The sequence below is a fragment of the Cavia porcellus genome, unplaced genomic scaffold (assembly GCF_034190915.1).
Source record: "Cavia porcellus strain 051 isolate PalLab524CR breed Dunkin Hartley unplaced genomic scaffold, mCavPor4.1 scaffold_7, whole genome shotgun sequence".
Lineage (NCBI taxonomy): Eukaryota > Metazoa > Chordata > Mammalia > Rodentia > Caviidae > Cavia > Cavia porcellus.
In genome coordinates this window covers 57,464,442-57,752,799 of record NW_026947490.1, presented here as the reverse complement: position 1 = coordinate 57,752,799, position 288,358 = coordinate 57,464,442, and the positions used below count along the sequence as shown (strand labels likewise).

General features: G+C 37.4%; 2 protein-coding genes and 1 long non-coding RNA gene across 4 annotated transcripts; all 3 read left to right on the top strand.

Moving 5' to 3' along the window:
- Positions 1 to 54,067: 54,067 nt before the first annotated feature.
- Positions 54,068 to 75,016, top strand: Gorab (golgin, RAB6 interacting). The gene is made up of 5 exons (XM_003468690.5): positions 54,068 to 54,210; positions 60,793 to 61,153; positions 63,496 to 63,597; positions 65,205 to 65,345; positions 73,049 to 75,016. Exons 1-5 carry the CDS (start codon positions 54,075 to 54,077, stop codon positions 73,488 to 73,490), a joined length of 1,182 nt encoding a protein of 393 aa, XP_003468738.3. The 5' UTR covers positions 54,068 to 54,074; the 3' UTR covers positions 73,491 to 75,016.
- Positions 75,017 to 140,941: 65,925 nt separating this feature from the next.
- LOC111756426 (uncharacterized) lies at positions 140,942 to 170,976 on the top strand. The gene is made up of 2 exons (XR_002790906.2): positions 140,942 to 141,276; positions 170,627 to 170,976. It is a non-coding gene; the product is annotated as an uncharacterized LOC111756426 (long non-coding RNA).
- A 5,929-nt stretch (positions 170,977 to 176,905) lies between these two features.
- Positions 176,906 to 247,342, top strand: Prrx1 (paired related homeobox 1). Of its 2 annotated transcripts, XM_063253657.1 has the most exons (5): positions 176,906 to 178,224; positions 230,097 to 230,272; positions 235,676 to 235,857; positions 239,582 to 239,650; positions 244,075 to 247,342. In XM_063253657.1, the coding sequence occupies exons 1-4, from the start codon at positions 177,984 to 177,986 to the stop codon at positions 239,631 to 239,633; spliced, it is 651 nt and encodes a 216-aa protein (XP_063109727.1). In that variant the 5' UTR covers positions 176,906 to 177,983; the 3' UTR covers positions 239,634 to 239,650; positions 244,075 to 247,342. The 2 variants fall into 2 exon arrangements, with proteins under 2 accessions (XP_063109727.1, XP_003468666.1); XM_003468618.5 differs by lacking the exon at positions 239,582 to 239,650 and having other exon boundaries at positions 176,917 to 178,224.
- Positions 247,343 to 288,358: the final 41,016 nt, after the last annotated feature.

The following is a 288,358-nucleotide window of genomic DNA, read 5'->3' as shown; positions in this document are numbered from 1 at the left end:
TTTGCCCTACACACACAGTGGCCATAACTATTCCACTGTGATTTTGCCAAAAGAGAAGGATGTATTGCACAGATGACAGTAAAATGGGTCCAGGTGCTTTAAGTTCAAATCTGCCTTCCTCATCAGCTGGTAGTAAAAAAAAGTTTATAGGAAAGAGAGGGAAAGATACTAGCTAGTTAGATAGCATGCTTCTTCACATGCCCCCCCCATGATGACATTTATGTTTTGTGTAGGAGACTTTGAGCTTTTGACATGATTGACCAGATATCATGGCTTCCTCTGCTCCTATGCTTTCTTGAAAAGCCAGTTACATACCATAAAAATCATTAGTGAAATACCTGCAGTTTAAAAAAGATTGGAGATTCTGGGAAGATGGCAGAACAATAAACAGCAAAGTAAAAAGCTTCTCTGAGAGAAACAGCCCAGATGCTGGAATATAGCATTCTGGAGAAGACAAGAAGGAAAGAAATAGATCCCCTTGACTCAGCAAGAAACTGAAGTGGAAAAAAAGAAAGAAAGAAAGAAAAGAAAAGAAAAACTCAAATAGAAGGCAGTAGCCACATGCACTTTCACTGGAGCTGGTCCCACTGTGTGTGAAGAGCCACTGGAATCTGGAGATGCATAGTCATAGTGAAGTTGGGGGTTGGCAAGCCCTAGAGTCTTGGTGGGAAGACACAGTGCAGAGGGGAGCAGCGGACCAGAGAACTTCACCAGCTTGTGGTGCATGAGGGGAACTCAGTTCTCCTGTGGGAGTGGGCAATTGGCTGGGTGCCATTTTGGAGTTGGGCAGGAGAAGCCCAGAACCAGAACTGCAGCTGGCTTCAGCCACTCCTAGCATAGAGCAGATTGGTGAAAATGATTGGACTGAGTCCTGCCTCTGTGTGTGGTCCAACAGCCAAGGCTTCCCTAAAGCTGTCCCCAACCAACCCCACCCACATGGTACACACTAATGTGGTGAAGACTCTCAGTAGTTAACCAACTCAGAAAGGAGGGTCCAGTCTTCCCTTCCACTGCTTGTACTCCCATAGTCATTAGAAGATTGGGAAAAGCAGCAATCCCTAGCAAGCACATTTCAGAGTAATTACAATCAATACAGGAAGCTCCAGGGACCCCAGTACCCACTTGTCTGGAAGAAACCAGGAATATGACAAGAGGAGGAAACAAAAGGCAGTCTCTGGGCTCCAACCCAAGCAGTACTGGCCCAGGAGAGGTAAAGCAGAAGAGATCAGGAGTTGCACACCTGTAGTTTCTAAAGCAGCAGCATCTGACATAAAAAAAACAACTTAGTGAAACTATAAAAGAACTTCAAACAGAAATATTAATATAAGTAAAGGAAGATATAAGAAACATAATAAAAGAAATGCTAAGCACCTCTCAAGAAGACACAGATGGAAGAATAGAGGCACATAGAAAAAAGAAGGAAACCTTTGATGAGGAATATTTAAAAAATTAGAATACATGAAACAGATTCAAAGAAATTACCAGGAAATTAAAAACTCCATTAAAATCTGGCAAAACTGCTTGAAAGAAACTAAAGATAGACTAGCAAATCTTGAATACAGGTTTGCAACATGTGATCATGAAAGCAAAGATCTTTTAAAAATAACAAGGAACCACAAATTAACAATACAAAGGCTAGAAGATGACAACAGATTCTATGACTTAAGAATAAAAAATGTGAGTGAAGAAGCAGGGGTAGACACAAGTGAAATACAAAAGCTACTTACAGAAATAATTAAAGAAAACTTCCTAAGCATAGGAAAAGGACATGATATTCAGATAAGTGAGGCACACAGAACTCCAGCCAGCTATAACCAAAAGAGATCTATACCCAGACATATAATAATCAAGATCCCAGAAATTCAACACAGGAACAGAATATTAAAAGCTGTCAGAGAAAAGAAACAGATCACCTATAAAGGAAAACCCATCAGAATAACAACAGACTTCTTGACACTAATCATCAAATCAAGAAGAGCTTGGAGTGAAGTATTCCAAGTCCTGAAAGAAGATAACCTCCAACCCAGGTTGATGTACCCTGAAAAACTATCTCTCAAAATTAATGAAGAAACAAGGTGCTTTCATGACAAAGAGTAACTGGGGGAGTTTGTGATCACCAAACCAATCCTACAAAAATACTGATGGACATTCTAGAGAGAGAGAAAAGAGACAAGGAACAGTGGCAGTGGGGACTCACTGAATGGGGAAGAAGGACAGTGGAATGAAGGGGAAAAATAGACAAATGATGGCAGAAAAATAGCACTGCAGAGATGAGGCAGAGAAGGTTGGCCATAATTGCTAACATGGATAGCCTCGATACACTGATAAAAAGAAACATAGGCAGAGTGTATCAGGAGATAGGGTCCATCAAAATGCTCTATATAAGAAATACAATTAACCTGAAAGAAGTTTTATGGACTGAAAGCCAAAAGATGAGAAAATAATGCTCTATGTGACAGGGAACCAGAAAAAAGTGGGGGTAGCTCACCTATCAGCTGCAGATTGGTTGGGAAAACACAACACTTTTATGCAATGGAGAACTACTCAGTTATAAAGAAGGAAAATCTTGAGACTCTTATAGTTAAATGGATAGAACTTGAGATCATGCTCAGTGGTAAAAAGGTTCAGAGTCACTTAGATAAATAGCACGTTGCCTTCCTAATCTAAAAACTAAAGGAGCTAGTGGGATACAAAATGTACAGTGCACCCTGTGAAAGTGAAAGGGGAGGAACTGTCTAAAAAGGGAAGGCAGTGACCATTGTTCATCTTGTATCATGATTTGAAACCCATATTGTTTTCATTGCTCTGTTTAGTTTGGCTATATTCTGTTCCAGTCTGTCTACTTATACTAGATTTGATGGCATGGACCGCTATTCCAAAGATAGCAGGATATACTATGGTAACCATTTTTGATTTTCTATTAACTTAATTTGAAGCTCTGTATTGTTTTCACTGTCTGGTTTTGACTGATTTTATTTCAATCTGCTTTGTTTGATCACTGTCTTGTTTTGAACTGATTTTATTTAAATCTGTTTTGTTTGATAGTATCAAGTCTGAGGGTATAGACAACTACTTTGAAGACAGTAAGATTCACTATGATACCCATTGTGATTTGACTATTATCTTCTTTTGAAGTCCTGTAATATTTCCAATGTTTTGTTTTTATTGATTTTTGTTGTGTACTGTTATGTTCAATTTTATTATGCCTGATGATATGGGCAATTCTATTGAACATAAGAGACATTATGGTAACCATTGCTGATCACCTTGCATTTTGGTTTTAAATTACCTACTATGTCCATATTTTTGTTTTGACTGATACCATTTTGTTTTCTATCATTTTTCCTTTCAAAATAAATTAAAAATTAAAATAAAATTTTATGAGAAATATATGTCTGGTTGGATTGATTACATGCCTGTAATCTTATCACCTTAGGAGGCTCAGGCAGGAAAAATCTCAAGTTTGAACCATGCCTGGGTAACTTAGTGACACTCTGCCTCAAAATAAAAAATAAGTGCTGGAGGTAAAGCTCAGTGTGAAACACCTGACTTCAATCCCCACTGATCTCACCATTAAGCTGTATCCTTAACAAATGGAAATAATTAGGCCCTGACAATATGAGGGAAAAATAACTCATCTTCTATTGCAACATTGTTTAGCTCCAATATGAAACAGGAAATGGTGAGAGATTGGTACAAAATGGCAGTCTAAATTACAATGCTATTCTTCAGTTAGCTCCATTCTGCAAAAGGTTAGGCGAGTTCTCTGAAATTTCTTATGTTCAAGATTTTTTGGCTTTTTATCTGAAATTATCTATCTGCAAAGAACTAAGAGATAACAGTACTTAAAGAAGACCCTAAAGAGGAGACTGATATCATTGATAATCCCATCCCAGATGACCCACACCTGTCTGTTAGGGGGACATGGGTCCCTCAACCCGTTTAATGAAAGAAACTTCACTTGGAGGTCTCCACAACCTCCTTCTTAAATCCTTAGGCCTGTAAATCAATCCACCTTCTCCAAATGACTCAGAAACTCCATCTGCAGCCACCTCCCCCCTCCTTCTAGAGAACCAGCATTCTCCAGCCCCATTCTCAGGCTCTTCAAACAGCTTTTGGCTTCATGGGACATACTCAAAGTGGAGTTTCTTTTTCAATTTTGCTTCACCTGCCTGTAAGACAGGGCTCACTAGAACACTACTTGAATCCAAGTTATTTTTTTCAGTGGTGGATCTCTCACAAGGCAATGAATTTGTGTGTCAGTTTTTACAATATCCCAATAGGTTTGCAGATGGGTTTTAAGCTTTGATCCTTGCTTTTGACTTCTTATAATGAGATATTCAACTTGTCTTGACCACTTGCTGCATCACAAATGAAAAGCAAAGGATCCTAGAATAGGCTAGAAGATATGCAGATGAACACTGTGCTGCAGAGAAGAAAGCATGGTGAGATGTTAAGTGCTATGCTGCAGAAAGAGAAGGGAATCAACCTCGAGAGGTTACTGTCCCTCTGACAGAACAAAACTGGGACTATGAAGCAGGGCAGAGATAAAAGACATGACCTAAAGTAATGAGTGCTCTTACCATGGGAATAAAAAATGCATTAAGAAAACTGTTAATTAGGAAGAGGTGACAGGAGTTACACAGAGCAAAGAGAAAAATTCAGCTCTCTCATAGCTGATTAGCAGAAACTGTCTCTAAATATACAAACTTAGATCCATCTTCCAAGGGGATACAAGCACTAATGGGACACCATTTCATTAATAAATCAGTCCCCAGATACCTACCACACACACACACACACACACACACACACACACACACAAAACTAATAGGCTTCCAAATCCCTATGACCCAGTTTCTGGGAACAGCTTTTTGTGTGTTCAACAATTGGGATCTAGAGGAAGAAGAAATAGAGAAAAACTGAAAAATAACTAGACCAAAATTATGGCAGTCAATCAGTAATGTTTTAAGCATACTCAAGTCATTCAAGAGAAAACCCAGGGCTAATCAAGGAGAGAAATTCTGATAAATGCAAGGAAAATGGACAGTGGGTACACAAATGAACTAGGTCATTGCCTGGACTCATGGCACTGGAAGATTGATTGTTACCACTCCAGGAGAGGGCTAAGCCATTCAAAACACTCTAGCAGAGAGGACTGAATGGGCCTGGGAAAAACTACAATGCCTCTGTCCATGGCCCCAGATGTCATGGATAAGCAAATTCAACTTCTTATAGCTACAGAAGTGGCTTACTCTGGAAAATCCGCCTCTAAATCTATAACCATAGTTGAGTTCAAAATGACCCATAATTAGAGCTTCCTTATTCCCACTTTTTTTTCATTTTATGGAAAAAAGATAAAATGAAATTTTATAACAAGATGATAGGAGACTATCAATAGTTAATATGGTACATATTATTGTCTTTAAAGTAGTTAGAGTACAAGATATGGGCATAAAAATTTCTCAAATCAATATTAGCATAAATCTTCCTTTTTTATGACACTAGTAGTAAAACTAACTTACAATTTTTCCTTTTTTTCCTTTCCTTTCTTCCCTCTTTCCTTTATCCTAGTTTTTTCCTTTTTAAAAATTTCTTACAGTTTCTATTGTACAATTTGGAACTTACTTACTCTTTCAGTGTCTCATACCAGGGAGACAATCTAATGTTTACACACTTGAGTCCAGTTGATTTCACTAATGAGTATGGTCTCAAGTTGCACCCATTTACCTACAAAATTCTCAACTTTAGACTTCTTTGTGGCTGAGTAGCACTTCATTGTAGAAAAAGACAATATATTTTTATCCATTCCTCAGTTGGTGGGTATTTGCATTGTTTCCAAGATTTAGCTATCATAAATTGTGCTGCTATAAACATGGGCACACATATATTGCTAAAGTGTGATGTTTTTAATTCTTCTGAGATACCCAGAAGGGGAATAACTAGAACAAATGGGACTTCTTATCCTAGCTTTTTGAGGACCCTCCAGACTGATTTCCACAGTGGCTGTACCAGTCTGCACCTCTACCAGAAGTGGAGAAGGGTTTCTTTTTCCCCCACAAAACCTCCAGCTTTTGTTATTAGTTTATTTCTAGTAACTAGACATTCTTTCAGGGATAATATGCAATCTCAGTGTTGCTTTAATTTACATCTCTCAAATAACCAATGATGTTGAATTATTTTTTCATGTATTTATATGCTGCTTGTATTTATTCATCTAAAAAGTGTGTATTCATTCATCTCAGATACCCAGTTTTGGACTGAGTCTTTAAATTTGGAGAATCTGATATTTTTCAGTTCTTTGTATGTTCTAGATAAAGGCCTTTTATCTGAGGGACTGTTGGCCAAACTCCCACACACACAAGTTGTCTACAAGTTGTAGGTTGTCTTTTCATTGTGTTGGTGATTTCTTTTGATATGCAAAGGCTTTTTAATAAGAAGAGATTCCAGTTGTTGGTTCCTTGAAGTATTTCTCATGCCATTTGGGTTTTGTTCATGAACTTTCTGACTACACCTATGTTTCTTATATTTCTATCTACTTTTTCTTCCAGTAGATTTAGTGTTTCTGTTTTAATATTTAGATCTTTGATTCGTTGTGACTTTAGTTTACTGCATGGTAATACATCTGAGTCTAGTTTTAGCTTTCAGCATTCCGAGAACCAATTTTTCTGAAACCATTTATTAAAGAGGCTATCTTTCTGCCACTGAACATGTTTGACTACTTGGTCAAAGATAAGGAGGCTGAATGTGTTTGGAGTTGTGTATACATCTTTTAATCTGTTCTACTGATCCTCAGGGTTTTTTTTCATTTTTTGCCGGGGTGGGGGGGGTCTTTTTCTTTCTTTTTTTTTTTTTTTTTTTTTTCTTTCTTGGCAGTAACGTTGATTTTGTCATAGTAGTTTTGTAGTATAATTTCAAATCAGGGATTATAATGCCTCCTGCCTTGCCTTTGTTGCCTAGAATTGCTTTTGCTGTTCCACATCTCATCTGGTTCCAAATAAATTTAAAGATCAAGTGTGCAATCATGAGTTTTTAATGGTCTCCCAGTTTTTACTACCTTGCTAAGAAGATATTTACCAATGATATTGGGAATATCTTTCCCTATCTGGCAGAGGCTTAAAGAATAAAGTGCCATTTCCATTTTGCATGGAGACCTCAGTCCTCTGGAAAAGTTAAAAAAAAGTCAACCACAGCTTAAAACAAATGATTACAAAACTTTGCAAAGAGATTTTTTGAGTATTAGCTCTATTGCAAATAGCCCTCAAAAGTATTCAAAATACCTTCAAAGCAGGGCTAACAATGAGCCCATTTGAAATGCTATATGGGAGATATTTTCTATACTGTATTTTGATATGACAGTGGATCCAGAGGCCATAAGACTTTCATATGGAAACAAAATCCTGTTAGCTCCTGGCCTGGAGACAACACCTAGTATCTGCCCTGGAGAGCTAGTGTTTATTAAAGCTTGGAAAGAAGGGAATTTTGCAGACTAATTGTTGTAGTCAGGGGTTGTACACAGAGAACAATTCAGGTCAGGACATGGAGTTTATATTTTTTATAATGGTCACCGAAAGTTAACACAGGAGAATGCAGGAAATCTATCTGCAACACCAAAGACATAGATTATTTAGTCAAGAATCTAAACCCCACAGCAATGTCCCACATGAGTCCAGGTAAAAACCCAGAGCTCAGGACAACACCTCCATGAGTCCAACTGGAAGTCCAGAGCCCACAAGAAGGACTCACGCCAATCTCTTTTACGGATCCCTGCCGGGAAGACCCAAGGGTCAGCAGTGGAAGCCAGAAAGTCTATGCCAGCAGGATGAAGGAGCTGTGCTAGTGGGATGAGTGTTCTACACTGGAGCCGAGAAGTCACACTCACAACAAAGAGCGGGGCTGACCTGAAAGGCACCACAGCTGTCCTCAGCGACACGGAGGCCCCGAGCTCCTACGACGACAAGCACAGTCGGGTACACGTGCCAGGAAGCAGCGTGACAAGTTCATCCTGGAGACCAGGCAGCACATGTCTTCCCCTCTGGAGCCAGGAAGCAATGCTCGATGTGAAGACCAAAGCTTCTCCAGGAGAACCAACAGCTCAGACAGCAACTCGTAGGAGAACCCACAATGCCTCCTTAATGCCTCAATCCCTCTCTCCACCTCTCTTCTTTTCCACCCATTTATCCTGGCAACCCTCCTCAGGTGGAGCATCTTCTCTCAATGCATGCTGATGTAATCCAGCTGGCGTTAAGTTGACCACCAGTTCTCAAACCATAACACCAATTAAAACCAGATAGAGAGCTCACTCTTCCTGTGAGTCAGCAGAAGCCATGATAGGCCTAGGAAGAGCAACAAGAAGCCAATTCGCCCTTCCTGTGAACCAGCACAGGCTGGGAGACAAGACCCACTCTCATAAGCACAGCTGATTCAAAGAACAAGCTCAATTTAGAGCAACTTAGATACCAAGATTACTTAATGCTTGTATCATTCGATTGACTTTGCAGGGCTAAGACCAGTAGTCTGAGCATCTGTTAAGAGGATAATAATATACAATTTAGCAAATATGTTGGGTTTCCTTCTGCCTTGTCTTCAAAATCCAACATTGTTTTCACTGTTTTGTTTTGCTCAGTTTTATTGTTTTATTTCATTCACTGTTCTGTTTTCAATGGTTTTATTTTGTTTGATTTTATTATGTCTGGTGTATGGATAGTTATTTTGAAGCAAACATGAGACATTATAGTAGCCATTGTTGATTTCCTATTATCTTGCTTTGAAGCTCTGTATCACTTTCATGGTTCTGCTCTGACTAGCTTTACTCCATTGTGTTTGGTTTGGTTTCATTCTCTTTAAAAAAAAAGGGGGGGGGATTCTTTGCAGTTATCCTTGCCACCCCACTGCAGTAAAGATGGCAGGGATAGATAGCTGGATTCACCTCTATAGAATAAAGCCAGTCCCATCTAAACTGTACGAGGAAGAAGGCCACCCAAAAGAAAACAAAAAGCTACTCTTGTGAACCTCTGGAAGATCAGAAGTGCCTCTTCATGAAGCAAGGCTTCAGAACTGCTCAGGTTTTGGATAAGTAGATTCACTAATGACCCCAGATCTACCACAAGAACCTGAAAATAACTTCCCCAGGATCCAAAATCCAGTAACAGTTTAAAAAAAAAAAAGTAGCTGCTGGAAAAGCTCAGGGATGGCAGTTATGCTGGCAAATATTGGTGATCAAGCTGACTGGATTAAGAGACCCCCAGACGCTGTTTGTGGCAACACAGGCAAGACAGCAGTCAGCTTGAGCTACGTAGGGAGACACTCTGACCATTGTTTCACTTTTGGCAAACTATTTCACCTCAAAATTTCCATTTCCATGCTTATCAAATATGGATAATAAGAGAAACTGCCTCCTCCAGTTGTTATGAGAATTAAATCAGATAACATATTTAAAGCAGTAAAAATAGTATCTGAAACAAAGTAGTATTTACTAGTTGTCATGGTTTATGTTTGTGTCCCCCAGGCCGAGTTTGCATTGTTCATTTGTGATGGTTCATTGTATAGTGCATGGATTGATGGTGTCAGTGCTCCACCCATATAAGGGTGGAGCCAGGATGTGATATAATGGCAGGAAGAAGGTGTGTCTTTTCTCTTTGCTGGTTCGAGTTTGCTGCTGGCGGCTGCCATGAACTGCAGCCCAGCCATGCCTGCCTGTCTTGGAGTCAACTGAGTGTGGACTGAAACCTCCAAAAACTGTAAGAAATAAACCTTTCCTTTCCCAACTTTGGGCTTCAGGTATTTTGTCTGAGCGACGAGCATAAAGTAACTAAGATAATAGTGTTGACAATTTTTTCTTTTGCTGGAGTATATTTTGGTAGTTCTTTCAATATAGACTTTTAGATTGCTTTAAAATTCTTACCATTATAAATAATACTAAAACTTTTTCATAAGTATATGCATTTAAGTACACATTCAACACATTGTGCCTTCATAAAGTAAATTTCTAAAAGTAAAAATTCAAGGACATAAGCTATAAACATTTGTTATTTTGGTGGTGTAAGATAGGAAATATGATTTTCTTTCTAATTTTCATAGTTTTTGTTGTAATGGTCTCATGTAACAAAAGACAGATTAGCCAGGCATGGTGGTACATGCCTGTATTCCCAATACTTGGGAGGCTGAGGCAGGAGGATTGCTGAGAGTTGAGGCCAGCTTGGACTACAAAATGAGTTCAAGACCAACCTGCACTACATAGTGAGAACCTGTCTGAAAAAGGACAACAACAAAAAAGACAGATTAACAAGAAAAAATATTCATTTATTAACATGGATACATGGCATACATCACAAAATAAGTGCACACATTGTATGATAATACATTTTGAGAACCACATAGTTAGAAAGTTTCATCATTGTGTAAGCAACATAGTGTGTATTTATATAAACTTAGATGGTATAAATGAATCACTCAGTCCCGATGAAATAGACAGACGCTGGAGGCATGAGAGGTATGGGGCTGCTGCTGGTATAACATGGCACACTGTTTTCCAGCAAACTTTTTAAATAAATAGGAATATATTCTAAAATAATGATTAGTTACAGTATAGTATAGTATTGGTAAATGGCAGTAAACTATCACAATATCACTAATTATATACTGTATAACATTGCTTGTCACTAATAATTACCAACACACCATGCTATTAAACTTTATTATACTTGTCAATCTGGTTAAAAAAAATAAAGAAGGGGCGATAATAGCTTATAATACTACATGTGTAAATATATATTTGTATTGTCTATCAAATCACAAATGTAGATATAAAAAACTAAAAAACAATCAAGAAAGCCCATGTGTCTTATTGGATACCATTACATGGGAAAAAATCTTATTATGGACATATCAAAAGGAAAAGAGAAACCAAAGAGAACCAAAAAACTATTTAATGAAATAATGCTGAAAATGTCACAGTTCTCAAAAGAGATATGAATCTCCAGACCCAGGAAGGTCAAAGGACAATCACAAAAGTTCCTATCAATGCATATTTTATCAAACTGTCAAAAGCCAAAGACATCATACTAAAAAGAGAAAACAGGCAAGAAATAAATAGGGGAGTATCCATCAGACTAACAGCAGATTTTTCAGCAGAAGTCTTACAAATGAAAAGACAGAAATTTCATTCAAAGTCCTGAAGGAAGCCAAAACAAACAAAAATACAAGCAAAAAAACAAAAACAAAAACCTGTCAATGAAGAATAGTACATCCAATCAAGATATTCTTTAGAAGGGAAAGAGAGCCTCCCACACAAGCAAGAACTTGGGGAATTCATTAACATTAAACTGACCTTGCGTGAAATGTTTAAGGGAATCTTACAATGGGAAATGAAAAGACAATAGATACTATCATAAAAATACACAAAAAATAAAACTCATGAAAGAACAGACACAAGTGAAAAAAATATAAAACATTACAGAACACCAAATTACAGAGATAAATATATAAAGCAGAAAAAGGAAAATACTTTAAACAATCAGAAAATAATAAAGTCGAAAGAGTAAGTTTTACCTACTAATAGTAACCCTTGAGCAGATTAACTTCCCTAGTGGAAAGATATAAATTGACTGAATGAACATAAATAGAAGATCCAATTATGTTACCTGCAAGAAACTCACTACACTAGCAAAGACACATGAAGAAACAATGCAAAGTCAACTGAAGGAGGAAAAAAGTTACTGTCACACTAATGAAAAGTAAAAGCAAGCATGAATAGTTATACTTGCATAAGATAAAACACCTAAAGTTACTATTTGTAACAAAGAAACAAAAGAAGTCACTATTCAAACAAGAAAATAGCAGTTGTAAATATAGGGAGTCCACCAAAAGTGTATATGAACAGGAAAAGAAAAACTTGTATAAATATTTAATACTAAATTTATTGATCGGGCTGTTAAGTGAGTATGATACTGAAATGAGTATCAGTCACACATTTATTGTTTCTCTGGTGTGAGAAACTGAACATGTAAATAACTGAAATGTATAATAGATATTGAGAAATGGGAAGAAAATGTTCAAATGGGAAGGGAACAATGGCAGGGGGGAGAGGAAAAGGAAGTAAGGAGCAAGAGAAAAAGAGAATAGAAGGAAAAAGGTAAAAAAAAAAACAGGAGGGAAAAAAGGAAAGAGAATGGGAGAAAACAAAGATATATCATGTACAGGTTGATATACCCTATGATGAATTATCATTATGACTAAACCCTCCAAGAAAATTTAAAAAGAGAAGAAATTCTAGTGGATTTTTGTTAAATCTACATTTGTTTTATTGGTATTAGAAATACAGTTATATTATGCACATAACATTACAAATTCATATCACATTGAATCATCAAATCTAAAACTGAACATTATTCTGATTTTTAGATTATCTTATCCAATTTTATTTGCATGTATTATTTTTCTATTTGGAGATGTTGCGGATTTTTAAAGAATTTGTTGATATAATTTACATGATTTTAAAATTGATTATGGAAATGCTTAGTGGTATATGATCATTCCTAGATGTCAATAATGTCTTAGTTTTATAGTAATATGGGAGGGGCATTCTCTTAAAGAGAGAGGAGCTTTTTTTTTGATTGGGGATCAAACTACAACCTCAAGCTTGCCAAGCAGGCGCTTATGCTGCTGAGCTCAATCTCTGGCCAGGAAGAGGAATTTTCAGGATGCTTAGGATTTACTGTAGAACTCACTACATTCATCAGTTAAGCTCTATCTGTATGAACATTGTTTTAAAAAATGAACAGAACATGTAAATCATTAGAAATTGAGCAGTGGAGTCCTACACTAAACTAGACTAAACTAGAATGGTGAGCAAACAAGTGTACTAGAAAAATGGACAATTCATGTTTGATTTTTTTCTATAAATACTGTCATTTAAAATGAATTTTTACATCTTTCTTTTATCATGACAAAATTATTTTATTTCTTTAAATCCATGGTCAAATGAAGTAGTCTTGATTATGATAAGCTATAATGTTGGAAATCAGGTGTCACATTTTATTTTGTGAGTGTATTATTTCAGAGGCTGTGACCCTGATTGTCATAGGTCTTTTACCAGAAAATGTTTGTTTTTTCAAGTGCAAAGATTTGATGGAATCAGAATATAATTTCTTCATATGATGAATATCTGCGAAGGGCATGCTTAGCAAAAGAGACTTTTCTGAGATCATTAACTGTGGTATGTCCCCTTGGTGAGAAAGAACTACCTAGCCCACTTGTAAAGCTATGTGTTTCTCCGTGGATGATTGGCCTTGTAGGGCACAAACTAAGCAGGGAAGGCCCACCCTGTAAGTGTTTGACAACAAAAAATAAGCTTGTACTCTAGATGGAATAAAAAGTAAAAAAGAAAAAGGTAAATAAATTTATTGAGACATTGAGAGTTTATACAAGTTACATTTAGCCGTTATTATTACAAGAGATGCTCAAAGTGGGGCAATTAGCTTTCATATATTTATTACTACAGTGAAGATGAGCTTGGGTAATCTTGGTGACTGAGATTGCTGCACATGTATTTTCAATATTTTTTCTAAGGGCCAGCAGTGTCATGGGTTTTCTGCTATACATGACATCATCTATGGTCTCTCATACAAAGGTACCATCTTCTGTTAAAACGTTATACTATTTTTCTTTTCCTGAAATGTGTATACACATTTTTGTTGGCTTGGTACATGTACTACACACTGAAATATTCAAATTATATATACATAGCTCTAAAGGGAGAAAATGTCACCAATTCAGTAATATTTCCAGATTTCAGTACCACACTATCAATAACACATAAATTACCCAAATAGAAAATCAACAAAGGAAATCAGAGTTAATCTACACTATAGGCCAAATGGGCTTTACAGATATCTATAGAATATTCTATCCAACAACTGAAGAGCACATATTCTTCTCACTAGCTTATGGAACATTCAGTAGTATAGGTCATATGTTAGGTCAACAGTTTCATAAATAGGGGGACTACAAGCTCTTCCTCTAAGATCTGGGACAAGACGAAGATGAAGTCTATTTTCACCAATGTTACTTAGCATACTATTGGAAGTCTGAACCACAGAAATTAGGCAAGAGAAAGAAAAAGGATATCTAAATTTGAAACGAGAAGAGTAAATTATCCTTGTTTTCATATTACATGATTTTATATTTTAAAAACCCAAAGATTATTTCCAAAATCTGTTAAAATTAATATATTTAGTAAAGTCGAAAAATAGAAATCAAAATAAAAAGATAACACTTTATATCTCAAAAAACTCCCTAAAAACAAGAAAACAATCTTATTCACAACAGCTTCAAAAAATTCTAGAAATAATTTTAAACAAAGAATAAAAATATTTCTACAATTAAAATTATAGTTTTGTAGTGATTTACAACTTTTGAGTAGAACATTTCTAATTAAAAACAGTTTGTTCCAAGAAAAAATATTTTTAGAAGAATTAAAACTGTAATACACAGGAATAATGTTAGCAATTTTGTTTAAAACAGTAAGGCTTTGCGCCAAGAAGCAACCCCTCCCTGCAAACCAGCATCATGCATGGGTTGCTCTGGCTGGGGAGGTGGGGGGTGGGGTGGGGAGGTGGTGTGGTGGTGCAGCCAGACCTCAGCTTTTCCCAGTGAGTCAGCACCATTTGCAGACTGCAGGGGAAGAGAAACAGAATTCACCAAGAAGCAAGTCCTCCCTGTGAACCAGTGTTGCGCACAGAACACCGCCATTTGGGGAATAGCCAGACCCCAGCACCTTCCAGCAGACAGGCTGGGAAACAAGAAGAGTTAATACACCCCCAACCCCACCTTGTAAACAACCAGCTGATCCAGAGAAACCCATGCTGCAATGATAGCTATTCAGGTGAAATGCAATTTGATGCTTGTGGTGTCTGGTGTTTCACAGAACTTGCAGGTCTAGGGCCAGTGATCTGATCATCTAGTCAGAGGATCACAGTACACAGTGTAGCATTTATGCAGGAATCTCCTTCTGAAAATGGTAGCTATTATTAATTCCCTGTTGTCTTGTTTTGAAGTCCTGTATTATTTTCATTGGTTTGCTGGGTTAGGTTTTATTCTGTTTTGTTTTATTTGATTTTGTTATATTTGATGGTATGGGCAGCTATTTCAAAGATTGCAAGATATATTATGTTAACCATTTTGGATTCACTATTGTCTTGTTTTGAAGTCCTTTATTGCATTCATTGTTTTGTTCTTATTGGTTCTATTCTGTTGTTTTATTTTTACTGTCTGAAGGTATCTATAGCTGTTTTGAAGACAAGACAGCAATTGTTAATTCCTATTAACTTGCTTTGAAATCCTGTATCATTTTCATTGTTTTGTTGGTTTGGGTTTTATTCTGTTTTGTCTTGTTTTATTATATTAAGTTTGATGGCAGAAGCAGCTTTTTAAAAGATAGCAAGACATATTACGGTAGCCATTTTGAATTTACTATTATCTTGTTTTGAAGTCCTTTACTGTATTCATTGCTTTGTTTTTAGTGGTTCTATTTTATTGTTTTATTTGATTTTTACTACATCTGAAGGTGTCTGCAGCTATTTCAAATACAACAAGAGGCATTAAGGTAATCATTGTTGATTTCATATTATTTTGAAGTCATATTATTTTGAAGCTTATTTTGATTAGTTTTATTCTGTTTTATTTTGCTTGATTTTATTCTCTCTAAAATTAAAAAAATAAGGCTCAGGATATTAATCATTCTTAGTAAAAGTTACGGGAAACATTAAAAAGATATTTTAAAATATATTAGAAAAACTTTTTTATTCTCTATTCTTGTTAGGATTAAATATTCAGGAAAATTAAATCTTGAAAAGTTCATTATTTAAGATATGTTTTAAGTTTTGTTTTACAGTTCTGGCTACATAAACTACTATTGTATGCTTTTTCCTTTTTAAAAATGTAATTGTCCTAATTGTAGTAATAAAATATAGGCAGTCATGATTGTGTCAATATAAAAGTTACTAAATTGTTCTGTTAAATTTCTACCTAGTGTATTGTTTATAGTCATACAGTTGGTAAAATCATGTTCCTCTTGGTACATAAAGGATATTCTTACTTAAAAATGTATGTTTTTAGTAAAATAAATATTAATCATTGTATTAGGTACTCAGAAATATTTATAGGTTGGTATGTGTACCTAAGAAAAAATTTAAAAGTGTTGCTAAACTATAATTTTTGGTCATAGCATTAGTAAATTGTGTTATTTCACCAAAAAGATAATTCATATTTGTTTATACAAGAAAAGGGAACTTGTATTTGTTTGATATACTTTCTGGCAGAACTAAGCTTGCTTCTTAGAAATACTGGCTTTCTTTTAATTAAGTTGTTTATTACCTTTCTTAGTTCCAAGTCTACTACACAGATCAGATTTTCTGTGCTCTGATTGGCTTGTTTTATGTATGTTTGTAAGTTTTATAACTACTTCTTAAAGTTCTAATGATTTAAAGTGCTAATTTCAAAGTAGACAAAATTGGATTTGACAATGGACCCTAAATAAACTAGCCTGAGAACCACTATTTTGAAATCTCTGTTATTGTTCGTATCTAGCAAGAAGGGTTTTAATGACACTGACTTCAATCATCTGTTATTCCCCTCCAATGTGAGACATGTTCTGACTAATTGTCTTGGCAAGGGAAAGTTACCTGGGCACCAAGGAATGAAGCTGCAGACATCAATGTCTTCAGGACAGAATAAAATACAGAGAACAAAAGAGGAAGGTTTTGAGCATCAAAGAGCCACATGTGTATCAACCCTACCAAAATAAGCACAGCTGTAGTGGTTATAAAACAATGCACTTATACAAAAGCTCGTCTGGCAGATGTGATGTTTAGGCATCACTTGACTTTGGCTTTCTTTTGTATTTCATGATACAATTTTTAGTGCAATACTTTTTCAGGCTCAAGCATCCAGCTTCCCTTTGCTCAAACCTAAACTACCTTCGTTGGATTCTGTAAGCCAATCCAACATAAGATAGCCAGCCAGATGAAGGTTGAAATAAGCAAAGAAGGAATTATACCCAACACTGCAAAATACAATCTTATAAGTTAGATTTTTTCTTGTAAAGAGAATAATTTCTCCAAACTTACTCCTGCTGAGCATAGATGGCTAAAAATAATAAAGCAAACACGGAGATCTGCATTGTCTCTCTGTGCCCCTGTACCTTGTTTCTCACTATCAGAACCTTACTCAGCTCTAAAGGATAAAAGGGTGATTTAAGGTAAATGTGTGTCTTTATCTCCTTGGAGCTAGATTAAAATAAATCCTTTTTACCAAAATATATGGCCCCTTCATTTTGGTCAGCAGTAAGCAAATAAACCTAAGTATCCAGTAACAACAGTAGTAAGATATATATATCAACCAAGGTGTGTAGATAAATGAACCAAGAAATTTTGGCACATGTATATGATAGACTCTTATTTATCTATGAAAAAGAATGAAATCTTGTCATTTGTAGTAACATGAATGGATTAGAAGACATTACGCTAAGTGAAATAAGCTAGGAACTGAAAGATAAAAACCATGATTTCTCACTTATTTGTGGAAACGAAAAGTGTTAAAGTAAATGAAAGGAGAATGGTGATCATTAGAGGCTTGGAAGAGTGGGAGGGAGAGAACAGAGAAGAAAAATAATGGGTAACATCATACTGCCAGATAGGAGGAATTAGTTCTAGTGTTCTATAGCACAGCAGAGCAACAGTCCTACAGCATTATATATTGCAAAATAACAAGGAAACAGGAGGCAGACTGTTCTCAACTTATAGAAATTATAAATACATGAGGATGGAAATGCTAATTAACCATATTTGATCACTACACATTTTACATATATATCATATTGTCATACCATATAGTGATACTTCCTGGTCCTAGTCACAGTCCAGAAAGTTTATATTTGTAATCCAAGGGAAAATTTATTGGAACTCCAATAGGTTAATTTCAATCTACCACTTCCAGTGCAACCCACAGTGAGAACAGACACTAAGGCATATTCGTAGTTGTGGGGAGCCAAGGTGATCCTAAGTCCAGCTATGGCGATGGCTAACTGGAATAAAGACCTCAGCCCAGGTCCAAACCTAGGTTTTATTAATTCATGAATAAAGAGTGGCTCAAAAATGAGTGACTGTGAGGGTTCAGGAAGTACATGAGTGTTGTGAGCTGGGTTAGGTACAAGAACTAAAATCATTTCTGAAATATGCAGCGAGAAGGATATGCAGAAAGTCATCTGCATGACACAATTTGAGGTAGTAGCTAGTGCCTGGGGTCAGTGCTTCAGCTCTAATGTGCAGTCTTTTATGCCCTGAGAAATCACAGCCTCTTAAGGTTTGTTCCCAGTCAACAGCATGGAGATTGGTTCTCCTTCCAATCTAGCTCACACTTGCTTTTTGGGAGCTACAGGGCAGGGCAACACTGACCTGCTGCTATGCTTCAAAAACTACACTTAAGCACCCTGGCTAGACCAACTGACATTGCTTAAAGGCAATTGAAGGATTACATAAAAGTACTACCCAGCTCTAGACATACCAATTCATGGAAATAGGGCCAGGTTTAGCCAGAATGGAGACAATTGTTCTTCTTTCAGGGAGAGTTGTCCAGGAAGCCCTCTACAATACCATAGCCCATAAATATGTACAAATGTTATATCAGGGGGTGAGCAAAGATGGAGGATAGATAACAGCTAGCTACAGAGGCTCCCTGAGATAGACAACTTAGAATTCAACATAATACAGCATAGGGAGACACAAACAGAGGGACATGAATTATCTCATCCCAAGAAGAAACTAAGGTGAGAAGAATAAATCAAACATACAGTCCTGGTACTATTATTGGAACAGCTAAATAATCAGTGCTCCCACCACAGCAGGCGACTAGCCGAGCTGTCCGAGGTCCCACTGCTTCGGCTCACTGGAGGCCAGTCACACTGAGGTCTGGACTCAGCCAGCTGAATGGAGAGCTGAGCTGCCAGGGAGCCTGCATCAACCTGTAGTGAATGAGGGAGTGGAGCTATTCCACAGAAAGGGGGGCTCCCATGGACGACATTCTGGGACCAGGCAGGACCGGCAAGTATAAGGGGCAGCAGTGACTTCAGTCAGTTGTCCCCTTCCAGAACGGGATTGGTGGAGTGAGCTAGGCCTGGGTCATGTGACCTGGATGAGACCCAAAAAGTTACCTGAAATCAATTCCCTATGGCAGCGGCACACATTAACGCAGTGAAGGCCTCTAAAGTTTGACTGACCTGGAGGGGAGGCAGTGCACAGTAATAAGTGAAGCCCTCAGCAGCTTGACTGATCCACAGGAAGGGGCCAGCATATGCTGCCCCTGTTTGCCACTCACTAGCACACTGCAGTGGGAAGGGTCACCTAGCCAGCATGCTTCAGAATTGTCACCAACAAAGAAAGAAATTGGGGCCTCCTGGAAGATACAAAAAAGTTGGGAAGAGGAAGCAACAAGAAAAAGTCCCCAGGTCCCAAAGCTGAGAACATTGATCCAGTACAGGTAAATACAAACGAGAATGAGAACAGCAAATATGCAATATCAGACGTGGCACAGTGGACATAAAGAGATTTCTTCAGGATCTCAAAGAAGAGTTCAAAAGTGAAATATTTAGCCAAGTAAAGCAAGATATAAGAAGATTAATAAAAGACATGCTAAGTACCCTTCAAGGAGATGCAGATGGAAGACGGGAGGAACTCAAACAAAGGAGACAACGATTTGATCAAGAATATAAAGAAAATATAGAATACATGAAGCAGATTCAAAGAGATTACCAGGAAATTAAAAACTCTATGGAAAGATGGCAAATCTACTTAAAGAAACTAAGAATAGATTATCCAAACTGGAGGACAGTTTTGCAATGTGGGATTATGAAAGGAAAAACTTTTAAAAAATAACAAGGAAACAAGCAGTAACAATACAAAGGCTAGAAGGCGACAAGAGGATCTATAACTTGAGAATAAAGAATGTGAATGAAGAAGCAGGGGCACAAACAAAGGAACTACAAAGGCTATCCTCAGAAATAATTAAGGAAAACTTCCCAAACATAGGAAAAGGAAATGATATTCAGATATATGAAGCATACAGAACTCCAGCCCACCTAAAACGAAACAGAGCTATACCCAGGCATAATAATAAAGATCCCAGAAATTCAATATAAAAACAGAATACTAAAAACTGTTAGACACAAGAAACAGATAACCTATAAAGAAAGGCCCATCAGAATAATGGCAGACTTCTTGACACAAACCATCAAGTCAAGAAGAGCCTGGAGCAAAACATTCCAAGCCCTGAAAGAAAATAACCTCCATCCCAGGTTGATATAACCTGCTAAACTGCCTCTAAAAATTAATGGAGAAACAAGATGCTTCAAAGACAAAGAGGAACTTGGGAAATTTGCAACCACCAATCCAACACTACAGAGAATACTGCAGGGCACTCTAAAGAGAGAGAAAAGTACTAGGATTCCAGGAACAGTGTCACAGAGGCCTCAGTGAATGGAGCAGAAAACAGAATGAAGATAATCAGACAACTGGTGGCAAAAATAGAGCATAACAGAAATGAGGCAGAGAAGGTTGGTTATAATCTCTAATATACACTAAATTTAAAAAAATCACATGTGGAGTAGATCAGGAGGTAGGGTCCACTGAGATGCTATTTATAGAAAATATAATTATCATGAAAAAGAATATATGGACTGAAAATCAAATAGGAGAAAACAATGCTCTATGTGACAGAGAACCAGAGAGTAATAGGGGCAACCAGACCAGTATTTGTGGCTATGTTGGAAAGACAGGCTTTAATAGGTAAAGGAATACAATTAGAGATCAAGTCCAGGAGAGAGAAGGTTTGGAACCACTTAGGTAAATAGCAGGTTGCCCCCCCCCCAATTTAAAACCAAGGGTCTTGGTCAGACCCCAAAATGCACAGTGTACCCTGGGGGAGGGAGAGTCTTTAAAAAATAGCAGAAGATACTGTTAATAGTGTATCAGGATTTAAAACCCACATTACTTGCACCACTCTGCTTAGATAGATTTTATTCTGTCCCAGTTTGTCTACTTGCATTATAGTTGAGGGCATAGACAGCTATCCCAAAAACATCAGGATATAGCACAGTAATCATCTTTAATTTCCTATATCTTAATCTGGAACCCTGTATGACTTACACTGTTTTAACATGACTGATCTTAATTAAATCTGGTTTGTTTGATTGCTGTTTGGTATCAACAGATTTTATTCCAAACTGATATGATGGATAATATCAAGTCTGAGAGTTTAGGCAGCTACACTGAAGATGAAAAGACACTATGATACCCATTCTGGTTTGGTAACTATCTGTTTTTGAAGTTCTATACTATATACAAAGTTGTGTTTTATTAATACTGTTATGTACTGATATATTCAGTTATACTATGTCTGATGATATAGCCAATTCTATTGAAGATAACAAGAGACAACATAGGAACTATGGTAGAACTCTTTGTACAACGGTCTTATATGTCCTATATTTCATGTGTTTATAGGAATATGTTTTGTTTTGTCTTGCTTTGGGTTGTTTCTTCCTCTAATACAGAAAGAATAGAAATAAATGTTAAGACTCATGCATGTGTAGAATCTATAAACAGTTTATGAGAACTAATCTTATGACACATGATGAAATGAACAAATACTTTGAAGAAAAAGAGACACTAAAGCACCAAAGGCTGATCCTGGAGTGTCATAATGTGAAACCCAGCAATAGTATTATTCTTTGGTCAGAGTGATATTAGCCTGCTTGGGTTTGTCAATCTCAACATAATTGAAGATATGGGTAACTGCATGTATGTTTAAGTGTATAGGATTGATAACCATATTTCTAAGTTTTTGTTGGATAGTTGAATAGAACTGGTTGCAGTCTCACTGTTTGAATCTCCACTTTATATGCTCCACTTTAGTATCTTAAATAACTATTTGTAAGAAGACAATCTGTAATCATTAATTAGTGATTTCTTACTGTTTATTTTTTTCTTTAAAAGTATGTATTATTTCTGTTTTCTGTTTTGTTTAGTCTTTCTTCAAATTAAATTTTTTAAAAAAGACACTATAGTACCCAGTGCTGATCCTGGAGGGTCATGATGTGAAATCCAGCAATACTATTATTCTTTGTTCAGAATGATTTTAGCCTGCTTTAGTTTGTTTAATCACAACATAAATAAAGATATGGATAACTGCATGTATGTTTAAATGTATGGGATTGACAACCATATTATTAAGTTTTTGTTGGATAGTTGAACAGAACTGTTTGCAGTCTGGCTGTTTGAATTCCCATTTCATATGTTCCACTTTCATACCTTGAACAACTATTTGTAAGAGGACAGCATGTAAACATCAACTAGTGATTTCTTACTGTTTATTTTTTTCTTTGAACATATGTATTGTTTCTACCCATTTTCTGTTTTGTTTAGTCTTTCTTTAAATAAAATTTAAAAAAGAAACAAATATTGTCAGATTCCAAGTACCAAAAAGAAAAGGACTACAAAGATTATGTCAATAATTTTAAAACATTTAAATTGCAAATATACATACTATTGAAAAACTAATTCCATAATTAGGAATACACTATATAAATTTACTTATATGGGGTAAAATTTATATAAAAGATTATTTACTGCAAACTTGTTTATAAACCAAAATACAGTAGTCACCTAAATATGCACCAAAAGAGTACCTCTTATATAAATTACTATGTCTACACACACAAACACACACACACACACACACACACACACACACATTACAAATAGTAAATAAGGAATAAGAAATATTTTGTGTGTAAATATGAGATGATCTCCAAGACACATTTCTAAAAAAAAAAGAATGTTATGTGTTCAAAATGTACAAAACTTTGAATAAAACTTGATAAAATATACTTCTTAACTGGCCTGTACAGTCTGTGCTTCAATCTTAAAAGTCTTTCTCCTTAATTTTTGCTTGTCAAAATTCAACTCATCTTTAGATCCTCCTGGGAATTAATCTTTCTCCTCTGTTATTTATATATAACCATCTGAATCTGTGTTCTCTTCCTAACAAAAAGTACTAAATCTATTAAGTATACACAGCATTAGAGGAAAAGAAGGAAGAGAAAAGGAACCACTATAAATATGTCTGCCAGACCCAATAAATGCCCTATGTCATTTAATTCCATGATGACTCTATAATTTCAGCATATTCCAGTTGGAAATGTTGAAATCAGACTGAGAAGATTAGAGAACATTCCCAATGTCACACATCTGACAACTGGAGATGCCTAGATTTAAACTCAGATATCTCAGATTCCAAAGATGTTTTTTCTTACTATACAGCCTGGTACTTAATAGAATTTCTGTCACTTTTCTTTAGAACTCAAACCTTTGAGATGATCTAGTTTGACATTCTTGATTTACAAATGAGGAAAAGAAAGCATGAGAGGTTAAGAGCTTTGCAAACTAGTTTGTTAGTGTCATTCGAGTTGGAGAGAGGTCTATAAAAACACATGTATGTAATTAGGACTGGGGATGTAAGGTCAACCTGGTTCTTTACACTTTCATAATAGAGTTTAGAGTTAACAGGATAATTGATAGTCTTTAAATTAAAATGTTGGCACATACCACTGATGGGAGAGGTTCAGGAATAGAAAGCACAGACATCTGAGAATGAATGATCATCTATGAAAATTAATGACCATGCATGACATTTACTAGAATGTTTTAGTGTCATTAATTCTTTGCCAAGCATCTTTCTGTGCTTAAAGGCAAAATGAGTTTTTGACATTCTGGTACAAAGTCCATGTGCCCTACAATAAAATCCTGAGGTCTCCAGCATTTACTTGCCTCCTCCCTCCAATATCTGGCTTCCATCCCACAGTCTCTACCACACTGGCTCAGGAAGTAGGCAATTTCCTGCCCTGGCTAAGCCGGATATTAAGACTTCTTTGTTCTCTTATCTCTAAGAAATAACACCTCTCTGTAATACTCCAATGGCTGGCTGACTCATGCTCATGCCTAGCTAAATGACTCTCTGTTGTTCTTTAACGTTAACGGGGACACCCGAGAATGTGTGGGATTCACCCACATTCTAATTGTAAAGTATCATGGGGTAATAAGGAGCACTGTAGATTACTACAGTTTATAGACTAATGTTATAATAAAGGAGATTTTCCTAAAAGAACTAAAATGCTAAAGAAACTCTCTCTACCTCCCCACCAACTCACCCACAACACATATTTTATTCCCATTTTTGTTTATGGCAGCATGCTTTCCTATACATCTAAGACGATTCATTCATATTGGTACAGACTAAACTGAAATGTCTAGGCTATGTAACATGGGCAATTTGACTCTTTTCCTTGGAAGCAGTACGTACAGAGATAACAACTGCTGACAACATTTTGGTATATTTCATTAGAGACACATGACATATTGATCTGCACACACAGACTGTGTTCTCTAGTTGACTGATTGTTAGTAATACCATCTGCTAATCCGCAGCTTGTCCCATTCCCAGGTTTCTTCTTTTTGGTGGAATGTTCTTAATACAATATTCCTATTCAACACTTTAAAGGCTTTTCAAAACATTTCATATTTCATGTAATGCGTGCTCTACATTCAAGCATCTTTCTCTGTAGAGCTCTGATGCCAAGGGGAGCTAAAAACAGTACATCAAGATGACAATGCAGAGAAAGTAAAATTTAGGGAAAAAATACATAAAATGTGTAATCGGCCCTTTTTCTTCACTGGCGAGGTGAAAAGAACCAAAATATTCTAGAGCTAAAATATTGCTAGTTTCATCGGCCCATTTTCTAAATGTGGAAAGGAGACTCAGGATGATGAACAGCATTTTTAAGTGGGGTGGAAAAACGTTCCAAATAAAGGCACACAGACAAAGGGATACTGACTGTACCACCAGGAGAAGACTCTGGCTAGATGCACCCATCAGAAAGAAGCAGAACAAAAGACTGAATAAGTAGATTTAAACGAAAGATCTTTGAAATTTCTACTTGCAATTTGAAGATCATTTCTTTATTACTTTTCTGGGAATTTAGCTACTAAATCATATGGTTAGATTTGGAAAGGAACTTAAAATCTCAACTCTTCTTTCCTTCATAATAGTTTAGTTAATTGTGTGTACTTTAAAAAAATATTTGCCACGTGTTTGTTTGTCATCTTCACAGCATGTAGCCCAGTTAGAAGATATATAATAAGTATTCAAAAACTATCTATTGGTAGGTTCTTTTGCTCAGCACAAAGCCTGAATGACTGTATTTGTGGAGTAAACTATGCAACACCCACTTTTATTGCTCATCTATGATACTAAAGCTGAGTGTGGTTGTATCAGGGATTTTGACACAGCTCTTTCACCTGAATAATAATAATACTAGAGACATAATGGTGAGAACTGATATGAACAGTGTGTAAAAAGATATGAAAATTTGACTTATTTCTTGTGTTTCTAGTAACCACTAGACTTTAAGCAAGACAGAAAGAAATGAAATATCAGAAAGTCTTTTTGTATTTATCCAAAAAAGCCTATGGAATCAGGTCTCACAAACTCCATTTTACCTATAAGACAACTAAGATTTAAGCACTTTTGTTAAGGCAATACAGTACAAACTTTAATGGAATTTACTTGAAATAAAGTCTAGCTCAATGCACAGATTGGCTCTTAGTGTCTATATTGCTTTTGTTAAAAAATATCAAGCAAAATTACTACTGTCAAATAAGACTCTATCTAGTGGAAACATGATCATATAAACATAGACTAAAATATTTACACCAGCATGTTAACTGGACTATATAGCACAGAGATGGCAGCTATAAATTCTGCTAGGAGTTCAGAAATCAGGTAAGGTGTCATCAAAGAGGTGGCTTCTGAGCTGAGTTATGAAGTCGACTGTCAGGTGTGATCAACCAGAATCATCAGAAAGAATCTCTCAGGAGTGCAAAAATTCACCACAGTTAGACTTTTTTTTCCTCACTGGGCCATAATACAACCCAGCCAGGCTGAAGGCAAGCCCCAATCAGTGTATAATATTTTCAGTGGAATTTTTATAAGGTTTTGATATCCCTACCTCTATGAATGCAACCGCCAACAGCATTACATGTCTCACTACCATCTCCGGACAAATGGCTCCAGTACCTTTTCTACCACACTCACTGCCTCTGAGCGTTATTAAATAAAGCATTACATTTCTATAAATATAAGAACATAACTGAGGGAATTTTAAAGGTCAGACATGAATCATTTAACTTACCTGAATGATGCAAACATTTTAGCACCAAAATTTTAGGACATGGAGTGAATTACAGACTAGGCATCAGTGAAGACATTTCCTGGACTTCTAAATTCATCACAGAAATTGGTAAATGTCCTCTGAAATTTCCTTTGAATGCAGATGGAATTAGTCTCTCATGGAAACACATACCTTCCCATTATAATTATTACATGTGGAAAAAAAAAAGAGTGTCTGGCTTTGAGGCAGCCACAGACCACCTTGCTCTCTTGCTTAATGGAAACTCAACAGAGAATTTAAAATTAAAACTCAAACTCGCTCATCATAGGATGCCATCCAACACTAACACTAACAAAGTAACAACAAATTAAATTTACAGATTTTATGGTATTCAAACAGAACACTAGGATTTGAGATAGATACTCAGTAAATGATTGAGATTACTGCTCAGCTGTGAATAGGCATTGCAAAAGTGATGACTTTTCAAAGTATTGCTATTCCTGAATAGTGTTTCTGATCACTCAATAAACTGAATCTTGGGAAGAAAATACTAAATTTTTAAGTTTTTCACCCAATGCAAATCCAGAGTGACTACATTTCCATTTGCACAGAAGACTAATACAATATGCACTTTTATTTTTATCAGTGAAGGTGGTATGTGTCAGGAATTTTGGTACAATTCTTTCACCAGAATAAGAAAAAATACTAGGAAAATATTGAGAGAAGTGGTGGTAGGATGAAAGATAACAAGATCCTCTTTCAAAATTTAAAAGATTTTAAAATTGACTGAGGATGCAGTTCAGTGTGGAGACACAAGACTCAGTCTTCAGTGAGAGAGACAGAGGAAGGAGGAGGAGCAGGAAAAAGGAGGAGGAGGAAGAGAAAGAGGAGGAGGAGAAAGAGAAGAAGGAAAGGAAAGGAAAGGAAAGGAAAGGAAAGGAAAGGAAAGGAAAGGAAAGGAAAGGAAAGGAAAGGAAAAAAGAAAGAAAGAAAGAAAGAAAGAAAGAAAGAAAGAAAGAAAGAAAGAAAGAAGGAAGGAAGGAAGGAAGGAAGGAAGGAAGGAAAGAGGCAAAAAGCCCTAGACCTACAATGGAACGATTTAACAGATGAAGGTAAAAAGAAATACCCCTAAAAAATAAAAAACAAAAAACTCAGTTCTATTAGATTTCTTATTGAAAGTTGAGAAAACTATAGACAACAGTATGATCTTTCTTCTGGGCTATCACATTTCTTTCCTTAGAGGAAAGAACCTTGGGGCTTCAGAGCTGAAAGGAATATTAGAGACGATCTGTCCCAAAGCCACTATTTTACAGGTGAGAAAATGAGGGGCCAAAGACAGTGACCCAGGAAGCCTGCATAGCTAATAACTGGTAAACCAGGACTACAGAGCACCCTTTAGTTTCAAGATTAGAAGACAGGATCTAACCATGGTTCCTATATTAACTAGTTACTATATATTAAATAAGTTCTATAAACTCTTTATGTCATTTTTCTCATGTGCTCTGTTTCATAGTTATTACTAAAAACAAAGATGTGGCATGAATTTTCATTGTAAAAGGCAAATGGTATTACCCCAAAATAAAGTACTAACCAGATGTTATCTTTCTGCAGTTTGGAGATGGGTATGAACTATTTATTCTTCCCAGGATCTAGCAGACATGACGTAAATATCAATGAAATAAACTGACATATCTTCCACTTTTATAAACTCAACATAATCCAATTGTGAATAACAGGGAAACCATCCAGCAGAACTCCCTCCAAGAAAGCTATATTATGTTCTTGAAACAGCAAATGTGTTCTTTGGGGAAAAGCAATACTCGTCTGCAATACTGTCTTAGATATAATGACTTCCAGTAAGAATCGAATGATGTGGCACTTGTTGGAAAAAATTTTATTATATTTCCATACTTTGGAAACCAGCAAATAATTTCTAATTATTATGCAACTTACTTTTCTTATTTCTCTGTTTCGGTAGAGAACAATGTTTTCAAACTTTTCTGTATCAGCCAACTTAATAAATTAAATGTGAAAATATATAGGACCACTCAAAGAGTCTAGTTAATAATTCAATGAACTTGATGTCTACTTAAAAATACTCTTACTATTTGTGAACCGCTTCATTAACAATTATGCTGAAATTATAAATTAAGCTTAATTTGTGGATTTTCTAAAAATAGAATCTAACCCAGAGATACAACTCAAAATTATTTCATTTACTACCTAGTTTTAAATGGAAAAAGATGCCAAACATTTGAATCAAAAATATGTTGGTCTTTAAATGTATTGCTTAGTTTTTTCCCCTGTATCTTATCAATATATCTTTGTTGTTAACCAGTATTCAATGTATAATGCTAACATTTATGCTTTTACATTTTCTCAGAGAATATTTAACATTCAGTACATAAAAATGACATTCTCCCTCATTTCATAGAATTGCAATTGGAATATTTTGTGAAATTCAACTGTTTTGAAAAGAAATTGGTTCTAATTATAAAAGTACTATCAGGAAAAGGAATTGGTTCTAATTGCCAAACTTGATTTTACTTTTCAACTCTAGAGCATAGCAACATTAGTTGATTTGTAAGTTCCAAAACCAAATTTTACCAGGTAAAATGACACTAATACAAAGAAATGACATCTGAGAGAAAGGAAGTTGGTTGTCAAATTTGGTAATCACTACAGAAATTCCAGTCAGTGGATTTTAGTACACAGAGCCTTTATTGTCATCAAGACCTTCTTGGGTTCTTACATTCCTGACAATACTTTCACTTTGCAAAAAAGGTTCCCAGAGACATGGTCAACACACCAAAATCTTATGACAGCAATGTCTGAACTGTTTTCGCGCAAATATTTTGATGTGTCAAGTTGTGATCATGGGTGGACTTTGTTAACTCAGAACAGTGGAAATTCTTTACTGTCCATTAGCAGCTCCTCACATACTATTTAAATCTAGAGAAAACTTACTCCTATTTTACTCATATTTGAAGAGAAAAATTACCTCTATAAGATGAAAGAAAATAACCATATTCAATGGCCTCAACAAACTACTTGGAGACTTGCTTAGCAATAATCTCTACATCACAGTGGTAAGAGGAATCCAAAAAATGGGAGGAGCAAAATGGCACCAGCACATTGTTCCAGGTAGTATTTTTTAAGATCAAGAGTCCAGGCATGACAGATTGAGTGAATTGATTAGCTCCAGAAGTAACTGTTCAGTGAGGATCCACAGAATGTATCTGGAATTACACTGTAGATCATAGGCTTTAGAATCAGCCATATCTGGGTGAGAAATCTACCTCTATCACTCATTAGTTGAGTGACCATGGACAAGATCTCAATGTTTCTGAATGACAGTTTCTGCATCTGGAAAGTGTGGATAACATCGATTACCTTGGTAGCAACACCACTATGAAGATTAAGTGGCACATGAATAGGAATGCTTAAGCCAACACACAGCAAGAACTGACAAGATGGTGACCCAAGAGGTTCAAAAATGTGACTAAAAGGCTTTACAAAAGGTTACGTGGGCTAAACACAAATGAACGGCATACTATCATTACAAGGGAGAGGTCACAACAAGTCCAGAAACTTCACATACAGCATCTATTTTCTAAATTATTTGTAGCCATAATTCTGAAACTTTGATTTTTTAAAATGTAGATTTCAGCAATAATTGGAAGTCATTTTAATAACTGTGTAAAGGACATCAAGATGTTATCATCTATCAATAAAGAAGTTTATCAACTAAGAGACCAAAAAAATCATTGAAAGCTCAGTAGCATTCAGAGTAAGACTAGCTAGAGATTACTAGCAGCTTCAGAATACCTTCGCAGAATCTCTTCTTCTTGTACTTGAGTAAATAAATAGAGAGAGATACAAGAGCCTTTCCATTGTCCTCTGAATTTAGTGGTTGTGTATAATCCCTCCAGACCACTGGCTCAATAGTTAAGAACATATATAGCTGGGGATTTAGCTCAGTGGCATAAGAGTCTGTCTTGCAAGCGCACTGTCATGAGCTCAATCCCCAAGTTCAATCCCCAGTACCAAAAAAAAGTATAGTCTGAAGTATACATAAATGAATTTTATCTTTTTTATATCCCAAGGGTTTAAAAATACATTCTGTGCTCCAAAACTTTAGTTTATTTTGAACAGTTGAGAAACAATGTGATTTCTATTGTTTCACTGTCTAGGCTGCATACTTACAGGGGAAATCAGCACCTAAGAGTAGAATGTATTTAGCTTGAAGAAAATATGCTTCATATTATATTTTTATATTTAGAAAAATAAACAGTAAGAGATTTTCCAAAAGCAACAGAAAAAATTCTGATATAATCTTGTTAGTCGGTGGAGGAATTCAGAAAACAGAAAAAAATGGAACAATGTTTCTTCCTCTTCTCATCCATCACCTAGTCTTCCCTTTCTTCATGCAGGTCACAAAATGATTTCCAAAGAAATATGAGATTTTTCAGTACCAGGAAGAAGTTATAAAATGATCAAGAAACACCTATGGAAACCCACCAGCACTCTCCTCATGAGGCATGATCAGGAAGGAGATAAACTGATGCCTTTAATTTCTCCTTGGTAAACGGACATAAAACTCAGATTATAGACACCAGAGTACTAGCCTGAGTGGTTCTGCCAAGTTCTGCCAGGTTTCACTGTGGTAATTCTGCCAGGTATTTTTGTAATAATTTCTCTTAAGGGAAGAAACTTAAGTCTGATGGGCAAGATCCCTAAATAACTGTTAATGCCCCATGGGTTTCAAAAAAGGAAAATAGAAAAATAAATATTGTTCTTATAATTGTCAGTTTTATATAAGTTAAACGTGTTACTCTTTCTGTTTCACTTGACTCTTGTATTGATATGTCCTATTTTTCTATAAGAGCAAAGCATTTTTTGTTCACATTGAGTTTGGCTGGATTTTGCTGTAAGAGTCATATATATTCCATTATGCTCATACTTTTTTGCATTATTTGACTATCCACTTATTATTTTCAGAGGTTGGGGGACTGAACCCAAGGTTTCATGTCCACTAGGTAAGTGCTCTACCACTGAGCTGCATCCTTAGGCCATTTTCTTGTTCTCTTTATTTGAGATAGGATTTCACTAAGTTCCCCAGGGTGTTCTCAAACTTGTGATCTTCCTACCTCAGTCTTCTGAGTAGCTGAAATTATATACATTTTCTACTATATGTGGTTCAACTTCATGGGTTTTTTTTGTCTGTTTCTTGAAACAGGCTCTCACAATATGATTTAGGCCAGTCTTAAAGTCACTACATAGCCCGTGCTGGTCTTGAATTTGTAGTGATCCTTCTGCCTCAGCCTCTCAAGTGCTGATATCACAGGCTTGCAACACCAAGCCCAGCTGCCAACATCATTTTTGACAGTAGTCATTAATACTACCTTTTAACTAGAAGAGTATCTTACCAAAAAATCATCTTTTTTAAGGCAGTAACGCCCAATTCAAGATGATTTGCACCGCCCTGCAAAACCAAGTCTCAAGATCTCACCTGCAACCAAATTGCTGAGTGTTTTAGGAAACTTTCTTTTATGACAACTCCTGATTACAGGTGAAAAATAATATTTTCAAAATTATCAGGTGATATATCAATAGAAGACATGAAGACACTACAGACAACTTAATCCTACCAGTGTAAGGTTGAGGATGATTGTTGAGCGAGTTATGACAAAGATTTTGGGTTTTGCTAGTTTCAGGATCTGGTCTATGAAGCAGTTCAAATAAGCCTGGGTTCAAGACCAAGTGGGTAGCAAATAAACAGGTCAATATTTCAGATAACACTAGAGGCTTCAGAATTCATAAGAGATTATTATGCAACTATGTGAACTTGCTACATCTTCCTGCACAAAAGATACATAAAGACAGTGGTTACTGTGTTGCTAGAGTCTTATGTACAAAGCTGAGGCTGACATAAACAGCAGAGTGGTTTTTCAGATGGCATACTGGATGAGAGCTATCTGGGTTCTTCCAGAAATGTGCTGACAGGAGGTAATCAAGTCAGTCATGGAAAATAAAGAATTTTTAGATCATCCACAGCAGCTGGGGCAGTCTTCATGTCTAGCTGGTTAACTCCAATGTTTTATAGCAGGTATTTTACCCCAAGAACAGCAAAGAACTAAGCAATAATGCTTGAGATGCTTCTTTGGCATCCTTGATGTCCCCGACATCAAACTCAGAGGCTCTTGAAAAACCATGTATGTTACTTGAGTAAGCCATTGCATTTGTAAGACTAGGTGCTTCTGTCATTTTGGTTGCCTTGCAAGCCAAAACAGGTTGCTATGTTTTGATTTTTTAGGTAAAGAAAGGGAATAGATCCAGAAGGTACTTGTGGTGCTACAGATTAAGAAGGAATTATGAGTTGGAACCTTTACTAAAACTACTCTTGAATGGAGGGTTAATTTTAAAGGACTTATAATGAATTTGATGAAGAAAACATAGAAGTAGAATCCTCAAAAGCTTTACTCCACATTTAATTACTTTCTTCATAATAGTGATTTCAGAGAAGCACTCCTAGAGTTGATGACAACTTCTAAATTTTTTTTGAACATAATGAATCATTTCTGGCATTTTAGTATCCACATAATATGATAGGGACCCAAAAATTTTAGGATGAGAGAAATGAACATATACACATTGATTTGCTCTCAAAATAGGTTGGATAAGTTTGAGACATTGTCAGAATTTTGAGTCAATTGCTGTATCTAGTGACATGACTAGTACTAATATTCCATTTCCTCATTTCTTAAGATGTTTCATTTCAGGAATGTAAGTTCTATTTAAGTACGATGTTCAAAATATGTAGATACATAGGAATGATATTTGTCTATGGGACAATAAACTCATAAAATATGACATGACCTGAGAAAGTATCTTAGTGGTCAAGCATTTTCCCAGCATGTGTGAGGCTCAAGGTTCAACCACTAATACCAAAGAAAGTGATATATATATAATATATCAAAAGGAAATAGAGTTAGTCACCCATGGTACAGTTCCTTACTAACACACACAGTCATTCTAAAATGATAAAATTTAAAGTTAATGTATGCATTTCTTCCAAAAAGAAGTAGATCATAACTTATATCAACTAAATATTGATAAAGAAGAGGCCCTCAGTTTATTATAATTATATAGAGTGAATATCTAATAAGATCTGAGCTAACCTCCAATGGTTTTATTTCTAAACACTCTTGAAATAACTGACCGTAAACTTGAGATTCAGGGGCATCTGGCTTATTGCTTGGGGAAAGGAGAAGAAGAAAGTCTCAGAATAAATTAATAGTAAAGGAAGGTCTTAAAATATTAAATAGCAATTAAGAACATAAAAGCACTGTAATTTTTGGAGCCAAGATCTCACTATGCAGTTGTCTGACTTTGAACTCTCTATGTAGGCCAGGCTACACTCGAACTCTCAGCAATCCTCCCACCTCAGTCTCTAGAGTGCTAGAATTACAGGCATGTACTACCATGAAGAACTAGCAAAATGTAATTGTTAACACAGTTAAGGTATACTCAATTTTTAAACAAATGCAGAATAATATCTTAAAAATTGCTTTTTCCAAAACCAAACATGTAACATTAATTGTCTATTACAGAATACACACCCACCTATGTATATAATCATGAATACCAAAGCACTTAAAACTCGAAGCCTCAGAATAACCTTATAATTTTACATCAGTTTGATAGAGGATAGCGCAGCAGTCTCAAAAACATCAGTTTAAAACCAGTGTGAGGCTGGGGATTTAGCTCAGCGGCATAAGCGCCTGCCTTGCAAGCAGGCAGTTGTGAGTTCGATCCCTGGTACCGATAAAAAAAAGGGGGAAAAAAAAAAAAAAACAATGTGAACAATCTGATTAGCAAGAGTCAACTCAAAATAGAAGCAATCAGGAGAACCAAGACAATTGAATGAAGGTGTGTCTACTCATTCTCAGTCAAGCCAGAATGTAATATTTGACATAGTAAATATGTCATCTGGGTGTCCCAGTACTGGAAAGCAGGGACTATCTTTTTGAGTATGATATCCCTAGGGCCCATGGCACAGTAACTACTTGATAAATGTTTGTTGAATGAATGAGGTAGATCTCTAGCCCCAATCCCAGCACAATCCTATAGTAGTTTCAAGTGTGTTAATGTTTGGATCCTTAAACAAATTCTCAGAGTTCTCAACAATATGAAAATTGTGGGAAAAGTTTTCTTGGAATGATGTGAGAGGAGATGAGCTGTGAGGCAAAGAAAAGAGCAGAAATAGGACACTGTAAATGAAGCACATAGCATCACATTTATTGTCACACAGACCACCTGTGTAAAGGACATAGTAGTTTATTCAGTCTTGTGAACAAACCACTCTAAGACAGTGCTCCTATCCTATATCAATATTGCTATGATTTACTAAATACCAAAACATTCACACTGGGTAAACCGAGGCATGCATAGATCAGAATCCAATATGAAATTTTACAGAAAAATGGCAGATTTTTCAACAATCTGATCCTACCCTTCATTTAATAGAAGTACTTGTGTTTGAAATATACCTATTCTTGATATGTAACTTGTGTTATCTTGTATCTACATGCATGGACTGGTGATAAAGACCAGTGAAAACTCTGTCTCGACTGAGCAGAACCCTTCCTCCTTCGTAATGTATATCCACTTCTCATGCAACCAGACAAAGAAACACCCACAGAAGAGGCAGCATTAGGATGCCATCCATGGTGGTTGTTGTTGGCTGTGTCTTGGACCTTAAAACACTTGTCTAACAGTGGAAAAAAGGATCTCTTCAGCCCAATGGGCCAGTTCCATGCTGCTACTCAGTCTCCAGCATTTGTTACCAGAGCAACATGAGGGCAAAAAACTCCCCTTCCTATCCTTACTCCCCTCCCCCTGGCTTGGCATAAGATAGGCATTAAATAAGGCCCCTTTTACACAGAGCATTTCCCCCACTGCAGCATTCCCTCACAAGCCCCCTTTGTTCCTGCCCTCAGCCACATCTATATGCTGCTACAGCAGTCACCCAGATGTTCTCTATCAAGTCCTAAGCCATGCCAGCAAAGTTTGGCATGCATAAAAGTGCACTGAGTATTGGCCCTCCAGAAATACTCCCCCTTCCCCATCTTTGATTTCTGCAAATATTTTTAAATGTTAATGGGTTCCACTCACCCACAACCCAGGGGGACATTACAGAACAGGGCTCTGTGTGTCCAGCAAATTAGCAGCCTGAGGATACTGCTTGGCGCCTAGGTTCTGTCCCACCCTCGGGCGTTGGCTGGGCTTCTCTAACCTTGAACTATTGAGGCCAGTTTGCCAGCACATAGCTTTCTAGTGACAGAGGTTAGATGGTGGTTGGCAGGAAAGTTGTTTCAAGCCACAAAAAGGAAAAGGCCTTGTCTTACCCTGAAACTTCTGAGAACAAGAAATATCTTTAAGCATCATGGAAAAAGGCTTTGAAATATTTATTTTCTCCTCATATTCACCTATTTTCTCTTCCTCCTTTTTTTGTAACTTAAATTGTACATATATTTTTTTTTCATCTAGTAAATATGCACAGAATAATCTGACTTGTGCTCTGGTACTTTATCACATCTCTTTTGAAGCTTCAAAACAATAAAATGGCACACAAGCAGAAGCCTTGACATAAATTTTAATAAAAGGAAAATTTGGATCTTATTATATGGTGGTGGGAAACTGATATATATATTTTCCCAAGAGAGACCTATTCATCTTACATACATTGTGCTAGCTGTTTTAGGGCCTGGCTAGAGGCCAAATAAAAAATAATTTAAAGCCACCTGCTAAGGGCTAAATACTGTGTTCTCTAAAATTTATAAGTTGAAACCCTAATCACACATGTGATGGTGTTTGGGAAGTAATAGTTCATGAGGGTGGAGCTCAGGATGGGATTCCTGCCCTTGTAAGAAAACAGGAAAGCTCTCTTTCACTTCTCTCTTCCTTTTTCTTCCTTCCATATCCCAGCCCCAAGTAAGAATACGGGAAGACAGCTCTCCATAAGTTGGGTAGAGGGCCTGACCCAAAACCCAACCACGCTTGCACCCTAATAGTGAATTTCAAACCTATGAAGCTGTGGGAAATAATAGTTATTTAAGCCACCTAGTTAATAATATTTGGTTGCAGCAGCCAAACAGATTAAGAGGTTTCTCCTGGAGATTGTCTGTAATCCAGTGCTGATAGCCTCACAAATCACTCTAGAAATACATTGCTCTCAGTCCTGCTTTTGTTTCTGGGTAGCTAATGCTTCCATTATCACTTAGAAGTCATAATGCATAAAGTAAGTGGCCCACATTTGCTCCTGTCCATGCTGGGGAGTGAAGGCCTTGCTTTTAAGTCTTTGGTCTCCCAGGTGTTAACTTCAGATGGTCAGATCATGATCCCAGGACAGAATAAGCATTTACACCATCAGTAGTCCCACTTTAAGTGAAACTTTTTTTCTTAGAGTATTTCAGTGAGATTTAGTTGTGGTGCAAAGGCAAAGTCACACAATCTAGATAACTGTTGACAACCAAAACTATCTACCCACATAGTCTGGACACTGAGAAAGGAAATCACATCTTATTGTCCACCTTCATGTGATTTTATTGTTCTGTAATCCTCATTAGCATTTACTTTTTCTCTTTCGGGACTGGGCTGACAAACAAATGATTTGATTATTCATTTCAGGAATTTTCCCCAAAGACCCATCAACTCTTTAATGGAAAGTACCAAGACTTAAGGTTTGGATTCTTTCCCTACCATGTCTCAAAATCCTCCCTCTGCTCCTTCTACTGATCCTAAACTATTCTACTGTGACCCAGACACAGTCCTAATCAAGTTCCCGTCTTGAAAGAGCACGCTTAAACCAAACTTGCTATCTGCAATAAATTCTGCCCTTCCCTTCACACTTTTCTCCTCCTGGACATGGTCAACACTTTATGATGTAGTACTTATAATTTTACAATGCTAAACAACAAACTGGGTTCCATCTTGCCCACGGATCGTGCTGACAACATGTGGGGAGCCAGCTCTTGACAGTCTTATTTAAATATAATGAAAGTAGGATTTTTAGAGTTTTAATTTATGCTTAAGGTTGAGGGAATGAGATGGTTTCTTTTCAATTCTTTCTTTTTCTCAAATAAAATTATCATTTCTTGTTGTCTGAAAAGTTCTGATAGAATTATAAACTGAAGTCATGAATTTTCACCATAAATTAATTCTAAAATAAAATTTATGTGAGCCAAAACAAACCCCTTCTAACAAATTAAATATAAATAAATTTAAGAAGCAAAAATTTACTTAAACTAAAAATATGAATAAGAAAAATCTCTAAATTTAACAAATGACTAATTTGGTATAAATCAAAATACTGTAAGTATTCACGTCAATGTAAATCATTTGGATTTTTTGCTGTGGGAAAATTTAACACAAAAAAGTCTCTTGTTGGCAGGTTCTGCCAAGTGTGACTCTCCCTGGGTCTTTATTCATAAAACTATAGCAAAGAAATGCTCTGGATATTAAGAAAAACAGTCTTCTCAGGTAGATAAAAACATGCATATGACTTTACGTTTAACACAAATTATATTTGGTCTCACCACCTAAATTTCCATGATCTCCCAATAATGCCCCCCAGAATGCAATTATGAATCACTGATGGATTAATTCATTGATGAGGCTAAAGGCCTCATGATTCAGTCATCTTCCAAAAGCCCCAACTCTGAACAATACAGCATTGTAAACCAAGCATTTAACACATGAACCTTTGGGCACACTGCAAGTCCAAATTGTAACACTGCATATAACTTTACTAAATGCTTTCAAATTCAGCAAAAAAGTCTTAAATGAAGTCATTTAACTTAAAAGAAAAGTAAATGAACTCATTTTAACTCAAAATGCTAAAGGAAGACAGGAAATTATTCCAAAATGATCACATAACTAGAAGGAAAGCTTTCTAACTCAATAGAAGGGGATAAAGTCATGTTGGAGCAAAGATTAGGAGTTTTCAACTTCATTCAAAGAGCAGTGATCTATATTTTTTTGTTGAAGTGAAAAAAAATCTCAAAACTCAACGATATAAAAATGTACAATTTAATTTTTAAAATTGGCAAAGAAAATTGAATAGAATTTTATCAAAGAAATGAAAGATGATATAAGCACATGAAAACATAACATCACGTTTCAAGAGGAAAATGCAAATTAAACAATAAGCTACTAAATCACAGTCACTAAATGCTTACACTTTTAAAAATGATACCATCAAGTGTTGACAAAGATGTGGAGAAACTAGAATTCTTATACATTACTAGGAACATAAAACCATAGGAGCTCTCTTGGCTACTTTTCTCTCATTGCTGAGACAAAAATTAGGCTGATGCTCAAAATTAGGGAAGGAAAGATTTATTATCTTACAGGTTTTGGAGGTTTCAGTCTATATTCAGCTGGCTCGTAGGAAGGATGGCACGGCTGTGGGTTGAGATTCATGTCAGCTGCAAGCAACAGAGCAAACAGCAGAAAAAGGAAAAAGCACACTTCCTTCCCTCCTTTATACTGTATACCAGCTACCTTCCCCTAGTAGGGGCAGAACTCACACCGCCAATCCCAGTGCTAGACAATGAATCAATCACAAATGCTAGATTCAGCTGCCTCCATGGGTGCATGAGGTTTAGGGTTGACATTTGAACAAACCACAACAGGAACAGTAATCAAATTAGTGGTTTCCAGAGGCTGGGATTATTAATCTATGTGGTGGAATATATATATATATATATATATATATATATATATATATATATATTCTTTATTTCTTGCACTTTAAAAAATATTTTCTCAAAATGAAACCAATAAAGACATTTTATATTATACTAGCTATCACTTGCCTTCCCACATAAAGTGCTGCTCTGCTTCTCTCTATTCTATGCCTTGGGAAGTTGGCTTCTACAGACTACATAATCAGAATTTTTCTCCTTGATTTCCAGTGGGGTTAGTTTTGTGAAAGAACTCTATGGGAGAAAGAAGATAGGGTACTTATTTCCCCAGCTCCTGCCCTGTCGGGCTGCAGGATGGTTATGATTGACTTTCTCTGCACGTGTACTCCTCTCAGGGTACATTTTTCTACAAGTAAACCATTTCCAACAGGTACAAATCTTGTGGATTCTGGTACCACTTCTCTTGGTCCCTCTAGGCCTTGAGTGACATGGCTTAGCTTCTGCTATTACCCCTTGTTAATTTTCACTACTATAGGACATACCATTGTCAACATTTTCTTCAATAAATTCTGCTCAATTACCCAATGTGAGCATACTTTCTTTTTTACATGTTAATACCTTGCAACTGAAGGTGCTCCATAATTTTAATCAATGAAGTTCTTTCAGAATCTTTATTAAAACCTTTATTAAAACCTTAAAAGCTAGGTATGGAGGCACACCAATACAAAACAAAACAAAAACCTCCACCAAAAAAACCCCTATTAGATTGAAAAGTATGAATCATATCCCATACTAAAAATGTATGACATAAACTGTGACACAAAATTATCTCTATACCTACCTATCCATTTTAGCATAAAGTAAAAGCACATCAAGCTGCTACTACACACTTGACTTCATGATTTGGCCACTCTGGCCACTGAATTGTGTTAATCGGTTAGTGCTTTTCTTTTTTAAATGAAGGCTGAGGGGAAAGCTCAGTGGTAAAGTGCATGCCCAGAACTGAAAAAATCCTGGGTTCTATCTTGCCATTAAAACAGTGAAACATGCATTATATTTTTAATATGCTGAAGACATTTCTTACTGAATTTCCTAATTGAGTTTATTACCACATATATAAAACTTCTCTCATGTTTCTTTAAGAACTCTGGATTTTTTAAAAGAAATTATTTTAAAAATATGACACTGCAATCATTCCACCCTATTATGACTGAAGAAATTTAGAACAAAAACATTAAACTAGAGAATACAAAATTTCAAAACATGGGCTTTTGTGTTATATCTTCTCATAGTTCCATCTTAATTTTTATCCTATTATTTTATCTTGCTATATTTCCTTACTTCCATATCCATATATGTATCTATGTGATATGTCCATATAAATGTATGCACATATAACTTGTGAGTGCACAAGGTGTTATTAGGTAAATGACATAAAGAATGCGAACTTATAGTTTCTTTACATATGGTTTCTATTAATTAAAGGTAAGTGTGTAGCTTGACCACATCATTATTAAATCCTCATTTTATTAATGTAATCCAAAAATACCGAACATAGAGCTGTTCTAACTTTAAATACCTATCATTTGTAAATCACATACCCATCTGAAAACAACAGTTTCACTGTGTCTCCTGTGTGCACATACAGTTACCATAAGGAATTATAAAACATTCAATATTATTGGCTAAATGCACTAATAACTACGCTTTTTAGAAATACTTGACTCAAAACAACTTTCTGGGTCAGACTGCTAAGATTAATGCCAATTACTAGGTGTGGTGACTTGGACAAGTTATTTAAAACTGTTCCTCAGTTTATCTGCAAAAGGGAAGGAATAAGAATATTGTTTTGTTTATTCAATCAGACACAAGAAACTGCTAAAATAGAATAGAAGCTGCTAAAATAAATATTAGCTACAATTATCTCATCAAAATGTTTTCGTGGAAGATATCTTTCCCAGAAACATATTAACATACTAACTTACAAAGGACGATTATTTCGAAGCATGCAGCTGAAAGCTTGTTCTGAGTAGAATGTGCTGAAATCTTCATAAGTAACAAGTAATGTATGCCCGTGCCTTAATTTTCTTCTACTTCATTTTAACAAGCCTCTTATCCAAAAGCTACTTTTCTTTATGACTGACCATTTGTTCAAGCCTCTTATCTAAAAGCTACTTTTATGACTGAGCATTTGTTCAACATGCTCTGTCTGACGGGAGAACTAAATCTTGTCAAAACTTTCCTAGGCGCTTTAAGACCATAGTATTGGTACTACTCCACCCTACTTGGTTAACCAGTATTTTTCCTACTAAAGTTGGCCTTGGTAATGGATGGTTTTTGTATTACATGTTCAGCAAATACAAAAGAATTCTTCAGTATTCTGCTGGAGTAGGTTGGCACCAGCTGGTAGAGGGAAATTATATGCCTCTCTTCTTCACTCTGCATTTTATATTTACACTATGGAAATCATCAAACAGGATTTTTGTCTTTGTTCTAGGCACCTTTTGATAGACGTTATCAGTAAAGAATCTCCCTTTGTGGGGTTCCAGAAGTAGGGTGCCCACATAATCTTTAATTCTGTAGTTTACATCAAAAGCATGTATCAAGGTTACCTTAACTTGCATGTTACACAAATACAGGTTTTTATCTGCAATACTCATATTTATGAATCTAATTTTCTGTTCCATGTAGAATTCTGAGCACAAGCTTTCCACTGCAACAATAACTACTGTGGTAATGATATAGATTGATAATTCTACACAACAAATTAACTTAAAAATACTGATACATGATGCAAGCACTCTTAGAAATTCGATTTTTTATTCAAAAAAGCTTACATCCAGAATATTTTATTTTTTTATGTTCCATAATTTTTATAAAAGCATTCTGCCAAATGCATTAAATATTTGATTTTACTTAAGATTTGCAGGAACTGCTTTAAATTTATTATAAAAAAAAATAACAGCTACAGCAACACATTTTCCTCTTTCATTAAGGTAGTGAAAAAAGAATTTTAAGAGCTTTTCCATAAAAATGTTCTAAAATATTCCATTAAAATTAAAAGGCAACTGCCATTTCACACGTGGTCAAATTTAACTATTCAAAGTTATTTTAGGTATATTACACCCCAAAGACCAAACTACCTGAGAGTCCAGCTGTGTTCAAAGGAGATGCTGAGGTCCAGAATTCAACCACCACTGTAAGCAGGGTTCATACAAAGAGATGCTTGACAAGAGAAAAGAAGATAACTCTGGATTCAATAATAGTATTCTATTTTCCCAAAATACTCACTTATTAGAGATTTAGTTAGGAAGTAATCATTGTGGAATGGTAAAGGAAAAATACATGACATAGAAAAGAATTTGAAACAAAGGCCTAATACCAATATCAACAGCTTGTAATCCATGTCCAGGATGTTTGAGAATCTCAGTAGCAAGAAACATTCCAGGTTGTGAAAAATAATAGCATTTCAATCCTTAAACTCTCATGATCATAAAAAGCATCCTTTAAATGCCACAATAACATGAGTAGTAATTGCTACTATATTTTTTTCTGGTATAGTTCTTGCCTACTATTATTTTATAGTATTCCTCATATATTTATTTATTCATTTTCATTATTAGGGAATGAACCCAGAGCCTTTGGACTGAGCTATATCCCCAAACCATATTAATATTTTTTAAAAGAGGATCTCACGAAGTCACTAAATGCCTAGGCTGGGCTTGAACCTGCACTCTCCCAGCCTGACTCCTGGAGTGCTGGGATTACAAGTGAATACCACCATGCTTGACTTATTTGTAGATTTTAAACATAGGACAGATATTAATGGACATACGGATATATTGTGAATCCATGCATGACTAATTTACTCATGTATTTTTTCAAGTAGTTCATGATACTTAACTAGTGTTGGTATGAGATTTGTCACATATTTTATTTTGATGTCCCAAGTATCAAGAAATAAGAGTACAGCATTTCATATTTTCAGATATTTATTTGTGCTTAAATCTTAATGATTTTTCCTTCTGATCTTTATAGTCTCCTAGAGCCCAAACTGAGTAACTTATTTTTTCCTCAGTACTAGATGCTATTGTCTGAAAAAAATTTTTTATATAAAAAAATTACAAAAAAAAAAAAAAAGAAAATAGGCAAACTAATGACTACAAAAAAAATAACCATGAACAATTATCAAAAGACTTGTCAATCAGTGTTTGCATCAAATTTCCCCAGTCAGCATTGGAAAGTTGCCATGGGCAAGAATATTTTGTTTTGTTTGCTTGTTTGTTTAGGTAAGTGAAAAGTCCAGGTCTTGAAACTGTGCATTCTTAGAATATAATTTTGACTCTTTCGTTTACTCATTTTCTTGATCCTGAGAAAGTCATTCAATTTCAAGTGACTTCTATGTTTCATCAGATTTCCTTTCTGGCTTGTTAAAAATGGGAAATGAAACTAATGAACAACACTGTAATACTGCTATTTATACACATACAGCATAAAGAATGGAAGAATGGTAATCTTCAGATTAGATCATTGCATTTCCCTGAAATATCCCCGTTAAGACCTTGTCATCCTCCGTATTAGAATTATTTCTTAAAGTTAATCATAGTTGTAGCATTAAAGTGAAAGATCTCCTCAAATTCACATATATTCTCAGTACTTTTTTGCAAGCAGTGGCCACTGGCTTTTCTTTTCACGTAAAGAAAGGGGCACTTCCAGTCCTCTCACCTACTCATTTACTGTGAGCCAACTCTGCTGGTTGGAGGGCTGCCACCTGTTTACGAGAGCCTAAGGGATACTAGATGGTTGTCATCATTCTCATGCTCCCTCCTCCTGCACCAAATGCCCTGGCAAGGTTACTGCACCTGGATGCAGCGTTCCCTGCAGAGCACCTTGTTAACCAAAATTATGAAAAACTTGGACCAAGTTCAGAGAAGAACTACTTAAATGGTTAAGGGACTGAGGGGACCAATTTATGAGGAACTCAGAAATGTTTGGGTAAGTGGCAATTACTCTAAAAATGGTGGGGTAACTTTGGAATTAGGTTTAAGTTCCACACCACACTGAGGAAAAGGACTCCTTTCAGGCCTCTACGTTAAGAAATACTTTGAAGAAAGCATAGACTCTTTCTCTTGCTTGGGCCTGTAACCACTGCAATGGCTGCCTGGGTGGTATTTACTTTTGAGAGTAGTAAAGGCCTGGGTGGTATTTACTTTTGAGAGTAGTAAAGGCCTTCTACAAAAAGGCACAAAAGGCAACACCACCAAAGTGGAGAGCTCATTTGAGAAGGTGGAAGGGTGCATAAGGAAAGTCTTCTCAGGAGTCATGGAGAACAAATGTGAGAATAAAGAGCTGGTCCTTCCATCTCAGTTAAGCATTTGTTTATACTCACAGCCCATTTCAGCTCAATGGGTTGTGCCATCTAACAAAAATTGCCAGCTGAGTCCAAAGTGTGCTAGTCTATCTAAAAGATACTGCTGGGAATGTTGTTTTCATTAAATGTACCTATAAGAATGAAAGTTTCCATTCAGCCAAAGAGGAAAACCTAAGGATGGCTATAATAGGCAAGGAGGCTAAGTGAGATAATTCTTCAGAGGATCATTTCCCCCAAGTGTCTTTCAGGTGAAGTTGGTATGTGTACATGATGTATTTGTTTCTTACCAGTGAAATCTCTCAGTCATTAATATGCAGAAATCTACTGTATCCACTAAAAGGGGTAGAGTGTAAACTGCACCCCAAATTCAAGTTGGGCATCAATCCCATGTTTTCCTTAAGCATGAGGCCTTTATAGTGAGTGACACACTCATAATGCCTTTCAGAATATTGCAAGTAAGTGAAAAATGAAACAAACGAATCATCCTATGCTAGAACAGGTCTTAATTTCTAATTCATTTATCCAGTACACTGATATTTGAGTTGGTCTTTATTTATAATGAGTTTATAGTCAATATGAATGAAGTTAAACATGTTAACCAGAAGCAGAATGATCTGAAGTTTCACAAGGTCACTCCTGAGGTCTTCTCACTTGCTTGAGGGTTTGTGTAACTGCATGCATATTTACAGCATTGTATTCTTCTTTCTTAAGTGGGGGGGGGGCACAAAACTGTATTGGCAACATATCCTGTGACACCTGCTATGATATAAAATGAAATGAAGTTTTCACCAAACTTACAGATGGTAATCGATTTTTTTTTTTTTTTTTTTTTTTTTTTTTTTTTTTTTTTGGTACTGGGGATCAAACTCACAACTGCACGCTTGCAAGGCAGGCACTTATGCCACTGAGCTAAATCCCTGGTCCACAGATTGTAATTGAGACAGCTGAATTAAAATTACAGATGACACTAAACACTAAAATTCACTTCGATTACTCTGGCTATGTAGCCAAAATGATGTAGATTCAAATTAGACATAAGCATAGGTTCATTTTTCTATTAACACTGTATAACTATATTAGCGTCAACCATCTCATTTCTTAATGTCCCCCTTAAGACATTTATCATAGACAGGCTCAATAGCACATTCCTGTAATACCAGCACTTTGGGAGGTGAGGCAAAAAAACTGGAAGCTTATGCCCAGCCTGGGCAACATGGTGACTTCACAAGACCCTGCCTCAGAAAACAAAACAAACCAAAAAGAAAACAACAAACCAGGCATGTGTATCACACCTGAAATTCCAGCACTTGGGAGGCTGAGGCAAAACAATCACTACAAATTCAAGGCCAGCCTGGACTGCACAGCAAGATCCTGATTCTAATTAAATAAATAAATAACATTTTAAAAAATAAAATAGTAAATTTAAAAATAAAATAGTAAATAATTTAAAAATAAAATAAAATAGTAAACAAACAAACAGAGTTGGAGCACAAAGGCCCTGGGTTCAACTCCCAGTACCTACAAAAATAATAAATCAGATGCTTATCACTTCTATTATTCTTTTGGTTTTTAAAAAAATGAGTACTTTTCTAATCATATTTTCATTCTCCCCATCTCTGAATATTTTAAACTATGCACAAACACTCTGGATACATTCCATTGAATTACCACAGTTGGAATTTCTGGAAAAGACAAACAACTGAAGTTGGTGCATCAACTCCTATGCAGTAGAGACCGACATTTTAAACTTGAATCTACAGTACTACCCTAATTCTTGAATCTACCTCTATCCGTTAAAAACTTAATTTATATTGACACTATCTTGTGGAACTTCCTGTAGGCAGACATAAAATTAAACTCCAGCTTAATTTTCATTTTGTCTCCTTTCCATCTGAGATTATGCCTTCAAAATTAAATCTTATTTAATCCAAGACAAAAATACTTTATTACAGAATAATGAAATCAGTAACTAACAAGTAGCCCTTGATAATTCATTTTTATTATGATTGACAAACCAGTGTTTAAGCTTTAACTATAGTATCCAAAACTTTATAGATTTCTTCAAGACTATTCACAATTTGACAAGATATTCTAAAAACTACACACAGGTACATGCACACACCCATGATATCACTATTTCACCACTTTGTGTAGACCAATTCAGAGTTGTACTTTCTCATTTTTTACAGAAAAAATTACAAAACTATAAAGCAAGGCTGAGAACAATAGTCCAAAGTTTTACCCTGCTTTCTTTCCTCCCCCTCATCTTACTGATTTGGTGACTATGAAAATACACTGAGCCCAAAACAGCCGCTGTGCACTGCCAGGTCAGCTGCAGTCATTTCCAAGCCAAAGGGGAACTGTCAGATACACCCTTTGTAAGTCTAGTGTTTGTAAATATCCAAAGAAATGACTTCATTCAGTCAATTATTTCTGGAGAAAGCTGGAAGAATAATGGGGTAATTAAATGAAGACTGATGGAAACTGTTAAACAGGAGTTTTGCCCAGCAGTTCTAGTTAATGTTTTGTTTTTTTAAAAAATGCTAGAAATACTAGTACAATTAGAAGAAACTGCTTCTTCATTAGAAAACATATTTGAAATAGCCCATGAGAAAAAAGGAGAAAGCTTTTAGTCTTTTAGAATCAGCATGATTTAAGTATGTAGGATGAATTCTAAAGTCCAAACAATACAAACAACCCAAAGCAAAACACCATACTGACAAAATTCAGTTACCCAGGTGCCAGGTGCTTCTTACTGAATAAACTGCTGCATATTTTCCTTTGCCTCATCTCACTGGCCACCAGGAAGACTTTGATTCATCCATCCATCCATCCATCCATTCACCCTCTCGTCCACAGTAACCCACCATGTCAGGCATTTTTCTAGTACTTTGCAATACAGTGGTAAACAAAATTACTTTCCCACATACTGCTCAATGCTCCCGAATAGTAGTACACCCAGCGACAGACAAAGTTGTAATGCAAGAGATAATTTAGAATCTTAAAACTCATGGAAAGAGCTCTGAATGCTTCCCAAAGGAAAACAGGAAAATGCAAGATGTTAACTTTCTTGTAGCACTTCATTTTTAAAAGTTTTTTACTAGTATATGTTTGCAGTATATAATTACATTCAGGAGAAATTGGATATACATATATAACCTTAACAATTTGTAACACGTCATTTTTGTTTTTGTACCAGGGATTGAACTCACCTCACACTTGCTAGGCAGGTGCTTACACCGCTGAGCTAAATTCCAGGTCCCTTGTAACACATCATTTTAAAATAACTTTCACACTGCCATGCGAGGCATACATATTTTATTCTGACTCCCTTGACTGCTAGTATTAGTCAATCTTTATATATTTGTTCATTAATTTTACCCAGTAACAGTAGTAGCGCTGGACCCTGTTAAACAAAACATCAATCCATCTTCACACAACACCCACGTATGTTAAGAACTAAGCTAGACAGACAATGAAACCACCACGACCTAAAGGAAAAGCATCCTTAGGTTGGTATTTCCAGGCTCCTTCCTCATGTTTAAAGTCAAATATAAAAATCTCAGTCTTTCACCCTAACAGTACTGTCCTCTGGTATTTGCCTACTGTTCTCTTGTAATCTATCAATAACTTTTCTACATTTCTTGACTATTAGTAAATTCTTTTTTATCACCGGCAGCACTGGCCTTTCACATCACACTGTGCATGGCACACATAACCACCATCCTTCCCCGTATCTGATGCCATGGATACAATGGTTACAAAAAGGGAGACTGTTAGTCATTCTATAAATGTCTGAGCAACTGATAAAGTTAGCAAAAATAAAGAACAATTAGGGAGACCAAGTCAGAAAATTGTAAGGTAGAGTAAAATTGAAAGTAACTAAAAATAGTTTCTGCTAGACTTCAAAACTATTTTTCATTCCTCTATTAGAACATATATTATTTCCTTACTGAGGATTAATCTGGATTTTAAAAAAAGGTTACTCTGGATAAATAAGCATACTCTTGAAAATGCATACACCATGGGGCTGTGGAATTAAAGTCCATCATTCGCATGGAGGTCATATGAACCACATTAAGCATCTAATGAAATATTTACCACATTTCCTTGAAAACTGAGAATATTATAAATGGAGAAAGGCAAGGTACTTAAGACTATGATTTTGAAACTACAGTACTTGATTCTGAATGCAAGTTGTGAAAGTTGTGGCAACTAACAGTCTCTTCATGCCTCAGTTTACTCATACACAAAATATGTGCAAGAGTTGAAACTACTCCACAAGTGTCCTGAGAGGCTTCGTTAATAGATACAAAGCACTTAAAATCATGCTGATATTTGCACTTTCAAACAAAATGTTACAAGGACTAAATTTATGCTTCCCTGAGCAACTCGAAACAACAAAAAGGGTGTAGAATACAATGGTTTATAAGACACACCCTATCGGACAACAAAGGACAGGGATTTCCAAATAATGGGAGAAAAAGATGAGTCCTACGATTGCCCCAGCTTATGCCTTGATTTTCCTGGCCACCAAGTAAGGTAGAGGTAGGGGACAGAGGTGGGAGGGTAAAGGCTGGACAAAGTTCCTGAGGGCTCTTGGGTCAAAGACATGGATGGAGTTCAAAGTGCAAATATTCAGGACAGTGACTTGTGTGAGGAAAACACATGCGTTCAGGGGAAGAACATAGCACGCTGCTGGAACAGTGCCTGTTCCTGCCAGGCAACCTTGAAAACTTCACAGTTTACAATGAAGTCTTGTAAATTTTGTAAACTACTTGAAAATACCTTTGTTTTTGTTTTTAAGTCTTCCTTTTAGTATTTGTGGCATAACCAGTGAAATGATTAGTCAAGAACAGTTATTTTCAAACACAGAGGCAAGGATTTATATATTTTCCCACAAACTGTGATTAATTTACAAAGTTAACATCATAATAATGAATGATGTCACATTTTTCTTGTAAGATCAGAATAAACAAGGTCTTAATTTCTATTTAACATTTTACTGGTGTTCTAGCCAGTGTGATAAGGCAAGAAAGGAAATAAATGCATACAGGAAAGGAGTAAAAGTGTGTTTACTTGCAGACATAATTCTCTGTGTAGGTCATCCGGTGAAATCTACCCTCCAAAAATGCTGTTATTATCACTAACTGTGTTTCTCACGTTGAAGGAGACAAGATTAGCAAATACAATTTAATCCTTTGCATACTGTCTTGGTATATTAGGCTGTTATAACAAAGGATCTTAAAGTAGGTAATTTGCAAACAATGAAATTATCTCCTTCACAGCTCTGGAGGCTTGGAAACCCAAGACCAAGATGCCAGCGGATCTGCTCTCTGGTAAGGGTGTGCCTTCTTTCCTACATGGTGCTTTCTAGCTGCATCATCACAGAGCAGAAGGGACTAACAGACCCCCTTACACCTGTTTCATAAGGGCACTAAACTATTCACAAGGGGTCCTCACCCTTGACAGGTAATCACCCCTTAAAGACCTCACCTGTTAACATCATCACATGAGATTCAGTGTCAGCATATGAATTTTAAAAGGACACCAACAATCAGATAATAGCAGATGTAAAACAAAATAATATTCAAATTTTAAAAAAACACTGGTTGTAATAGTATTATCTACCTAGGGATAAGTCTGATAGAAGATGTACAAAACCTACACAGAGAAAACCATGAATAGTGTTGAAACAGTATCTTAAAGTCTTACAAAAAGAGAACAATAACAGTTTTGATTTAATTTTAGCTTCTATTTATTAACAAATGAGTTTATAGTTGCAAGTAGAATGAACAATAAATGTGATTAAAGTTATTCACTATCATAGTCATACTAGAAAGAAATCTCAAGAAATCTCAAATGCAAAAGGCCGAGCATGGTGGCCTGAACCTGTAATCCTAGCACGAGGAAAGCTGAGGCAGGAGGATTGTTGCAAGTTCAAGACCAGCTTGGGCTACAAAATGAGCCCAAGGCCAATCTGAACTTCAGAGTGAGACCCTATTTCACACACACACACACACACACACACACACAAATTTTTAAAAAATTAAATGTAGAAATGTGTCAATATTTAACTCAGAAAGATTTATTCTTTCAATATTTGATGCTTAGTAACTGTCAAATATTCTGTTTTACGGTGGAAGAATAAAACATGCAATCTGGATCTTATGGAACTATTTAATCTTACAGAGAAGTAAAAAAAATACAAAAACTTAGAAATTATAATTAGTGCTATAAATGAATACAGAAAATGGAAAGATACTATTTAGATAGGATGGTCATAAAAAGTCTCTGTGGACATTGAGGTTACAACCAGAAGCAACAAGAATCAACCAGCCAAAGATAGATCATAGTCTAAAGACCACCACATGGGATAGTCCTGCATGTAAACAGGGGTAGGGGAGGGAAATCTGGCAAGCTGGGGTTTAGGGATGGGTAAAGGGAAAAACTGCATAAACTAAGAGAGGCAGACAGAGATCAGATCTGGTAGAAACATGTTGGGACTGTGGTCTCACTCAGAAGTGTGATGGGGAGCCATTTTATACTTTTAACTAGGTTAACATGATTAGAGTTGTGTTGTTCATTTTGTTTTGTTTTGTAGTACTAGGGATTAAACTCAAGAATTTGCACTGAGCTACATTCCCTAGCCAATTTTAAAATTTTACTTTGTCTTAAAACAGAAGTTTGGCTAACATCCCCAGCTGGGCTCCAATTTGGGATCTTCCTGCTTCAGCCTCCCACAGAACGGAGATTACAGATGTGTGCCACCATCCCCAGCTGATTAGATTTTTATTAAAAGATTAGCTTCTCTGGAGGAGAGCAATATTATAGTTTGGAGGCAATATTATAGTTTAAGTTATCACAGATGTTCCCTTTCTATAAACTCATAAAAAGGCTGAATAATACATGTTTCTATTTAAGTGAGAAAATGTATCACGAACTTAAAAGCAAGCTAAAGATGTAGAAAAGGACACTCTGTAATATAGGGGTCATAAAGATTGAGATTCCTACAAGTATTTGAAAAAAAAAATCTCAAGCTCAAAAAACTCTGAAAAATAGACTATAGAAGGATTAGAAACACTCAGCCTACAGCTGGAGAAAAGCAAGGAAGTCTAGTACCTGTGATTTAAGCAAACCTGACACTTGAGGGTGTATTCAGTCATTACCATCAGGAGACCGACATACGGATAAGGAACAAATGCCTGGACCCTTAAACTGTTACTGAGCAAAAGCATTTGTGCTTTCTTCTGAGACAGGAATTTAAAAGTAGTTTTTGCTAAAACTGCTATTCTTTACTTGGGTTTACAAGTGTACAATAGGTAATTAAAAGTAGAGCAAAGCTTAACCTTCATTTTTGTATCCTTTATTACTTTTAAATTTTAGATATAGGTATCATTTATTTAAGAAAAGTTGACAGAACAAAGTTGATTACTTGCCTGTTTCATTCACCTTCAGAATACAAGAGCCAGATGATGGCACATGCCTATAATCAATTCCAGCATTTTGAGCTGAGGCAAGAATGACACAGATTAGAAGTTGCAAAATTGGCTGAGGAAGTGGGTGTGATCTGTAATTACAAGATACCAGAACACGTGGGCAGAATAGTTTTCAAAAGCCTTGCATGTGGACTTTTTTTAAGAGGACTCCAGGTGGTTGTCCATAGGATGGCCTGGGTCTGACATCAGCCTGTGATGTGGGGACACAGCACTGTCTCTCATGACCCCTATGTAAAATTCTCAAAAGTTTCCCCGAGATTTAGATGGCATAAAAGGACACAGAAGCCAGAAACTTGCTACTGTGGCTTTCCCCACAGTAACATGCCTTGTGTCCTCTGCTTTTTGCCACTTTTACTCTGCCCAAACTAGCTCTGCAATGCCAGTTTTTTTTTAATCCCCAGCCCCCCAACAATGCCAGTTTCTTCACTTTTACTCTTTCTGATAAACTGTCAACAATTTATTTGCTTGTTCCCTTCAGTAGTTTGTGGGAGATAAGAAAAACCTGGAATTCAATTTCAGGAGACATGAGCACCACAAAACCCATTAATATTTATTTGAGGGGGCATTTTAGAATGCAATTACCCAGTAACAGAAAGATGTCAAGTTCAAGTTCAGTCTGGACAACGTAGCAAGACCCTGTCTCAAAATTAAATATAAAAAAGGGTAGGATGTACCTCAGTAAGAAGGCCCTGCATTCAATCCCACTAACAACAAAACTATTAATTCTTGAAATTTATTGCAAGTAAACTAAAATAGTATGGATAAAATTCAGTATGGAACACACAAGTTACTCCAACATTATTAAATCAATTAGATGGCTGTTGCCTACAAAAGGGAAAGAGAATTAAATATTAGACTGTCACTGATTCCCACCTACCATGCAGCTATACAACAATCTTGACCTTAATGTATTTGATTTTCAAAAATTGGATGATGAACCAAGGATTTAGCATTTGCTCGAGCATTTGCTAGAGCTCGAGGTAGTGAGTTCCATCCCCGGTACCAAAAAGTTAAAAAATAAGTAATCACAATAAGTGGATGAAAGTATCCTAGTAAGTCACAACAGCCTTTCACTTTTAAAATGTATTGAAAAATGAGTTCACATTTAAAAGTGTGGATGGTGCTCTCAAATTCCAAAATTTTTAAATTTCCAAAGTCTGAAGAATAAGAGAAATTTCACTCTTTTACCTCTTTAATCACTTATTTAAACTTGAAGTACTCTGTTCAGCTCTTCAGTTCTTTTATCGGGTTGATGTACTGTTTTCCATCCTTCCCCTCTACTTGAATTTGTTCAAAAATATTAACACACTAGCATCCAAAGTCACTGAAGATTTTCAATTATAAGCCCACATAAGCTATTGCTGCTCTTAGGCAAAAGCGCGAAAACAGAAATCTGATTTATGAATCGAATCTAATAACGTTTGAATCTTTTAATCTCCGAAACGCTACTTGAAACTCAGAAGCCCAAGGTAAATGTTCAAGGCAGAACTAAAGACTTCAATAGGCTCCTAAAATCTGTCTCACCTCTCAGCGCATAAGTTTTACACTGTGTTCTGTGAACAAAAAAGACGGGAAATTTTTCAGGACAGACATTCATATGGCCCTTTAAAAAGACTACAATTAGCAACAATCACTAGTAAAAGGAAGCCAGTAACGGGGAAAAGAACTGTGGGAGAAACATGCCTGCAAGCTCCGGTTCTGTCACGTGTATGTGGTCATTAACTACACCCCAATACTCTCTGAATTCCTATTCAAACGCGATACTTTCTGGAGTCAATCTGTAGGACACTCCTACTACAGCTCGCTGCTTCAGTCCCACCTCAGGCTCTGACGCCGGACTCCTCCTCCCCGAGCCCGCTCCAGCTCGGCTGCACCGCGCGCCCCGCCCAATCCCGGGGACCCAAGGGCAGCCACGCCCTCCACTTTCCTTGGCAGACTCTGCCACTTCCTAACTGCCTGCTGATCACAACCTTTTCTTACAGGGTCTTTTCCCCCCTTTGAAGGGAAGAAACAACGAGAATAAAGACTAGGAGACAGAGCAGAGGCAAGTGATTGGAAATGAACATCTGCGTAATCAGGGTTTGCTCAGGAAGTTTTTTCAGCACTACGGCATTGCCTGAGGCAGCCTCTATGGGACCTGGGCGCCAGAGGGGTCCTAGGGAGGCAGAGAATGAAGCGCTGATTGGCTGCTTTGCCGGTTCCCCGGAAGAACCCGGATGTATCCGGACCGTGGAGTTGGCAGTCCGGGTTTAGAGCTTTGGGGACTGTTGGGGTACTGGCAACCTGGGCGAATGGCGCAGGGTTGGGCAGGCTTCTCTGAGGAGGAGCTGAGGAGGCTAAAGCAGAATAAAGGTAACAGACTGTGAGTGCGAAAACTTGATTGTCAGGTCGAAAGAGAAGGAGCAAGGTTGCAATTTGGAGAAGGGGGCGTGGAAAATGTGTTCTCTAGGGGGCTGGAGGTTAAGTAGGCTGCCAGGATTAATGGGCTGCAGAGGTGGATGGATTGAGCTCTTAAGGAAGGGCGGTCCCAGAGCAAGAGAATTGGGGAATCCTTTTCGGGGATTTGACTCTGACCTGTGAAAGGAGTGAGATTTGGGAGAGGAAATGAGTCTATTGCCTAATTGTCCATTATAGGGGTGGACTGAGTCAAAGAATAAAAAAGAAGGCACTGGCTGTTGAAGACTTTATAGAAAGATAGTTATTGGGCAGAAGGAGTCGCGAGACTGCATGAATGCCAAGAGCATTGGCTTTTTTGTTGGTTTGTTTAATGACACATCTGAAGTATTGCATTCTCTTCTTGTTGCCAGATGAATTTTTGCAGTTCTTTCCTGCTCTATACAGCCAGCAAAGCGAAAGTCTTTGAGAAATCAGATGTGTTTCTATAAAAAAAAAAAATGTACGTGGGTGCGTGTGGGTGGACAGCCCCAGTATTTGCAAAGACAGCTTAAATTTTGTGCTTTCCCCCCGGATTTATGGGGTAATCATTGAGTGAGCTTGTGGGTTTTTTAAATAATTCATTTTAATGAAGGAATTAAGTTTGATACTGGCGGAAAACATGATATGAACTATGCTTTGCTTATCATTGCAGATCATTAAGATCTATGCGCTGTGAACACCACTTGGCAGCTTACAGCCACTCTTGATTCTGTAATTTAAATACTACTTTATTTTGGGAGAAATCATAAATCCTATCATGCTCTTTATGTTTTTAGGGAATTGGATATAGTTTGGGTAGCCTGTGCATTTTTAGCATAATTTAGAGTAATCAAGGTCTGAGAATTGCAATTGCAAAAGGAAGTAAATTAATAACATAGGGTCAATGTAGATTATCTGGTTTGTAGAACTTTTGACAGAGCAGAGATATTTAAAATTATATCATAAAGATTATACATACTACTGTGTATGGTTTACTAGCTAACTTGTTGCAGTCAAGTTCTTTCTGTAGATGATTTTGACATCCATTCACATACTCACTTTTTATCCACTTCCCTGTTAAGGAACACCTTGGTTGTCTCTTTTTAATATTGTAAACAGCCTGTTACAAACACTCTTAATCATATTCCCCAATGTACATTCAAGTGTCTCTAGAGTATATTACCTTCATGTTTGCTTGTGCCCAACCACATCTTTCAATTTAATTTTACTTTTTTAAAGTTGGAGAACAGCTAGGATGAATCTAAAAGTTAGAGGTACAATTTTTAGATTTTTACAAATGTTAAAGAAAAGAGGAAAAGATTTAGAGGTGGCTCTGCCAGTTACTATGTTTGATGATGGATATATAATGATCTAAGATCCTTTCTCTGGGCTTAAGTAGTCATAAAGTAGTGATTTGGTGTTCATGCCCTATCATTTCACTGTCAAAACATGGGCTTAGTTTCATTGGCTGTTAGGCCAAATACCACTATGACCTAAAGCTTTGTTATATTCTTGATATCTAAAGTCTAGTTCCCTTGCTCTTCTTTAGATATCTCCTTATTCTTCAACATTTGTCTTATCATATAAAACTTTCAATAAGTTTATCAAATTTCATAGAAATCACAGTAGGGATTTTGACTAGAATTGCGTTGAATCACATGCCTGTAATCCCAGCACTTGAGAAGCTGAGACAGAACTGTCATGGGTTTGAATCAAGCCTGTGTTACAAAGTTAGTTCAAAGCTATCTTAAACTACACAGCAAGACCCTGTCTAAAAAAAAAAAAAAAATCTAGTATGAATCCAATATTGGGAGATTTGACTTCTTTAAATTATTAACAGTAACACCAACATTGTACATGTCACCATACATTTAGGTCCTTGGCATCTTGAATCTTACCAGGTGTGGTGGTACATGTCTGTTAATCCCGTTGTTCTACAAGGCTGAGGCAGGCAAGTTTGAGCCAGCCCGGATAACTAATGAGATTTCTTGTCTCAAAATAAAAATAATAGGCCATGTGCAGGCCGCCAGGAGGACAACCAAACCCCAGCCTTTTCCTGTGAGTCAGCACCATTAGCAGATTGCAGGAAGAGAGAACAAGAAGTCACCAAGAAACAAGCCCTCTCTGCAAATCAGGGCCATTTAATAGCAGTTTTATGTTGGTTTTATTCTCTTTAAGATAAATTTTTAAATTAAATTAAATAAAAATAATAAATGAGTATAGCTCAGTGTAAAGGCCCTATGATAATTGCCTGGAAGACCAAAAAAATTTTTTTTCAAGAGAAATTTTTTAATTTAAAGAGGATAAAATAGAATAAAACCAATCAAAACAAAGTAGTGTAAAAGATACTAGATTTCAAAACATTATGAAATCAACAGTAGTTACCATAATGCCTTTTGATGTCTTCAAAATAGCTGCAGATAACTTCGGACATAGTAAAAAACAAACAGAACAGGATAGAATAGAAACAATAAAAAACAAAATGAATGCAGTAAAGGACTTCAAAACAAGCTAATAGTAAATCCAAAACTGGTACCTTGCTAATGTATCTTGCTATCTTTGAAATATATGCTCGTGCCATCAGATTTAATGTAAAACAAAAGAAAATAAATTCAACCCAACAAAACAATGGAAATGATACAGGCCCTCAAAACAAGACCATAGAGAATCAACATAGCTTCAACCCTCAGAAGGAGATCTACCCCTCAAGATATCACACTGCGTACCACTGGACCTGTGATCAGACCACTGGCCCTAGACCTGCAATGTTAGTGAAACACCTAAGCACCACAGGCGTCCAATTGCATTTCACCTCAATAGCTGTCATCACAGCCTGTGTTTCTCCAGATAAGCATATTGCTTGTGGGGCGTGGCGGAAATCCTATTCCCACACATTGGAAGGAGCTGGGGTCTGGCTTTCTCCAGTCTGCCAGCAGCCAGCACATGGCACTGGTTCCCAGACTGGGCTTGTTTGCTGGTGTGCCTTCCTTCTCTGCCCAGGGCCTCAAAAAGATTTTTGTAAGGGGGCTAGTTTTACCCCTAGACACATTACAATTTGTGGTATTAGAATTTTTTCACTCATATTTTCTTTCAGTCTTTTCTTGTGTGTGTGTATGTGTGTGTGTGTGTGTGTGTGTGTGTGTGCACGCTAATGGGATTGAACCCAGGTCCTTTGCACTGAGCTATATCCCTATCCTTTTCATTTTTTATTTTGAGATAGGCGTCTTGCTAACTTGCTCTGGCTAGACTTGAATTTGCAGTCCTCCTGCCTCAACTTCCCAAAGTGCTGAGATTATAGCTGTGTTCTGCCATGTCTGCCTGAAATATTTTCTCTTTAATTATGTTTTTGGATTCTTTACCACTGATAATATGAGAAATATAAACAAATCAAAAATCAGTCAGGCATGAATAGATATTACATTAAAAGAAAACATGAAGAGATGATGAACAGAGAAGTACAAATCAAGAGTACAATGAGATGCCACACCATACCTAGATTAAAATCAAAACATCTTTGAAAATCTGACAAAAATGAAAACATTTGATAATATCTTATACTAAAAAAGAATGCATCCACTAAATCTTACACATTGCTAGATGCAAGTTACACTTTATGGTCCAGTAGTTTTTAGATATTATCTAAGGCAAATTTTTGCACGTAAGGAATTGTAACAGCAGAATTCACAGAAACAAAACCTAGAACCATTGTAAAGTGTCCAAAAGTGTAAGATCAGTAGACTGGTTTATTCATACTATACAACATTCAGAATGTGTGGCAACATGAATAATGTGGATGAATGCTGGCATTAAAACATCAAGCAAAGAATGTGTATATCATGTCAGCCATTTTTTGCAGTTAAGATGACCAGATATTCTCAGGAATATTTGCAGATGCAGTATGACTGACAGAAAAGGAAAGCAACGATGAACACAAGATTCATATCATAGCTATCTTGAGGGGAAGGAACAAGGCTTCATGTTTGTTGCCCTTGTGAGATAGGGCATATACAATTTCAGACAATGAAATTTAGCAAAAGTGTTGTCACTAACGGGCCAGAGCAATGAATTTTTGTAACAGGATCTTCCTCACTGTCTTCCTCTGTTTTGATGGCTAACAAGGCTAAATGATCATCTGGAGTCCTGAGAGACTGATCAGCAGAATCCTTCTCCTGGCCTGTAAAATTAGCACATGGCATTAAGGAGAAATAAATCTTTATTACTTAATTCACTTAAGATTTTGGCATTGTTTCCTCTAATAGCATAATCTAGATTTTCACAATTGATGTGGTTCTCTGTAAAACTCAGGGTATTTTATGTGAAAATGTGAATTTAAATTGTGAGCAAGCGAAGTATCTGGTTGTACTGACCTAAATTTTTTAATGACAGCAGTTGACTAGTGATAGCCATGAGTATCTTCTCTAGAATTATGCTTCTCAGTTTGTCTCTTTGGTATTTGGAGCCCCTAGTACACAGTATATAAAAGTGTGAATTGTTCAGGAATGAAAAAAAGCAACACTTTTGTCTTATAGGTACATTCTGTAAAAATGCAAAATAAAATGAAAGCTAAGCTACAGTAACTTAGTTGCAGAGGACTTAATAATTTAGGGGAGCTGGCCCTGGTGGCACATGCCTATAATCCCAGCACTCAGAAAGCTAGAGGATCATTATAGGTTCAAGACCAGCCTGGACTACAATGTGAACTGAGCGCAAGGCCATCTTGAATTATATAGTGAGACTGTTTCAAAAAGATAAAACACACATGGGCCAGGAATTTAGCTCTGGCGTAACCGCCTGCCTAGCAAGGGCGAGATGGTGAGTTCAATCCCCAGTACTGCAAAAACAAAACAAAACAACACACACACACACACACACACACACACACACACACACATTTCGGGATGAGTTCCATTTTCTGAGGATGTGATTGAAAATCCCTAGTTACGAAGTTTCTGTTGCAAGAGGATACTTTGCAATTCTTTGTAAAGTCCATAATAGCATTGACTTTTGATAGTACTGCTGAGTTCTTCAGAAGTGTTTTCTATAAAGCTCATCTAATTCTTGTTTTTTAATTTTAAAATAAATAACTGATACAGAATTTCAAAACAATAATAGATTAACAATGGTTAATATATTGCATACTGTTATCTTAAAATTAGTTGCTCAGATTATATGATATAGGCATGAAAAAATGATCAGTGAAAGAACAGACCGTTCTTTTTGATGAACTAATAGAGATTAGTAGTATAATTATATATATATATAATTTTTCCTTTCTTTCTTTCCTTCTTTCCCCCATTACAGTTGTTCTTTACTTTTGTACCTTATCTGATTCTTACATTAACTGTGTGAGTTAAAAGAGAGCAGATAATTTGCAACTGGTTTGACAGATGAAGAAACCAAAGTGTTGAATAGGTAAAAGGCTTGCCTGAAGTTAGTGAGCTAGTCTGTAGCAAAGCTGGGACTTTGACTCCAGAGCTTTTAATGCATTCGGGAAAATTTAAATAATGAGTTTATGTTGTGTTGCATCAAAGATCAAAGTGCAGAATTTAAGAGTCCTATTTGAAGGGCTCATAATTTCATTTCCCAGGCATTTTACAGAGAATGCTGTTTATAGATTTCATGAAATATAGTACAAATGTTCTCCGCTTGCCTTACTTAAAAAGTTAACACTGGCATGGACAGCTCGAAAAATATAATAGAATTATTATTATTTAGTTATACTTAAAAATGTTCCCCCAGCTTTTTCTCTGTTAGTTTTTTCAGGCTATTACCAAAATTAATTTGCATGCATTGATTTAGAGCCTGGCTAGACTTTGGGAAATACAAACTTCCATTGTTCTGCAAGGTGAAGGCAAAAAAAAATGCAGAATTAACTAATGTTTCTAGAAACAAGACTTTATTTAATTGCATTTCTTATAATGTTTACCTGCGTATCAAATTACCTCAGGAACCATTAAAACTGAAGAGAAGGAATCCATTTGACACCTAACCAGCATTTTGTTTCAGGAGTATAAGTGGAACTGTAAGTCAAACATAAAACACATCAGAGAATCAGAGAATTCCATTTTCTGCCTAGATAGAAATTAGTCATATTTTTTTTTTCTGCTGTATTGAGGGTCAAATCTAGCAAACAACTCACCACTGAGCTGCATCTCTGCCCCCTTTTTATTATTTGAGAGAGTGTCTCACTAAGTTGGCCAGGCGGGGCTGTCATATGCATTTTTCCTGCCTCAGCCCCCCAAATAACTGAGATTGTAACCTTTGCCACCTTGCACTATGCTATTTGGTTTTTTGACAGTTACCTAACTCACACATAAGTGAACTTTCTGTGAAAAGCCTGATTAGTTTATGTCAACAGTATAATATGCAGTCTGTTGGAACTCTACAAGAATATGGCTGCCTTTGGTAAAAGAAACCAGAACTGTTACTGAAGTTCAATGTCAGGGTTTTATTTTCTTAAAGAGACTGTGATCGTTGCTGCTCACACAAAGGAATTTTCTTTCTCTCTCTTTTGTGTAGCTTCATTTGAACCTCCACGCCGTCTCCCTGTAAAGAAAACTCGACAACAGCTTCAGCGAGAAAAGGCCCTACTAGAGCAGAGCCAAAAACTTGGACTTCAAGGTGGCCCAGCGTCATTACCTCCAGAGCAACTGCTGTCTGCCCCCAAACAGAGAATCACCACTCCGGAACCACATTCTCCCCCAGCTAGGACTTGTCCTAGCCCTGCTGCACTTACCTCTCCTGTTGGTGACGGGGAACTGTTGGGTACTGAAAATCAGCCCAGGAAAGCAGGGCTTGAGAATTCCCGTGATGGCCAAGAAAACTGTGAGGTTCTGCCTCCAAAGACAGATTGCAAATCGGAGAAAAAGAAAGTGGAATTGTTAGTAAGTCTAATAAGACTTTCTACTTCCCTTTTTGACTCCCATTGGGAAAGGGAGTTGGTTCTAACATTTCAAGTGTGGTCTATAAACTACAGAAAAATAATTCCACCTCTGTATAGTGTGAGCTAGTGGTTGCAGGCATTTTATACGTTTTGTATCATTTAATGATCACAACAGTTTTACAATGCATGTTTTATTTTCATTATAGATGAGGCAGTTGGAACGCAGAAAAGACATCTTTCTAAAGCTAAAACACAGCTAGTAAGTGCTAGAGTTGGGATTCACTTTTCAGTGTGTCTGCATCCAGAGTCCGTGGCCATTAATGCTCACCAGAAGCAGTGTTAGTAGGTACAGTGCCACTCCCAGGATGCATCTACTGTTCAGCTTCCAGCTGACATCCTTATTTAGGGAGAGACATGGCCAGAGAGAATGTACAGGAGATTAAAGCACCAGTTGCTACATCACTAGGGCTTCCTTGTCTGGCCTTCATAGCGAACTGCTTCTTCAACCCTTTTGTAATTTTGAAACAATGGCTCACTAGGTTGCTCTGCCACCATCCCCAGCTTATTTAATATGCTTATATCAGAAAAAAAAACAGTAATTTAGCCATATTCTTGTGACAAATGCCATTGTATAAATGTCATGAATTCTTGAAATAGTATTTAGGGAGAAGAGATGGCATTTGTTTTTGTTGTTATTTTTCTGCATTTTCTTCTAGTCTCAGGTAAACTTCTAATCTCTGGTGATGTGGATTCCATACTGTGAGTTTAAAATGTTTCCTGCTCATTAGGAGTGTGTGACTAAGAGTTCGTTGAGACAAGAATTCAGGTGCTCCATGAATAAAGAAACCTGCATTAAAAGAATAAAATACAGTTATATATCTTTAAATAGAGTTTACCCAGAAGGGCCCGAGACCAGTGGAAGCTGAGTTTAAACTGAACTGAGAAAAATTATTTTTAAGTTTAGAGAAAAATCATTTTTTAAGTACTTGGGAGAATACTCATGGAAGACAGTTGAGGCAGCATTGATAAAGGAAGAATTTTGGAGTTGTCAGCAAGGAAAAGGAAAGCTGTGTTCTGCAGAATGTTCTCAGATGACATCCGACTCCTGAGAGCCGCAAAGGTGGGCCAGAGAACGGCAGGCAGTAAAGAGGTAGGGAAGTGGGTACTGTGGGTTTCCTGGTGTAGCCTGATGCCAGGCCCTCGAGGAGAAATGGGCAAGCAGTGATTTGAGAAATGCCAGGGGTCGGTGTTGGCTGATCATTTGGGAGGGAGCCTGGGTGAGGAGATGCCCGCCGTTGTAAACATGAGAAGTAACCAGTGCTGACATCGAGGAGGATCTGTAGTAATGAAGAGAGGACAGTTTCGGAAGTGGTTTGTAGAGTCTTGAAATCATAGCTGTGAGAAATGCCAGAATTAAGAATAAAAAGCTTTGCTCTTGTTTAAGTTGACATCAAATTCATTTTTTTTTTATCAGTACCAGGGATCGAACTCACAACCACCTGCTTGCAAGGCAGGTGCTTATGCCACTGAGTTAGCCCCCAAATTCATTTCTTTATGAGAAATTTTATTTTTAAACTTTTTGCGGGAAATTTTAATACATTTATTTTAGAATTGGGAGACAGTACAAGTTTAAGATCTTTGAAGTTTTCTTTAGTCCAGTTCCATTTGACTTTAGCACCTAGTACTTTACTCTGTTTAAACATTGTTTAGGAGATGGAAGAGTCAGTAAATATAAAACATATATAGTCTGTCGAGGAAACATTGTCATTGTCTCAAGGTTGTTAAAGTGAAAGGGACCTTTTTTTAATAGAAAATTGTTAAGCGAAGCAGAGCATGGTGACATGCTATAGTCTCGGCCTTCAGGAGGCCGAGCATGAGGATCGGAGTTTCAGGCCAGCCTGGCCTATACAGAAGAGTCTGTGTCTCAAAAAAAAAAAAAAATAAGTAAATAACCTCTTTAAGAGGTATGACATAACATGAACTACAGCCCAATTTATTTTAACCTCCATTTTGTATATAATGCATAATTAAGTTATACACATTTTTTTCATGTACTCCTTAAAAAATGCCATAATACTCTGGCTTCCAGTTTATGGGTTCCTAGGTTATGTACATAATGGATTTCAAAGGTTTCTGTAAGCCTTTTTACTTTAGATAATAGTCTGTCCCTGTTAGAATAGAATAGTGAGCTACAGATGGTTTCTCCTAAGAGGATTTTTGAAAGAAAATGTATATAATTTGCCTGGTTAGACTTTTTACATCAGAGACTGAGGCTTGGAAGGTGTGAGGTAAGAGAGTCTCTTCCATAAATTCATTTATATGACATTTTTCCTTCCTAGGCAAGAAAAATCTCGTTGGCAAGTCCTCCAGCAAGAACAACGATTAATGGAAGAGAAAAATAAACGTAAGAAAGCTCTTTTGGCAAAAGCGATTGCAGAAAGGTGAGGCCCCGGAACCAGGAGAGGTTGTGTGTAACCTGCAGTCTCGTCTATCATTGTGTCATGTGTATTTTCCCATGGATATTCTAATAAACTGATATTTTCTTTAAAGTTGTTACTTTGAAGGTTAGCTAAACTACTTCTAAGAGATACTGAAATTCCAATTTAATTTATTAAGGAGGATTTTTAAAGCATAAATCATAATGAGCTTATACATATAGTTGCAATTAAACCTCAAAGGCCAGCATCAGTGTTTCTGATTGTAATCATCTACACTGTCATAAGAGAAGCAGTAATTAGCTATCAGTATACGTAAGTGAGCAACAGATGCAGGTTTTTAATTTTAATATGGAAAAGCCTTAAATGATGTGACTGTAGAGGAGATGAATTCTGTGCATGTAACTTACACTACCGTAGATCTTCATTGTGTTTCTCATAATCATTTCTCTTCAGTTTATCCTCTGGCCGCTAATATCATATGTAATATGATTTAACCTTGCATTGGTGACCTAGGCCGATCCTTCTTAGCCTTGTGTGATGGGTGGCTTTTCTCACACCTCCCAGTGTTTCTTTGCCAGTGATCACTTCACAAGTCAGCAAAGCAGAGGCCAAGAACAGTATGAACTGACTGCAAATATTTGCTTAGATTTTCTTTTTAGACCTCTGGAAAAGTCTGGCAAAATTATCGTTTGATGTGGAGTATATGTAAAGGCAAAGGAAGGTGTAAGAGGAAGCTAGGTGGGCATAAGAGCAATTCAGAATTTTATCTGCCACAGGATGTGTGTATTTGAAATGCTTTTTTCCCCTCACAGTGGTGTATCTCGATCTTCTAGGAGTATGAGAGATACACTACTTACTGTGTTACAAAAAAAGAACACATACAAATAAGTAGCAGTGCCTTCTTATTTTCCCCCCACATCTGATTATTTTTGAAAAGCATTTTATTAGTTTTTAGTTTAGAAAAAGGATATATATTGTTTGCTAGGAATTTTACAAAAATGACTTACAGGTTCAGCACATCTTAGTGCTGGTAAAGTGTATACTGTACTACTTCAGGACAGGTGGTGAGGGGACTGAAAGATGAAATTGGATATACTTTAAACTACAGGGAAAAGATGTCTTGATTTTGAATCCCACAAATAGTTTTCAGAACCTGTAGTTTTGCCTAGAGACCAAGAATCAAAGCAATAAAGGTAGGGAGAAATGGGTCCTAAGGGTGCTGAAAAATAAGCCAAGTATGGTGGTGCACACCTGTAATCCCAGAGTTCTAGGAGGCTGAGGCAGGAGGATCAAAAGTGTAAACCCAGCCTGAGCTGCTCAAGGACTTTGAGGATGCCCTGCCTCAAAATAAAAAAATAAGGAAAAGATTACAGTCTACCTTGTTACATGGTTATGAAAATTATAGATACTCATAGAAAGTTTGGGAAAGTACAGGGAAAAACTAAAATACATCTTAATGTTGGTAGCATTAATTTCATTTCAACTCTCACTTTTCTAATTTTTAAAAAATTATGTACTACAGTCATATCTATCTATCTATATATCTTTGCATATCATATACATACTTTTCAAATGCTTTTGTGCTTTTCCCCCCTTCATGTTCTTTCTAGATCTAAAAGAACTCAAGCAGAGACTATGAAACTAAAGCGCATCCAGAAGGAGTTACAGGCTTTAGATGACATGGTTTCTGCTGACATTGGCATCCTCAGGAACCGCATTGACCAGGCCAGCCTAGAGTATTCCTATGCACAGTGAGTTGGGGAAATTCAACCTTGAATAAGGAATCTGGTTTAGTTCATGGTTAGTGCTAGCTAAGCCAGTGGCTGTCGTATCGTCTTGTAAGTCTCATAACTCTGTTAACCACTGTATTTATTCCTGTTTCCTGCTCATTCCTGGCATCTTTTCTCCTGTGAAGTCTTCCTTAAATCTACTTCATCAGTTAAAGTTAGTTTTGTTTATATGCTTGTCCTGTATTATCTATTGATATTTTAGTTTTTACTGGTAAACTGTCAGCTGCTTAATGTTTGGGACATACGGTAATCTCTAAGGATCTAGTAAAGTAAATGTCTGAGTGACTTGTCCCAAAACTATTTTTCTAACACCAAGTCAGTAGTCTTTCCATTAAAGACTACTTTCCATTAAAACTTTTTAATTATTCAATATGGTTTGTAATGGAATTGGAGTCTAATCTCACTTCTCTTTTCTTGTTTTTGTTTTTGGTTTTTTACCGGGGATCGGACTCAGGACCTTGCACTTGCCAGGCAGGCACTGTGCTGAGCTATATCCCTGGCTCTTAATTTTCACGCAAATAAGAAAATCTAGATTGTTTTTTTTTTTAAGTTTAGAAATATTTTAAAGAAAATATCATTCTAAAGAATATCGAACTTTTTCTACTATTTTTTCTTTATGATTATACTGTGTACAAAATGATTTGATGTGTTGTTTTTAACCATTGATATTTTTTATAAAGAAAAATCTTCATGGAACATTTTAAAAATGAACTAACACATGTAAACAATTACATGGACCTTGCAAATAGATAAAAGGGCAAAAAGAATGTCCAATTTCAAGGTTTTCAGTCTCTTCCCCATTGCTTTAATCATCCAGTTTGTCTGTTTTCACAAGGGAATGTTGTGTTAATGACTTAGTTTTGCATCTCTCTGTAACACTAGAAATCAATCCGAATGCCCCATTAGTCCAGGGTAGACCACAACATTAAGATGTTTATACAACAATTTGATAAAGCGGAAATGCTTGATTGTGGTTTGTAATTCACTGTTTTGTGTTGAAAAAAGAGGTTTGTGGTTGTGCTTGTCATACTTGTAATTGTTGTTGAACTGTAGGCCATTGGCTGTAGTGTAATGGAGCTGCCTTTATTTATTAAGTTTAAATTAATGCCATCAGTAGCTGACTCCTGATTCCTATTAATACGTTAAGGAAGTAACCAAGATTTTATTCATATTAAACTAAAGCTTTGATTTTTATCACTTTATTCTCTGTAATACGAGTTTTCCAAAGATCGTTTCTATGCCTTACAGCCCTCTATGAATTACTCTTATTAACAGGTACAGTGCAGATGTGAGGGATGGAGAAGGATGCCTTTGTGTGTGATATAAGATAGGCCAGTTTTAGCCTTCAGAGACACCACAAAGAGATTGGAACTACCAGATAAAGAAGAAAACATCCTACGATATATATTCTTTTTTTAATTTACTTATTTAATTTAATTTTATTTTGTTTTGGTTTTGTCATTTTGAGACAAAACCGTACTGTGCAGTTCAGACTGGCCTTCACTTTGTAGCCCAGGCTGGGCTCAAACTTGCAACAATCTTCCTGCCTCAGCCTCCAAGTCCTGGGATTACAGGTGTGCACCATCACACCTGGCTTTGAACTTTTAGTGAATTCTTGCACAATAAGTATATTTCACATAATATTATATCTTTATCAACTAAAGATGTCAGTTTTTTTATAGTACTGTTACTGACATAACTGTTTAAATGATACTGCTTAAGGCTATTTCTTTTTTAAAAAATTAAGCTCTTGAGCTATGAACCAAAGAGAAGCTTAGATAGTTGTGACTAGAAACAGGGTTGTGACTTGCACTTGCATAAGGGTAAGACATTTTCTAAATTTGTTTTTGTGGTTATTGAGAAATTACAAGTTGGTAATATAGTATTATGGTCCAAGTCTCTACAAGAGATTCACTTGATTTTTAAAAATAAAAGTAATATCTTAGTTCTGCAGTGTTTGATATAGTGCTGTGTCCATAAAAGGTTCTTGGATGGTAAGTGAGAATCCACTGTAATTCCGGCTGGTGTAGAGCAGTCTCAGGCTAGGTAACCTCTGCAGAAACCAGCACTTGGAGCTCACAAACTCCAGAGCCACACCACTGCCACAGCTGGGATTACTGCTGTGTGCTTGCTGTCTGTGCAGACCACTTAGGATCTTGAGAATGGCTGTTTAGTGTGTATGCCAGGAAAAACAATCATTCCTGTTTATCATGTGGGCTTGGTAGACAACCCACACACATACATGCATACAAATGTTTTTCAATCACTTTATGAATAATTTACAGACATGAGAATAAAAGACATCATAGAAAACAACTTCTATGGGGCTGGAAACAGCCTACCTCTTTGTATCAAAATATTTGACTCACGAACATGAAGAAGTAGGCGACTGAGCTATATCCTTTTACCAATACAGGACAGACATTTACATTAGCTTAAGTTCTGTCTACTAAATTATTAATTGTATGAGAATGTCATGTTTCCTTTATGTGTTTAGAAATAAATTTTATGTTTTTGATAAATCTTGAGTTTAAGGAAATTCATCTAGGAGGGGTTTTCAGATTCTGAGATTTAACTTACTCACCAGTGTCACCACCTAGATTCTAAAGAATGTGTCTGCATTTTTGTTAGTTCCATAGCAGTGCCGGAACAGATTAGCACAGCCTGGACAGCTGAGAACATCAGAAACTTCCCTCAGACTCACATTCAGAGTTACCGTGTCATCAGGACCATGCTTTCTCAGACCCTAGGGTTCAGTTCCTTGCCTTTTCCAAACTCCAGTGGCCTTCAGTGCTCCTTGACCTGTGGCTAGATCTGTTCTATGTCCCTGTGGTCACATTTCTTCCTCTTCTCCACAAAGCTGTGTCTGCCTTCTCCCTTCAGAGCGTCCCTGTGATCGCACTTAGGGCCCCACTCGTTATTTAGAACACCCTTCTCAGATCTCTTAATTACATCATTTGTCCTTTAAGATAATTTTCATACACAGCAATATTACAAAATTACATGGATTACTAGGTAAGTGATTTATTTAACCATGGTAAAATGCCTTTCTCTGTAACTTTTCTCCCACTTTGCCAATATGAAAATGAAAAAATACTTATTAACTGTGTTCAGTGAGAATTAACAACAGCTGAGTGTGGCAGGTGGTACCTATAAGCTCAGCTCCCCAGGAGGCTGAGGCAAGGGGATTACAAATCTGAGGCCAGCCTCGGCCATTTAATGAGTTCCTGTCTCAAACTCCACAATGCCAAAAAGCAAAACCCACCAAACAAACCCTAAGAACAGTTTATAGTGGTGGCGTTTGTGGTCTTTTATACTGTCTTGTGACATATGTTGAACACAGAAAACTAAACAGTAGCAATTTGCTTCATGTTCCATCATCCTTTTAAATCATTCCATAATTCTCTGTTTTCTCGTTGGTTTAATTTTTAGCATAAATGGGAATAATTGGGATGATAGGGTGGCAAAGTGTTTCACCGTGTAAGAAAAATACTTCTATAATCCTTAGATTTATAAAAGGGTATTTTGGACCCATGTAGTAATTGCAAAATATAATTCAGTTTAACTTATAAGAAAATGAATTTTTTTGTTATTTAAAAGACTTGAACGTAGAGAGGGAAAGGTGAGGAAGGGACGTAAAAAGAATTAAGCTGTGTTATGTGCATGGACTACCTCCTTGTGATGATTGTAATCACAAACTACAAACAGGTGCTAATAAAATTTTTAAAGTAAATTTTGAAAATAAAAGATTTCTGAGAGAGGATACAGGTGGAATACTAATCTGTACAGAGAGTTAAAACTGCTCAAAAAAGAACTGAAAACCTAAAAGTGAACCCAGTGGACCCCAGTGCTATACCTGAGAGTAATGATTAAGTTTAAAAAAGAAAAACTTCCAGGGAGCTGTGGCACACACCTGTAATCCCACCTGCTTTGGAAACCCAGGCAGAAGATCACAAGTTCAAGGCCAGCCTGGGTAACTTGTGCAGGCCCTGTCTCAGAGTAATAAGGGCGATGTGAGTCCCAGTGTTCATCCCTATACCACTGAAAGGGAGGGGGACGGGGGCAGGGATGCCAGGAGACAGTTTGTAGAACCCTTTAAATAGCAATCACTAAATCCTTTTATGTTCTTTTAAAATAACAAAACTATTCTGTTCCTGTGTACCTCATCATACTCTGATTTGCTATTATCTACCTGATCCCTACACTAGAGATACAGCTTGGGAAACTAATCAGTATCCTAGACATAAACCACTTTACACTGGTGAATATGTATGTGCATTTCTGGACAGATTAAATAAACAAACAAAATCTTCAATGGTTCATCTAGGGTGAAATACCAGTGGATATCCAGGAACCCAGTGTTAATTTCAGTTCAGTATTGGTGAGCCTGGTCTGTAAATCTCTGCTGACTTTGGCTGGCTCAGGGTAACACAGACTTGCAGAGAAGGGAGGTGTGAGTATGGGAAGAGGCAGAGTATGGATTTAACTATGGAGAAGCTTGTCAAGGCTCTGAATTAATACAAGAACATTCCTTAGCAGGAATATTATACAAAGTGGAGATAAGGACCCAGATAGCCAACAGAGTTCTTTTGGAGCAATTCTTATAACAGGAGGTTACAAAAGCAACTAGCTGGTAAGGAGCAAGTAATTCTCTCGTTCTTGTGTTTATTAAGTAACAAGACAAAAATACATGAAAAATAAAAATCACATAAATAAGAATTTTCAAATATAAACACCAGCTCTCTCAGTTTTTCACATTATTTTAGGTACATGTTTACCAATATTAATGACAATGCTTTTTGACTTCTGGGAAGCTCTGTTTCTCAAGAACCTGGCTGCCAGGCATTAGGCTAGAAGTGAGGCCTGTTTATACTATCATTGTTTTACAAATTGGCCAAGACTCAGCTAACGTAAGTGCTCTAATTCACCATAGTGGAGCTTTCTGTCCTCTCTTGCCTTTTCACCAGTCATTTCTACAGGGAACTGTGTTTTCTTTTTACTCCTCATGGTTGACCTGATAGGCTTTGGAGTACAGGACTTTTAACCCACAGGCTAACCAATGGCTCCTGAGCACTGATTTGGAGCTCTGATTAAACTGTGATGAACCAGACCATCCCAGGTTCTTGTTCTGTAACTTCACAGCTGAATCACCAAGAGATTGAATGGAGTGAATTTGATGTAGAGTTGCAACTGTTAGCCATATTAGGCTGTTTTGTTTTGTTTTTTTGAGGCAGGGTCTCTGTAATTCAGGCTGGCCTTGAACTCACTATGTAGCCCAGGCTGGCCTCCAACTCATGGTGATTCTCCTGCCTCAGCCTCCCAAGTGCTGGAATCACAGATTTGTGCCACCATGGTTGGCTTATTTTAGACTTTGAGTAAGATAGAAAAGCTCAAAAGGAGAAACACTGGTTTCTAAACATTAAAGAGAATAACATTCAATTCTGATGACTTGTCTGTGAAATTACCTCTTAAATAATACAGAAAAATATAGTAAAATCAGTTTTTTTCCACTGAGCTAATTTGGATGTCTGTTCTTTGCATTCAAAGACCAAACAGGTAGGCACAGTAGATGGCAGTGGAAAGTTCTGGATGCAGGTTCTCTAAAGTCAAACCTTTTATGATTTTCCCTGTGTTTCCTTTTAAGATAAAACCTTGCATTAGGAAATTGTTTTTATTATAATTTTCATAAGCTGCTTATTATATTGAGTTGAAGTAGGTGAGCAGTTTCAACAGGTAAGCTCACATGGCCTGCACAACTGTTAGTGGTTTGTAATTTGAAGAGCTAGTTAACCAATGGGAATGAGTCTGTCTTTTCTTGGAAAAGAAGAAACTTCTTACCTTTTTTGCAAAAAAAAAAAAAAAAAAGCACAATGGATTATGTAGAAGAAGCAGAAGATAATGGACAAAGTTATAGTAACATTACTTTTTGTACCAATTTAGTACAAAAGAAAAAAGGCAAGTTGTTAGAGGGTGACATCTCTACTAGACTTAGCCTATTTCATCTAAAACTGGCATTAGCTTTTTATAGAGTTTATATATGTGTAAATACAGAAATGAACTTCCCTCCAACCTTCCCTATCCTATGTCTTCCCTACCCTCCTCGCCTTTTTTCTTCCCTGTACTGGAGATGGGACCCAGCGTCTTTACAGTGAGCTGTGTTCCCAGCCCTCTCTAGGTTTTTGTTTTTTTTTTTGAGACAAGGTTTTCCTAAGTTACCAGACTGGGCTCAAACTTGTGATCCTCCTGCCTCAGCCTCCTAGAGCACTGAGATTACAGGCATCCATCACTATCCCAGGCTATAAAATTTAATAAAGTGTAACAGTGTTCTGTTGCTTCTGAGTGGAGAGAGTAAGAACAACTTAACCCACAGAGTCTCAACTGGGAGCAGTTCTGGGCTCTTAAGAAATGTTTAGCAAGGTCTGGAGACATTGTTGGTTGTCAGCACTAGTGGGTGGTACTGGCAGCTGGTGAGTCAAAGCCAGCGATGCGGTTCAGTATTTCACATTGTGCAGGGCAGTTCCTCACAAGAAGGAATCAACGTGGCCACATTGTCAGTAGCATAAAGGTTGAAAATCCTGCATAAACGTATCCTGAAATTTTCTGTTTGTTTACTTCTTGTCCACATTTAGTGTCACTTTGTTGGGTGTGCTCTATTTTCTGTATCCATATCATCTTTCTCCTCCATCAAAATGATTCTTTTCTAACCCATTAATGAAGAGGTGCAATGCATGTACCAACTGCCCAGGATGAATATAATCATTATGTATTGGAAGCATGCAATAAAATAATTTTTAAAAAACAATTCTTTAATATAAAAAAATTAAAGAGATGGAGGTTTTTGCTGGACATGACGGTGCATTCCTCCAATTCCAGGTACTTACATGAGACAGGAAGATTCCAAGGATGGGCAAGGGAGAAAGACATAAATTTTCTACTTCCTCTGTTTCTTTTTTTTTTACCTCGTCAGTTGAACTGGTGCGCTGAAGGTAGCTTACACAAACTCATGAGAGCAGATTTTATGCATCTCTTCCCAGTTTTTTATTTAGTGATGTCACACTGGTAATTCAGAATTGTCCAGGGTAGCATTATATACGCAGAAACTGTCAAACACAACAAATTGGAGCTCTCCATCCTGCATTCCAACCCTAAAGCCAGCTCGTCACTGAATTACCACTCTTAGCCTGCCTTCGCTCAAGCACAGCTTTCTTTTTTTTTTTTTTTTTTGTCTTTTTCATTTTTATCGGTACCAGGGATCGAACTCATGACCACACACTTGTAAGGAAGGCGCTTATGCTGCTGAGCTAAATCCCCAGCCCCTCAAGCACAGCTTTCAAAAGATGAAATTAGTATGGAACAGTGGTGTCAAACCTATGGCACGTGTGCCACAGCAGGCTGTGTGTATCGTTGAGAGTTCTAAAAGATTCTCCATCACTGGTATAGAAGAATGTTTTTATACCAGGTGAATCCAAATGAGGATATTTGAAAGTTTCAGCCTCCATAGCCTAATTTATCCCACATGTAGGCAAGTGTTTGTAAAGTGCTAATATGTGTGCTTTCATTGTACATTTCTTCCCCAATCCTGGAGCTTAATTATTGTTTCTAGACCCTTTGCTGAGTAACTGCTTGGAAAACTAACGTACCAATCTCTGTACCTGTCCTCATAGGAAACGATTTGACAGGGCTGAAACTGAGTATGTTACTGCAAAGCTAGATCTCCAGCGTAAGACTGAGATCAAAGAGCAACTCACCGAACACCTTTGTACAATCATACAGCAGAATGAACTCCGAAAGGCCAAGAAGCTGGAGGAGTTGATGCAGCAGCTGGATGTGCAGCCCGATGAGTCACTGGAACTTGAAGTGGAGGTGGAGAGACTGCTTCGTGAACAGGAAGCGGAAGGAAGGAAACAAGTGGTTCCTAAAGAAAGGCTGCATCAGCCTACTACAGACAGTATGACTGCAGGGCTTGCTAAAAAGAACAGAGCGTCTCCAGAGCAGGCCGCTTCCCCAGAGGTAGACAAACAGTGTGAGGATTCCAGTAGCACCTCCCGTCCTCATCCAGGGGCAAATCAAGACATTAATGATACCTCGGCCGCTCTTGCCTCATGAAGTGCCAGTGTTCTTTTCCACTACCGTAATACTCAGCACAGTGAATTCCTGCAGTAGATGGTGCCTTGACCTCCGATAAAATCCTTGTAAAAACTGTTAATGTTTGGATCCATAATTGGTATGTTATTATGTTTGCCCTTTGTAATTGTAATTTATTTCTGTGTGGCATATTTCACCTCGATTTTGGTCCAGTTGTTTCATTGTTCTTTTAACTGTTATTATTGGGATTAAATAAATGACAAACTAATGGAAGAGCCTAAAGGCATTGTTTATCCTCGACCCCACAGAAAGAAAAAAACGGAAAGAAAATTATGGGGCTGGAGTGGTTTTAGAGCAGGTAGGTAAAAACAAACTTCAGGGAAGCAGGATGCGTGACACATCTGTCATGGCAGCACAGGGAAGAGGCAGGAAGATAGTGAACTCAAGGCCAGCTGGCGCTGTGTGGCCTGATCTTGTCTCCAAGAACCAACAAAAGAAAAATGATATGCACTACCTATCCTACCATCTAACTTCCCCTGGAAGAAGTATTGAGAACGGAAGTCCTATTTTTTGTAATCAGTAGAAAGACACAGAAATTACTATTGAGAAAGAGCTGGGTGTGGTAGTAATCCCAACACATGGGAGGATCTCAAGTTCAAATCCCATGTGGGCAAATTAGTGAGATCCTATCTCAAAAAATAAAGGACTGGGGACGTAATTCAGTGCACAGGGCTTGGGTTCAATCTTCACAGTGTGGGAAAAAAAGAGACGAAGGAGAAAATTATCTCTGGATCTTTGTAGCTAGACTTGTAAAACAGCAATTTAAGGCCACATTATTCTTGTCCTTTTGTCTTTCATATGTATTTAAATACTTCTATTTATCATGATTTTTTGTTTGTTGACATAAACACATGTAGGTATAAACATATATGTGTGATTTTACTTTTAATATATTTTCTAATCAATGAATTGGTTAAATTAGGCAATGAAAACTTCTAAAATAATATAGAATGTTTTATTCTTTTGATGTATTTTCTTTCTGAAGTTATCTGTAATATGTGTTTTATATATTGGGCATAAATTATTTTGTCATTAAGCAATTTAGGTTGTTAAAATGATGACTTATTACTTTAATAGATGATAATTATCCAGGACTGGTGTATAAGCACTACATTTTGCTCTGTGTGATGTGTATATAAATACAGTTTCATCACAACAATCTTTGAATGTATTCTAACCTATAGTCTATTAGAAATTTGCATTAAAGGGACTATATAAGAGAAGTTAAGTTGTAATATGATACCATGATGTTAGGGACATGATGTTTTAAACGAGTTTGTTTGAAGATTTTCTGGTAACAGATGAGCTTTGTACTTTTATATAATTTCAGTTGAATGTATAAATTTCCATTACTGACTTTTCTAAACTGAAACATTTATGCAGGTAGTTATATTTTTTATTTATGAATAATGTACAAAAAATTGAAAATTTCATTGTCCAAGGCACTTATTTTTCTAAGAAATAAATATGTCTTATGTTTTTATTCATAGTTGAGTACATGTTTTTATTTAGTGTGTATCAGTAATGCATCCCAAGATCTTAGGATGAATGCAGTCTTCTACTTCTGAATGAGCCTGTTAAAGAAAATTCACTAATCAGTGGAGCTCTGCAGTACTGCTTAAATACCATATCTGCAGTCTTAATTCTCAGTTTGAGTACTAACAAGCCACACAGAGAAGTAAGAATCATGAAAGAAATGAATTGGACAAGATCTCAGAGATATTTAATCTCTTTATTTTCAGTGAGGAATTTCAGTGACTCGTTTTAAACCTGAAGTGCTAAGAAAAGTTGCAGCTCTGTGCACCTGATGTGTCTTCTGTACACTTCTAGTCAGGAAATTTGCTGACCTCTGCTTTACACTTCTGCTTTATCATCTATGCAGAGATTTTATATGTGTGAAGTGCTTTCATACATGGTTACAAAAGGTCCACTGAAAGCATTATTTGGAAAATATCTTGCTTGCTTTCCTAGGGTGGTTTCTGAGTGCTCAGGTGATGATATAAGTGACAAAATTGTATCATCAGTTTTCAGCAAAGCCAGCTGTATCCCATGTGTGGGAAGAACAAGAGCAAATGAATGAGAAACCGGGGTTATTGATATGAGGACCATATGCACTGAGATTTCCAGTATCGCCCTGTTACATACCTCTATTAAATATGCCTGAAAGGCTTTGATATATAAGTTCACAATTATCCTGTAATTGTTAATTTCTCTGAAGGAGATTATTCATTTGGAATTGTTGCTAAAAGTTTATTGGAATGCTTTGTAGAGCTCTTCTTTTGGTGTTATCCTAGTTACTTCCTTTCTGCTGGGACAAAATAACCCAACACTCACAAATTAAAGAAGGAAAGATTTCCTTTGTAGAGGTTTTATTCCATAGTCTGCTGGCTCCAAAGCTGGACAACATGGTGGAGGGGAAACATTTCATTGTAAGGCAAACAGGCGTCTGCTTTCTTTCCATCCCTTATACTCCATGCAGCCCTGAAGCCTATTGATTGGTGCCATCCACACTCAGGGTGGGGTTCCCATTATCCATCCCCAGAACTAGCTAAGCAAATTTATTCATCACACACCATTAATCCCAGTATCACCCACAATCCAGTCATCTCACAACAGTGTCACCTATGAACCGGTGAAGGTTTCAGGAGGCATCCAGATTCAAGCCATAATGTATTAAGTTTCTCTTCTTCTCAGCTAGCTAGAAGATACACTGTATTTTTAATTTTTATTATAGTGTAAGAGAGTCTTACTCTCTAGTTAGACTGACCTTGAACTCACCACATAGTCTAGACTGGCCTTGAGTTCGGCCCCCTGAATGCTGGGATTGTAAACATACGCCGCCACACCTAGCTAGGGAAGATGCATTTTAATGGTGTGATGAGTATTTTAGGGGCACAGTATACTAAATGGTAGTAACTATCTTAAAGCATGCTTCACTTGGTTAAATTTGAATTGTTGAGTTTAAGCGATCTTAAGCTTTGATTCCCTATTTTTTAAAAATTAGAGTAATTTGTGTGTGTTCAGAGAAGCAGATTTCTTAATGCACAGTTCTGATTACATTGAAACAATTCGAGCTTTTTAGTCAGATTTTTCACATCACCCTAATTCTGCTGAATTACAGAATTTGCCGTGGTTTACCTGTACTCAGAGCACAGCTGGTTTCCAAATCAGATGAAAAAAATCTCTGATTGGATTCCTAGAGCACATTTCATGGCTGAATTGGCATTTGAATTATAAGGTAGAAACTCAGCTATAAACTTCACTCATTCAGTCTTTGGATTTAGCAACATGGTACTCTCAAGAAGCTAAGTATTCAGCCACTTCGGCTTCATGGCTGTCTTAGTTCTTTTAACTCATTGCTGAGACGAAATACCTGATGACCAAAGTTGGGAAAGAAAAGGTTTATTTCTTACAGTTTTTGGAGGTTTCAGTCCATACTCAACCCGGCTCCAAAGCAGGGTGGCATGGCGGCGCTGCAGGTCACAGCGACTGCATGGAAAAGGCAAGAGAGCGAGACACATCTTGCCATTACATTATATGCTGGCTCCACCCCAAGGTGGGTGTAGCACTGACACCATCAATTCATTCACACCTCCAATCCAAGTGCTAGACAATGAACCAATCATAAATGCACAATGCAAATACATGAGGCCTGGGGGCGACTGACATAAACCATGACAGTGCCATTAGCACAAATGGACTCCCAATTATTCTGACCCAGGCCTTTCTCAATAATAGCCTTCTGGGCTATTAATAACAGTGTTCTGGGTTTTGTATTTCTAAAGAGCTAAGTCAGCATTTTAAAAGGCCCTGATAGGTTCAACTCAGTTTGCTAGATAAGACCTGTGACCACTCTGGGCCTACAAGATGATATCTCTTCTTAACACAGATCTACCCCAGCCCCGACTTGAACTTCTCTCCAGAAGGATAAAGCACATCACTATTCTCTAGTCTGCCTTTACCCTTGTGCAAGCTCCTAATTCTAAGCAGCTGTCTCTAAAATGCAGTGTTACATATTTGTGCAGTTTGATGGAACTATGTGGACCTGCCCATATGGACTATTTAAGAGGTATATGATCTTTTCCTTTTGTCCTTAAGCTTGTAGTCTAATTGAGGGAGCTGATTTATACTCACAAAGGCTAATACATAACATGTTTAATAATGGGAAACAAAATAAATGGCTGGAACACTGAACATGGGTATTCCTCTAGAAGTCTCAAAGTTTTAAATCACTCAGAATTTATTCTATACAGTTGGTCGGCAAGCCGTGAATGTTGAAAAAGTATCTGCTATAATTGTTCACTTTTATCACTAGGGAACAAGATATTTATTACCAAAGTAAAGCAAAAGCACCCATCTTAGACCATGTGTTGGGGTTTTTAGTTTTAAAAGTATCCAGGCATGGTAGTTCATGCTTGTAATCTCAGTAAGCAGGCGGCTGAGGCAGGAGTGAGTTTAAGGCTGGCCTGGGGTGAGTAGTCCCTTCCCAAGGTAAATAAAATAACAGTCGCCAGAGCAGGAGTGAATGGGGAAGGAAGATTTCTTTTCCCCTCTGTACTGAGGCTTGAATACTTTGTTTGCTTCGGTATTGGGGATTGAACTCAAGACCTCATTCTTGCTAAGCAAGTGCTTGTGCCACTAAGCTAAACCCCCAGCCCATCACTAGCCCTTTTTAAATTTTTTTTTTTTTTAAAGACAAATTTGGTCTAAATCACTGTTTCTCAGGCTGGACTTGAATTTACAATCCTGTCAGCCTGCCAGTATATCTGGGGTTACAGGTGTACACCACTGCACCTGGCCAGAATCTTCTTACGGTACATAGAAAATGGCATACATGTAAGAGCTGGTTGTCATTCTTTAATGTGTTGTCAAGTCAGAGGATGATAATTATTGTCTAAGACAAAACAGTATGCAAACAGAATAATGTGAGTTCAAGGATAACTCAGCCTGAAAACTTGTTCAAAGATCACTCATCAGAGGGGTCTTTCCATGCCAAATGACTCCAGGAGCCTAAATAGAGACATAATTAAGCAACAAGACATGGCAGGAAAATATTCCCTGACTATCGCATGCCAAGGGTCATACAAGGTATAAAATAATGATCCTGGAAGATACAGTCACTGCTGTTACAGGAGGAGGAGGTGAGCAATCGAAGTGCCGAGTTACTTCATGCGTTGTTATTCCAGTTGTTGGGTAAAATTGCCACATGCATAGTACATGTGGCCATTACTTGTATCCAGCATTCTGAAACTTTTATTTCCTCCAGAACCTTCCCTTAATTAAAACCTCCATGGAATGTGGGATCTCGTTTTTTACTTAGCCAAGCAAAAATCAAGCAATTCAGATACAAACTTGTAAACCCATAGTTATACCTATGCACTACAACTTGATAGAATTATGTTTAGTTGCTTAGACCTAGATTTTATAACTGAAAAAACAATTGAAGCAACCACTGGAGCTATTGACCAACGAAACTGCACACTATGATGGGGACAGACCTTTAATCAAAGTGAGAGGTGATGACCCCGTAGTTGAGACAGAAATATCCTAATTGAACAAGGCTTGAAAAGCCCTTGCAGATAGCAATGGGTAACTTACTGCTGGAATGCTCTCCATATTTCTATGAGTTTCCACTTTAGAAGATAGTTACAAAGAAATCTGCATGGAACTCAGGGCAAGGCTTTCCAGGGTCCTTAATGTTAGGGTGAGGCTGAGTCCTGGAAAGACATCTAGGCAAACAGTGCTTCCCTTCACCAGCCCAACTTCACTTTCAGTACCTAGTGCTTGCACTAGAGATCTGGTATTAGGGACAGATCTGAAGGCAGCATGGGAAATTCAAAATTCCCCTTCGAAACATTCATAATCTTAGTCTATGAAATGAACTGATGATAGATTAACAGCAGAAAAAAAAGACACTCACTTATTAACATACAGAAACAGGTCTGACCTCTCTCACCTCAAGTTAGTTACCAGGATGGCTGTTCCCAGGTGCCTGATCCCAAGGAACAAGGCTTCTCTAGGACTCAGCATACCCATAAAAAGAACATTACTACTGCTGTGGCCTCCTACTCAACTGTCTGGCTTCATTGATCTCTCACTTTCCAACACCCTTAGTTCTCACCATAAAAAGCCCCCACTGGGAAACTGACTCAGACTCTCCTTCTGAGTTATTCCAGGGAGTCTCACTCAGCACCCTAAATTCAGGCCGACTGTGTTGTTTTACTGGATTACTACCATTTACCTTAAAAACACAGGAGGCAAAGTATGAAACTTAAAGAAGAGGTCAAAGAGTTGAAGCTCAAATACTGTTCGTAGAGAAGAGCAAAGTGGGGGTGTAGGCAATTTTAGAGGGATAATAAATTATGTTTTGGGCAGATGAGTGGATCTAGAGAGCACACTGGGATGGGGTTGTGGATGTTTGCCTTGCAGTTTTTCTTCCTGTGTTATGAATTTAATCTTTTATAACTAAGAAGACCGAAGGTACCTGTGTTCCTCTTTTTACTGATCTGGTCAGGCAAATGTGAAATTTTTGCCAGGAAGCCTGTCCTTGTTCTGGACAAAGGACCCCTGAATCTGAGGCAATCTTTAGGGCAGTGATGGCAAACCTATTAGAGCTTTCTGTGAGAACAGCCCACCATAGCGTCTGTGCCACTGGGGTGTCCACCACCGCCACGTGGGCCCTCTCAGCATGTCAAGCTCTGATCTTTGAGGTGTCATCTTCTGAGCTACAACAGCATCTATGTAGGTGTTGGAGAAATTATTAAATTGGTGACTACTTCCAACAGTATCTGGAGTGTTCAGTGCAGATTGGAAAGAGTTGTAGATCTGTTAACAGCTGGGTCTAAAGTCTCTGAGTGTGTTGCTGTGGACCTACTTCACAGAGAAAGTTTTATAAAGCAAAATCACAAAGTGAGTACAGTGTGGACTAAAGTTATGATCAACCAATAAGATGACAGATATAGCCGCTTAAGTGATATCCATTCAATGAGGAAGCAGATCACGTAGCAAATGTACATGAAAAGAACAAAGAAACTTTTCAGGAAGGAATGGGTCCAAGGGTCTTGGTCACCCACCAGGGTGACTGACATCAATCTAGACTTTATTGGACCAGGTATTACCACTTACCTTAAACCTTGGTAAAGCATGTAGGCCTGGTCACGCCATTTTTATCTGGAGGCTTTTCCTTCAACAGATGTGCATTCAGCCACAGTTTTAACGCATTTTCGTCTTTCGTATTGACTCTCTTCAGAGGTTAGTCCTGTCTGATTGCCTACAATATTTCTAATTTAGCTATCTATAATATTTTTACCTAGTTTCAATAATAATAATATTATTATCTTAGCCCAGGTCCATCAAGCTCAATGTCTGTAACCCAAGGGAAAACTGAGCTACTTCCAGAAAATTGCACACAGTTTTCAGCATGTCACAGGTCAGCTTGTGACAATTATTTGTCAGGCTAGCATCCTTGCTTAGAGACTAAGCTATATATTGGTTCCTGGTACTTGATCCATGTAGATTACATCTTCAGTGTCTTGTAGGCCAGAGTGGAGTCCTCCAAGTTCTAGTTCTCTTTGGCCATTTCTATACCTGTCTCTGTTCACAGAGAATAATTGGGATCAATTCCTAACTTCATTGGGACGATGGAAAATTCTGAGTCAAGCACAGTCCCTTCTGCCACAGATGTACCAGGCAGCTTCTATGGTACAATGCCGGATGTCTTCGAGATTTGCCACCTTGTGGATTCCAACTAGGAAATAAGGCTCAGATGTCCTGTTCTCAGAACCTGAAAAGGCCACCAGAGCTTAGTCAGGAGAAGGGGTAGAAGAGTACAAGAGCCTCTTTTCAAGGACTGAGCAGCCCCTAACCTTCTGGCTTTGCCTTAGAATCGCCTCTTGTATCCTAGCCAGGGGAATTTTCATCTTCTGTGGGCAGGAAAAAAAATTGGCCCAAATGGGTAAAATATTCTTCCAAATCTTTTTTTGTCTGAAGCTTGAAGCTTAGCTTTTAAAATTCAAAAGCCAAGAATTTGTCTCTTTTGTTCTCTGGTTCTGCTGTGACAACCCTCCCTTGAGGCAAGGAATGACTCATGGTCTAGCTGCCCAGAAGGGGGAAGGGTGAATGGTAACAGGAAATCAGGGGGAAAAACATACTGGTTAATGTATCAAAATATTAGTCTGCTAATTTAGGATTTCTCTTCCCTTGGTTTTCTGTTAACTAGAGATGAACCCGTCTGGCTTGCTTACAAAACCTTCTACATTCGTTGTTTATGTGGGTGTTAGCAAATAGAAATCAACTCATTTGGAATATGCCTACTCCTGTTCCCCAGAGAAAATGAAATGCAGGTGCTAGGAGAAAGAGTGAGAGGACTGGAGTTAGAGAGCTCATGCATCATGAGAGCACCAAGGATACGAATCGCCATTTGAGCCATGCCTTCTCTGGTTTCTGTTCTTCCCCACATGTTGACTTTATGCTTTTCACATCCTCTCTGTAGAAAGGGCCTACATAAGTACTCATCCTACTGTGCTGAAACTGAACTCTCTTCCTGTGGGATACTAATTCTAAGGGAAGATTCTAAATGGCCCAGTGTGGTCAGTGGTCAGTGAGCTACAGAGAACACTTCCAAGGAAGGACAGGATCACATTTACAAAATGTCTCTAAAGTGCCCAGCACCATTAGAGAAAAGGAAAAATTCTTGAGAAAGTGGAGACTGGGCAGGCAACCTCTTATATGTATAGTTTACCATTCCCTGGGCGGAAATGATTTCATCTTTATTGAGGCACCTGGGCAGCTTATGTATACCTACCACACGGCATTTATACTGCTTATTTTATAGCAATTTATGGGTATGTCTCTCTCTTCTAATAGACCACCAGCAAATTGTGTGCAAGAATTTAGCTTCTCCCCTCTGAAAGCAAACACAGTGCCTTTGATGCATTTAAAAGTACTGTATACCTTGAATGATCACATGAATTAAAGACTGGGAATGAAGGAAAGAGTTCATTGAGTCAGTAAGTCCAAGAAATCAATAGTCATTATAAAAAGGAGAAAAATAGCATTTATAGGATAGGTATAATTTTGGAAAAAAAAATGTCTAGGTACCTTCGGTTATGTAGCACACTTGTCATTTTCTCCAGGAAAGGAAAGAGTTAAGCAGTTTTGCACTGTGTTCGTGGACTTCTGACATGATATAAAACACTACAATTTTGGCTTTTTATTTTAGCTGACATAGTTTAAGTTGATGAATATTTTGATTTGTGCCAGTCTCAGGCAGTTTTAAATGCTATCCCTGCAGGAGTCAAGAAGTCCAGTCATAATCATAACAATATGCTTGTCAGTCAAAAGCACCGGAAGATTGTTTAGGTGCAAAGAAAGCATTTTCCCCTGAAAGGAAGCAGGGCAATTGAAATCACCTACTTTTCAAGGCATTGAAGTCAAAACTGTTACCAGCTTCACGGTGTGAAAATCCAAGTCTCCAAGCTCTCTCCTGGTCAGACTCCAGTATGTCCTCAGGCTATCTAACAAAAAAAGCAAGTTATAGTTTAAAGTTCAGAGAAATTAGACTAAAGGCAAAATGCAACCATCAAGGTTGATTTCTCCTTGTATATGTGGAGGTTACTATTTCAGCAGGGAATGTGTAATGAATTCTCTTCCATCTCTGCAGTCAGTGCACCTTGGGATAGATTTGCAAAGTCAACTAAATCAAGAATTCATGCAATTACACAAAATCTAGGCAAAAGAAAGGAAGCTTTTTTCCTTTTCCTGAACAGATTGAGCAAATAATACTTGATAGAGTTGACCTCAAGGTTATATTTAGGAATTATTTGCATTATAGCAGGCAAATTTTAAAAATGCACATAGAATTAGGTTCATTAGAAAAAGAGGAAAAGCCAGAAACCACCGTGGAAGAAAGAAAGGGACAAATGAACAGACCAGAGAAGTAAATTTCAAAGTTGGAAGCAGCCCAAAATTATTCAGATCGTTGGGTATGTTGATGTCAGGACCTTCTTTTTTCAGTGTTAGTGTGACCTTAACAATTCCAGCTGTTCAACAAATTTGCTCAGCAACTTTATCCCACCAGAGGAAAGTTGAAACACAGATCTCTATGCCCCTTCAAATTTTATTGCATCAATAGCAGTTTTGGGGTGGAAATGAACTGGTTAAATAAAAAGTTACTATAATAGAAAGTACACCTTTCACCCCCAAAGAATTTCATATACCCCATGCTGATATCAAAAGAAATCTCCTCATGGGAAAGAGCAATGTGGGAAGCAGAGAGGAACAAAACTCTGGTATTCAGAGTCCTTTGGGAGCTTCAGACAATGTGAAACAATGACTTCATGTAGTAGATAAATTTCTCACATTCTTTAACCAGTTTTATTGACTTAATACATGCATCCAGTTGTATGCACACCAGGCCTGCTCAAAGAAAAGTCTAAGTGGGTATTAAAAAATATATCCATCATGGAAATCTAATTGTGATGGGTCTGTTTGTCCAGCAATTGACAAAAGTTTTTATTAGGTGATGGTTCTTGAAATAATCTAAAACCATGCCCATGATTTCCCTCTATTTCACTGATAAAGACAAGTAGAAATCTTGTAATAAAAATAGAGCAAGGATATACTTACTGTCATTTGTCTATATGTAACTTCTGCATTTTCTCCTGCCCCGAGATGCAATACAAACTCTGGTGTTCGAGACATTAGATTTGTTCCCAGTGCTCCATCTTTGGTTCTGACTCACGATAACCTTTAGGACGATTTTAAAGCCATTTCTACTAACAGCCTCTAAATGAGCTCCTACACATCTCTCCTTGCACATCATATACTGTTTCTCCTCTCTTTTCTTAGCTCTGTCTATCCTTCATATTTGGTACCTTCATGAAATTCCCCCCCCAGCACTTTCCCAGGAGCGTCTCATCTGGAGTTTTCTCAGTTAACACTTGTCCTACTTACCTTTTCCTATAATTATCTCTTAAAATACCGTCTGAAGGCAATAGAGTACAAGCTTTGAAATCAGACAGACTTGGTTCAAAATCTAGGCTCTTTTCTTGATAAATTATAGTGATTTAACCCCTCTGAAGTTTCATTTTTTCTCATGTATAGACAGAGAATAAATAATGTCATCTAGTTGTATAGTCATATGGTTTATATCTAAAAGGTCCCCCCGACGTATCATATTTGGAGATGGCGTCTAGTTAAAAAAATACATCAATGAAAGCACGACCTGGAAAGATAAATTCTCATCCCCGGTTCCTCCCTTCTCTCTCTGATTCCTGCCACCCTGCAGTACACAGCTTTCTTCTGCAATCACTTACACTATGCTGCTTCTGCTTCAGAGGCAGGCAATCATAAACTGAATCCACTGACACCATGACCCAAAATAAATTTTTCCTTTAACTTTCAAATATTAGGTACTTTGTTCAAGCAATGGAAAAGTAACTAAAACCAAAAACTGGTACCAGGAGTGGGATTATTAGTATGACTGTATCTGACTATGTAGTTCAGGAGGCTTTGAACCAGTGTGAAGGAGGATTTTAGAAAGGTTTAGATTCCAGCTAGAATGCTGTAAGGAGAGATTGATGAGAAATTTAGGTCAGAGCTCAGAAGACTGAAATGCTGATAGGAATGAGAACAAAAAATGCCAGGCTTATGAGGTTTCAGTTGGGAGTGAGGGTTCTATTGGAAATTGAATTAGAAGCCATGTGTATTACACTGTGGCAAAAAAAATTTCTCTACATCTTGCCCATGTTCTAAGACTTTGTGGGAAGCTGAGATTAAAGATGGCAGAGAAAATTTCAAGGCAGCTCAGTGTTCTGCTTGTGGCATGGGTAGTACAGACTGACAGTGAGAATCAGAAGCAAAAGGCAGAGCTTTAATTATGTGAAAAGTTTACTGTTTTTCCAGGAAGGAACTACCTGCAAAGCTGGGCCAGTTCTGTTTTTTTATTTATAAAGAATTTAAGAATTATGAGATTGTGGAGGTTTCTACCTACATTTTGGAAGAAGGCCTGGGAATCCAGGCAAAAGAATTACAGTCCATACCAAGAACTTCTGAGTGTATGAGGCTGTGCGAGTTAAGGCCCCAGGAAACTGAAGTCTGCTGAAGAAAATTACAGGCAGTGACCAGAGCTAGCCAAGAGAGAGGCCATGTGGGCTATAACAAGCAAGGCCACTGGGAGTGGGGCTGCCCTAGATCTTCGGAGGTCACCCATTACCACAAGCTGCCTTGAGCACTAGACGTGCAGTTACAGGATTTAATGTTTGCCCTGCTGAGTTTCAATCTTGCTTTGATATTCCCTTTTGCAATGAGAATGTTTACCTTGTGCTATTGAACGCTGGGAATGTTCAGCTTTCTTTTAGATGCTTGGGTTCACAGCTCATAGTTTGCCTTGAACCTCAGAAGAAACTTTGGACTTGGATTTTCAACTGGAATTGTGAGATTATGGAGGACTTTATAGATAGCCAAATGCATTGTGCATAATGAGATGAACAGGAGCCTTTTGACCAAATGTTATGGTTTAGATCTAAACTGTTCTTTAGAAGTTTCACATTCAAAAGTGGGGCCTGATTGAAAGGAGCAGATCACTGACCCGGAATACTTTATTCTTCTCCTTGGCTCCTTTGTCTTTCTTTGCTTCCTGGCCACCATGTGACAAACTGCTTTTCTCCTTTACACCATCCTGCCATGTTGTTTTCTGCCTTGAAATTATCTGAGCATGGACTGAATCTACTGAAACTGAACTAAAGTAAATTTCTTTTCCTTTAAATTGCAAGTGTTGGGTATTCAGTCCCAACAACAGTAAAGTAGCTAAAGCACTACTTTAGAAGGGTCATAGAAGAGTCAACTAGAGTATACAAAATGCCTAGTTACTTACACTTCAAAGTAAGTCAGTCAAGTTTAGTCTTTGTATTGACTGCTTTATCTTTAGAAGAATTTCCTAGTACATGACATAGTAGCTGCACAATTAATGCTTATTGAATGAATTAATGATTATTTGATGGTTAGTAAACATTGGTGATCTCTCTTTCTTTTTTCTCTCTCTCCACCTCTGTCTCTCTCCTTCCAATGGCTTATAATTTGTTAAAGGATTGAATTTATCCATCTTTCTTGTTATACTCACTGCAAGGGGTTTTTATAAAAATTTCCTCATTAGTGCTTAGTCTTTCTGCTAATTATATAACTCCCAACTGCATTTAAGATCCATTTCTGTTGATAATTAAGCCACTTGTCTATTTTTCTCAGTGCAACTCACTGAAGGAAACAGTGGCAAAATCAAAATAAAGATAAACATAAAGAAGCTGGAATATGAGACTTGAAAAATAATAATCATTTACTAACTTTTCTGCTGCTAAGCATACCAGAAAACTCAAAAATAAAAGTCAAACTATCCATAATGAAGGTACTGAGAAGAAAGAAAGGAAAGGAGAGAAGGGTGGAAAAAGGAGAAATGGAAGTTTGAAAAAAAGAGAGAGAGGGGAAGGACAGCAAAAGGGAAACAGAAAGCAAAAAAGAAAGAAACAAAACTTTGGACACAATGCAGTTGCCTCAAGGTTGTATGTCGTATCTGTTCCCTACCTAGTGACTTCAATTGAAACAGCTCAGAGGAGTCTGAAATCACAAAAGAACAGAGTATTTAAGGTCAGATTATACAGTCCTTCCTGCAGAGTTCCTGCCAACCTACCATCCTATTGATGTCTTGCTCTGTGTCTATCAGAATAATAAAAAAGATCTTAAAGACTAAAAACTCCCTTCTTGATTGTAGCCCAGGACTCCTTTAAGTTTTTTAAAGTTACTTTCTCTATAGAAGAGTTTGTAATGTCATACACCAGAGACACAGTGTGGAGTTAGAACAGGCTTTCCCTTGATGCAATGGAAACTGCACTTACATTACAGGTTTCCGGTGCCCCATGGAGGTGGGTATACGCTACTTTGAAGGAATGGAAGCCGTTTTCACCCACATTTATCCTGATTTATGCACCAGCCCCAGAAGGGCCAGACAGGTTGAAAAAGACTTGGTAACTGGAGAAATGGCAGAGTGAAAAAGTATATTTTGTAAAATCTGCAAACTCACTTTAGATTCTTGCCCTGGGCAATGTGTGTGTTACAGAGTTTAAATCCTATTAGTAGTTTAAGTCAGATTGAGAGTGAAAGACTACACAACTTTATGAATTAGGGTTGGATTGTTTCAAGAAAAACATTTTCTAAGTTGGCCAAATAAAAATCAGGCCCAATGAGGCACCTGTGATCATGGGGAGGTCTCAGGAGCCTCGCTGCTCTCCGCCCATTCTCTTTTTTTCCTCTATTTCCTTTTTTCAAGCAAAAAAGAAAAAAAAAAAGATTTAAAAAAGTTTCTCCCAAGCCCAAGAGAGAAAGGAAGAGTCTAGGATGACATGGAGCACAGGAAAAAGATGACTGCATGGCATTCCAGAATCCAGTGGTGGATTTGGGAGAAATTGTCACAAATAGCAGGGAATAGAAGTCTGAGGATTCTGTGTAAAGCCCAGGAATTCAAATCAGCGGTCACCTGGCAGTGTCTTTCTACCCTTCTGCCCCAATGGGCCTCTATTCCACCTGCCTGGGCTCACCTTTTTCCTCTTTAGCCTAGACATTCTAGTCTCTTGTCTTTTCAAGGGACTCTTGTCCATCTGTGGAAAATGTTCACTGCTTTTAATTAAACCTAGGATTTTGACCTGGATCTATTTCTTCATGACTGTATTATTCTTTTGAATCACTGATGTACTCCCACTAGCAAATAATTGTCTTCCTTATTCAAGTCCCAATAAACAGAAACAGTGCTTTTGCAAATCTTGCTGAACTGGTCTGACTTGAAGTCTCTTGTCCATCTTGGGTAAAAGTTACTTTCTGGCTGTTTCCAGTCTTTTAGCTATTTTTAAATATGATTTAAATTGTCTTCTTTTATGTTCTCTGCTATTTGTTAACATTTATCATTTATCACAGGTAATTCACTTTTTCAGTTGGCTTATGATCTTTGAATAGTCCGTATACTCCACTATGGTTCATCTTAGTTGCCAAATTCTAAGAACAGATGAAAAACCATTACTATATTTGTGAGCACCATGTGATCAAGTGCTGCCATTGATTGGGAATTGTGTGAGTTCTCCAGATGATGGCCTCATGTTGAGAGGGCTAATTTGCTTTGTATTGTGTATTTTATATCATTCATCAAAGTTTCCATCTGTTTTAGCAAATAAATTACAATGTTCAACTTTTCAAATGCTTGAGCTGAAATCCTCCACAAATGTCTGTTTATGTAAAATGATCACATTTGAAAACAAAACTTGTATGAGCCAAGTATTCTGAGGCTGTGTCTGGTGGCATGATGATTTTTATTGTTACTCCAACATTAACATGTAGATTAGCCACATTTTAAAATGCAGAACAGAGGTTCAGAAAGATGAAGTCACCTATCCAAGGTTTTGTAGTTCTGATGTCAGGTACTTAGGATTTGAGCCCACGTGTGTCTGATACTGATGTTTTCTTAGTTCCGAAATGGACTGTCCCATGGGTAATAGTAACACTGGAAGGCCAAGCAGAACTTCAGAGTTCTCAAGTACTCATATCAGTGGATGCTCCTGACAATGAGTTAAAATTGGCAAAGCGACAATTATTATTTACATATTTTTACTTGAGTAGTTGGGTTATCAACAGATAAAGAAATTTCACAAAGACTCCATCCTCCTGAATCCTCCCTCAGTGCTGTTCTTCCTGGTACAGGCTGCTAGCTCCTGAAACTCTCCTGTACCACCTCTGCATTCTTCCTCAGTCCTTTGTGGTGTTGGAAGATGGGAATAATGAAGCAGATGAGGGTGGGAATCATCACACTGATGAAGCAATGCATAGAGCCCTGTTGTATATAGAACAAAACTCTGTATTTTTTTTTATTCAAAACTAAATTTTGTGTTTAGAAATTCTTGTGTCTGCCTGGGCTGGGGATTGAATTGCTAAACACATATTCTTACCACTAAGTGACACCCCAAGCTCCCCATTAAATTTTTAAATTTTTAATTGACAAAATTAAATATATGTATATTTATCATGTACAATATAATGTGTTTATATTTGTACACATTATGACATGGCTAAATCTAGTCAATTAGCACCTTATTATCTCACTTTTTGTGGTAAAACCACTTAAGAACTACTCTATTAACGATTTTTAAGAATTAAATACATTTTTATTTACTACAACTGTAGTTAAGTTGTATGATGAATTTACTGAACTTATTCCTCCTATTGTAAATGTTGCATAGTTTGACTAACATTACTTTATCCCATCCTTAGCCTCTGGTGACCTTTATCTGCTCTGTTTCTGTCAGATCAGGTTCTTTTATATCACACACAATCTGGATCATGTGGCAGTTATCTGTCTCTAGTGCTTATTTCTTTTAATATAATGATCTCTGCGGGTCTCAGTTACTTTTCTCACTGAACAGACAAATCATACAATACTCAAAGTTAAAGGAAAAAAAGCTGTATTTGGCTCATAGTTTGTACATATTTCAGTTCATAGTTCACTGGCTCCAAAGCAGGAGCATCACAGAGGAGAAACAGTTCATGGTCAGCAGAAGGAAGCAAGGCGGTAAGCAGCAGGCTACAAATGACCAGCACTGACCCTCTTTCTGTTCCACGCGTCTTATCCAGGCTAACTGCCCTCAGGGTGGGTAACCGTCACTCAGAGTGGGGCACCCTTAATCCTACCCAGAACTATGCCAAACCAGTCTGTGGACTAATTTAGTAATCACATATCTTTGATCCCAGCATCACACATTCCACATTCAGCCCCCTATGAAAAGCCCCACCTAATACTGTACTGAGGTTTTGATGGAACATCAAGACCTAAACTATAACACCAGTTTAACCATGCTGTTGCAAGCAATAGAATTTCTTTCATTTGTAAGGTTGACTAGCGTCCCATTGTGTGTAACTGCCGCATTTCCTTTATTCATTCATCAGCTAATGGACACTTAGTCAATATCTTAGCTATTGTGAATAGTGCTATCATGAACATGGCAGTGCTCACCAAATGTGTCCTTGACATATTGACTTCATTTCCTTTGAAGACAGGAAAATAGAACCCGAGGCAATGGTTCGATGCTGATATTTTACTCAGAAGGCTTGGTAGTGTGACAAAGGAAGTGAGGAAGCAAAGGAATAGGCAGCAGTCTTACAGATGCTGCTTTGCTTGATGATTAGGAGATCTAGTGGGGCATATAGCAGGCATGATCCGTGGGAACTTCTGCAGATAGGCTATATTGAGAAATGATGCTTGGGCTAGGGACATGGTTCAGCAGTAGAGATAGCATGCACAAAGCCCTGGGTTTGATCCCTAGCATTGGGGTGGGGGAGATGGAGAAGAAATAGGAAGATGAAAAAGAAGAGGAGAAAGAGAAGGAGGAGGAGGAAAAGAAAATGGCGCTTCAGAGTAGTTAATGTGTGTGAGGACAAAGAGAACATTTGTGCAGAGAGCTCCCGCCCCTCTATCTTTCTTACATTGGTAGAAACTTGCCCTCTGACTGTATCACCTCAGTGGCTGCTGGAATATCAGACTACAGTATGTGTACTATGATGTCCTGTGTCCTGTGTCTGAACCTGATGGCAGGAACCAGCCACTTGGTCAATATGGAATATGACAGTCAGTTTAGGGGAAGCCTTGGCATTCACAGAGCCAGAGACTCTGCTGGGGGCAAGTGAACCTCATGGCTAAGCTGAGTTGGTGAGGTGTGATAAAACATGGCGGGGTCTATGGCAAGCCCCAAAGAAGCCTAGGTATCTGGTCCCCACAAAGTCCTTCTCTTCACACCTCTACCCTACTCTCACTATCCTTCAAAATCCCACTAAATTCCTTAATTTGACACAACGCCTGGGTTTTTTTGGTTTTGTTTTATGAGATTTGTACTAAATTTAGTTCACTAAATTTGGAGTATCAGGTAAAAGTGATGAAATTGTGGATACTATCTGTAAAAACAAAACAAAACAAACTTCAAGTGCTCAAATGAACTAGCTTTGTTTTGTTGTGTTGTGTTGTGTTTTTCAGTTTTTTAAGACAAAAGCTCACTGTACAGTCCTTGCTGGCCTTGAGTTCATTATTTTCCTGTCTCAGCCTCCAGGGTCCTTCAAATACAGGTGTGTGCCAACCACACCCAGCATAAGTATAGTTTTAATTGAGCAATATTTCTTAGGAATTCATTATTTTAAGATGAAACAAAGTACCTGTGTATTACATAATAATTAAGAAAACAATGAAAACTTCTGATATAAGCAACCTAGAAAAGCTCATTTCCACTTCTAAAATAGGCCCAAACTCCTTTTAGGAGAGGCAAAATGGATGCTTAAATGAAATAAAATAAAATCCATCCACCCTGAGGGAAGAGATTGTTTAGCTCACTCAGTGGAATGAAAGCCATATTTGTTTGGGTCTCTTCAGTTTGTTTTATTGTTATGGTTTTAAGTTCCCCATGATAAGAGCTCAACTAATTTTCTTTTCTGTTTTAAGTTGCCAGTGGACTGATTAAGCTTTTATTTCATTCTAGGTTTGGGAGAAAAAGATTTTCCTCTTCCTAGTCAAAGATAAAATTATCTCCCAGATAAAGATTTTACCAATGCCCAAGTCAGATGTTTTTCAGGAGTTGTCTTCCAAAACTTGACCCTTCCATTTCTTAGTAAACAACTGTTTTTCCAGCTTTCCAAAAATAAAAATATTTACCAACAGGGTTTGGTTTTATGATACAGCGTGTCGGTGATTGATGCTGAGAAGGGGAGAAGCCAAAAGAAAATCCTCTGTGGCAAAGACAACCTTGATTTTGGGACTTGCACATTAGGATTGCAAATAAATCCAGAGTGGAACATCCAAACAGAGAAGCATGTTCACCAGTTGGAACCCCTAGGTTCCCATCTTTCCTCAAACATAATTTCTTGGGTAAAAACTCTCTCCCCTCCATTGCATTATAGAAACTGACCTTTTGTTGCCAATCATTAAGATAAAACAACAGCAATAACACCTCTCAGAAATACCAATCATAAAATGATTGAATCATAATAAATAGTATATTATAAACAATATGTAACAGGTATATTATGTAATATATAAGATTTAAATTTAACAAAGTAATAATATCTCCAATCAGAAAGCACCTTCTTGGGAGTTGCACAAACTATTTTTGGCTTGGGTTTGAATTTTAAAAGGACTGATAACGACACGCATCTGACTGCTTCTTCTGTATCCCGTGCATTTTCTTTGTCTTAATAATGTAGGAGAAAGTGGGTAGGATGAGGAGGGTAGAGATAGTTAGTTGGAAATACCTCCAGTCTCTAGTTTCTACGTAATGAGAGAACTGAGGATAGGATTGAAGATGTTGTGAGAAAAGAGATTGCATCCTTTCAATACCTATTTTTCTGACAAGGAGAGGCATCCATTAAGGGGCAGAAAACAGTCCAGCCCAAAATATCAGTCCTCAGAGACAGAACTGAACAGGAAAACTTTTTCATGTATGGACTAACTTCAAGGGCAACCTAGCATTTGCTACATCTTCTTTCTTTTGGGAAACTACTTTTAGATATAAAGAAGGACACTTATTTGGTAAGAGAGGAAGGTGAAACATTTAAGAAGAACACACTACCTATCAGACACTCTACTGGATGGCATATTTCTTTCGTCTTTGTATCTCTAACTTGTGTTATTTCCAAATTAGGAATGAGACAAATATGGGTTTAGAAAGGCAACAATTATGTTGTCTAAGGTCATACATCTAGTGTGAGAGAAAGTACAAGAGTGTCAGAACTGATCCTGTATTTGTGATGGATATGGCGGTGTGCATGGTGAGCTACTCAGGCAGCCTCTCCCACAGGATTTCCCCTTTCGCCAGTTCAGGGAAGCATTGGGCAATAAAGGCTCTGATGATTCATTTTTAGGAATTGGCCTGGCTAAGGAGAATAGCCTTACTCAGTACTTTCCCTTCCTAGGGGGCAGCTGCAAGGACCTAGTTGGGAAGAAAGAGCTGTCTCCTTTCCTCAACTAGGAGTAACTGGCTAGAACCCTCCAAGGGATGTGTGAGGCCTTTGTGTGAATGCAGCCCAGCCTGATTATAGATGGTCCTGACATACACCCAGTAAACTTTTTTGTGTGTACAAGTGCACAAGCCTATACACACGCGTGCGCGAGCATGCACACACACACACACATACACACACACACACACACACACGTCTCTCTTTCAGAGTCTGCATTCCCGGCCCCTCCCTCCATCTCTTTATCCCTTTCTTTTTGCAAAAGATATATCTCCCTTTTTCCTATTATCTTTTATTTTGCTCTTTATATTTATACTTGGGACTTCTCATTTAAGTGAAAGCATACAATATTTAAACTTGTGTGTCTGCTTTATTTCTCTGGTCATTTTTATCTCATGGTGCATTAATTTTGCTACCAGTACCTCAAATTTATCCTTTTTTATGGCAGAGTAGCACTGCACTATGTATACGCACCATATTTTCTGTATCCATTCATCTGTTGATGAGCACATAGGCTGCTTCCAAGATTTAACTTACCCAGTACTAAGCAACACATTTTCTTTCTCCGTCACCCTGTGCTATTTTTAAATGTCACTGACTTGTATGATAATTTGCTTATATTCCTTGTTGGGCATTGTTGCACATGCCATATGCACTTGGGAGGCTGAGGCAGGAGGGTTGCCATGAGTTCCAAACTCAGCTGGGCTACACATAGTGAGCTACAGTATGGACTACATAGTGAGACCTTGTCTCAAAAAATACATATATCATTTAAAGGAGCAGTCTTTATAGAAACCTAGAAGTACTTTTCCCTTCATTTATCTTGGTGAACAAATGGGAATCTCTAAAGCTGAAATGAGATTCAGTTGCAAAGGAAAATCTTCCTTTGAATGACTCGTACCTATTGCTGTCCCTTGCATACATACACAACCCGATTCTTTATCACAAATAAAGGACCGTCGCCTTTTGTTACAAAGGATGGATTAGCATTACTGGGTTGCTTGGTGGCAGGAAGGACTTTCCAAGCTCTCACATGCTGACGTGTTGAACGTGCAAGGTTATATAACACCATATTTTTTAATACAACTGACAGTCTGTCTGGAGATTTAAGTGTTTTTTGACAGTTTTTATGCACCTGTTAATTCAAAGCTCTTAACATATGCCAGTTAAAAAGAGCCAGGCACTAAAACATGTAGTTTAGGGGCTAAATATGGCTCAGCTGCAGTCTCAGGCAGGCAGGCAGGCAGGCTGGAGGCCGCCAGGCTGACGGAAACAGTGCCTCCTCCAAGATGGAAATCAGCTGTAGCCTCTGCTCTGTGACTCAAACAAACTGCTCCTAGGTAGGGTGCTATGGGAATGTAATTTGATTTCTTGAAAATCAGAAATCAGGGCCAACTCAGGCCTTCAGCATGGATGGCTACGCTGGATAATGTTTTGTTGTGTTCAGATGGAGAAAATCTGGGGTTTGGAAAGACATGTGTGCGCATCATGGCTGTTCAGGGTGGCATGTGAGCAACCTTGGACCTGGAGTCTGTCTAATACAGCTCCCTGTCTGCCCTGTTCCACATCTCTCTTTACCCCTACCCACCTCCACTAAGCAAAACTGAGAAGAAATGCCTGAATTTTCTAAAGGGTTCTCTCTCTCTCTCTCTCTCTGCCTCTCTCTCTTACTGTCTGTCTGTCTCTTTCTCTCTGAGATAAGGTCATGCTCTCACCTACAATACCAAGGAAGTATTTTCTACTGTAAATGAATAATTCTCATGCATCTTAAAAATGATTTAGGGATATTCACTTCAGTACTACACACATGCCAAAAGATAAGTGATTGTTCCACACATGCACAGTACAGTTGAGCCCATAGAACTAAACCAGGATAGAATGGAAACTAAATAAATACTTTGCTTTTGTTCTTTAAGACTCCAGGGGCAAGGTGTAGCATGGATATATTTCACATTCAAGGTTTCCCAACAATGTTATCTGAGAAAAATATAATGCAAGCTGCAGATGTAAGCCACACATGTAATTCAAAAATTTCTAGTAACCACATTTGAAAGAATAAACAGGAAAAATAATTTTAATAATGCATTTAACCCATATCCAAATTATTATCATTTTAATAGATAATCAACTTTAAATTCTTTTCATGTTTCTTTTGTACTGTTTCTGAAATCCAAGGTATGTTTGCACATCTCAGTGCAGAAAAGTCACATTTCAAGGTCTTAGTAGCCACATATAGCAAGCACCATTCTAAACTGTCAGCCACAAAAATTTTCTGGCAAATAAAAAGTGACATCAAATGACCCTTTCAGTAACTTTACCTTTTATTCTATATTACAGTTTATTTTTTGTGCTGTGCAACTGTTTCATTGTCTCTTCTAACTTTGCAGTGATGATCAGCAGGTTGAATGTGAAAAACAGTAGAAAAGAAAACTCCCAAAACATGGAATGAGTTCCTGGACGGAGAAGTGAGTTTTGTGTGGTTAGAGGTTTGAGCCCCACTGTAATGGCTATTTGCAGTGATGTTGCTGTAGACCCTGTCTGTCTATGGTCTGGACTGGGGTAACATAACAATGTGCACGGTGTTTATGAGCTTGAGATTTAGCCTAAGAGGCCTGAAACAGATATTTTCTATATCTTATATTGAACATCCCTTACTATGGTGTTCATTTTAGGTGTAAGGATATTGAGATTCAGGGAGGTCAAGGGTCATACTGTTAATATGTAATATATAGTTCATCCATGAATCCAGAGCTGACCTTAAAGCTGATGTTATTTCCACTACAATGCAAGTGGCCAACTTTTGCTTTCCCTTATCTGGAACTTTTAATCAGTAGCAGAAACTGATAGAGTATTTTAGCCAACACTAGAATGGGAACATTGCAGTTTCTGGTTTGACTGTGATTAAAAGGCACATCCCCCAGCGACCACTGTGTACCCCAGGTGGGGGACCAGTGCTGTGCCCACAGATTATCACTGTTCTCCACATTGTATTCATTTGGACTTTGTCTTTTTACCACAGCACTGCAAGTTCAACCCCACGGAGGAGCTCATTTCAGATACAAAAAATGCCAGGATTGGGGACACATTACTCAGAATGTATATTTCACAAGACTTCTAGTGAAGAGCACCTCTTCTCTCAAAGGCATTGGTAATGCAGCTGTTACGCAAATGTTCTTGGGGCACGAACAGTGGTTCATCTGGAAGTGGGGGACATCTGTGCATTTCCAGAGTGACTTTCGCTGTGTGTCCTGATCTGACCCGGTTAAGGTTGGTGCAAGGAGCAGGAAGCAGAACGGAAGGGCAAGCAAACAGCACAGAAAGCAAATGCTCAGTGCTACGCTCTGGACAGTCCTTACTGTCAGTCTTCTGCCCCGTCAGTGCCAGTGCTTTTAGACTCGTCTATCATACGACAGAACAAAAGACTCTGGTTGAGGATCTGGGCTCTTTAAGTGTAGTCTTGTGTAGCTTTACAGGGAGAAGTCCAAATAAGAATGTCTACACTATTTCCTTGGCTTTCAGAGCAGTTAAAATTTCCAGTGCTTTGATAACAAGACAGAGAGAAGCAATCCTGTTCAAAGTGCAATTGTATTCCTTAGCTAAAAGGCACTCAATTCAGTTTTAAAAAGGTTCTGAGGCTGAAGTGGTCAGTTCAGTGGTAAAGCATTTGCCCAGCTTTCAGGAGGCCCTGGGTTCCATCCCTAGCACTAGATGAAAAGAAAAAATTGTTTTCAGTATAGGGTGGTGGTGGAGCAGGCTGTAATCTCAGCACTCTGGGAGGTTCAAGTGGGATTACGGCAAATTCAAGCTCAGCCTGGGTAAATAGTCTTGACAGTCACCCGGTGGGATGCTGTATCAAAATAAAATTCCGTATACAGAAAGGACCAGAGACGTAACTCAGTGCAGAAGTCTCAGGTTTAATCCCCTCAAAACCACCACCTCCCCACACGTAATTTTATTTTTCCTTTATGTTTTGATCTTTTAGAAGAACCTATCTCATGGATTTTGTACACGAATAATTACTTTTGCTGGTCAAAGGTGGTAGTGAATTTAACATCACAGTGGTGAGATTTCTCTTTGTGTGTCACCGACTTGTTCAGCCGCTGGGAAGGGATGATTAGGGGGTGTTAATCCTTTATGAAAAAGAAGATTCAGCAGAGTCTAAGAGGACAGCATTACAAATTCCTGACCATAAATAAGCATTTCAGACTCTATTATCATATAGCTTTCAGTGGATTGGGTCTAATAAGTAAAGTACTTACAGATCTCAGCCAGAACTGCTTAGACTACTCTAAGTATGCAGAACCGAAATTGCCTCTCATTACACCCTGCCTGCCTTCTTTTAAAACAGTTACTTTTTCCTTCTTTCTTTTTTTGGGTACAGTTTGTGAATAAAATGCCAAGTGGTTTCCTCTTTTCTCAAAAGGTATTAGAAAACTGCCTGAAAAATAGTAGGCACAGACATTTCAGTTTGAGAGTTTTAGTCTTTTATCTTGTTGGAGACCCTAGAAGTGATCTAGTGAGCGAAACACAAGAAAATATTTTTTTCTGATTTTCAGTACTGGGGACTGAACCCAGAGCTTTCATTCTAGTCTAATCAGCCTACCAGAGTGCTGGAATTCATCCTTTAGAACCTTTCTCACAAGTTATATATACTGCAATGTGTGTGCACCACTATTAAAAAAAAGTTTTAAAACTGCAATAAAAGCTGGGAATATAGCTCAGTGGTAGAGCACTTGCCGAGCATGAATGAGGGCCTGGGTTCAACGTGCAGCAACAGAAAAAAAAAAAAAAAAAAAAAAAAAAAAAAAAAAAAAAAACCAGAAAAAAAAAAACAACTAAAAAACAAACTAGAGGGATACGGAAGAAAATTTGGAGGTTAGGACGAAGTGAGGGTGCTCTCTCCACTATTTAAAAGAGGAAGAAGAAAAAGAAGAAAAATAACCCTCATTTTTTCACTAAGAAGTTCCAAAATATTTTTCCAGAAATAAAATTTTAAAACTACATACATACCGCAGACACAAATCTCTGAGATGGATGCCAAGTACTACTCTGAAACCATGTGAATTTTTCTCTCATACATTTGTCAGCCTGACTCCAAACCATTTTATTCTTGCTTCATTTCTGTCTCTGTTCAGTCTGTTTTTAGTTAGTTGCTTCTTGGCATAGCTTCCGTTGGAACTGAGGGTACTTTTTCTTTTCTTTTCTTTTTTTTCCTCCCCTACACTTTTCATTTTTATTTCTTTCCTTTTTAAAATTTCTCTTTTGGTGTTCTTTCTTCTGGGCTGTGCAGAGACTGCACAAAATTGCCATGGCCGAAGTAAACAGCTGGAAAGCCCAATAGGGTACCTCCATCGGGTGGTGCAGAGAGGTGGAGAAGAGGTTCCCCAAGGCTTCAGGCCTGACTCAGGAGGTAAACTCCGAGCCCTTGGGGACAGATGCCTGGAGCCATTCAGTGTGGAGGACCTCCTTGGGAAGAATTCTTCAACTTCCTTGTAAAAATTTGTTAAAAAAGAATGCTTTTTTTTTTTTAACCCAGAGAATAGAGATTACTGTATTCACTTATTTATAGTACTATGTAACATTTTATTAGAATTTTTTGAAAAACAAACGAACAAACTGGTCATCTTACAATGTTTCAAATTGTGGAGATATGAGAAATAGTGATTCTAGTCCTGTAGTCATGCACAAAGACCTGAAAGGAAGATGGTTGGGTTTTTGTTCGTTTGTGTTTTTTTCCCCTAAATCCAAGCAAATATGTCTCACAAAAATATGAAGTAAATTTTGACGAGCATCACAATTATGTTGTATTATATAAAGCAGAATGCACCATCAGGGCACATCTTTGTCCTTTTTGGCTTAGGGACTTGATGTGGACTGTAGCTACTGTTATGTTCTGTCCACCAGTGTCTGATCGGACTTCAGAAAGGCCACTTATCAGAATATGCTCATGTGTTTCAGATTAGCCTGTAAGAGGGAAAAGGCCAAGTCAGTTCTTCTAACAGTTGGAGTGTTACTTATCTTTGAATTAGCCTTGTAGTCTAATGGTATAGTAGAAACCAGCCTCTTTCTATTTTGATCTGTCCTGCTCACAGACATTCTGTATTTTTGGAAGAATTACCACCTAAGTAAGAAGCCCATTCAGACTTCAGGTAACACTTGATGGGAGCAGATTCTTTGTCTCTTGCTCCATCAGCAATTTTTTAAGAGATGAGAAGAAAGTCATTTTTGATGATGTGCATGGGACTTAGAAGCAAAATAAAAATCTCCACTGTGTATAGAAATTTTTAAAATATTTTGCTAACTTTAGGAACCAAAATTAAAGAACTTATCACACAAGTTCAAAGACTGATGAGATAGGAAATCACCTCAGAGTTATAAGAAGTGTGAATTGGAGTGATCTGGCTGGAACATTTGCAAGGATTGCTCAAAACCTTCTCGTCTTTATTTTTGCAGCCTGGAGGATGTCACTTCAATCACTTTGCAGCTACTCCACCAAGGATTTTTGAAATGACCTGTGGCTGTGATGACAAACACACTCAGCAGCGATGGAACAGAACCTGTGGCTGTGTCCACATGGTGCCGAACATCGGTCAAAGCTGGAACCATTAGACCAATGCCTTGCTTTTTCAAACACACAGATCTTTGGCTTTGTGAAAGGAAACCATGCCAATAGCTGGCCAGGTCATTCATTCTGACATTTATCATCATGTAGCTATAGTCTGTGACTTGATACATCCATGTCTTCCCACCATGGAAAGAAAACTACTATATAATGATAGCTGGTCTAAGAGAAATAAGCTAGAGGAAAGTTGCAAATGAATAAAAATGGTGATATAAATATCCATGTATCTTCACTATCCACAAAAATATAACACAAATGTACACATATGTAAACGTTGATAAAAAAGTCCAGTTAGACCAGAATTTGACCTGTATCTTTAGTTATTTGGTATATTATTAGAGCCTTACTCATTCATAAGCCAGATAATTCCTATAAGAATAAGGCTACAAAAGTACAAATTTCCTGTTTGTGAATCTGTAAGTCATTTTTCCTTCTACTGCTTGAGATATTATTTCTGTAGTTTTACTTATATACAGAGTATAGTTCAAAGGCCCTGCTAAAGCACAGAATATTGTTAGATTTGTTATATGCTCCTGAAATACTTGAGATATATATTCATTCAAATTTCCAACTTTAACTTCTAAAGGTATTGTTAGCTTTTTCAGCAGAAATGAAATTTTTGTTCAAAGAATATATGATTAATAACTTTAAATTAGTAAACCCTCAAGTCAAGATGTTGAGAATAAATATTTTATGTGTGGATAAGATAGTACATTGGTCAAGGGGGTTAATATATATTCATTAGGAAGAGGAGGAATGAAGAAATACTCTTAATGTGAAAAACCATACTGTGGCTGACTTTTTGAAAGACAGAGACTCAATGATTTCTAAAATGTTTTCTAGAATAAGTAGAAAGGAAATGTTTACACTGCTTAGTAAAAGTTGCTTTCGAGAAACACACAGTATCCCACCCCATATGTAGGCCTTTCCCCATGCCTGGCATTCTCAGAAATTCTCTTGGGTACAAGGCATGGTCATCGACCCAGAGCAGTGGAGCCCCACAGAGTTGCGTTGTGTCAGTCATTCATTTTCCAGTAATAATTCCTCCTCCTATTTCCTCAATTTTTAAATGCAGCTACCCTTAGGTCATACATACAGAAGAGGGCATTCATTTCCAAGATATTATAATTAAGTCACTTTTAGATTAGAAAGAATCAACATTTTCAAAACAATGCCCTTAAATTATCTGTGCAAAGACATGTGTGTGCTATATAATTCCAAGTAAGTTTGGGGTTGTGTGGGATTATCTATAAAGTTATAAATTACATTCTGTAAGAAAACACTTGAAATGGATACTGAGAAACCATATAATTAAATAAAAATGGAAAGACTTTGAACAGATCCAGACTAGTGTAAATGGTTTCACAGACATAGGATTCATGTTTTAATTTTAATAGTAATAAAATATTTTGATTATGTACAGTCATTAAAAAAACTCAACTTAAAAAGCATGGCACTTATGCACATGTTTACCATTTAAGGACAGATTTTAATGAGGCATGGCTAAAATCCCACAAAGGTTTACATGTCAAAACTGTTTCATTATAGAGAATATTTTCCTTTCTTGATTTTTAAAAACATGAGACATTTCGAGCATGTAGAGGGTAAGAGGGAAGAAGTGTTTTGAATAATATGCACGCAGTTTGAAGGTAGATTCCCTTTTTCTTTTTTATTTCATTCTACTGAGAAGAAAAATGAAAACATTTGTGGAGTGGTTGAGCTGCACCAATAATCAGATGTAACCTGGAGTCACTATAACGATAACTTAGGATGCTATCAGCAACCCTGTCATCCTCCAGCACCTGTGGATATTTCAGATGTTTTCCACATACGATGTATTTGCTGAATCAGATAAACCTTTGGAAATTCTGTTTGTCAAAGCTGCAACATTAAGCACTTCATAATTTTGAATAGGCAATTTTTAGTGATTGCAAATGATACTGTACCATCGAAAACAAACTTAAGACGTAAAAACAAGAAAGAAATAAAAGAAAAATGAGAAAGAAGAAACAGAATAAAACAAAACAATGTAAAACAGGAAATAGTCTGAAAATGGAGAAATAACGGAGAAAGAGCAAAAAGAATAAAGTTAACAGCAGATCAAAAGAGTCTGATAAAAGAATCAAACATAAATTTAAAAACATGGAGGTAGGCAAACACCGCAAACGGAGCCTTGACAAACCCAGCTCTTCAAACTGTCTGCTGCTGCATGCAAGTGTAGTTTTGAAGAAAATTGGTTACAGCAGTTCGTGCTTTCCAAGAGCAGGACGGAGAAATAAGGTTTGAGTCTAAAAGGTCTCTGCACAGAGCTGCTTTTTCCACCTTTTCAATCCCTGCTCCTCCTCCTAAGCATATGGAATCCATCTCACTCAAGGACACGGCCTGGAAGAAGGGCTTGGGGAAAGGAGGGCTGCTGCTGGCTGTTTTAAAGGCATGCCACAGGAAAGTTTTATTTCCAATTGATTGGTTACAAATCAGATAAATATCGCTTCTAATGAAAGCAGCTTTGAACTGATGGAAATGCTATCTATAGGAGTCTGGGGTTTATCAGAAGTCAAATGTAGCTTTAATCACATCAACATGCTAATTACAACAAACAATAAAAGCTTTAAGAAATGATTGTGTGGGTTTTATTACTATTGACAGTCACTGAGGTATATTTATTTCGGGAGGTAATTGTCAGAAGACTTTCTCCAGAAAGACTTGTTTGTATAATTAAGTGTGTGTTATGCAAGCTTATCTGCCCATCGGCTCCTGGTGGTTATGTTTCTCCTCCCCCAATGCCTCAGAACACAGAGGCAATTAAAAAAAGAAAGGCTCAGGAGATGGCTTTTCAGTAGTTCATTTGTGAAGGATAAAGAAATAAAGGGGCTAATGTGTGCTAAAGACACTGAGACAAGAATAGGGAAAAATTAGAAGAGAAGTTCATACTCTTTTATTTACAGTGTAATTGGTGAGGGAGGGGATGAATTTTTCTTTGGTCAGACAGTGGTTTGGGGTAATTCAATTTAAGAATATGTGATAAGAATACAATTTAAGAATATGTGATAAGAATGTGACAAAATGGAAAATGGCAGGAAAATATGGTAACATATGCGCCAGCACTAGAGGTCTGTTATTACTGTGTTACTGTTATGTAATTCTCAAAATCCCTTTAGTTCTAAAAGTTTGATAACGTCATCTCAAAATTATAGACATAGATGCTTTTCCATCCAATAAACAACAAAGGCAAACTGATAGTTGCTCCTCCAGGCATTTTTTAAGGCCCAGACACCTGAAACATATTTAATTTTTTTCCATTTTACTTTTAATGACAAACTCCACTGTGGTTGGATTACAGAGGGAAAAATAAACCTTCCAAACTATAAACTATTTTTGTGCCATAAAGAATCATTTAACGGCAAAAGGGGAAAATAGCTAATTTAAAATATATCATTATTATATCAAAACGTGTTGGGCTGAATTTGATTCTTTCCATTTCCAAATATTGGCCTCAGTTCAGTTTCCATTTAATTCAAAGCAATTAAAAATGTGACAAATCCTTGATCAACTTTTTACCCTTAAACAAGGTCAGTTTTTAAATTGTCACATTTTAATGGGTTCAGGCTCAGTTTATGCAAGAGACAATCAAATGTTTGCTTTAAAAAGCCCTATAAAACATAAGAGCTTTTAACCTTTTGAGTGCATTAATAAAATGCTAATGACATCATGGCCAAGACCACATTTGGAGGTCCCCAAAACTCCAAATGACTGTTGTGAAAAGAAAACAGAATTTTAATCAAATGATCTGTTATTTTAATGGCCACTTACAAAACAGGAGATTTATTGAGAAGCATAAAGTTTGTTTGCATGAGTGCAGCCAAAGCTTTTAAGAATTACCTTCTCCTGCCCCCACCTCCAGGTTCTTGCAACATAATACTACCAAATATTTGCGAATTGTGACTCAAGTCTGCAGTCTTATTTCTCACAGAAAATAAAATAGAGGCTGGAGAATGAAAAAAAGTGGTGCCAATTTGTCTGCCCAGGCTCTGACTTTGGATGCGAAATTTTTTTCCCTTTTCAGAGCAGGATTTGGTGGGAATGTTTCTCCCTTCGGGGTGAGATATCTGATATCCATCCTGAGACTAGTCATAAGGCAAAACTTTCATGTAAAACTGCACAAGGGGAAAAAATTTAAGTCTTTGGGTAAAATTCTCGTCTAAATTTGCAGCAGATCTCCCATTTCCACTGAGCAATTATGGCTGTTTTTACCATTTGTGATTGCAAAACACACTGATTTTGTTAAGTTATTTCTGATAACTTGAGAACCTGGGAATCTGTTCCCTTCCCCCAACTCTTCTTCCTCCCCTTTGAATCTCTGGTCCTCATTTCTTCCTCTCCTGTCTGAAAGTGCTATCCAGTGACCCCTGGTGCTGATTAAAGTTTCTTGGGTGACCCTGAATGCATTTTATTACATGGCTGGTCATAAAACCTGCCTAAACTGCTGGCTTATCCAAACTCCTGCCTCTTCTGTGGAAAGCCCCACAGTAAGTCCAACTTCAGAGAGAGAAAGTATAAATAAGCAAGCCAAAGGAAGATAGAGAAGGCTTGAAGCAATCTTTATGGATGCCAGAGAGCCTCCTGGCAGATGAGAAGAAACAACTTAGAATGAAGACAAGTACCTGCAAGTGTTCTAGAGGAAGTCAAGAGTGTGGGGCACACGGGTAAGTGGCAACGCAGGAAAAATGAAAAAAGCCAAACAAACAAACAAAAAAACCTCTTGATTGTTTTTGTTTTCTAAAATGAGTGTTACAATATTGAAGTAGCTAGAAGGTACTATAGTTTGGATCTTGAATATCTCCCAAAGGCCCCTGTGTTAAGGGGGTGGCATTATTGGAAGATGAGGCCACGTGAGAGGCCTTTAGTTCACTAGGAACACGTAGTTGGAGGAGACTGGTAGGATGCTGGCCTCCTTCTTGCGATCCCTTTTGCTTCTCGGCCATGAAGTAAGTGGTTTTACTCTGCCTGGTGCTCCTGTCATGAGGTGATGCCTTTCATTGGCCCAAAGTATGCGGAACAAGAAGTCATGATCTGGAACTTCCAAAACTATGAACCAAAATAAAATTTTTCATTGTTTGCTTGCTTGATTAATTGTATTGGTGGGGTAGGGATGTGGCTCAGTGATAGAGCTCTTATCTTTTATGTACAGCGCCCTGGATTTCAATCCTCAGAACCACACACACACACAAAAATATGGTACTGGTGATTGGATCCAGGGCTTTTGTACTGTGTTGCATTCCCAACCTTTCTTTATGTTGGGGGACAGGGTCTCACTACATGCATGGCTAAACTGCTCCAACTGGGCTTGAACTCTCACCTCAGTTTCTCAGAACTCTGGGATTGCATATGTTCACCATCATGCCTGGCCATCTCAGGTAGTTGCTTATAGTCATGAAAAGCCGACTAACACTCAAGCTGGAAATAAGGTGTAGCTAACACAGACCAGTGTGACATCTCTGAAAACAGCATACTTCTAAGATAAATCCTAAGAAAATATTTACCGAGCTTCTGGAAAAACACGAGATCCTAGGACCCTTTGTATATGTGTATGATTACTACATCTAAGATGAGGGGTATATTTGGTAGTATTATGTTGCAAGAACCTGGAGGTAGGGGCAGGAGAAGGTAATTCTTAAAAGCTTTGGCTTCACTCATGCAAACAAACTTTATGCCTCTCAATAAATCTCCTGTTTTGTAAGTGGTCATTAAAATAACCCCCAAAGCCAACCCCTTCATACAGGGGCCTTTGGGAGATATTCAAGATCCAAACTATAGAACCTTTCGCTACTTCAATATTGTAATACCCATTTTAGAAAAAGAAAACAACCAAGAGGTTGTTTTTCATTTTTCCTGTGTTCCCACTTACCAGTGTGGGAATGACGAGGGGTATAGATGAGGGGAATGGTTCTATTGGTGACCTAAAATTACCAAGCCCTGGTTTTTCCTTGGTACTAAAACTAATGTGCATGCATGTGTGTGTGTGTGTGTGTGTGTGTGTGTGTGTGTGTGTGTGTGTATCAAATCCAACTTAACATTTGGAAGCAAAAAGGGTTTTAAATTACATCTCCATTTAAGATATATGCAAATAAATCAACAGGATTGGTTTGACTCCTGAGCCACACTAGGGTTCAGTTAGAATATTTGCTGAAACACATCCATCACTTTGGGTTCTGTCAGCAAAGTGCTGCAGGTTGTCTCACTGGCTATAAGATAGAGTGCTCATGTACAGTGATCTCCTCGCATCTGTCTAGCCAATGGCAGTAAAGATCCACAGAGAAAAGAGAAGCTTATGTCTTTGGCACCTTCTCTCCTGCAGGCTCCCATTTCAGAGACTGTGAAGCACTGAAAGCAAGTCCAGACCCTGCTCAGAGGGAAGACATGGTATGTTTATTAAATACTGTGCACAGTCTTGGTTATTCTTAGATAGAATCCCAAGTATGGTAATATCAAGGACCCAGCATGAATCGGGGGCATCTGACAATTAAAAGGTAATTCGTGATAGGTGTTGGAATCATTAATCATTTTCTTTGCATTTTTCAAACTCTTAAACTTTTCGCGTATTAGTCTGTTTTGTTCAAACAAATACAAAGTAACTATGAATTCAAAGATGGAAGACTAGAGATGTTGCTCTTGCTCTTTACTCACTTATTCTTTTTGTAAAGTCACGAAAAAAAGGTCAAGCATTCCCACAAGGACCCCATTAGTAGAAGTAGGGTTTATGTCTTATATGTGAAATGAACTGGTGTTATACTTCATTTAAGTCTGGGTTTAATTTGTTTCACTCAGATATTAGTCCTAGCATATGATAAGTCTGATAAACAATGATATTGAGCAAGTGTTACAAAATTTTATACACGCGTATTTACTGTACTTAAAGTTCTGTTTATCCATTTTATGGATAGAGGTGCTAAGAAGGCAAAAAGAATATAGTGCCTGGAGAAGCAGCCTATGCCTCCCTGGAAACCGAACTCTGAAACGCTCTTGCTGCTGTCGGTCAAGCACCTACTGAGCTAGGCATTTCATAATGTAAACACATCAGTCATATTACAAGTCTGTGATGTACATACGGTCATGCTGTGTGCTGGAGTTCTGTGGCACAATAGTGAAGCAGAATATAAGAAAAAGTGAAAGTGGCCTTTTTATTTAAAAGGTGTGGAGAAGAGCCCACAACCAGCTATGGTTTGGCTTTCTCCTTTTGCCAGATATGAGGGTGTACGTTATATGTGACCTTTGACCAGATGTGGTGCTTAGGCAGGCATGGATGATGATTGAGGAACTGATTGGAATTTTTTTTTTTGCACTCACTGGGAAAGGAAGGAGAAAGTGGCCGTCAGAGTAAGCATCCCTGATTTGGCTTTCCACCATGTTGAACTACTGCCGTAATGTACTGTAATTTATTCTAGGGCAAAACTCTTTTGCTGTGTCTATAGATGAGGAAAATGGGGCTTAAAAACCTAGGAAGTTGCTGAAATTTCCATTGTTTTTAGGTGGTAGAGTCAGGAATTAAATCCTGGACAATCTGACCCTTTGCTCTCCCTTTGAAGTCAAATCACTCCTTCGTCAACAGCTCTTCTTCAACTTTGCCAAGTTCCAGATGTAGTATTTAGAAGAAAAAAGATTCATTCAATAAGTAAGTGTACATTTGATTGCTTAGTTTTTTCACTGTCTTAGATCTAGGATGTATGTTAGCTCAAGGTTATTTCCTCCATCAAAATATCCTGAGTAAATTAAATTTCTATCACAGTGACAAAAGACCCGAGATAAAGCAAAGTAACAATGGAAAGATTTATTGAACTGGTGTTATGCTTCATTTTAGTCTTGGCTTAATTTGTTGCACTACAGATTTAATGAAATCTTTATCAAAGTATCAATGACGTTTTAAACAGAAATAGAAAATTCAGTTCTAAAATTCATATGAAATCTCAAGAGACTGTGGATAACCAAAAGTATCAGGAGAAAGAATAAGAAAGATAAAATTGTCATTCTTTTATATTTCAAAACTTGCAAAAAACCTATAGTAGCACATAAAATTTTCTCCAAAAAGGCTACATACTAGCCCATAAACCATGCTTCAGTAAATACAGGCAACTGAAATTATCCCATGCATACTATCAGATCAGAATTCTATAAAACTAGAAGCATTTGCAAAGGAAGTAACAGAAATTATGCAAAAAATAGAAATTAAACAATACACTCCTAAGTAATCATTGGGTTATGGAAAAAATTAGACAATTCTCTGAATCAAACCATAATGCCAGTAATATACTAGAAACCATGTGATACAATGAATTAGTCTAAGAGGGAAAAATATATCTGTAAATGCCCACAACAGTAAACAGAGTGACCCCAAATTAATAATAATGCACTCCAAGGACTTAGACAAACAAACAAAATTCAAATCCAAATCTAGTGCAAGAAAGAAAATTATTAAAATCAGTACAGAAGTTAATTAAATTGAGATCAAAACCACAAAGAATCAATAAACTGAGGAGTTGGTCCTTTGAACAAATAAACAAAATAAATTAACCTTCAGCAAATCTTATACAAAAAAAAGAAATGACCCAAATCAATGCAGTTAAAAATAAAAAAAGGTGAAATTACCATACACCACTAAATCCAGATTATTAGCAACTACTTTATAAATCTGCACTCTAATAAAATATAGAGTTCAGACTAAATGGGTGGATTCCTACAAGCATATGAATTATTGAAACTGAACGTAGGATATGTAAAAATCTTGAATAATCTAATAGTGATTCATCTTGGGAATGCAAGGATGGTTCAATGTACACAAATACAATCATATGAACAGGAACAAGGACAAAAATTAGGTTATTATCTTAATGGACACAGAAAAAGCCTTTGACAAAATTCAACGTCTATTCATGTTAAAAACTGAAGAAAAAAGTCATAGAATTACTTTATCTCAATTTGATAAAAACCACTTGTGATCAACCACTCAGCAGCAGCACATTAAATGGGGGACAAACTTTTAGCTTTTCTTTTAAAATCAGAAATAAGACAAAGATGCTCACTATACAAACCAATGACAAAAATATTAAGTGGGGAAAAGTTGCAAACTTTTTTCTATAAAAGCAGTGATAAGACAAGCGTGTCTGTTATCACCACATCTGTTCAATTTAATACCTGAAACATTAGCCAAAGCAATCAAGCAAGATAAATAAATAAAGGGCCTATATGAGAAAGGAGAAGTCAAATTACCAGTATTAATGAATGACATGATCTTCATCTAGAAGGCCCAAAAAATGCCACCCAAAGACTCCTAGAATTAATAACCTAGCAAAATACAAAATCAATACACAAAAATCAGCAATATCTCTGTATACCAATAATTAACTCAGAAAAAAATTAGGAAAACAATACCATTCACAATAGCAGAAAGAAAAATTATGTATATAGGAATTACAGAAATGGAAGATGTTTATAACAAAAACTGTTGTACTCTGAAAAACAAAAATGAAGATTACCTATGTTCCTGTATAGGCACAATTAATATTGTCAAAATAGCTATACTTATAAAACTGCTATGCATATTTACTGCAATCTCAATAAAAATACCAACCAATATCTCTACCAGAAGTATAGATAGCAGTTCTAACAGTCACATTGTACCAGAAAAAACTCCAAATAGTAAAATTTCTTCTGGGCAGCAAGAGGGAAGAAAGAGATATCACAATCCCAGACTTCAACTTATATTAAATTATGTTGTAAAACATCATGGTACTGGGACAAAAACAGATATGTGGAGTAGTGGGACAGAATGGAGGATGCAGAAACACATTCAGCTACCCGATCTTTCACAAAGGGGCACAAACATCGAGATGGCCTCTAATAAATGGTGCTAGAGAAACAGGCTATTTACATATACATTGAATCTAGACCCATATCTCTCATCAGTTACTAACCTATAATAAAATAGATCAAAGAACTAAATATTAAAATAGAAACAGGTAACCTTCTAGAAGATAAAAGCGGTAAAATTCTTGAAGTCATAGACATAAGAAGAGAATTTCTGATCAGAACCTTATTTGCACAGGAAATAATATCAAAAATCAAAAGGTAGGATCATACCAAATTAAAAGACTTCTGCACAGCAAAAGAAACAACCAACAGAGTGAAGACACAACCTAAAGAGTGGAAAAGTATTTTGCCTGTTATTCATTGGATAGAGGAATAATATATAGACTATATTAAGAAATCAAAAAATTATAGACCCCAAAATAAAAGACCCAATCCAAAAAAGGCAACTAGAATGAATACACACTTTGCAGAAGCACAAATGATTTAGAAAAAGAAAAAAGAAAAAAAGTCTTCAACATTTCTAGCCATTAGAGAAATGCAAATTAAAATAGCACTGAGTTTCATCTCAAGAATAGCTATCTTAAAGAAATCAAAGAATATTGTTGGTGAGATTGTAGACTAGTATAACCATTATGGAAATCAGTATGGAAATTTCTCAAAAACTAAAACTCAAAATTCCATTTGACCCTTCCAGGTATCATCCCAAAGAAGTTAAAGATATCACATTACAGTGATAAATGCATACCATGTTTATAGCAGTATAATTTATAATGGCTATATCTTAGAAGCAGCCTACACAGTATGTCCATCAACAGATGAATGGATGAAGGAAATGTATATGTACACAGTATAGTAATACTCTACTCTAAAGAACAATAAGCTTCACTCATGTGAAGTACAGTGGATGCTGCTTGAAACCATGAAATTAAATGAAATAAATCAGACACACAAGCTTAAGTAGTGCATAGTTTCTCTTATATGAGAAACCCAAGTTATGAGTAATTTAAAGAGCAAAATAAAAGATAGACATGTGGAAAGAGAGAGATCTTTTGACAATGGGCAGGAAACAAATGGAAAGAGGGAGACAGGGATTGAGAAAAAGTATAATTTGTTATACACGTGTACCAACTCTTCACGATGAATGTAATCAATTTATAATGCAAACATATACAATAGAAATAAAACTTTAAAAATAAAATAACAAAAGGAAGGAGGTATAGTATTGAAAGTCCCCAAACAAGGCAGTATCAGCACAAAGACAGACACATACAGTAATGAAATAGAAAATTCAGAAATAAGACTCCATGCATACAGTCAAAACTGTTTTCCATAAGAATGTCAAAGCTGGATTTGATAGAACATACTTGTAATCCTAAAACACTGGAAGGCCAAAGCAGGAGAATCTTTGGTCCAATTTGAGCAACCTAGCAACTTTGAAAGCTCTACCTCGAAAAACCGTCTGGAGATGAAGCTTAGTGAAGAGGCCCTGAATTCAGTCTCCCCTGAGGCATACTCATGTGTACAAAGAGCATTCGATAAACATTGAATAAAATCTTTTCAATAATTGTTCTGGGAAAATATGCTAGTCACATGCCAAAGAAGAATGTTGGACCTTTACCAAAAACCATATAGAAAAATTAACTCAAAGTGGTTTGATAATCAAAATGTAAAATCTAAAACCATTAAACTTTTAGAAGAAAACATAGGAAAATCTCCCAGAACATTAACTCTGACAATGATTTATTAGCTGTGGAACCAAAGGACAGGCAAAAACAATAATAGAACAAGCAGACAAATTAGACTTAATGAAATTTTTAAAGTTTTATGCATCAAAAGAAACTGAGTAGCCAGACAGAGTTTGCATATCTATAATCCCAGACAGGGAGATCTAGGCCAGCAGGGGCTGCATAGTAATTTCAAGGCCAACGTGAACTATGTAACAAGGCCCGTCTTTAAAAAAAAGAATAACCTGGTCCGTGTGGGATGGTGCTTGGGTGCCCTATTACTGTGGAGCTCAGCAGGCTTGTTTCCCAATGGAGATAAAGTTTTTCCTAAAGTGGAGTTTTGTCTAAAACCATTTTTATTAATGCACCTAGTAATAGCTAGCTTTGAAAGAATCCTTCAGGGAGGAGGAGCAAAGATGGTGGATAGATAACAACTGGCTACAGAGCCTCCTTGAGATAGTCAACTTAGAATTCAACATAATACAGAGTGGGGAGCTCCAAACAGAGGGAGATGAATTCTCTTGTCCCAAGAAGAAATTAAGGTGACTTGCCGACCATCCGAGGTCCCCCCGATTTGCCGAGGTCCCACTGTCCCGTGCTTCGACTCACTGGAGGCGCGGTTAGGGGATCAGCAAGCTGAACAGAGAGCTGAGTTGGCAGGGTGCCTACATCGACCTGTGGTGAGTGACTGGAGTGGAGTCATTCCATAAATATGGGGGCTCCAGCAGATGACGTTCTGGGACTGGGTAGGACTGGCAAGTACAAGGGGCAGCAGTGACTTCAGTCAGTTGTTCCCTTCCTGAATGGGATTGGTAGAGTGAGCTAGGCCTGGGTCACGTGACTTGGCTGAGACCCAATAGGTTATCTGAGGTCAAGTCCCTACAACGGTGGTGCAAACTAACCACACTAACCCAGTGAAGTCTCAGAAGTTTGACTGATCCGGAGAGGAGGCGGTGCAAAGTAATACAGTGCAGGCCACAGCAGCTTGACTGATCCAAAGGGAAGGGGCCAACATACACTGTCCCTGTCTGCAACATGGCAATGGGAAAGGTCATCTAGCCAGCACACTTCAGAAGAATTGTAACCAATAAAGAAAGAAACTGGGGCCTCCTGGAAGAAGCAAAAAAAAAAAAAAAAAAAAAAAAAAAAAAAAGATGGGAAGAGGAGGCAACAACAAAAAGTCCCCAGGTCCCAACCCTAAGAACATTGACTCAGGACAGGTAAATATAAAGGAGAATGAGAACAGCAAACATGCAATATCAGACACAGCACCAGTGAACATAAAGAGATATTTTTGGGACCTTGTAGACCAGTTCAAAAGTGAAATATTTAGCCAAATAAAGCAAGATATAAGAAGATTAATAAAAGAGATACTAATCACCCCTCCAGCAGACACAGACAAAAGAAGGGAGGAACTCAAAGGAGAGAACCATTTAATGAAGAATATAAAAAAAAAATAGAATACATGAAGCAGAATCAAAGAGATCACCAGGAAATTAAAAACTTTATGGAAAGAGAGCAAATCAGCTTGAAAGAGACTAAGGATAGATTATCCAAACTGGAGGAAAATTTTGCAGTGTGGGAGTATGGAAGGGAAAACTTTTTAAAAATGACAACGAAACAAGCAGTAGCAATACAAAGGCTAGAAGACAACAAAGGGATCTCTAACTTGAGAATAAAGAATGTGAATGAAGAAGTTGGGGTACAAACAAAGGAAATACAAAGGTTATTCACACAAATAATTAAGGAAAACTTGCCCAGCATAGGAAAAGGAAATGATATTTTGATATATGAGGCATACAGAACTCCAGTGACCTACAAACAAAACAGAGCTACACCCAGGCATATAATAATCAAGATCCCAGAAATTCAATGTAAGGACAGAGTATTAAAAGCTGTTAGAGACAAGAAACAGATAACCTATAAAGGAAGGCCCATCAGAGTAACAGCAGACTTCTTGACACAAACCATCAAGTCAAGAAGAGCCTGGAGCGAAATATTCCAAGCCCTGAAAGAAAATAACCTCCAGCCCAGATTGATATACCCTGTTAAACTGTCTCTAGAAATTAATTAATAAACACGATGCTTCCAAGACAGAGAGGAACTTGGAAAATCCACAGCCACCAATCCAACTCTACAGGGAATACTGCGGGGGCATTCTAGAGGGATAAAAAAGTACTAGGACTCCAGGAACAGTGGCAGAGAGGCCTCAATGAATGGAGCAGAAAACAGAATGAAGAAGATAAGCAGACAAGGGGCTGGGGATTTAGCTCAGCAGCATAAGTGCCTGCCTTGCAAGCAGGCAGTTGTGAGTTCGATCCCTGGTACCAATAAAAACAAAAAAGACAAAAAAAAAAAAAAAAAAGAAGATAAGCAGACAACTGATGGCAAAAAAAGAGCATAACAGAAATGAGGCAGAGAGGATTTTATACAAAACTGGTATGATTGATAGTATCAAGTCTGAGAGTATAGGCAACTATACTGAAGATGACAAGACTCTACGATACACATTCTGGTTTGATAACTGCCGGTTTTTGAAGTTCTATACTATATACACAGTTGTGTTTTTATTAATACTATTATGTACTGATATATTCAGTTATATTATGTCTGATGTTATAGCCAATTCTATTGGAGATAATAAGAGACAACACAGCAACCATGGTAGAACTTTTTGTACAATGGTTTTATATGTTTATTTCATTTCATATGTTTATAGGAATAAGTTTTGTTTTGCCTTGCTTTGTTTTGTTTCTCCCTGTAATATAGAAAGAATAGAAATACATGTTAAGACTCATGCATGTGTAGAATCTATAAACAATTTATGAGAACTGATCTCATGACACATGATGAAATGAACAGATACTTTGAAGAAAAAGAGACACTAAAATACCCAATGCTGATCGTGGAGTGTCATAATGTGAAATCCAGCAATAATATTATTCTTTGTTCAGAATGATATTAGCCTGCTTTGGTTTATTCAATCTAAATATAATTGAAGATATAGATAACTGCATGTATGTTTAAGTGTATAGGATTGATAACCATATTTCTGAGTTTTTGTTGGATAGTTGAACAGAACTGGTTGCAGTCTCATTGTTTGTATCCCCACTTTTTAAGCTCCACTTTGGTATCTTGAATAACTATTTGTAAGAAGACAATCTGTAATCATCAACTAGTAATTTATTACTGTTATTTTTTCTTTGAAATTATGTATTATTCCTACCCATTTACAGTTTTATTTAGTCTTTCTTTAAACTAAATTTTTTTTAAAAAGGTACTACAAGTACCCAGTGCTGATCACAGAGTGCCATGATGTGAAATCCAGCAATACCGTTATTCTTTGTTCAGAATGATTTTAACTTGCTTTAGTTTGTTTAATCTAAACCTAAATGAAGATATGGATAACTGCATGTATGTTTAACTGTATAGGATTGACCACCATGTTACTAAGTTTTTGCTGGACAGTTGAACAGAACTGTTTGCAGACTCACTGTTTGAATTTCCACTTTACATGTTCCATTTTTGTATCTTGAACAACTATTTGTAAAATGACAATATGTAAACATCAACTAGTGATTTCCTACTGTTTATTTTTTATCTGAATGTATGTATTATTTCTATCTATTTTCTGTTTTGTTTAGTCTTTCTTTAAAGAAAATTTTTAAAAAGGAAGAAAGGAAGAGAGAGGAAGGGAGGGAGGAAGAAAAGAAAGGAAAGGAAAAAAGAAAGAAAGTAAAAGAAAGAGAGAGAGAGAGAGAGAGAGAGAGAGAGAGAGAGAGAGAGAGAGAGAGATCACCTACAGAATGGGAGAAAAACATTTTCAACTCTTACCCATAATAAAGAATTAATATGTGAAATGTATTGAGAACTCTTAAAATTCAGCAATAGCAAGACAAGCAATATGATTCAAAAAAAGCAAAGGAATAAAAGAGATGTCTCTCCAAAGAAGATATACCAATGACCAGTGAACATATGAAAACATGTTCAATATTTAATCATCAAAATGGCTGAAACTAAAATGACGTACCATATCAAGCATTAGAATGGTTAGTGTACAGAAACAAAGCCATTCAAAACAAAACAAAAAGCAAGGATAACAAGTGTTGGCCAGAATGTGGAGAGAGTGAACTCTTTCACACCATTAGTAAGAATTTAAAATAGTATAGTTAACAAGAAAACAATATGATGTTCTCTAAAATAAAATTTATTCATTTATTTGTTTTACCAAATTCATTTTGTTCAAGGATAGAAAGAAAGAAAGAAAGAAAGAAAGAAAGAAAGAAAGAAAGGAGAGAAGGGAAGAGAAGAGAAGAGAGAAGAGAAGAGAAGAGAAGAGAAGAGAAGAGAAGAGAAGAGAAGAGAAGAGAAGAGAAGAAGAAAACTACAACAAAATTTCAAAACATGTCAACCAGGAGGCAACAATGGTGTATACATTGCACATTGTCATCCCCAGATCACTCACCCAGAGCACAAGACACCTGCATTCAATGGTCTGGACAACACCAATACAAATATTACTCTCAAGTGAACTCTGAGAAATCAGTAGTATAAATATGTTAACTATTTATATATATATATATATATATATATATATATATACATACACATACCTATTTTTTCTTTTAGCTTCTCACATTAATGAAACAATGCAATGTTTACACATGTAGTCTTATTTATTTCACTAATGTTCATGTTTTCAAGGTGCATCCATTTACTTATAGAAGTCCCCTGTTTATCCTTCTTTATGGCTGAGTAGTACTCCATTGTATAAAAATACTCCATCTTTTTTTATCCATTCTTCAGTCAATGGACATTTAGGTTGTTTCCAAGATCTAGCTATTACAAACTGTGCTGCTATAAACATGGGTGCACGTATATCACTGTGTATAATATTTTTAATTATTTGGGAAAATACCCAGAAGTGGAATAGCTGGGTTGAATGAAACCTCCAGTCCCATTTTTTGAGGAATCTCTACACTGATTTCCACAATGATTGCACCAGTCTGCACTCCCACCAACAGTGGAGAAGTGTTCCTTTCTCCCCACAGCCTCTCCAGAATTTGTTGTTGTTTGATTTCTTGATAGTTGCCATTCTTTCTGAGGTGTGGAATCTCAGCATTGTTTTAATTTGCATCTCTCAAATGACCAGTGATGTTGAATATTTTTCATGTATTTATTTGCTGTGCATAATTCTTCATTTGAGAGGTATCTATTCATCCAAGATGCCTATTTTTAGATTGGGTCTTTAAATTTGAGATGCCCAATTTTTTTGAGTTCTTTATATGTTCTCAATAGTAATCCTTTGTTTGAGGAAGAAGAGGCAAGCATTTTTTCCTCATACTATGGGTTGTCTATTCATTCTGTTGGCGATTTCTCTTGTTGTGCAAAGGCTTTTCAGTAAAGATTATCTGTTCCAATTTGCTGCAGGATTTTTATCATAAATGGGTGCTGGACTTTGTCAAAAGCTTATTCTGCATCTATTGAGATGATCATATGACTTTTGTCCTTGGCTCTGTTAGTATGATGCATTACATTTATGAATTTACATGTTGAACCATTCCTGCATTCCTGGGATGGGTCCCACTTGATGATGGTGTATAATTTTCTTAATGATTTGCTGCAGTCTGTTTGCCAGGATCTTATTGAGGAATTTTTTATCAGTGTTCATTAGAGACATTTGCCTGCAATTCACTTTCTTAGTTGGGTCCTTCTCTGGTTTTGGTATCAAAGTAATACTTGCTTCCAAGAACAAATTTGGGAACATTGCTTCCATTTAAATTTCTTTAACAGGTTTGAAAAGTAGTGGTGTTAGGTCTTCTCTAAATTTATTGTAGAATTCAGCAGTGAATCTGTCAGGGCCTGGGCTTTTCCTTGTTGAAAGGTTTTTAATTACAGTTTTTATTTTATTTATTGATATTGGGTTATTTAGAATTTTGTATCATCTTGATGCAGCTTTTATAATTCATATGAATCTAGGAATCTGTCCATTTCTTCCGTATTTCCATCTTATTAGAATATATAAAGTTTCAAAGTAGATAGACATAGTTTTCTGGATTTCTGCAGGGTCTGTTTTGATTTCACCCTTTTCATTTTTAATTGGATGGATTCGCATGTTTTATTTCCTTTCCTTTTCTTTTTTGATAATTTTGGCTAAAGGCTAAATAAATTTGTCAATTTTATTTAATCTTTCAAAGAGCCTATTCTTTGGTTCATTGATTCTTTGTATTTTTTTTAGTCTCCAGTGTGTTAATTTCTGCTCTGATCTTTACAATTTCATCATTCTTATGAGCTTTTACCTTAGCCTAGTCTTCTTTTTCTAGAAGTTAAATTGTTTATATGCACTTGCTCTATTTTCCTGATATGAATATTTACTGCTAAAAATTTCCTTCATAAAACTGTTTTCGTTGTGTCCCACAAGATCTGGTATATTATATTCTCATTATCATTCAGCTGTAAAAACTGTCTAATTTCTTCTTTAATTTCATCTGTGACTCATTGGTAGTTCAATAGGGTGCTATTTAATTTTCATGGGTTAATGAAGTTCTTTTGATTTCCTTTGGCATGTGTTTCCAATTTCATTGCACTGAGGTCTGATAGTATGTATGGGTTGATTTCAATGCCTTTGCATTTACTTAAGCATATTCTATGAGCCAGTACATGATCTGTTTTGGAGACTGTGCCATGTACAGCTGAGAAGAATGTGTATTCTGATATGGTGAAGTAGAACACTCTATAGACATCTACTAAGTCCATTTGTTTAAAATTTGATTTAGTTTTAATATTTCATTATTGATGTTTTGCCTACTTGATCTGCCTTTTTGTGACAGTAGGATATTGAGGTCTCCAAATACAATTGTATTAGGGCTTATCTGATTTTTCGTATCTGTTAGTAATTGTTTTATATGTTTGGGTGCACTATATTCATTGCATATATATTTATGACTGTTATCTCTTCCTCTTGGATTGTTCCTTTTTATGAGGATGTAGTGACCCTCTTTACCTTTCTTAATCAGTTTTGCCTTGGGCTGGGGATTTAGCTCAGCAGCATAAGCACCTGCCTTGTAAAGCAGGCAGTCGTGAGTTCGATCCCCGGTACCCATAAAAAGGAAAAAGACCAAAAAAAAAAAAAAAAAAAAAAAGTTAATCAGTTTTGTATTGAAATTCACTTTCTCTGAAAATGGAATAACTACCTCTTTTTTTCTAGGTTCCTGTTGCATTGAGGGTTGTTTTCCATCCTTAGACTTTCAGTGTATGAATTTCTTTTTGACTTAAATGTGTTTCTTATATGTAGCATATTGTTGGATATTGCTTTTTGATCCATTCTGCCAGTCAGTATGTTTCTCTTGGCTGGTGAATTGAGACCAATAATATTGATGGATATGTACTGACTTATCCTTGTCATGTTATTTTCCTATTGTTGCCCCCCCCCCCTTTCCCCTCTCATTAATTGTTTGCCTTCCTTGATGTATTTCTTCTTTTGGAATTAATGGAGCTGTGGTCTCTATTATCTCTCATATCTTTCTAGAATGTCCTTCCGAACATTTTGGAGTGCTGGTTTTGTAGTCATAAATCTCTGATGTTCTTTGTCATAGAAATATCTTATTTCTCCATCAATTTTGAAAGATAATTTTGTGAGATATATCAATCTGGGTTGAAAGTGGTTTTCCTTTAGTTCTTGAAGTACTTTCCTCCAAGTTTTCCTTGACTTGATAGTTTGTGCTGAAAAATCAGCTGAGATTCTGATGGGCTTTCCTTTTTTATTCTTTTTTTTTTTTTTTTTTTTTTTTTTTGTCTTTTTCATTTTTATCGGTACCAGGGATCGAACTCACGACCGCCTGCTTGCAAGGCAGGTGCTTATGCCGCTGAGCTAAATCCCCAGCCCCCGTCTTTTTCAGTTTTTATCGGTACCAGGGATCGAACTCAGACCGCCTGCTTCAAGTCAGGCGCTTATGCCGCTGAGCTAAATCCCCAGCTCCGGGCTTTCCTTTATAAGTAATTTTCCATAATAGCTTTTAGGATTCTACTTTGTGTTGAATTTTTGGAATCCTGACTATGATATGCCTGGCTGTAGATGTTTCTTGATCATTGCTAACTGAAGTTCTATATGCTTCACTTATATGTCAAATTCTTTTTCTCTACCATGAAAGTTTTCCATCACAATGTCTGTGAACATTTTTTAAATGTTATTTGTGGTATCTCTTGCTTGTTTATCTACTCCAATTAATCTTAAATTATTCTTTTTTGTCTCTTCTAGCAGCTTCTGGATTGATTTCTTATGATCCCTTGTTACTTGTGAGAAATCTTTCTTTTCCTAGTCATCTTCTGTATGCCTGTCTTCAGTATCTGAGATCCTGTCCTCACATTGGCCTAACCTACTTTGAATATTTTCAGTGGAGTTTTTATTCTCCCACATATCTGCTTGAATCTGCTTTATGGATTCCATTTCTTTCCTGTGCTGTGCTTCCATAATTTGATTAAGCTCATCGCGCGCGCGCGTGTGTGTGTGTGTGTGTGTGTGTGTGTGTGCACCTAACTTCGCTAACTATGGTTTTATACTTTGATAGTCTCTGTACTTATCTGAGAGATTACTTCTGATTTGTTGTTTCCAGAGCCTCATTCAATTGCTTTGTTTTTTTCCACTTCAGAGAGACCTTGTGGGGGGCTTTCAGATTGTCCCACCTCATTGGCCCCTGGTTTTACCTTTTGTGAACTGGATGTCTGGGATTGCATCTTGTTTAAGTGTCTTCTCATTTCATTTCTTTTTTTAGTTTAATTCCTGGGTTGATGCTTGTAAGTTGGCTATGGTGAGTTGCTTTATTGGTGGTATTTAGGACCCTTAGATCATGATTATTTCTCCATGTGTAGATGGCTTTGGGTTTTGAGTCTGTGGGAAGATCTTACTTCTTTGTTGGAGATGAGTTGTTGTTGCTTGTTTAGCCTAGTCTCTGCGTCTTTGGCTCTATACTACAGTATTTTCTTTGATCACTGGTTAATCTCAGTCATGGAGTATCAGGGCAAATAGCTGTTTAGAACAATTATGTCAATTTTGGATATAGTGATAACAATAGCATCATACACAGCCTAGAAAACAACAAACTGAGCTAACTCTTAATTTGCAAATAATCTAGATTAACAAAATGTAAAACAAACCAGATAATTATATGTGATATATATATATATATGTCCATAATATGCCAATTTTTCCCTTGGGATTAAAATTTAAAATGGATTAAGGAAAAACAGAGAAGTGGAAGAAGAGAAAGAGATTACAATAAGGTTAGAGTACAAATGTAGATCATGCCAACTTGGGGAGACTGGTACAGAAGACTGAAGGAAAAGAGAAATGGAAGAGATAAAAGGAAAAACAGAACAGAACCACATCCACAAAGAGGTTAGGAACCACATTCACTTTCATCAATAAAATGAAGGAGGAAGAGAAAAGAAAAAACCAAACTAAATTTTAAAAAGCAATACAAACAAACAAACAAAAGAAATGAAGAAAAAAAGAAAAATAGTCCACTTCCAAAATTCTGGCTGGATTCTCTAGCAGACAGAGTGTGGAGACTGGAACTGTGCCACTCTATCCCAGCAAGGCAGCAGTTGCTTTATGATGGAGTAGTGGACAACCTCAGCAGGCCTCCCCTGAGATCAGATTTATTTGGCTAACCACAGTCCAAGCAATTTCCATGGGTCTGCACCCAGCTAGGAGCTGCTGGAGGAAGCCGGCAGCAGTTCTAGCTTCTGGATTTATCCTGTCTGATTTCCAAATGGCTCTCGCTTGTGGGATGACTAAATCGCTGCCCTCGCCACCAGCTAGTGCAGTTCTCCATGTCTGCTGCTCCTCTCCTCTGCCACGTCTCTCTGCAGAGGCCTCCAGATCATCAGCCATCACCATCATCGTGACCATGTGTCCTCAGGTTCAAGGAGCTCCTCTCATGCGGTGAGTCCATCTCAGGGAGAAGGTGCCACCACCTACCAACTTCTTCACTGAAGTTTTCATTTTTGCTCTCTGTGTGGACTTTGACTCAGACTTCAGATTCTTTCTGGGTTCAGAGGACCCACTCCCTTCCTTGTTGTCTTTCTCACAATGCTATATTCCAGCATCTGGATTATGACTCTCAGAGAGGCTGTTTTCTCTGCTGCTTAATACTCTGCCATCTTCACAGAAGTCTCTAAAATAAATTTAAAGATTCAACAATATCTACTAAATATAAAATATACAAATATTGAACAATATTTTCTACACTCTTAATAAAAAAGAAAAATATCATAACCTAGCAATTCCAATGTTAGGCATCCATCCAAAGGAAATACAATTAGTATGTTGAAAATAACTGGGCAACTATATTCACAGAAGCATTATTCATTATAGCTAAAGCATGAAAGCAGCTTGAGTGTTCTTCCATGGATGAATGAATAAACCAATTGTGGTACACACACACACACACACACACACACACACACACACACACACAGTTAAATACTCAGTCTTAAAAGGAAGGAAATTTGATAGATGCTACACATGAATGCACTTGGGGACATTATGGTAAGTGTAAAAAGTCACTTACCATTGTCAATGGCAATCAAGCAACTCTATGTTTTCATTTCTATGAGATACTTAGGGCAGTAAAAATGATGGTACAGAAATAGTAGTTTTCAGAGATAATCTGAAGTTTGGTTGGGGTAGAAGGTTTGAGGAGTTATTGTTTCATGGATACACAGTTCCAATTTTGCAAGATGAAAAGAGTTCTGGCGATAGATAATGTAAATGGTTACATAATAATATAAATATACTTCATACAATCAAAATGAATTTACAATGGCAAGACAATAAACTTTATGTCCAATGCAAATAATTGAGTAAAGACTCCTTCAAACTGTTTTCTAAAGTGATTGCAACATTTTACTTCCCTATCAACAGTTTTCAAATATTCAAATGTCTTAACAGTCTCTGCAACACTTGGTGTGGTTAATCTTTCTAATTTTAAATGCTTCTAGGTTTGAAGCATTGTCTAAAGTTTTAATTTTCATTTCTCTAATGATTTTGAAATTTTCATTTACTTATTTTCCATCAATGTATTTTTTTAATCCAGTGCTAATTACACATTTTTGCATTTTTTTTCCTGGTACTGATTATTTGAACCAAGGGCCTTTGCATTGAGTTACATCCCAGTTCCAGGCCCTTTAATTTTTTTTTGAGATACATCTTGATAAATAACTTGATAAATTTTCCAGTCTGGGCTTTATCTTGCAATCCTCCTGCCTCCGCTTCCAGAGTGCTGGGATCACTGGAGGGCACTATCATATCCAGCTTCTTTTCCAGTCAAGCTGTTTATTTTGTTATTATTGGATTTTGAATCTTCTTTCTATCTCCTAGATATGAATCTTTTGTCAAATGTGATTTTCAAATACTTTCTTCCAGTCAAAAGTTTATATTTTCATGATTATTTCTCATTTTGAGACAGGGTCTTACTATGCCGTTCAGACTGACCTTGCGCTCACTTTGTAGCCCAGGCTTGTCTTGAACTTGCAAAGATCCTCCTGCCTCAGCCTCCTGAGTGCTGGGATTACAGGATCACAACACCATACCAAGTTTTAACAGCATCATCGAAGATAAATTCTCAATTTTCATTAAGTCCAGTGTATCAATGTTTTCTTTTATAAATCATGCTGTCAATATTATTAATTAATAAATATATAAATTGTTATATTAATTAAAATGTTTATCTAATTATTCTTATCACTATTTATTATTTTTGGTCACCTGCCTCACTAAAAGTCATAAAAATTTATTTTTAGGTAATAAAGTTTTCATCCAGAATTTCAATCCACATTTTTATAGTTTTAGACATTATACTTACGTCAATGATCAATTTTGAGGTCTTCTTTAAATAGTACAAAATATAAATTAAAGAAACCTCTCCTACAATTCGATATCCAGTTGTTCAATGCTTTCTTGAAAATGATGGTTTTCAAAAAAAAAAATTAAATTACGTAACTGCAGTGACAAACAAACAAAAAAAAAAGAAAATGATGGTTTTCCTCATTTAATTGCCTTTGTACCTTTATCAAAACTCAATTAACATGTATGTAGGCCTTTTCAGGACTCTCTATTCTATGTATTATGTATTTGTCTTATTTGCCCCAATCATACTTCCTTTCTTGGTTACTATATTTATAATAAGTCTTGAAGTCCAGCAGTGTAAGTCTTCCAACTTTGTTCTTTTCCAAAGCTGTTTTGACCTTGCATTCTTATAGAAAGTTTAGAACCAGTTGCCAACTAAAAACTGTCTGGATGAATTTTGATTACTAGTGCACTAAATTTATAAATCAACTTGGGGACATCTGACATTAGCGATGTGTAACCATTGACTCACAAGCATGCTGCATCTCTGTCTCAGATCTTTACTTCTACTCAACAGTGTTTTATAACTGTGTATGTGCTGCACATCTCTAACAAAGTTTCTCAACTATCATGTACTTTTGATGGTATTTAAATATACACATATATTTTAATTGTCCAAGTTAATGGACTTCACAGTGACATTTCATACATTCATTTATTGTACCTTGACCATGTCCACCTTCCACTCTACCCTCTCTTGCTCACCTTCTGTCTGCTTCCTACTAGTTTCTTTCCATTCCCTAATTTTTCCTCTTCTATTTTCTGGACATTTATTTTAACTAAATAAATTGGTATAAAATGGCTCACAATATTCACTAATTAAGTTTTAAGTGATTATAAAATCAGTAGTGAAGTCATTTACTTTTGATCTTTTAAAAATTAACACATATAATTATTGCTCCTATTTTGTGGCTGTAATGCAATGTTTTAATTCATGCATGTGATATATAATGATCAAAGTGGAGTAACCAATGTCTTAGTTACCTTTTACTCATTATTGAGACAAAATATCTGACACTCAAAGTTAGGGAAGGAAAGGCTTATTTCTTGCAGTTCTTGGAGATTTCAGTCTATACTCAGTTGGCTCCAACTGGCAGGGTGGTGTGGTGGACTGCCATTCATGGCTGGCTGCAGACAGCAAGGTGTGAACCAGCAGGAGAGAGAGACACACAGACACACACCTTCTTCCCGCCATTACATAGTATGCTGACTCCACCCGTAAGCAGGTGTAACACTCACACCACCAATCCAAGTGCTAGATTTGGTTGAGTCCATAATTCATGAGGCTTAAGGGCCACTGATATACACCACGATGCAGCATTACCAACCCTTATCATTTCTTTGCATTCAAATCCTTTAAACCTCTTTCTTCTAGTTTATTATAAAATATGTACGTAATAGACTATTATACAAAATGTATCACATATTATAAAATACTTACTATGCTGTTGTAGACTATAGTCACCCTATGTTGTAGAACACAAGAATTTATTCTTCCTATAAAATACTAAATTGTATTTTGATATATATTATACTGCCTCTTTAGGTTTTCCCTCACCCTTTCTAGTCTAGAAATCATCTTCCTTCTCTCATTATTTGTTTTTAGCTCCAAAATACAACAAAACATGAATTACTTGTTTTTCTTTGTCTGGCTATTTTATTTAACATAATATTCTACAGTTACATTGCTACTGCCACAAATGACAACATTCATTCTTTTTGGTGACTGAATCAAATTCATATATATATATATATATATATATATATATATATATATATGTTTCTTCATCCATTCATCTACCAATGGATATTTAAGTTTATTACAAATTTTAGCTATTATAAACACAACTGAATAAACACAGGGGAGAGATACCTCTATAATATGCTGATTTTCTTTGAATACACAGTGAGTAGTGAGCTAGTTGGATCATATGATAGTTCTATTTTTAGTTTTCTGAGGAACCAAATTGTCCAGGCTGGGTTTAATTCTGTGATTCTCCTGTTTCTCTCTCCCAGAGTTCTGGGACTATGTGCATGCACTACCCCACATAGCTTCTCAGTGCTTAATTTTGTTGCCTTGTGGTGGTTGTCTGCTCTGCCCTACAGAAATGATGGTGTTGTTGGAAAGCACTTAGTTCTCTTAAAGAATATCTGATGTCCGTTGACCCCCAGTTGATCTGTTTTGCTCCTCAGTGCACTCTAATGCTTTGTCCTAAATATTCTAGCCAAATCCATTTTTTCCCAAAGTTTTTCTTGATTCTTCAGAGAATATATTTTTGACAACATCAGTTTTTATTTATTCATGCCCACATTGTGGCTTTGCATATGCCCGACCTTGGAAACTCTTCTATCTGTGCTTAAAACAATGTATATTTAATAGTTTGATAGACTGATTATGACTATATGTATCTTGTCTTGACAAGTAAAATTAAGTATATATCAAGATATTGATAGAGTTATTTTCTGTAACTGTTAATTTCTATTATTTAGTTATTGAGAGTGACATGAAAATCTTATAATTACTAAATAGCCTAAGCCTCCTCTCAATTCTATTATATTTTTGCGTGATGCATTTTGGATTTTTGGTGCAATATGCATGTATACTTATAATTGCTATATATCCTGTTGTATTGATCTATTTGTTCATTTATGTGGTTGGGATTTTTGAAACAGAGTCTTAATATGTAGTTCTGGTTGGCCTTGAACTCTAGCGAAGCTGGTCTCAAACTCATGGTGACCCTCCTGTCACAGCTGCTGAGTTCTGGGATTAGAGATGTGCACCATCATACCTCCCTGTTGACTCTTCTATCATGGAAGAAATATGTTTTTATTTCCAATAACATTATGTGTCCTAAAGTCTACTTTTTGTAATATTAATAAAATGATTCATGCTTCTTTATAATTACTTATGGCATAATGTATATATTCTCCATATTTTGTGGAATATTTCTTTTAGATAGAAAAAAATTTGTTCTCATTTTTATCCAGTTTGACAATCTGTGCCTTTTAATTGCGTCATTTAATGTGATTATTAATAAATTTGATTTCAACTTTTTGTTTTTCTATTTAATTTTTGTGTGTCTCTTGTAATTTTTGTGGGGATTTTCATTGTTAGATGGGTCTTTTTGTACTCAATAAATACTTTCAATGTACAATTTTAATTTCTTTGTACCTTTGTATTGTACCTCTGAGTTATAGTACAGACTTGTGTTGCTATAGATTAAACCATGAACATTAATTTATCAAATATTGTATAATCAGATTAATATCCCTTTAATTTCATCAAAATACAGAAACTCTCCTTCAATATAGGTCCATCCCTAATCCTAACACTTATGGCTATTACCATTATAGATATTACATTAATATATGATATAACTCAAATATTATAGTATTAACAGTGTCATAAATATTAATTTTACAATATTATATGTTGCAAATAAATTAAGAGAAAAATAATTTTAAAATGTCTTAAGACTGATATTAACCCACAATTTTCTGTGATTCTAAATTACTTTTAGGTGTCGTTTTCCTCTCTCTTTTGGTTCTCCCTCAATTCTGTCTACCATTTTTTCCCCTCTCCTAAATATTTTTGTAGCAATTTTGAATAAGACTGCTTTAACAATTTTTTATTTAACATTAACTTTTTTGGGGGTACTGGGAATTGAACTCAGGACCTTACGCTTCTCAGGTAGGTACTTATGCCACTGAACTATGTTCCTGGTCCCTTTCAGCATTAATATGTTTTTTGTATGTTGATCTTCAATCTTGCAAATCTCACTGAATTCACTTTTAAATTCTGCTTTTGATGGAATAGCTATGATTTTCTAGGTATAAAATCATGTCTTTTACAAAGATGTATAAAGTAACTTCTTTTTTTCCAATTTGGATGCCTTTTATTTTACTTTTCTTTCTTTATTTTAAAGAGAATAAAACTAAACCAAACAAAGCATAATAAAGCAAATCAAAACAAAAGAATGAAAGCATTTTAGAAATTCAAAACAAGATGATGGCAAATCAACAATGGCTACTATAATGTCTTTCATTTTCTTCAAAATAGCTGTCCATATGATTGCACACAATAAAATCAAACAAAACAAAACAATCAAAAGAATTAAAACATTACAGAACTTCAAAACAAGATAACAGTAAATCAACAATGACTACGATAATGTTTTTTTTCAAACTATCTGTCCATACCTTCACACATGATAAAATCAAACAAAACAAAACATAATAAACTAATCAAAACAAAAGAATTAAAGAATTATAAGACATCAGAACAAGATGATAGGAAATCAACAATGGCTACCATATGTCTCATTTTCTTCAAAATAGCTGTCCATACCATCACACATCAATAAATCAAACAAAACAAAACAGAATAAAACCAATCAAAACAAATGAATGAAAGCATTATAGAACTTCAAAACAAGATAATAGGAAACTAACAGTGGTTACCACTTTCTCTTTTTAGGCATTTACTCCCCTCTAACATTCATAATATCTATCATGGTTTTTGGATCCCACTAACTCCTTCAATTTTTGTGCTAGGGAGATAACTCAAGAGTTCACCTGTATGAGTCCAAATCATCTCACCCGTGAGCATGATCTCCAGTTATATCCATTTACCAAAAAGAGCTTCGACATTATCCTATTTTATAGCTGGCTAGCTTCCCATTGTATGAAAATACCGTGTCTTTCTTTTACATTCTGTGGTTGATGGGTAAGTTACCCTTGATTTTTCTGTGGAGCAACAGTTGTCTCTCCTTTGATTTCCAGTCTACAAATTTCATTTCAAGTTAAATGTCTTTCTTGAATATAGAATATTGATGGATCTTATTTCTTGATCCACTCCCATATGTTTCTTTTTCCTAGTGAATTGAGCTGTCTACATTAATGCTTACAACTGGCATGCATTCGTTCGTCTCTGCCATGCTCTCCTCTTGCTGTTGGCCCTCAACTTTTCCCCTTCATTCAGTTGCCTGTCCCACTTGGGGATCCTCCTCTGCTCCTGTTTCTGGAACCATGGTCATTTTTATATCTCTCTTTTAGAATATCTTTTAGCACTCTCTGTAGGGTGAGTTGGTAGTCACGAGTTCCTTCATTTTTTCTTTTTCCATCAATTTTGTAAGATAGTTTTACAGGGTACTTCAATCTGGGTTGGAAGTTGTTTGCTTTCAGGATTTCAAACACTTCACTCCAAACTCTTCTTGACTTGATGGTTTGTGTGGACAAGTCTGCTGTGATTCTGACTGGTTTTCACTTATAGATGATCTGTTCCTTTTCTCTAATGCCTTTTAATATCCTTTTATTCTGGGATTTTAATTATTATATGTCTGGGTGTAGATATACTTTGATTATGGTTAGTTGGAATTTTATATGCCTCATTTATCTGTATGTCAGGTCTTTTTCCCATGTTCGGGAAGTTTTCTGTTTTTACTTCTGTAAACAGTCTTTTTATGTCATTTGTGTTGACGCTGCTTCTTCACTAACACCTATCACTTTTGAACTATTTTTCTTTCCATCATCTTGCAGCTATTGTATTGTTATTTCTTGTATTCTTGTTATTTCTAGGAGAGTGCTCCTTTCATGATCACTAGCTGCAATCCTGGCTTCAGGGTTTGAAAATCTATCTTCAGTTTCTTTCAAGAGGTTTTGCCAGCTTTCATCCAACTTTTAATTTCCTGGATCTCTCTATGAATCTGATTCATGCATTATAATTCCTTCCTGTATTGTTCATTCAAGGTTTCCATCATTTTCCTATGCACTTCTTTTTTATGTATGTCTTCTTGAGCTATGCTCAGCAATTCTTTCATTATGTTTGTGATTTCTTCTTTTACCTGTTGTTGTTATTTCTGATCTGATTACTTTACACTCTCTGAAGTTTTTTCTTTACTTCAGTTTCTATCTTCTCAGAGATTCTGTAACTGCCAATTTCCTCCATGACTATATCTCCCAGACTTGTCTGAGATTGTCTTTGTTCGTTTGTCTTGACATTCTCTTGAGGTCCCCCCAACAAGCCAGTTGTGGGGTCCCGGGCACTTTCCATGTTGGCTACCCCTCCATGGAGAATGGGCTAAGCACCTGGGTTTCTCTGAACTCAGGTTCCCAGAGAGGTAACAGGGGTGGGGTGAATTTCTCCAGACCCATGCAGCCACACTGAGGCTTCTCCAGTGGCCAGGAGTGCACAGTGGTGGGGCTGCTTCTCTCACCCTGCATGTCTACACTGGGACTCCTCCAATGGCAGCAGGCACACAGGGGTATATTTGTCAGATTACTGCAGTGTCCACTGGCTGCCTAAAGCAAGCAAGGGTCTCAGCCCTCAGGCACACAGGGCATATCTGGCTGCATCCTTCTCCCTATACTGGTTGCCCTCAGGAAGCAAGCTTTCCGATGGCAGCAGAGGCATGCAGGGCAGATCTGTCTGTGTCTCCCTGCCAGCACTGGCTGCCTTTTAATTCTTATTTTGTGTCACTTGCCAAGTCTTTCACTACCACATTAAACAAGAGTGGTGAAAGTAGGCCTCCTTATCTTGATCCTGATCTTAGAGCAAATGCTTTTGTCTCTTTGCACATGTTACAATTGTTTGTAGCGACTCCCGGCTGTGTTCTCTACCCCTAAAATTTGTTATTGTTGTTTCTTTTTGTTGTTATTGTTTGTTTTGTTGGTTTAAGAAAGTAGGAAAAATATCAGTGACATCTGACTCCCCTACATTGTATAAAAACAAGTGTCTCTGGAAAATTTCAGTTTTGTTTGTTTTGTTTTAGTTTCTACTTTGCTTTTCACGACTGAATTCCTAAGACTTGCCCTTCTACTAATGACTTAACCATTTTAAGTCAGTGAATCTTCTGACCTCCATATGTAAATCTGTGTTGGTAAGATACACTCAGTCCATTTTAAAGTCTATCTTAGGTTTTAGTTTCTAGCTTCCTAAAGTGCTTGTGCACAGTCTCAGGGTCAACTGGACCCTCAGCAGTCTCCACAACAGATATATGCAGCTTCAGCTTGAAATCAACGGTGTCAATCACGACTGGAAGTCTCAGAACAGACAGCTGTAGCATTTGCCCTCTTGTACTCTTTTGTCTACTGAAAGAAACTTACAGTGACAATATCAATGACATTGGCATCAATTAGTCCTGAAAATTGGTAGAAAGTGTTCTTGAGGTTCGCCTATCTCTAAGTATTTTTACTGACTGATTGAAGCTAAATGGTTGAAGCTAAATGATAGGGGAACCCTGATCACAACAGCACAGACTCCTATTGTGTTATCTGAAGTTCAACTTTTTCAGAACAATCAGTTCAAATTGTTATATGCCTTTGATGTCTAGAAATAAATAAATTATTGTATTTTGCAATTTTGTCCTGTTTTTGGTTGCTTCTTTTTTTTCAATTTTATTTTGAAGAGAATAAAACCAAATAAGACAAAACAAAATAGAGTCAATCAAAACAAAAGGATCAACATGGTACATGACTTAAAAACAAAACACAAAGAGATCAATAATGGCTGCCAAAATGCCTCTTGTTATCTTCAAAAGAATTGCCCGTATCATAGGGCATAATAAAATTGAACAAAACAATGCAGAACAAAGCCAATATAAACAAAGCAGTAGAAGCAGTACAGGACTTCAAACCAGTATTGTAGTGTACTTACTATCTTCAAAGTATTTGCTTATATTCTCAGACTTGATACTATTAAACAAAACAGAATAGAATAAAATCAGTCAAAACAAAACAGTGAAAGCAATATAGGGCTTCAAGTAAATATAATAGGAAAGAAAATATCCTGCTATCTTTGGAATAGCTGTCCATGCCATCAAATCTAATACAAATAGACAAACTGTAACAGAATAAAACCAAACTAAATAGACCAATGAAAACAATATGGGTTTCAAATCATTATAATAGATTTAACAATGGCCACTGCCTTCTCTCTTTAGACAATTCCTGCCCTTTCACTTTCACAGAATATATTGTACATTTTGGATCCCACTAACTCCTTTAGTTTTTATATTAGGGAGGCAACTCTGGGATTTAGCTCAGGGGTGCAGGTGCCTGCCTAGCAAGTGCAAGGTCATGAGTTTGATCCCCAATACAAAAAACAAAAACAAAAACAAACAAACAACAACAACAACAAAAAAACACCCAGCGACCCAGTTTGGTTGCTTCTTTAAGAGAGGATTTGTCTCTTTCCTCACTTGACCAAACCTGGAAGTCCATTATATTTACAAAAACAAAAACAAAAACAAAAACAAAAACAAAAACAAAAAAGCTTTACATTTGCCCATAAAATCACTATTTTGCTACTTTTATATAGATTCAAATTTCCATCTGGAATCATTTCTCTTTTAAAAAAAAAAAAAGATTAAGATAAAAGAAGACAGAACAACACAGGTCAGAACAGAACAATTTAAGCAACATAGTGTTTCACCACTAGACAACCCGACATAACAGTGGTTACCATAGTGTGTCTTTCCTTGAAATAAATATTTGAGTATACCTTCATATACTATAGTATCAGACATAACAAGACAGTGGAAAACCATTCAAAAGAATGAAAATATTACAGGATATTCAGAATCAACTAACAGAAAATGAACAATGATTACTATATTATCCCCTTGTCTATTAAAATTTTTTATACTATCACATATAATAATATCCAATAAGATACAACATAATAAAACCGATTGATCATTTCTTTTAGGACATGTCTAATGATGATAAATTCCTTCAGCTTTTGTATACCTGTGAATATTCTTATTTCATGTTTGGTTTTGAAAGATATTTTCATTGCATAAAGAATGTGACGGTTGACAGGTTTTTTTTAGGATTTAAAAGATGTCTCTCTGTGTCTTACTTTACTTCTGATGAAAATGTAATGATATTTTAATCTTTGTTCCCATGTTTGTAGTGTCTTATTCAGTCACTTTAAATGATTTTATCTTTATTAGTTTCTTTAAAAAACTGAACTTGATAGTACTTGGTATAGTTCTCTTTACATTTTGTGATCTGTGAGTTTGTTGTTTGATCAGCTTTGAAGTTATTTTGAGCATTATTTTGCCATTATTTTTGTTGTTGTTGTTGTTCCTCTCTACCCTACCACAGGAACTAGAATTGTGTGTATACTCTAATCCTCTGAGTTGTTCCACAGGCTCTCTTTATCTTTTTTTTCAATACTTTTTTCTCTCCGTGATCCATTTTGGGAGGTTTGCTTTGACCTTCAACTTCATTTCTGATCTTCCCTTCTGCAGCATTTCACCTACCATTAATCCCACACAGTATATTATTCTTTTTAGACATTTTAATTTTCATTTTTAAAAGTTAAATTAAGGTTTACTTTTACGTCTTCCAGTTCTTTACTTAATATGTTCACACCTTCCTCTTCTTTCTTGAATATATGGAATGTGGTTACCCTGGTTTAGTTGTCCACTTACTGCTTCTATCATCTGTGTTATTTATGAGTTAGTTTTCTTTAATTGGGTTTTTTCCATATTGTCAATCTTATGGATATCATTCCTGACAATATTTTTATTGGATTCCAGATATTATAAATTTTTTCTTTTGGGGGAGCTTTTAAATTTTTCTTTATATATTCTGTTCTATTCTTTCTTTTTTGGTACTGGAAATTGAACTCAAGACCTCATACTTGCCAGGCAGGTGCCCTACCACTGAACTATGCCCCTGGCTCCCTTTTTAAAAAATATATTCTAGCACTTTCTCCTGGAACTCAGAATATCCTGTTACACATGTGTTACAATCCTGTGTTCACCAAGACTCCACGGATTGTCAAGTTTTTGGCTCAAACTGGTGAATTATTTTTTTCCAATAATTTTGGGTTGGTTTTTGTACTGCCCTGGATAATTCATCACATATATAGCATGATCTATTTTCAAATAGATACTCAAGAATAACCCTTTTTAGATATCTGGGATTCACTTTGTGTGTGGCTCTGTTCTCCCTGATACTTTACTCTGAAAACTTGAGCCATATTTTCTTGTCAGACAATACTTGCTGTCAGTCTACTGGGGAGTAAACAACAACAGAAAACAAAATTAAAATAGGAATATTTTTACATCAATATGTACATTCATATTCATTGCCATTGAGATTTAACCCCCATTTTTGTCAATTAGTAAAAGCTTTTTATTATTGGAGTCATCAGTTGATCTTCTGCATTGAAAATCTGTTTACCAACTCCATTTTGTACAATGGGGGTGTATTTGTAGATTATAAAATACATTTATTCTTATAATGCATAATGTGATATTTTGTCATTCAAAAAGTTTAACATTTATGTAGTCCAAAATGTGTTTTGTAAAGGTAGATCTTTCCAGATGCTGGACTGTATTTGTGTATCATATTTTTTTATCATATTTATTGCTTTTTTAAAAATTAGGGTTTTATTTCTTATGGAGTTAATATGTAAAATGGAGTTCAGTTTCCTTTTATTTCAGATGAATAGGTTTTGTGTCAGCACTCTTTGTTAAATAACCATTAGTTTTCTTTTCACATATAAAATTTCATATTTTTTAAGATTTTTATCTTGTTCATCTGATTTATTTGTTTCTTCCTTTGACCCTTTTGATTTGATTTAAATACTTTAATAATATAATGTGATAGTAAAAGTTTTCTTGATTGTCATCTATCAATTTTTGTGAGTATTCTTAGAAATGTTTGCATATTCTTAAACTTCATAATATTTTTATTAGTTCCCCAACTTCTGTAAATATTAAAATTGAGATTACATTAAGTTTAAACAATTTTAGAAAATTTACATTTTATTAGCTCAGATTTTTCCATAACATAGTGTTGAGAAAGTTTTCTTTTGTGAAGTTTATATTTTTTTTTCAGTAGTTTTTTTGTTTTGTTTTCTTTGTACGGGTTTGGTTTCCCAAAAAGATTTTGTCTCAAGTATGTTACAGTTTCTTCTATGAGATTTCTGAGAATCTATCATTCTCTTGTTCTTGATTTTTATCAAACTTGATTTAGTGTTTTTCCACTTGAGATAACCTTAGCCGTAGGTTTTAGCTAGTCATTTTTTTAGAAATTAGAAATTACTGCTGAATTCATTAAATGACTTTTTAATGTCTAGTGATGTAACACATAGGTTTTTGCCTTCATCTTTTTGAGGTGATAGATTCAAAATATCCTTTCATTTTTGCTATAAACTGTACATTTAAAAGCAATCATTTTTCTGTATAATATAATATTCCACATGCTAATATTTCTATATTTTCCTCTTTCTTTTCTTTTTTCCCCTTCCCTTTCCTCCCCTTCTTTTTCTTTTTTTCTCTTCTTTGCCCTTTTTTCTTCAACTTTTCTCCTTCTTCCTCTTCTTGTCCTACTCCTTACCTTTCCTCCTTCTCTTCTCATCTTACTCCTCCCTCCCCACTGACTCCTCCTTTGTTTCTTTTTTATGGTCCTGAAATTGAACCTAGAGCCTTACGCTAAACACATACTTTATCACTGAACTATAATCTCAGCATTTGGTAATATTTTATATGGACTTTTTTTGAGAATTCTTAATAGGAAAGTTTGGTCTTTATGTTTCCCTACTTGTATTTTATTGTTAAAATTCGATATCAAAGTCATACAGCTTTTTGTTTTAAGTTGCAGTGTAGGGTATGTGCTACAGTCTCAGTTATTTGGGAGACCAATTCAGGAGAATGATGAGTACAAGGCCAGACTGAGCAATTTATGGTGATCCCCTTTCAAAATAAAAAGGGTTATGAATGTAGCTCAGTGCTGAGACTGCTCCTGGTAAAATGCCTAGTACTGGATTTTAAAAACATGGAATAATAAGTTTACTATCAGACTGACTGTTTTAAGTGGTTAGATACAACTTGATTTTGGATCTTATCTGTTCTTGATTCTGATTATAATGGCAAGCTTGTAATCATTTGACTGTCTCTTCTTTGCCAATGGATCTGCCAAAATTTTCCATGTATTTCTGAGTCATCTTTGCTAAATTTATTTTGCTAGGAAATTATGCATTTGATTTTTTCAAATTTATAGAGTTGTGAGAAATATTCTTTGATAATCATTGTCATTAGTAATGAATAAAAAGTTTTGGACCTTCTCATTTTTCTTTTTCTTTCAGCATTTTTTTTTGTCTTTTTGAGACAGGCTCTCAATATGCAGTTCAGGCTGGCCTTGGGCTCACTTTGAAGCCCAGACTGGTCACAAACTTACAACGATCCTCCTGCCTCAGCCTCCCAAGTGCTGATATTACAGGCAGGAGCCACCATGCTCAGCTCTTTTTCAACAGTTTTATTAAATATTAGTCTTTTCTTTTCTACAACCTTTTTCTCTGAGTATGTTTTTCCCCTCATCAGTTCTTAAATCTGAAGATTAGACCTATCCTTAAACTTGAGGAAAACATATTATTCTGTTTTAATTGTTTCATCTAGTTATATGCGCTCTTCTTCTAGAAGTTCCATTATTCACATGCAGAACTCCTGATCTGTATTTCAAGTCTCGTGTGTGTGTGTGTGTGTGTGTGTGTGTGTGAGAGAGAGAGAGAGAGAGAGAGAGAGAGAGAGAGAGAGAGAGAGAGACAGAGAGAGAGACAGAGACAGAGACAGAGACAGAGAGACAGAGATATTGCATATTTTAGAAATATTACAGTGTGCTTTGAGATATTATTTTTACTTGATGTTTTGGACCATTGATTTGGGTATTAGTGTTAACTGTCCAGTCTATCAACACACAGAATTACTGTTTAGAACTTTTTAGATAAAGCTCTTTAAATTGTCATCTGTCTTCTTCAGCAGCGATACAAAATGCCTGTAGGTTATTGTCTTCTTGTGAGCTGACAGCTCCCCTCAATTAATTATTTTCCTTCTTGTGTTAATTGTCTAGTTGCTGGAATATCTTAAGTGACTTTAGGCCTTTGAAATAGTAGAATGTGAAGTCTGCAAAAAAAATTACTGGAAACCTGGCTTTATTTGTTAAAGGACCACATGAAAATCCTACTCTCCTAGCTACTCTTTCTTTTTTTCAATCCCAGAAATAATGAGAACTCAATTTGCTCTGTACTTCCTTAGCTTTTAAAGCCCAGATGATTAAGGGTCTTCAGTGAAACTAAAGCCTTATTTTTCTAAAGATTTGTGCTATGTCTGGGGGTATAGTTCAGGGGTATAGCACCTGCCTGGCAAGTGTAAGGTTGTGAGTTCAATCCCTGTTAAAACAACAACAAAGAAACAAAAACAAAAACACCCAAAGATCTATATTGCTTTAGAATCAGAAACTTTCTTTTGAAGATTCACTTTTTCCAGACTTCACTTTGAGATCTTCATCTGATCTCCAGCTTCTGCTGGACCACACAAAGAAAGTTCTAGATAGGGTGCATCCTCTTTGTGTCTCTCGGAGCTCTGTTTCACTAGCTCATGAGTATGTACCAATCAGTTTTGGTAGTCTTGTCAACCAGAAATCAGGTTAGAGCTGAAAGAAGAAAAAACAGACTACATTCTAGTTATTAGTTTCCCAGAAGTGCTCATGATGTTCTGTAGAACACGTTTTCCTACAAGAGTACAATACCCAAAGCAGTAGGACAGTACCACTGTTTTAATATAATAGGACAGTAGTGGATATTGTGAGAAACTGAAGGATTCCACCCAGCTATTGCCCGCCCAGTAGATGACTTAGTGTTACCATATCTCTCCATTTTTTTCAACAGAAGCCATAAATCCAGAATTTTATGTAATACCTTCTCATTTTAGAATATTGATGTTTTTAAAATTGCTTTGTGACTATCATGTGAACCAGATACAATGAGCTTGGGGGTTAAATTCAGTATTCAGGATTGTCAGTTATGATTTATGATGTAGGTGGTACTTTGGATGATAGATGGACATCTGTCATGGAAGGCAACTATCTTGCTTTCTCTTTAGGTAAGCTCCTGGGAGGAAGAGGTATGTCCTCTGCTTAGTTTTGTGCTGTCCAAGTTTGAAGGTATAGACAAGATATTTAATGTATATCTGTGGAGTCAAGAAAGACCCCTTGGTATGCTGCCAGAAAGTAATGAATGATTGGGGGTTTTTGTACCAAGTATGGAACCCAGGACTTTGTGCTTACCAGGCAGGTGCCTCACCGTTGAGCTAAATCCCCAGAGCTGAATCATTGATCTTTTAAATTGTAGTAAGGTAAAGGAAATTGCTAATGTGGCAATTAAATGTAAGAAGGACAAATCATAGCATTGTGAAAATAAAGTTCCCCGAAATTGATTTTAGTGGAGTTAAGATGCACACTAATGTGCTTTTTGCAAGACTAGAATATTTTTACTATCCAAGCTGTCTAAATTTTCTGTGGCAGAATTAGCTGTATCATTAATCCTGCTTAATAAAGAAAGGAGAAACTTTTGTCCCCACCATGTGGATTTAAAGTTTTCATAGATTTTATTCTACTTCTAAGGTACAGTTTGAAATATATATATATATTCTCTTTTTTCCATGCTTCTTAAAGAGGCACTTATAGGGAACAGGAAACAATGAAACCATTGTCCTATGTTTTAAAATATAGAGTGTGAGCATTATAACATCGAAAAAATGATTGCCTGAGGTGATAACTGAAATACGCTTTCAAAATAAGAGGGAGACCTAACTGGTTTTGAATTGCATGCCCACTGAATCCTTGATTGGGTCCTGATCCTCACTTTGCTGCTGCCTGTATTAACGTGAGCCCTGTTCTTAATTATAACTTGCTTTTAGTTTTTTTAAATGCCATCAAGATGTGGAGAAATTGACAGGGATAGGTACACTGTGTAACAATGTTGTCAAAACACAGTGTTTCCTTAGGAATGTAGAGGGAGAATGATTTCCTGGGTGAAAATATTAACTTCTAGACCTTCAAAAATGCTATTATATTGTTATTTTTCTGAAAACAGTAATGAAGTGTCATTCCATTGAGTGAACAACTACTTCAGGCTTATAAACCCATAGCATTTTACACTCTAATTTTGATTTGAAAATGCATTTCTTAGAATTTGAAAGCGTGAATTTCAAAATAGACTTGTTAACACCAGAGTATTAGGTAGGCTTATACAATATAGGAATGCAGAGCATACAAAAATACTATACATTCATTTGTAATCTGCCTACTTTCAAAGAAAAGATTTGAAGTATGCTCAGAGTAAAGGAATCAGCCTCCTTGTGTCTACAAATTCAAAGATTTAACAACTTTGTTCAAAAATGCCAAAGACAGAAATCTTCTCCAGGACTACTCTCAAAGGATATGACACCCAGTGAGATCACAAGTACTGTCATCACAAGCTTATTATGTCTGACACTGGTAATACCATAACTATGGTATATATATATAAAATCACAGCTGAGGTTTCAGATGACTAAATTGTCATTAGGAATTGAGCCCTACAGGGTTTGCCAGAGGCCACTAAAAATTAAGGGCACATAGTATGATGAAGGAAATTTACTTTGCTAAAGAATCAGCCATGTCACACACTGGGCTAGGACTTTGGTATCCACTGTCTCATTTAGCCTCACTGTAACACCGTGAGCTAAACAGTATTTGCCTCATTCCATGCACGAACTGTCTGAAATTTGAAGAGGTTAGCTACCTTCTCAGGATCACACAGCTGGTAAGTGACAGGACAAGGAGACTCACCCAGGTCTCACTCCTTCCAAAGCATGTGCTCTTTCCATTACAGCTGGAATGTTTGGAATTCAGGTTAAATTTCACTTTGGCCTGGATTAAAGACCTGCTGTGGGCATCTCTCAGAAGTCAAATAAAATACAGCATAATGAAAGCAGTTGATTCATTTCTTAACAAAGCACAGCACACCTTCATAGCAAGCGACAGAGTCTCACAGTTGGAATGAAAATCATACCAAATCTGAAAGCTCTATTCTCAGCCATTCCTTGGTTGTGTGCCATGATGTCTGAAAGTCCTATGACCTCCTCAAACAAATAAACAAACCTATTTCCATAGGAAACAGTTATACCTGAAATAAATGCACACTTGGGCTACTTGTGACTATTCAGATCTGCTTTCTTGGAAAAGAAAGGTAGCCGATACATTTTTTTTGTACAGAAAGCAATGAGGCTTTAAAAAAAGCAGAATAGAAATCCAGAGTGAAAGTTAAAGAACACTCACGTCCATTTTACCATCTGCTTAGGTAAAGTCCTTGACACTATATGCATGAAGAGATTCTGATGGGCTCTGTCCCCTCTGCCTTGGGTAGTAGACACTTGGAAATGGCTGAAGTTCATAGCTACCAGTACATTCTTGATTTGAAAGATGTCTGCCTAAAGATAATCAAGACATTTTTATTCTATTCCAGTGGTCAATAGGTCCAGTCATTTTCAAGACTCAGCATTGGCATTAATTTTTTTTTCCTGAACCATTTTTACAATTTTGATAATAGCATACATAAAAGTACACTTTAAAAACTTGGGAGATTCCTTCCTGTCATCCTTGTGAATTTGACTTTTGAACTGTCATTAAGTTTGAAGCCTAAATTATGTTTTTTGACTACGATTGCTGCTAGGTAGAAAAATCTGCAAAAAACAGAGCGGGGGAAACCTTAGTGAATTATTCTCTGTCACTGACTTTCCTGTTCCACTGAACACTGGGAAGGGTCACGTAACTAAATATAGAACACACCACAGATCTTAAGGGTTAAAAAGACAAGAACCACATTCCTGCCCATAGTTGGTAAAACACGAAGGCCCATATTTAAACAACATCTTTCAAGACTTCTAAAAATTTACTCTGCTCTTCAGGAAGCAGTGCCAGGGGCTGTCAGGAGAAGACGCCTATGGGCTTGGCAGCCATCTTGCACAGCGAAAGACAAAGTGTCTGGCTTAGAGCCAAGGAAAGCCAAAGTGATCAATATTGCATTCTGCAAGCACCAATGGACCCTTTGTCCCAGAGCTAGTGCTTCTGGGAGATGTGCCAGAAGATTCACGTGTGCACATGTGTGCACACACAGTAACATGAGGATGCAGGAAATTCAGTCATATGGGAAGATCAAAAGCACAGCAGGATCTTCCCGTGGCTCTGGCATTGGTCAGCAATACTTCAATGTCCACATCTAACTAGGAAAGCAGCTTCGAGAGCTACAGATGGGAGATAAACAGAAACTTGAAAAATGCACCCAAGCGGCTTTCTCTCCCTGTCTCCTCCCACCTACCACGAGCCATCCTGGTGCACTGTCAGTCACTCCCTTTCACCACTCTGGAGTGTGACTCTGTCCCTGAGTCCTGCAGGGTGAGTGCCAGCCTGGCCTAGTGTCACCCCTTTGAGCCTCTGCAATCCGGAGCTCTCACAAGTGTTTGGAACACGCACCAGGGAATGAAGGGAATATGATCCCAGAGAGGACGGCTACTGGAACACCCCACATGACTGGCCTGAACGACAATCCAGTGGCAGCTTACAACCTATGAAGGGACCTCACTCTCTTTGGGAAAGAAAAAACAAAAAACAAAGCTAACAACAACAACAACAAAAAAGAAAACCCATGTGACTAATAAATGAGCAATGAAAAGCTGACTCTTACCCCCATACAGATCATTTATCAAGAGATCACATTTGGGGACACATTATCAGAAGGTCCTCGTCGTGAACTCTGGGCACTGTGCCTTGTAGGTAAGTTTTCAGGCCATGTGGTGGGAGGGAGGAAGTGGATATTCAGTCTAGAAGGTTTCATACATTTAATACCTGTCTTTCGCATCGTATTTGCAATTTTTACAATCTTTGTTATGAATAGCTTCTCATCACATTTCTAGAAGGCAGATCATCATAATTACAACCTTATGTTATGGCAGAACAGAAAAAAGTGACTTGGCAAAGGTCATGTGGCAATGCAGTGTCCCAGACAGGAAGGGGTCGGATATATCTGGAAATCATTGGGAGCTGTGCATTCCAGCGTGCGGGGCAGAAAGCAGGGTTCAGGCTGCCTCCGCCAAACCTTAGAGCTTGTTCTGAAGCATGAGTGCTTCGTAAGAATATGATTTCTGGGGAAAAAAATTAAACTTTGGTAGTAATAACTCAAGAGAAATTGTATTGAGGGAAATTTCCAAATTACTGTTACTATTACCAGCATTAGGAATAAGGACAAGGAAGGAATGAACTGATTTTGAATTCTGAGGTATTTGATTTTGCATTTAATGCTTACAAAATTTAGTCTTTTTTGCTTGTCTGTCTGTTTGGATTTTAGCTGCTTCAAAGACGTATTCTGGTTTTACGAAAGGGTCCATGCTACAAAATCAATATAAAAACATAAAAAGTCCCACCAGTTTAATAAAGATTAAAAAAAAAAACCCAAAACCTACAATTGAAAACTGAGGGGAGGGGTACAAAGGAAAACAGGAGGCCAGGGACACAGGAGCCCTGCTCATGGCACTGGGGCCTGGCTCCAGGGTCCCCCATTATTGCGGTTGCTACCAGGTGACTGTCATGTGAGGACCCTCACCTGAGCCAGGGACTTCCTTCTCCTGGGATGTGCTCAGCTCCTGCATGCCTGGATATTCTTGTCTAGCAGATCAGAGATGAAGGCCTCACTGGGTTTGTAACAAGCAAACAGCAGGCTCTCTGACCCTCGCAGCCCACATATGGTCATTTTCCCTGTCCAAAGCCTCGTCCATACCAGTCTTCAGCTCCAGGATCGCTCCAGGATGGCAGTCATGGAGATGCTGGTCCAGGATGGGGGTCTGGGTCACCAATAGGGCTGATTCCCAAGCCAAGTGTGCTGCCACAGCCAGGGTGTCCACAGGTATCTAGACTATAGCGTCTATTCTTGGCTACAGCCTGGTCTCTGCAGAGGCGATATATTTAAATCTGGGAAGCATGGTACCTCTTTCACGAGATTCTCAAGGTTCATGTGTAGTGTATTTGGCTCTGTGATGAACTAGCACATTATTCCTATCATAGGGTGCTGCTGAGCAGAAGGAATTCGATTTTAAGGAATTTTAGAAATGAAATTATCAAGAAATGGGTAATTTTTTCAGAGCCATGTTTCAAATCTTACCCAAACTAAAAGGCATTTTTTTCTCCACCACAGAGATAAGGAATAAAAAAAAAAAATTCTTGCCACAGTACAGAAGAGCAAAATTGAAAACTCCGAGCTACAACAGACTTGTATAATTAGTATTTTAAAAGAACCTATTTATAAAAATAGTTGGTTAAAGACAACCTTGCCAAAATCCTGCATTTACCACATGAACTTCGAAATATTTCAAGTAGAGAAACCAAGAAATTTCTGTGATTAGTGTTAACATTCTCATGTAGGAAGTTAAACATTTAAGTTATAAGTTACAGTTCAAGACCTTAACTAGACACAGAAAAAGTCCATGAAAGGACAATACAATCTAGATTGGTGGAAGGACAGATGCCTACCTTGGCCAGATCTGAAAAGTGGCTTTCCATGATTGTCCTGGAAACAGGAATTCAGTGTTAATATTTCATCTGGCTTTTTGTCTCCAGTATTTAAAACAAAAGAATTGTTAATGAAATATTTCAAACATTCTGAAAGTGGCCCTATCACCGGCTGTATTTCAACACCTTTGCACATTGTCCTTTTACCTTAGATCTAATTCTTTGTAACAAAGAAAGGACAGCAGATCATTTGAAAGCCTACAATTGAACTCCATTGTCCTAGCAACTCAATCTGCTCTTCTCTCTTCATGAGGGTTTCACATTTTACTTCTTGTAAACACTTCAAATTTACTACATAGTATTGTTGGTACATTTCAAAACGTTGCAAAACGATTTTTTACTTTCTTTTCTATGTGTTCTTACCCTTCCATGAACTTTTTAACACTTTTCCAAGTTGTCATATGTGTACCTAGTCTAATCACTATAAACATTAAAATGTATTTATTTATGTGTATTTGGGGTCAAGGAGTGTACCATTTAATAATAGTTCACTATTATTATTTTTAATTTTTGTTGTACATTTTGTTTTGCTGTTTAACTTTGCATTTCCTTGTACTAACATTGATTTTCTTTTCCTTAATTTTCCTGATTGTATCTTCCCCACTTTTTCTCCATTGAATGCATGAAATTAATTTGTATGCATTTTAAATATAGTATAGGACCTAATACCTTGACCATGACTATAGGCCTTGCAAATGCCTTCTCTCTGTAGGCCTCCTACCTACGTCATTTATAGACACCATGTAAAGTGACATGACCTGTCTCTGTTTCTTAGATCAGCCCTCTTCACCAAAGAGAAGCATGACAGCACTCTTTCTTGGCTTTTCATTCAACTGTTTTCCTGGCGCCACTTATACAATGCTTTTGACCCTTGGCTATTTCCTTTCTTTAGCCTCAGATGTATGTACTCTTTATGTTATTTTATTTTTTATTTTTAAAAAATTAATTAATTTTTTTTGGAGACAGGGTTTCACACTGCAGTTCAGGCTGACCTTGAGCTCACTGTGTAGTCCAGGCTGGCTTCAAATTCATGGTGATCCCCCTGCCTCAGCCCCCTGAGTGCTGGGATTGCAGGTGTGTGCCACCATGCCCAGCCTCAAATGCAATGTTTTGTATGACATTTGACCTTGGATGTTACATTTTTTTAACTATTCTGTGCTTCCTGATAATTTAGACCATTTCTAACCTTTGTCATTTCCAATATTTTACTTCTTACCTAGAATTTTTTTAGTTCTTAGACAACTCACTTCCCATACCTTTATGATTGTGGTAAGCTAGAGCCTTAGACATAACACTGAAGTTTCTGTCAAATGTTCAGTCTTTAGCAACCTGATTTGTTTTCTTCTGATATACTGTCCTATCCTAAATAATCTTGACCATATATTTTGTTGCTTCTTTATCATCAACTTCTCTACTCTCCATTATTCTGCCAGAATTTAAACTTCAGGAAACAAAAAACTTTGCTTTGTTCACAGTCATATTCTTCAGACTTTTGACTGAATGAATAATTTGTTTGCTTAAATTCTGAATTTCAAAAATCAAATTCTATAACATCTTTCACACATAAATTTTTCTTTCTTTCTTTTTCTTCTTTTCTTTCTTTCTTTCTCTTTTTTTCTCTCTCTCTGTGTCTCTGTCTCTCTTTCTCTCTCTGTCTCTGTCTCTCTCTCTCTCTCTCTCTCTCTCTCTCTCTCTCTCTCTCTCTCTCTCTTTCTTTCTTTCTTTCTTGCAGGGCTTCACTATGTAGTTCAGCCTGGCTATGAAATTACTTTAATATCCCAGGCTGGCCTCAAACTTTCAATACTGTTGCCTCAGCCTCCTGAAAACTGAATTACAGACATGTCTGGCTAAGCTTATTATTTTAAAGACATCATGATACTTCTTTGTTGTTTTACCAATACATAATTTGGATCTATGAACTCCTCCTGGATTTGGAAGACTCTTGAATGCTGTATGATTTCTGAGAACAGGTTAGGAAATTTCCACCTTATTTGTATAGCATTTTTTATGATATCCTGAATTAGTATTAAAAATTTATTTATCTTGAGGCCACTATACTCTGAAGAGATCTAAACAATTACAGGGAGGTCACATGGCCACATGTAGAGCACACAGTCATGTGTAAGCTTTATAGGAAACAGCCTCAGCTGAGCTCCGCCCTTGATTTATGCCAGACCAATGTCCAGGCATGTAAGAACCCTCTCGTGACCACATCCCTCAGCCGTTCACATCACACTCAGTCATTTGCATCTCTTCAGCTGAGACTGCATACACAGCAGAGCAGAGACAGGTGATAGCCATTGTCCTTGCTGAATGCCAGAAGATACCTGGATGAAGGACATGCCAAATTCACTCCTAAGCTCTAAATTCTGTATGTAAAGCGGACAAATCAGACAAGCCATACCATTGATCAAGATGCTTTTGAGATGGAGGTCTCCCTCTGATAATTTGAAACACAAAAACTGTCTCCACAAAGTGGAAGTTAAGTGACCTGATTTCATCACAAACTCACCCAAATCTTGAAGAGGGTTATAGATCTAATTATTTAATGAAAGGGCAATAAAAAATTTACAATCAAGTTTTTAAGCAGGTAAATTTACCAAAGTTTGTGAGAATAGACAGAACAGATAAGCCATATGTTTAGAATTTTAAAAAAATTTTTGAGATGTGTTTTTATTATTTTTTTAGGGTTGATCTTGAGGTCCTGGACTCAAGCGATCCCCTTGCCTCAGCCTTCCAAGTGCTGGAATTATAAGTACATACCACCACACCTGGCTTTAATTATAATTGAGAGCTAAGCTGATGATTATCTGGATATATCACAAGTTAAGAACTCTACTATTATATCAACCATCTAAAGACAAAAGCTTGTTTTCTATACTTTTGGGGCTATTATCATATATTGGAAGGCATAGAAGACAAAATTTAAATGGGAAATTGTACCAAACATGTTTGCAAGATTTCTGATTTGAACAAATCGTCCTAGAAGATTATTTCATCGAGTTGACCAATGTGACAATATCCCAAAGCAGTCCAAAGCTCACATAATAAAAACTCAAGAACTCATGATAATCATGGGCCTTATTTTTTAATCATACCAAAAGCCACAGTAGACTTTTAAAATACAAATGAAGGGTCTCTCAAAGCAAATGAACCAATATCCTTGGTATATTCATGTGCATAAGTCATCCTGTAAGATCAGTGGGACACTGTCAACACAGGCTTTAAATACCTCCGGGAGGTATTTTGTGCTATTAATTACTCCGGTTAGAACTCTCTTCTTGGGGATCTATGACACTACTCATTCCTGGTTTTCCTGCCATCTACTTGGCTTTTTGGCTGGCTCTTTCTAAGGCTACTCCAAGCATCATTCTCAGTTGGTTCTCTACGTGCTCACACCAGTGTTTCAACCTATCTCCTATATGCTGATAATCTTCACGTGTCTACCTCAATTCAGATTTCTCTTGAAGCTAGAACATAGTTTTCTTCGGGGCCTATTCCTTTCCCTTAGAAATAAAATCTCCTTTCTGCTGATAGCAACTCCAGCTTTGTCTGAACATTTTCAATCACTAAATTTGTTTTTAGACTGTGAACTGTAGAAGGATTTTGTTTAATTTGTTCAGTACTGTATTTCCCAACATTTAAAGATTTCCTGACCCAGCCCAGGCAGTCAGTACTGACAGAATAACCGAGTGAACGAATGAGTTAATAGCCAAAGAGTGTCAAAATTGTTTCCTTCCCAATCTTTCCTGTTTTTTGGAATGCAATCATCTCTTTTTATGTTCACAAGCCAGGAACCTTAGAATCACCCTAGATCCTCTTCTCCTATCCCTAATAGAGTCAGTACATCACCAGATCTCCCAGTTGTACTTCTGCATGTCTGTTCCTTTGTTCTACTGCCGTAACTATTGCCCTGGTGTGTCAGCCCCTCTCTTATCCTTCCATGACACCAGAGGGATAATTCTTATGACAAGCACCACTCCACCATGTCCTACCCAGCTCCACCACTGAACTGTGTGATCTTGGACAAATAACTTCATCACACTGCTTTACTAGTGGGGCTTAAATGAGTTTTTGCAGGTAAACTATTTAGCACAGAGAACAGAATATGGCAACAGTCTGTAAATACTTAATGCTTGTTAAAATTATATCCCAAGGCTCTTCAATGAGCCTGTTTTACTGATAAATGAAAGCAAATCATCTCAAAATAATCCCTCTGTCAAGGGTGCGAGACTTTCCTATCTGACTCTCTTACTATCGAGCTTCATTTCCCACTCAACTCCTCATTCTGAAGTTTAGCGACACCGAATCACTTTGCATTCTGGATATGTGACATACTTTATTATAAAGCTGAATACACTATCAGCATCTCTGTGCAAACTCCTCTTTCCATCTTTCCATCTAACCCTCAGCTTTGACACTGTCTTTCAATGAACCTTTCCTGACAGCTCTAGATAAGTCAGTCACTTCCTTGAAAGTTTGTACAGATGCTGCTTGTGGAAATTATCTTGTTGTATTATTTAATTTTAAAGCAATGTTTCTCATTTATTAATTAATTTGTATTTCCATTTGGAGGACCATTTTTTTTTGTCACTTTCATCCTTTTCTGTAGTTCTAAAGTCTGGCATTTAGAAGCTGTGTTCAATAATTATATACTGAATAATTAAATCACTGTCATTAAATAATTAGGAATCACTTCCATTATTGACAGAGGAGTAACATTTTGAACAGAGGAAAATTCTATCATTTTTCAGGACTCTGCTGAGAAAACTCCAGTTGTGCATACTTAGGGATTTAATTATGTATGTAAACTCATCTTTTGCATAGTTTCTGTAGTTTGTTATCTATTTTACCTTCATGAATTTCTTCTCTTATATGTAAGAGCCAGGTTTCTGAGTTATCATTTTCTCATTTTCTGAATAATGTCTTTTAACGTCTCCTGAAAATCTGATCTGCTGATTACAATATCCTCAATCTTTTTTCTTTTTTTCATACTGGGAGTTGAACTCAGGACCTTATACTTGTCAGGCAGGTGCCGTGTCATGGAGCCATTTCTCTGGCTCAATGCTCTCAAACTTTGTTAGTCTGAAAAACAAAAACCTTTACCTTTGAAGGATAATTTCACTAGATAAAAAATTCTAATTTGATAGCTGTTATGGTTGATACATTGTGTCAATTTAAGAAGTTCACGTAAGATGGCTAAGATGATTGTGCTACAAATTCTATTAGTTCTTGGGACAAAATAGTTAACATTCATAGGATAGAGTCAATTTTGCATGTTTGTGTTTGTTTATTGGAGGAACTCTTGAAGATCACTATGTAAAATAACAACCTTAGTTATGTTCTTACTGCCTTGTTTTGAAGGCCTATGTTGTCATTGTTTTGGGCTCCTTGCTATTGTTGTCTTTTTTTGTTTCTTATTTTTCTAATAATATATTTTCTTTTGTTTTGTTTTCCCCTCGAATGCAGAAAGGATAGATGTACATGTGGAGACTTATACATGCCTAGAACTTCTCCTAAACAGTTTATGAGAATCGATTGTATTGTACATAATGGTATGAACTGTTACTCTGAAGAAAAAGAGACATTGTGGCATCCATCACTGATGTCCTATCATCACATTGTGAAACTCAGTAATGATTTTATTCTTTGTTTAGAGTGGTTTTAGTCTGCTTTATATTATTTAATTTCAACATACATGAAGGTATGTACAGCTATTTTGAAGAGAACAAGAGACATTGCGGTAGCCTTGCGGTAACCTATTGTCTGGTTTTAAAGGCCTGTAATGCCTTTGTTATTGTCTTTTGATCAGTTTTATATTATTTTGTTTTGTAGGAATTCATTGTAGTCAAGATATAGACAACTATTTAGAAGAAAACAAGAGACATTATGGTAGCCAAGAAAAAGAAGTTTGACTAAGAGACTCAGCAGGGAGCCAGGAATCTTGCTTTATGAATGTTCTCATTTTGTGCAAGAGGAGTGTACAGAGATTTTGTGAGTGCTACATCTGCTCTAGGAGTTGGGGAGGGGGTGACCTGCACACAATATAAGGGATAAAAAAGAGGCTTGTTCTCCTCTCTTTTGCTCTGACTGCTTTTGCTGGCTGCTGCCTTGAAGTGTTGCCTGGGTGCCATGCCACCCTGCCTTGGAGCCAGCTAATTATGGACTGAAACCTCCACAAACTGTGAGTTAAATACACCTTTCCTCCCTTCATTTTGGGTGTCAGGTGTTTTGTCCCAGAAACAAGAGAAAAGTAACCAACACAGTAGCTTTTCTTTTAATAGATTAAATCTATTCTATTTATTTCTTGTTTCTGAAAGAAGTTCTGTCTAATTCTTATCTTTGCTCTTCTATAAGTAAAATGTTTTGCACCCTCTGGTTTCTTTCATGATATTTTTCTTTGGCTTTCATTTTCTGAAGTTTGATTATTATAAAAGGATAGGAAAGTGATAGGAAAATCTTCCATGGAGTGTGACTACATTGTTGACCAAGGCATGTAAGTCTTGGAAGTCAACTATAATTTCCAGAGACACCAAATTCTAAAATTAAGTGGGTTAGCTCACACTATTCTCAGAAGATAACAATAGCTGTTGATAAACTTTAATTAGGTTAGATTTCACTGGGTTTTCACTCAAGTAAGGTAAGAAGTTACAGTATTGGCTAACTCTGAATTTTGTCTCCTTGAATGGTATTAACCATGGTTGCCACTTGGTATATATGCAGAAGTAACTGATTTGAGAACACCTGCACCTTAATTGTATGTCTGGAATACTATTTTGTTATATTATTTCTTTGTCTCTATTTCCATTATCTTTTCTTCCCATTCAAGATTTTAAGGCCTGCTTTTATTTCTAGTACAATTACAGAACAAGAAAAGAAGTAAAAACAGATCAAAGTTATTGTGCTTAGTGTTTCCTAAAAACACAAGATTTAGGAGAATTCGTTGTTGTAGAGTTTGCTGAAAGGGTAGAAATGACATTAAATCATATTGGCAAAATGGAAAATGATTTCCATTAGATTGATTATCACTCCACCCTTTCAAGCTAGAAAGGTGGAAAAAAAGAGATTGGTGAGTTCTTGGAAGAGAAGAGACCTTATCTCCCTCAGCCTACATTCACCACATGGAACACACTAAGACCTTCAAGAAGAAATGGCTGAGCAGTTCTCAGACAAGTGGAAGCGTGGGAAATCTCACCAAGAAAGGGTTCTGTGCTCCAACATGTACAAAAGCCGTAGAGTCCTTTGGCACTTGGAGGATCATCTGGACAACAGACACTCCAATGGCTGTCACTGTAGCAGAAGACTAAAGAGAAGATGCCTACCCTTATATCTCCACGCTGCCTAAGGTCTAAGGACTGTGGTATAACCAAAGATGGAGAGTTCAGAAACAATAAACACTTAGAGGCTTTGCCTTGTAAACTGGCAGTCTTAAAATATGAATTAAATTGGTTTAGTGGGGAATCTACAACATTTCTTTTTGACCTGAATTGGTAGACATGGCCACACATTTATTATATCCTTATGCTCTTCTTTAAAACAAATCTAACATTTAAATGACTGGAGAATTATTTTTCTGAGCCTCTTTTAGTAGCATTTGTCACCTTCAGATAATTTTCAGAAAAAAGGAACAGGGAAATCTTCTGTGAAATCAACTTTATTGTCGAATCTCCCACTTTGGATTAGACCCAATCTAAATGAACTCAGCACAATACTGCAGAAACTCAAAAGGAAGAAGAAAAAATAGACAGAAAATAAGATTCTTGAAAAGGTCAAATACACTAAAATTGAGTAACAGTATAATCCCCAAAACATCAAATGTCTGCTGTTTGACCCTTTTGGGATTTAGAATGCTTAAAATGAGGATTTTGGCTGAACATAGAACTCATTTACTGTAAATATCTGTAACCCTTCACTTAGTGGATACAAAAATGTGAGGTTAAAGATAATGATGCTGATATGATTCAAATTAGCAGGGTTGTGACAGCCATCAGAGAATTTTTTAAAGCAAATTTTTAACATAGCAAACTCAGTCCTTGGGCTACACATGAGACAATAATTACAGGCTTCCTGTGAATTATTTTTTCAGTGTCATTTTATTTTTAATTGATAAGTAACATTATATATATATTGGTGATATATGTATCTATATATTTGGCTAAATCAAAGCATTTAGCATATTCTTTACTTCACATTATCATCTTTTAATGGTGAGAACCCTTAATAGGACATTCTCAGCAATTTTCATGCATAATATGTATATTATATATGTCTAACATATATTTATACAATAATATTATGATCACTAATATATTTATATATTGGATAAATGTATAATATACACTTTTATGGTCCTGGAGATTGAACTCAGAATGTTATACTGAGCCATACCATCAGCTCTTTTTTTATATTTTATTCTGAGACAGTCTTGCTAAGTTGCCCAGGTAGAGTTCAAATTTAGGATCCTCCAGCTGTGGCCTCTCAGGTTGCTGGGGTTTAGGGGTATACCATGCCACCTGTCTTCCTAATACAACAGATGTCTTGAACTTTTCCCTCCTTCCACCAGCATAGTCCCAATCTTTCCACCACTTCATCCTCCGTTTCTGTGATTTATTTTTCATTTTGCATGCAAATGAGATCATGCGCCATTTGTCTTTCCATGCCTAGCTTATTTCCCTTAATGTCTGCCATGGATCATCCAGGCTTTGCGAATGAGAATTTTCATTTGTGCAGGCTGAATAATACTCTGTTGGGTATATGCTACGTTTTCCTTATCCATTCATTTGTGGCTAAACACTCAAGTTGACTCCACATCTTGGCTCTTGGGAATGAGGTTATTAAGAATAGGGGAATGCAGATAGCTATTCTATATAATGATTTCATATCTTTGGGATATGTGCTCAGTATTTGCTGGACCCTAACAGCTCTGTACTGAGTGTTGAAGAACTTCCATACTGTTTTGCACAATGATTATATGAATTTGTATTCTTACCAACACTGCAAGGGTGCCAGGTCCTCTAGTCTCTCTGGGATAGGACAGTTTTCCAAGGTTTAGTTCCCTCAAGGCAAGAATATCTTCAGTCAGAGGTTAAATTGAGGCAGTATTTTGAATGAAACAAACGCATATAAGAAGTATTATACAGAAACAAAGAGGCTTTATTTTATGCCCAGAGGAAACAAACATTGTACACCTGCTCCTGTGATCCTTATATAAGTGAGAGAAGAGCTGTGACTTAGATGGTTCCATGGTTTCTTTGGCCTCTGTATCCACCAAAAGAAAACAAACATCACACAGCTGTTATAGCTCTTGTTTTCTGCACCAGAAAAGCGTAAGTGTGGAGTGGACATCTTGCGCGCCCTCTGACTGGCCTGCTAACCAGACTGTGACAAGCCCAGCAGGTGTCTCTGGGTCCCAGTGGAGGCGGCCTGCATTCGCAGCGTTCCTGCATCTGCGCATTGGCTGCCGTGTGTCTTGCTGTCCTCGCCTGACTCTGTAAGTCTGAACAGTGGAAAGTAACCTCTGTACTGTGGTGCAGGAAGCACCTGATTTTTTTTTTGAGACCCAAAGACAAAGGTTTCCAAGCCGCCATGACCACCCAGCCTCCCACTGCTTAGGGCCACAAAGTCACAAGTGCCTCCAATTCGGAGGTGGTGAGCAGAGATGAGGTCGGTGCCTTTTAAGAAAAATGTTATAAAACCCAAATATTTGGGGATTCTAGGCCAATTTAAATCCCTTTAAAGGGTCCTACAGCTGCATTACAAGATAAGTTTTGGCTGAGGATGGAATTGTGAATTAATTCAACCTGATTTTAACCCCCAACTCAGGTCCCATTATCTTTTTAAAGAGAAAAAAAAAAACTTTTCACAACAAGATAATAGGAGGGTAATAATGGTTAATACATTGCATATTGTTATCTTTAAATTTGTTACTCAGAGTGCAAGATATAGGCATTTAATTGTCCAAACAATATTAGCACAAATCTTTCTTTTCAATGAACTAAGAGAAATTAGTAGTATAATTATCTTAACTACCATACATATGTATATAGACATATATATTTGTTTTGCCTTTCCCGTTCTTTTCTCTTGCCCTCTTTTTTTCTCTTTCCCTCATCCCAGTTTCTCTTTTCATCCATTTACCTAATAAAACTCTCCAGTTTAAACTTTGTACAGCTGAGTAGTTCTCCCTTGTATAAAAAGATCACATCTTCTTTATCCATTCCTTGGTTGATGGGCATTTGGGTTGTTTGCAAGATTTAACTATTACAAATTGTGCTGCTATAAACATAGGTGCACATATATCACTGTGGTATGATGTTTTAAGTTTCTTAGGAAGAAAAATTTGAAAAAGAGGAATATTTGGGTCAAATGGGACCTTCAATCCTAGATTCTGAGGAATCTCTACACTGATTTCCACAGTGGTCCCACCAGCAGTGGAGAAGCATCCCCTTTCCCTGCAGTCACTGGAGCATTTCCAATTGCTTGATTTCTTGATACCAGCCATTCTTTCCGGGTAAGATGGTATCTCAGTGTTGTTTTAATTGGCATCTCTCGACTGACCAGTGATGTTGAATCTCAGACGCCCATTTTTGGATTGGGTATTTAAACTTGGGTAGTCTGAATTTTTATTTTTGAGTTCTTTATATGTTCATGATAGTAATCTTTTGTCTGAGGAACAACAGTTAAGCATTTTTTCCCGCATTGTGGATCATCTCTTCACTCTGATGGTGGTTTCTTTTGCTGTGCAAAAGCATTTTAGTAAGAGGAAATCCCAGTTGTAGGTTCTCTGTGATAGTTCCTGTGTGACCAGCATTTTATTCATAAAGTCTTTATGTACACAAGTGTCTTTAAGAGTTTTATGTATTGTATCATTCAACAGATTTAATATTTCTGTCTTCATATTTAGATCTTTAATCCAATATGAATTTAGTTTAGTACATGATAAAAGATAGGGTTCAGTTTTAATCTTTGGCATGTGCAGAGCCAGTTTTTCCAGCACCACTTATTAAAGTAGTTATCTTTCTTCCAGTGGATGTATTTGGTCGCCTTTGTCAAAGATAAGATGGCTGAGTATGTCTGGAGTTGTTTACGCATCTTCTGATCTGTCCCACTTTATCTCAGGTCTGTTTTTTTGCCAATATCACACTTTTTATTACAATAACTTTGTACTATAATTTCAAGTCAGGGATTGTGATGTCCACTGCCTTGCCTTTGCCAACTCTTGTTTCTTGCCCTACTGGAGATTGAGCCCACAGCTTTTGCACTGAGCTGCACTGCCTAATCCTTTCTACTTTTATTTTGATCCAGTCTTCCTAAGCTTCTAATTTGCCCAGACTGTACTGGAGCTTGCAGTCTTTCTGCATCAGCTTCCCAGAGTGCTGGATTCAGTTTAGTTGTTAGGCATGTGCCACTATGCCCAGGTATGGTTGTCATTTCTTGAAGTTGTTGATTTATTGATGTAATTAAATAATTCAAATTAATATCCCACCTTTTTTGTTCTTCAGTGAAGTTAATACTTGGATTTACTTATTATCTCACTTTTTTAGAATGTTTAAATTCTGAAAACTCTGTTTTTGTAGATATGTCCTTTTGGGTTCCTTAGCTTTGTTTGATTTAAATTTTCTAGCTAGTTAACGTAAAAGCACATAACACTATAGGTGTTTTTGGGAGGGAGATGTCAAGACAAGGTTTAGATGTGTAGTTTAGGTAGGCCTTGAAATTGTGGAAATCCTTCTGTCTCAGCCTCTGGATTGTAGGTGTGCACCAACATTTGTAGATTTAAGTACAACCTGAACTACATCTTCAGGTGGGAATATTATCTATCTATGGCAGTCATCCATATATGCACATGAAATGTGTTCTCTTTTTACTGGCACAGAGGTTATGAATTCAGGTCCTTGTGCAGGTTAGGCACTGAGCTACATACCCAGTCCTTTATTTATTTAATCTTATATGATTGTTTACAGAAAATGTCTTGGTAGGCTGCCTAGGCTGATGTTGAATTTGTGATCCTCCTGTCTCAGTCTTCTGAGTAGCCAGGACTACAGGGATACACCACCATACTTGGCACAATGTGCTTTTTAAATGTACCGGTTATTGTTGGGGGAGCCAAGCTCCTGGGAGTGTCCACATTGACTACTTGGGGTGGGTTAGGTGTCTGGCAGTGGTGGGAAAATTTCATCAAGGGGACAGAGGAAGCATGCAGCCTCCATGTCCAGTGTGGAACTGGCCACTCTTGCAGATACCAGCATGAGAGCAACAGCCTATTCAGGATGCCCTTTATACCCACTCTGGTGGGCCCTGGATGGGAATTTGGGAAAGACTTGTCCAGTCCAGAGGCCAGGTGTCCACTGGCTTCCCAAGGAAGGTTATATAAGCACAGGGTTTGCAGATCTTTGGCACTAAAAATAGGGAATTGACAGATTCATACCAAATGTATTCTAGTAGTTTCCTTTATAAAAAGGAGAAAAAAAGATAATTTCAACTTTATAAAATTTTATTTCTACCAAAAAAAAGAATGAGTATTGTTTAATAAAGGAAAAATAATAGGCACACTGTTTGTGGGTTTTTCTTGGGCAGCTAATATGGGAAATGTCTGAGACTCCACAACCAGATTGCCAAGAGAAGCCCAGGAAAATGTCAGGATGAAGGAGCAAAATGCAATCTCAGACACAGAAGTCCAGGAGACATAGACATAGGAGAAACTGAAAGTTGCACATCTGAAATTTCTGAAATAATATGGTGAAGCAAAGAAACAACTTCATGAAACTATAAAAGAAATCATATCAAAAATAATATCTCAGGTAACAGAAGATATGACAACCATAATGAAAGAAACGCTGAACATATCTAAAGAAGATATAGACAAAAAAAAAGAGAAACAGCAAAATGATGGAAATCTTGAATCAACAATATAGGAAAGAACTAGAATGCCTGAAACAGACTCAAAGAGATATCCAGAAAATTAAAAATTCCATTGAAGGCTGGCAAAACCCTTTAAATGCAACTGAAGATAGACTTCCATATCTTGAAGACAGGATTTCAGCCAGCCATTATAAAGGAGAAGATCTCTTAAAAAATATCAAGGAACCAGGAAATAACAATTCAACCCTTGCAAAACAATGCAAACAAAAGTAATATGAGATAGACGGGTGTCAATGAAAAAGCAGGACACAACACAAACGACATAAAGATAATTTTTACAAAAGTAAAAACTTCTCAAGCATGAAAAAAGGACCTGAAATACAGACAAATGAGGCATATAGAACTCCAAGTAGTCATTATCAAAATAAATCTACACCTAGACACATTAAGAAAGATCCTAGACATTCAACACAAGAACAGAGTATTAAAAGCTGCTACAGAAAACAAACAGATCACCTATAAAGGAAAGCCCATCAGAATCACAGCAGACATCTTTGCAAAACTGTATTTCAAAATTAATGGAGAAATAAGATACTTCCATGACAAAAATAACTGAAGAAATTCATGACCACCAAGCCAACCCTACAAAGAATACTGTAAGATATTCTAGAAAGAGATAAAAATGACCACAATTCCAAAAATAACAAAGAAATCATCAAGCAGGGCAAGCAATTAAATAGAGAGGAAAGGTAGGGATCAACAGCAGGCAAATAACCTAACAAAGACAAGCTAATATACGTCAGTCGTAACTTTTAATATAAATGGCCTCAATTCACCAATAAAAAGAAAAACAGGCTGAGTGGATCAAATAACAAAATTCATCAATATGCTGTATATAAGAAATATATTTAACTCAACCAATAATAGACTGAAAGGCAAAGGAGAGAAAACAATACTGTACGCAACAGGTACTCGCAAAAAAGGAGGGGTGGCTTGCATATCGCCCACATAATAGATAAGAAAGATGTGAAATTTTTATAAAATAGAGTGCTACTCAGCTATAAAGTAGGATAATCTTCAGATTTTTTTAAAAAAATTTTTTAGAGAAAATAAAACCTAGCAATTATAAAACAGAATAAAGCCAATCAAAACAAGACAGTATAAGAGACACAGGATTTCAAAACAAGATAATAGGAAATCAGCAATGGTTACCAAAATGCCTCTTGTTATCTTCAAGGTAGCTGCCCATACCTTCAGAAATAGTAAAAAAAAAAAAAAAAAAAAAAAAACAGAAACAGAATAGAATCAATAAATCGAAGCAATTACAAGATTTTAAAAGAAGATAATAGTAAATTGAAAATGGCTGCCACAGTGTATCTTGTTATCTTTGAAATAATTGGCTACATCATCAGATATAACAAAATCAAACAAAGTCAAACAGAATAAAATCCAACCAAGCAAAACAATGAGAATGATACAGGATTTTGAAACAAGGCAATAGAGAATAAACAATGGCTACCACCTTCAGAAGGAGATCCCCATAGATGCTACATTTTGTATTGTTATCCTCTGAACAGATAATCAGACTATTGGCTTTAGGTCTGCAAAGTCAGTGAAACACTAAGCACTACAAGCATTAAGTTGTATTTTACCTCATTAGCTATCATCACAGCCTGTGTTTCTGTAAATCAGCTGCTTGCTTACAGCATTGGGGCAAGGGGTGGGGAATGTTGGCTTTTCTTGTCTCCCGCAGGCACTGGAAGGGGCTGGCATCTGACTTTCCCTGAGTCAGCCAGCACATGGTGCCGACTCACAGCAGGTCTTACCGTCTTGTTGACTTCTTGTTCTCCCGCCCCACAGTCTGCAAATGGCACCAACTCACAGGACAGGGCTGGTGTTGGCTCTCCCTCAGCCTGCTCATGGTCAATCTTGAGACTTTTGAAGGTAAACGATACAACTTGAGATCACACTCATGGGTGAAGTGGTTTGGACTCACATGAGAGAACATCGTATTGGCTCCTTAGTATTAAAAAACTGCAGGAGTTAGTGGGACCCAAAATGTACATTAGATGTTGTGAAAGTGAAAGGGGACAAAACAACTAAAAAGGGGAGTAACAACTGGGATTGGGGGAAAGGTGCGAAAAAGCAAAGAAGGGAAAAGATTTTATATATAAATAAATGTATATGATAGGTAATTAAAAGATTATCTATCTATATGTAATATAGATAATTAAACTACTAATCTCTGTTAGTCTAGCAAACATAGTGACTTCCTGCTTTCATTGTTTGATCATTTTTTTGTGCATATGTCTGGTAATCTGGACAACTATTTTGAAGACAGCAATACACAACATATGAACCACTGTTAATCCCATATTATTCTGTTTTGAAATTCTGTATCATTTTTCTTTTTTGTTTTAAAAGTTAGAAACAAAGAATAAAAAACTGCTAGTAATATTGGGGAAAACAGGAGAATGAAAAAAGAGTCAATTAATTCAAATAGTCCTTAAAATATTTCAATAGATGCATTGGACAGTAGATTAAATACTGATGAAGACAGAACCAATAGATTGGAAATTAGGTCTAAATAAGTCATTTGAAATACAACACAGAGATAAAGAGGTATAATATATTACCAGAGGACAAAGAGGCTAATTTTCATGAAACTTCTTTGGGAACTCCTTTTTGATTCCAGAAATTCATTTCCTTAGTTTTAGATTTGTCTTCTCAATCTTCCACACGTAACAGAAATCATTCATAATTTTGTACATAGTTTGTAATTATGGTTTGAATTATGTTTAGGTTCATGCTTATATGAATTTTAGATTTTAACTTATTAATTGCAATTTATTGTTCATATTTAATGAAACAATTTCTAACTATATCATCTTTTTGCCAGAAAAGCCTGATTTATTTCTCATTTCCTGTGAGTTTTTAAAAACTGTAGTAATAAATGATATTGATGGTGATAGCCACAGCTACTTTAATGTTTCATTAGTGAACCAATCAGAGAAGCTAATGCAATAATCTGACAGTCTAAGAATCAGCTGACTTCTGTTAACAAAATGCTATGCACTATTAATAAGTTAGTTCACCCTTGCCTGAAATACAGAGGCAGCTAAACTCAACTTTTAAATGTGAATGTGCATGGTGTTTGTCTATATAGTGTCTATAATTTTTAGCAATATTGCTTCTCTCTTCTGCACTCAGTGTTACATTTAGCATCAAAGAGAACTTAGAATTGCAGTCTTTATTAATGCAATGATATTTTGTCATCCAGATTTCTGAATCAAACTTCACTCATCAGTTAATAGATTAGTAGAGATGAGTTGCTATTCATATCGGAAAAGGAGAATAGTGCTCACCAGGCACAGGATATCAGAGGCACAGGACCTGGATCACTAGGTCCTGACTGAAACAGCAATCTACATTCTTCTCTGGTCCACTTTCCTTTGTGTTCCTACATACATTCCAAAGTTTTGCAGGCTAGTGATAGTTTTCTTTTATTTTTTCAGATAGATTCTCGCTGATAGTTTAGGCTGGACTTGAACTCACTATGGAGCCCAGGCTGCCTTCAGATTTGCAGCTGTCTTCCTGCCTTACCCTCTCAAGCACTGAGATTACAAGTATGCACCACCACACCCAACTAGTGATATTATTTTTATTAAAGCAATCTTGTCCAATTGCTCCAAAGGCTTTCAATTAATAACCTGCATTACAGTTTCCTACTTCAATTTCCTTCATTCTCAGTGGCCTACTGGAATAGACTACACTTTGGATACTGTGTTCCTAAAACCTGTACACTGTGAGACTGCTTAGGCATCATAACAGGAAAAAAGCTCCTTTGAGTCCATGTACCAGTTTCCCAGAAGGCAGCCAAGTTTAGCAATGTAGGTAACCCTCTTTCTGGCTGTCTATACAGTTGTGTGATGTTTCTGTTTAAAATGGAGGTAATATATTTTGAGATATTATATACTTCATAGTGTATTTTAGAACTATAACGTTTTAAACATCATAAGATAATACAACAAATGTATTATAATATATAATAAATTCTAAGTATTTATGTACATGTAACTCTAGTTATTCAGAAATTTTTTTCTACCTGGAATAAGAAAGAAAGTACAGTAATTGAGTTTTAACAATGGACAACTAAAAATGATATTTTTAAGACAGCATTCTTAGAAGCCAAGCATTTTGAAAAGAGAAAATAAATTTCATTTTTCCACTCCTTGTAAAGTATTTAGAATGAGAAAAATTGATTTCAGTATCAAGTTCCCCATGGGTAGAGACAAATCATAAGCCGAAAGTCCTCTCCACCCAGGAGAGGGGAGGAGCCCTGTCACTGCCCAATGGCTAATGAAAAGAAAAAGAGAAACTGAGCTAGCCGAAAGTGATTGTCTCCTGCACCTCAGCAATCTCCCACAATGTCCTGCTTCCAAGGCTCAATCAGCACCAAGAGGGTTTCCTTATTTCCTATTTAGACCTCTAGAAATAGAAGCCCTCACAGGGCACAATGCTGCATCAAAATAGAGTGAAAGAAATACTTGGCTTGTTCCTTAGGCCCAAGTTAGAACTTGAAAGACTCCTTCATCTCTTCTAACATATGAGAGTCCCAAAAATGGGCTTGGCCCGGGGTACAAAGTCATTGAGTAGAGCCCCTGGATCTGTTTGGAATTTCTCTGCAAGGGCTGAGATGACTTCTGCAAGAATTCAGGTGCCTGGAAGCTGAAGTATGCGGGCTGAGGCTGAGGGGTTTGGGATGTGGAACAGAGTCCTTACTGGAGCTTAAGGAGTCCAGGAAAAACTATGTGAACTGACCAACTAAGTGAAAAAATTATGCATTCATCAAAAACAACTGAAGAAGGAACCTTGTAATTGGTCTTGACAAAACACCTTGTTCCAGAGGACCTCGAAGTCAACTCAAAACTTATATTCATGAGCCTTAGATGGTCCCTTCCCAACTTCTGTGAGACCAAGACTGTGAAGTACTCTACTCCTGACCCAGAGGAAAGCCAGAGGCTGAAGGAAGGGAGAGTGAACTGAAAGACAACATTAGTATCCCAAAGCCGACTGAGTAATCACTGAAAGATTATTCAGTTCCTTAGGAGCTTAAATTGACTATTTAAACTTTTTCTTTGGGTCTTCTGTGTGACAGGCTAGGAAAGATCAGTTAGGGAAAGGAAAAAAAAAAAGAAGAAGAAAAGAAGGAAAATGGAAACAAAGCTTTAATAAATAAGCAGGGGAAGTGTGTTGAAACCATGGAGAAAAAAGAATCTAGATATATCATGGACAGGTACAAATTCCCTGTGATGAATGTGATCGTTATGTATCCCTAAAATGTACTAACTAAACTTAATTATTGTATTGTATTAAACTTAATGTATTAACTAAACTTAATTAATTAAAAAGTTATGAAAATTTAAGAAATTAATTTTTAATAAGATTTATGAAATATAGTGTTCAACCACACTGATCATTTTACAAATACTAGTTTGTTTTTCTCCCTCTTAAGACAGGGAGCATAGGACAAGCAAGGATGATTTCTCTTCTAAGATACAGGATATATATGTGTATATATATATATATATATATATATATATATATCTGAAGGATAGTATTAAAAGTCCACATTTGCATGGCTACGTTTTGAGATAAACAAAAATGAAAATTACTATGAAAATGAGCATCTTGTCAAGCATCAAAGTTCTGGGTTAACAGGGAAATCGAATCTGCAAATATAGAAAAATTAAGCTACAAGAGTTGGTGTTCACTTCTCGTTAACTTTTCATCTCAAACCTCAAATGCCTTTTATTGTCATTAAAAGTAATATGAGCATTAAAATATTGGAGTCTCCATTGACTAAGTATTTATACTTTTTATTTGATCTTCAATAAAGCTCTCTGTTTTTATACAAAATTTTTATTAGTCTGCTTGCTGCAGCAAGATGCAGAGCTGAAATTGTTTAGCTCATATATATGTAATCTCAATAAAAAATCTTGCCTTTTGTCTAAGAAGAGGCTGCTTTCTAGAAGGTGAGGAATGCATTCATGACAGCTTGTATTCCTCTGTCACATGCAAAGAAGTTTTTAAATCAAAACCAAGGACCCGTATCTTTCAAAAAGAGAGTTAGACACAGGATGGGATAACCTAAGCCTTAATCCCAACACTCTGAGAGGCTGACACAGGAGGATTCCAACTTTGAGCTTTGAGTCCATCCTATGTAATTTAACTAGAACCTGTCTTTAAAAAAAAGTCTGGGGTTTAACTCAGTGCAAAGATTTTGAGTTCAATCCTCGGTTCAAAAACAAAATAGTAACCTAAGTATTCAAATATTCTCTAATTTATAGCCAAAGTAGATACTTAAAATTCTATTTTTCTATTGTTCTACCAAGAAGAAAACATTAAATCTGAGTGCTGGCTACATACGTCTTTCCTCTTCTCTCCCTCTCCAAGAATAGGCACCAGGCTGGACAAGTGTACAGCACCCAATGGTAACATTATTTTGGGATAGGGACCCTTTGTTGAGTTGAACAAACTTTCAAAGTTCTCTTCTTCCTCATATTTCTACTGTTTCAGCTGATGTTATTTGTACTTTTTTGATTGCTGCTATTTTGCCAAATGACCCAAAAGGATCAAATAAGGATAAAATAACAACAAAAGGAGGGAAAGAAGGAATTTTGGGGACAGATCATTCTAAATCTCACATTTACATTTGCATGCCACTGAATTAGTATTTATTTAAATTGTTGACACATACCTGCATGATGCCCCTTCTCTCAAGGTGATTTTGAGTGCACACATGATCATTAGAAGGAACCAACCTAGAATCATGCCTGAATGACTCCTTGGGAAAGTTAGTTAACTTGTTTTTATCTGTAAAAAGGAATAAAACCTACCTTCTGTGGTTACTGTGATGATTAAATGAAACAGTGGACGTAAAACACTTAGCATGGGATTTGAAATCATGATAACATTGCAGTCCCTTGGTTATCAAACCAAGGTCATTGTGAGCAACTGGATTCCTGGGAGAAAATTATCATGACCCTATGTCTTTCAGAGTGTGTTGGAATGATGGATAGTTATTATATCACTTCACATAGAAATAGGCACAAAAAATCGTAAAAATCCTATATAATATTACAAGGCAGTTTATGGAAATAGTTGATGCTCATTAGATCAATTAACATTACGTTTTAAGCACTTTATTCATATTCTTCAACTTCTCTATCAGATAAATGGTAGAATAATGGCAAAATTAGATGTTTAATTTCCTTCTTGAATTACAGTTTCAGAAGATACCTATGGGATTCTTTGATCTTGGGAAGTAGACTATAGAAGGAAATTGTCTTTTCTTAATAAATGAAGTGTAAAAACTATACTCTTGGTGTCTGAGACTTTTCAGGAAACAGCATCTTTTATTATTATTTTGGGAAAACTTCAAAAGACAAAAATAAAAATAGTGATACAGAATTTCAAAATAAGATAATAGGAGATTAACAATGGTTACTATATTGTTATTTTAAAATTGGTTGCTCAGATTACAAGATAAAGACATAAATAAAAAAGATATGAGAAATTGATCAAACAATGTAAGCACAAACCATTCTTTCCTTGAACTAATAGAGATTAGTAGCATAGCCATTCTATTATATATATATATACACACACACACACATATCCCTTCACTTTTCTCCTTCCCCCGTTTCAGTTGTTCTTTCCTTTTTAGCAGTTTCTTCCCCTTTCACAGTGTGTATTATGCATTTTGGATCTTATTTACTCTTTCAGTTTTTTATGCTACAGATACAATATAATGTTTACATATGAAAGTCTGATTTATTTCATTTATGAGTATGGTCTCAAATTGCATCCATTTATGGATAAACACCTCAAGTGTGTCCAAGTAGCTGAGTAGTACTCCATTGTATAAAAGGACCATATCTTTTTTTATCCATTCCTCAATTCATGGGCATTTGGGTTATTTCCAAGATTTAATTATTACAAATTATGTTGCTACAAACACATGTACAAATATATCGGTGTGGTGCAATGTTTTTAATTCTTCTGGGAAGATATCCAGGAGGGGAATAGCTGGGTTAAATGGGACTACTGGTCCTACTTTTTTGAGGAATCTCCACACTGATTTCCATGGTGGTTGTACCAGTTTACACTTCCACCAACAGCGAAGGGCTCCTTTTACCCTACAGTTCCTCCAGCACTTGTTATTGGTTGAAACTTGATGATAATCATTCTTTCTGAGGTGAGATGGAATCTCAGTGTTGTTTCAATTTTCTTCTCTGAAAGGACTTACGATGTTTAACATTTATTCATATATTTCTTTGCCATTTGTTTCTCATCATCTGAGACAAGAGTGTTCTTAACATATGCCCGGTTTTGGATTGGTTTTTTTTTTAATTTAGAGGGCCTGAGTTTTTTCAGTTCTTTATATGTTCTAGACAGAAGTCCATTGCCTAAAGGACAGGTGGTAAAACTTTTTCTCATTTTGTGGGTTTTTTTTCACTCTGTTAGTGATTTCTTTTGATTTGCAAATACTTTTAAATAAGATGAAATCCAAGTTATTGCATCTTTGAAATATTTCCCATGCAGTTTGTGTTTTGTTCATGAGTTCTCCACCTACCCCTATGTCTTCAAGATTTCTACCTACTTTATTCCCAGTAGATTTAATATTTCTGTTTTAATATTTGGATCTTAGACCTGTTTTGACTTTAGTTCAGTGTATGATGAGAGACACAGGCCTAGTTTTAGTGTTTTTCATGTGGAAAGCCAGTTTTTCCAGCACCATTTATTGAAAAAGCCAAACATATTTGGACACTTTGTCAAAGATAAGGCAGCAGACGTGTTCATAATTGTGTCTGCATCTTCTAATCTGTTTCACTAGGTCTCAAATCTTTTGCCAGTACCATGATGATTTTATCATGGTAGTTTTATAGCATAATTTCAAGTTAGTGATTATAAATCCTCCTGTCTTGCTTTTCTTGCCAAGAATTGCCTTTGCTAGTCTAGGTCTCTTCTGTTTCCAAGTGAATTTTAGGAATGTTTTCTCTACATCTGTGATATATGCTGATAATATTTTGATGAAGATTGCTAATGGTATTTTGATGGGATTAAATTTGTATAACAGTTTGGGGAGTATGACCAAACTTTCAATATATAAATCTTTTACTACCTTTGTTAGATTGATTCCTGTGTGTTTCATTGTTTTGTGTGCTATTGTGAAAGATACTGTTTCCTTAATTTCTCTCTCAGTGAGTTTGTTGTTTGTGTACAAAAATGATATTGATTTTTGACTATTGGCTTGCATCCAGCTATACTGCTGAATTTGTTCAGTAAATCTAGTAGTCTTTTGATGTTTTGGAGGTCTTCTATGTAGAGTACCGTGTCTTCTGTGAATAATGATAATTTAACTTCTTCCTCTCCTATTCTTATCCATTTTACATTTCTTTCTTGTCTAATAGCTATAGCTAATGTTTCTAGAACTATATTAAATAAGAGTGGTGGTAGTGGACATCCTTATCTTGTTCCTGACTTTAAAGTGAAAGCTTTCAGTTTTTGTCCATTTAGAATGATGTTGGCTGTTGGTTTGTCATGGATTACTTTTATCAGATTGAGGTAGACACCATTTATTCAGGTTTTCTGTAGGATTTTTATCATGAACAATTGTTGGATTTTATCAAAAGCTTTTTTTTTGCGTCTATTGAGATGATCATGTGATTTTTGTCTTTGACTCTGTTGGTGTGGTATATTACATTTATTGACCTGCATATGTTGAAATATCCTTGCATTCCTAGAATGAATCCCACTTGGTCATGGTGTATAATCTTTTTGATGATTTGCTGCATGGTGTTTTCCTAGTACTTTTTTTGTGAGTTTTTGCATCTATGTTCATTAGGGAGATTGGCCTGTAGTTCTCTTTTTTGTTTGGGTCTTTCTCTGGTGTTGGTATCAGGGCAATACTTACCTCCAGGAATAATTTAGGGAGAATAGTTTCCTTTTTAATTTCATTAGAGTTTGAGGAGTATGGGCATTAAGTCTTCTCCAAATTACTTGTAGAATATTGTTTAATTGCTTTAATTTCATCTGTGACCCATTGCTTGTTCACGAGGGTGTCACTTAATTTGCATGTGTTTATGGTTTTTTTGCCATTGATTTTCAATTTGAAGTATGGTCAGATAATATACATGTGATAATTTCGATACCTTTGCATTTGTGAGCTAGTAATGGTTTATTTTAGAGAATGACTTGTGTGCAGCTGAGAAAACTGTGTATTGTGATGTTGGGTGGAACACTCTATAAATGTCTAGTAAGTCCATTTGTTCACATATTTGTTTCAGCTGTGTTATGCCTTTGCTGCTTTTTGTCTAGATGATCTGTCTCTGTGACAATGGTATATTAAAGTCTCTCGTTACAGTTGTGTTATTGCTTATTTGATTCTTCATGTCTATTATTACTTGTCTTGTGTAGTCTGGGTAGTCCAGCATCATAAATATGTAATTGTTGTTTCTTCCTCTTCAATTTTTCCCATAACAAGTATGTAGTGAGTTTCTTGGTCTTTTGATCATTTTTGTTTTGAAATTCACACATTGTCTGCAAACAGGGTAGTTATCCCTGCTCTTTTTCTGGGTTCCTGTTGCATGAAGTATTGATTTTCAAACTTTTACTTTTAGTCTGTGAATTTCTTTTTGAGTTCAATGTGTTAGGCAACAACATCTTTGTGAGATCTGTCCATATTGTTTGTGTCAGAGCAGTAGTCCTTAATTATATTAATACACCAAGTATTTTATTCTTAATACTGTTGGTTATTTGGGTTATTTGTAGTTTGAGTCTGTTAAAAGTCAGCGTTACAGTTTCTTAAGGTGCATGTATACATGCGTTTCTTAAATATTTACTTAGCATAGAATATATTTGACTTTGGTAGCTATTAACAGTCCTCTAGCTATATCAGCATACATTCCCATAGTACCGTGTGATAGTTCCAACTGGTTGTACCAACTTATCATCAGGATATGAGTGTTCTAGTTCATGAAAGTGTTGCTATAATTTTTCTGAGTCCCTATATGTACTGTGTACTTCACTTAGCCATTTCAGTGACTGTATGGGGTACTTTAATGTGACTTCAGAGTAGGCACATCACTCTATCGTTTTCACATAAAAGAGTTTTATTTCTTCCTTTTTGATTTTAATATTTAATTTTTTCTTTTTTATTGCATTGCCTAAGGCCAACAGATAATGTTGAAAAAAAGTATTGTTAGTAAGCACCCATGTCTCTGGGGGAAAACATGGAACATTTACCAGAAAGTATTATGTACATGGATGGTATTTATCAAGCTGAGGATATTTCTTTCTAACCATAGACCATCAAGAACTTTTTTATTATAAATATTGAATTTTGTCCAGTTATTTATTATTTGAGATAATCTTGTAATTTTTCTCTTATGCTCTCTTTTTCATGTGGCAAGTCACATTGATTTTTTAAAATTAAATCAACATTGTATTTCTGGAAGGAACTCAATGATTTTGAAACATCAGACTTCAAATTTTTTGTATATTTCTGGATTTGACTTGGTAATTTATATATGGAAGTTTCATGTATTTACTTATTATTATTAGCTTGTATTTTTTCTCTTTTGTGTATGTGATATTCCTTTCTTGTAATGTTCCTTTTTAGTTTGGTGGTCAGACTAATGCTTGTCTCATAAAATAAGAGATTTTTATTCTTCATAGAAGTTTTTATAATGCTACTTTCATCTTTTATAAATTATTGGAAGAATTGAACATTAATGGTACTTATTCAGAAGATCTGTTTGTGAAGAAAAGTACACAAATGCTTTTTAAAATGTAAGATTGTTTATATTTTCTAGTTATTACTGTGTCAGTTTTGATACATTGGGCTTTTTTCCTAGGAATTTGTCCATTTCTTATGAATTTTGAAACAATTGAAGTAAACACATTAACAGATCTTGAGATCATAATGTAAATGTCACATGGTCTCTCTCATATGAAACACTCAAAATGTAAACAAATTAAAGAGCAAAATAGTCATGTTAAGAATCAGGAAGGCAGATTCAGTAGAGAGAAGAAGGGAACTGGAGGAGGAGGGAACCAAGGGGAGTAAACACGATTAAGAAGCAATATGTATATTATCAGCTCCCTAAGATGAATGTAATCACTATGTATCTCAAACATGTACTAATAAAAAAAAATACTCTCTTAGGTTTTATTTGAGCATAGCTCACAGTTAAAGTACTTTCATTTTAGGCACATGCCTTGGATTCAATCCCAGTAACTCACACACACACAAAAATTATTTGACAGCTAAAATTTAGATAGCTGTTCCCTCTTACTTCAATATCAGTAATTCATTGTCTTTCTCTTTTATTGTTTCTCAGCTAGCTAAGTATTTGATTTTCTTGATTTATTCAAAGTATCTGTTTTCTGCTTTGTGAATTTTCTCCATTACACTTTCCTTTTTTCTGCTATTAGTTTTCAACTCTTTATTGTTTCCTTCCTTCTGCATTCTTACTGTTAAACCTGGAGGTTTTAATGTTTTTTTGAAATAGATACTTGGACTGCAGGTTTTAAGTTCTATTTTTCTAATGTATTTTAAGCCTATGAAATGCTCATTAAGCCTACCCTTAGCTGCATTCTGTACGTTGGCTGCATCAGGTATTCATTGTCGTATGGTCAAAATGTTTCTAATTTCTACCTTAATTTCATCTTTGGCTAGTGATTTATGAAATCAAATAGCTTAATTTCCTAGCATTCAGGGATCTTCTTGTTCTGTTTTCATTGGAGCATAGCTTAATTCCACTTGAATTCTAGCTTGATGACTTAATTGACTAGTTTCGATAATTTTGAGTGTTGTTTAATGGCTTAGCATGTAGACATTAATGTTTGGCTAACATTACTTATGAGCTTGGAAAAATGCATAATCTGTTTCCAGTGCTTTTTTAAATTTTAAATTTTTATTTATACATGTTTGCAGTATACAATGATTAAATTCATCATGGGGAATTGGTACACATGATGGTACGTAACACATCTTCACTTTTTTTGTTTTGTTTTTTGGTACCAGGAGTTGAACTCATGACCTCAGTACGGTGCCATTGAGCTATATCCCTGGCCCTCTTGATTTTTCTCACAGCTTCTTCCTGTCCTTCCCCCGCCTCCCACCTCCATCTCTTGGTCTCTTTCTCATTTGCAAAAGATCTGTCCTCTTGTTCACTATTATTGATTTTTTATTTTGCTCTACAATTTATTTATACTTTGGGCTTCTTGTATAAGAGAAGCCATGTGTTATTTAAATTTGTGTGTCTTGTTCACTTAATATTACTATCCCAAGATGCATCCATTTTCTTATAAATGGCACAAATTTAATTTTCTTTGTAGCAGAGTGCTGATTCCCAGTATTTGTCAGATCAAGTGTTTTTCAGATCTCTCTTTTTAATGAATATTTTTCTTTTGCTATCTGATGTGCAGGGAAACACACTAAATATCTCCTGTCATTATAATTTTGTATATTTTTCCTCTTGTTAATCCAATTTCTGATATTTATTTTAGGAGCCACATTAATAGATGCGTACAAATTGAAATTATATCTTCTTATAACATTAATTTTATTTGTACTTACTAAATATCCTTCTTCATCTTTAAAAATACTTTTAAGCTTGTGTTGTCTAATACTAATATCTTTTTTGATGGCGCTTATATGAAATCTCCTTTTCATTTGTTTGCATGCAAGTTCTCTATGAGCTTTGTTTGTGTATTTATTTATACAGGGAATTAGACCCAGCGTCTTTGCACTGAGCTAAATCACCTTTCTTTCTGTATTTATTTACTGAGATAGTGTCTTTTTATGCTGCTAAATTGCCCAGGTTGGGCTCAATTTTTCAATCTTCCTGATCTCCTCCTGAGTATCTGATATTACAGGTGTTTGTCACCGTACCCAGCATCTTGACTTTAAGGAATGTCTGTTTCAGGACACTGTAGCATCATGACATTTTCATTGGTGTATTTAAACGATTTTTAATACACATTCATATTTAGTCATGTATCACTTAACAAAGGGGTTACATTCTGAAAAATAAAATGTGAAGTGATTGCATCATTGTACAAATGTCATAGCATATACACAGACAAACCTGGATGACATAGGTAGACCACGCAAGGTGGCTTCTTGGTGCAATTGGTCGATGTGGTAGATCTTGTCTACATATCTATACCTTATCATATATGTCTCATATGTCCTACCTAGTCCTTTTTATACTTTCCATTAGTTTTGGTCTCCATTCACCAATCTGGATATGTTCTTGAGACTTGTTTTCCAGCTATCTCTTAAAAAAAAAAAAACTGTGTCAAATATCTAGTTGAACACTAGAAAACTGGTTTCTTTTTCAGCTCTAGAAATTACATTTTATTTTTTTGATTGCAAGTTTTGGTGATATTATCAGCTGATCATTTGTTAGTTAGATCATATTATAGCTTTTTAAAAAAATCTGGTTCTGCTTCCTCCCTATTCTGGACCACCTATTTCTGTTGTATATTGTTTCTCTTGTTTTTTAATAATAGGCCAGCAACAGTTTCTATTAAAAAACTAGAAAATCTAAAATATTTGTATATTTTACTGTTTTCCAGGCACTCTTTCAGATCCTTAACAGTTATATTTTTTTGTTTTGTTTTTCAGAAATACTTTGAACATCTAAGGCCTAGAGTGGGAGATTCACAAGGACAAACTAGCTGAAAATTGCTTTAAAGAAATAGAATCGAGGAATAAACTTCAGCTAAATCTGTCTCAAATGAGAAAAGGATCAACAGTGGGAGGGAGGGGAAAAGGGATGAAAGAGGTATTAAGATGTGCTATGAACCTGTACTGAATCTACACAAATAATGTGACATAAATGTACTACAAATATGTACTAAAAAAAACCTTTCATGGCTCTTCCCATTACACTAGCGAATTGTTCATAGCTCAAGGTTTAACGGTGAAATTCTATGTCATTGGATCCACAATATAATATGAAGTTTGATATTTAATATCCTGTGTTATATTTCTGTATTTTTGTGGTACTGGAGATTGAACATACGATCGTCACACTGAGCTACATCCCCTACATCTTGCTACACCACTAAATTGCCCAGGCTGAGCTGGAACTTGCAGCCTTCCTGACCCAGCCTCCCAGAATGCTGGCATGCAAAATACTAATGAATATTAGAATGCTCACCAAATCTCACCCTTCAAAGTTTGAAGAAAGCAATTTGAGCTTTTGGTTTCCAGAAGATGCCAAAGAGAACAAGGCAAGAAAAAGAGAATGACGAATGAGTAGCAAAAACAGCATTTTGCTCTGTGGTATTTGTATGTGTGTATGTGTGTATATGTGTGGAGGGGTGCGGGATATATTTCTGATGTTTTAAATGCAGCGCTGAGGGCTGGGAATTTAGCTCAGTGGTATAAGTGCCTGCTTGGCAAACACAAGGTCGTGAGTTTAATCTCTGGTACCAACAAAAATAAATAAATAAATAAATAAATAAATAAATAAAATAAAATTAAAAAATGCAGAGCTGAGTACCAGATTCATAAAAGGAAAATGTACAGATTCTTAAAAGGAGCATAATAGTGGCTTAAGGCATACAAGTAATAGAGTTGTCATCTCCGAAGTGTTAAAATAACAAATTATTTCACACTTTTAAAATCAGTTTTTTCAAGTATTACGTATCTTTTTTTTATTTGTAGTGATAAAAGGTAAAGAAAGAATGATATAAAAGATACCGGAGATAGCGACAAGCTGTAATTAGTCTAGGTACAATTATGCCTCTTATGCCAAGTTCTGTACATGGAACATTGTACCCTAGAAGCAATTTCTCTGAAATCATGTTATTACTGTACACTGTGTAGGAAAACATTCTCAGTAAATGTGCACACCCGGCAGAGAAATAGCTGTCCTTTTATGTTCAAGGATTTCTTTATGCTAAGTACTTTGCTAAATAGACTGCATATATTCTGATTTAATTTTTACAAATATTCTGCATTTGATAGATGCCTTTTCAGGCTTACCTGCAAGATGATTAAATTGAGAGGCATAAACTGTTCAGTTTGTTTAAGGTGGCAAAGTAAGTAAGTGACTGTCTCAGTCAGGGTTTTCAAGGGAATAGTTTTAATACTGAGCACGTAATTTATAGGATTATTTTATAATATTCCCTCCCCCAAAAGTCAAGTGTAGAAGAGTACAAAAGATCTGTCCATGCACTAGAGATTCAAATAATCCAGCTAAGAGTCTGGATCCCATGATAATGCCCTGTACAAGTCCAGGTGGAGACCTAGAGCCCAGGACAATGTCACAAGCAAGTCTGTGTCAAGGGTCTACACTAGGAAGGCCCAAAGGTCAATAGTGGAAGCCAGAAAGTCTGCAACAGTGGGAAGAAGGATCTGTGCCAGCAGGCTGAGAAATCTGCCCTGGAGCCAGGAAGCAATACTCAAGGTAAGGACCAGAGTTCGCTTAAAAGGATTGCAGCTATCCTCAGCCACAGCAAGGAGCCAGTGCCTCTGAGGATGAGAACAGGGGAGTTCATTCTTTAAGAGAATCAACAGCACACTCTCTTCTCCTGCAGTTCTTCATTTATGCTGTTGGCAGCAATCCTCATGTGGGCCTTCCACACGCAGAACCACTCTGACTCAGTTCAGCTGAGTGTTACAAGTTGAGCCACAGTTAATCCACCACAGTGACCAAGTTAAGATTTAGATTTTGTTCTCATTGAGAAGCAAATTGATTTTTAACACATGTATATGTAACCTATTTATTCTGAAGGACAGTGAGGATGGTAGACAGAACTCTAGAGAATATCATCATTTGAGTAAAAAAAAAAAACCACTATGAAGAGAAAAAGGAAGTGGGCAGATAAATAAGACAAGAAATTTCAAAGAGAGTATTCAATATAGGTTTTATCAATTACATTCAGCAGAATAGGGTCTGAGGAGCATTTATTGCAAGTCAGTGTGCAGGTCACTGCTGTCTTTAGCTAAAGTTGTTTCAATGGTATATGCAGTCAGTGCCTGGTGGTTTGAGGAGCAGATGGGTCTAAGGAAACTGGGACCGAACTTCATGTGCTGGGCCTCTGAGCCTGTAATAGAAGAGATATAGTATTCCCTACTTGGAAGCATGTTTCTGCTCTTATTTCCTTTTACTATTGCATAATTTCAAAATAATTTGATAGAGCTACGAGGTAGAGTTGAGGGGGAATGGAGTTGGGTGTGTGTGGAAAGCATTTGTCTGTTTCTGAAATGCTATTTAAGATTATAAGAACGAGACTTGGAAGGCAAAAGAGAGGCCTGGCATAACCTTTCCTCAGATACATTAACATATGGGCACCCTGTTGAATCTATCTTATATTTCACACTTGCCTGATGTTTTCATTGTTAATGAATGTGTGCTAGATACTCAACCATGGGCAGGAAGGTATTTCCACCCCACACAGCATGTCGTTTGCTTGAGGGTGATATTGTCTTCTTTGGACATCATGGAACCTGAGACTTGTCACGTATGATTATGTGTCAGCTTATTAACACACCAGGGAGAGCAACTGCTAGCTTCTAGTTCAGAATGGAACCTGGTTAGGGTGGGGGACATCCTGTTAGCCAGATGGGGCAGAGTTCTGCCAGTTTCCAGTGCCAGGGAAACCCTGGATCTTAATCAATAACAAACCTATGAATAGACCACCCAGAAACATGTGGCTGTGAACCAAACTTCCTTCCTACCTTGCTCTAATCTCTTGGCAACTTTCCTTGTTCATCTCAGCTCTGCTCTTACTTTCTTGGGGAAGAATCCCAAAAAAGGAGATTTTAAAAAAAGGGAGTAGGCAGAAATAATAGTTGGCAAGCTAGCTTCAGATGCTGGAAGGGTCACGAGGAAGAAAGTTCTGGTTAGTTACATTACCCAGGGCTTCAGACTTTGATGGGTTTTGATTGACAGATGCAAGTCAAAGCTAAAACCAAGGGAAGGCCTACTCATGCTTAAAGATTTTGAAATAAAAATGCTTTCCTTCCTCCTCTTCCTTAAAGGAAGTCACAAAGGGAAAGCAAAATAGCGGTTAAGGAACTAGAGGGGCAACAGCAGGCTCCTTTCCTCTAGGGTTTTCTAAGTTCCCAGGCCAGGCCTGGCTGCCTGCTTGGGAAAGGAGCAAGTGCTCTCCGCCCAGCTTCTGATCTCCACCCCTCACATCTTTCTGCCAGATGGTCAGGAGGTGCTGAATCCTCTGCTAAGTGCAACCTCAGCCCCAAGAACTTGGGTCCACCAGCTTCCCCCTTGCTCCACCCCTCTTTCCGAGTAAGGCCTAAAATCTAGGTGTCAAGCAGCGGAGCCCAGGGCTAGGGACGTTGGCACTGCAGTAAGACTCTTCCCCTTCCGAAGCATTGTGGTAGCAGCGCCAGCTCCGCCAGCTCCGCGGGTGCTGGGAAAGCCTGTTCAGCCTCTTTTCTCCTTAGGGGTAAAGGCGCTCTCTGTCTTGTTTTGAATTTCCCTGTAGTGCTGTCTTGACTTTTTACAATTACAATCCATAATCTGAAAAAAATTATAAATGTTGTGTATAAACACGAGTGCAGATCCCACATATTTGTAATTGTTACTTGAAAAAACAACCCACAAAGACCTAAAAATAATGAATAAAAAATGGGGATGGGATGGACAGGACCAATTTTTTCAGGGTGCTGCTTGTCTAGAGGATTTGCTTCCAAGGGGACTTGAGCGTCTCTCTCCCCTCCTCCGGACCCCACTCTTCCGGTGACGGTGACGCTGGTTCCTAAGGGACCAACGCTAGGACCTTAGGTAAGTTTTGGGAAGGGCCCAGAAAGCCACACAGCCTGGGGAGGGGGTCCTGCCTGCGGCCTCCCCTTCTGCAGTTCCAGCCGGCTGCTGGAGTACTGATGCCCTGTGTTCCTCGGTCTTCAAGGCTACCCCGAGTCCTGAGTCAGCGAGGCTCTGGTCCTAGCCCGGCTGGAGAGGCCAGGCTCTATGCGCTTGCATTTGAACTTTCTGTCCAAGAGACATCTGGGAAAACGTTTCGCATAGAAAATTACGTCATAGATAAACATATTTGGTCGACAAATACTTAGCAAACATGCATGAGTTTTCGCGGAAGCTGTCAGCACCCGAACTGTACTGGTGCCACCGGCAAACATTAACACCAACAGCAAATAGGTGATTTTCCCAACGCGCCTGATTCCTCTGGGGCAGACGGTGAACTCGGGTGGAGACATTAACCGTGCGTCTCCTGCCCATCCGTGACCTCTTTTCCCCATCACCGTCCCTTGTCACCAGCCATGCTGATTGTACTCTGGGACAAGGCACTTCCTGGCCTGCTGAAGAGGTCCCTAGTCTTCAGGGGGAAAGGATGCCAGGAGCCAGCCCTTCGTCACAGAGGGCATCCTGTCCCGAGGGGAAAGAAACACAACTGTCAGATGGGCGTCGCGACACGAGAAGAAGGGAGAGGAGAAGAAGCCGCCCCGGGTCTGGTCCTCGCGAGGACGCGCGAAGCGACCCTGCGGCCCACTCAGAGGAGGACGCGGGTGGAAATCTCAGCCACCAAGCCGCGTGCACACCGCGGAGGGCACAAGCGCTGGCCCGGCGGAGGCCGCTGTCCTCGCGCGCCCACCCCGACGCGGACACGCGTTCCCCACCCGCGCCCGCGCTGCTGGCCACGCGGGGCCCCGGCCCGGGCCGAGTAGCCCCGAGCAGCCCGTGGGCGGAGGGGGCGGTGGACTAATGATGAAAAAGCCTCCTCCGTCCAGGCTCCTTAATTAAATGCATGGAAAGAGCCGAGGCGAGCACATCTGGTTTCAATCTGCAGCTCTTTGATGGCATCAAATGTTCTTTTCCCAGATCAGGGCTGGAAGTTCTGGGCTAACTGTGGCCGTTTGCACACACGCGGACCCCTTTTCCCTGCAATCGAACCTCTCAGCTCTAACAGGAAAAAAAAAAAAAAAAAAAAAAAAAAATCTAACCAGAGGGAGAGAGCGCGGGTGGGTGCGCGTGCTTAAAGGACAAAACGCCTCAAACAAAACGCTTGCTATTTTATGTCTTCTTCATATAGTAACACATTTCTAATGAGACCATTAAAACGGTTCCTGAATTCCATGCAAAAACTGCGCAGCACTTCTCTGCCCTGGGTCAAGTCAGGGCTGGGCAAGCAACCGAGCCCTCGGGGTGACTGAGACGGGGAATCTTGGGGTCCCCGCGCCTTCCGTACCGGGGCGATCGGGTTCTTTCGCGCCCAGCGTGGTCCCCCGAGAAAGCGACCTTTGCCACCCTGAGGAGGGTGCAAGATTAGCAGGGGTGGGGGACCCGGACCATCTACTCCAGGGGCCTTTTTCGCCGCTTCCTCCCTCCGCGTGGTTTGAAGCAGCGCCTGGGATCGCGGTGGCGCTTCCCTGGTCTCCGCCACCAGCTTGCATCTGCAGAGACGCGTGGGAGCGCCTCCCGCGAGGACTGCGCTTGTGGTTTTATTGCATTATTTAATAGGCTGGCGGCGGAGCCAAAGGCGGCCTCGATCTGCTGGCTCCTCAGCTCTTCTCCCTCGGACGCACCCTGCGCCCCCCCCCCCCCAAAAAAAAACGGTTAGAACAGCGGGAAGCGTTAAGGGGGGAGAAAATTTGATGGTGATAGTTGTGGATTTTTTTCCCCCAAGAAGTTTCCCTGTAGCTGTTATCAAAACATGCAAATGAGGTTTTTCCAACGGGATCTTAAACAAATCTGGAGGAGTTAATGCCGAAGCAAAATAATCCACCCGTTTGAAGTGACTGTGGGTTTCAGTTTGTCTTTTCTCCCTGTGATACTATTGCAGGGGAATGATAATTAGACCTTTACTTTAAAAATCCGAGGGGGCTCCCTACTTCTCTCCCCTCCCGCTCTCCCTCCTCCCCCTCGCCCGCTCCTGCTCCCTCCCTCTCCCTTTCTCTCTCGCTCTGATGTTGGCAAAGGGGGTTTTCTTAATCAGAGTGTTTTTTTTGGTCTGAGGGAAAGGAGGAAGAAGGAGATTGCAATGGAGAAAGGGGGTCTGTAAAACGTCAGGCGCGGCACAAAGGCTTTGCCACGTAATTACAGGCTCCTATTAAGTCGAGATCTGCCCTCCCAGGGGTCTCCAATTTTCTTGTATTCCCTACAAAGTCTCCTCTGCATGCCAGTTTGTGCCTTTTGAAGTGCCAGAGAGCTTCTTGATCCAACTGAGAAGGAAAAAGGAGCTCGCCGAGAAGAGGGGGAGAGCGAGAAGGGAAAGGGGGGAACCCACCACCACCCTCCTTCGGACCTTGGAGCCCTACTTTTTAGTTTTTCTTTTTCTTTTTTTTTTTTTTTTTCCTTTTTTACGCCTTAGGAAAAGTAAAGTGAGAATCCTGCTCTCTAATACATCTGCAAGACATCACCCTCTCCTCCTGAAACTTTAGTCACTCCTGAGAATCCACAGGAGTGCAGAGAGGGGGGAACACGTTTTCTTGAAGATGTTTTAAAGCTGGAACAAGCCTTCTTCTGTTGATGCTTGAACTCTTGCCGGGGAATAACTTCTTTAAAAAAACATTTTTTAAAAACCCACTTTGATTCTTGTCTCCCACCCCTTCCTCCGTCGTCTTCTGTTTGCCTAACTCCCCCGCCCTGCTGGCCTCCGCTTTCCTCTCTCCCCTTATTATTATTTTTAGTGTGTGCGTGGTGTGGACGCTTTTTGAAAATTGAATTTTTTTTCTCCTGACCTGAACAGGGTAACTTTTTAATTTTATTTTTTGGTGTGGACTATCTCTGTTTGGACCGCGCCGGACTTGGCTTCAGGAAAGCAACCAAGGCTTCGGAAGGCTGCGGGTGCAGAGCGCTCAGCTCCGCAGAAGGGGTCCCCCGCCCTTTTCCCCACATTTTTTGCTCTCTCTTCTCTCTCTCTCTCTCTCTCTCTCTCTCTCTCTGCACTCCCCCCTCTCTCTTCCCCACTCGCCTCCTCTCCCCCCTCGCCCCCACAGCCTTTGGTGTTGATTCGAGCGGGAAGAGGGGGGTGGGTGGGATCGAGGGGGGACCATGACCTCCAGCTACGGGCACGTTCTGGAGCGGCAGCCGGCGCTGGGCGGCCGCTTGGACAGCCCGGGCAACCTCGACACCCTGCAGGCGAAAAAGAACTTCTCCGTCAGTCACCTGCTAGACCTGGAGGAGGCCGGGGACATGGTGGCGGCGCAGGCCGACGAGAGCGTGGGCGAGGCGGGCCGGAGCCTGCTGGAGTCGCCGGGTCTCACCAGCGGCAGCGACACCCCGCAGCAGGACAGTGAGTGTCCGGGACCCGGGCTCGGGGCCGAGGAGGGAGGCGAGCACAGAGGGAGCTCAGGGTTTCTGGGAGAGCGGAGACCAGCGCCCGAGGAGACGTGGCTGTCGCCGTCCGGGAGCAGGGTGATGGAGGAGGCTCCGCCAGGCGGTGCGACAGGGGCGCCGGGGCCTGCGCCTGGGTGCGGATGCCTCGCTGCACCCGCGTTGCGGCCGGGGTCGTTGCCTGCATGTTGGCTGGCGAGGCACCCGGGGGCTGGGACAGGTCCTGCGCGGCGCCCTGCGGACAGCCACGGGGTACAGAAGTGGAGCGGAGTCCGCAGGACCGGCTTGGGGAAGGCGCGGCGCGGGGACGGGGGCGCGGCTCTGAGCAGCGCTCGCGCGGACCTCCGGGGCCAGCGCCCTGGTCCCCAAGTTGCTCCGGGACCCCTGCTGTCGCCTCCACCTACACAGGGATTTGAGGTGGAAAGAAAAGCCCCGTTGACTTGTGCGCACTCAGGAGAAGCCACGGAATGTCTTTTAGAGGTGGCACCAGCGATCCCGCCTGCACCAGGCACAGGCACCGGGGAATCGCGGGCTTCAGAGCTGAGGCCAGTGTCACATTTCAGGAGGTCTCTGCTTGGTGGCCCCAAGATCTGCGTTAAAGTCCAAATACAAGCTTCCTGCCTTCCCCACACTGACCAGGTGATCTGTCCCAGGAAGGGCTGATCTCATTAACTTTGCTTTTAAAATGTGACTGCGAGTGTATCCAGTGGCCCCTGAATATGTAATAGTTCTGTCACCTGATCCACACAGATAGTTGCTTCTCTTTGCAAGGTTGGGATAGTTGAACTTGGCTGAAAGTTCTGAAATGATTGCTTTCTGTACCATTAGGGCTCTTTCGTGAAATTCGGTAACTTTGGGAACACACCAATGTTCTATGCCTTTCCCAAAATGTTACCTGCCTCAGACTTTCAATAAATAGACATAAAAAGCAAACAGAGCTTAGGAACAGCTGGGAAGGGCCTGTACCCTTTGGTGGGGGCCCAATGGGCACTCTAGATCAGATAGAAGGGAGGCCTAGGGGCTCTTGCCCCTGTCCCCATTCTTCAGTTCTGCATTGGCTCCCGTCTGAATGATTTTAGCCAGAGACAGTTTGGGGTCACTCCACTCTATTACACCCACTCGCTCTTGCAGAGGGTGACAGTGGATGCAGGAGGAGATGTGATCGGGCCTTTCAATAGAGAAAGGTAGTGGATTCTAAGCGGTGAAGAATCAGTGTCCCCAACTCCTGTAAAAGGATTGGTTCAGCGGCAGAGGCATTCTGTTTAGGGTTTTGGTGCTTTGGAAGCTCCTGATGTACGGTTTAGCAGGATTTGTAAAGTAATTCTCAGGTACTATTAGCTCTAACAAAATGCAGTCGAAATACTATAATTCTTTTTGAATGTTTTACTAGGGAAAATGTAAAACACACAACAACGACATTTGGAACCCAGGCTCATAGATTCTGCATTTCTGACATTCCCATCCTGCCCGTGCCTAATTAGTAATCACAGTATTTATATCTGTTTGGAAAACCAAAGGCGGAGACTCCCAACAGAAAACGGGACTGTAAAGAAACTGCTGTGTATACCACGGTTGGGTAGGGAAGGGAGACAGTGCCCCTTTACCCCAGGAGAATGGAGGAGGATGGGAAAGCAGGACCAAGGTCAGGCGACCTCTGTAAGTTCCGCACAGGGTGCAGTATGTGCTGGGCTCTGCATGGAAGGTCCAGTTGCTTTGCTTCTTCAAATGGATGTCAGAGAAGTGAGCTCTGGACTTGTCAAGGCCGTGTAACAGTGGCTCTATATGAGACCTGGGTGGGCCTGGTGCAGAAGCATCGCTGAGGCCTGTTGAGGAGAGGCTCAGGTTTATGGACAAAATTGGGGATGGTTTTCCAGGGAGAAGGGGCTAGGACATGGGAAACCGCTTCCCTTCTACTGGAGCTCATCTCCTACTTACCAGGAGTAGGCAGGCCTTGTAGGGAGAACTCACCTAGAGGAAACTGAGGCTCTGAAGGCAAATTAAGGAGGGGGCACATCACAGAACACTGTCAGTAAATTTACAGGTTCAGGAGAAGCCACGGAGTACAGAACAAGGCCCTGCACCTAGGAATGCAGGGGGTCTTGCTTTGCAGAGGGATAGTCAAGGGGTTATTCTAACAGACAGTTTGTCACTTTTATAAGCAATGTTTCCTGAATCTCCTCCTTTTCTCCTCAGAGAGAATGGGAAGAGAATGAGATGTCTGGTGATCCCAAGTGGCCAGAGGACCATTGTTCTGAGTTCTTGGGTTTCCATTAGGAGTTTCCAAGGCAGTTTTCTTATAAGCTGCTTGGAAGTCTAGACCAGAGAGGTCCAGTGGGCCTCTAGCCTGCAGAGGTTCGGGCTCTAAGGGAACTGAAGAGTTATACCAGGAGCCAGTGAAGCAAGAGACTGAAACTGCACCTGGGCAGGGCACTCCCTGCATTCAGCTGAGACAACACTGCAAAGTAGGAAAAGATTATCTGAGGGATGGTGAGCCGTGAAAAGTTGACTTCGACCTTTCCAGCTATCCAGAATACCCTTGTCCTGTGTAAGTTTTGTGTTTGAGGAAATTAGCAAAATGGGTTCTACTGCCTGTTCTGCCAGTACCTTCAGTATGGCATTCTTAATTTTGTAAGATTTTAGATTTCAGTATTCTGAGTGTAGCAAAGAGGAGCTAAACGTCTTGAACAGTGACGACGACTTCTTGCTGACCTTCCTACCTCTGTCAGCGACCCAGCCTCCCTCCTCTTAATTGATATCCAGTGTGTTTTTCTTTCCATAGACAAATTTCTTCCCTCCTCTGCTGACTCTTCTAACATGGTAAATTTCTCAAACTTATGGCTTTTTGAAACCCTGTTAGCAATCCAGTGGCTCAGTGGAAATGTGGTACGTGAATGAGGGAGATGGCAGGACAGGGGCAGCCAGGGAGAGAAAAGAGAAACAGGTCACACACGCACAAGCGCAGTTCTAGACAGTGCATCTCCCTGTCATTTCTTAATCTCAGCTTCTGTAAACAAAACACAACTCTTGCCTTCCCGTTCCCAACCTCTAAATTAGTGAAACCAGATTGTCCTAATAAGACCTTTTGTTGGAAACACATGTAGTCATAAAAAGGTAGACGGAAAGTCAATTAGACACGCGTGCACACACAGGCGGGCTCACCAGCCGGCCAAGGGCGCACCGGGCAGAGGTGGGATGCAGTCAGTGTAGAACTGCACCCCAGGAAATCCATTTGTCACAAAAGTAGAGGTGCAAATGAGACCAGAGTCGCCTGCCCAGCCTACTGGCCACACCCTTGCCGGCCTGTCTCCTAACTCCTCTCCGACACCGAGACAAACACCCAGGAGAGCAGGAACGTTTTCGGGGGCACTACCCAGCGGACATTCTTACCGAAGTCTAAGAAAGTCCCCTGGCGTTTGTTATGGTGATGACACTGAAGCATCCGGAGAGCCACTGCCCTAGGGCTTGTGCCCTTGCAGGCTTCTGAATTTGAATTTGAGCTTCAGTTATCTGAATTCATCCGAGGATCCAATAAAATAAATCATTTGAAGGATGGCCTGAAAATTTTTCACTTCAGATGGGTAGAGATAAAACCTAGAATCAGGGGAGGTCTCTGAACCCCCAAAGCCAAATGTGAAAATAGTTGTGAATTTTGTTTATTTTGCAGTTAGAGAACAGGAGATGAGCGACCTCCTTTTTAAAATCTGGGGAAAATAGTCCAGTGATCTCCACTGGGTCTGGGCAGAGGATGATTTCAGCTTTGAGGTATTAGGGAGGCACTTTCGAAGCCCAATGCTTGGGTTGCCCAAGAATCCTTCCTGGGGCTCTAAAGCCTCCAGCTCTGGACCTCAGGGAAGCAGGGCTCCCAGTTCAATTTGAGAGTGAAGCCCTCTGGACTTGGAGAGCCTGGAAGTTGCGCACAGGGACATCTTCGCTCAGCGACCTCACCGGGGATGCTCAGGTCAGCCTGGCTGCACCAGGCAGCAGCGGGGTCATGGGGTCCCTGGAGTCTCTTTGTCTGCCCCGCGGCTTCATTTTAGATTTTACAACACCAGTGAATAAATCAACTCTAAACCAACAAGATATCACCCCCTCGCGCCCTTTGTGAAAAGAGGCCATTCGGAAGCAGAGACGCCTGCCTTTCTCCATTCTCCCCACGCGGATTTGCTGGAACCTGAGAGTTTCTAATATGGGTTAATATTGTTCGCTTCTCAGACTCCTTTGCATGAAATGACAGTCCTACATTTTCAACTACAGAGGTCCCTAGATCAATTTGATTTTTTAAACTTCAAGTGGTGTGGTTCTTTTACATTTCTGCTCTTCTCTGTTTACTGGCTCTCTTCTTTAGCCAGCCACTTCCCTTCTAAAGCAGGCCCTTAAACCCTGGATAACCCTTCTGCTTGGCGGAAGTGCTAGAGCCCCGTGTACCCGGTTGTTGCAAAAGTCTGTGCCCACTTTGCAATTATTTTTTTTAATCTTTAGAAAAGATGGAACCAGACAGAAGCTCTAAGCATAGCAATGCTTTGAAATCTAGAGTATCTGTAGAGAAGGCGATAAGGTTTGATTTATGCGCATTGTTACTGTGATTATTGCAGAAGTAGGAGACTGTGAGAAGCAGAGGTTCGGCTTCCTCTAGCCAAGTCTTTGTAAATTTAACCAACAGGGTGCTTAGAGATTAAGATAGGCATTTACAAAACATATGCGAAAAATTGAATGAGGGATCCATGTGGCCACTTCATGTTCAAACACGCACTTTCAATGTGCCCTGTGATAGTGCGACTGGGTACTAGATGGCCAATTCCGTATTTCACCTTGATGCAGCCACCTACCATTTCCAGGGATTGGGTGCTTTGACTCTTTTCTACAAGCTAAAGAAGATTCATATGTCAACAGCCTTGTTGTTATGCATCCACAAGAATTTTCATCACCGAAAAAGCAAAAGCCATGCTGTGCAGGCTAACAACACTCAACTGAAAGCTAGCATTCCCAAACAGTAATAAAAGTATCAACAAAGCATCACACTCTCCTTTTCTCTAATTGCCAGTTGCTTACCAATCCAGTGTATGCAGAGATACAGCACAGAGAAAGCGGAGGAAGAACAGTCAGCAGCATTCGGAGTTCGTTCGTAGGTTTGGTATGGAAGCTGTGGAGTGCGGCTTTGCAAGTGTCTCCTAATAATTCCAAGAATTATGCGTACTTCTTGGGATAAATTGTCTGTATCTAGTACTGATAGCCTCGAGATAGTAGCCATACAATGATGAAGAACTGATTTTAAGTTTAAGATGCAAAAATGATTATTGTATTTCTTTGCCCCTGGAATCACTTTTCTTAATGAAAACAGTGAGGCTGATTCCACTTTAATACGGGGAAGGGAGGATCACATAAATGGTGCTTAGTTAAGAAAATTTTATGTTAGATCAACAGTGGCGTTTCAGAAAATTCTGAGGACAGAATCAGAGTGGGTCAGGAATAAAGTCTCAATTATGAACAGGATGCAATCTTTGGAAACTAGACACTCCAGCCCCTTTGCTGCGCTGCATAATGTGGAAGTTCTAATTTCTAAGAAGGCTTATTTTTAAGATTATTGATAGTATCTGATAAGCTTTGCTTCGGGTGAGGAATAAATTTGGAATTTGTGTGTTAATTTGAATCTCCAAGATCCCAGTTAAGAGAAAGGGCGTGGGCGGGTTTTATGCCTGTTTTGTTTGCTTTCATGGTGTTATTTAAAGGTAATTGAGTGTTTTCCTAATGAAAGGAGAGAAATGCACCAAACTCAGATGCAGGAATGGGGCTCACACTGCTCACACTGAGGCTGAACAGGAGGGTCTCATGTTTTGCGGGGCGGGGAGTAGGTATGAGACAGGTAGAAGACGAATTAATTCAGCGCAGATTTTCACCTCACCCGGTCCCACAGTATTTTGGGTTTCAATGGTTTGGATCTCTATCCAGGCCAAGGTGCGACTCTCGCCCTAACTCTGGCCTAATTCTGCCTGTTTGGAGGAGGCAGCAGCGCTGCTCCCCGTCATAGACTGGTTCGGCCGCTGCGCTCCTCCTGCCTTTTCCCGCCGAAAGGGGGCGCTCCCTCCCTGGCCGGGCTGGAACACCTGCCTTCAAAACCCCCAACTCAGATGGCAGACAGGCTAAGAGACTTCTCACTTAGAGAAGCAAAACTGGGAGCGATCAATAGCGTTAAAGCGTGAATAGAAGACATCCAGGGGGTTGTGCACGTGTATGCCACGCACATGGGACAGCTGGAGGCCTCGGCTGTTCTCCTTCAAGGAGGTGGTCAGGATTCCCGGGGGGAACAGGAGAGTGGGGAGGAGGAAGGGCCTGGGGCAGCCCAGCTGAAGTCTGTTGGCACTAGAACTGGTGCTGAGGCTGCATGGGGGAAAAGGGTTAGACCCTTGGGAGCTGGGTGGATTATTGTGTATTCGAACTCCTGGTATTTGAGAAAACAGGAGCGGAGAAGGGAGCAGATTTGAAAGATGGAGACCTGGACCCTTTCAGAGAGTTGCTGCGAAATGCCCCTCAGAACCCCTGCAATGTTCATAGAAGACTGTCTGGCCCCTTTCAGTTCGGCAACCTTCTCCCCAGCATAAGAACAAGTCTTGTAAGACCCCGAAACTTGCACATTCCCCAACCACTTCCAATTTCTGTATCTGACTCTTGGCCTCCAGTGATTCTTTACGGACAGCAATGTCAAGAATTTTAAAGACTAGAGAAGATAAATTCTTACCCTCCTCTGTAAATTTTGTGATTTTCTTTTTAAGCTTTTCTTCTTACCTGACTGGCTGAATGAAGATATTGTCTTCTCAGCATGGATGCTGGCTAATATGTACCTTTCATGATAATTTGAGCTGCAATGTGCACAAGAAACAGAAGCACAAGGCCAGAACTCCAAGGAAAATTGCTTTCCCACAGACGTTTGTCTGAGAATAAGAACATTCATTCCATTCATTTAATTTCTCATCATCAGTCATGTCATTATATTTTAAAGGACCTCATAGTGCTGGAAGGTGATATAGTTTTAAATAAACATAAAAACAGATGGGAGCTGTCCCAGCATTATATATATATATATATATATATATATATATATATATATATATATTTTTTTTTTTTTTTCCAAAGAAGACTTAGATATACAATTTAAAGGCTAAGTGGGCCAACTTAATAAAAATTTGGGTCAGGGCCATAAGTTTAATGATCCTGACTATGTGTAAAGGGTTAAGGCCTGGTCAGCACTTTGGGTACCTGGAGAGAAACAGTTTCTCAAGGTTCCAAGTATTTTAAAACAAGCCTCGGCAGAACTGGCTTGGGTCTGAAGGGTCATGAGGAAGTCAGTGGTCCATCCTTGTCTGTGTCCCTTTTCATTTTTATACTCTCTCTGCCCTGACAGTGTGTCTGAGGCCTGTATGCTTCAGGGTACACTAGGACTTAGAGCTGCAGTGTTCCCCTAAATAGTGTTTTGAATCCTCAGAAAAAAGAGTTCTGCCAGGTTGATTATATGAAATAAGCCAGACATCTATACGTATTTTTCCTCTCTAGTAACTCATTTTATAACAGCCTAGTTGGAGATTTCTTGGGGATTGTGATGAGGGAGATGGGTTATCACTCTCTGTCTTTTTGAGATTACTCATAAATATATAGTATTGAAAGTTCTAAGGGATGAGGTATTGAATCTATAACTTGCATCGAAACTTTTATACATTAGCATTTTTGTATCTTACCATTGACCTAGACTGGGAGGTAACATTAGACAATTATGTACATTTGACTTTACTTTCTATTTGCTTCCCATGCTGCTTTCCTACTGTCTGAGTATTGCCTGTGTCTTTTTAATGTTTTTTAAGTAATAGAATGGACTCCTTCTTTTCAGTCAATCTGATCTCCTTTCTAATCCAGCCAAAACACTAGACTCTTTTTGTCCTTTCTCCCACTCAGTTCTCTTTGTGTCTTTGTGCCTGACATTTCAATAACACTCTATATACTAATGACCTGCAGTTTATACCTTAAAATTCCCCCTCTTGGAGCTGAAGATTCAAGTATGACATATTTCATTTGCATATCTCAAAAAGACTGCAGTCTCAAACACAAATATGAAACTAATGAGCTCGCTTTCCCCAATACGATCCCCTTACAGATTGCCCTGATTATCTTAATGCGTGCGTGCAAAACTAGACACTTCAAACCTGCCCTTGACCCTCCTCCCCTTATGCCCCTGTGCAACTCAGCTCATATCCCCAGCACGTTTACTTTGTAAACTCGCTGGCGGCCACCTACTCTTAAAATCTCTAGCACATTTCACCTACGCTGCTTAACACTCCCTACATAAGTGGCTCTTCTGGTATCCATGCTTTTCTTCATCCATGTGCAGGTGATGAATGGAGAGGGTGTAATCGATCTTCAGCGCATTTTATTGAACAATTTGAGTGATACACATTAACTTCTCCTATAAGCATGTTATTTGAAAATAATACCTCCTTGTTTAGAACTTGCCATTGTCTTATTCTTTTCTACATCAAGTCTGCATTGCTTATTCTGTTTTTGGAAAGTTGTTCTTTGTAATCTAGTGTTTCCGCCCTGCTTCAGCTACCTGCTTCTTCACACACATGAGTATACATGGGGATCATTTCCTACTGCTTTCTTGTATACTCTTTAGGCTGGGATACTTACCTATGTGCTTAGCATCTTTGTCGCTTCTGTGACTTCTTACCTGAAATGTCCTCGCTTCCTGTCTACCCACACTAGTGCCCAAGTTTCTGCCCCACCATACCTTGTGAGAGCTTTGACTGCTGAATTTCAGATCCTTCAAAGCCCTTTCTTTGGTGCATACTCTAGAAATAATCAGTGTACCCACAAGTATTGCTTAATTATTTTTTACATATTTCACACCTGTCAGTTTACTTGGAGAATTTTAAGACTGGAGACATTGGAGGAGGGTATATTTCACATTGTATGGTACAACTGCAGTAAGCAAATACAGTAAATCTATCTCTTTCTTTTCTTTTTGGTATAGTGTGGTTCTACGGTCTTTGTGATTTATATGCAAGTAACATTTAAATGAGAAGAATATCTGGGATTAGTAGTGTATGCCTGTAATTCCCAGATTTTTGGAGACTGAGGGAAAGGGATCAAAATTGGAGCCCAGCTTGAACAATTTAGGGAGTTAGCCAGGCCCTTCCTCAAAATAAAAAATAAAAGAAGGGCTGGGGAAGTAGCTCGCTGAGAAGGCCCTTGGTTCAACCCTCAGACAAAAAGGAACAGAAAAGAAAATTACCAAAGTACAATAAGTGCTATATTAGAAAAACACGTTATTTCATTATTTTCCATTAAATATTCAAATAAAAATTAAAGTAAGGTAAATGCAGTTAATATTTTAATGTTAAAATATTTTCTTTTTAATTTTGTACATAATTTTGAATGATATGGTATTAATATTCTTGATTACTGTTATTTCTCTGATCAATGGAAGAATTTTAAATTCTATTTTCAAAAATCATGTTTCTCCCAAATGAAGAAAATCATTTAGCCTACTTGTTCTCATTATAAAAATTTAACATACACAAAAACAGCATGCAAACTTTCAGAAAGTTCTCGGGTTTCAGTGGACACATTTGCACCCCTAAAGTCCTTCCAAGCAAATGGCTTGTTCCTGGTAAGCAATTTGTCTCCTTCCTTCCTTCCTTCTTCCCTTTCTCCCCCCTCGGTCCACTGTCCTCCTTTCTTCTTTCTTTACTTTCTGTTTTTCTTTTTCCCTGCTTGTCTAGCTGGGAATCTTTGCTAGATAATAAGAACATATCTACTTTTGAAATTGGAAAAGCCTGCTTCTAACACCTGAAGGCCATTCCCAGACCATGTTTAGAGAGCTAATATTTACAAGTTTTTGTATGCTAAGGAAGAGCTAGCAAAATGAGCAGAATATACCACAGGGAATGAAAATGTTTCTCCTACTGTCAATCTCTGGGTCTTGGAATTTCTTTTATTAACTGTCTTAAGACTCATTTGTGCTTTTGTAGAAAACTAAGGAGGAAAATGCCATTTATTTCTCTATGCCAGGTGTGAAAGAGGCATATTTCAAGATAAGGTAGTATGTTTTGAGAGGTAGGAGCACGTACAAAATTGAAAATAATATATTTTTATCCAGACATGAGCTTTTATTTTAAGTGATAATTATAACAAAATATAAATTCTATTTGTAAGTCTATTTAAAATTATTCTCAAGCAAGTCAGCATTAAAACACTTGAATCCAAATATTTTAGAATATTAACAAGTGACATAAAACTAATGTCAAAATTTTAAAATTGTAATTAGAAGTATACATCCTAAAACCTTGCTTTTTTTATGAAAAAAAAAAGGGAAAGAGTAATGATCAGTTTTAGAGAATTAAAAGCCACACTTGACCAATAAAAGTCTTTGCGTTTCCCCACATTGCCTCTTTCTGAGGGAGGAAAGCAAAGGAACCACCCAGAGAGCCCCATGCCTATAACCAGATGTGCTATTCAGCGGCTCTAATCCTCAAGATCGGACGAAGGCCACGGGATGAATCCTCAGACATTTAAGAAATAAAACGTAATTTAGTTCATTAATCACAGGACTGAAATGTGCAGTTTTGCTAGACATATTTCAAAGGCTGAATCCCTTCTGACAAGAGAAACAGAAAATAATACCACTGCACATTTGACTGTTATAGTCTGTTCTCAGCTTCCCTCAGGGACGTTGAGATTTTTCCAAGTGTGATCATTTTTACTCAGAATATATGGACCGCTATTTAAATTTTTTATCTTCCTTTTTTTTCTTTCTCAACCCAGTCCAACATTCTTCTTTCCTGGGGTGGTGAGAATATCTGTTTTATATACTGTTTTAGTTATTTTGTTTTTAAGACCCAGGGCTACCTTGGACAAGCAGGAAATTTAGCTTGTGTTGAGATAGGCCTGGAGGTACAGCCATTTCAACTGATTTAATATACCCAAATTTCTGTTTGACTTAATTATTTCTTTGATTACTTTTATAAACCGAGTCTTATTTTGTCATAAAGTATTAATCACATGAACAGTAAAGTGAGATATAATATGAAAGTTTTGCAAACTATAAGAACTTATACAAATATTACATTTAGAAAGTCAGTTCTGGGAAGCAGAGAGAGGCAGCATTAATTATTTTCTCTTTTCTGCACACTTTCATTTTACAGATAAGAAAATTGCAACAGGAAGATAATTCTAGCAAGCTACTATAAAGTGATTTGAATTTTGTTCTTCTGATCCCATGTTAAGTTTTAATTGCATTCCACTACCTTTGAAGTCAACCAAGTTTTTAAAAAAAGTATTACTGTCTAGTAGGTCAGGAAGGCAGAGCTTAGCATGCTGTTTCTCAGTACACTGACATGCTACACAATATTTCTAAGTTTTTTACCCCATCTGATTTGTAAAGTGGGTTTGGAACTTCTGTGTCATCTTCTTCATGGAGTGGGATAAATATTGTGCCTGTAGAAATGCTTGCAAAATAAGGGGCTGAGTATATAGAGAATTTGCTATAATGTCATCAAGGAAAGATAACAAAATGTACTCAATTAGATTTATAGCAAAACCTCAAAAAAATGAAAAGTCTTTGGGATGTGGGGGTGAAGCTCAGTGGTGGAGCGAGTAGTTGGCACGCATGAGGGCCTAGACTTCACACACACGCACACACACACAATGAAAACTCTTCCACTTATATTTAGAAGCATTAGGGCTTCTTATGCACTTTAATTTGGGTTTAGCAAATTTTATTTTAAATTACAGTCCTACTATTTATTTGTCACTTGATATTATTTGTTTGTTTGTTTGTTTGGTACTGGGAATCAAACTCAACCTCATGCTTCCCAGGCAGATGCTGTGCTGCGAAGCTATTTCTCCAGCCCATCATTGATTTTGGACAAATGCTTAGATATCAGTGTCCTCATCCAGAAAAATGGCATATTAATATCTGTTATATGGGTTCCTTGTTGGAAAAAGAAGAAAATAAATGCGAAGTGCCTATCACCCTACTCCCTTGCCATTGAAAACACTCCAATAAATGTTTCCTCTTTTATTTTTCTCCACTGCTACAACATCTCCTACAACACTTATTCCAGGCAGATATTTATACTTTTTTTTCAACGTGGTTTCTCAACTAGTGTTGGAAGCTATTAAACACTATCCCAAATCAAAAAATTTCCACACTCCAAAAGTCACGTCACTCATGGAGCATGTCACTTGCAGCATGCCACTCGGGGAGAGCCTAAGTAGACACCCGCTCCTACTCTACAGTCAGAGACAGAGACCTCATGACTTCCATCATGCTCATAAGGCTAGGGCTATGGTAGGCCATGAGAGCTACACAGAGCCAGGAGTTTGGCTTCAAACTTCCTGGTATCTTCCTCCCTCTCAATCCATCTTTCCTCTCTTCAGCTTGCAGCATGCTTCTGATGGCTCCAATTTTTTCTAGGTTGACTTGCTCTAGCCGTCACTGTGGACTTTAAAGCCTCGGGAAGACTAATTCCTTCTTTCTGTTTAGCTTTGGAATTTTATGGAGCCTGTATGATACATACTTAGGATACAAGGTATCAAGACCACTGATTTCAAACCTAGCAAAGCCAGGAAGTCTCCAGAAGACCAACATTTTCTCAGTAGGATAATGCCTTTTACATTGCACAAATGTATGCCTCCACTGAGATTTTTGTGGCTTTTAACTTATTGGGTTTTTTTTTTTTTTTGTACATGAGTAAAACCATGGTAATTGCAGTTATATATAAAGTTGCTAATTTTTTCCCAACTTACATATCCTAATATTGAAAAAGATAAACACTTGCTTGATTTGGTGTGTGACCTGTTTTCATACATATTGTGTTGGAATCTGTTAAGTACGAAAGACATAGAGAGGGCATTTCTGTACCATGAAGTGTCTAGGACTGTATTATTATTGTTTTTTGTTACCAAGCAGTTAACAATAAAATCTCCCTGGCATTCTTGAGCAATACATCAGCATGGCTAACAGCTGTGGTACATGTGGGGGAAAGCTATTCCCTGTAGACGAGGCATTCTAACAACAGTTTATTGCCAGGCTTTTGTGCTAGTGGTCTGGAGAAGCAGCTTACCATGAGTCTTATGTTAAGAACTAAGTGGGTCATCCTCTAAACACACTAATCGGGTGTTAGGCAAAGATTATGTGCACAATTCTGTTGGGCATAGTGGTCCTGGCAGGAAAAGTGTGTGCTTGTGAAAATACTGTCCTACTTTACCGTATCACGTAGAGTCTACTCTGGAATGGGCACAGCTCTTAGAGACTGTTCTCACTGGGAGAGCATGGAGTCCTTCCTCCTCTACAAAAAGTTTCCTTTTACTCTTGTTTTCTTCATTTCTTTCTTCTATGACTCTTCTGTATGCAATTCACATCAAATGACTGAGAGAAAAGAGATAAACAGCAACAACAAAGCATCTTGTTCTTTTTCTAATATGTTTATACCCTAATCCTATACATCTGTAGTGTAATGCCTGGCTCACTTGCACTGGAATGAAATAAGGCATCTTAATATATAGATCCCAGGACCCCCACAACCCAGTGACTCAGAATCTCAGGAACATATGTATGTTAAATATCATAAGTGATTTTTTATATTTCACATAGTCTGAGAACACTGACCATAACCACTTTTTCCTATGGTCAGTGGTAGTGAACACTATAATTCCTTGTGACACTGGTGGTGTCTTGTGCATGTCATTGTTACACTACCCAATTGTTAGGCTTATCCCTTCAACCAGGTACACACATTTTGAGCACAAGGGTCAGGAGGCAGATATTTTAAACCTTAAAGCACTGATCATGGTGCTTCTCCTGCTACAAATGGCTTGCTACAAATGGCTTATAAACAGATTTTGAATAACTAAATATATGAACAAATAATTGGGAAGTAAAGAGCACACATATAGCATTTATATGTACCTGGGACTGAACAATTTGAGGCAACTATTAGAGAATGTAAAAATCTTAAAACTAATCTTAGATGATCGTTATCTCTGCACTTGCTCTGGTAGAAAAAGCATATTTTAAAAGATGGCAATTTATCACATGGATACTATTTTCAAAATGACTCTAAATATAAGTAAGTTTTCAGATAAACATATACCACTTAACAAGTTCAGAGGAGAAGAACGATAAAAGAGGTCCCTTGATGAGATGGGAGTGGAAGGTTTTCTTGGAGTCATCTCCAAAGCAGAGGCCACTCCTGAATTCCAGACCTCTAAGTCTACCTGGGATCCTTTGGTGACATGAACTTTGATTTAGTGGTTTATATCACTGGAACCCCTTGGGTGGAATTACAACTCCATAATTCTCAGTTCATTCTTGTTTATTTTACATTTAATCATTTGTGTAGCACTCTGGGTACATACCCAAGGGAGCTGTGTGGTTATGCTCCTGCAAATCTTCCTGTTACATAATTGAGTATGTCAGAAATTATTCACTAAGTATGATAACACCCCACATTTCAGGCTTTGCAGATACTAGTCTTAGTGTGATTATCCTGAAAGTTTTCCTGCTGACTTACCTTCTCAGTAAATTTTCCTTTTTAGGGAAAAACTTCTAGCTTAAATATGGTTTTCTGAGTAGCAGGCAGAATGCTTTCATAGAAAGATAATTCCCCAGGTGAGACTGGTTTCCATAAAGTAGCTGTAAAGCATGATTTTATTCCTTTTGTCCCACGGATACCCAAAAGGTATGGATGAGACAACAAAGTAGTTTTCCAGTAAGTGAGAGGACTCTGGATTTGCCTTCATATTTCTTTGTTTTTGACTCTAGCTCAGAAGTTATTTCATTTTGTGAGTATCTTGGAATCTTTCAGTAGGATAAGCGGTCAGAAAGAAAGAAATGAAAATTTATTGCACATCCATAATGGGATAGGTATTGTGCTGGGTTGTCTATACCAATTAGCTTGTAAACACAGTCACAAGAATGATGAGTGGTAGATATTATCACCCCCAACTTCTATATAGGGTTTATATATAGGGGTTTGGAAATGTAGAAGAGGGCAAACAACTTTCTTGAAGCCAGTTATTAACAAAATGGAGCTTGTCTGATCTTTCTGTTACATTGTATGCATTCCATTATACTTTTGCTTATCATCTGATGGATAGAAAATTTGGAAGCATGTGGTCCCATTCCTGTGGCATTTATTCAGTAAATATGGAGTTACTGTAACTACAGAACTGTGTTGTGTATTGGGATTGCAGATTTTAAAAAGCAAAATATCCTGAAGAGACTGTTATCTTTGCAAAGAAAACTGCCTAATGGCACTATATACTTTGATATCTAGGGCAAAGTTGATGCTATTTAGTAGTCTAAGTGAACATCAGTGAATGAGGGAGTTGGAAGAGGTATTAGAGGAGAAACAGGAGTGAGTCAGAGAACTTTCCTGAAAGGGAGAAAAGGGGTTGATATTGACCACAGCTTTTGCTAATAGTATGATCTTGAATACACCACCAAATCCTGTGAGCTCTAATACAAGAAATAGAAATAATAAAAATATCTTCTTTACAAGTCTAGTAAAGGTTTAATCAAGTATGTGTAGGGAAAAATGCAACATTTATGGTTACCTTATTTCTTGCTTTAAGAATGATGTGTGTTTTTCTTTTTTTTAATTTTTCAAAGTCATGAATTGGATTTTATTTGAAAGATTCAGAGAGCCACTTCTAATCAGCTGTTTGGAGCTGAAAACTCCTTTATTCAAATGCAAGGTGATTAGGTGGTGATTAGGTTCCCAGGAAGCCTGCAAATGACGGTAATGTATGACATACTTGAGCCGCTGTGTTGATGAGCCAGTCTGGTATTGCAACCTGAAGGCAGTGGCTTTGTGCCTCAGTGGTGAGGAGGAAGAAAGCCGTGACCCTTCCCTTTGTATTGGTGTGGGATCTGTGCTAGGCACAGTTTAGGACTCTATGAATTGAAGTTCTGAGCAGCCACCCCTCACTGTCTCCCTCAGCCACCCGTGTCTGGGTTAGGTGCTCCTTCTCCACGCTCTCATATTGCCCTTCAGAACATCGTCTCATTGCCTGTCTTCTTTAAGAACACCAAGGAGGTTTTGGTGCCTCAACTACGTTGTCATCCTTCTTTAGAGGGCCCCGTGAGAAAAATGAGCATGTCGCTGTAAATACTGTACGGAACTATCGTCACTTGGTCAAACATTGAGCAAACCATGGACACCTTGAGACTCGCTGATATAACAAGAGCCTGGGTTTATGTCTGTTGTGTTGGCGTAGCAGACTCACTTTCTACTGTCTTTCTCTTTTTCACACTTATGTGGGGTGTTTTTTTTGTAAATTTAAAACATATATATAAAATACTACATTCTTTCTTCTAGCTGCAGGGGACATGGCAATGAACAAAGAAAGCAAAACAGAGGCAGCAAAGAAGTAAATAAACATATGCCTAGGTCAAAAATTCAATTATAATTACAGCAAAGTTCTGTGGAGGAAGTGAAGCAGGCTTATTTGAGGAAGGATTAAAAAAAAAAAACCACAAAGACTCTGAGGCGGGAACAAGCTGGGTATATCCAAGAACACAATGAAAGCCAGTGTACCAGGAAGATGGCAAATGGTGGAGTCAGAGAGAAGAAAAAGGCAGAGAGGTATTCAAGAGAATGCTGGTGGTCAGAGGAGTCAGGTCTGTATTCCAAGTATGGTGGCAGTGAGAGGCCACTGGAGAGATCTGTGTTGAAGAACTTTGTAATATTATTTGGTCTTTGCAAGAACAACCTGACTGCTGTATGGAGAGGGAGGGGATGTTTGAGAAGGAAGAAGAAATAATTAGAAGGTTTTTGCAGAAGTCACGTGAGAGATGGAAGTATCATGAACCCTCCAAATAAATGAATCCTGAGCAGCAGTGGTGGTTCAGCAGAGGTGCTCAGGAGACCACAGGGGTCCAAATGAGCTGGGCAGATGCTTGCAGGGCTGACTCTGGGCACCAATTGTTTTAGCCTCTTCCATTCTGAACGCAATTGTCTCTCGCAATTGTCTCTCGAAAGCTCAAGACTTTCTATGGTGAGCTCCCTGGAAACAGTTGGGAGAGGAGAGAGTGGCGATGTGCAGTAGAGCATGAAATGGGAGCAACTTGTTTCTTAGTTCCTCATTTGAAGATTTCCAGCCTGTAATTCAGGTATTGCCTATAATTTTCCCAAAAAGGAAGGGTTCTGTTTAAATTTTGCTAAAGCGGCCTCTTTGTAATTTAGCAAAACATCACAAGATAGCATTGCTAAAGACTACAATTCAGATATGTGAAAACGTGGGTACCTGAAATGTCCTAGAAGCATTTGTGTTCCTGGGCTTCAGTGCCTCCTCTTTAAGGTGCATGTGTTAATGGGGCCAAAGTTCAGAAATCAGACATCTTCTCTAAATAGTGAAATTGAAATTATAGTCAGATGAGCTGAAATCAGATAATTTTGCCTATCACTGACCATTCTGCTAACAGATATTTATTGTATTTAGCACTATGCCAAGCACTTGGAAGGATATGAAAGAATTATATGACATGGCCTCTTGTCACCTAATTGGTGAGAAAAACCTAATGTTGCACCTCACATAGCTACCATTCAGCCTAATACAGCATTTCTAGCCCTGAGATCACTGATCCCTCCTAATCTCTCCTTATTCTCCCAAATTTTTTTGGCATTTCTTGCTCCCAGTTGCACCCCTTTCAAACTTCAGCAGCAACCTTATCTCCTTGCATTGTCATTCTCTAAGCCTGCCCGTCCATCCCTCCTTCCCAGGGAAGACAAATTGTTTCACAGTGGTTTGCTCACAACTTTATAGTTTTTTAGATATGGAACTTTCTATGACCCTGAAGTGATTCCAGTTTGTGGATATCTCAAAGCTGTAAGCATCCACTATTGGGCAACTATTAACTAATCTATTTGTTTTAGCTTATAAAGATGATTTTGAACCCCAGATAGCTCAGTCATTCTTCAGTGTGGGGTATCATGGCAGAGAATTAAGAAATGCTTCATTATTTTATCTTTCTCAGTTTTCTGAAAATGCTTCATTATTTCATCTTTTTCTGAACTTTCCAACTAAGCTAGTACACTTTTCATTACTTTAAAAAGAGTTTGGCAAATGGTACATTACAGTCAACACAAACCTATATGCATCGATTAAGCAGAGACATTCAGTGAGAAGTAAGACTGGATGTCATATAACTGGACCTGTGGGAAAACATGATAGTCACCTGATTTCCAAATGTCAATTTGGACCCCATTAGCTTATTAATTTCTCAGACAGGAAATTTGATCAATATTTTGCCTATGGTTTAGAACAGAGCTTGAGGTTATTTGAGGTTCATTTCTTCCTCTGAGCTTTTGCAGATGTCTTCATTAATGAAAAAAAGAAAAGAGGAAATTGGGTCAGGACAAGCCAGTATATATCCACTGTGGCTGGACCCATCAGCCCTGTTCATCTCCTGATCAGAAAGACAACAGAGCACTATGTGAGCCCTGCAGCCTGAGAAGCCACTGGGCTCAGGCTTGGGAAGTCCTGTCAGGGGGTGACTCAAGCCTGGGCTAGCTGCCGACTAGGGAGCATTTCAGCATTCTGAGAAGGCTGCCTGCAAACCATGGATCTGTGAGACCCTTTGCAGTGGCTGCTTCACTCTTTTAGAGGTAAAAAGTGTAGACCCTCTGCTTCCCAGGCTGTCAGTCTAGAACCTTTCACCAGCATTAAGCTCACTTAAAAAAATTTGAGGCAGCATTAAGTTTTTAAAAAGCCTGGTAGATTTTTACTTAGGGATACAAAACCAATATATATGGTTTGGTGAGTGGAGAACGGCAGTTTGGAAAACACAGTGGCCTAGGAGACCAAAAACCTGAGAGACAAAAGCAACTATAGCTCTTGGACAAACTCAGCTTCTCTTTAAAGAACTATGGCAGCTCTAGAGAGTAGGAAGCCGAAGGGAAGAGAACCAACCGGGAAAGAGAATTTCTCATTCAGATAATCTCATGGTTTTCAGCGAGGTCAAAAGTCTGAGAGCCCTGCAGTGCCTTGGGGAGTGGGACTGAGAAAAATGTAACTTGTCAAGGTCAGCAGTTTCTGACACTGATGTGAATTCTAGCCTGGAGTGGGGTGGGAGTGGTGGTGGCTGCTTAGTGAGAACAGAGGAAGAGGTGGCATGAATGGAGGACATTTAACATGGGCAGGAGACAGGGGCCCAGGGGCTTGTGCAATGGATTTCTTTAGAGCCATTTCCAGAACAAACAGAGCCACCTCTTCATCGCCTGCATGTGGATTCCTCACTTCAGGGATTCTTTTCAAAGTCTGAAGTTGAACCTCTGCTTGCACACACCATGGTTTCCTCACTTCATTATTGACCTGACCTGCGACTTGAGAATCAGAGTGGAAGGTAGAGCTGGGCAAAACTAGGTTTAGACCTGTAAACCTCCCAGCTAAATAAAAATGAAAAGCTATTTAAATTTTAGCAAGTATAAATACACAAGACGTTTTTTATACACTATTCTGCTTTGGGGCATGGAATTAACATTCGTTGTGTGTCTTGGAAATGGTTGTGTGTTCTTTCTCTTCATTAGTCCGAATAAATACGAAGTGGCTGGACTCTTCCCTACCTTCACTCCAAATGTAAGCCATTTAAGTTTTCTTACCGATGCAATGGTGCTTTTTTTTTTATTCCCAGAGAACCACAACTTTGAACAACGAAACAAAACAAAATGCAGTTTATATAACAACTTTTTAAAAATTATAGGATTTTTCTCTCTTCATCTCTGTCTCCCCCTCTTTTCTTCCCCCTCTCCCTCCCTCTCTCTTTCTTTCCTTCCCCTCCTTTCATTTTGTAAGTCAGAATACTGTGAGTGAAAAATAATACAAACACTAAACAGGCAAATTTCAGACTACATATGTTAAAGCTGTTTTTTAAAATAAGAAAAATTTGGCTTTGCAGCTGTACAGCTTGTAGAAGGTGTCAATGAGCAAGTTCACTGAAGAACTTACTTGGTGAAACTGAACAAGAGTTCTTGGCTTATTATGCCCGTCTTAGAGGCGAACTTTCTGGATACTCGGGATTGGCCCATGGCACTTGTGAATTCTTTCTTTCTTTCCTGTCCTAAGCTGCTGCTGTGGAAGAGCTTTGTTTTGAGAGCAGTGAAACCCTCTGATGCAGGACGTGGACCTGCCACAGCATCCTTCCCCATGTCTCATTGTTCTCTGAAGTTGCTGTCTGCCTCTCACTTTCCTTTTCTCTACAAGGATGATCCTAATGCCGTCCTTATAGCGTCTTAGAGAGCACTGCATGAAATAATGCACCGACTGTCTTTAACATGGTGCTTGGCCTGTAGCAAGTTCTTGTCAAATTGAAGTTATTTTATAATAAATAATTGGACCTTATTCTACCATTGAACAGACACAGTGGAGTCCTTTATCAGTCAGGCATAAAAACTCTGTGGATATTTTCTCGAAATATTTGTAAACATCTGGAAACAATTTAGTCTGAGGACACTTTAGGTAACTAAAGAGACTCATTCTCAAAATGAATATATAGTCTCAGAAGACTCTGAGGTCAGAGAGCAAGTGACCAAATACTTCTACTCAATCCAAAAAGCTTTGTGGTGAGAGGAAAAGAAAAAAGAAAGGAAAAAAGAGAAGGATTGGGAAAGTTAAATAGATTTTGTTTAACGCTAAGCAGCAAGAGTATTTTGAACAACAACAACATGTTGTTTACTCTGTAATTTAGAAGAAAAATAAACTAAGCTATATATTCACTTAATTGCTGTGTAATGTCTAAATTCATTTTTATAATTCTCAAGAATATCATTATCTTTCTGTTAACGTAAGGATCTTGAAAGATAAAATAAATTTTAGAGCTTCTTATTGTCTTTGGACCCAGAAATTGATGAAAATAAGAACTTAAGGAAACACACTTAAAGTTTAATGTAGGTCAGGGAAGGGTAATATATCATAGTGCTATCCTGGAATTGGACTGCACTAGAGCAGAAAGCTAAGGTATCTGACTTTTTCTGTTTTTCTTAAACATTTCTTTTATTTAACCAGTCCACTTGAAAAATCAATAAAATGTTTTAGGTTTCCTCTTAAAGATAGCATTAAATAAGATATTTTCAAATTTCCAACTTTTAATTTTTCTTGAAAATTAATTTCAGACTCATGCTTAAATTTATCTAGAGAATAGAAATTTATTCAGCAAGAAAGTTTTATTTTAAAAAGGTGAGAATTACTGGTTATGCAAACCTCTTACCATCCACTATTAGGTTTATGAAAGAAAGATTCTTATAGCTTCAAACTAATAAAATGATTTTACTCTCAAAATAAAATTAATGAGTGTATTTAACTCATGGAAAAGTTATATATGATGTACTTATTTCCCTTCATTTTACTGAGGAACTTGAAATTTTTGTCATTGCTCTGAGAAATGTTTTCTTAAAATATCTGATTAATATGCTATTTTTCTCTGCATGTTCACTATATAGTCCTAACTTCATTATTGAAACTCAGTTGATGAAATCATGATAACTCAAGTTCAAATAAAAATTTCTATTATACTGTATACATCTTTTGGTTCTTAGTGACAATAGAATTTATCAGTATGCCTCCAAACTGATAGAACACTTAAAACCAGATGAATATAATCTGGGCTAAAAGTAGATGCCTGAGAAATTTTTTTCAAAAATTATTGATTTGAAAGTATGTTTCATTATCTCACATCTTTATACAGTTCTTAGAACATAGTAGATAGAATGTTAAAGACCTGAATGAATGACTGTCATTCCTGGCTGTCACAGGCTACAAGGTAAAATAGATGGCAATTTTGAGTTTACATAATCCAAATGACACAATAGAGTTCACTTACTACAAAAGTTTTTTGAAATGAAATCTGTAGGGCAAAGGTACTCAAGGGGCTCAAAAGACTGAAAGCATTTTTAGTAAAGATGTGAGCGGAAAGATTGTGTTTTTGAGGTAGATTTGTATATGTAGTCTTTTTTGTGGACATATATAAAACACCACTTTTTTCTTAAACTTTCAGTTTATAATTCCAGGGTCCAAATATTTATCACCTTAAAACAATCATTTTGATTTCTGAGATTTTTTTTCTTTTGAGCACCAGGTGGCGATACGGGGTGAGGTGTGGGGTGTGTAGAGCCCAGAGCTTGGGTGGTGGCCTTCGGAAAAGTATGTGGAAGTCTGGGAAGCACCTAATAGATTGAAGTGTCTGTGTATGGCTGGGCAGAGTGGAGTTCGAGAGAAAGTTTGGCAAAATTTTGTTACATTTTGACTAAGAAGCCTTAAGCTGGCATCCCTCATACTTTCCTTATAGATTTCATACTTCATTTGCAAATCTCGCTCTCTAGATCGCATCTGCCATTTTGATTAGCATTTCTTTAGATACAAGTCCTTGCTGCTTCTATGCCACTGGCACCGTTGACTGGACACCCACAATGTCCCATGCACTGAAGTAAGGACTGGAATCCAAGAGTCTGGTCTGTGCTGCTAAGCAGTGCAGGTTGTAGCAGAAGCAGATCTAAGTACAAACCCTGAATCAGCCACTTGTCATATGGACTCTAGGGTGTAGTCAGGACCAGGACAGAGTGTAGAAGGGTCACAAAGCATGGAGTTTTTAGTTGAATGGGTAAAGAAAACCTCCAGAAGATAACAAAACTTTGAGCAGAGTACTGGAAGATAACCTGGTTTTCATCCTTAGACTAAGGGAGGAAAATCATTCTGAAAGATACATTCCCCCTAGGTGGGTGGAAGTTGGTTAGGGCTTAGTGTTTATTCTTGGTCATGCCCATCAGGAGTTACCATCTTAGACACCATCAGGAGTTACCATAAGAATTCTAGTATTTAAATTTTGAAATGTAAGAAAATACATATTTGGTAAACCACAACTTCCCCAAATTCCTCCATATTTGAGAATTTGTGTGATGAGTAATCGTGGTATAAATTGGACTTTATTTTTAATTTAATTTTATTAAATTTTATTTTTTTAGTGCATGTTTCCAGTACATAATGATTACATTCCTCACGGGGGTCTAGTAGATGCATGTAACACTTGTTAATTCTTTCTTCATCCGCTTCCCTTCTCCTTCCTGCCCACTCAGTGCACTTTATTAAAATGTTTTTATTGAATCAGGAGAGATTAAATACAGGTAACTAGAATATACACTAGAGAGGTGTTGGAAGTGTAACTCTGGGGAGAGTATGAATGAATGAAATTCAGTTACACTGAGAGATGAAAATTTCAGAAAATATGAAAAGCTTGACGCAGAAACTGTCACAGATGTTAGAAAAATAAAATGCATGAACTACTTAGAAGGCAATCCATGCATTTCTTTAAAAAAGACTTGATTGTGAGGCAAAGGTAACTTTAAAAACTTTAGGCTGGGTAATAGCATGAATATGAACCTCAGATAGCAAGGTTGAGAGCGGGGTAAACCTTTGCAGTGAAAGTCATATTTTATCCACCACTAATTTTCTAGTACCTGGACAATTGTTGCTCAAAAAAACATTCATTGAGTGAATAAAATGAACTACTAGAGATGGGCTGGCTGCTGGCAGGCAAACCAAAATTGGATTAAAAATATTTATTAGCCAACCTAAGAATAAAATATAATGTCTTTTAGAGACCGTTGACAGCTTTAATCAAATCAAACTTACATAAATAATGAGAACCAACTGGCTTTCATAGAGTTACCACTCGGATTCTGGCATCTTTGGGAAATATGCCTCCTTCTCTCCTGCTCTTGCTTCCTTCTTTCCTCTCTTCTTTCTTGTTTCCATATTTTTACTTTTTGTTCATATTTTTCTGATGTTATTATGTTAACTAATTTCTGAAGTTTCTATTCTTGCTTCTCTTCCTCCCTTTTTTTCTCTCCCTCTTTTTCATCCCGTTCCGTCTTCCTCTCCTACTGTTGTGTGTTGTGAGAAAGATAGCATTAAAAGTAAATAAAATCAAGGAGCACAGTCTCAAAGGTTTAAGGTCCAAAAATATTAGCCTGCTGCTGTGACGGACAGGAGTCTCCGTATCAGGCTCTGGGGAGCTGCGGGTCCTGCTGTTGAGGATAACATTCTTTAAGCAGCTTCTTTATAACTTTGATTCAAGAATTACTTATGTGCAGTTACTGTGTTTGCCACTGCATTAAAAACTCAGGGGGAGGCTACAGAGTTCTTTGTCCTTTAAGAAACTTAAGAGTTTATGGCTGGGTCTAGAATTTAGACTATAATATACACAAAGATAAATATAAATATCCAGTGGAATGCGATGATATGAGAGAAGAACAAATCACATAATACAAGAGATGTTTTTGTATTGGCAGTTCAAAATAAGAGTAGGATCTACCCATGTTTACTTTTTTAGGAAAAAATACAGATGTATATTAACAATGTCCAGGGTCAGAAAGCCTTTCCTAGTAACAGACAAATTCTTGCAAATTAAGAATCCAATTTTTTTATTTTTCCAGTTTCAATGCTTTTTGACTGAATTCAATTTGAAGAGTTTTTTTAGGAGCCCTTAAGATTTTTCAATAAATGTTATGGTAAGCTTGATAAGGTATCCTTCTGCAATTCACTACTGAATTATATTTCAGGATATAGTTAACTTTCCCTTTTAAAGAGTCACCTTACATTATTATTAAATTGATCAGTGTATATGATAAACAATCGAAGCTTTATTTTTATTTCAGGCCACTAGAATTCTCATATTGTTTAAGGATTTGAGTTTTCTAGTTGGGGAATCATTTTTTTTTTCAGGATAAGAAGTGAGAATGTATGACAAGTATTGAAGATTAAAATGGGTACAATAGAATACCTTGATGAAAATAAATGAATGAATCTCTCTCTCTCTCTCTCTCTCTCTCTCTCTCTCTCTCTCTCTCACATACACACACACACAGAAACACACTTACTTTTTCACATTTTTCAGCAACTGAGACTTTTGGAATTTTTACACCATCAAAAACTCTTACCTTGTGCTGAAAGCCCTTGACCCAGAGGTACTTTGGGGAATTGTAGGAGCCGGCCTAATCCTACATATATTCCAGGCAAATTTTGACAGCCTTATTGCTTTTCATCATTAAGTGATCCTGGAACTTTTCCTAAATAGTTCAGCATGTTAACACCAGCGTCTTGATTCCGTTCCAACTCAACCTTCAATTTATTCCATTTAGGCGAGTCCTGCCGTTCCTGCCCACTCCTCTGTGACCCGGGCCATTCTGCTATGTGTGCTGTTAATCTATGCAGAGTTCTCAGGAGACAGAAGCTATAGAAAATCCAAATAGTGTGGTTTTGTTATGATTACTAATCATAGTGTTCAACCTCAAAGGAATGACGGTGAGAAGAGATGAATCAACATTGATAAATGACTTGTAACATAGAATATGCTATGGAAAGGTTCTAAATATACTAAACAGAGCAAAGACAACATGCAAATGTGATTAAGGAGGAGGGGTCAGAGGCCAAATGTTGGCATGGGGGTGCATTAGGGTCAGTGTGACTGAATTCTCCTGTGATGTAATTTCCTGCACACACCAATCTCAGAAGCAGGCTTTCAGGAAACAGGATATTTGATACAGCAGCACTGCCTTACTTGCAAGGAGTCCAGAAAAGAATAACAGTTGACTTTCTTGCTGAGCTGTGGTCTCCCTTATCACCATCTCCCGCTAAATTCAACTATCGACATTATAAATAACTTGAAAATACCTTTTAGGGGAAGCTTGTTTTAGCCAGTGTCTTAAGAGAAAAACTTTTAAGACTAAGGCATTTCATAATATTATGGAGGGCTTGATAATAATAGGAATGATATGGCAATTTTATTAGTTAACAATTCTTTGAAAATGGAATGAAAAAGATACGATGCTCATGCCTCAAATTGAACCAAGTTTGTAAGATGAGGTGAAGCATTGAGGAAAACTTATTCCCTGAGAAGTCTGCTGAGTGGGGGAAACATAAGATGTGGGAAGGCGAGAAGACAATGCATTTACGTAGTGTAAAATTTAAGTGAGTTTTGTGCTTCACTGGAGGCAAAGGGAAGAAAAAATGATGATATACATCCAGGTCCACACAATGAACAGCACCATTACGTATGGGAAACGTGCACTAATAAAAATGGTTGGGAGCAACACTTTCATTTTTTTTACATACATTTGGTTCCCAGTGTTATGTTTTCTGTGAGAAGTGACAGTACTATTTTCATCATACTCCATGAAGCAAAGAGAGCTTTCATGTTCTAAAGAAACTTTGTAGTTTTCTTGGAGAAAAGTTGCTGCCACAAAGGACTTTATTACCACATAGTTTGATTTCCAGGTGCAAGTGTGTCCCACGTGCAAATATATCCAAATGTCAGCACTATAAGATTTAATTTTCTCACTTGCATTTGTTATAGGACCTGCCAACATATGAAATGCAGGAGAGCAGCTGACAAATTTTTTGAATAAATTTAGGAAAGTCTTGTAACTTACAGAATTCAAAGTTGAAAGAGAACTTGTAAGTGATCAAATCAACCTATTCAGGGAGCTGAAATTTCTTCTCTGGTGCTCCTGGCAGATGGAATCTAGCCTTGCTGAACCCTGTGGAGGCCCCAGGCCAAGTGTAATCCTTAAAAATCGGTAAGAAGCATTTGTTTGTGTCTCTCAAATAAGCCATAACCTCTGAAAGGTGAAACATCTTCAGCTAGAGAGCACATCATCTCCCAGAACAACTTTTTCCTTTGTAGGTGGAAATGATTCTTATGAAGGTTCTGGATATGTGCATTGATAGATTCTGCCAGCCTGGGACTTAGCTATCTCTAACATGACATCTACTCCACTGGGCACCAGCCTGAGAAACAATTTATCTCTCCAAAAGTAACCTCTGTGTCAAGTTCTTCTAGTTTAGTTCCCGCTCACTTTTTCTTTTAGCTCATGCACGGAGCCCTCTCCAATCCCAAGACTCCCCAGTCATGCAAGCACCCCAACCAAGCCCAATTCCGTAGAAATCATTCTCCAGCTCCCCTTTATGAGAGATCTTGCTCGTCTGTGAGATTCGTCTGTGTCTGCAGCCCTCCTATGCCCACAATACAGGTCTCTCTCTGTCTCTGTCTCTCTCTCGACTGCACTGAAAAAACCTAGAATGCATATGTAAGCATGCATAATGTGTATGCCCATTTAGGAGACACATGTACTAACTGCGTCTAACTGTGTTTTCTTTGTCAAAAGCTAGTCAAAAGGGCAGGAGAAGTATGTATGATTCTATGGAGAAAATAAGAATTGAGATGCTTCTTAAAACCCAGGAAATATGTTTGTGATATTTACTTCTATTTTTATAAATGTATATTTACCTGTAATCTCAGCATTTTAGGAGGCTGAGGCAGGTCGATCACAAGTATGAGCCCAGCTTAGGAAATGTAGTGATTTAGTGTTTCATCATTAAAAATAAAAAATAGTGCTGGGGATATAGCTAAATGTGAAGGCCCCAGGTTCAATTTTTAGTACACACAAAAAGTTTGTTCATATTTTTAGTTTGAAGCACTTTTTTCTTTTTACTAATTCAGGATTACTACTTCATTGCAAAATCAGTGAAAGAAGGTTGTAAATAAAACTTCACTAATTTTCTGTTTTCTTTTCCTGTAACAACCAAATGCTTTTAGCCAATGGCATTTAATAAGTAACAGCTGTGTTTGAAAGGTTCCTATAGATAAAAATCAAAAGTGTGATAACATCTGAGCATTTTTGCGTTGTTAAATAACATTAGACTTAGGAATTAGCAGAGTGTTAAAGACATTGGTTCTTCTAATTATCATTCAGCTTTTTTATAGAATAAGGTAGGAAAGAGGCAGATTGTGGCAATCCAGATAGATGCTGAGATAGTCTGAATTTATGTGCAGCAGTAAGAACTTGGAATAGTAGAGCCTCTTTCTCCAGTGGTGGTAGGGAAGTTTTGCTGACTATCTCTGGAGGCCTGATATGCATGATTACTGATTTTGACTTGATTAAATTCAATAACTGTGCCCTTTGGGCTTCCAAGCAAAAAGGAGCTAAAGAGAGTGTCCATCCATACCTCTTATTTGGGAAGTGAGGAAGCTGAAGTGATTTTCACTAGATCAGTTAGGTAGCTGCAGACCTGGGTACCTGACCGCAGCTGCACTGTAGTCAAAATAAGATGCCACCTAAATACTGTGCACTCAGCTGAGATGATGTCAGCTCATTTTTTTCCCTTTACCAAAACCTCTATGGACAAACTGACACTAATCTCATCCTGCTGTTCACAAACACTTGGTATAAGAAGTAGGTGTCCTTGGGAGGAAAGGTCACTCTTACGCAATGTGAGCTCCTCAGCTACAGACAGAGGAAAATATTCTCTTCTTTAAACACAAAATCTAAAGTCTTTATACTGCTAGCCTTGAGTGTTTTTCACTGGAATGTATTAATTTCCATGTAATTCTATTTCTTATTAGTTGAAATTTCTCTTGTCAGTGAGAAACCCTCAGAGGCCCCTGCCTGCGCGCTCTGTGCTCTCACATTCACGTGCATGTCCATCTTTCCCCAAAACTGTGCGAGGCCTGACTCTTCCTTTCACTTCTTGTCCCGAGTAAAATGCCCCTTAGCTCTCTTCTTTGGGACCTTTACTGGACTCTCTGCTGAAGTTATAGCAAAGGCTTAGTGCAACTTGGCACAATTTTTCTGGAACATTATAGATACGCAGTGTGGAGAAATAAAACACAAGCATGCTTTCCTCTATTCAACAGAAATGCTTTGACATTTTAGTTTCCTCCATTTGTGGTGATAGAAGTGTCCACAAGCAGTGCAGAAAGAGAGACAGAGAAGACCTTATGTGTGTTTCACACCTGCACTGGGCACTCATTTGAGATGGCACCAGATATGCTGATCTTGGCTTTTTTGGAAACGCAGTGGCCGTCATCTTTACACCATGAAAACTATGGAAACTGTGTTAGCGGTCATGGCCAATGGGACATTGTGTATTAGAGAAAAAGAGATAACCTGAATCTTCATCTTGTGTTTCCCACTCTACATTGCTGCTCCCTAGTGCGCAATTCTCAGAAAAGAATGCAGCCCAGCATCCCAATAATTATGAAACATAACATAAGGTGCAGTCAGCTGTGCAGGGGGGATGTGGTTTTGTCGAGATATTTCAAGTGGTCTATAAAGAAAAATACCTTGCACAATGACTCACGAATCTAGTTTTCCAGTTTTGCAAAAAGGCAAGGAACCTCTTTTGCTGTTTGTGCTAGACATTATTTTTCACTTTATTTATATGCAAATGACCCTAGAAGCTCGCAAAACCTATAAAATTTTAAATATTCCACATGAGGAACTTACACTGAGTCTTTGTCAAATAAAATGAATTCTTGCAGATTTGCCGTGAGCTTTTGCTTCTAAGCACAGCCTCTTTTAGAGGAAGGAAACAGTAAAGTTCTCACAGAGAGAAAACGTTTACCACTCAGTAAAAATTCCTGGATCTTGCTGTATGAAAGCTTTAATTTAGCAGGGCTCACTCCTTCATGAGTTAATTTAGAACACCAATAAAAAGGAGATTATTTTTGGACTGCGAATCTGCCTGGCACACTCTTTGAACTTCATAGAGCTAAAAAAAGCTCTCCAAACTCCCAGGAATTTTAGAGAAGGTCAACCATGAGCGATAGCCCTGTGATAGTTTTTGTGACAGCAGCAGACCAAATGTGAAAGAACATCCTTAAATCTAGTATGATTAGAGGCTTCACACATGAATGGCTCAACTTCTGGAACACACATTAGCGGGCAAAGATACTGAACGTGAATGAGCCAGTGAAGACAGGGTGCTCACCCATGCCCACACTCAGCAGGCCAGGGGAGAGCCAGGAGAAGCAGGGGCTGCACAGAGACCAGCTAGACCTTAGCATGGGCGGGGAGGCAGAGCTGGCTCCCACTGGCAACACAGTTAATCTCTTGGAACCTCAGCCACTTTATTGTAAAATGAGAACAGTGATCTCTCTTGAAAAGTTATGATACTGTACATGTAAACTTGACACTCATAGTTATAATGTTTTAATTGTGATTGTATTCCTTGCTGGTATTGACCTTTTGTATTTGCTTCTAATGTTAAGTGTAGGACAAGCCTATCATAGAAAATTAGAAAATATACCAAGTATGATGGAAATGTACAGTGAATGTTTAAATTAAAAAATTACAGATCAAGACACATTGCCATTAATTCCCCTCACAAAAAGCCCCTCTTGAGTCTAACACATTTATCACATCATTCTTGCCACACTGTGAATTAGTTCCAGAAGTCCTCATTGTTGAGTGTCATTACATGGTGTGACCAAAAATAAAGTGAATGCTGCTGTCACCGTCCAGCAAAGAGGCAGGGCTGTAAAAACATTACAGTGTGTTCTCATTCACCTTAATCACTGCATCTGGCACCATGCAACTTCTGACTGTTCCTTGGAATGACCACAAAAGGAAAACTTTTAGAATTGATTCAAGACATTGAGGCAGCCATGGTAGCCCAATTAAAGACACTCACAATCTGGGATTCTAAAGTTGTGTCAGAAAGTGGCAAGAACAGTGGTATATTATGTTCAAGGAAAGAGGGAGGCTGAGGCAAGAGGATTGCTGTGAGTTCAAGACCAGCCTGGGCTGCATCGTGAGACCCCATCTGAAAAAAAAAAAAAGCAAAGAGGGAGTATTTTGAGGGGGATTAATGACAATATTTTTACTGTAAAACATTTAAAGTATTGTTAATTCATCATATTATTTGATCACACCTAGTAAAAAGAAAACAATACCCATTATTGCATTGCTAAGAAGTGAGCAGACTTGTAACATTTTAATTTTCATTCAGGCTCTTTTGTTGAATACAGTATTGTTTTATATACTATAGACTCTATCGTACATGTAGCAGGAATCTCAGTGTTTTTTTTATGTGATTAAAAAGACTTTATAAACATAGGTTTTAGCATCACTTGTTTCCCTGCCCATCATCATCACCATTGTCTTTATGTTCCCTTCAAGATTATTGCTATAATAATTTGTTAAATGTGTGTTAAATAATTGGTTATTGATTTAAAGATACTGTATTACCTTACACTCTCATGAGATATTAATGTTAGTATACTGAGGTAAATTTAACTATTAAAAGCAAAGATGTTGAAGAGAATAATATTAATTCGTAAGCTTTGTTCCTCTGAAAGAAACTTCAGAACCATTAAACAAATTTAATTGGCAGCAAGCTGACAGGAACCCTGATAATGGCCTTTTGTTGTTTTGGAAAGTCACAGCTAAATAAGGATATACACCTACCTGCGTTTCTTGAGAGAAATCTAACATTATATAACCATTTGAGAGAAAAAGAAAAACCTTTTTTTTTTCTCATTCTAAATTGAAAGACTGGAAAACAAAGCATCTCTTTGTTTTCTATTCCCAAGGAATGAAATCACTTAAAGATGGGTTTAATGCCTCAGCACAATTCATAAAAGTCCCTTCCAAAAATACATAGGAAACATTCAAGGCTTGGTAAGTTGTTTTAGAATCAATCACAGTGGCAGCCTTTTGCAGATTAACATCCACTATTTTTCTGACCACACAGCATCTTTAAGCAACTGAGAGGCATAACACCACATTGTTTCTTTAGCTTTCGGAACTCAGACATAGTTTTCATCAACAGGACACAATCAGAATAAAGTTGTACTGAGTACAGCTGGTCGTTGGGTGCTGCTGCAAGCTTCCAGTCCATTGGTCCGTCCCCTCCAGTGGGCAGAGGTGCAGGGAGAGAGAATGAGAGAAAGAGAGAGAGAGAGACAGAGAGAGAGAGAGGAGAGAGAGAGAGAGAGAGAGAGAGAGAGAGAGAGAGAGAGAGACAGAGACAGAGACAGAGAGACAGAGAGAGAGAAACAGACAGGCAGAGAGCAGACAGAGAGACAGACAGAGAGACAAAGAAATGAGACAAGACAGAAATGAGAAATGGAGAGGAGAAGAGGAGAGGAGAGGAGAGGAAAGAAGAGGAGAGGAGAGGAGAGGAGAGGGAAGAAGAGGGGAGGGGAGGGGAGGAGAGGGAAAGGCAGTGGCGCTGAAGGAAGAAGGAAGGGTGCAGAGGAAGGGCCAAGGGGCCCTGAAGAAGCGGCCCCTGGCTATTCACCTCCTCCTCTCCCTCCCACGAAGGTCCAGAGTGTTGTTGTTATTATGTGTGCAGTGCTGATGGTCTGTAATCCTTTGTCCGGATAACTGACAGTGAAGTCTGCACTTTCACAGCTAATGATAAATAGAGCTTTTAAAGGTTGTAATTTCTTGTTTAACCAATGCCAGTTGCAAATACTTTGCACCGAGAAATAATTGCTCTCTGCCAAATAAAATACAGTGGAAGTCTGTGGTGCGTTTTTCAGCTTATTGTTCATTGCAGCCTGCCTGACAGAGTACTTTCTATGCAGGAGAGAAATGCTCAGGTTGTCTGGCTGCCAATTTCAGTACAGGAAGAATTTTTCTTGTGGAAAAGACTTTTTTGTTGTTGTTTTGTATTTCTTCAGCAAACATTAATAAATTTTTGTTTTTTACTTTCTACTTCTTATTCTTTTACACAGCCCTGTAAGAGAAGTAAATGTTTGGTTCCTTCCACTGAGTTTGATTTCTGTTTTCTATGTCCCTCTTCTTTGCTTGGCCTGTCGGGAGCTGTCATTGACACATGGCTCCTCCAGACAACTGTCAGAAAGGTAGCTTTCCAGTCAGCCCACAGATGGCTACACTCTGGACTGTGGGACTAAGGACGCTTCTGCAGGGACTCTCCACCTCCTGGCAGAAGGAGGCCGGAGAGTAAGGAGAGATATGCAGTCACGATGGCTCAAAGGAGACCGGTTTGCTGGGGTCTATACTGACATTACTGTCCGGAGAGATGAAAGAAAGCAACCCAGAATTACAGGGAGAAGTGCCGGGTGCTGTCAGGTGCAGTGGATGGGTTTCCAGTGCTGTCATGCTGATATGTGTACACTTGTATGTCAGTGTCGGTGAAGTTAGCAATGAAACACACCGCATGGTTGTTTTTAAGCAAATAAATTGCCATATTTGATTTTATGCCTTTGCAATGTGTTTTGTTTTTCTTGTTATTTTGCATCAGATTGCTTGAAGTGGAGCTCTCCAAGAACCTGGGAGCTTCACCAATTCCTGGGTGAACGGGAAAGGCCGGAGGCCCTTCAAGCTAAGCTCAGCTTTGGAGGAACAGTGTCATGGCAGTTTCCTTGCATAGGTTGTGCGGATCTTTTGATGTATTTGTATCATTTTTACCTCTGGAGAAGTCCTTCCAACTCTTGCTTTTTAAAAAGAATTATACATCTATATGTCATCCTGTCTTGAATTCACATTTTCTCTTTCTCTCTCTTTCCTTTTCTTTTCAGTACTGGGGTTGAACTCAAAGCCTTCACACCACTGTATCCCAGCCCTTTTTAAAGATGCTTTGTTTTTCTGTTTTTGATGCAGGGTCTTCTTGTTAAATTGCTAAATTGCCCCAGGGTGGGCTCAATCTTGTTACTCTACTGCCTCAGTGTTCCGGAGTGCTGGGATTACAGATCTGTACACCCATGCCTGACTCATACTTTGTTTCTTTAGTAACTTGGATCACATGTACTTTGGGGATTAAGAGAAAGGGTATCAGGAGAATTATAAAACAGACCTAGACAGTAAGGACTATAGGAGAGACATGGCAGAAGTTTAGGAGTGAGAGAGGCTTGTGCATCCTGACCGTTGAAAGTAGCAGGACAAACTTTACGATTAGTCCAGACCTTTTGAATCTGTAAAACTAGATAATCTGTCTCATCCCCAGCCAAATTCATCTTCATACAATCACCAGGATATTATCTGAAAGACGAAAAATACTCCTGCTATTCACTTCCCTGCTGAAAATCCATGACTGACTTACCCTCCCTGGAGAATGAAGTTGAAGAGCCTCAGTGTGTTGTAAAAGGCCCATCACCTTCCGGCCCTGTTTTCTCTATTTCAGCTTCATTTTTTTTTTTTTTTTCTTTTACAAAAGCTCTCAAATGCTCACTGACATAACACAGTGTTTCTGAGAAGTTTACTTCTCTAGCCCTAAAATTAGGATAATGACACCCTTCTTAAGGCTACTGTCAGGAATGAATGAGGTTAAAAACTCACTATTAATAATGAGGAAGATTTTATTAGTTTGGTAGGATGGGACATGCCTGTATTCCTAGCACTCTGCCAGGCCAAGGTAGGAAGATCATACGTTTGAGTTCAGCCTGGGCAGCATAGCAAAATTCTATATATTAAAAAAAAAAGACGTGGCAGTGTAGCTCAGTGTGAAGGCCCTGGGTTCATATATATATATAGTCTTTTCCATTGGTCATGTATTTTTCCTGAAAAATTTATTACTTTCTCTTTTTCTGTGACTCTGTTTTTATATTTTATCTTCTCTGTTAAGATACAATTGGCCCCTCCCCTTGTGCCACAATTTCACACTATACACCCTCCATTCTCTTACTTAGCTCTTCTGAAGTTACTGCCTCATCTGTTTTCCTTACTGAATTGTGAGCTCCTTATGGCCTTGGGCACCATCAATCTTTCATATTTAGCATCCCTGGTAGTTGTACAATAAACAATTAGCATCTGCGGTGGTTGTTCAATAATCAAATAAAAAGAAAATACAGGACAGGAAATCTAAATTGGGATCTGTTGTTGCATCTTAATCTGGAGCCCATGGTTTAAATTCCTATATGTTGGGCATGAATTTAATTTGTGGATATCTGATCACTTCATCTCTACTCAGGCAAAATGGTTTGCTTGTTTTGTTCAAGAATTATAGTTTTGAAGGTTAAAAACTTATTTCCAAAAACTACTAAGTGGAAAAATTTTTAAGAGGTGGATAAGTGGGCTTGTCAGACTCCTCCTGTGGAATTGGAGGCACTGTATGATGGATGTGTGTATGTGGGGAAGCAGATCCAAATTTCTGCTAAGGAATGTGATTTCCAACACAAAAGGACTACGCAGAGAACCATCCAACCTAGTTTTATAAATGCGGGGTTAACTAGCTGCTTAGCTGGAAACTTTTGTTCCTGTTCATATAAGAAGATATCACATTTCTGCATGTTTCTTCTTTTTTTGACCAGTCTGCCCCCTGAGTACTTGCTGGAGGGTAAATGCTCAAAATTTTAATTTTGTTTTTATACATTTAAGACAGAGACAGCATAATATGTACCGCTCATAAATGGCAACAGCGGAGTATTTCAAACAACTTGAGAATTCCAGAAGGCTGAGGTTGTGGCAGTTGAGTGATTTATGGAGCTGAGCATAATTAAGGGGTACTAGATCTCTGCAATTATCTTGTTGCCATTGGCCTTGTGCACAGGCCTTATGCTCCCAGGACTCAGAGGATTTGTAACTGGTGGATCAGGCAAAGAATAGAAATGTCTTCCAGGCTAGAACTTCAGTTTTCAAAGACAGCCAAACGTGAAGATGCATTTCTCTGAAGAAAACACCTTACATGAGAGGTCATATAATTTCAATTCAGCCACATCAAGAAGTTGGCCCATCTATGGATTTCATTTTCTGGGTTAAAATTTTACCTGACACATGCTCACAAGTTTTCATCCACTTCTTAAAATTTCCTCCATTTTAATAGTTTTGGAATAAAATTTCATAACCTCTGAGTTCTTTCAGAATCATTCATTCTTTGAATGTCTAGTAGAGGAAAGTATTTCAGGACTCTGAAGATAAATTACCAGGTATAGGATGTGCACCCTTGCCTGGGCTCCTTGTCTTTCTAAACTTTTATTTTTCATTTGCAGTTTTCAGTGCAAGGATGGTAGTAGGGTGACCTCCTAGGATGGCAAAATATGAAAGATATCATGTAAAGCATTCAAAAGTGGCTCTTCCAAAAACAAAGTACTCCATAGTTGTTTATTATCAAGAAATGTCTATATTAAATACCTACCTATGTAGGAATCATAGGAACCCAACATCACACTAGGTCTTGCAAGATCTATAAGAAAAGTACGAAGGATTTTCTCTGCCTTCATGGCACTTATAATTATTCTTACTTATAACTACAGTGTTTTTAGGAAATAATTTTATTTGAAATTTAAAACAATTCTTTTTTTAAAATTTAAACAGAATAAAACAAAGCAAAATAAAACAGAATAAAGCCAATCAAAACAAACCAGTGTAAGTGACATGGGACATCAACAATGGTTACCATAATGCCTCCTGCTGTCTTCAAAATAGCTGCAGATATCTTTAGACATAGTAAAATAAAAAAAAAATAGAACTGAATAGAACCAAAAAAGAAAAAATGAACCCAACAAAGAACTTCAAAACAAGACAACAGTAAATCCAAAATGGCTACCACAATATATCTTGCTATCTTTGAAATAGCTGTCCATACATGTATAACATGTATAACATGTATAACAAAATCAAACAAAACAAAGATGAATAAAATCCAATGCAACAAAATAATGAAAACAATCTATGACTTCAAAACAAGACAATAGGGAATCAACAATGGCTACCAGCCTCAGAAAGAGATTCCCCCATAGATGCTACACTGCATACTGCTATCGTCTAAGTAGATGCTCAGACCATCAGCCCTAGACTTGGAAAGTCAGTGAAATACCAATCACCACAACCATCAAATTGCATTTCACTTCAGTAGCTATCATCAAAATCTCTGTTTCTCCAGATCCGCTGGTTGCCTGGGTGGCAAGGTTGGGTTCTTATTTTCCAGCCCATTGTCCCCTAGATGATGGTGGCCCACACATGGGAAGGTTTGCTTCCTGTTGACTTCTTGTTCTCTTCCCCTGCAGTCTGCAAATGGTGCTGACTCACAGGAAAAGGCTGAGGTCTGGCTGTCCCCTTGGTGGCGGTGGCCTGCATGTGGTGCTGGTTCACAGAGAGGGCTTCCTTCTTAGTCACTTCTTGTTCTATTCCTCTGCAGTCCACAAATCAAGACAATACTTTAAACATTTATTTCTTTTTCTTTGTTTGTTAGTTAAGGTACCGGAGCTCAGGAAAGATGAGTTTGTAGAATGACAGGGATTGAAAGAGTTAGTTCTGGCTCTCTCGGATTTGTCTGGTATAATTTCCAGTTCCGTGATTAGCTGCTAGCTGGTTGAGACTAAAGTAAATAGAAAACAACAGAGAAATATGAAAACATGCAACAACATGCTAAATTGTGTCAATCTAGCACTAGCTCAGTATTGAGGTAATAATTAATTTGGCCTAGAATATCTGGGGAAAGGAAAATAAAATTAAAAAGTTTAAATAATAGGCAGAAATAATGAATTTATTATTTTTTACTTAGAAATAGTACTAAACATTGCTTTCTCCTGCACATGAGATTAGATAAATATGACTAGTTTAGTTTCGGCTAAAAATATTAAATTATAAATGATTATTTTGGTTAAAATTATATTAAGTGGTCATTTGTTATACCATAAAAATATTCAGAAAATAAATGAAATAGAATATGGGAGATGTTTTATGATCTTTGAAAGAAAGGCATTATTTAAATGCAATCTCTCATTCCTAAGAAGCTACAAACCCAATAATATTAGCTCTGTCTGATGGAATTCTATTCCTTCCAATTGTACTGAGAATAAAATGAGAACTGTAGCTTTTTAGTTATTTTCTGAGGTTCAAAAATCATTACACTATGATTAACTTTTGGCTTGAAACCACAAAAAACACACTCCAAATATTCAACTTATCCATTAGTGAAGTAGGGTATACACAATGTACTGTAATTGATTTATTGGCCCGTGGTCACTGTAGTCACTGTGTAAAACTGTATGAAAACTTGCCTTCTTAGCTGGAATATATTCTTAAAAGAACTTTGAGAAGCAAGAGGTACCTTGGAAAGTCAGGGACATACATCTTCCTGTCTCCTGTTCTTAGCCCTGGTGTGATGATCTTGGAGTAACTCACCTTCATGAAGGGCTTCACTGGAACAAGTACAATGGTAAATAGATTTCTCCCCATAGACTGTATATACAAAACTTTCTCAGATCTTAAACATCAGACTTACATATGCAGTCTGGGCAATGAATTATTTTACTGGATCATCTCCTTTTGGAAGACATATCAGTTTGGAATCTATCTAGATTCTGTCATTACTGGATGCTTTGTGTCATTATTTTTTTCAGTCCTGACAAGAAATTTTTTCTCGAGGGATTCATAAAACTTACATAATAGCGTTCTGAGTTTATTTCCTGGTACCAAAATTAATCAAACAAATAAAAAACATAAAAAACAAAACAACAACCCCGTCCCCAAACTTATGTAGTGGTTTTACATTGTACTTTGAAACATACATTGCGAATGGTTCCAAAGGTATACATGTTACTTCTTCTAGGGAGATGGTCTCAACATATAAACTCTGAGTTTAATGGAAGCATATCTTTAATGACCCATCATTAATGCATTCCGTTACTATCTTCCTCACTCTTCTTTCTTTTCCATGTTGAAACTATGCAGAAATTTAAGATCTCATTGATGTAGTATTTGGTTCTGCCAAGTGGAACGACTTGGCAGTTGACTTCAGTTAGAACCATACATACTGTGCCTTGGTTTATTTAATGCGAACATCTGAAATATATATTTGAATTTTCTTTTGTTTACAACTGAATGTATCTGGTGATGATATATGAGCCATTGTCAAGGAGTTCCCATCACAATCTAATATGTCAAAGTGAGTTACCAGATATAGTTGGTATTGAACTAGGAAATGAGAATAGGTCTTAGCAGTTTTACAAGACTATATAGAAAGCCTAAACAAGTAAATCTTTCACAGTGCAATAAGCTGGTCCTTTCCAGCGGACAATTTGATCTGCTTTTTCAGTTCTCCTGTTTACAGAACTGTTGTTAGTAGTTCTACTAAGGATTCTCTAAGCTGGGTCATATATACCCCATGTAGATATGCATAACACACACATAAACGTAATAATGTTTCCCACCTTTAAATGTTAGAGTATTTTAAAACTGTATAACTTTATGAACTAATTTTCATCTTTATTCTATTCTTTTCAAATATTTAAATACCTACTAAATGTTCCTATTTTCTTTAAGGATTAGCTAAAGAAAATAAACATCCATGCAATTTTGAAATAGCTCTAATATCTCCAAAGATCATCACTAATTTTATTTAAATGTCAAAGACATTAAAAATGAGACTACAGGATGTTAGATCCTTGGAATGCCACAGGGAATGCTACTCATGCATTGTCAGTTGTAGATTCTACAATCGGTGATAATCAGTAATTGAATACATTATTCTATACTATATATGTCTTTGAGAGCACAGATTTACCTATTGGTCAAGCACTTGAAGAGAAATTTATAGTTTAATTGAAAAGTTAGCAAAAAATTAAACATGGTTGCCATTTTCGAGCAGCAATAGGGAGAGAAACCCAGATTGCTAAATTATATTTCAAAGGTCACATGATATTTTTGGCCAGAGATAGGGTGATAACTCAGGTTGTCTGGATTGTAATCCACTTGAGGAACCGTTCCCTCCACATAAATTTGGCTTTCTCATACATTTCTCTGAAAAAATTTTCACCAATATTGATTACTGAAAACATGGAGAAAAGCAGAAAATCACAAGTGAGTAAAACAGGTCTGGAGCTATGCCTTGTTAGAGGGTAACTGTACTGATATCACTTAGTAACCACTTAGGAATAATGACTGGAAAGCTTAGTACCACTTAACCGTGGGAAGACCTGAGACTAGTGCTATAATTGGAAGTCTACAGGAAGAGTTTTAGCTAGAAGCCTTCCCTTTCAGCTAACAGATCTATAAGAAAGGAATGAGCTCCACGAATTTATCAAGAGACACATGCCCATGACTGCTGGAAAGACCCTGTGTAGAAACAACCGAAGAGATCAAAGTGAAGCAGCTCAGATAGGGTCTGCAGAACATGACAAAAAAAGACAAGATTTTTCTCTTAAATATTGCATCTTTCTCTTTGGTTAAATAGAAATAAAGTGAAGTGTAGCTTAGTATGCTGTCACTTTTGCCCATATCAGTTATGGGCACACACACACACACACACACACACACACACACACACACACACATGCACACTTTCTTCAACTGATTTATGACAAATGCTATGTGCATAAAAACTGATTTTCTAAAATTCTTTCTCCCATCTACTCACCTAATTATTATTACACTTTGTGTAAGTGTCCTCCAACTTCATAAAATCTTCAAGTTCAATTTTAAAGTTGTTGACTTCTGAGTAAGTTAAATACACAACTCAACCCTTTTCCATTTTAATCAGAATGCAGAGGGACAGAAAAGAAATAAAAAAGCTGAAAAATGAAACTTCCATCAATGACTAGAGAATGGTTTTGTAGTAGAATTAAACACCAGCCTATCCCACATTGTCCTTGCTCTGATTTCAATATATTACCATCGAGATCCTCTGTGTGAAGTAATTGAAAAGTTGGAAAAATGCAAAAAAAAAAAAAAAAAAAACTTGAGAAAAGACTTAGATAAGGGGGAAGAAGAATGCTGCAACTGGCATTGAAGGCACATTGGAAACAGATGCAAGGGAAAGAATGACCATGCTGTGACTCAAAGGGCACTATCCTCATCCTTGGTTATTTCTCTTTTCCAGTTATCATTCTCTGTATAATAAAGATTTTTATTAAGTCTTTCCTGTATCCTGGCTTCTTCCTGTTATGAGTTGAGCAGTATGAGTCTTTTGCCAAGTTTCAGATGACGGGGATTTGGAAGTGGTGGTCATGACATGAGTCACAGTGACACCAGATGACTCACCGGTTTCCACTCTTGCAGACAGAATCACCTATTAATGAGGACTTCTTCAGGGCTGCCCTACAGCAGGGGACATGATTCAGTGGAATAAGGTTACTCCACTTGAATTTTTGGGTATTTTGCCCAAATTTAACTTTTTTCCTCAGATGACTCTTCAGTGCATAAACTTTCTTACTAGTTAAAACAGCCACATATCCCTGGAGAAGAAATCACCATTTAATTAAGTCTTAGGTGTGGTTGACAGGCAGAAACGTCCCTATGCGTTGGAGAATGAATTAGCTGGGCTTTTGCCCAAGTTCCTTTGCCAGTGAAAGGGAACAGAAAGCACAGTGATTAGTTGATTAAGTAAAAGGAAATAAACCTAAAGCTAAACATAGTTTTTGAACACAGAAATAACACAAAAAATAATTTTGTACTAGGTCATGTATACCGAGGCTTCCTTTGTCTTTACTGGGATGAAGATGCTCATTTATTCAGTATTTGCTGCCATTACCAAGTCAAACATGTAACAAATGCTGAAAAGTATGGGGTCTGGTCTGTACACTTTGTTCACCTACCTTCAAGCTTTACATTCTAATTGGGAATAATTATTTATGTAATTGAATGATTACTGTTGTTAAGTCACACACAAAATATGTGAAAAACCTAGATAACAGCTAATCTTGCACTTTGCATGCCTCAAAGAGACCATAATAAGGCTTCATCACTGGAAAATTTATGTATTAAGACCCTCATGCAGAAACTGACCCCTGAAGGACTTTTCAGATTTGATAGCTGAGGATGGACTGGCCAGAGTATACAGAATGGACATTTTCACTGAACACAGCTTAATATATCATTGAGTTATCCTAAGGAAAGGACTTAAAGTATGGCCGCCACCAATACTGGATTCTAGAATACCACATTAACAAGTCAGACACGGTGCCTGCCGTCACGAAGTGTAGTCTAGTGTGTAGATCTTCAACATAAACAGTTATAGATTCTTGTGTTGTGAAGCAGGCTAAGCTTCTAAGTGGAGAATAATGAGAAGGTCACTTGTTGTTGATCACAGAAGGTTCGGGGAAACTGCTGACAGGTAAACTGAGACTTGGAAGAGAAAAATAGAAACCATCAATATAGAGTTAGTGGATAAGGGTAAGGCTAAATGTATTATTAGACAAAAGAAAATAAGGTCAACGAAGAATATAAATGAAAGATAAAGTTTTTGTCACCATCGCCAGTAGAGTGGAGTGATAAGTAATAGTGCAGATAAGAAAGAGATAGAGAACTTCAAGTGTGATAGAGACTCAAACTGATCATCCTCTGACCTACCACTCACTTGGTATTTTAACCTCTTCCCTTGCGCAGGACTACTGCTGGTGGCCACCAACTCTACTGGACTATATTTTCTCTATTATTACTTTATTTTTCAAGTGCTTACACTTCTTTTTCCCGAATCAGTTATAAAGTCCCTGGAAAACAGATTTCATGTAATATTCCTCCTATTCAGGGCATTTCTTTGCCTGGCATCTAATGGGAGAGACATTTGTGCAAATGAATTGATAAAGCCATAGTGGGAGGATATATATGAAGGTCAGTGTTGGTTTTGAACACTGATAGTGACATCAATTTGGAGATTAGGCTAAAGGGTTGATACAGACATGTTTACAGCAAGGTTAATGCCATCCAACCTAAGGCTGTGAGGTCAAGGATGACAGAAGAAAACAAACCTAGGTTTTTATTTTTTCTTCATTTTAGTTAATTTAGAGGATTGAGTAACTTACTCTTAAAGCTTCCTGGGCTTCTTCTTTTTCGAGACTGTTTTCTATAATTATAGATAAACTAATTTATTTTAAAGAGAATAAAACCAAATAAAATAAAACAGAATAAAGCTAATTAGAACCAAACAGTGAAAGCAATAGAGGACTTCAAAACAAGATAATAGGAAATAAACAATGGTTACCATAATGTCTTTTGTTTTCTTCAAAATAGCTAGCCATACTATCAGACATAATAAAACCAAATAAAAAACAATAAAATCAATCAAAACAAAAGAATGAAAACATACTTTAAACAGGAATAGAACCAAACAAAATAGAACAGAATAAAGCCAATCAAAAACAGTGAAAGTGATACAGGATTTCAAGACAAGATAAAGGAAATCAACAATGACTACCATACTGCTAAATTAATTTTTTATAAAATAAAAATTCATATTTATTTCAGTCAGCTTAAGAGGGCTTAAGCTTTTCAGTCAGCTTAAGAGAAGTGGAAGACTATTTTAATCACCAAAACTTTCCCAAAGTATAGTAATTATAGCATACTCCTTATCCAATTTGTAATGCAGCCAAGGTTTTCATAAAAAAATAATTGAACAAAAACCAAAACCCACCACCACCACCACCACCACCACCACCACCAAAAGAACATAATTAGTTGTCACCTAAAGCAAACAATTATTGGAAATTTTCTTTTGGGCTAGATTCTGGGAATGAAAAAAACAGTTTCATGACTCTACAGTGCTGGGTTTGAAAGAGATCCTAGTAACAAAGTTAACCCTATGATTATGCATCAGTTAGGACACAGGGCTAACATCCCAGAGTCAATCAGTGACTCAGAACCTCCAAGCCATAGTAATTTTTACAACTGTTCTGTAATACCGGATGCAGAGTATGTGTTAAAGTCAATTATAAGGAAGTGTATATAACTAACTGCTATAATTTGAGTCATTTAGAAGTATACATTTTTTGTATCATCACTCAATTGTCATGAAGTGGATCTTTGTATTTCTCCAAACTTAATGTGTTGAAGCTGTGACCTTCAGTGTGATGTTATTTGAAAGTGAAACATTTGGAAAGCAATTAGGTTTAAATGAGGTCATGAGGGCGGGGTTTTCATGATGGAATTAGTACCCTCATAAGAACAGAATTCCACTCCTGTGTGTGTGTGTGTCTGTGTGTATGTATGTGTGTGCGTGTGCACGTGTGTGAGAGACACATTAAAGGGCACGTTAAGAACACAATAGTTTGCAAGTGAGGAGAGAACCCTTACCAGAAACCAGATAGGGCAGATCCTAAAACTGCAGCTTCCAAACTATGAGAAATCAATTTCTGTTGCTTAAGTTACCCAATTTATGGTATTTTTTTTTTTGCAGGAGTGTGGGCTCATTAAGACAGCACTCATTTTATAGATAAGAGAATTGAAACTTAAGAGATATTCCAGCATAGTACTCTCCCCACCAGCCCTAAATTTCACACTTTAAGGCAATATTTGCACTTTGGCTTTTCTTGCTCTGTAAAGAGAATTTAAATTTTCTTTTACCTAAATAGTATTTTTAAGTTACAAGCTTCTTACACTAACCAAATTAGGGTGATTTTGTCTTCAGATTGTTTAGGTATCCATGACCAGTGTAATAACCAAGAGGGACTTTCCCCTTCTGTTCAGATCTTGTCATTCATTTCTACGGTGTGGGAGAATTACTCTTGCTTCTATCTCTTATTGTAATAAAAAAGAGTTAATTCCCATTCTCTGTGGTATTTCCACTCCAGGCATTTTGTCTTGGTAACTGAAGATAAAAATTATGAAGAAATACAGGTCATGCTTCCAGACTCAAAAGTCTAAATGCTTCATAATTATTATTATTCTATCCAAGCAGAAAAGCCCAACCTTTTCCATTTTTCCTGTCTTTCCCAAAACCGTTTACTCATTAATTACGTAGATCGCTTTTATTGTTGACTGCTTTCAAGAGTGTTTTCTTTCTTTTTTAAACAGGTTTTATGTACTTTTTTTAACATTAAAATTGTAACTGAAATAAAAGTTGCTTCACACAAAGATGTTGGTCTTTGTTAATAATGTCTCCTACAAAGTGACAATATTCTTACAACAACAAAAAATATCCCCAGAGGAAAGGATGAATGTACAGTGTTCAGTTCTTATCCAGAACTTTATCTGTTACTCAAGTCAAAAGCCACACTCTTCCGGGGAGACCACACACCCTGAAATATTTCAAGTTTAGAAAACTTTTCAAATCTCACTCAGAATTCATTCTTTCCCCCCGAACTTTGTCTTCTTTGGTTTCTCTTTATTTTTTGGAATTTCCCAACTGCTCAGACATTTTTAAAAAGTTACTAAATAAATATTGAGTAATATGATCTAACTTTTGTGTTTTTAAACATGTGGCAACCAAATTAGTTCACTCAAAACAAATGGGATGGTGAAATAATTGAATTTTCATAGCTTGTCTTTAATTCTGGCTGTCTTTTTCCTTTTCCCGTATTTAAAAACAAAAGTTACCTTCTAGTGAGGTTGTTAAAAGTATCAATTTCTACACATCTTAATGCTAAGATCCACTTGCTTTCTGGATATTTCTTCTCAAAATTTAAATTTAGAAAGAAAAACGACTTGGTAGAAAGCCAGGAGTTGACTAAAAGCAGGAAAATATCTTAAATGGAGCTTTTGGGACAAACATTTGTGTGTGATTTCTTTATACAACTTACAGCCTGCCACTTTGCCTCAGTTCCTGGTGACTTTTAAAGATTTGATTCACTTTTCCAGTTCCCCGGTTCTAAGTTTCTCCATCAGACCTGGCTAGGAAATGTGAACGTATCTGGATGGCTTTCTTGCTTTCTCTCCAGCTATTCAGAGATAACAATTTAAGGGTGAGCTAAAGAAAAAAGGAAGCACAGCAGTGATGTTGGCTTGTGCACATTCAAGGAGAAAGTACAGTAACGGTGATAGACGATTTTCCACACTTACCAGTGCTACTCTGTGCCAGACCAAGAGACCATTAGGTGTTCACTAAATCTTCAAATGACCCTTAGAAGTAGGTAAACTCATTCATTGTTTTGAAGGGTGTGAAGGTGCATGCCTGTAATTCCAGTATTCTGGGAGACTGAGACAGGAGGATCTCAAATTCAAGCCCAGCCTGGAAAATTTAGCAATTTAGCAAGACCCTGTCCTACAATAAAAAGTAAAAACTATTGGGGAAGTAGCTAAGTGGAAAGGCCAAGTTCAGTCTCTGTTATTGAAGAAAGAAAGAAAGAAAGAAAGAAAGAAAGAAAGAAAGAAAGAAAGAAAGAAAGAAAGAGAAAGAAAGAAAGAAAGAAAGAAGGAAAGAAAGAAAGAAAGAAAGAAAGAAAGAAAGACAGACAGACAGAAAGAAAGAAAGAAAGAAAGAAAGAAACTGAGGCCTAAAGTGAACTGTATGGTCTGAGACCAGGCACATAGGTTATGCTATTTTGTAAGCTGGTTTACTTTCTACCATTTAAGTTCGGCTCTCTCACTCAGTGTGTGCATAAAGCCACAGTAATTTTTCAGGGAGCCACCAGCTTGTTGGTCACAGTCATCTGAAATATTTTAGTAAATACTTTTCGAAAGCGCTTTATTTTACCAAAGAACACATTGGTTCTCAGGTTATATGTAAGGTGTTTTGATGTAGTTTTCCAAGGTTAGATGGATACCTGACTGAAAAATAAGCCAGATCTATGCCAAGCTGACAGTAAAGGGAAAAAATAGTCACATCTAGTGGTGCCATACAAAGTTTGGGCCTGGCAATTGTAATGTGGTGACACAACACACAGTGAACTATGGCTACACAGGTGGGTGTGTGTCTTGGCAGAGACCTGTCATGCAGAGAGAGAAAGACCTGTTGTTGAGAAGTCATGAGTGTGCTGAGCTCCATTTTCACAGCCTTCTCAGTGAGTGACCTGTATGCCATTTATTGGAGCATATATTAAAAAGATGCAGTGCTAATTTCAGTTAAAGTGAAGTGTACCCAAAGAAAGGCAAATGAATGCCACAGCTGTATCTTGCTGCTTTTCATAGACCTCGCAATAAAAGCTAAACAGTTTTTAGTGGCTTTTGCAATTATACTTCCTTTCAATTTTCCAAAGGTTACAGGGCCTGTTACACACAAATCCCATTAAAGTAAGTGGCTGTTGTACAGTATAAGTTCCTTTGAAAACATTCTTCAATGCCCATAAAGTGATCAGCAGGCTGCACTTAAGATCCGCTCGGCTGCCATGTTTCATTCAAAGAGCAGATGACAAGCTTTGATGTGGTGGTTGGTTTCTGCTACTGAAGCTGGCATTTTATCTTCTTGCATCAGAGTTATTTCCAAATTGATGTGACTCAGGCATAGGAAACACATTTTTATTCTGATTTTATTCCTAAACTGTTTTTCCTATACTTTTCAATTACATCTGACCATTGATTTGGGATCACCAAAGTTTCTCCCACAAAATGCAGAGCAGAAGAGGGTCAGGGACTTTGGAGTTAACTGGAGCCCGCAAGGGGAGTGGCAAAGCTTAGTAAGTAGGGGTCACAGTGTGGCCTGGGCCTCAGGCAGGGAGGTGTTACTTTGTTCTTTCTTGTTCACCTTCCTTCTAGAACAACTTCAGCAGCCATGTGAAAAGTACAGAGCAAGCCTATCCTAGGGCCAAGGGCAGGACTGTGGTTGTCTTTATGTCATATTTGAATGCACATGGACACCCTACCTTGGGGTGAGAGCCTCTCCTTGAGAAATGCTTCATGTATTTGCTAACATCCTAAACCCCTGGAAACAGCATTCTCTTTAACACCTCCTTCTTGTGTGTGCTGCTGTTTCTTTAGACTATTTCTTCATTCTGGAGCTGCTTTGCATGCAAGTGATACAAGTGAAAGATCAATTCCCACACTTCCAAGGCAGTAGGACTGTAAAGTTTTCACACTCTTAAATGTGAGGACCAACCTATCTGAAAAAGAAGCATTGTCAAATGTTTATTTTTTCCTCTGCAGTTAGAATTAACACGAGACAAAATAAAGTGACATAATTATTTGCTTCGCATTATTGAAAATAACTGGAATTCAGAAATTAGTTTATGACTTTAGATGAAGCACTAAGATTGTAATATTCTGGGACTGCCGCTCTACTAGAAAACTATTCATACTCTTTCAACTTTTATTATTATGTAATTTATCAAGGAATCTTTTTACTTCCTATTGGAATGTATGAATGCATTAAACCAACAAGAAATTTACAAAGAAAGGATTGGACCATAATTTAAAAAGTATTTGATAAGATGAACACACACATATTGGAGAAGGGAAAGATCAATGTGGACTGGAGTTATCAGCAAAGTTGATAGAGAAAGAAAGCCTTGAGATGTGTCTTAAGAAATAGATTTTGAACTATATCTTAAAATGGAAGACAAGTGTCAGAGTTGTAAGGAGAAGGTGAAAGGGTGTACTTCTGTGCTAAAGTAACCCCACACATACTTATGGAGGCTATTGAAAAGAAAATGCAGAAATATTTGGATCAAAATAGATATTCTCTATGAATACTGATGCTTTTTTACTGATTGTTCCAGTGGAAATTACATGTGATATACATCAATCTTCTTTCTTAAGCACCCTTTATAATAGCTAGGATGGAAAAATCTGACTTTCCCATAAATATTTTCCTTAGGTAGTGGCCCCTATTTATGTTTCTCATTCTTTATTGTTTATTTCTTGCATGGCATGGATTTGTCATTTGTACTTAATAATAAAATAGAATTACGTGTTCTGGCTTTTAAGTCTGGTTACTTTCATTATTAGGCAGCTCATATTATCCTTGTAAGTCTCATTTACCTCATCTGTAAAGTAAAAGGGTTGAATCAGATGATATATTGGGTCCTGTTTAGTGCTGATATTTTATGGCTCATGATTCCAAGTGAGACAACACCTGGTCATAAGGTCATTTGCCTGTTTTTACTAAAAAAATAATAGTAAGAACTATACACTTGCAATTTATTTAAGCCAATATAATTATAAAGTCTGTTTGTACCTTAGATAAAGTATTATGATTTTGATAAAAGTGCATTCATAAAACATAATTGTTCTGCATCTGGGTGAATCTTAACTAATTCAGAATACCAAAGGATGACATGTAGCCTAGTGTGTGATTAGACATAGTATCCTTAGACAACGTGCTTCAAAATCAAATGTGACTGTTTAATGTGAATGATGATCTTCCTGCAATGATAAAGGTCCACTGTTTTCTTTCTCTTGTGTTCAACCAGGGCCCAGAATCTGATAGATATGTTTATTGCTGCTCCTTCAGATGCCCTGCATTAGTGAACTTTCAGTGTTTATGCTGCCGAAGATACTGAGCTGAGTCCTGTTCTTCTGACTTCAAGAAGAAAACAGGGAGCTCACAGTGCGTGACCAGTGAGCAAAGACAGACAAAGCAGAGGGCTGCCACTCCAGCTGTCTCTGTTGCCCGCTCGTTGTCTCTTTCTATTACACTTGTCCTCTGAAGGACATTTGCCAGATCCTGACTCCGGGGACCCCTGTTATTTGAGTGTCTTTTCTCACCTTCATCATGATCTGCACTGATGTTTTCATTTGTTAAAAACAACAAGAACATTCACTGGGAAACTTTTTCTGGAATCGTTTCAGGTCATCATAGCTATTTATTCCCTGTCATAAACTATAATTCTCCATTTCCCTTATTCCCACATCAGGGGAGTTGGTGGTTTAGGGTGGACAGTCAGAGGAATTTGAATGAACAGTGGAAGATTAAAAAAAAAAAACTACTGGGAGATTATGTAGCAGGTTGTAGTACTAAGCACAGAATATAAAATATTCTTTTCTTGATCACAGTTTGCCTGTCCAAAAAGAAATAGGCTCATAAAACAGCATAAAAGATTTAGAATTTGTGGTTATATCTGAGAAAGAATTTTCTTCGAGAGAAGCAAACAAATCATAAGATTGGCTTAATAAGGGATTTCCTTTATATGATTAAAAGTAATGGCCCAGGCATCTAAATAGTCTAAGTTTGCAAAGTGTGGAAGTTAAGGATTTTTTAAAAAAAAATTCTGTTTAATGGGAACAAAAAATTCAGATTATGGCACTGTCTTCAAAGCCTGGAAAATCAAAGAAATCTAAAGTGAAACACATGAAGAACTGTAGATACATTCACAAAAGAGAATTGAAATAAGACAAATCTTCCAAGCATTTAGTCCGGAGGGAAATACAAATGCGAAATAACTGCTAAAAGGTACTTGATCCTAGATGTTTGAGCTCTGGTGTTGACATTATTGTTAACTAATTTTGCTAATAGCTGAATAGTGATGTGTGTTGGAAAATTTTGGGCTTGGAGAGATTCCAGAGACTATTATCTTGGCTTTATTCTCAAGATGTGGGGGTGATGTGACATTCTTAACTGAGAATGTGACCAAAATGCCATCAAAGCAGGGGTCCTAGATGAGGTACCAAGGATATGAAAAATTAAAGAGGTGCTTAATTTGAGAACAGCCACAAAACAGAATGACTGACAGCAACATCTTAGCTGGAGAAATATATTGTTCTATAGAAACTGTCTTCTGGGTGGGGGATTTGGCTCAGCAGTGCAGTGTCTGCCTGACAAGTGTGAGGTCCTGAGTTTGATTCCTGGTACCCACAAAAATAAATAAATAAATAAATAAATAAATAAATAAATTAAAATAAAATAGAAGCAGTCTTCTAAGTACTTGAGAAGTTTCATATTTCCTGTGAAAACAAACTCAACAGGCATTGTATCTTGGTGGTTTCATTACTGAAAGCAAATATGCCGTCTCTATTCTGAGCTCCCTGGGTGTTCCTGAAGAAGCACCCCTAAGGAGGAAGGGGAAAGACTCAGAGGTCTCAGCTGTTGAGCACCCAGAGATCTGGTCAATACGTTTCTGGGTTTAAGCTGCACTTTGAATCTATACATAAATCTACAACATGCTCTAATTTGTAATATTATAGCTAACATAGGTGTTGTTGTTCTTAGGACATCCTGCTTTGTGCTAGTAGCCTTGTTGAGTGTGTTGTGTATTCATTATGATCACAGAAGACTAGGAAACTACACACTGAATTAGAAATAAAAGCATGAGAACTACTTTCTTTGAAATATGGAGCAAGAGATCAAGTCCCCACTCTCCACCCACCATCCTCACTTGAACTCTTTATAATTTTGTTTGGTCTGAGCGTCTTTGGGGAGAAACTATTAGAAATTTAAGTTCAGTTCATCAGATCAACCTTCTGCTGTGCTGCTGGGCAGCTCGCTGTTGTAAATCTCTGTAAGCTACACGGGCTCCGGGGCGACTCTGGTCTTCTGTGATGATTTGGTGATGGTGTTAGCACAGCTGGTATTCCACTCAGCCTCATAATCCATCACTCCTGTCTGGGCCAGGACAAGGGCATGTTACTCTCTGACTGCCTGGCTGCCACTGGCGGGCTGAATGATTAGCTTGCCAAAATGTCTTCAAGAGAGTTCAGAGGAAATCAGGAGGGATTCTGATAGTTAAAAACTTGGATATGTGATTCTCTAAAGGTCTCTAAATTGTTAGGGCTGTAGAACTCAAGTTTGAGTGAAACTTTCAGAGATCTCAGCACTGTGTTCCTTGTTCTTGGGTTCTTATAGGGAAATTTCAAGTTAGTGTTAGCTTGAGTTGATAGTGCTGTAGTGCTAGCCCTGATCTAAACTGGAGCCTCCTGAAGCCTACCTTGGCAACAGCAGGGATACTGAAGTGAAGGCTGTTAGGAATCACTCATTGCTTCAAGAAGAATGCCTGGTAAAACAGAAAACCCTTTGATTTGGTTTGAATATGGTTTCTTCTTTGTAACTGTGCATTTTTTTCATGTATATGTTATGGAGAAAGAACCAGGAAATAGTAGGTCTGCTTTGTTATGAAACTATATAAATGAATATAAAATTGTCTGGGACACATAAGGTACAAAACAGTCTATTCTCCTTCCTCTATAGTTACCAAAATCAAAATCCAGGGAACATGTGCAAAATTCTATTCTCTTTTAGCTTTTTTGACAGAACAGGCCTCAAGGAGCACATAAGTAATGTCTCTCTGAGAGTCAGTTCCAGTCTGGTCTTATTTTTAGAAGCAACAGTCATCAGAATTCCTGAAACTATGAACTCATGAGCATCAATGCCAACATCTGAACACAAGAAGTGACAATTGGCTATGGTACTTTGATAAAGATGTGAGCATCTTTAGTAGACATGAGCAGTTACAGACAATTGCAAAAAAATGTTTTCCATGGTACCTCTAACATGAGTTGGCTCCTTATTCATTTCTTCTACTAGATGATCAGCTGAACTCAGAGGAGAAAAAGAAGAGAAAGCAACGAAGGAACAGGACAACATTCAACAGCAGTCAGCTGCAGGCTTTGGAGCGTGTCTTTGAGCGGACACACTACCCTGATGCATTTGTGAGAGAAGACCTTGCCCGCCGGGTGAACCTCACTGAAGCCAGAGTGCAGGTAACTCATGCTGAGAGCAGGCACCAAGCACTTCCTTTGCCGAAGTACATCTCTAAAGTCTTTGACAATATCAGGTGTAAGTTTCAGGTTGGAGGTAGTGTTGATGCAGGTTATAAAATGGTTAGCACAAAGACAGGCTCATTTCTAATTGTACTTTTTTGGACTGCAAAATATTTCAAAAGTCAAATCAAATCTCTTCTGCCCATCAATTTTCCTCTTCCTAATTTCTGTTTTGCATTTCTTATATCTGAGCATTTGACCCTACATTCCCAGCTTTCAATTTGAGCTTTGTGGCGATCAAAGAGACGAACTCTTCCTTGCCTCAGCCTTTGGAGATGTGCAGACCTTCCAGAAACTTGTGGTAGGCATACGTGATTGTCAGCATTGGTAGCAATGGGAGATGAACACTGAGAAACAAAATTAGGAACACATTCAAGTGAGTGACTATATATCCTCAGAGTGTCTGAAGTGAAAAAGGCAAAAGCATGTAAAATAAGATGAAGAGGGAATAGCAGTCCTCTTTAACATCCATGTCATGACATATCCACTCCAAGGTAGACATCGACAAGATTATATGTACTAAAAAAAAAAAAAAAAAAGAAAAAGACAATAGTACATCCTGTGATTACAGGTAACAGTGATAATGATAACAACACAGTAACCAACACTATCTGAGTCCTTACATGTCAGGTCATGTTGTTCTTCACATAGCTACTGAGGCACCGAAAGGTTAAAGTATTTGACAAAAATTCATATCCCTAGGAAGTGGTGGAAATAGAATGTGAGTGCAGAAGTACAGACTCAAGACAATAGACTTTGAATGCATGAGCCTCTGACCAAATGCTTTTTCCAGCAGTGCTGTTATCTCTGCAGAAAGATATCACCAGTCTTCCATATCAGCAGTGGTCACCTGCTGTTTTGAGCAGGAGGGCGGTCAAATTTGTCTTGCCTTCTTAAAGAAAGTAATGTTTGCGTATCTGTCACTTGGTGTTTGAGGGATTTCTTTTTGCAGATGATAACCTTGTAGACTGACTGGGGATCAAATTACCCCAAAGGGCTTGACTAGGGCAGGATTCAAGAGTCACAAGTTGCAGTGAACTTTGAGCAACACTCATTGAGTTTAATGGGAAGTTTGGGGGACCCTTCAGCCTGACAAAGAGAAGTGACAGAGGTTTCGCCATGCAAGCACGTGGTGAAACCTAAAAATATTCCCCCAGAGACCAGAAGAAAACTGCCAGTGACAAAAGAGAAAAGTTATCTGAGCCCCCGGGGGGGGGGTAAAGAGGAAGTGTGAATCAGGGTGGTAGAGATGCATGGGGACAGAGCTCACTTCACCCTTTCCCACTCCATCACCAGGGTAGACATCTTCCTCCAACCTTTCCACACCTGCTTCTAACCTTCTAAATCTGTTGTGGTCCCCAGAAATCACCACCTCGGCCACCGTGCAGTCATGCCTTAGGCCATGAGTAAGCCACTTTTGCCAAGGTGGTCTGAAATCTAAAGACACCTAGACAGTGGGACAGTGGAATTAAAAATGTGAAAGAGTCCTTTTTGGGTAGAGAAACGATCTACCCCTATCATAACAAGCAAATGCCTTTATTTTATAATATATGTGTATAAAATAATTTATTATATAGCATATATATTATTTTTATCTGATAATGCTAATAATTGTTCTCACTGCATACTTAGCAAAATTTCAGTGTAATTACTTTTGAATCTTTGATTTTGAAACAAAATTGGTACACACATGCTTTAATTGGTACACATACATCCTTAATATTCAAAGTTTTTCATTTCTAATAAAATATCTTATTGCTTTCTTCTAAATAGGTTTCTAAAATTCCCCTTATTTTTAGTCCCATTGTGCATTGGTATTATATTCATTTAATAATTATAGTTCTTTATCTCCAATGTTATTTTCATCTTTTTTATTTTTTGGAAAAGAGGAAAAATATTTCATAACAAAACAGTAGAGTAACAATACGTTGTCTATTGTTATGGTTAAAAGTGTTGCTCAGAGTACAAAATATGGGCATGAAAGTTTGTCTAATCAACATCAGCACAAGCTTTCTTTTCCAATGAACTGAGAGACACTAATAATACCACTGACTAGAAATTTTCTTTTCCATCTTTCCTCTTTCTCATACCTTAGTTCATTTTTCCTTTTGGACAGATTTCCACTTCACAATATCTGTTGGACCTTTTAGACCTTATTTACTCATTTAGTTTCTTGTTCCAAGGAGACAGTACAATGTTTATACAAATGAACCTGATTTATTTCGCTCAGGAGTATAATCTTGAGTTGAATCCATTTACCTATGAAAGTCTCAAGTTTTTCCTTCTTTATCCCTTGTATAAAAATACCACATTTTTTTTAATCCATTCCTCAGATGATGGGCATGTGGGTAGTTTCCAAGATTTAGTTATTACAAATTGTGTTGCTATAAAGATGGGTGCACATATATTATTATGGTATGGTGTTTTTAAATCTCCTGGGAAGATACCCAGGAGGGGTAAAATATATATATTTATATATCCATATACTATATATTATATATTGGTATATTTACTACCAATAAATAGATATCAATATAATATAATATAATATAATATAATATAATAAATTGCATATAATAATTACATGTAATTACAAATAAATATTATGCTAAAATATTGTTGAAACTATTTTTTCTTCCCCTTTTCCCACCATGCTATGTACTAACACCTTGCTTTTTTGTGTTTTCTTTTCTTTTAAAATTAAGTTTATTGGTACAATTAGATATCATAATGGTCACATTCATCAGAGGGAATTTGTACCTGTTCATAATGTATCTCAATTCCTATCTTTTTCCTATTTCCCTCCCCTCCCTTTAACCCTTCTTTGTAAGTTAGTAAGATAGACTTGTCCCTCCATGACTTGATTCTTTTTTCATGCAGTTCTACCCTTTCTCAGTCTGACTCTGTGGTTATTTCTGTTTAAAGTATTTATCAACACATGACATATATTATACTGAGTTGTTTCTGGGCTAACCTCCCCTGCTGCACAATGAAGACCATTTATGTGGTGCCCAGGATTTATTTATCTTTACAAGATTCATTTTTCTCCCTTTTCAACCTTTTTCTTTCCTCAAATACTTTTTGAGATCCTGTTTTTGATTTGCTGGTAGTGAGTAAGACATAAGCCCTCTCCTTAAGGACATTATACCTGGGGCAGAGAAGGCAGATGCATAAAACATAAAGTTTTGATATGTAAGATGATTCCTACATGAAAGTAATATCCATGAATTAGTGATAATGCAGAAGAAGGAATGGTACCATCTGCCTGGGAAAAAAAGGTACCGGGTATTTATTAAGCAGCTTTTCTGGACCAACTCTCCTAACTATCCTGTAAGTCACTATAATTATCTCAATTGATGGAAATGCAAAGGAACATAAAAATTAAACATGTATCCAAGGAAAAATCTTTAAAGTAGGATAGTCAGTGTTTTTAGACCCTGTTTTTAGACTTCATGTTTAGTAGGATAGCCAATTCTGTTAGACCTTAAAGTAATATTCCTTCCAGTTCAACACTGTACAAAGGCAGTGATTTTAAAGCCAAACCTTGAAAGCACAGTCGAAGCATATCACAGACAGAAGGAGCATCAGGTGTGACTGCATGTAGGTGGAAAGTAACTGAATCCATTTGACAGACCTTGGGCCAATTTGAGTCCAAGGTGACAGAGAGAAGGATAGAACACCAGTATAGGAGGTCAGGGGTGAGGCTCTCTAAGTTGACACTTGTAAAGACACAGTTAACTCCTGCATTGCCTTTATTCTTTTGGAAGACATTTTCATTTTATTCTGCAGTGGGAGGCCAGTGGATGATATCAAGCACTGACATAAATATATTTATATTTAAAATGGTAACTGCAATTGCAGAGTGAAAAAACGGGCTGGGGTCTGGGAAGCCAAGTCAGGGACCTCCAGAGTCATTTAGGTAGGTGCTCAGTGCCATCTGACTGTGGTGCAGAAATGGCCCCATGGCATATTGGAATTTCTTTCTCTGATGTACCTTCTTGTATGTTTCTATAACTTCGCCTGATCTATTTCATTGCATATTTTCAAACGTGCACATAGTCTTTAAATAAGCTCTGAACTGCTTAAAAACATACAATAATTCTTTCTCATCTCTCTTCCCTGAATTTAGACACCCTGGGCACTCTCTACTTTCTGAATCAATACATGAGTTGATGAAATGTCACTGTTGTCTAGAAGAGCTGTGTAGTCATAAGTTTGTCATCCTTGAGTTAAAAAACTCATTTGTGTGAACTTTCACATCTTACTCTCATTGAATCTGCTTCTCACTTCTAAAATAGAAATAATAAAACTTGATAAATGGAATCATCAGGATGACTATAAACAATGTATGTCATATGCCTATATAGATGCCTAACCCCTGTAGCCCTTAATGAATGATGTTTATTATTAGCTGTAGTAGATGTGTTTTGTGCTACCCATCTCCCATGAGCCCTGCAAAGAAATATAGCCCAGTCAACTTCTGACCTTTAACATCTGCATTTGTCTGCCAGTGGTTTCTTCATAGAACTTTAAGAGACTTCCCTGCCTAGCTCTGGCATATCTGAAGCACTGAGCAGTAGTAACCAATGACTGATAGGAGCCATTGTACAAATATTCCACTTCCTCACCTTTCAAGAGCGTCACTGCTGAGAATTTGTCCATTGCTAACAGTCTTAGTGTTCTGAGTTCCTGCAGGATTGTGCATCACAAGAGTGGCTGATGCAGGGAGCACAGTTTCTTTTGTTGCTCTCCTACTCCCTCATGGTGTTTTTTTGCACCAAATAAATCATTTTCTTCTTCAGTCCTTGTCAGAGTGTCTACTTCTGGGAAGATGGAGATGTTTCTTTAAATATTTAATGGATATTACAAATGATAAAGTTTGCACATTTTGAAGATTTTGTCAAAACTTTCAGAAGCTTTTGAGACTTGGAAGAAAAATCTAAGGAAATTGCTTTTTACTTGATTATGATTCCAATGAAGATTTTAACCCATATTTTATTGTGCTGTGCATCCATCACACACCCTGCCTTTGTGTCTCGACTACTGGGAAATTTCACCGTCCACTTTTTTAATGATGCTTGGGGCTGAACCCAGGGTTTCATGCACACAATACATCACTGAGCTACAGTCCTGGCCCCATGCAGTCAACCTTTAAGAGCTCTTGTAGCAGGGCCCGCGAGAATGGGAGGCTGGCATATTTCTATTATTCTAGGAAGGATTCCATACCTATCTAGTATTTTCCTCTGGAGATGTTACATAGTAAAATCAAACAGAATTTCCTTCTTGTAACCTCTTCTCTGTTTTCTTCTCCTTGTGCCCTTCTCCGTTCCCAATGATCTCCAGGTGTGGTTTCAGAATCGAAGAGCCAAGTTCCGCAGGAACGAGAGAGCTATGCTGGCCAACAAAAACGCTTCCCTCCTCAAATCCTACTCAGGAGACGTGACTGCTGTGGAGCAGCCCATCGTACCTCGTCCAGCACCCAGGCCCACCGATTATCTCTCCTGGGGGACGGCCTCTCCGTACAGGTGAATGACAGGCCCACTGTCCCTCGCTCTGCCTCCAATGCTCCTCAGCGGTCAGCCACACTCGAAGCTGCTCCTGCAGCTGGCTGATAACTTCCTCCTGGGTTAACTTCTGCAGAGACACTCAACATGCTGACATTCCCACATTGTCACAGGAGATTCCTAGTTGCCCCAGGAGCAGGGTTTGGGGCAGAAGAGGGGCAGGCCATCAGCAATCTCCTCTTGGACTCAGGAACTCTTGCAAAGTTTTCAAAGATGAGGAAGAATTCCAAAGAAAAGATCATTTAATACTAGCTGTGCCCATTGTCCCTCTTGTAAGCATGCCATGCTAAAACTACCCCACATCCAAATTTCAGATTTTTTTTCAGATTTCAAGTAGGGAACTTGATGTATAAGGCTGTAAGTATAGGCTCAGAGGCAAACTTCACAGCAAAATAGATTTTGAATTCAAATAAAAAGAAGCGAGGGCAAACAGAAGAAGGCAGAGAAAGGGAAGGAAAAAGTGGCAGAGAGGGAAGAAAACAAAATCTGTTTTGATCATTTTCATAAACTCAGTTCTTTGTTAGTAGGTGAGGATTTCTTATAATCCTCAATGCTGTCACCTTCTATTGATAACTCTTACCTACCTGCATTAGGTTACTTTGGGGGTCAGTTTGTGTGTGTGTGTTTGTGTGTGTATCTTTTAAATAAAAGTGTGTAATTTACACTAAACTTTTATATGAAAAGGTGAAATGTGTTGAAGAAGCAAACAACAGGGTAGTATTTCAATCACATTGAAAGACAATAAACCTCCATTTATTACACTATTCAGAAATTACAGTTGATGCCATTACAGAAGGTGAGACGTATGCTCAAGAAATTGTGATTGCTCCAAAGTGCCTTTCTTGAAATTTTCCCATAGTACACTAGGAAAGGACTCGTGGCCATGGGCTCTCTCTGGATGGTTTCACCAGAAGTATTCACAAGTTTATTTATTATGCTTTTGTTTACTTTTCTATTCAGGTTAATTATTGCCTGAACAAATTTTAAACTAATCACAGGATATTATACACTAGCTGAAGCTGAACTTTGATATGAAAAACCAATTTATGAAATGCAAATATTTAAAAGTTGATAGATCTCATTAAAGCCCAAAGCTTCACCTAAATGTCCTGTCTGTTCTGAATCAGTTCTTGAGATAAATACCGTAAATGAATTAGTAAATTTCTTTCATATTCCTTGCTTGACACTAGCCTGAATTATCTTTGATCTTGGTATATAGAGATATCATGGCTACCACAGGGAAGTCTTGTTCTGGACCTCCTTTGCCCTCAGCTTTGTTCATTTGGAAAGATTAATTTTCTATGTATGTCCTAGTTAATGTTTTAAAGACCAGTTGAATCTCTGTGACCTCTTCTTTCATAGGATTTGCTTAAAACACATTCTGCAGCCCATTGTGAAGTCACATATTCTTTAATTCTTCTAAAAAGTAAAATACTTCTTTGTTTCCCTCACAAATATCAGTAGTCCAGCAACTCATTGAGTGGCTAGTGAAATGGATATAGTTCAAAGCCTGATGCTTCAAGATCTCTGGTTTGAGTTTGTGCAGGACTAGAAAGCAATACTTCTTTCTCTGCTTGGTACTGCTGAGGAACTTTTCATACCAGCTGCAAACTGTCCAGATGGCTGCCACATGGTCCTTACAGTAGTAGACTGAGCACAACATACACACAAATGGGTGTGAAGTCCGTCCTAAATTAGTATCAAGTCATATAACCTGGACCAAAGCAGAAGTCCAGCCTCCATACTGTGCATCCTCTGTCTTACACATATGGGCATCTAACTGAAGTTATGAACATGGCAGTCTATGTGTGCCTTTTTGGGAAATACTCTATTTTAATTGAAAAGGTTATATAGAAATTTTAGATACATTTTCAAAAATGTCCATGATTCCACATCTTGACATAGTATGTTCATTTTTGAGACTAGAGTTTTCCATATTTTATATAAGATTAGCCTTAGTGTATATATTATTTTGTATTCTTGCTCTTTTCATTTAAAATCATATATCCTATTATGTTTATGGTATGCATATATAACATTTCTTTTAGCAACAGAGTTTGTAAAAACTAATCAAGGCAATATCATAGAAATTGTTTACATTCTGTATTAAGAATAAATTAATCTCCAAATACAAGTAGAAAATCCATGGTTTAAAGTGGTAATTTAATCAATAATATTTTTGATCTAGTATCGACTCGAGTGTTTATATTTGGTTAATTGCTAAAAGGGGCAAAACATTATTCTGTTACGTGCAGGGTTTTCTGCTATGTTTAGAATCAAATATATTATGATGTCACATTTTGAAAAGTGCCAGGAAATATAACTACTATTAAGGAAATATGTAACTAAATCAAATGGTGGAAAACAAAGGAAATGATACCCCTTCTGTGCTGTGGAGAATTAACTTGCTATTCCTGTTGGTACTATAATGTCAAGTTAGTTACTTGATATGTGGCATTCATTAAAAGGCATTTCTCTTGATTAATCCTTGGAACACTGCCGTGTGATAGCTTTATCCTTGCTTCTGTTCCAAAGAAGAAAAGACTGAACACTTGCACAACTTTAAATCTTCAGCAAGTAGAATTAGAACTAGTTCTCATGATCCCTGTTTCTGTCCAGCATATTAGGTCACATGGCCATTTTTTCATTCCAATTAAATATTCCATAAAATTGTAAAGCTATCTTAGCACCACTTTTTGATCCAAGGTGTGTCTGTCTCCCATCAGTGACAAATGTCTGAGAACTCACTCTGGGCATGTGGTATCCCATTGGGGTGGCTGGTGTGTGTGTGGCTTGGTCATGCAAACCAGGGAGAATGACTAGACATTCTGTCACACAGGACATTTTGCTGACTTTCTCAGCTTTTCCCTGGAAGATGGAAACCAAAGCACAAAAGCAGTTATTTGTGTATGCTAAGAATTACAAGCTGAGAAGTCAACACCTTTATTTTTCTGAGTGTCTTTTACATTCAGATGCATTTTACATTGGATAATTTGTCATTCATATTGTGACACTTTTGAAAGTGAAAAGGTATAAGCCAGGATTGTCCTTCACAAGCTGGTACATACAGTTCACGCTAATTATAGCATGTCATGATCTCATTCATTCTCTTGAGCATATTGCAAACAACTGAGTCCCCAGAGCAACAAAGTGTTCTCTAATAAGGAAACTATTGTCCTACCAGGATCTTCTTTATTTACCTATGGCTAGTCGAATGAAGATTACTTTTGGAATGCATATCCCTTGCTTATCCCTGAGCGATTATCCTAAAGTAGATCATGAGAGTGAACCACATACATCCCCGGAATTATTGAGACTCACTAATCTTCTAGTGCTTTGTCTCTTGGGTAGCAGTTATTAAATAAGTCTCGGACATTTGACTATTTAAAAAGTAGCCAAGAAAACCTCCCCCACTTACTTCTCTTCCTGTGAGAGGTAGATGGCCAATGGCCTGGCTCTGCAATATTAATCTTCAGTACCATTTCCAGAGGGAGGGCTGGACTTACCACTGGTGACAAGTGAAAGAGAGGCTGACTATGCTTGTCCAGCTTCCCTCCATCCCTCTCTCGCCTCCTCCTTCTCCACCTTCTCCTCCTCCCCTCCTGATTTGGTCATGGTCATGGTGCTGCCTGACATCTGGTGAACGCATTTGGCTCATTTCTCCCTTTCACACTTTCAAAAATAGATCCTCGTCCCTCCCAAGATGTATATACGAGGGGCTTCATAACGGATTCTAACGGAAGACACTGAAAAGGTAACTTGTCAGATGGGGAGAAGGGTGGCTGCTGGGGGTAGGGATTAAGGGGCAATTAATTATGTTAAGAAAGAGGGCTGAAGTACTAGAAATGTAAACAGTGAGATACTTGACTGGGAAATATTAGAAGAAACTAGAACTATAACAAAATGAGTTCATAAAATTAAGAGTAGTGTGTGTCAGGAGCAGAGCTCCTGAAAGAGGGCTGTGCATGATATCACCTGGGGCCATAATCAGGCCCATGGTGATTCAGTAGGTCTAGGGTGGGCTTCTTTCTAAGTTGATGCTAAACCTGTTCACATGCAGTACACACAATAGTAAGGTTTTAGATTACTAAAACATATGAGGCAGGGATTAGAACTGTGTTCTTTGTGCCTGTTATTTCTGAAGGTAGTCAGATCATTGATTTCTTGTATACTATTGTTTCTGAAAGTGAGCTCATTTGAATTTTCTTGGGCAAAGTAAGTGCACTGAGTGAAGAACACAGATATGAACTCCAACTCTTACACAGGCCAGCAGTTGTAATGCGACGTTTGTGAAAAAGCCTAAGTGAGTGAAACTCCTATTCTTAGGAAGACCCATAGACTTTTTGGAGTGACAGATTTATCTTAAGAGTGAAATTTTAAAGAGCTTGTCATCGTTGGTTCAAAAGGGACACACAGAAAATAACATAAAAATTGAAAATTGAAGCCAAAGATGTTCTTTTTCAAGCTCTCCTTACTTGTTTGTGATTTATAGTATCCATACTATAGGATGACTTGAAAGTAGAGGGGCAGATGTCCCCAAGTTTCCTGGCTCTAGAATCATACTATGAATAGTAGTTTCTGAACTTACTTAGAGTTTGGCAGTTATTTTATCACATTTCCTCCTCACTACACCCTCTCAGAGGAGGTCAAATGGACTGTAAATGATTCGTCCCCAGTGGAAAGCACTCCCACTCTTGGGGTGGGGTCAACATTCTGCTGTCTGTGGCAAGGCTGTGTCTGCTAGGAATCTCCAAATAAGGATGTGGAGCAATTTGAAGCTTACTTAAACTCTGGGGAAGTCCTAGGGCAGGCTTGCTGAATCAGCAGACATAGTGCAAGCATTTTTTAAAAAAAATCTTGAATGTCTCAATGCACTCTACTGAGAGGTCACAGATATAGAAGCTTTACTAAAAATTAAATAAAAATTGTGCCTTAGCCAACTCTATAAACTCAATCCCAAGACTCAGGTCACATCTATACCATGATGACAGGAATACATAGCTCCTTCTCAGAAGATGAGGTCCCCAGGGATGATCTCAGGTTGTCATTAAGCAGGAGCAGGTTTTTGTTTGTCCTCTACTTAATCTGCACAAGCCAGTTAGTTTTAGTCTTATGTATCACAGAAAGTTTAATTCTGAAAAGGAAGAAGTGTCATTTTACATAGTCTGAATGTTCTCACAAATAGGTTGGACACAGCTAATTGCTCTTGTAGATTTCTGTCTTGTAGCATGACATTCCATGGCTGTCTTTCTTTTTCTAAAACAGAACTTGAGAAGTTTCCATGATGTGGTAAACAAGTGGTCATGAACATTTTCTTTTATTGGCAGCCATTTATGGCTCTCAAGCATGTGTTGTCATTTTAGGAAGCAAGTCCTTGTCATCTTCTAATTGCATGATTAAAGCATGACTAAGCTTCTCGTACAGGACTTCTTCATTAATTCTATCTTTTCTGACCTGTAGCTTGTTGCTGGGATGTACAGGGACTGTCCACTGCTTGCCTGTATGGTACATTTAGCTCAAGTTGCAAAACTAGGCCCAAGTCAAACTACTGGAGGAAAATAGAGATAATTTTTTAATATGTGCACAAAATATCCTTAAAATAACTTCGGGTAGTTTCATATATTCTAGACATTTGTTAAGAGGCAGCAAATTAAGCTGGCTCCTCTTCTTTTATCCTATATATTATGTTCATGAAATGCTGAAATTATTCAGATAAGTTTTTGAAAGTTTATATTAAACATATGAAGTGAAAGTTTCCAAATACATGAAGCAAAAATAGTATCATTTATGGGGCATTTAAGAAATTGCAAAATTCATTCACATATATCAACTGCTTTCTTTTCTTCTCATCCCACTAAGTTGAGAGGTTCCCACAGATTGTTGTCACAGACTCAACATGGTACTCCTGTGGTGTTTGTATACCAGCACCACTCCCGAATTGCACAAAGACACTGTTCCCTACCGTGGAATTGCAGGCTATTGTGGAAGTGAAAAATGTCTTGGAGATTATCCAATTTTCTATGCAACATGTGATCCTAATTCCCATTTATTTGTTTTTGAGTAAGAAAATAGAACTCTTCAAATATTACTGCCTGGCCTTCATTAAAGAGAAAAACTCATTATTTCTAAGAAATGTGCTACTATAGTTAAGTCCCCAGGCTAGAATATCTGATGATACAGTCAGTAAATGACACAGTGAAAGCATCATAAATGGTATCTTGTAGACAAAACTGTAATCACATGTGCAGACACTTCTGGGAAACAGTAACGAGAACTTCAGTAAATTAAAATAATATCCTACGGTTCAGATTTCCTTTGCTAAGTATGTGGAATACATCTTTGTTTATCAAAGAAAGGGTAAGATTCTGTTAAGTACAACCTTGCTTGTCAAGAATCTCAAAGCATGGGGAAAAAAAAATCTCTCAGGAAATTAGGCCAAAGACTTAAAAGCACATTATATCACAATGATCTGTATCTTATCACTAGAGAGTTTTTTCCCAATGTTCTGTCATGATGTTTTATCCAAATAATTTTATTCTCAGTTCTAATCATATAATACAAGCACCTCCTAATTCCAGTTTGTCTTCTGTGTGATAGATACTTTAAAGTGGTGATAGTTGTGTACCATTTTTAGAGCTTGATTCTCTCAAGACACCTGGTCAAGAAGCTAATTTTGTTGATCTTATAATAATGACTTAATTCCATTTATTAAATATAATTATATCTTTTCTTAGCTATTAGTTCTTTGCATCCTTGATATATCCTAGAAATGTCTTGACTATAGACTTTATGGATGCATATATTTATAGCAGTCTTGAATGGAAACATGTAATTCTTGATGGTATGTATGTGAGTTTTGAAATACTGTAAATGTCAGTTCTTGGTGCACTCTTAATGAGAAAAATGTTTCCTACTTCTATGAGTTGTCTGGTCTTTTATCTCACTCCTAATTTAAACTTGCCTTAGCTGTGGTATCTTCTGCTTCTGTATTTCTGGAGTCTGTCTCTGTCTCTGTCTCTGTCTCTGTCTCTGTCTCTGTCTCTCTGTCTCTGTCTGTCTCTCTCTCTCTCTCTCTCTCTCACTCTCTCTCTTTCTCATACAGTTACCTACTATTTACACCAATGCTCTAAGACTTTTAAATTAAAGATATATATTTCTGGAAAGACTAAGTGAGCTGGTACTAATTATATTTCTTTAATTTAATTTTGCCAGGTTAATCTCTAGTAACTGAGCTGAAGTATGTTAGGAGTCTAATCATGTGGTATCCAGATAACTGTCAATGATACATTCTATTTGTGGAGTAGCTTTAGTTTTCTCTCTTTCTGATCTTGTCAATTGATCCCCAGAACCACAAAGTGTTGCATAGTTGACAAAATTCCATTGGAATGATGACAAGAGAAAAGTACATGTCATTCCATTTTCAAGTCTATCTCATCCTAGCTCTCAGTTCAAAGAGATTTTGCTAATCTTAGAAACAACTAGAAACATTTTGTTTAATCCAAAAGAGCTGTCTTTTAACTCTTTAGTGTAAAGTAAAAAATAATTCTCAGCTAAGTGTAAAACTATCAAATCATCTTTGCTCAGTGGTTGTCCTAGGTCTTAATTATAATTTCCGATAATGAAAAACAACTTTGAGTTTTTTTCCTGAGCAATAAAGACAATGAAAAACATTTACCTCTGAGGTCAGGAGGGTGGGACATAAACCTTTGATAATTTATTTAGGAAATTTTTAACTTTTTCAAAATAACTGACCCAAAAGGCAATGTATACTTTCAAAGTACTTTTAAAGAGTACTTACTGCCTGGATGATATAGGCAGAAAGAGTTTAAGTTCTGCCCTAGTCAGCTGATGAAGCACCTGGCCTTCAACTTGAGCGAATTTGTTCTCTCACCCCAGAAATAAACCATTACTCTCTATTCAGCATAGCAAATACCTCTCCTTTTTCTGTCTCATTCTTCTCTGCTTTCCGCTGCCCTGCAAAACATGGCCACCCTTTGGCTTCCCCAGAGCCTTAGAGTTAAAAGAAAGCTGGATTTCTCAGAGACCCCGAGGTGCACCATCTCCAGCCCCCTGCCCCTGCCTGCCCCCTTCCTGAGAGTACACCCACGGGGGCACGGACTCACAGCTTTGTGAAACTAATGCCTGTTATTTTCCCTGCTTTCTCCTTTGTCCCTACAGCGCCATGGCTACTTATTCTGCCACATGTGCCAACAATAGCCCTGCACAGGGTGTCAACATGGCCAACAGCATTGCCAACCTGAGACTGAAGGCCAAGGAATATAGTTTACAGAGGAACCAGGTGCCAACAGTCAACTGAGGAAAAACAATAATTAAACAGGCCTAAGAAGAAATCAAAAACCATAAGACACCTATCCTGCTCTGTCATTTCGTCCTCCGCTGGAAAAAAAAAAAAAAGTAAAACAAACAAATAAAACAGAACCAAAATATTGGGACCATGACAGAAAAAAGCAGGAGAGGAGCAAAATGAAAATTAGTTAACAAATGTTCCTTCTCCCTCTGGGATACCACCACCATTTGTTTCTGTATGTGTTTATTTTATTTTTTCCTTCTATTCACGCTTTGCTTAATATACTCTAAGCTTCTTCAGTTAGGTTCGGCCCATTCATCACATAATTTTATGAGGTTTTCAGAAAATCTTCTGCAGCCAAAGAAATTACACATATATATTCAGAACAAATACCTGTAGTCTCCCATCAACCTGTTTAAACCCCAGTGCCTTACTCTGTCATCTTCCCAGTTCTCCTTGGGTGCGTTTGAAAAGCCAAAGTCTCTTTGAAGGATGTGTGCCCGTGATAATTCCCTTTCCCATTTCCGTTTCTGTTGCACATGGTGATGTTTTCGATCAGCTGCTGGAAGAAAAGAATTGTGTATAACTTCTGGTCACTAGTTTGTTGATCAACATGATGGACTGTGTCTGGTTAATTCTAAGCTCTAGATGTACACTCTAGATGTAAATTATGGATTTAAACCTCAAGCTATCTGTTATTATGTCACCAGCAACAACACCCTTTATCTCCGTACATTTGGCCATCTTAAAGATACTTATCTGCGAACAATTTGCTGTCACAGGCTCTTTGATAGAGGAAATATTTTTCACTTGAGAGAGGGAGAGAAATTTCTTTAGGAAAACAAAGACTGGATTTCAAAAGGCATACACTAACATCTTTTTGGTGCCTTAAGGGTAGTCAGATGCACATTTAGATATGTATATATATATACTGCATATATTTATATATTATATATAAAATATTGCAAGCTTGAATTTGCAGTGTCTCAAATCTACAAAAACCAACTTTCACTGCGTCACTACTATTCTTATCTCGACGGTGATAAAATGTAAATTAGGTATCTTGCTGCTTTTTGTATCCTACACAAAATTTTCATTAAGTCCACAGAACAATTGGTAGGGCAGCTTTCTAAGGCCTGTGTTCACATTGGGGCTTTAAAATGAATTAGAAAGTACTAGGCACTGTAAAGATGTCCTTGCATTTGGAGACTGAGCTCTGGTGGAATGCTGATATATTCTGCTCTGTTTTGGGAATTACACTTAGAGAAGAGAAATATATTTAGTTACCTGCTCTTTCTTCACTCAACAGAAAAATATGAAACAAATGTTTAAGCAGAATACACAAAAGTTTGTCGACATTCTAAAACTTTTAAAGGCAACTGTGGAATTTTATTTTTTTAGTATTTTGAAATAAAGCTTAGCATCTAGGACTGGGATTGGGACTGATATTTCTTTGTTTCTATTTCTTTGTTTCCAGCCATACATTTGTAAGTTTCATGGTGGACTTGACCAAACCATTACCATGCAGTGCCTCAATTTACCTATTTATAAAATGGGTTTAACAATACTTACCTACCTCACAGGGGTGTTGTGAGGCTCTATTTCTTTGCTCCTTTATTCTTTCCTGCTTTCTTGGGTGTCCAGCACTCTTTTGCCATGGGAGGAGATCTCTGAAAATGTACAGTGTCAATGGAATCATGTGGTACCTGGGTGCCTTTTTTTTTTTTTTTAGCAAGGAATTGCTACCTTGCTGTACATACTTATAATCTTGTATTTAGAAAGGAGAAATAGGTATATTTTTCAGATATCTCAAAAGTCACAACATTTGACCAAAAAATAATTTAAGACACACAGAATAGACATATTTTTAACTTATATTCTTACCCTGACTAGTGATTAAAAAATTGTTGATCAATTTTGGCCAAATGTACCAACTTTGTACTGTGAGTTACAGGTAAGAAATTTAGGGTATAAAATGCACTTTTAGCACACATTTACATTTTCCTTGGTACATCACAATGAGTGATTATTTTTTCCAGTAAAATAGCCACCATCTGAAAATGTGTTTCAAGTGTTGAGTTTCTATTTCTTCCAGTAGTGAGAAGAAATCCCGTCTTATTATTTTGCTTTCAACTATTGATTCCCTCTTCTCATAATACACTAGCAAAGCATTTCTTAGGAAAAGTTCATGTAGGCTGGGTGAACAACAGCACACGCCACTTGCTTCTAAGGAGTCCCTCAACTCATTTTGTCCCATTAGTTTCTGTGGATCATTAAGTTTCAAAAGAACAGCATGCCCTTACAAACTGAGATATGCTTTGATGTGGGAAGTGAGTGTAATCCAAGAGATTGCTGACTTTGAAGGGTATGCATTTGGAGGAGTATATCTCAAAAGAGAACTTGTGTTATAGGGGAAGGAACAGAAATCACACGTGAAAAGATTTTGCTAAGAAGCAGATAATGTTAGAAGAGAAGCTTAGAAAGGGAGAATCTAGGATGAGAATCATAGAGCTTAGACAGACAACCACTTGTCTGACCAACAGAAAAGCCTGACCCATAAACATGAATAGTGGAGGTAATTATAGTGTTTATCCAGTGTCTTGTATGAACAATACCTGGGAATTGCGTAGAGTAACCAGCGTTGAGCGGTCATATGAATGTTTATTGTTGGTTAGCTAATTCCAAAAACATCTATTATGTGAGCACTGGGTCAAATAGTATACGTGTAGTGGCAGCATTCAGTCTTGTTCATTTATTATTGATTTTTTAAAAGTGCAACTTTGATATGTGATTTGGAGGAACAGCCCTCTGGCTCTTGAGCCAGCTGTCAGAAGAGTCTCAGCGCCACCAACTTCAGGGTCTACTTCTGTTCCATTGTTCACCCAGATGCAAATGAGCCCATATGAACTATCTGTGTCCCCAGTTCCTTCTCAAGGAAGATGCTGATTTGTAGGATACTTGGTAGGTTAGGTTAAACCAGAAGAGGTGACCTAATAAAAAAGGAAATGACATAATGATATAAAGGTCTCATAAGAAATGTAATATGTAAATTATATCTTGCTTTATGATGTAAAATACATTGTTTGCGTTAGAATAGAAATGATTCCTTTTCAATAAAATGAAAGAAGGATACTATAATGTCTTGTGTTATGTACATTGGTGTCTGCTAATGCTTTTCTTTTTAAACTTCAAAACATTTGTTACAATCCAAGATTACATAGATAGTAAAGTAAAAAAAGATAAAGAGACATTTTTAAAATTCAGAATATAATATTCTTTGTTATAAAAGGAAAAGAATCTATTGTTCTTTAAAAGCAAAGAAGATGGTGACATCTTGGTTACTTTTCTCTCAATGCTGAAACAAAATACCTGACCCCCAGTGTTAAGGAAGGAAAGATTTATATAGCTCACAGTCTGTAATCAGCTGGCTCCAAGGCAGGGTGGCATGGCTGAGGGGCAACAGATCATGGGGATGGAAGACAACAAAAATAAGAGCAAAAAGGAGGGGTTCAGCCCTCACATCATCTCCATGCTCTCCTCTTTCATAGATGAGAATGTTTACAAAGTAAGGACCCTGTCCCCTGCTGAGTCACTTAAACTTCTAAACTCCTCAAGTTGATACAGTGTATCAATGATTATAATTCACCCTTTGTCACCTTGGCAACCAGGCACATTTCTTTAAAGCAGCTTCAAGATACAAAGACATGCTTATTCTTATCTTTTCATGACTTGAAAATTATAACACAGGTTTAACAATCTTCAACAACCAAAACCAATTCCATCGACATTATATTACATTAGAACCATAACATTCTGCCATTGGTCTCCCAAACACTTATGAATATCCCTTCATACAAGAGGCATTTAGTCCCTGTCTAAGGGTTGCCCAACTTCTAACACAATGGCAAGCAGAAACGCTGAAAGGATACCCAGAACTTGGAGAAAATTTATTTAATGCCAGATAGTGACAACTAGAAATCAGTTGTTCCTCAAAATGTCAGGTTCTGATCTCTGGTGATCTAGGGCTCATATGGGATAAGCAAAGAGGAGATACAGAGACAGAATGGCCTGTCAATTGGGGATTGGTTTTTATAATATGCATTTCAGTGACTGACTGTGCATCACAATTACCAGTCATTTCTGAGAAACAAAAGTAACAAGAACTTTAACCAGAACCATTACCTGGGCAATTAACAAACTGAAGTGTGCTGGTGGAGGTGAAGGGGCATTGTCTACTTCATTTACCTCCTTTAGTTTCCCTGGCAAATCTTGGTGGGCACGTTGCATGTGATCTTCTGAGACAAGGCTCAACTAGAAGCAATAACAATGGGGCTCTCAGTGGTCCTAGGATGGGCCCTGGCCAAGGTCCCCAAGACTAAAAATTCCACCAGGAGTTTGTGGTTTGTTTCCCTTACCATAGGGTTTCTCTCTAAGTTGACTTTGCCAAGGAACTGAAGGAGTTACTCCGTTCTAGGAGAGTGTCCAATGTGGATACGTCAAATCTTAATCATTTGTAAGGGCCTTACTGGTTATTTGCTATTCTCTTGGAGCAATCATCCATAGAGCTAAGACAAAGTAAATAAGCAAGATAAGCAGCCTAAAAAGGCACAAAAAATCAAGGGGAGTAATGCATTGAGGTATGGAGATATACTGTAAACGGTGCACTTCAGTTTCAGTCATGCATGGACTGTTTAGTGTCTGGAGTGACCAGAGCAGGACTTTGAATGCATTGTCTCTTCAAAGTGAGCCCTGAAGGAGCTGTGTAGCCCAGGTAAATTCTCCAGGACTGTAGGATGGTGAATCTAAAGCTGGATTTCTGAAACTTGTAAAAGTAGTTAATATGCACCTGGGTTATATGTATGTGCAGGAATGCCTACATGTATAGCTGATCTTTTAGTTAAACTGCTGTAGAACTAGTAACAAGCTATTTCTGCAGGGTTATTTTATGTTCTCAACTTTTTAGAAGTTGTGACCTAAATGTAGTTTAGGCCTGTATGCAATTTTTATTTAGTTATCTCTGCTACAAATGTAGGCTCATTTTCACTGCCAGTGCACAAAGGTGGGCCATATCTAGGGATTTTTTTTTTTTTTTTTTTTTTTTTTACAGCAGGACCCTACAAATTTTTATTGCTCTCTCAGCTTGGGTAGGGAGTGCCTTGGGCTAGGCCAAGTAGGTGTAGATGAGCACTAATCTATTATATCCCTTTAAGTGAAGGGAGGTCAGGGATGGTGACACAGACCCTGAAGCATGAGCCGGCTGCAGGATCATGGGTGCCGGTACTGTGGCATGAGCTTGCAGAACATATGGTGAGGGCAGATCTGGCACTGATTAAGAGGGATCTTCTAGGAGTACTGGGTAAAGTTTTTTTCTGACTGGAGAGAGGAGAAAGCTTCAGAGCACCATGTTCCAGAATGGTGGCAGCAGAGAAATTTTTTTCCTCAGAATTGGACTGAGTGCCCAGTGATTCAGGCACTTGACCCCCACAGCCAAGAGAAAGGAAAGTTTATCTACTGCTCCAGTTGGCAGCAGACCTTGGCATCATCCTTGTTATCAGGAGCAAGAGAGAATGAAATGTAGGTGTTTAAAAATATCACAGTTCCATCAGAGAATGGAAAAAGAGAGAGCAAACACTTTCGATTATATGCTGTGTAATTAAAACAGGAAGTGAATGTTTAAATTTAAAAAGTAACAGTCAAATACACATTACCATTAATAACCTGCTAAATAGCTCTCTTCACTTCAATTACCCCACTGCTTTTGCCACCTTGTGAAGCAGTTCTGCAACTCTTGTTTCATGAATGTCTTTATAAAAAATATGGTGAATGCCGCTTCCAAAAACCATCCAACAGAAGGCCAGGCTCCTAAAAACATTGTGTATGTCCTCACCCACTCTGTTTACTGGATCTGGCATTGTGCAACTGTTTGTAATTATTTGCAAAGTCTAAATAACCATACAAGGTACATGTTTTTAATCAATTCAGGACATCGGTGGAGCCACAGCAATACACTAGTGATGCTATTAAAAGGGACTGTCAGAATTGCTTCAGAAAGTGACAGGAAAGATGGCATAAGTGTGTTTGGGATAAGTGGGGGGAATTAACAGTAATATGCCCTTTATTTTAATTTTAAATATTTTTATTTTTTCCTATTCTATAGCCTTTATATTGTTTTTATTTATATTTTGGGTTTCTCATATAAGAGCAACCATGTAACATTTAAGACTGTGTGTCTGATTTTATCACTTAACATCATGGTATCAATAGTACATTCATTTACCTACAAATAACTCAAATTTATCTTTTTTATGGCATAGTCATGCTCCATTATGTATAAGTATCATATTTTATTTTTAAAATTTTTTTTATTTTCAAAGAGAATAAAACCCAACCAAACAAAAAAAGAATAAATCCAATCAAAACAAATCAGTAAGTGACACGGGACTTCAAAACAATAGGAAATCAACAATGGTTACCAGAATGCCTCCTGCTGTCTTCAAAATAGCTGCAGTTACCTTCAGACATAGTAAAAGTCAAGCAATACAGAACAGAATAGAACCAATAAAAACAGAACAATGAATGCAATAAAGGACTTCAAAACAAGAAAATAGTAAATCCAAAATGGCTGCCATACTATGTCTTGTTATGTTTGAAACAGCTTCCCATGCCATTGGATACAATAAAACCCAACCAAACAAAACAGAACAAAACTCAACCCAGTAAAGGCAAGGAAAATGATACAGGACTTCAAAACAAGACAATAGGGAATCAACAATGGCCACCACCATCAGAAGCAGATCCCCCCATAGGTCGTATACTGCTTATTGCCATCCTCTGAATAGATGACCAGACCACTGATTTTAGATGGGCAAAGTCAGTGAAACACTAAGCCCTTATTAGCATTAAACTGTATTCCACCTCAATAGCCACCAACTCAGTCTGTGTGTCTCTGGATCAGCCAGTCACTTATGGGGAGGGGATTTTGGTTCCTTTCCCAGCCTGCACACTGGAAGGAGCTGGAATCTGGCTCTCCCCACAGTGGCCCATGCATGGCACCAATTCATAGGGAGGGCTTGCTTCTTCGTGACTTCTTGTTCTCTTTCCCTGCTATTCCCATAGTGGCCTGCACATGGCACTGATTTGCAAAGAGGCTTCTTGTTCTCTTCCCCTGCAGTCCGTGAATGGTGCTGACTCATGGGAAGAGGCTGCCATCTGACTCTCCCTCAGCAACCAACACAAGGCACCGATTCACAGGAAAGCCTTGCTTCTTGGTGACTTTTGTTGTCTTCCCCCATAGTCCCCAAATGTTGCTACTCACAGGAAAAAGCTGGCATCTCAATTTTAAATATTTTTAAATATTCACTGTAGTTCTTGAATAACATTCACTTGTAGTTCTTCATAAATTATTTTCCAGCCCAGTTGATGTTAATATTTCTCCATTCTCATGGTGGAAAATACCTTTAAACTGTAAATATCAATAAAACCATATTAACTCTTTCATCTTTTTTATGCAAGACGAATGTGACATTTCAAGAAAGTTCATTACTTTTCTTTCTGGAAACACAGCTGGCTTTCTTTTCCCAACATCATTTGCAAGTAGATGGAGTCTCATAGCTAGTTTCTAGCTTACAGATTATGTTAGGCAGAAGTGGTATTTAACAATTTCACTCCTGGCTCAGACCTCCCATTTTCCACTCTCTGCTATTTTTTCCATCTGACTGATTGAGATGACAATCTCTAATCAATTTTGGGAGCCATATAATAAGGTGATAAAGTAGCAATCAATTTGGGATTCATAGAAGTGTAGGAAGAGAAGCTGAAACTCTCGCTGGCCTGGAACCATCCTGGAGTGTTACATGACAGAAAAATGTTCTATTCTGTTGAACCATACGTGACAAGGTATATTTATTACTATAACTCCATATGCCCTAATATACATCCTTCTATTACCTTCTGCTTTTCCATTTTCCTTCTTCCCTTTCTCCCTTCCTTCCTTCCTTTTTTCCTTCCTTCTATTCCTCCGATGAGTATTTAAGGTCAGTGGGATAATATAAACTTTAGAGTTCTTAGCAACTGGGAGAAATCACTGACATTAAACCTCTAAAAATATAACACAGTTGTGTGGTAACTTTTTACTATAACATACTAAAGTAATAGAATGAATAAACTCAATGACACTTTCAAGAAGTGAATGTTGACATTCTGCAGTTCCTGGAATATATATCAAAATATTATTCTAGCTATAAAAAACAGCATTCCTAAGAGGAAGATAGCTAGGTCATCATGAATTGAAAGCATCTGAAAGCTATTTCCTAAAGTCACATATTTATTTGCTTAATGTCATTCAGTTGGACAGAGGTAAAATAAGGCTAGCAAACCTGGACAGTTAGAAAAACTTACTCTTGTGCACAGGAAGATGTAAACAGAAATGTTCATGGTTTCCAATAACAGGATATTGGAAACAAACAATATGTCCATCAATGAAGGATTAAAGGAAATGTTATATTCATACAGTGGAATATCAACCATGACTACACATCCTCACTTGGGTACTTTTCAGATACATAGCTTTGGAGGAGTTGAAGAAACATTTTCAACATTGTAAAGTTAAAAGCATACACTATAAGCATATGTTGTTTGTGAACACGTGTATATAGTCAAAATACAAAAAGAGCATTGGAATGAGAAATGATGTCAGAAAGTTTCTGAGCTCTTTAAAAGATAATTATGGTAAATATAACTTCTGAACAAGAAGGCAGGGCATAGGATCAACCCAGGTAATTCAGGTTTTTCAAATACATTGGAAATATTTTATTTCTTAAAAAATATGAGCGTACATGACAGAATAGTAAAGTTCAACAAAAGCTGAGTAGCAAATAAATTATGTCCTATATATTAATCTCTGTATTTGTCTGTTATTATCATATTTCAAATGTAAATGTGGAATAAAACAACAGTCATGTACATTTTTTAATTTCATCAGGGGGAGCTGTGAGGGTGGAGTTGTGGATGTGTTTGTGTAATCCTTAACTTTGCTCTAGCCAAGCAGAGAGGTGGGATATTTTAATACACTTTCTAAAAGTCCAAGAAAAATTATGCATATAACATAACACATCTAATAAAGATTTTTGGCATAAAGGATTCAGTGTCTTTGAAAGATTTCAACCAAAAGCAACTCCCTTGTTTACTCCTCAGTAAGTTTCCACCAGCAAAGACTTATTTCTGCCTTTACTACATAGTTTCTAGAAGTCTTCCATTAGCTCTGCTGTGTGAGAGATTTGAGCCAATCCATTCCTTGAGGTGATGATTAGCTATTTTCATGACTTCTTTGACTTAAAGTAGTAGGACATAGTTTCGTTGCACAACATAGCTGCAGAAGGCAAGCATGTGGCATAGGAATCCTGCAGAATAGCAAACGTTGATGGAACCTCCAGGCACGGGACGTTTCAGGGACTGATATGGTGTACTGGAAAGATCTTGTGCTTCAGTTCCAGTCCCTGCATAAATGCTTCTTTTTAGTGCAATCTATGGTAAGTTGCTTATTTTTTCAGTCTTGTACCTTCTTTTGTAAAATAAGAACTATGTCATAAATTTGTAGGAGGATTAAATGAGACAAGACATTAATACAAGACACATATTATGCTCTAGGTATTCTTTCTGTATTACCAAGATTCAACTCAAATGTGACAGCAGGAGTCTGTCCTGGAGGTCAGGAGACCTGAACTATATTTCATTACAGCAGAAGAAATTCAAAATAAGGGAAGCATGGAGGAAAGCGTGGAAGAGGAGGAATGAAAATGCAGAAAAGAAAATAGGGAATGGATAGAACGTGTGAGATTGCCTGACTCTTCCCAGAAGCATTTGCAAGACCTTTTCTCCTGTTGCTTAGCTACTCTTAAAACTCAGGGTTTGTGTTTTTCTTTTTCTTATAGTACAAAAATGGCACTCAGAAGTTTCAAAATCCCTTTTCCCAGTTCAGTGGAAATTCTACAGAACAGTAACTGAGGAGACCTCTGAAGAATTTCTTTTTCTTTTTAGCAACAAAATAGCCCAGTCGAAACCCTGGCGCCAAAAGCCTAGTGAAGCACAGAGTTGACTTTTGAGTGAAGATGAACCCCTGGAACTCTTTTGTTTCAATCCTTTTTACCTGACATTTCCTTTCTGTACAATGCTTCAGCTTTTTAGAGATAAAGTGTTAGAAAGTGTTCAGCAGAAAACTTTCATCATCTGGGAGAGAAGTCCCTACTTCTGGCCTACTCTTTTCTTTTAACTTCAGGTGAGTTTTCACAGAGTCTACTTGAAGTTAATGGTTTTCCTGTCAAGGAAGAAAATAATTCCATGACACCTACAAATGAGTGTGCAATTGTGCTTCCCTGAGGCTCAGAAACATGTGTACTTAGGTTGGGTCCCACCAGATCGTCCTGTCTGTATCACAAAATACCTAACTCAACCCCTGATGCTCTAGGGAAAGAACTCACTTCCTTACCCATCTCATCCAACGCAAAGAAACTGCTGATGTTCAGATGGAATTTTTAAATTGTGCAAATATGCTGTTGTCAGTAGGTCCATAAACACAATAACAGAATTTTGAAAATGAGAAATATGAGAAAATATATATCACTTGAATACAAGACAAAACAGACTTGTTTTATATTTAATAAAACACAATAGGGATTTCACTTGATAAGTATAACCACAAGATAAAATAGCAAAAAATGGTTTATTATTTGTGGCAAAGAAATAAAACACTAAGAATAACTGGCAAGTGTTGTCTGCCCTAACACAGCAACAAGAAGATAAGATGTGGGGATCTCAGACATGGTAGAAAAGCTCATCCTCCTATGTAGAGGTGTGCACATTTCTGCACATGCTGAATTTGAGATCATGTTTCTTCATACATTGTAAATTCCAAAGTGTTGAATGAGCATGCTCCAGGGCGGAGAGTTAGCACTGCAATGAGAGGAGTATAATGAGATTTACCCTCAAGCCTCTAGCAGAGTAACAGTGATTTTGGATGTTCCTTATGAATTTCTCTGGAGGTCCACATGTGCAACAAACAAACGACATGCAAACATAAAACACGAAGCAATTTTAGCAATATTTGAAATGACAGCAGAATCTATCCTTGAAAACCTAGGCGCTTAACCATATGTGTCCCCCCTAGCAGCTAACGTATACGTATTAATGACAGATAATATAGACTTTAAGGCAAAGACCTCTGTTAGGGATCAGGGAGATCTTTGTATAAGGGTAGAAAGAATTTGCTTATGTTGGCCTGCAGCAGTTGAGGAAGATGCTTATTTATACTATGATGAACTATAATTAATAATCTTGCAGTAACCAAATTATGTAATAGTTGAATGGTCTCAGGTATATAATCAGATTCCCTATTGCTATGCCTACTAACTAACTAACTGGTCTTCTACTATCTAAGCTTGAGGAAATTCAGAAACTGGGCTTCCTGAAAATTAATGTGACTGTAACCCACTTAGACTGTATAATCCATACTTATGAAGGATTTGGGAGAATGGAGAGTAGCCCATCTAGTTGTCCTAGGAAATGTGCTCTGTATCTTGACAACATTAATTTTTCAGAACTCCTTAGAAAAGCAGGTCCAGTTCAACTAACTGTAGCAATGTCTGTTTGGATTTTTGGGCAATTCAAGCCCTCTACTGAAATTTAAGTCATATTTGATTTTGCTTCCAAGAAAACTATTGTGATGACGGTTTTTGAGAAAAAGAAAGACAATAGAAGGGAACATGGGCACATCTTTAAATTGGTAGGAATAATTGGTGTTAAGAGACTAAAGAATAATGATTATTTTCACTTCTGGAAATCTTTAAAAAAGAAATTTATTAAGGCAGGGCTTCTATATGCTTCCATTTGATGTGATAGTTAGAAATTTAAATGTCCCAAAGAATTTTTGATTGTGTTTCTCATTTCTTAACAAGAAGAGAAAAAGAAATGGACTGAAAATTCTAATTAGTTGAATACTCTATACCAAATTGCTTCTTCATTAGCTTCTTCAGTTCTATTGTTGCCCAATGTTTTAATCAGTTACTCGTACAATCATAAAATTTCCTTGCTTATCAAAATTTTGAATGATTCAAGCTCTGAAAGAATAACTAATGTGCTAAAATCCTAGGATTCATCTCAAGGTAGTTTTTCTTTTAAATACATATCAGATAATGGGTTAGTGGCATCCTAACCCCAGGAGGAAAAAAGCCTCCTAGAAGAAATATTCTTGAAGATGGCATAATAGAAGCTTTCAGTAAATCACAGCTTCTGTAGGACCTGGAATTCAGATACCTCAAAAACCACAATTTGGGAAAAAAAAATAGAGAAGAAGAGTTCTGGGAATCAAAAAAAGGCCAGTGGGAATGCTAAAAATCATAGGGAATCTGAAGACAATTCATGGAAGACATTAAACAGGATGGAATGCCACATTCCAACTATCAGGGAGGTTGACCTGCCTCCGTAAACACATGGTAAGCCTGAAGATAGTCAGCAGCCCCGGTGATAAACAACATATTTGCAGTGCTGGTCTCAGGGCAAGTCCATGGTCAATGCAAGCCTCAGTGTGAGGATTTATTTTGAAAGTGATTCCCTACATGAGGTAGCAAGCACTGGAGAAGAAATCCTTTGTACCACCCACTATACTTAGGAGTGCTATAATCAGGAGTCATTTTGAGAGGGTTTATTGTTCTATAATGAGCTCCTCTGGGATTCAGAATTAACAGAACAATCATACATCAGGATCCTTGGAGGTCACCCTATAGGAGTGACTTGGTGGGAAATAGCCACAGGGGACAGTAGCAGAGAGATGGCAGGCTAATCCCAGATATTCTGAGAGATTTAGGCAGCAGTGAATTCAGGCTATAGAGGATATGGTAGTCTCATGCTCTCCAGGGAGAAGCCTGGCCAATCTGTGTGGTTTTCGGAGGAGGCTGGGTCTGAGGTTCCTGGTTGAATCCAGTGGACTGTTTGGCTCCCCTCACTGCCTACTGCCAGCACAGAGCACCATGGTCTCTGTGCTTTCCTCACCTGCTACTGTAAGTAGGAATACACCTCCTGGACAATTGTCACATATACACCTGGGGCACATGACTAGCCCATAATTCACAAAGTTGGTCAGGAATAGCATTGGCTCAGGGCACACATAAGGGCACAAACAAGCACCAAAAGCCTCTGGAGTGAATCCAGCTCTAAGGTGGATAATTCTATCAACTGCTCTCACCCAGGGAGAAAGGTGGAACAGCACTCCGCATTCATACAGTAAAAAGTGGTATGGAAACCCAACAAGTCCAAGTTGTGATTCATTATCTCTCCTTCGCCTGATGGATCCCAGTACTGAAGGCCCGGGAAAGAAACCACTCATCCAAACACCTAGAGCTGGAGGAATACTCTGGACTCATTTATCTTTCTGTTTGTTTGTTTTTTTTAACTCCTTGCTTTCTTTTTTATCTTGTTTTTTAATTTTTTTCTGTTATTTTTACCCAACTCCATTTACTTTCCTATTTTTATTTAGATTTTCAAAATAATTTTTTCTCTTCTCTCTTCTTACCTTCCTTTTCTAAAAGAATTTTATTTTGTCCATTCCCCTTCCCCTATCTCTTCATTTAACCAAAAGAAAGATGTCAAAGTGGATGAAATGCCAAAGAATTCGAAAGATTGATGTATAAAATGATGAATGACTATAAAGTTACAAATAAACAGCTGAGTGAATTAAGGAAGGCAGTACAGAATCTGAAAGAACAATTCAACAAAGACATAGAGATAACATGGAAGAATAAAACTGAAATGCTTCAGGTCAAACATTTAAGTCAAAGTCACAGTGGAAAATCTAATGAATAGGATAGGCAGAAGACAAAATTTCAGAATTTGAAGTAAAATTGAGGAGCTACTGCATGAAGATACTAAGAAAGAAAAAACAGTAGAAATTATGCACAAAACATCCAAAAACACTGGTTAAAAGACCCGAATTACAAATTTTTTTGTGTATGTGAAAGAGAACACCAAGGTTCAGACTACTGACATTGAAAATCCACTATCCTGCAGTGCACCAGTCTACACTCCCAACAACAGTGGAGAAGGGTTCCTTTCCCCCGACTGTCTTGCCAGCATTTATTATTGGATAATTTTTTCTGGAGTGTGATAGATTCTCAGTGTTGTTTTAATTTGCATCTCTCGAATGACCAATGATGTTGAATGTTTTTCCACGTATTTATTAGTCATTTGTATTTCTTCATTTGAGAAGTATGTATTCATCTCACATGCCCAGTTTTGAATTGGTTCTTTGAATTTGGGGAATCTGATTTTTTTCATTTCTTCATATGTTCTAGACAAGTGTCTGTTGTTTGAGGAACAACTGGTTATAGTTTTTCCTAGTTTGTAGGTTTTCTTATCACTCTATTCATGATTTTTTTTTTGTTCTGTCATACTTTTTAATAAGGTAAGATCTCATTTGTTGCTTCTTGTTTTGTTCAGAAAGTATGCCTACAATTGTGTCTTTTAGATATTTACCTATTTTCTCTTGCAGAAAATCAGCATAGAACGTCCTTTAAAAACTAGAGTTAAAGATCTCAATCAACTCCACTATTCTCCTTCTGGGCATCTTCCAAGAATCAGAATCATCATCCCACAGCGATATATGTGCATCAGTATTTATAGCAGCACAATTTGTAATAGCTAAATCCTGGAAATAAGCCAAATACCTGAGGAATGGATAAAAAAGATGTGGGCTTTAAAAATATATATAACAGAGTACTAATTCAGCCATAAAAAGGATGAACTGAGGACTTTTATATGTAAATGGATGCAACTCAAGACCATACTCATAAGTGAAATAAATCACAACCATATATGTAAACATTGTATTGCCTCACTAGTGTGAGAAACGTAGTAAGTAAATAAGGTCTAAAATGTACAATAGACATTGTGAATTGGTAAGAAACTATTTAAAAAAGACCAGCTGATGGAGAAAGGAAGAAAGGGGAAAATATATTTAGACATAAGTTAAATAAGATAGAGTCAAAGATATAGCTCAGCAACTGCAAGCACAATGTCCTGAGTTTGATTCTCAATATTAAAAATAATAGTTAAGATAGTTATGTGGCTAATTTCTCTTAGTTCATTGAAAAGAAAGGTTTGTGCTAATATTGTTTGCATAAGACATCATGCCTATATCGCTTACTCTAAATGTACAACCAATGTATTCATTATTGCAAATATCCTACTAATCTGTTTTAAAACTTTTATTGTTATTTTTATTCTCTTTAAAATAAAACTTTAAAAAAAAATATGTTAAACTAATTAATAAGAAAATAAATTCCAAAATCTTGGGAACAATATAGACATACAGGTACAAGAAGCCTTCAGAACCCTAAACCAGTCGTGACGAGAAAAAAAAATCTTCCCATGTCACATGATAGTTAAAATGGCAAGAGTACAAATGTACATATTGAAAGCGGCAAGCAAGAAATGCCAAGACACTCCATTCTTAGAGGCAAACACATCAGAGTAACTTCAGGCTTCTCTACAGAAACCCTAAATGACAGGCAGGCAGGCAGGCAGGCTACATTTCAAGCTCCAAAAGAAAGCTGCCCATCCAGAGTATTATAGCTGGCAAAGCTATCCTTCAAAAATAGAAGAAGAAATAAAGACCTTCTAAAATAAAAATAAGCTAAAGAAATTCATAACCATTAAACCAGCACTGCAGGAACTACAGGAATCCTATGCAAAAGAAGAAGAATAGACTAGCTATTGAGAATTAGGAAAGAATCAAATATCTGAAAAACACTAAAATGACAGGAATTAGTACATATATTTTGATAACTACATGTAAATGATCTTAATTCCAGTTAAAAAATATTTCTGGCAAGTAAGACTTACTTCATTGTTGCTTGCAACAAATATGCTTATACAGATTGGAAGTGAAAGGATGAGAAAAATATTTCATGCAAATGAAACTTGAGAGCAAGGAGGAGTAGCTATACCCATATCTGACAAAACATACTGAAAGACAAAATTAGTCTGATGAGACCAAATGGCCACTGTGTACTGATAAAGGTAAGAAACCACCAAGAAGATATTGCAGTTGTAAATACATATACACCAAACATGTGTGTGTCCAATTCTATAAAATAAGCACTACTCAACAAGCAGATGCCAGTACAATAACAATCGGTGAATTCAGCACTCAACTCTCATGAAAATATAAACCAGAGACAAAAAAAACCCCAAAGGAACATTAGAATTAAACTATATCATTGATCAAATAGACTTAACTGATGCCTATAGAATAGTCTATCCAACAACTACAGAACACCAACTTTTTTTTTGAAACTTAACACCAATTTTTTCATAAAGGTGTATTATCGTGGGTATATAAGGCCCATATTTATTCTTTAGAATATTTCTATTAATGGACTATTAACTTTAATTTTATGAGTTTTATTATATTAATCAATGAGTACTTAAAAATATCAAAAACAAAGTGTTGAATTTTTAATATTTATGGAGTGTTTATAAAAAGCAAACATTGCTTTTTTTGGTGTACAAAATCTAAAAAATAGCAACAGAAATAAATTCCTACATAAACTGCAATGAACATGCCAATAGAACCCTACAAAAATTATTTACTTAAATTGTTACACCTAAGTCAGACTTCATACATGACAACAGCACATACCACTTTCAGCACATGTGTTTTGCTTCCCTGGCCTTTTTGTAGGACATAATTGACATCTTGCTGGTCTTGGTTTTTTTTTCACAAGGTTTGTGTCATATTACACAATATGTAGTTAGCGGGATTATAAAATATCAATAAAAAGAGACCTGAAATTCTTAATATACAATGAGCATTTAGAATAAACATCAACATTTTTACATCAGCTGTGTACTTGCTTACAAAATCTAAAAGATATCAGAAATAAATTATTAAATGGACTACAGTGAAAATATCAGTGAAACTCTATAAGGAAAACAATCTTTGCTTCAATTGTCACACCCAAGGAAGTCTTCAAGCATGACGATTGCGTGCTCAAGGCACACATGTCATTTACACAGACAGCATATGTGTTTCTTTCTTTTCTTATGTCCCAGGTCATTCTTGTCACCTCTCTTATCTTCCTGTTCACTTGTGTACCAAACCTAAAAGATAACATCAGAAATAAAAACTATGTGAACCACAATGTAAATACAAACAAAAGTTCACCACAGAAATAATCTTTGCTTCAGTGCTCACCCCCAAGGCAAGTCTTCACACATGAAAATTACATGTTCCGTACACAAGTGTCATTTATACCGATACCATGTATGGTTTGTATTACTGTCCTTTTTTGTGGGGCACAATTGACATCTGTTTGGTTTTCCTGTTGCATAGTAGGTCTTTTTGGTGCTACTCTTACCTGTCAGCTCACCAGTCTGCTTCACAATTATTTTTGCATAGTTCTGTGGGTGGAAACATTCTGTTTTTCCTCTGTTGTAAGTGATCTCTTATGAGTTCCAGTCCTCATCTTCTAAGAAAATTTCTCCATGATATTTTGCATTTATTATTTTGTTTGTAGACTATCAATCTATTTATGTCACATAGGTTTAGGACTCAGTAAAACACAACCATTGGCCAATGGTTTGTGTTTTGAAAGACATCATAATTTCTACATAACTAATAATGACATTTCGTCCATCTTTGATTTTGCTGTAGGAAGTTACTATTTCAGGATTCCATTTTGTCAAGGTTACCCTATTTATATTTACATCATAGTGCAGTGTTGACATCAGCAGTACCAGTTTGTTTTTCTGTGCCATATACAAGGCAAATGTTATATCTATCTAAAATCAAAAGATTGTGCTATGCAATTCTCTAGTTTGAAGTTACAACATTTCATTTGGGACTTCTGCATTGTTCCTGTGTGCAGTTCCCATGCCAGTCAACTTGTACTCTGTTATTAAATGTGACATCAATTGTAAACTGGTAAACACATTGTTGAATGTCACAGTTAGTTTGGGAAGCAGAAGCAAAACTTTAATCACAACATTATTTGGTTTATCACTATATGAATAAGGACCCAGTGGCTGAGTTCCAGGATAAATTCCTAAATGGAAAACATAACAGATCTGCAAATCTACAAGGGCATACATTTTTAGGCCATATTTTGAAGGGTTTGGGAGAATATAATGTTACTACAGTGACTGTTAAAAGTTATAAAATGTTTATCAATAGTCATGTATTCAGGTGGTGTATAAATTACTTGAAAATTACCCACAAATCTCTCAAACCACGAGTGGATAGGAACCAGATTATAAATTATTTTTCTTTCTTGGTGGATGGTTTTGTCATCAAACCTTAGGCAATTCTGCAGGAAAACAAATCTCAGTGTCTTAGTTATTCTATAAACCTCAAGCCCACAATGCAAAGCCTTGCTAAGTAGTACAGCATACCTCTGAATGTCTTCAGTTCAGTCTATAAGGTGTCACAATAAATACATTTTTGAATATAGATATTGGTGCATACAGAGTTTTACTTTTATTTCAGAACATCTTGTAGCATTTTTTCGGTTGCAAACAACTTAAAACTTTGAACAGTGGTGCTGGCACTCCATCCAATGTTTCAGCTCTGCCAAGATCCTCACTATATTTTCAGACCTGCTTTTAACACAGGGTCATTCCATTTAGTTGCCTGACTATTTTGCACCATTTCTAGTCAAAGATGTACTCACATTGCTGTTTTATTCATTGTCCGAGTCAAAGAGCTCTGCATACCATGTGTCTGTATCAGTTGATCCTCACTCCATTTTGCTGCCGTAGGAATTTTGACTCACAAGGCCAAGGTCAAACCTCCTTTAAAACTTGCAAATCTATTTTTATGTGCTGTTATACTGAATTGTGCTACTTCTACTACAAAATCTAAAGAAAGCTTTAAAAAAAATTCCTAAATGTGTAGATATTTAGCAATCAGTGTTTCATGGGTAAACTCACCTGTTGTTGCTTTGAATCTCCTTGAGGCCATTCATCTGCCAAGTGGGTAAATGCACAAATGGGTGTACTTCCTACAATTGCAGCTATTTTGAGTCACACCTACATTTCATTTATAGAAAATACATGTTTACAGAACTAAAGGGTGGTGATGGTGTATTGTACACCCTGTGATGATTTGGCAAACATATGCAAAACTTATTAGCAGGTTCATTATGTGGGTAAAAATCCCAGGTTTACACTTTTGCACACATCTTCTCATTAATCATACCGAAGTTTGTTTTCTGAGTCCCTCAGTTACAGCTGTTGAGATGCACAGCCAGCTAAAGTACAAATTTATTATGCTAAAGCACAAATTTATTATGCTAAAGTACAAATTTAGGGTGGAAAAGTGTTGGTTGGGTTGTTGTAACCCAGTGTTTTGCCCTGAAATCTAAGCTCATCAAATGTTCTCCAAAATAGATCATATTTTGGATCATAAAGTAAACTTTATCAAATGTAAAAAATTGAAAAATCTTTTGTACTTTATCAGGTTATAATGAAATGAAACTAGAACTCAGCAGCAAGAGAAACCACAGAAACTATATGACCACAGGTAGATTGAAGATTTCACCTTCAATGATTAGTGGATCACTGAAGAATTCAGGGAAGAAAATGTTAAAATCCCTGAATTAAATGAAAGTGGATATGTAATATACCAGAATCTCTATAATACAGCTAAGGTAGTTCTAACAGGCAAGTTTATAGTTATGAGTGCCTATGTTGAAGTATCATAGAATGATCTCAAACAAATAACCTAATCCCACATCTCCAGGTTCTGGGAAAAAAGAAAACAAACCAAATCCAGAGCCAAAAGATGTAAATAAATAATAAAGATTAGACCTAAAATTAATGAGTAAAAATTAAAAGATTAATACATAAAATCAATGAAAAAGTTGGTTCACTGAAAAGGTAAACAAGATTGAAAAAAATTTTTAGCCAAATTTACAAAAAGAAAGACAGAAAAGACCCAAAGCAATGCTATCAGAGATATTATAAGAGATACCACTGAAGGGTAGAGGGTCACTGAAGACTATCTGAGAACCTGTATTCCAACAAATTGAAGAAGCTTAAAGAAATGGATAAATTTCTAGACATATGACCTATCAAAACTGAGTCAAGAGGATATAAAACAGCTGAATAGATTAATAACAAGCAATGAGATTAGAACAATAAAAAAGTCTCCCAACAAAGAAAAGTCTAGGATCAGATGGGTTGAATTGGATTTTATAAAATCTTTAAAGAAAAACTAACACCAGTGCTCCTCAAATTATTCCAGGAAATAGAAAGGAATTAATTCTTTCAAAATGCTCTGAAGTCACCCTTAGTCTGATAACAAAGCTGGACATGGGCACAACAATAAAAGAATATAGACCAATATCATTGACAAATTAGTTGGAAAAATCTTTAATTGGAAATATCTTGGTTACTTTTCTCTTATTACTGAGACAAAATATCTGACACCCAAAATGAAAGAAGAAAAGATTTATTTCCATAATCAACTGGGTCTGAGGTGAAGTGAGTTCATTAACAATATAGGACTCTAAGCAGCCGAACTGATAAATTTGGAATTTACTTAGCTGAGCTCAGTGACCGCTCCAGTGGACCCATTTCAGAGTTTCACTGAGTGGCCCTAAATTGGAAAGTTACAAAGCTTTTAAACAGAGAACCACAAAAAGATATCCTAAATTGTAAACAGTTTAGCTAGAATCTTACATTAATTTTTAGTTGACACCTGCTTCTTTGTTTAACAGGTTAGTTTTTCTTCCATGGGTACAGCTCATTCTCCTTTCTCATGAGATTGTACTCTGAGTAATTTTCCATTCTCCTGAGTCAAATATAGGACACTAGTTAAATGCAAGCCTCAAGATAGCATCAGTTATGCCAAGCTACAACACAGGGCAGAGTGACACATGGCAGAGGGTAACCATTAATGGTGGCAGAGAACAGTACGAGCAACAAGATCAAAAGGGGAGGGGTACTGAGAGAAGATTTTCTGTCCCTTACATTGTATGTCAGTCACCCCCACTTGAATGTAACACTCACAACCATAATCCCAACACTGGACCATGAGTCATTCACAAATTTGAGAAGCCCACTTCCCTGGCTGCATGTGGCTTTGCGGGGACATTTAAACATAAACCATAACAATAAAATACTTGCTTGGCAATATGAATATAGTTAAGTCTTAAAATGTTATATTGAAATAGAGAAAAAAGTACATATGTTTGACTCCATTAAATGAGACCAAAGAAAAACAAATTCTTAGAACTTAGAGAAATAAAAAGTTCAGGAAGTTGCCTGAGGCTATATTTAAAGAATTGAACTCAAAATCACAGAATCTTCCTCAAGTATTGGAATTGTTCTCAGTATTGACTTGAGCAGTGATTATTTGACTACACATATTGGTCAGAGCTTATCTAACTGTGCTTATAAAATACTCGTATTTCATTATAAAGTCAATGGGGTAATGTTTCCAAGTCCCTTGGCAGGTACCAAAATCTATGGATACTCAGATCTCATCAAATGCTGTCATATTTGATATAACACAACCACATTCTTCTGTCTTTTAAATTTCTAGATTATTTGTAATAAACAGCATAAATCACAAATAGTTGTGACGTTTTGCTTAGACAATAATAGTAGTGCAGAGACAGTTTTCTAAGGATGGCAGGTCTGTGGTTGTGAAGAGCGAACTATATGTAAATTGTGTCTCACTAAAGTTGATTTTAAAACAGTGTGATTGTAGAAATCTGAGAAAAATAAGAGCTAGACCAATAAAGTACATGGTAGAGGCACTATGAATGACCCTGTAACATGCTGTGAATTGTAGAAACTGAAATGTAGGGAGTTAAAGTTGTCCACTGATAAGCTGAACTGCAAAGTCTTGATAAATATTAGTTAATTTCAAGAAGTGTTGTAATGTTCAGAATTGCTCTCAATGCCTGCAGGACATTGACTAAGGTCTAAAACAAGAAATAACAAGCATTGTCATCATAGTAATTATTATTCCTCAATATATATATTATTGCATATGTATGTATACATATATTGTGCAATAGTATATTGATACGCTCATTTTCAAATTTCCTGAAATGTAAGCACAGAGTCTCTTATCAGAAGACAAGTATTTTGGTGCTAAGTACAAACAGAATATATTTTTGAATATGAGATAATATGATGACATTTAACATGAGTGTGAATTATAATGTCAAGTATCATTCTGTATCACAGAATGACAATAATGAGAAAAATGTAATGTCATCAAAAATTTAGAAAAGTTAGACTTTGTATCATAGAATATCAAAGCTGGAAGATAATTTAGATAAACTACAGACTAACTTCAATTGCTTCTGCTAAAATTTTCCCTGCTAGGAAATACAAGTCTAGTTTATTCTAGGGACAAACCTCAAATAAGAATTATATGTCAAACTCTCTCCAGATAGAAGCTCACAAATCTGAGCGATTTCTATGTTTTATTTTGGATTCAAATCACATATCTTCATAAGGGTAATGTTTAAATGCCCTTTTATACATTATTTTTATAGTTTTTCAAGCCTACGTAGTATGTCAGTTTGCAAGCTTCTGGCGGTTAATACAGTGCTGTTCTTTGAGTACACCATGGACCTTGCAACTCTCAAAGTTTTCTGAGTTTCTCAACTTTCTTAGGCAAAATAAAATAGAGAGAGAGAGAGAGAGAGAGAGAGAGAGAGAGAGAGAGAGAGAGTCAGCTTGCGTGCAAGCCTCTCAGGTAGAATTCAGAGTAGTATCATTAGCAATGCTGAATTTTCCTAATTGTGCTTCAGAAACTGACCTACAGTTTTGAGAGTAGTTTCATGTTGTTCTAGCCAGCTTGAACTCTTAAAAATTGTCAAATTGCTAAACCAACCATATCCCAGTTTTGCCAAGGAAAATAATCTATTTTTCCTATTTCCTGTGCTCCATTAGGGTACAAACATAAAATAAGCCAAAATTCCTCCACAGTGGGCTTGCAATCTTAAAAAGACCATTATTTTCAATGCAGAAAGGGAAATATTTTTTCCAGAACCAATTTTCTTGCTGACCACATTGAGCGTTGAGAAATCAGTGAGAGCTTTCTTGGGAAAAATTGAATTGGCAGAGGAATTTGGCATGAGGAAACAGGAAGTGGGTTTCTATTGCTATATATGGCCGAAAGAGAATGAGACTTCTAGACCACATGGCTGAAGGTGTGTGAATTATCCCTAGAGACAGTGACTGCTTTTGATGCTTATCTAAACCAAAGCAAGGTTTACCCTTTACTCTTCATTTATGGACAGAGCCAGCTAATACTAATGGGTTTTCTGCATTTATCCCCTTTTTAAGGAAGAGGAGATCAAGTTGGGAAAGACCAATTCAACACTCTTAAAGAAGTCTTTAGTACAAACATATTTCATCCATTAGGGTAATGTTTTCCTCAGGCTTGTCCAGGAATAAATCCCAACCTTCTCCCCTTAAGATCCCAAAGACACAGCTGATTTGTTTTCAGTTGGGGCAGTGAAATGTCTAAATGGGAAACATATGTCTGTTTGGTCTGGAAAGGACATGCTAGGGAGCTTCTTGTTTATGAGGCCCCCACTCAGAAATCTGACAGCCACAGAAAGTCTAAACAAGCAACTAGCAATCAGCTCCTCAATAACAGTTCTTCCTGGAAGACAGTGAACTTAGCTCCATGCAGAAAACTCATTAACTAATACAAGCTTTAAAAAATTCTTTTATTTCAAAAAAGAAGCAATGCTGTTAGGGACCTTATTTGTTGTCCTTCTTTTTCTAACACAAAAAATTTGACCTAATTCTTCCACTCAAATGCTCAGGATCCCAGATGGCTGCCTGTCCTAAGTAACATTTCCATTTCTTTAATTTAATGTGGTTTTCTAATCCTGACTATCAAGCAAAATTAGCTGAGAAATTTGGAGAACATGAAAAAATATTGTCTGCTGAGAGAATTAAACGTAATGAAGAGAATTTACTGAGTGACAGAAGTCTCAGGAAACAATGACAGGATTGCAGTCTAATCAGTCAGTTTTCCTTGGAGCTGATTTCATGGTATCAGTGTCTGCTTAGAGCCTTTGATGAGTTATGCATGGGTCATTCTTGTAAAAAAAAAAAAAAGGTTAGTAGGCTTCATTATATGGAATATTTTACAAATTTCCTTCATAGTGCTTCAAGAAATGAGGGAGTTTGAAAGCAATGTAGATCCTTAAATTGGCAGTCACTATGTGATCCTCTGTACTGCTATTAATTTTGTAAATAATGTGAATAATCTAAATTATATCTTATTTCAATGTTACTCAATGATATTTTCTGATACTTTCCAGTTTTTAACACTAGGTGTAGACTATGTTTCTTTTTAACTAGTGCCAAGTAACATTCATTATTTTTAATGATGTGTGTAAATAGTGAATAATATTTATTAAATAAATATTTTTAGAAATCTGTAATAAACAGTAAAGAATATAAAGAATATTGGAAGTACTTAAGAATAACTTAAGACTTTTGGAATTTTTTATCAATTCTTAGTTATTATGATTTGTTATTCTCTAAATCCTTAACATTAACACTTTTCAGTATTTGGAGCAGTAGTTCTGGGTGAATTTAGAAAGTAACATTCGAGAATGGAATATTGAAGCCCTCATGTTAAGTGCCTGAGGGAAAAGAATAATGAAAATGTTTTGAAATTGGGAATCAAAAGGATTAGGAATAAGCCTTCTGTGGTGAATTAACTATTGGTGAACTTGTAACACCAAGCTGAACTGAATCAGTGTGGTTCTAGGTGTGGATGGCCCACCTGAGGATTGTTGCTGACAGCATACAAGGAGAACAGGAAGAGAAGGTGGCATTCCGTTGATTCACCTGAAGAAGCTTGTCGCACTGATTTCCCTAATATGAATGTGGCTCTTCTCATGGTCAGTGGAGCTTGGGTCCTCACTGTCACTGAGAATGTCTTTGGTTCTTTTCATGGGAGCTCTGATCCTTACCTTAAGCATCATGTCCTGGCTCCAGTGCAGATCTCTCAGCCTGCTGGCACAGATCCTTCATCCTGGCACAGACTTTATACCCCACACCACTGACCTTTGGGCCTTCCCAGTGTGGATCTTTGATACAGACTTGCATGAGACATTGTTGTGGACTCTACGCCTCCAGTTGGACTGTAGAAATTTCCATGAGTTCTAGGTCTTCAACTGGACTAGTGTGAGATATTGACATGGGATCCAGGTCCTCAGCTGAATTCTTTTGAGTCTCTAGTGTGTGGACAGATCTGCATTATTTTGCATTTGACTCTTTGGGTGAATATTATAAAATATTCTATAGATGATGTGTCCTGTATTAAATCTTTTCTCTTATAAACTCTGATAGCAACTACCTTCTTTTAGGATTTTGACACAGGCCTCCTGGCTTTCTGAGACTCATAGAATATAGAAATGCTAATACTTGCTGGATCATTGACTGATCAAATAAGATTAGGAGTTACATTTGTTACCATTTAATGAACTCCAGATAAGTAAGGGACACAAATTCAGTAATTTATCTGAAATAATATTTACTAAATTTGGTGTTCCCATGTGTAAGTTTGAGAAGAGCAATAACTGGGATAAGCATTTGAAATACTATTTTTTAAAGAAACTTTTTTTTAGACATCAACAATGATGGAAGAAAATGCAAACATTATTGGAAATATTGGGAAATGATTTGTGCTTGTGTTCAAGTATAGTGTGCGGGTCCTTGTATAGGGACTTCCTGGTATACAAAATGAGTTCAAGAAATGGTACAGTGATTGGGACATAGATGTGAGGTCTAGGATGACTGCCTCCAAGTAGGCTGCAGCCAGTGACCTTTCTTAAAAACTAAAATGTCTTTACCAGCCTAATGGGAAAACATAAGAAAGTTCAGCTGGACAGAAAAGAAAAGGTCAAGTATGGCCCATGAATGTTACCAAATACTTTTAACATCATCAGGGTACCTTAACCATCCAATTTTTCCAGTGTTTCCAAACTTCAGTCATTTAAGAACCGTTTTATATTTTCTGCAACATCTGCATGCCACCTGTATTCTTATTTACTTAATATTTTCCCTTAATTTGGCCCATTTTTAACTTAGCCTTGTCCTAAACAATTATAAACATAAATTGCTGATGGATGTGCAAATTATATTTCCTTAAAGCAGATTTACATAACTATTACATATATTATACACATATTACATATATCATAACACATTGGTAAATAACTACAACTGTAAACAAATACCCATCTGTGTGCCATCCAAAATAATCTCAGTTACCACAGCATCATACTTCTGGAAGATGTGAAAAGACTCTTTTCACTGATCTCACTAAGCAGGCCTACAGGAAAGGCAGCTTGTCTTTGGTAAGTAAGGAGAGGAGATCTTTGCAGTCACACATGGCTGCACACTCAGAAAGCCCCAGGCTTTATGTTCTCCTGTCACCTTCTTAAAATTCTTAATTTTTCAACAAGAGACTGCACATTTTTGTTTTTCATCAGGTCCTACAAATCAAGGGTACAGAAGTATAAAAGGATTGGCAACAGAAAGTGGCTTAGTTGTGACACTGAAATTCCTTTTCATCAACAGCTTTTTTTCCCAATGAATCATTAAGTAGTTACTAGGGAATCTGCCACCCTAAAACTGTGCAAAATACCCGTGGGAGATAAAGGGAAGATACAGCAAAATCTTGGTTGGTGAGCATAATTCATTCCGGAGGCATTTTATAATCCAAAGCATTGTATATTAAAACAAATTTCCCTATAAGAAATAATGCAAATAATTTATTCTACAACACATGATAATTTAGTCTACAACATAAAATAGATAATTTTTAATTAAAGCCTCTTGTTCAAAGTATTATTAATTCCTTCCTGGTAAGCAGCCGCAGCATGAGCGAGTGGCAGGTGAGCCAGGAAGAGGACAAGTCAGTGTCTCCAGAGATCCAGCCATGGTGGAATTTAGGGGACCGAGCAAGAAAGCAACAAGTCCTCCTTCCTGAAGTGGCCATGACAGGAGCAAGAGGCAGGCAAAACAGGAAGAGAACAAATCAGCCTCTCCCGTGAGTCTACTGGCATGGGCTGAGGATCAAATATCCCATTCTCCTCCCACCCTGCATTAGCAACTGGATGGTGTCCAGGACAGCCAGAGTTAATAGTAACTAAGGCACATAAAGCAACTAAACGCTTGTATTGTTGGGTTGATTATGCTATCTGGGGCCAGAGGTCTGAGCATCTCTTGGGAGGATGACCATAGCAATATAGCAAATATGGGGGATTTCCTTCTATCTTCTCTTTGAAAGCTAATATTGTTTTCACTGTTTTGCTTTGTTTTGATTGTTTTGCTCTACTCAATATTCTGTTTTGATAGGTTTTATAATGTTCTGTTTTGGTTTGATTTTGCTATACCTGATTGAATGAACAACTATTGTGAAGATAACGAGATATATTATGGTACCTATTGCTGTTATCCCGGTACCCTACTCTGAAGTTCTATACCTATTTCACTGCATTGTCTTGATTGGCTTTGTTATGTCTTGTATTGTTGTATTTTACTACCTTCAAAATAAAAAAAATATTAAATAAAATCACATAATTTATTCTACAACACAAAAATATTCATTTAAAGTGACTACAGTATTGTAATAGAATGCAGAATTATAAAGAAAATATAAAGAAAAAAAAACAAATCAACCTGAACTTAACTTTGAAAAATCTTCATTGCTGGTATGGGATAGATAAGAGATAGAAGGGTTATTATGTAGGACAACTTTCACTATCACTAAAGGAATCGCTGCTATCGATTGGCTCAATGGAATCTTTTTCTTGTGCAGTTTTAACTAGGAACCTATCCAATGATGATTTTGCCTCCTTTTGAGGGCTTCATGAAAATGTGATATTGTATTGTTGTTAAATAGATTCATCACTAACATTGCTATTGTGTTATTTAGGTAATGCTTTTCTACAAAATTTTGCACTGTTTTTTCATGTTTTACACATCTCCCTCATCCCATTCAAAATGAGGGATTCTTCTGCTGATGAGATGTCCTCCATAACCTCTTGCTGTTGGGAGATTATTACCCACAATCCTACAGTGAGAAAGAGAGAGCCAGGGCCTCAGTTGTGACTGTGTGATGTTCAACATCATGTACTACTTGTATTGAAAGAGATCACTCATTTATCAAGTTAAAATTTACTAAAAATATTTTGCAGAAATATTGCAGAACACCTGCAAAATAAGTTATATGTAATTCAATGGTCAAAGGTTATAGTCAGATTGGAGATATGATTGATAGTCATTAACCAATTGTATATTCTATAGACAATTTAAATTATATATTGTATGTAGTAGTTATAATAGTAGTTTAGAAAAGAAAGATCTCTGTTGGCAAAAGCACTTGGAGGAGCATGAAAGTGAAGGATCCCAGCTATTAAATAGCTCATGTATCTAATTTTAGAAGTGTGCTAAATGCATCATGTAAAAGAAACCCTTCAGAGTCCAGTTTAAACCTTCCAAAAGTGTCATCTCCTGCCAGGCCCCCTAAATATAGAATTGCTCCTAGTGTTTACAAAACCTGGTTAAAAGTATCAATGCAGGCTCATACACATTTAGGTATTTAAAAGCTGTACAACAAGGTAATACATGGAACTAAGCATACTGCATTATCCTCAGGCTGGTGACTCTCCCTGTTCAAAAACCTATGATTTTAGGATTCTAGGGAGTTGATTCTTGAGCTTGGTGGGCGGAGATAGCTGATTTTCACATCAGTTTTACAACCCGATTGCCCTCTTCCTGTATCCCTCAGCCTGCAGTCTGAGGGCTCCATACATATGAGGTGGACTCCAGTGCACACATTCTAGCTCGTTCACACAATACAGGCAGCTTGCCCACTTCAGTGTAAGGGTGTTCGAATCAGCAGGATCTGCCTTTGAGAGCACAGACTTTGCAAAAAGGCCTGTGTAGGCACTAGGTGAGTGCACATGAGCAGGGAATTCTGGATCCTATAAACCCATGATTTCTTGGCTCTGGGTAAGTCAGTTCTCTTGGCTGTGGTCTTTCTGTTCTTTGAAAAGCAAGCAGTTGGAGGAGGGCTGAAGCCTGACTTTCTAACCCACAAGGTCAAGACACGCTGCACTACACTTGCATTCTATCCATTCTCACTTGCTTCTTGCACCTACAAAGTGTTTCTTTCTTTTATAGAAAAAAAGTTAAAACAAAATTTCATACCAAGGCATTAGAAGCATAGCAATAGTTAATACACTGCATATCATTACCTTTAAAGTAGTTACTCAGAGTTAGGATATGGGCATACAAATTCTCCAATTGAGATTGCAGAAAGCTTTCCTTTTCTATGAAATAAAAGGCACTAATAGTATAATTAACTCACATTTTTCTTCCTTCCCTAGTTCTTTTTCCATTTTTAACAATTTCTTCCAATTTCTTACACCAGGAAGGAAATATATTTACACATGTAAGTCTAATTTATTTCACTAATGATTATGGTCTCAAGTTGCATACTTTTCCCCATAAAAGTCTCAAGTTTATCCTTCTTTATGGCTGAGGAGTACTCTATTGTATAAAAATACCACCTTTTTTATCCATTCCTTGGTAGATGGACATTTATGTTGTTTCCATGATTTAGCTATTACAAATTGTGCTGCTATAAACATAAGTGCACATATATCACTGTGGTACACTTTTAAAAATTCTTCTGAGAAGACATCTAGAAGGGGAATAGTTGGCTGAAATGGGAATTAAGTTTTAAGGAATCTGTATACTGATCTTAACAGTGGTTGCACCAGTCTGCACTCCCACCAACAGTGAAGAAATGTTCCTTTTATCCTATAGCCCCAATGGCATTCACTGTTGATTGATTTCTTGTAGATAGGCATTCTTTCTGGAGTGGGATGGAATCTCAGTGTTGTTTTAATTTGCATCTCTTGAATGATCAAAAATGTTGAAATTTTTTCATATATTTATTTGTCATTTGTATTTTTCATCTGAGAAGTGAATATTCATCTCAGGTACCCATTTTTTGGATTGAGTCTTTGAATTTGGGCGTCTGATTTTTTTTGATTCTTTGTATGTTATAGACATAAGTCCTTTGTCTGACCGACAGTTGGCTAAAATTTTTCCCAATCCGTGAACTGTCTTTTCATTCTGTTCATTTGATGATTTCTTCTGATGAGCAAAAGCATTTTTAAAAAATGAGATTCCCAATGTTGATTTTTGGAAGTATTTCCTTTGCAGTTTGGGTTTTGTTTATGAGCACTTTGCCTGACATGTCTTCAAGATTTCTACTTACTTTGTCTTCCAGTAGATTTAGTGTTTCTATTTTATTAGTTTAATTTTTTGTCTTAAAGATAATAAAATCCAAAAAACCAGAATAAATCTAATCAAAACATAGCAGTGAAATTGGTACAAAGCAGGATAAGAGAAGGAAAGCAATGACCACGATAGTATATCTTGTTATCTTCACAATAGTTGTCCATTCCATTAGTTATAGCAAAGTCAAGCCAAAACAAAACAGAATAAAACCAAACAAAACAGAACATTGAATAATGCAAAACAATTAATTGGAACAAAACAGCGAGGACAATATTGGTCCTCAGAAACAGGACAGAAAGAAATCCCTTCTACATAGTATATCAGCTGTAATGCATACTGTCATCATCCAACAGAAGCTCAGACTGCTGGCCCCAGGTCTGGAAAGTTAACCAAACAATACAAGCATCCAGTTGCTTTCTGTACCTCAGTTGCTATCAACCCCATCTGTCCTTCAAACCAGCCAGTTTCTCGGGGCTGGGGGAAGTCCTTAATTCTCAGACCAGGTGCTGGTAGACTCCCAAGGAGGCACTGTCTGACTTCTCTTTCCTGGGCCCTGCATACTTTGCATGGCTAACCAGGAAGCCTAGCTATTTGGCTTCTTGAAGGGCTCCTCTCAGTCACAGCATGGTTGATTCTCAGGAGGTACTGACTTCTCTCTTACTGGACCCTGTGTGCCTTGCTAGAGTTTCTGTTTTATTACTAAGCAACTTTTCCACTACAGTGAATAAATTTGGCCAGTTTGTCAAAGCATCAGGCAGCTGAGTGCACTTGGAGTCATTTCTTTATCTTCTAATTCACTCCATTGATCCTTGGGTCTGTTTGTTTTGTTGTTAGTGCCATGTTGATTTTATCATCGTAGAACTGTAGTACAATTTCAAGTCAGGGATTGTGATGCCTCCTGCCTTGCTTTTGTTGCCCAGTATTGCTTTTGCTAGTCTAGGTCCCTTCTGGTTTCAGATTCATTTAAGGAATGTTTTCTGTAGTTCTATGAGGTATGTTAATAGAATTTTCATTGGGATTGCATTAAATATATATAACAATTTTGGGGAACTTGGTGGATATGGCCATTTTCACTGTGTTCATTCTTCCTACCCAGGAGCAAGGGGGATATTTTTACATTTCCTGATGCCCTCTACAAATTCCTTTTTAAAAAGTACTATGATTTTTAATGTATAGATATTTTATTTCCTTTTTAATTGATTACTAAGTATTTTATTTTTTGGATGCTATTATGAAGGGGGTTGCTTCCTTAATTTCTCTCTCAGTGAGCTTGTTATTTGTGTAGATGAATGCTATTGATTTTTGAGTATTGATTTTGTATCTAGCTATGCTACTGAATTTATTAAATCTAGAAGTCTTTCATGGAGTTTTTGGGTCTTCTTTGTAGAGTATCATGTCATCTGCAAATAATGATAATTTAACTTATTTTACTACTCTTATTCCTTTTATTTCTCTCTCTTATTTAATTGCGCTGGCTGATGTTTTCAGAACTACATTGAATAGAATTGGTGATAATGGACCTCCCTGTCTTATACCTGACTTTACAGTGACAGCTTTCAGATTTTGCTCATTAATATGATTTTGACTGTTCACTTGTCATAGATGGTGTCTTGGTTACTTTTCTCTGATTGTTGGCCAAAATAGCTGACACTCGAAGTTAAGGAAGGAAAGATTTATTTAACTCACAGTTTATGGAGGTTTAAGTTCATAATCAGCTGGTTCCAAGGCAGGTGATGTGGCAGAAGAGAAACAGTTCATAGCAGTGGCAGATACCAAAAGCGAAAAGGAGAAACACAGAGAAAAGGTACTTACTGTGCCTTATATTGTATGTAACCCACACCCACCTTAGATGATTGTAGCACTCACATCCATAATCCTATCATCACAAATTCTAGAAGCCTACTCCCATGACTGCATGAGGTTTTGGGGGGATAACCAGACTCAAACCAAAACAAATGACTTTTATCAGGTAAAAACTGTCTATTCCATTTTTAAAGGATTTTTATCATACATGAGTGTATAACTTTGTCAAAAGCTTTTTCTGCATCTATTGAGATGATCATGTGATTTTTGTCTTTGGTTCTGTCAGTATGGTGCATTACATTTAATTATTTGTGTATGTTGAACCATCCCTGCATTCTTGGAATGATTCTACCTTGATTATGGTGTATTATGTTTATGGTTTGCTGAATTTTGTTTACTAATATCTTATTAAAGATTGTTGCATTTATGTTCATTAGGGAGATTGACCTGTAGTTTTCTTTTTTGGTGGTTTGTTTTTTTCATGCTTTTGACCCTGAAATGAGTTATGAAGTATCTGTTCCCTTTCAATTTCATTAAAGAGATTGAGGAGTTTTGGTATTAAATTTTCTCTAAATTTCTTGTAGAATTCAGCAGTGAAGCCATCAGGAACTGGGATCTGTTGTTTTTAGTAAGCTTTTCATTACATTTTCAATTTTATTAACTGATATTGCATTACTTCAGAACTTTTATATCTTCTTGATTCAGTTGTGGTCACGTATATGTATCTAGCAAGTTTGTCGTCTGTCTTCCATCTTATGAGAATAAACATTTTTGAAGTAGGTATTGATGATCTTTTGAATGATGATGATCTGTAGTGATTTCACCCTTTTCACTCCTCATTGCATGAACTTATGTTTTCCCTCTCTTTTGATAAGGTTGGCAAAGGGTTTATCAATTTTATTTGTCCTTTCAAAGAACAAGCTCTTGGATTCATTAATTTTCTGTATTGTTTTCTTAGTTTCAGTTGCATTAATTTTTGCTCTGATCTTAATAATATTCTCTCTTTTATGAGCTTTGGGCTTTGTACTCTTTTTCTACACACTTGAGGTACAACATTAAGTTATTTATTTGTGCTCATTCAATTTTCTTGATGTGAGAATTCACCACTATAAATTTTCATCTTAGGACCGCTTTTATAGTGTCCCACAGATTCCATTTATTGTATCTTCATTTTTGTTTGACCATAGATATTATTTAATTTATTTTTAATTTCATTTGTGACCCATTGCTTGTTTAGGATGGTACTATGTAATTTACACATTTATGAACTTTTTAGTTTCTTTTGCCATTCATTAATGTCCAATTTCATTGCACTATAGTCATTCCTTTGTATTGACTTAAGCATGTTCTGTTGGCTGGAATATGGTCTATTTTAGAGAAAGCCTCATGTGTAATTGAGATAAATGTGTATATGATGTTACTGGGTAGAATGCTCTGTAAACATTTACTAAGTCCATTTGTTTATAGGTTTGGTTCAGTTCTGATATTTCTTTTCTGACTTTTTTGTGTGGTTGATCTACATTGTGTTGTTGCTTATTTGATTTATCCTGTCTATTGATAATTATCTTATATAGTTGTGTGCTCCCATATTTGGTGCATATATATTTATAATTATTATCTCTTCCTCTTGAAGTTTTCCCCTAACAAGTATGTAGTGACCCTTTTTAACTCTTTTGATCATTCTTGGTTTGAAGTTCACTTCATTTGCAAACAGAATAGCTATCCCTACTTTTAACTGGGTTCCTGTTACATAAAATATTGTTTTCCTTCCTTTGACTTTCAGTCTATAAATATCTTTTTCAGTTAAATGTGTTTATTGTACACAGAATATTGCTGTATTTTGTTTCTTGATCCATTATGCCTACCTTGTTTCTTTTGATTGAAGAATTGAGGCCATTAATATTGGTGGTTACAACTAATATATATTGACTTATTTTATGAGTTGTTTTTTGTTATTTTCTTTCCTTTTTCCCTTTGTTTAATTGCTTTTCCTTCCTGGAGGTTTCTTTTTATTGTTTTTCTTGGAATTGTGGTTCTTTTTATTTGTATCTAGAGTATCTGTCTGTACTCTTTGTAGGGTTAGTTTGATAGTTATGAATCTCCCTGGTTGTTCTTTCTCATGGAAGTATTTTATTTCTCCATTAATTTTGAAAGGTAGTTTTACATTGTACATCAGTCTGAGTTGAATATTGTTTTCTTTCAGGAATTGAAATATTTCACTCTAAGCTCTTCTTAACTTGAGAGTTTGTGTTGAGAATGTTATGATTATGACATGCTTTCTTTTATAAATGATCTCTTTCTTTGAATATTTCATTCTTGTGTTGAATTTCTGGGATCTTAATTATCATGTCTCAGTGTATATTTATTTTGGCCATTGCTGATTGGAGTTCTATGTGCCTCACTTATTTGTGTGTCTGTTTGTGTTCCCATGTTTGGAAAGTTTTCTACTATTACTTCTGCAAATAGTCTCTTTGTGTCTTTTGTGCTGATTTCTGCTTTTTCACTGACATCTGTGAGTCTTATGCTGTCTGTCTTTGCTTTGTATTGCAGCAGTTGAATTGTTATTTTCTGATCCTTTACTATTTTAAAAGATCTTTCCTTCCATGATTGTTAGTTGGGATCTTGTCTTCAAAGTTTGAAAGTCTATCTTCAGTTTTAATGGTTTTGCCAGCTTTCAATGGAATTTTAAATTTCCTGTATATCTGTTTGAATCCATTTCATGCATTCTCTTACTTTCCTATATTAATCTTTCAGTTTTTCATTTTCCTATCATTATTTTTATGCATCTCCACTCTAGATTTACTGAGCATTTCATGATTGTTGTCTTTTCTTTTCCTTTTTTTTCTTGAGAGAGATTATTTCTGATCTGATTTCCTCTGTAGCCTCAGGGATTTGTTTCTTTACTTGGGCTGCTATTATTTTAGACATTTCAGCTGTGTGTTGTTCATTTTCCTCTATCCCATTGTTTCCTGGACTTGTTCTGAATGGGCTGGAGTTCTGAGGTTACATTTTGCTTCCAGTCTTTTCATTTTCTATTTCAAAGATTTTCATTTTTCTTTCTGTGTTGATCCTTGTAAGCTTTTTCATAGGTATCTATGTCACCAGTAGCAAGTCTTCTCTAGTAAAATTCTGCTATCAGAGTTGTGAGTGTGTAGGCAGTTCCTGGCTTGTGTCTGCCCCAAGTCCTACATTTCCAGTTAATTAGGAGTTAGATGTTGGTATCTGTTTGGCTAAGTCCTCACTTCTTTGGTGCTGAGACATAGTGAGGTTACTAATCCAGAGCTTCTCAGTATTGTTGCAGAAGAATGAACAACTGATTACAACAGATCAGACAATCTGGCTTAAGTAGTATAATTAGCAATAACAGCATCAATCACAGTTTAGAAACTGACAAGATATGGTGATTATTAGTTTTGTACCTTAAACCATAGGAGTAAAATCTACAATTATAAAACAGAGCTGATTGAAAATTGGGCCCTTATGTGCAGTTTGGTAGAGTGACTTCACCCTGCGGTAAAGAAATTTAAGAGGGATAGTAAATAAAATAAAGATAATTGAAAAGAAAGTAGAAGCAAGACTCGAAGGCATAGGATGATCATGCATGCTTTGGGAAACTAGAAAAGAGGGTAGAAAAGCAAGCAAGGTATTATCTGAACTTGGTCTTTGGGTTTGGGGGATTAATTTTCTGTGGCTGGAGTTCTCCCCAGCTGTTTAGAAAAAAATAAAAATGAAAGAAAGGGAATTTTTTTTAAAAAAGGGAGACAGGGTGGCCTTGCCTCTCTGCTTCTATTCTGTGTGTCTTTGTCCCCAAGCACAAAGTTGGTTCACCTGACTTATGATCTGTTGGCTCGTACTGTCTTCTTTGCTTTAAACTTTTTCACACTGCTACTCTTGCTTGTCCATCCTGTGCTCCCTAGTTGGGGCTCTACTGTGTCATGGACATTCCCTCTGGTGTCTGAACCTTCCTGCATGGTTTACCTCAGTCATGGTGGCACTGAGGGGGGCAGCTACTCTCCATGCTGTTCACCTGGATCACAGTCCAAAGTGCTTTTGAAGATCTCTGTGTTTGTGTATCACTCGCTTTGATGTTTTTCACCTAGAACATTACATTTAACTGTTAAGTTGACATGAGCTCTTGTTCAGGCACCAGCTCTTCTTCGAAAGATTGCAAACTCTCTTAGGCAGAGGTAGTATGTTTTTTGCTTTGCATTCCTTTTTCATCTTGTTTATATCTCTATGATAAATGTTTTTTAACCTTGTATTAATATCACTGTCTTCTCCATTAGAATGTGGGCTCTGCATGCTTTTGTGCATATTTGACCTCTTATACCAAAAGAGTTTGGCAACATATCACAAAGCATTCCCTCTTACAAACATTGCCAAGATAATGAATGAATAAAATATACTTATGTCCCCCATCATGGTATGCTGTGTAAAAGTTTATTTATTTTGCAACCTTATGGTCTCTAAGAGTAAATATAAGCATATATATGGCACCATCCTAGTGAAAATTGGAAATGCTCAGTCACCAGATGTTTGGTGTCATATGGATAAATCCCCAGATGATTGACTAAATTTTTCAGTTTTCATTGGAATGATTGGCATTGTGTGTATATGGCCTTGTGTTATCATCCCTTGGGCCCCCATCATCGAGGGTTCAAAAGTAACTGTTATAGATCCCAAATGCTTAGCAAACATTCTTCATCATACACTAATGCGAAAACTGACAACTTCAGTGCCAGAGGTGATTTCAGTTCATAACTTCTCATTGTCACTATCAACTAGTATTTATTGGGCATCCACATGTGCAAAGCAGATTTTCGGATGAAAAATACCATGACAAACATTAACTGATGAGAGGTGCTTTTTTTTTTTGCTGTGGAATCATGCCTGGCTACTGAGTTATTTTATAAGATTTCTGCCTAAGGAGATGTTAAAGTACATAACACAATTTGATTGTTAAAATTATACTCACTTCATAGAAGTGCTCAGTTTCCCGAATTTGCCACTCTTTGTCATGCCTCTTCTTTTTCCTTTTATCTCAAACTCCTTTATTGGATAAATTTGGCCTTCCACTTACTTTGGGTTACCTGAGACACTGTGGAAACAGAGGTCATTGAGAATCAGACACCTGAGCCCCACCTTGCTCTATCATTGGATGACTTGAGCAAAATCTTTTGATCTTTTAGGAGCTTGGTTTCTTGATTTGTAATTATCACTATTTGCCTTTTGGCTTGTTGGGTGAATCAAATGATATATGAAAACATACTCTAAAAGTTCTTAAGAAGTACAAAGATATCCAGGGTTACTATTTGTCTAAGTGTATCTTTATATTTGATCTGAGAGGTGGCCTCTCTTCCATTTCAATCTTTGAGGGATTGTCCTTCTGAGTATCCAGATATAAGAGGAAAATAGTAAAAAAAAATAGAAATTTAATGAACACTCATGATGATGATTGAGATGAGGAGCACACAGATAGAAAATCTGAGGCCTGGAATATTCTAGTGGTTTCCCAGGAGACCCCAGGAGTGTGGTTCAAATTGCAAAGCTCATTGTGTTTTTGCTGGTGCACTGCCCTCTCCAGCAACACCCTGCCTTGGGGAATTTTAAAGTGAGACCTAATTTTTCATGTCCTTTTATGTGGCTCTTATGATGGAAAAGCTGGAGAGCATCAAAGAACTGGCTCCAGCTGGTGTGCCCAAATGATGCTGTCCCATGCACAGCCATGGCGTCTCTCCCAACGGGGGCCTGTGGGCCAAGCACTGCTATCCCATGTGGTGCTATGATAAAAGGTATGCAGCCAGCAAATACAGAATTATCCCTCTTTTCTTGAACCACTGGCATGTACAAATGTACCCTAATGGCTTTTTCTAAGCAAACATATTCGATCAGTCATTTCCTTCAGCTTCCAGAGAAATTTGAGAACACAGACACTTAAAAGTCCCACTTAAGGGAGGAATATAAGCACCTATTATAGAATTGGCAGAATAAGATTCAGAAAAGATATTGCTTAAATTAGAACTAGACGAAAAAAGATTACACTGGTAAAAGAACAGTTATTTTAATTGCACAACAATACCACATGGTGGCTCTAGAAAGAACTGCACAAAGTGTACAAAACTCCAAGAGCAGATCCTCGGCACCCGTCCTGCACCTCCTTTCTCCAAGGCAATCACTGTTAAAAACACAGTGTTTTCAGAATATAAGAAATAGTTTCTCAAATGTTTCAAAGAAGTATTTGAAAGGATTCTGTTTTATGAAGCCTTCTCTGATGGGCCCCCAGGTGACTGGAGACTTGCTACACTTTATGCATGGCAATCCTTCAGCTCCTTGTCTTTCTCACCCAGGAGGTGGTATATTCCTTGAGGGGAGAGATGTCTTTCATCTCTGAAAGTGCACCCGTATGGTGGAAAGTGCAGGTGACCCAGTAAGATACAGATCTGAGTATCTGCATTCATTCTTCCAAGTTTAGCTATATTTCTAGGTAAATTACTTACTTATGAGACTCATTTTTTAATCTGAAAAATGGGGTCAGAACAACTATTTCAGTGAGTCACTGCAAGGAAGATAAGCTAATGGGGTGAACAGGTTGAACAGCCCAAGATAAATAGTGGCTAATGCATAGCAGACATAGTATTTATTGTTGCATGAAAATACAATTAAACTGTAAAACACCTGCTTGTATTTTTCATTATGAATGTAGGATATTTTTAAAAATGCAATTTAAAAAGAATAAAGTTATATAGCCTCTGTTTTTCTTTTAATCGTCTCTCCTGTCACCTCTTCAGCCAAGTTTTCTAGCATGCCACTTTAACTTTTCCTACTACATATATTAGTATGTTCAAGGTTTTATGACTTATAGAATATTTCTTTTATCTGACACTTCATCAACCTAACATTTTATGTTTCTCCATTTTACTATCAAAATTCTCAAGTTAAATTTATTCTCCATGAAGACCTCTAATACCGTGTAAAGATCAAATTTTATAGAATTTAAAATATCATTTAATTTTTGGCATTGGAAGGAGTAAGAAAGTGGCTTAGGGCATTAGTAAGTTCCAACCTCGTGTACTTTATCTGAGCACTGACCCTTTCCTCTCTAGGGCTTACTTCCTGGCTTACTTCACTGATGTCATTAAGGGAGCAGCTTTGCTCCACAATGCTCATCTTCCATAATGTTCCTGCCTTGGAGTCAGCTGACCATGGACTGAATTTTCTGAAACCATGTACCACAATAAACCTCTCTTTCTTTAAATTGTGAGTGTCAGGTAGTTTGTTCTTGAAATAGGAAAGCTGGCCAATACAGGTGGGAAGTGTGGCCTCCAACTCAGAAGGCTCTTTTGAGTGAAAGCAAAAAAGGAACATTGCAGAAGTTGAAGATGACTCTTTGCAGTCATTACATTTCGTGAGACAATACACCAGAGGTGTTCATGATGGCCTGGTGTGGGGACTACACAAGCAATGTAACTTTGTCCCTCAGGTAATTTAACAACCATTAAACTTTTACTACCTATTTCACAGGCTTGAGAAATCAAAAACCACTCTCTAGGATTTCTGAAAAATTTCTTGGCAAAGGCTGGATAAGAGTTGGCCTGATATTCTAATGATTACTGCACTTTTTGTTCACTTTATGTTTTACACAGGATTGACCCACAGAGCTCTTTCCCTCTCAAACCTTCCACTCTGTTTCAGAATGCATGCATGAGTTCAGTATAAAGATGAGTGTTTGGTAGCTAACTGGGCACAGGAGGTCATTACACTGCAGAAATTTTAAAAAATGCTTCTTTATGCATTACAGTTTTCCATTCTTTAAAATTAACATTAGTGGATATTGGTTAAAAATAATGGATTTCATTTTAACATATTTGTACATGTGTACATCACACTTTGATCATTTCATCCCTCCATTACACTCTTTCCTATCTTCTCTCTTTTATCTTTAGCCTAATTTTTAATAGACTTTTACACTCTTAAAATGTCTCACTTGATAGGAAATTGCAGCTGGGCTTTTGGTTCACCCTATTTGTTTAGGTAATACCCAGGCCTTAGCTTTAGCCCTAGGTTGTTTATCAGAATATTTTACTTAAACAAAGTAATTTTTCTGTGTAAGAGAAAATCTGGTGCCAGCTATTATGCTAGTAAAACTTTATAAGCTAGATGGAGAGTCAGGTGGAGAAGGGAGATATTATACCCATGCGGGAACACAGTCAGCTCTGTAACCATGAGGACAGGCAGGGGGCAGTCAATGGTACCATGGACATCAGGGGCAGTGGTTAAGAGGAGCAATCCTGTGATTGTATGAAAAGTTAGCCACTGATGTGGGCAGTAGGGATGGTGAGAAATGAGAGATATTAGGGAGGAAAAATAGAAGCTATGGGCTGGTAAGTGTGGTGGGGAGACTGATTTGTGGCATAACTGTCATTAAGATACTTTCAAGATATAACTGCGAGTGGCTGTAGGGGTCAGAGGTCTCCACAAATAGGCATAAAATATAGGAAAGTTGTATACATTATTTCAAACGAGACCTGAGGGTGTCTATATTGTGTATGACATAAATGACCAGATGTTCTTTTCCAGGAAAGTAGCTATTTTAATAGGCTTGCTTTGGGAAAGAACATGTATTCCATGCAGCTGCAACTTGAAAACTCAGCCTTCTGCTGCAGGTCTGGAGGCTATGCCTATACTTGGCTGAAGTGACATCATAACCCGGGAAATGAGTATATATTCCTGCTATTGTCCAAGTCAAGGAATGAATAGATCTATCTGCAATTGTATTGCTCCTAAGTACATAAATAGTATCTATTTGGTACATTAAAGCTATGGATGATAGCCTTGTGAAAATATTTATAAAATACATGAAACAGTCTTTAGTTACTTTGGAAAGAATAGTTCTATCATAAAATGTACTATTTGCCTACTTATTTGTGTAGTGTAGTTGAAACAGAACACTGAAACACCAAATTTGTCCATACTTTTTGGACTTAATTTTTGTTAAACTGAAGAACAGTCTGCTAAAAATGGTTCACTAATTTAATAGCCATTTCATAACTGAGTTAAATCAAACTGTTTAAATTTACACTATGCTTTTTATAGTGATTAGTTTCTCCTTTTATTTTCTATAGAAAGATGAGAAGGAGATGGTAAAAGGGCATGAGATTACAGTAAGACATCCTGATTTTTATTCTGGCTCTATCATAATAAAAGTGCTTCTTTTTGTTTGTTTGTTTGTTTCTGCTGTTCTTGGGATCAAGCCCAAAGGCCTTACACATGCTAGATAAGTGCTCTACCACTGAGCTATACCCCCAACCCTAAAAGCTGTTTTTGAAGCTCAGATAATCCTATTTCTAGACTCTAGCCCCCTCACCCACTAAATGATCTGTGTGACCTTTAGGTCCCGGCCAGCCTTGTGATCCTCCGAGAATGTTAGATTTTCCTCCTTCTCTCCTTTCTTTTACTCTCATTACCTCTATTCTTCCAAATCAGAGGTTTGCCAGACTTGTTATTTGGTTTTTCCTCCACCTTTGTTTTGCTCATCTAATTGAGTGGAAAAAGTCTTATAAAGACCCGCCTTATTTAGTATGTTGTTAATTTTATTTTGATTACTGATGTTCAGTTTTGCACTGTTTAAAAGTAGAGAATTTGGACTCAACTAGGCCTTAGTTTGAATGCTGGTTTCCTATTTACTAACTGTGGACTTTGGGTAAGTCACTTCAACTTTTTATTCATCTGGAGGGTAGAATTATGGGTTTTTTCTTTTATTTGATATAAAAATGATCTGATTCACTTACTTATGCCACATCTCCAGCTTTTTCTTACTGGGCTTTTTGCCTGGATGAAGCCACTATTATTCAGTCAAAAGCATTTATTGAGTGCTTCTTGTATGCAATTACAGTTTTACATGCTAGATTTACTGGTCAACAAATAAGGTCTCTTCCCTGATGGGGGATGTGCTACTGAGAAGAAAGACAAAAGACACTGGACACAAAATTAAAGAGATTTTGGCATGTATTATAAGGTAACGATAGCTGTGTAAACTAGAAAACGAACAAGGAAAATTAGAAATGTCAAGGTCAAAGCAGCTTATAATGCTACCTGGAAAGAGTGAGCAGGACTAGTGGTCATGAGGGATTTAGTGAAACAGAAATCTCAGGGAGGAGCATCTCAGCCTGAGTGAGTGATTAGAGGTGAGGTCTAGGGTTGCAGTGTAGACACTGTTATGCTCTATAGCTATGTGTCCCTTCACACCCTCATGCATTCACTGTTAGGTTTTGAAGAGGTGACTGGATTGTGGAGGTAGATTGGTGTACTGATGAATTTATAGTTAAATGTTCTGTTCGGAGGTGGGTTCCCGTTAGAAGAGGCAGGTCACGGGGGCATCACCAGGAGGAGCGTGTTGCCCTCCCTGGCTCTTTCTTTTTGCTTCCTGGCTGCCAGGAAGTGAGCAGGTTTCTTCTGTAGTGCTTCCCACTTCCTGCCTTAGTATTCACATTGTCATCCTGATTATGTCCCTGATAGCCCCTGAGGCTTCCTAGGTAGCTCTTCTATCTCCACATCTTGCCTACTTGCTGAAAGCCTGTCCTTCAGGACTCCGGAATAGAACATGACCTTCCATTCTTCTGAATGGTTCATGCTGTTCCTTCAGGCTGTGGTGCTGTTCCTTATAACAGACTGTTACATGATCCAATGGTAACATTATGTAAGTCCATGTGGCACAGACAAAACAAAGCTTTTACCAACGTTCTTTCTTCCCATGTAAAGCTATCAGTTGTATGTCCATCCCACTGGACTGCAAGTTCCTTTAGGTTAGGGATCATGTCTTATTTGGCTTGGTAGAAATAAGACATCATATCCTCACAAGCACTTATCTCTCATCTTCCATGGTCTGTACACTTCTGTTGATTGAATAAATGGATAGAATACAGTTTCAAGTCTCTCTATGAAGAAGGCACTCTGCTGAATGTTTTCTTGAATATTTTTAAGGAAAGTAAATATGTGCTCATTAAAGCCTGATTCATTTAAGTGCTTCTATTTCAAAGGACTTTCTTGCTGACCTGGAAACTGCTTGCAGAAAGAAAGTAAATAGAGTTTGACATCCCAACTAAGTAAAATGAGGCAGCCGTTAGTAATGGAAAGGGAGCCAGACTAGATGAAGAGTTCCAGTTTCCAGGATCAGCTTGTCTGCTGGCTTTATGACTTCAGCCACCTTGAAACATCTTTGAACATTAGGGTCCTCTTCGGTGAAATGAGGTATTTGGATTACGTGATTACTCCATTGCCTTCAAATGCTAACACTTCATGATTCTAAAATGCTATGAAATCACTAGATTCTGTCAGACTCAAATTCCAGTTTTGCCAAGAAGAGTCACTTGTGAATTGCTGGATGGTTAATAACCCTGACTGGACAACAGAACTGTTCACAAGAGAGAATAACAAATTATAATTATTTTCCTTGTCCAAGGCAAAATGATTGGTTCTGCAAATCATGTACTGTTACTAGGTCACAGAACCCGACAAATTTATGCCCCAGTTCTAGTGTAGAGGGCCTGAATAAATGCACATGCTCTTCAGTCTACATGGAAAATGTGTGCCCTTACTCTCTTTCACAGGGGTACAGTGAACGCACATCTTCTTAAATCTGGATGGAAAATGTGACATACTTCAGGTTGAACTCCAACCAATGTGTAGAGAATCACTTCTGGAACCATGAGAAACAGAAAAGTAACCCTGCACAACTTCAACCAAATTGGAATTGATATTTGTTGCAGAGCCTGGAGACTTGCCTCTTGGCAGAAGTAAATTTTTCCCAGTTGGTTGCAAAAGTCTAATGATATAAAACAACAACTGGCCTTGTAATTCTTAATAGACTGCATCTGCCCCTGATATTTGAGAATGACCATGACAGCATTCCCAGTAGGATCACACCAAGCCTCAGAAGATAGTCTTGTTCTTTTAGAAAAAATCATATAGTGTCTTCTGGATGGCCACAGTTGTGCC

Coding starts and splice junctions, on each gene's coding strand:
- Gorab (XM_003468690.5), top strand. CDS start 54,075: ATGTATCCGGACCGTGGAGTTGGCAGTCCGGGTTTAGAGCTTTGGGGA. Junction 54,211..60,792: donor GAGGCTAAAGCAGAATAAAG/GTAACAGACTGT, acceptor TCTTTTGTGTAG/CTTCATTTGAACCTCCACGC. Junction 63,598..65,204: donor GCAAAAGCGATTGCAGAAAG/GTGAGGCCCCGG, acceptor TGTTCTTTCTAG/ATCTAAAAGAACTCAAGCAG.
- Prrx1 (XM_003468618.5), top strand. CDS start 177,984: ATGACCTCCAGCTACGGGCACGTTCTGGAGCGGCAGCCGGCGCTGGGC. Junction 178,225..230,096: donor CGACACCCCGCAGCAGGACA/GTGAGTGTCCGG, acceptor TTCTTCTACTAG/ATGATCAGCTGAACTCAGAG. Junction 230,273..235,675: donor TCACTGAAGCCAGAGTGCAG/GTAACTCATGCT, acceptor AATGATCTCCAG/GTGTGGTTTCAGAATCGAAG.